The sequence below is a fragment of the Staurois parvus genome, unplaced genomic scaffold, assembly GCF_062004578.1.
Source record: "Staurois parvus isolate SC_StPar_1 unplaced genomic scaffold, SC_StPar_1.0 ptg000154l, whole genome shotgun sequence".
Taxonomy (NCBI): Eukaryota; Metazoa; Chordata; class Amphibia; order Anura; family Ranidae; genus Staurois; species Staurois parvus.
In genome coordinates, this window is record NW_028317950.1 from 24,049,489 (window position 1) to 24,337,846 (window position 288,358).

Sequence of the window (288,358 nt, forward strand, 5' to 3'; positions counted from 1 at the left end):
CCACATAGCTGAATGATACCTAGAGTCATTCAATCTACATCCTGTGGTCCCAGGCTGTCATAAACCCACCCCCTTAGGGAATGTCATCATGTCAGTCTGGACTTACAGTACTCCTGCACAGTGAAGACTGCAGAAAAAAGGTATGTATAAAGAAATTTAAATTAAAAAAAAAAAAAGAGCAAAGGGTGCTTTGGGAAAGAACTGGGGTTACAAAAAGGTGGAGTTGGGCTTTAGTATTTTTATCTGGCAGTGAATCTTAGTATAGTTCCCCGATTTACTACCTACCTGATTATTTACAATATTAATAGAGGTTTCTCGGTAGCATCTTACATTGTATAGTTTTGGTTAATCTAAAGATTTCAGTTAGTACAATCTGATTGTAGCATGCTTGGGTACATTTCCTAACCCCTACAGGAATTATACTATATTTGCTTTTTGAAGAATGTTCCCTTACCTTCCAGTATGTGAGCACCTCATCTGCTGGATTTTTTTTCTGTTGCCACAAGCTAATATATAGAGGTGGAAGGTCTACCTTTGTCGCCAGCCACTTCCAGTCTGTAGAGGGAACATAAGGAGTGGTTCTGACACCCTTCTATTATTAGGGAGCAAAATGTTCATGTTGTCAGGACTATCCTAGTATGTTAATAGATGGGGAAGAGACTAAAGCATAAGTTGCTATCGTTGTCCCCAACAACCAGACTCTAAGGGTTGCAGACACTTCTTACTTCAGGTACATTAATAAGAACAATTAAAATTTTTATCAAGAGAATTTAAAGTGTTGCTAAACCCAGGATCCTGCATTCACTATATCTGGTTCCCCACAGTACAGAGAACATGGAAATGCAATAATTGTAGTAAATATAAACTGCTGAATACCTTTTCTCATCAGCAGTTAGAGCGCTCTAGTGCCTTCTATCAATGTCCAGCAGAGCACTGGTTAAAGCAGGTACGAGGAGTTTTCATTCTCCCCTTTGAGGCTGCAGGAACCTTGATCCTTTGGGCAGTGCTGATTTGCCCTGTGCTGATCACATGCACTCTTCCAAGAACAACAAAAATAAAATCTAGCAGTACACACCAAACTGAGCCCCCAAGGCTCTGTTTTATCAGGAGATGGATTGGGGGACAGCAGAAGAAGGGGAGGATCAGAGAAGACAGGATCAAACATCCTTTTTGCACAATGTGGAGGATTAACCCCCTTAGGTTTCACAGTGAGTATAACAATCATGCTTTATTGCATATACAGACTGATTTTACTGTTGTGGGTTTAGCAACACTTTAAAGTGGAATTTCAGGCAAAACCTAACTTGTCTTATAAATTGTCCCTCTCCCACTCCAAACATCTATTTTAACATGTGAATAAAAGATATGTATACCTATTTTCAGTTCACACTGATCTCCCTTGTGCCAGCCAGTGCTGGTTACAGGGGAGGGAGCACTCAACAATAGCTGGGAATACCTGAGCAGTGATGTCACCCATAGGCTTAACTATGGCCCATCCAATTTCTGACTAACACAGGAGAGCCAGATCATGTGACCAGACTGGAGTGGCCTGAAAATAGATAAGTATGCACTTTCTTACATAGGTTAATCAGAATAGCTGTTAGGAGGAGGGAGGAATAATTTTTAAGGGTAGTTAGGTAAAGCCCAGAATTGTACTTTAAAGCAGAACTCTGGGAATTTTTTTTTCTTTACCATGCAGTGGGGCTGAGCCTGCAATGCATGAGTTAATTGCTAGTTTAGGTCTAGGGGTTTGGAGAGCCAAGATATATTTGCCTAATTCTCCAATCCTCCCAGTGCAAGACTCCCCCCATGGTTCAGCGGTGGACAATTCTTGACATCATCACGCCCATAGACCAGCTCTAGCTGTGAAGACATCATAAACAGTCCACCGCTGGCTGTGGGGGACCCAAGGATCGGGTGAGTATAGGCACTGTGTTCATCCCTAGACAAAATGAGCAGTTAACCCATGCAGTGCGGGCACAACCTCACTGCATGGAAAAAAAAAATTTGCCTGGAGTTGGGCTTTAACGTCACAGGCTCTTTCATGTGAACCCTGTATCAAAGAAACTTAAAGCAACCCTGATACCAGACTTAAAGCTGAACTACAGGTCGATATAAAGAGATATCAATGATACACATGAATGCAACTTTGTATACAGTGGGGAAAATTATTATTTAATCCCCTGTAGATTTTGTAAATTTTATCATAGGTGTATTTTAAATGATAGACAGAATATCAACCAAAAATCCAGAAAAAAACATGATAAAAATGTTATAAATTTAGTTGCAGTTCAGTGAGTAAAATAAGTATTTAATCCCTACCAACCAACAATTCTGGCTCCCACAGGCTGTGTGCGCAGGTGGTACACAGATTAGTCTTGTCAATTTAAGAAGGTGCTCCTAATGACAGCTTGGTATGTGTATCAAAGACACCTGTCCACAGAATCTCTTTCTTCCATTCAAACCTCACCATCACCATGGGAAAATGGCCAAAGAGCTGTCAAAGGGCATCAGGGACAAGACTGTAGACCTATACAAGGCTGAAATGGGCTATAAGACCATCAGCAAGAAGCTTGGTGAGGAGACAGCTGTTGGAGCGATTATTCGCAAATGGAAGAAATTCTAAATATCCATCAATTGCCCTCGGTCTGGAACTCCATGCAAGATTTCGCCTCATTTGGTAAGGATGATCATGAGAAAAGTAAGGGATTAGCTCAGGACTACACGGGAGGAGCTTGTGAATTATCTCAAGGCAGTTGGGACCGCAGTCACCAAACAAACCATTGGTAACAATACCCCGCCATGAATTGAAATCCTGCAGCGCCCGCAAGGTCCCCCTTCTCAAGGTGGTACATGTACAGGCCTGTCTGAAGTTTACCAATGAACATCTAAATGATTCAGAGAAGGATTGGGAGAAAGTGCTGTGGTCAGATGAGACCAAAATTGAGCTCTTTAGCATTAACGCGACTCACAGTGTTTGGAGGAAGAAAAAAAATGCTGTCTATGACCCTAAGAACACCATCCCTACAGTCAAGCATGGAAGTGGAAACATGCTTTGGGGCTGTTTCTCTGCTAAAAATACTGGCCGACTTTGATGCATTCAGAGGACAATGGAAGGGGCCATATATTGTAAAATCTTCGATGAGAACCTTCTTCCCTCAGCCAGAACACTGAAGATGGGTCGTGGATGGGTCTTCCAGCATGACAATGACCCAAAACATCCTGCCAAGGCAACAAAGGATTGGCTTAAGAAGCAGCATATTAAGGTCATGGAATGGCTTAGCCAGTCTCCAGACCTTAATCCTACAGAAAATTTATGGAGGGAACTGAAATTTCGAGTTGCCAAGAAACCTTAAAGGATATGTAAACCTTTAGGAACATGTTACATGTTCCACCTGTTTTTATGGTAGAACATGGAACATGTTCCCATAACTGCAGCTGCTCCCGCTGCCCCCCTTCCCTCTGACAGATAGTACAGGGAAATTTCTCCCCATATTATCTGTCAGATTTGAAAATAGTGCGGCCGTGTGGGCAGACTTTTGTGAATGAATGAACTGAAAGTTCCGACAGCCTTAGCAGCTGTAGGCTTGTAGATTTCAATGAACTACCACGGCGCTGTGGAGCACCATGGTAGTTCATTCAAGCTTCCTGTCAGAATATCTGCTTGGCCGCATCGCAAGCAGATATACTGGCAGGTCTGCAGGAGACCTGCATGGCATCAGCATTCTACTGATCGCTGGTGCAATGCTTTCCAGGCTCCTTTGGCCAAAAATAATAAATGCACATTTTTTTACCTGCAAAAAAATTTGCATTTAATATTTTTGGCCAAAGGTGAACTTATCCTTTAAGGATTTAGAGAATATCTGTAAAGAAGAGTGGACCAAAATCCCTCCTGAGATGTGTGCAAACCTGGTAACCAACTACAAGAAACGTCTTACCTCTGTGCTTGCCAACAAGGGTTTCTCCACCAAGTACCAAGGCATGTTTTGCTTTGGGATCAAATACTTATTTTACTCACTGAACTGCAACCCAATTTATAACATTTGTATCATGTGTTTTTTTCTGGATTTTTGGTTGATATTCTGTCTCTATCTTTTAAAATACACCTATGATAACAAATTATAGACCCTTCATTTCTTTGTAAGTGGGCAAACATACAAAATCTGCAGGCGATCAAATAATTATTTTCCACACTGTATATGAATTCATCTTTAAATATATTTTTGAAAGCAAGGAGAATAAATACCTAAATTTGACTTGGTATCAACATCTTGCAGTCTTGTATAGCAGAGTTCAGACTAGGGTAGGAAAAAGTGGCACAAGAAGTCAAGCATTGCAAGCAGCATATTGATGGGGGGGGAGATATCAGAGTGACTGAGAAATGAGCTCATCAGTCTGCTGCCTTTCCTTGTATTGTCCAGTTGAAGGGTTTGGGAAGGCAAGAGACCTGTAAGTGTTATTGAACTGCAGCAAATAAAAATCAGGTTCTCTCTCCTGCCAGACAGGGCTGTGCTGTGTGACAACGCTGTGTATAACTGCACATAGGTGCAAAAAAATCTGGCCAGTTTCGCAGACCACAGCTGGATTTTGATCCATCTATGGCTGTTCCTGCTCAATGGAAGTCAATCTAACAATAAATGTCTGTCAGACTGGACTGTTGGAAAACTTTTGTCAATCGGCTGGCTAAAGCCACTTATCAGTGCGGATTCCTGCTATCAGAATACATTAGCACAGTGGGAAAAATTCATCCACCTTGACTGCATGGATGGGGAAATCCGTTTGTTTCTTGATCAGCCCTCTGGCTGATCAAAAAAAAGGAGGCATCTATGGTGAGCCTAAATCTCAGGACTGGATGGACAGAATTACAAATTCTATGGCAGGTTTTTGTGGTGCATTCTTTTTGTTGCAGGTGTTAATGCAGATTCCTTTAACCCCTAGATGCCGATTGCACACAAATATGTGGCCTCTCGGTGTCTGGGCCTTGACGCCGAGCAGGCGCATATTTGCGTACCATTAGAAAATACATATGTGCTGAGAGCATGCGCCCTGCGTGCTCCCAGCACATTTGTCCGTGACTCACGGAAAGGTCCCAATCTCCCCTTGCGATCGGGACCTTTTCCGATCATGTGACTGCCTTGACAGCGAATCATGGCAGTCACATGACCCTAAAACCCTGCCCTCCTCCTGGCTTCTGAAACTCATAAAGGGTCGGGAGGCGCAGGCGCAAAGGGGTTAAATAGGCTACTAAGACAGCAAACCTATGCTCCATTTAGAACCACTACCGCCTAGTAGCTTCAGTAAAGTCACAGACCAACAACAAATATGCAGATAAACCTTTCTAGGTCAGTGATACAAAAGGTATTGAAGCCTTAGGATGAACATGGAAGCCTTTGTCACTGGCTCAGAACAAGTGTACACAAAATGACTTGCAACTTAACTGTCCTGACCTGTGTGCTTGTTCCAGATCAGTGTAACAAAACAGTAAAAGCAAATCAATATAAAAAATAGTGTAGCACACCTAAAATATCAAACCAACCTTTTTAAGTTCACATACACCTTTACAAACAATCCAAATATGTATTTGAATTGTTTGAAAAAGTATATGAGAACTTAGTGTTGATGGTTAGATATTTTAGGAGTGCTACACTATATTTTTGTATATTAATTTATTTATTTTGTGTTTGGTGATTTCACAGAAGTGTTTGAGCTGCTCCTTGGAGAAACACTTATTGTATTGATTTTGGTATATCAGCCAGTGAGGTAGCACGGAGTAATTTTTCATTTAAAGCTAAAAGCAAGTCACTACTGATGACTCCTGTTCAGCCCCCCAGGTTTCTTTTACATATCTCACCGTGTGGATGAGGGGCACTGAGTGCTGCGGTTAGCGGCACCCACAGAGAAGGAACGATGTCCCCTATCGGCATCTCTTCTGGTAAAACTGGACCTGTAAACATAGGCAATAGTGAAAACTGGTAACCCACACCAAGGTGTTTGGTTTTTTTTTTATCTCTGCTGTCTGCAATTCCTATCCTATTGTGCCTGTTATGAAAGTCTAAAACCCAAATCCGCATTATCCACCAATATTATTGTTTTTTTTTTTGTGCTTTATTTATTTTATACTTCGTTCCATGACTCCTTAACTCGATAGGTTCTTCTAAATATTTCTGGCTGAGGGGTAATCACATGCCCTCTACGTGTGGAGAACTTAGGGGCAACTGGAATCCCCCTAACCTGGTTGTAACAGGTAATCCTCATACAATGAAGCTCAACAGCAAGCACGTAAGAGTAGCGTGTGCATACGTGTCTGAAACCCCACACACATCATGGAGACAAGATCCTTGATCTTAAAAGGAAGTAAAAATTATAAAAACTTGTGATGGTTTTAAAATAAGGTATACAGTTAGGTCCATATATATTTAGACACAGGCTCAATTTTAGTTTTTTTCAGGTATTTACTAAAACATATTCAAGCTATAGTTATATAATGGATATGGGCTGAAATCTTTGGACGTATGAAACTAAAATTAATCTGTACCAGAATTACGGGAAGAACAAAGTGTGGAGAAGGCTTGGAACAGCTCATGATCCAAAGCACACAATGTCATCTGTAAAACATGGTGGAGGCAGTGTGATGGCATGAGCATGCATGGCTTCCAGTGGCACTGGGTCATTGGTGTTTATTGATGATGTGACAGGAGACAGAAGTAGCAGGATGAATTCTGCAGTGTTTAGAGATATACTGTCAGCCCAGATTTAGCCAAATGCAGCAAAGCTGATTGGACTGCGCTTCACAGTACAGATGGACAATGAACCAAAACACACAGCAAAAGCAACCCAGGAGCTTTGTAGAAAAAGAAGCGGAATATTCTGCAATGGCTGAGTCAATCACCTGATCTCAACCCAATTGAGCATGCATTTCACTTGCTGAACCCAAAACTAAAGGCAGAAAGACCCACAAACAAAGAACAACCGAAGACAGCTGCAGTTAGAGCCTGGCAAAGAATCAGAAAGGAGGAAACTCAGTCTTTGGTAATGTCCATGGGTTCCAGACTTCAGGCAGTCAATGCCAGTAAAGGATTCTCATCAAAATATTAACCACTTCCCGACCGGCCGTTGCATATAAACGGCCGGACGGTGGCAGTGCAGGGTCAGGTGGCCGTTTATGAACGGCCTCCCCGCACCCTGCTTGTGCGCGCTCCCTGGGAGCGCGCAGCACCGCGATCCGGTGCCCGCTGTGTCCTCCGGACACAGTGAAACACCGATCGTCGGACGGGACCTCTGTACGAGGTCCCGGTCATGTGATCGCTGATTGGCCAATCAGTGATCACATGCAAAGTAGTAAGCAAGATGTCACTTGTGACATCATTGCTTACTACATGTGAAATCTGTGAATGATCACAGAGGTCACATGGTACAAGGCTGTACTGCTAGGGTGACAGTACGTAAAAAAAAAATAAAAAAATAATAATAATATAAAAAAATAAAAATGTAAAAAAAATGTTTAAAAATTATAATTTTTGGTTATAAACTAATTTGTTTTTTTTTTATTACTAAAAAGATAACGGAATAAATTTTGGCAAAGATTTATGATGAAATATTATTTATTTGCAAAATTTTATAAAAAAAACACTTTTGTTCAAAATTTTTGGACGTTTTCATTTACATAGAAAAAAAAATAAAAATCCCAGCGGTGAATAAATACCACCAAAATAAAGCTTTATCTGTCTCAAAAAAATGGTAAAAAATTAATTTGGGTACAGTGTTGCATGACTGCGCAATTGTCATTCAAAGTGTGATAGCGCTGAAAGCTGAAAATTGCCCTGGTCAGGAAGGGGGTAAAAGTGTCCGGTCTGGAAGTGGTTAAAAATGAACATTTTATGATTATATTCTTTTGTCCAATTACATTTGAGCCCCTGAAAATGGAGGGACTGTGTATAAAAATGGTTGCAAGTGTGTACTTGACTTTTGTGTTCAACCCCTTGATTAAAGCTGAAAGTCTGCACTTCAAATTAATTTGGATTGTTTCGTTTTAATTTATTCTGGTGGCATACAGAGCCAAAAGTATGAAAATTGTGCCTGTCTTCAAATATATATGGGCCTAACTGTATGTCTAAAGGAGCCCATGGTGATAAGGTTACAATCATCTGGTCTGTCTAGGTTGCAATATATCTATGGGCAGTCACCATTTTTTTTTTTTTTTAAATCTGAGTAAGTTGGGCATGACCGATCTCAGACATCTGAAAGCGATAAGACTGTGCTACATATCAGCCCCCACCCCCGGTGTCTAAGCCAGCTTAAATTAGATATATAAGCCCAAGTCGCATCTAAGATTTTTTTTCCCATGCGATAAGGGTTTTAAAGGATCAAAATGAATTTTTCAGATGTAGGTAGGGTTAGTTGGTTGGATTACCAAGTACAATATACTATATTTCCTGGGGACTCTCCCCGCTAGAAATCCAACAAGTAACAATGACAACCCCAACAGGAAGGGTGATGGCATTTCTAACAACTAAAATGTGGGCATAGCTGGGATCTCGCCACTGAAGTCTCTCCAAGAACCTAGGGATAAGTCACCCCTATCCCTCCCCAGTCCTCTCATGCCTTCACTGTTTTGAAGCCCAACTTCAGGCAAAAACTCTTTAAAGCCTAAGTTTAGCTGAAAATAAAACAATACTTACCTTACTTGTGTTACATTACTAACCTTCAGTAGGATGTGTCCATTGTGCTGCTGTGTCCTCCTTTAGATGCCCCTACTCACCCCTGTAGCTGTACTTTTCTGATGCAGTAGGGGTTAATACAGCTAAGGGGCTGTCACAGGCTCTCATCGAGAGAATTCCACTATGCCTGCCCTTTTTGCCTGGCTGCTGCACTACAGCTTCTATGAATGAAACAGGACCCAAGAATGGAGGAGTTGGACCTTACAATTATCTGTTCATCCTCCATTCTTAAGTACATTCTCCTAGTACACACAATCAAAAAAACTCATATGAAAAATACTGCTTTCGAAGCGATCGTGCAATAATTTGATCGTTAGTACACAACTTTCGTCCGAATTTATTTAATAGGGAAAAGTACGATATCAGACCATGCGGTTTTTGTTTAATCAGCACCATTTTCGTCTAAAAATACAATACAAATACATTACATCACTTCCAAATTTTTTTTCTCTCGTGCAAGAATTTTGTAACTTTAGTAACCTCTTCACTTTCAATACAAGACCAGTATGCAGAAAAAAAAACAAAAAACAAAATGGTTGATCATTCATCCAATGTTCTGATCGTGTGTACTGGGCTTTAGGCTAGGTTCACGGTATTGTGGTTTCCCTACGGCTGCATTTACAGAGGCACAGCAGCCCATTCATTTGAATAAGTTGCTGTACCTCCGAAACATGCAGGGAAAAGGTCCCCGTTTCTTTTCCAAAATCGCAGCCACAAGGAAGCTGCATAGTTCTATGTGTGTTCATAGCATGGGGAAATTTGCTGCAGTTTCCAGTGCAGGGGGGTGCCATTAAGAATTAATGGCACCCCACACATCTGCTAACAATGGCGCATTTTTGATGTGGGAAGGCATGCGATTACATGCAGTCCCACACCTACACATAGTGTGAACCTAGCCTTAGATCCTCTTTCATTCATAGAATCTGTAGTAATGCTTCTATGAATGGAGCAGCTAGGCGGAAAGGGTGGGCATAGTTGGGCTCTCTTCGTGAGCACCTGTGATAGTTCCTTAGCTACACCAGAAGCTGGTGGGGTGGTCATTAGAGGAGGAGGAGGAAGATTTAATCTAAAGGACACAGCAGCACAAGGGACACATGAAGGTAAGTATCATCCCTTGTTCTTTTTCTTTAGCTAAACTTAGGCTTTAAAGTAGAACTAAATGAAAACTTTTTTTCCATTTTGAATAGACTAAAGAAGAGTTATGACCCATGTAAGGTTTATTTTTGCCATCTGTGTCTCATTTGGGACATTATCCTTCACTTTCTGTCCCGTAGCCAAAACAGGAAGTGAGAAGGAATCCCTGGTTGTCCCCTGGGTCACCAGATTTGGTGTCCCCATTATTCCTATTTTGGGGACAACCCACAGTTTGGGATTTTCTTTTACTTTCAATAATAATGGTAAACAGGACAAATTGAGAAGGCGAATCTCTATAACAGGGGTACAGACAGCAATAAAGACTAAAAGGTGTTGTAATTTCTGTGCACTCTATCCAAAAGAAAAAAAGTTCTCTCTGTAGATACTTACATTTTGGACAGAGCATGGAAGAATTAAGGCTAGATTCACATCTGTGTGGGTGGTGCCGCTGCGGATCCGCATGAAAATCCGTGCACCACCCACACAGAGAAATACAGACCCACGGGCGGGTGTCATTAGTTCTAATGACCTGCCGCCCGCACTGGATACGCAACCGTACTGGGAACTGAGGTTCCTGTGCGGGCTGCGTTTTCGGAAGAAGTGCAGGGACTTCTTCCCTGCATGTCCCAGGCACGGGAGTCCATGCAAATGAATGTGCTCTCGTGCCCGCGCAAAACGCGCCCTGCACGGCCGCATATATGTGAACCGGGGCTAAAGCCTTTGTCAGGTTTTTATTGCAGTATGTGTACCAGTTGCTGACATTTCCCCTTGCTTGCTTTAAGGACAGTAAAGTGGAAAATCTCTCAAACTTGAAATAAACAATTTTAGTTAAGTGAGGAAGGGTTAGAACTTCATGGTGTCCTTATTGCTGGCTGTGTTTCCCTGTACTGGTAACAACTGCTTATCCCAATTTCTTGTATTGGTTTTACAGGGACAGAAAATATTACTCATTACAGAAATTTCTTTGTAAGGTTGAGCATCACTGCCTAGAATGCAGCACACAAGTCACAGAATGGTGTTTGAGGCTTCTCGTGTTTAAGTTCTCACCCAGCCAGCAGAAAGCTCCTTTCTGTAGGTGCATAGCTTTTACCACATCTGCTCTGCCCAGTCTCTTCAGCTGTTTGGTCAGACTTCGCAATCGATTTTTATTATCTGGAATATTATGGAAGGCCTCCAGGTAATCCCTGACACACCCCGATTGGTTACCCTGCAGAGAGACAAGACCATGTAGTTATGCTGAGCTATTGGCCACAGGCAGTGGACTGGAGAGTGCACAATCTGGTGCAGCTGCGCATGGTAGCCAATCCACTTCTAGCTTGTTCTATTAAACTTTGACCAAAAAAAAAATTAAAGCTGATTGGTTTCTATGCAGAGCTGCACCAAATTATGCACTCTCTAGCGTTAATAAAAACCCCCATATCTGGGGAATGTACTGTATAGCACAACATACATAGTGCAGCAATTGTACATACATAGTACCGTGTTTGGGCGTGTCGTTATACTGGTAACAGATAATGGAGAATTGTGAGGCTGTAGTGGCAGTCAAAAGAGTAGCACACAGAAGTGGCTGCAGTGGGGATCAGTACAAAATTGAGTGGGTGGGTACAGTATGTGACATTTGAAATTTGTGTGGGTGCAGTGTCAGTGGAGAAATGCAGTGGCAGCCAGAATCACCCTTTGACTCTGTATTGCTGACACAATATTGCAACAGACAGCACAGTTACCAGAACATGTCAACCATACATATCTAGACCGCATACTTGTAGCTCTTAAAAAAACCCTGCAAACGCAGTAAAACCATATAAAAAATGTGTGTGTAAAAATGCAAAGCGAAATGGAAAAACGGATTCGAAGCAAACTGCAGAGCTGTGAACCAGGCCTTAAAGCTGAAGCATAGTATTTTTTATGGAGGGATACAGTACCAACCCATCATCCGTTATTATCCTATTACCTGCAGGTGGCTGCTTATGGTAAAAATCTTCCCTACAACGCCTCCTTCAGATCCACCAAATAATATCCTGAGTAACTGTCTTTTGGGCTGAAAAGGTGAACAGCAGCTGCTTCTATAAAGAAAAGTTGCACTGCTCACCTGCCCCTTTTTTATCTGCCGTTCACAGAACTCCTACAATTGTGGTACCACAAAACATTGTGTTTTGTGAATGAAGGTGCCTATTCATGGAACAGGGTGCAATGCAATAACAGCAGGCTACTATTAATAAAAAAGTCAATGTATGAAATGCATCAGCATGCTGTTGGATACAAAATTTTATTTTTCAATATTTCTAAGTTTGAATAAGGCCTTATTTACATGGGTGTTAAGACCCATAGTCCATGAATGGATGAATGCAGGTGGCCCATGTAAGTGTATGGGGACAATTTTACAGGGGAGCAGATGAGCGTACCCAAATGCAGACAATATGCATATATAGCAGGCCATACATGGGTCAAATTCCGAACGATTTTTCGATCGAAAATCAAAAACATTGTTAGTTCTGTAATCCGATGGTGCCACCAATGATTTCAAAAATTGGTAATTTTTCATGAATTTTCCAGCATGCCCGATAAACAAAAGGGGGGGAAACCATGAAAATTGGCCGGTGCCTTTGCCCCACTAACAAAGCGAACATCAGCCAATTATTCTTAGGTACGATTTTCGAACAAAAAATCCTTCGAAAATAAACACATGTATGGCCGGCCTAAGTTTGAGATCCTTTTGAATTTATTCAGAATTAATTTACAGGTGCATCTGACCACATTATGACCTGCAGCTGACCTGCTTCAAGCTGTTCTTGCATTCACATAGACTTGCATGGGAATGCAAAACTTGCTTGAAGCAAACAAATGCTCATTGACACAGAGTCTAAATCAGTGAAAAAAGACAACATGAAGTCCTAGGTGTCAAGAGTCATCTCTTGAAGACTAGAGAAGTTGGGTTTCTGCAGCAATTGTTAGCATTGTAAGGAGAGAGAGACAGCCATGTCTGGGATTGAGAAAGAGGATCTCCAGATCAGGAGGCTGTTTTACAAAGGTGCTTAGACCTGCATAAGTGTCATTATAAGTCACTGGTGGTCAACTCACTTGAAATAGGTGGCCACTGACAAAAAAAAAAATCTGCTTCTGTAGACAGCCATAGGCTAGAGACACAATTACGTGAGACTGCCAGGGATTACTACAATTATAGACCCTTTACAATTCAATTCCTCCATGTGCTTCATATTGTACAACCTTTTTAAAAATTGCTTTTTTAAAAATACACTTTTCTTCTCCTTCTAAAACGAAAGGAAAAGCTTTGACTATAGATATACTATAGAGCACTGGATCAGTAGGAAGCATTTGATCAATTTACAGCCCTGGCCAAAAGTTTTGAGAATGACACAAATATTTTCACAAAGTCTGCTGCTTCAGTGTTTTAGATCTTTTTCAAATGTTACTATGGTATATTGAAGTATAATTACAAGTATTTCATAGGTGTCAAAGGCTTTTTTGATAACTACATTAAGTTTATTCAAAGTGTCAATATTTGCAGTATTGACCCTTCTTTTTCAAGACCTCTGCAATTCATCCTGGAATGCTGTTACTCAACTTCTGGGTCACATCCTGACTGATGGTAGCCTGTTCTTGCATAATCAATGCTTGGAGTTTGTCAGAATTTGTGGATTTTTTTCTGTTCATCCGCCTCTTAAGGATTGACCACAAGTTCTCAATAAGATTAGCGTCTGGGGAGTTTCCTGACTATGGACTCAAAATGTCGATGTTTTGTTCCCCAAGTTACTTAGTTACTACTTTTGCTTTATGGCAAGGTGCTCCATCGTGATGGAAAAGGCATTGTTCTTCACCAAACTGTTCTTGGATGGTTGGGAGAAGTTGCTCTTGGAGGATGTTTTTGTACCATTCTTTATTCATGGCTGTGTTCTTAGGCAGAATTATGAGTGAGCCCACTCCTTTGACTGAGAAGTAACACCACTCATGAACGGTCTCAGGATGATTTACTGTTGGCATGACACAGGACTGATAGTAGCTTCCAACTTTTCTTCTCCAGACAAGGTTTTTTCTGGATGCCCCAAACAATTAGAAAAAGGATACATCAGAGAAAATTACTTTCCCCCAGTCTTCAGCCATCTAATCCCTGTACCTTTTGCAGAATATCAGTCTGTCCCTGATGTTTTTCCTGGTGAGAAATGGCTTCTTTGCTGCCCTTCTTGACACCAGGCCATCCTCCAAAAGTCTTCGCCTCACTGTACGTGCAGATGCACTCACACCTCCCTGCTGCCATTTCTGAGCAAGCTCTGCACTAGTGGTGCCCCAATCCCACAGCTGAATCAACTTTAGGAAACGGTTCTGGTGATTATTGGACTTTCTTTGACGCCCTGAAGCCTTCTTCACAACAATTGAACCTCTCTCCTTGAAGTTCTTGATTATCTGATAAATTGTTGATATAGGTGCAATCTTAGTAGCATCAATATCCTTGCCTGTCAATCACTTTTTGTACAAAGCAATGATGACTGCACGTGTCTCCTTGCAGGTAAATTAATATTTGTATCATTCTCAAAACCTTTGGCCAGGGCTGTACATTATATAAGAGGTCAGTGATGGCTGCACAAACTCGTCATGGAGAAAAGCAATGGAAAGGAGAATCTGTAGACTGAACAAATTCTTTACATTATATGGATCGACATTTCATATTATTGCAAAAGGTTTACTCCAACTTTTCTGATATTTCTTTCAGGTCAATGACTCAGGCCTCATGCACATGGAGCTTAAAAATGCTGCTTATAAAGGCGTTGTGCATTTTTTTTTTTCAGCCTATGCTAAAGCACCTCTATGGAAGGCTATGTATCCATGCACACATAGGTGTTTTACAAGGGTATCAGAAGAGGAGCTTTTACAGAAAAGAAAACCCAGCAAAGGCTTGTTCTTAAGCTCCATGCACACTGGGCGTTTTGATAAAGCTGGTAACATTAGTTGTGTAAAGTCATGTTAAAAATGTGAGTTTTTCAGCATTGCTGTATTAGCATTTAGCGGTGTTTTTTCACATTTGCATTTTTTAGCGTTTTTTTAAAGTCCTAGTTTGCTGCAATTTTCCGTGTTTTTCGGCGATAGAGAGTTTTTACAGCTAAAAACTCCTCTAGAAACCCACTAGTTCTGGATTTTTTCCAGCTACAAAACGCCCTTGCCAAAAAACGTTGATTACAGTCTTTGTGTGCATGGACACACAGGATAATATTCTGGGGAGTTTACTGGCTGTAGAAAAGAAACTTCAAAAGCCAAAAACAGCCGCTGTAAAAACGCCCAGTGTGCATGAGGACTTAAAGCGGAGTTCCACCTGAGAAAAAAAAAAGTCAGCAGCTACAAAAACTGTAGCTGCTGACTTTTAAAATACAGACACTTACCTGTGCCTCAGTCCAGTGGTGTCCTCACCACTGCTGGTTTCACGGGCCGTCTTCTCAGCTTGTGGCTTCACAGCCGGGTGCCCAATGCGCATGCACAAGAAGAGCTGCGCTTTGTGAATGGCCCCGTAGTCTTCTGGGACCTGTCACGTGTCCCAGAAGACTAGGAGGGGAGAGAGAGGGAGGACAACTTCCGCTTCCGATTGCCTAGGCAATCGCAGCAGAAGTGGGAGCGGGTACCTGTCAAATTCGGGTACCCGCTCCCCAAAGGTGCAAATCCTTACTAGGGAGCGGGGGACAAAGGCTTAAAGCGGAACTTCCCCTTTTGGGTGGAGCTCCACTTTAAGAGTAGGTGAAGAACAGAAAAACACTATACATGCCTAAACACTAAACTCATAAAGTGTATGTGAGTTACTACATTCCAACGGCCAGAACAAATTAATATTCTGGCTTGTAATTTGCATTTACATTCAAAAGCTATATGCTCCTAAACGCATGTGCATTACATGGCTTGTTTTAAGCTGCATTTTCCTACCAGCAGTTCTGATGTTCAGAGGAGCTTTTACAGATTCCCTGTGTGCATGATGCCTCAAAGCAGTGAAGCCAGAAGGTCAACTTCAGAGCCAGGCAGCCAGCATATTCAAAAAGAAGTCAGCAATGGCAGACTCCATTTTACTAAAACTGGTGCACTCAAAATCTGGGGCAGTTGTGCATTGTAGCCAATCAGCTTCTAACTTCAGCTTGTTCAATTAAGCTTTACCAATAAACCCTGGATGCTGATTGTTGCACCAGATTTTGCACTCTCCAGTCTTAGTAAGTACCCCCCATATGTCTATTTGAAAAGGTTTACTAAATTAGTTGAAGTGTGGTAAGAGGGCTACTTACCAGGTCTTTAGCTTGTTCAGGGCTAAAATCTGAGAGCTTGTCAAAGGCCTCAAGAACCTCCTTGGACCATCGAAAATCTTTAACTAGGAAAAATAAATCTTTATATAGTTTCCTCAAGAGATAAAGAACATCAAATAGACCTTTTAGTTGCTAGTGACCAGTACATGTCAAGATTGTTTTTCCGACTGTCCTGGGACCGTCTCCAAGTGCCTCCCTCTACAACATTGCCCCATAAAAGTTTATAGGCCACTAATACCCAGGCATGGTCATGGACAGTGAAGATTTACACTGCTGGATAGGTAAGTAAGCATCCATAGTGGAGGATTATATTAAGTCAGTAGATGGAAGCATTAACAATAAGAGTGAATTCACACCTGCGAATGTACCCTGCCTGTGATTAAATGTGAGTACCCCTGCTGGGATTCCTGCAAGCGCCTGCGAGAAGGCAGCCCCATTGAAAGCAATGAGAGGCTGCTGATTTCTGCAGCTAATCACGCATGTAAATGCTCATGCGGTGCTCACAGACTTCCTGCATCCTGGGCCGATCACTAGCATTTGATGGTTGCATGAGCGATTAGCAGTACTAGCTGTGGGAGCCAACAGCCTCCCATTGCTTTCAATGGGGCTGCCTACTCGCAGCTAAGAACCCCCGCTGCGATTCTTGCATCTAATTGCAGGCTGGGTGTATTTTCAGGTTTAAATGCACCCTAAGGGCCAGTTGACACTACAAAAATGCACTTGAGATGCATTCCCGATAAGTTTTTGTTTACAGTTCACACCACATGCAGTTCTGGTGCAGTTTGCTATGTTCCATTATGGTTCTGTGAAAAATAAAATGCAGCTTGTTCTACTTTTTTTTTTTTCTGCACCAGAACTGCATTGGAACTGACTGCACTGGAGTGAACCAGGGCCATTGGAATACATGTAAAACACTGGGCATGCATTTTTGATGCAGAAAAAAAAGCGCACTGAACTGCATCTAGTGTGAACTAGCCCTAAAAAATATAACATGCTGCATTTTTTCTGCACAGAACCATACTGGAAAATAGCAAACTGCACTGGAACTGCGGGTGGTGTGAACTGTAAGCAAAAACATATCCGGAGTGCATTTTTGTACTGTGAACTGGCCCTGAATCCTTTTTTTTTTTTTTTTTTTTAAGTGTGCTAGGGTTGCCACCTCATTCTTTTAAACCTGAACACATATTAACCCCTTCACGCCTAAGGATAAAACAAATCTAAATGCCTAAGCACAATTCTGCAACGTTGACATGTGTTATTAAAACCATACATATCATCACAACTATTTTGTACATCGAGGTGGATTATACCTTGTTTTTTTCAGGACAAATTGGGCTTTCATTTGGTGGTAAATGGTAATAGATAGCTCCTAATTTTTTTTATTATCAAAGGAAAAATGGCCCAAAATAGTAAAAAAATAGTTTTTTTTTTATTTAGCTGTGTGTTTCTTGTTACGACCATAACCTACCTCTGTAGAGCAAACCAAAATAAATTCTCCAGCTCTTGACGATCGCAGCGATACCATATATGTGTATGTTATTTGTTGTTTGTACCCGTAGTACAGCCCAGAAACATTAGAGCGCATTTTGTTTTTGTCTTTTTTTTTTTTTACCTAAAACACACTGACATTAACGCTGACACTGATACCAATTTTTTTTTTAGATCCTGACCTTTGGCCTTTGACCCTGACCTTGACCCAAACACTAACTCTGGTACTGAACTAGATCAAACCTTGATCTAGGTATTTTTCATTTTATTTTTTAATATTTATTTATTTATCTTTTTTTTTTTTTTTTTTTTTCTTTACAAACATTTTTTTATCTCTCTATGTCAGGAGTTAGAGAAATACATTGTATCTCTATTCTCCATTCCTAGAGAGAGAAAAAACAAGGGGGCCGGGCTGCACAGTGACTGATCACTGTGATAGCCAATAAGAGGCTATCACAGCGATCACGTGACCCGGAATCGGGAGTCCCGGGTCCCGATCATTGGAATCGGGAGTCCCGGGTCCCGATCGTTAGAACGGGACCCGGGGCTCTCAGTGACACCGTGGTCTCTGTGCTGGGAGTGCGCCGAGTGGCGCACTCCCAGCACAAAGACAGGTACGCAAATATGCGGCCCTACGGAAAAAAAACCCAGTTCCGTGAGGCCGCATATTTGTGTGCCGTCGGCGTCAAGGGGTTAAGTACACAGGTTCTGAGACTAATCTAATGCAGATAAGGCACTAAGTAAGTTTAATTACCACCTTAATCAGCCACAGAGCCTGTGTAATGTGTTCAGTTTGAAAGGGATGAAGTGGTAACCCTAAGCCTGGGTTTACACTGATGTGATGCGGAATTTGCACCGGTTTCTGTGCAAATTCCGCACCGCATCACAATCGCACCCAGTTCATGCGAACCGCTGCAGGTGTGTATGTTAAGTTAACAACCCAAAATTTGTTTGCAAAACACGGTGCAATGTGTACAATCAGATCACATGAGTGTGAATACAAACTTCGTGTGGCTTTCAGATTAGCACAACAACAGTGCACAGAGAGCTTCATGGAATGGGTTTCCATGGCTGAGCAGCTGCATCCAAGCCTTACATCACCAAAGCGTCAGATGCAGTGGTGTAAAGCACGCCGCCACTGGACTCTAGAGCAGTGGAGATGTGTTCTCTGGAGTGACGAATCATGGTTCTCTGTCTTGCAAATCCAATGGACATGTCTGGATTTAGTGGTTGCCAGGAGAACATCCCGACTGCACTCTGCCAAGTGTAATTTTTGGTGGAGGGGGATTACGGTGTGGGGTTGTTTTTCAGGGGTTGGACTTGGCCTGTTAGTTCCAGTGAAGGATACCAAGACATTTTGGACAATTTCATGGTCCCAACTTTGTGGGAACAGTTTGTGGATGGCCCCTTCTTGTTCCAACATGACTGCGCACCAGTGCACAAAGCAAGGTCTATAAAGACATGGATGCGCGAGTTTAGGGTGGAAGAAGTTGACTGGCCTGCACAGAGTCCTGACCTCAACCCGATAGAACACCTTTGGGATGAATTAGAGTGGAGACTACAAGTCAGGCCTTCTTGTCCGACATCAGTGCGCTTCTGGAAGAATGGTCAAACATTCCCATAGACACACTCCTAAACCTTGTGGACAGCCTTCCCAGAAGAGTTGAAGCTGTTATAGCTGCAAAGGGTGGGCCAACTCAATATTGAACCCTACAGACTAAAACTGGGATGCCATTAAAGTTCATGTGCGCGTAAAGTCAGCCGTCCCAATACTTTTGGCAATATAGAGTATATGTGCATAAAATATATACGGTGTATATATATATATATATATATATATATACATACACATACACATACTGTATATATAATAAAAATATTTTCTTTCTCTCACACACACATACACTTTTTTTTGTGGTTTGCGTTAAGGAAAAAAGCGTATAAAGAGAGGAAATAAGGAAAAAAGTATGGATTATTGTGAATATAGTAATACAAAATGTGTTGTTTTACACATAGCGGGGAAGGTTTAGAGCCTCTGTCAAACTTTTATCTCTTTCTCTGCCCCTTCACTCCCTGCTTTGGTGACAGGGGTCTCTCTCCCCATGTGTGTGGAAAGGCAGGTGTCCCAATACTTTTGGCAATATAGTGTAAATAGTTGACGGTAGCTGTATGAAACTATGCACCATTACTTGGGTACATTATCTGCGTTGTGGACATTATAACTGTACAACACTTTACACAAGTATAGGCGCATAGCTGTGTACAGCTTCCTTTACCCATTCATATCTATTGGTGGTTGTATGCAGCACCAGGACATCCCAGGCACCAAATATGCAGCTTTTTGATGCTGCACAGGCGAATGTACATAAAGCCTTATTTCAAAATGGATCTTTGAACACTGGATAAAAGATATAGTTCAATTTCAGCGAAGCAGATTTTACCTTGTTCATAAGGTTGCACAGAGCAGGAAATCTGAAGAACAGGCTCAGAGGTCATGGTATCCTCACTCTCAAAGGTTGATCTGAGACAAAGACCATGGTGATTCTCATCATCCTCCACTGGATTCATCTGCACTGAAAAAGAAACCTAGCATGGAACAACTCATTTTTATGTTAATCTGTACCACATTTTTTAAGACTGGTGAAAGAATAGGTTTACACATTTCATTCTGTTTTTAGAATATTTAGAGGTTTTTCAATGGTTTAATTAGATTAATATGTTAATGATATCAGCTTGGTGTTGTGAATTGTATCAGTGTGTATTAAAGTATTACTAAACCCACAACAGTAAAATCAGTCTGTATATGCAGTAAAGCATGTTTGTTTTACTCACTGTGGAACCTAAGAGGTTAATCCTCTTCATTGTGTAAAAAGGCTGTTTGATCCTTTCTTCTCTGCCCCTCCTCTTGTTGAAATGACCACCTGATACAGACTGAATCTGTAGTCACATGCACATGCTCAGTTTAGTGTGTATTGCTAGAAAGGTTTTTTTTTTCTTGGGAGAGTGCATGTGATCAGCACAGAGCCAATCAGCACTGTCCAGACTGAGGGTCAGGGGTTTCACATGCTCCTAGAGCAAAAAGAAACTCCTCCTACAAGCTTTAACTAATGCTCTGCCGAAGCCACAAGACTGCTCTAACTGCTGATGAGAAAAAGTATTTAGCAGTTTATATTTACTAAAATAATTGCATTTCCATGTTGTGTGTACTGTGGGAGACCAGATATAGTGGATGCAGGGTCCTGGGTTTAGTATCACTGAAAACCTTTTTAGTAAATATATACAGTATGTGCATGGAGGTAGCCATCTTTACTCATAAAGCGTGGCTCCACTCAAAAGTGGAAGCTCCGCTTATTTGCCTCCTCCCCCCCCTCCATTGCCATATTTGGCACCTTTTGGGCTGAGGGGGGAGCGGGAACCTGGTTTTGACAGGTACCTGCTCCCACTTCCGGCTCAATACACCACGCCGAAATTACCCAGAAGTTCAGCCCCCTCCTTGCTCCTGCAGTCACCTGGGAACTTTCACAGATTCCAGGAGACTGCCGAACCAATCAGGAGGCGTGGCGCAACTTGCGCATGCGCAGTGGGCACCAGGCTGTAAAGCCGAAAGTTGTCACAGCCTGGTGCCCACAGTAGAGATGCCGGCGCAGTGGAGGACAGAAGGAGAGAAGGGACTGCGTGGGTGAGTACATCACTGGACCCCTGACAGGTAAGTGTGTTTTTATTAAAAGTCAGCAGCTACAGTTTTTGTAGCTGTTGACTTTTAATAAACACAAAAACAGCTGGAACTCCACTTTAAGTGTCTGCTTTTTGCTCCGGCAGAATTCAATCAGTCAAGTAACCCATTAAAAACAACGCACTCCCTGTGTGGCTGATATAACATCAGATAAGTCAAACCTACTTCTCTCGCCTTGTATTATTCACATTCAGTATGGTGAAACTTAAAGACTAGCTCAACTTTTGTTGAGAAAATGAAAAAACAATCCTTCCTGGGTGATCAATGTACATCCCAATGATTTTAACAAATTTTGCTGCAGATTCCTACCTTTAGTTACATGTGCAAAAAGAATTTGAAGGGGAGTGACTTTATAATTATCAATCAGCTGCTGCACTTGCAGGATTCTATTGAAGAAAGTGGGGTCTGATTGCCTTTTAGATGTGATAACCCTTTGGGAGAACCTCATCAAAATTGAAATTTTTGTTGCAGAGGATGCCTAAAATCTGACGTGTATCTTCTGGAAAAATCAGTAAGCCAATCACACAAGCAGGAAATTTAATTTCTGGGTATAGAGCGACTCCAGGGATCTCCCCTGACAGCTGAAACATTAAAGAATGTTTTTAGTTGCTGTCTGGTTTCTTACTGCATACTTAGATGCGGTAAGATGCAGCTTAGTGAACTGTCCCCTCTGTTTTAAGTTCGTGGTCAAACTTTTGTTAGGTTTGAATTTTTGATCGCGAACCGAACAGGGGGGTGTTCTGCCCATTACTACTTGTCATGCTACTTTGGACACCTAGGGGTTTATTTACTAAAGCTGCAGAGTGCAAAATTAGGCTCACTTCTGCATAGAAACCAATCAGCTTCCAACCTCAGCTTGTTCAATTAAGCTTTGGCAATAAAACCTGGAAGCTGATTGGTTTCTATTCAGAAGTGAGCCTGATTTTGCACTCTCCAGGTTTAGCAATAAACCCCATAAAGTCACTATAACAATTTGTAGCCCATTGTTTTCAATGGCACCTATTTGGATCTATACGACTTAAAAAAGTGTAATGAATGGCATCACCAGCAAGGCTCCCACTTTCCATTCATTACACATCTGCATCAGAGGCTGGTCATTAGCTCTGAGGAAAGGGATTCGTCCCTGAAACGCGTCAGCCATTTGACCGCACTGACAGTGAGAATACCTTGCCTGCCGTTGTGGCCATCATCATTTTTCTATGCTTTTTAGATACATGCTTCGTCTGTGAGTATGTTTTTATTATTTTTACTCCTTACAATAAACCTTGGATAATGCACTAGGTGTGTGCGCCACCTGTTTTCTCTTTATCCAGTGGCTGATTTCCCCGTCTGAGGAGGGCTGCACCCCTGAAGCATTTCCTTTGGTTTTCGCTGTCCTGGTACCTTTGGCTTCCCTTTTGGCTGTGCATATCCTGAGGCGCTGGAGAGTACATACTACATCTGCAGTCTCTGACCACCCCATTACCTTGTTCAAAAGTTTGCAGAGAGCTGGAAATCTGGAGATCAGGATCAAAGGTTGATCTGAGACAAAGACCATGGTGATTCTCATCATCCTCTACTGGATTCATCTGCGCTGAAGAAGAAAAGTAGCAAGGAACAGCTAATTTTTATGTTAATCTGCATTATATTTTTTCAGATAGGTGAAAAAATAGGTTTATACATTTAATTCTGTTTTTATGATATTTAGAGGTTTTTTAATGTTTAAAGGATAAGTTCACCTTTCATAACATGTCACATGTTACGCCCATATTTTGCCTCCCAAGGAAGTGTACCTTTAATAAAAGTATATAATTGTAAAAACATCCAGAGATTATGGTGGCAAAGACAAGGTGGGAGAACCGTCCACTCCTCAGGTGTGCCAAAAAAGGAGAGAACTCCGTGGATAGCTGGAATCGCCAGAGCTGACATCACTGCAATCTCAGAGGAAGTGGAAAGAGGATCCAGGCCTTGGAACGCAAGCCGGGCCAGTAACCTAGACAACACGTTTTGCGTGTATGCTTCTTATCAAGTCTCTCTTGATATCAAGACTTGATAGGGTCTAGGTTACCGGCCCGGCTTACGCTCTAAGGCCTGGATCTACTTTACATTTCCTCCATCAAGACTTGATAAGGCGCATGCGCGTGAAACGTGTTGTCTAGGTTACTGGCCCAGCTTGTGCTACAAGGCCTGGATCTTCCTTCCATTTCCTCCATCAAGACTTGATAAGGCGCATGCGTGTGAAACGCGTTGTCTAGGTTACCAGCCCGACTTTTGCTCCAAGGCCTGGATCTTCCTTCCATTTCCTCCATCAAGACTTGATAAGGCGCATGCGCGCGAAACAAGTTGTCTAGGTTACCAGCCCAGCTTGTGCTCCAAGGCCTGGATCTTCATTCCGCTTCCTCCAAGATCGCGGTGACCTCTGTTCCGGGACGCCGCAAGCTCTGGCGATTCCAGCTACCCACGCAGTTCTCTTCTTTTTTGGCACACCTGAGGAGTGGACGGTTCTCCCACCTTGTCCTTGCCACCATAATCTCTGGATGTTTTTACCATTGTATACTTCTAACCATTGTATACTTCTATTAAAGGTACACCTCCATGGGAGGCAAAATATTATTTACTTTCACAGCGATGTCTTTTCTTGGACTCATACCCCAAAGGTAATGCTTTGTTCCCTAATAAACAATAGATAGTGTTCTGTCACAGATAGATAAGGGATCGGGAGTGGAATGCAATAATCAAATTGTATTTAGCCCAGGAATCAGGAAAATCCTTCAGGACACAGTGAACAAAAACAACAGAATGAAAGTTCCGGGCATGCCACCCTTCCTCAAGTTCAAACGTGCATACATTTATTTATATATATATATATAATGTTTCTAGTAGCTGAAACAAAGTTTAGAACCTTTGTCAGGATTTTATTGCAGTGTTTGCATGAGTGGGATTTCTTCTAAATTTCTGTCCACATCCGACTGAACAGGAAGAGAAGAGAAATCTCCTCCATGGGGACACAGGCAGCACTTAAAATCTATTCTTTGTTACATTGTGTTGCAACTGTCCACCTTTGGTACCAGAAAGACAGATCCAATCACAGATCCAATCACATCCTGCTAAGTAAACAACATAGGATAACTATGAGATTGCATTTTTGTAAACAGAAGGAACGGGGGCTAAGCAGGAATAGTATAGTCATTTGCTCCCAAAATGACTACCTAATAGAATACGATTACTAAATAAAAAACCTATGGAAGAAAAAACTTTTTTCCACCATACCTCAAACTGCTTGCAACAAATGCACCACTTTATGTTTGTGTTTAATGCATGTGTCTGCCATAACCTGCATCAATCCTGAATAGAATACTTCATAAGTGACTATTTAGCACCTGCATTAATCTCTCTGTTGTCTCTTGTGCTGTTTACTAACCTTGCTGATGATTTACACTGCAGTCTTTGAGTCTTCAGTCAGCCTCCTTTACAAAAGTGGAACTTTTTAAGAGATCTCTGAAAGTGAAAGTCAGTTCTGTACATGACCTGAAACAGGAACTTCCTATATGGTGAATGTCCTGTCACAATGACTCCTCTATACAGTTCATTTAACTGTTAAAGTAAGGCCAAACTGAAAATGTCGACATTTGCCATAAGGTGAATTTTTTTCTAACGCAGAGCACAGATGTAAATGAGCATAACCAGATCTTAGCTGTCATTCTCCATGGAATACTGTAATATTTTCTGTAATAATATTTTCTATGTAATGACAGGCAGTTAATTGGACGTATTATAGGAAGCTATGTGTCAATAAATGTACGTCACACATACAAGAGATAGATCAGGAAGCAACATCATGGAGGTTCAAGTTTTTCTGGTTTTGCTAAGATCATTCACATTTAAAGTGATATTAAAGGTTTGTTTTTAAACAAACATGTCATACTAACAACCAACAGAGCCGCAGCTCAGCCCCACCACACCCCCGCTCTTTCCTCATTGGCTCCTGCTGCTTTGTCCCAGCCAATGAGGAGAGAAATCCAGGACAGCCAAGGCTCCCATGCATATTGCTGGATCGAGAGGGGGGCTCAGGTTTGTATTGGGGGATGTGGGGGCAGCACACAGAAGGATAATTTTCACTCACTTTCTGCACTGATGACCACTATGGAAATAATCTGCAAAGCCAAGGAGCCATATACTGGTGACATAATTTCCCCCAACAAACTTTGTTAAGCCAGACAAATACATGTTGTAAATCCTAGTATGGGGGACCACCTCTAATGCGTTTCACTCATCTGGGCTTAGTCTTAAACTAAAATTAAGCCTGGATGGGTAAAACACTTTAAGGGGTGCTCTTAAGGCAAGGGTTTGCAAAATGTATTGCCTTGCTCAATAAGGGTACAATCACACTACCTGCAGGTAATGGTCACAGCTGCTGGGAGAGGGGGAACGACACCATGTGTTTGTACAAGGCAAGGCACTGTTTCCCGTTTTTCTTTTTTTTTCTAAATCTTTCTAAAACATCCACTAGGGATAGTAGAAGTTCCTCATAATGAAAACAGAAAAGTGTGCAGACCCAGGAACTCGTACTGCAGATCCTTGGTGCCCAACATCCTGCCATTTGGCACTTTTTGTGTATCCCCTGTAGACACAAATCTGTGTTCCCCTATTGCTCTGTTTATAGCAGTGATTTCTAGCAGTCTCATGTCATTTGTCTCAAGTCAATGACTGTTTCCTGGAGTATGTCCCTAGGTGCAAACAACTTCTATAGCAAGTTTACAATGTCTGCAGTCTCTGATCATCTCCTGTACAATGTCTGCAGTCTTTGAACATCTTTTATCATGCCCATAGTCTTTGACCATATCCTGTTGCGTATCTGCTGTCTCTGAACATCTCTTTTATCATGCCCATAGTCTTTGACCATCTCTTGTACTATGTCTGCTGTCTCTGAACATCTCTTTGATCATGCCCATAGTCTTTGACCATATCCTGTTGCATGTCTGCTGTCTTTGACACTGGTGATGTTGAGGGCTGCACCAGATGCCCCCATATCAAGAAATGTGAAATATTTAGTTTCAGTATCTTTTTGGTTGTTTTTAAGTTGGACAAAATTATAGAAAATACATCACATCATTGCCATATGTTATTCAGCCTACCACATACATAACACATTTTTTTTTAACAAAAACATGTTACATCTAGCTCAGGGGTAGGCAACCTTGGTGAGCATAGTGTGTCCAAAAATGTAAAAAAAAAAGTAATTTTTATAAAGTAAATGCTGTAAGCTCCTTGAGTAATAGTAAAAAAATTAACATTAAGCTTTAATGGATTAATGCAAAGGGTAAGGTAAATTGTAACTTAACCTTGTTTCAAAGGATGTGTTCTAAGCGGTAAGTATGGTAAGATTTAAATTAATATGTCAGCCGAGACAAAATACAATGGATGCAGTCAGAAATAAAGTGAGGTGATAGCAATCATCCTAATAAATTCTCTCAGATCATCCCAATTCCTGTATGTTCACACCTCAGATCACCCCAGTTCCTTCACATTCACACCTCAAATCAATGCCATTCATGCACCTTTGCACCTCAGCTCAACCCAATTCCTGCAACCTCATATCACCCCATTCCCTGTAATTTCACACCCTAGATCAGTACAATTCACACCTCAGATCAGACCCAATTTCTGTTCCTTCAGGCCTCAGACCAGCCCCACTTCCTGCACCTCCAGACCTGAGATCTCACCAGATCTTGTACTTTCAGACCTCATATCAGCCCCAGTTCCTGAACCTTCACACCTCAGATCACCCCCAATTCTTTCACCTTGACTCCTCAGATCAGCCCCTATTCCTGAACCTTCACACTTGATATTGCCCAATTCCTAAAGCTTCACACCTCAGATCATCCTCAGATCCTGCACCTTCATGCCTCAGATCAGCCCCTATTCCTGAACCTTCACGCGCCTCAGATCCCCCCCAATTCCTGCACCTTCACGCTTAAGATCACCTAATTTCTGCAGCTTCACGCCTTGGCTCAGTTCCAAGTGCTGCACCTTCACACCTCAGATCAGCCCCAATGCCTGCACCTTCACACCTCAGATCAGCCTCAATGCCTGCACCATCATGCCTCAGATTGCCCCTAATTCCTGAACCTTCGCACTTCAGATCACCCCAATTTCTGCAGCTTCACACCTTACATCAGACCAGTTCAAGCCAATTCCTGAACTTTCATGCCCCAGATCAGTGAAATTCATACACCTTCACAACTCAGATCACTTCAGCTCATTCCAAAGTCTTGCACCTTCACACCTCAGATCAGCCCCAATTCCTGAAACTTCACACCTCAGATCACCCCAATTTCAGAACATTCACACCACAAATCAGACCAATTCCTGCACCCTGACGCCTCAGATCACCTCAATTCCTGAACCTTCCTACTTCAAATAAGCTCCAATTCCTGCATCTTCACACCTCAGATCAGTCCAAATTCCTAAACCTTCACATCTCAGTTCACCCTAATTCCTGCACCTTTGTACCTCCTCAGACCAATTCAAGCCAATTCCAGCACTTTCACGCCCCAAATCAGTGCACCTTCACACCTCAAATCACCTCAGCTTATTCCAAATTCCTCCACAGATCACCCCAGTTTCTGAACATTCTTTTACAAAGGATTTTATTATAGAATAAGCAGAGATAAACAAACTTTCGAGAAACATATACATAGACCAACAAATATGAGACATACAGGGCACTTGAGAAATATTTCAGAGCATGTACTGGTAGAAACATAACCATTAACTGAATATTTAAGTGCCATGGAAGAGAAGAGAAGACGGGGAAGGGGAGAGAAAAAAAAAAAGGGAGTAGGGGGAAGACGATGAGAAAACATTTGGAGGTCAATAACAATGCAAACTCTAAGAAAAAGTTTTGCTGTATCAGCATATAGAAAACAGGAGAGGCATGAAATAAAGCCTCTCCAAATGTTAATTTATATTCCAGACATTGGGCTCACAAAGGAGTCCAGGTTGCATAGGTAGTGTTGCAGATGTAGCACACAGAGCAATGATCACAATCATTACAATTAGCATAAGAACAGATTGGACTGAAGACTAGAGAAGGACAATCGATAAAAAGACGAGGACAAAGACAAAACATAAAAAAAAACAATCACAAAAGGGCTCCAGGGCTCCACGGAATCGATCCTCATATCGACAGAAGGGACTGGTCCAGTTTCTGAACATTCACAGCACACATCAGACCAATTCCTGCATCTTCACACCTCGAACAACCCCAATTCCTGCACCTTCACAAATAAGGGCTGATCTGAGATGTGAAGCTGCAGGAATTGGGGCTGATCTGAGGTTTGAAGGTGATCCGCCCCAATTCCTAAACCTTCACACCTCAGTTCACCCTAATTGCTGCACCTTCGCACCTCAGATCACCTCAAGTTCTGCACCTTCGCACCTCAGATCACCTCAAGTTCTGCACCTTCATATCTCAGATCAGCCCCTGTGCATGCCCTTCACACTTTAGACTGGCCCCAATTACTGCACCTTTACACTTCAGATCACCCTAGTTCCTGCACCTTCACATCCCAGTTCACACCAATTCCTGCTCCTTCATACCTCAGATCGGCCCAATTCCTGCACCTTTTACGCCTCAGATCACCTCAATTGCTGCATCTTCACACCTTAAATCAGACCAATTCCTGCACCCTCACACCTCAGATCATCCCAATTTCTCCACTTTCACATCTCAGATCAACCCCAGTTCCTGTACCTTCACCCCTCAGATCTTCCTAATTCCTGCAGCTTCACACCTCAGGTCACCTCAAGTCCCCAGGTCCTACTCCATCATTCCTCAGATCAGCCCCAATTCCCATTCCTTCAGGCTTCAGATCATCCCAGTTCCTACACCTCCAGACCTCTGATCAGCTCCAATTCCTTACCTGAATTCCTGACCCTTCACACCTCAGATCAGCCCAGTTCCTGCACCTTCACAGCTCAGATCACACCAATTCCTGCACCTTCAAACCTCAGATCAGCCCCAATTCCTGCAGCTTCACATCTCAGATCAGCCCCTATTTATGAACCTTCACACCTCAGATCACCCAATTCCAGAATCTTTTCTGCACCTTCGAACCTCAGATCACCCCAAATCCTGCATCTTCATCCCTCAGTTCTTCCTAATTCCCGCACATTCACACCTCAGATTAGCCCAGTGCAATTGGGCTCAAACTTTGCACAATTGTTCCTTCATTGTACCCCCCTCCCCTTGTACATCTCTCCCACCACTGCACCCCTCTTTGCACATCTGTCCCTGCACTGTACCTCCCTTGCACATCTGCTCTCCACTGTAACGTGCCTTGCACATCTGTCCCACTACTGTACCCCCCCAACTTGTAAATCCTTCTCACCTTTGTACCCCTCTCGCACATCTGTCCAACTGCTGTACCCCCTTGCACATCTGTCCCTCTATTGTACCTCCCATTTGCACATCTGTTCTACTGTACCCCTCCTGGCACATCTGTCCCATCACTCTACCCTCTTGCACATCTGTCCCTTCACTTTACTGTACTCCCTTGCACATCTGTCCCTCCACTGTACTGTACCCCCTTGCAAACCTGTTATACAGTGTAGGCCCCTAGACATTGGTTCCACTACTGCACTTGCTTATACTCAAGTGCAGGTGAGATTTCATGGCTGCATGCAGTCAGGCGGGTGGAACTGGATGACACAAGTTGCCTTCAGGATGATGAGCTTTAGACTTTTCCTGTCCTGCAGCACGCCCCTTGCTTACGTAGAGCTGTGTGCAGAGAATGCCTCCACCACCTGATTGGCTATTGGCTTTGACAGCTTCCAGGTAGGAGAGTTCAAGTGGTTAAGACTAGGTTCGAAATCTGCCTGAGAATTAAATAAAAAATGACAGGCAGCTACAGCCATGTGCCACTGGGAAAGACTCAAGATGCCACTGTTGGAACCCATTCTAGGGGTTGTTGACCCCTGATCTAGCTTTAAAATTGCCATTTAAAGTAATGGGAAGAAAGTTCAATGTTAACAAGTATTCTTTTACTTAAAGAGTAGTAGAGTTAGAAGGGGAAATATGTGAATGGGGAGGAGGGGGACAGAATCACTGTACAATTTGGGCTGTTTTCTGCCTATGTGTTTTAGGCAGTAGGCTTCTAATAGAAAAGCAATGTCCAAGTGCTACCTCACATAATAACAAGAAATATAACAAACCAATTTCAAATATAAAAATGTGATAAGTACATAGCTGCTAATGTTATTGTGTACCACCTGACCACAGCTGAACACACAAAATAAATATATATATATATATACACTGTGTATATATTTGTGCAAAACTGTATGCACAATATAGATCAAAATGATAATAAAACTAGATCAAAATCAGTTAAATATCTAGTGAAATTTTTTCTTTGGTTTTGGTTCACAAATTTCACTGGTAGCTTGTGATAACAGGATAAATAGAGAGGTGAATCTCTTTGTTGAGACCATAGACAGCAATAAATACTTGACAGGTGTTCTAGTATGTCCCCAATCTGTTCTAAAAATGGTTTGCCTTTAGTTATACTCTAATACACTGCTCAAAAAAAATTAAAGGAACACTTTAAAAACGCATCAAATCTCAATGGGGAAAAATATCATGCTGGATATCTATACTGATATAGACTGGGTAATGTGTTAGGAACGTAAGGATGCCCCTTCGTTTGATGGAAATGAAAATTATCAACCTACAAATGATGCAGCAGGCTAATCCATTTTGCTGAAATTTAATTGCAGCAACTTAAAATGGTACTCAGTAGTTTGTATGGTGTCCTGGGGTATTTCCTCCCAGGTCTGGACTAGGGTATCATTGAGCTCCTGGACAGTCTGGGTTGCAACCTGGCAGTGTCAGATGGACCGAAACATGATATCCCAGAAGTATTCTATTGGATTTAGGTTAGGTGAGTGTGGGGGCCATTCAATGGTATCAATTCCTTCATCCTCCAGGAACTGCCTGCATACTTTTTCCACATGAGACAGGGCATTGTCATGCAGCAGGAGGAACCCAGGACCCACTACACCAACATAGGGTCTGACAATGGGTCCAAGGATTTCATCCCGATACCTAATGGCAGTCAGGGTGCCATTGTCTAGCCTGCAGAGGTCTGTGTTTCCCTCCATGGATATGCCTCCCCAGACCATCACTGATCCACCATCAAAACGGTCATGCTGAACGATGTTACAGGCAGCATAACTTTCTCCACGGCTTCACCAGACCCTTTCACGTCTGTCATATGTGCTCAGGGTGAACCTGCTCTCATCTGAAAAGCATTATGGTGCCAGTGGTGGACCCGCCAATTCTGGTGTTCAATGGCAAATGCCAGTCAAGCTCTATAGTGCCGGGCAGTGAGGACAGGGCCCACTAGAGGACGTCGAGCCCTAAAGCGACCATCATGAAGTCTGTTTCTGATTGTTTGGTCAGACACCTTCACACCAGCGGCCTGTTGGAGGTCATTTTGTAGGGCTCTAGCAGTGCTCATCCTGATACTGGTCCTGCTGATGGGTTAAGGACCGCAATGCTGTGCGACAGCAATCACACCTGAAATCACACTAACATGAACCGGACCTAAGTGATACAAAGTGCACCTCCTAAGCAGTAACAAGTGATACCATGAACTCCCAAATTAAATAACTTGTTTTAAATCCAACCATTAAATATGCAAGAAGTTGCAGAAAGATACAAAATAAGTAGGGATACCTTTCACATATATATATAAAATGCAATTATCTTACAGTGATATTAAACGCTCAGTTTTTAAGAACTTTCAGCAGTTGATTTAATCACTTAATGAGTATGCAGCTATCTTTTAATGCTTGCCTGTGTTCCTGTTTAAGCTGGTGCTATGACTGCTGCCCCAGGTTTCCCATTTCAGGTTAACTCCTTTCTCTTGCAGCATCCAATGGTGCCATCCTTGCATGCAGGTGTTGGAGCTCTGTCTCCCTACACTGTGTGCATCAATAGAAACATACAGATCTGTAGGAGTCTCTAGGGTCGCATGATGTTTCCCTGCTCTTCTCTCCTTTCTTCTCCAGCTAAAAGACTGGCTGTGGACTGCACTATCTACTGTTAACTCTTTCCTGTGAAAGCCAGAAATTCAGGGAAGTAGCACTAAATGAGCAGGAGCCATCAGTATTGAAAGTTGCAAACTGCAAGTGCTGGCATAAGAATTTTAACAAATACTTTACCGGGGGGATGTTTACTTTATTACGCTCAATGTGTTAAACTAAAAAGCGCTGAGGGTTTAATATGACGCTAAGTTTATACAATGATTAATGCAGATCACACAAATCCCTTATAAGTAAAACAAATGGCAGTAACTGTACAGCAGTAATTCACAGGTGATGTAGAAAAATCCGGAATGTGTAAATTGAATAGCCAGCAAATGGAATTGCAGTTTTCAAACCAATAACAACTGTTTCACTAGGAATTGCCTAAATGTGACTTCATAGATATCTAACAAAATACAACAGGCTGTTGATCTCTGGTTTGCGCAATTTGTCAGTCAGATGCAGACCCTTGCGTTAGGTTTCTGCTGGATATAGGTTTCATTTACTGGTATCAGATGTGCAACAAACCACCTATCAGTTACATACCACAGTGCAGTATCTATGCTGAATATATTGCTTGGTGTCCTGCCTGTCACGCTGTATACAAATCATTTTGTCATTTATTTATTTCTGTTTTTCAATTTTATACCATCCATGATGTTCTAGAACATTAGTCTCCAAACTGTGGCCTGCGGGCCGGATGTGACCCTTTGCTTGCCTTTATCTGGTCCTTGGGGCAATGTCATTCCTACTTATATGAGGCACTATTCCTCCCACTGACACCAACAGTGGGCCACTTTTCCTCTTACTTACACCAGTGATGGAGCATTATTCCTCCCACTCACGCCAACAATGGGGCACTATTCCTCCAACTACTGACCACAGGCACTATGCAATTAATTTACTCCCACTGACCAGCAAGCCTGAGATTTGTTGATTTACAAAAAGAAAATAGACTGTGCACTTTGCTAGTGCAGTTGCACTCATTTTCCCCACAGGTTAGTGAACACAGTGAAGTCTCACTTTGTAAAGAATACCCAATCAAGTGCAAGAAATATGATTGGATGATGGAAATTAGCAGAACTTCACATTTACTAAGCTCTGTGGAAAATAGGTGTCACTGTACTTACAAAGTGCACAGTCTATTTGCCTTTAGTAAATCAACCTCCATATAATGTTATAGAACAGTAGTCTCCAAATTGAAGTATCCCTTTGCTTCCTACTGATACAAGTAAGGCACTATTCCTCCCACTGACACACCCCATGAGGCACCATTCCTTCCAATGAGGCCACCTGTAGGAAACTATTGCTTCTGTTGACACCAACAACAGGACATTATTCTCTCCACTGACTCCAACAAGGAGGCACTATTCTATCAACTAACTGACATCAACAACGAGGCACTATTCCTTCCACTGACACCAAAGATGGGGCACTATTCCTTCCATTGATATCAACAATGGGGCACTATTCCTCACACTGATATAAATGATTGGGCAAGATTTCTCCCACTGACACCAACAATGCTGCACTATTCCTCATCCTAATACCAATAATGGGGCACTATTCCTCCTTCTACTGACCACAAGTGCTGTATAATCCATTTTACTCCCATTGGCCACCAAGTATGAGACATCATCCACTCCCTCTAATGCTGGGCATTCTCTATACCCACTGGCCACAGTCTGGTCCTCTAAACTCTGAAGGACAGTAAACTGGCCCTTTAGAAAGTTTAGAGATCCCTGTTCTAGAATTAATTACCAGTGTTCTACACCGCACACAGCCTTATGATAACCATCTTCTGTGTTTTTACAAAACCTGGGAAACAGATGATGTTTTTGGTGTGTTTTACCACGGCCAAGAGAAGATCACACACAGTCCTAACAGAGTTGTGTAAAACATGATATTAATGTCAAAATTAAAAGTATAGATTAAACATTTCATTGAAAACAGCAACTGTTGCAAAAAAAACCATGATAAAAGAATAACTGGGCACTGTACACAGCTCTGTACTTCAAACAGTATTTGTGACAGTCATGTACTCTTCATGTACTCTCTAAATAGGTTGTCCACTCCCTGTTGGCCACCTTCAGTTCCGTTTGGGTTTGCTTTTGGGTCGTGCAGCATCTGCTGTCCCTTGTGCTTGGCTAAGATTGACCCAGGCATCCACGATCAGGGAAAATGGGATGATAATCCACAGAGCATTCATGAATACAAAGTAAAACCAGAAATAGATCGGATGCCACATCTCGCTGTGACTGAAACCTTCCCGGTATTCTGTGTAGAAATACAGGACATCTCCGTACAGCTGACCTGTGAGGACAGAGAAGGATCAAATATTTGCAGACTTATTCAGTCAATAAGTGCAGGAGCAAAGCGTTAGGTGCAAAGTGCGGTTCCTACAGAAACCAATACAATTCTAACTGGTGCTGGTCTGACATCAAATTATTTTCCTCTAGGTACTGCACTTTGACCCTTGCATTGATTACTGTAAAAAGACCACAGATGTCTGTTCCCACCCTGCTTTAATACAGGATGCCAATACGAGGCACACTGTCTGCCTCCACCAAGAAAGGCTATGACATTCTTCCATTTGTGTATGACTGTCATATGAATGGGGACTCTATAGAACACAAATACAGAGTTTTGTTTTTTTTCTAGAAATGTGTAAAAATATATTTGTGCCCCATGTTTAGATGTATACAACTGTTAGAATAGCTCTTTATAAAGCTATGCCACTGTCATATATGCCATACCCAAAGGTCTCTTAGATGTTTTTGGTACAATGCTATTTTGGCGACCCTGTCTAAATTTTGTTGGAACTTTACTTCCATGGTCTGTATGACTTTTTGAAAAATTAAAGTGGTAGTAAACTCTTTAAGAAAAAAATAAATAAAAATTTCCCATGCAAGACAAAGGCATAATGTGCTAGTATGCATTATGGACCTGCCTTAAAACGAAGCCATCCAGCAGTGCACTGTCACTGCTGCAGAGGCTTCCATTTACACCCAGTCTTCCAGGTTCACAGGCTGTGGCCACTTGAATGGCTGAGCCGTGATGACGTCACTTCCGCACATGCGAGTGGGAGTCTTGGCTGCTGCCCACAGCTCTGAAGGAACAGCATGGGTATGCCATTCCTTCACAGCGCCTACGCCGGTGATGTCACCGGCTGCTGCTCTCTAGAATATCTCCTAAATGGTGCACACTTGGGAGATATTAATTTTACCTACAGGTAAGCTTTATTATAACCTTTCATGTACAAATAAACAGCAAGAGTTTTCTACCACTTTAATAAAACTGTTGAACCAGATAAGCTCTTTATGAATCTTTGCATTTTGCAGTTCAATCACCACATACATATGAAAAGCTATTGCTGGGCACACTGAAGCAATCAGTATATGCTTACTATAGTTGTGCACAAGTTGCTGTATCTTATAGCAATCCTAAGCCAGCCATACTTGGATTGAAATTCAGCTGGTTCAGCAGCGACCAACTGAGATTCATCCATGTATGGGCAGGCTGACTGTACCCAAGTTGACTTGGGTACAACCAGCTTATTGTATTTTTTACATAAGATTACTGCTATGGCTGCTAGCAGTAATCATTGTCTTTTGCCAGCACGGAAGGTTCCTTGTGCCCTCCCTTCCTCCCCCGCCAGAAGAACACAATAGCATTGCGGGAGGTATTCCCCCATCAACACAGAGAAAAAAAGAAAATCGCGTCATCTATTGGCTGCTTTAGTGACAACTGAAGACATTTCCCTACACTTCCTATCCAAACGTCACAGTGGGGTTGATTTACTAAAACCGAAGAGGGCAAAATCTGGTGCAGCTGTGCATGGTAGCCAATATTGTTTAATTAAGCTTTGACAAAAAAAAACCTGAAAGCTGGTTGGTTTCTATGCAGAGCAGCAACAGATTTTGCACTTTTTAGTTTTAGTAAAAACAACCCACTTGTATGTCAAAGTGGCCATGCGGGATCTCCTGCATGGTAGGGGTTGGGGAAAGACCTGGTAACCTACCCTGTAAAATATTGCTAAGAGAATTCATGGAAAAAGTTGCTTATGAGTGACAGTCCATGCAATCGCCAAGGGTGGGATACGACTGAATAGATAGACAGATAGATAGATAGACAGATAGATAGATAGATAGATAGATAGATAGATAGATAGATAGATAGATAGATAGATAGATAGATAGATAGATAGATAGCTGTGTCTTCAATTATTCACAAATTCTCATCAGCTTCAGCACTCACCAGAAATGTCAGATTCACATTATTGAAGGTCTATAAATGATTGTGTTACAACCTCCTGATCACAGCTCTTCTGTGTATTTGTCCTTTAAACACATAGGGCCTTAAATGTGAGTACCACCCGATACAGTAATTGTAGCCTGCCATAGACATTGTAGGCAGTGGGGCTGGATGCTGCACCTGTCCCTCCTGGGCACACTAAAATGCTGGAAGGAACACACAGCAGCTTGACACCCCCTTGTGTACAAGGGCCCTAAACAGAATTACAACTGCAAATCACCCAGGACTTTCCACCTTTCTCCAGTATATCGGGCAGGAATGTGATATACAGTCACAGAGGTTAAAACAAACATAAAGTCAACACAATAGAACTCTGATTTATTTAAAACTAAGTAAAATCAATTGCAAATGCCAGTTCTAGCATGACTGCCATGTTCAATCCAATAACTTCATCAGAGACATTTGATTTAATCCTATGATTGTGTGTCAGGTTCCTTCCCAATATATTGGAGGACAGGTAGAAAGTCACAGGTGATTTGAAGCTGTAATCCTGTTTAACTACGGCTGTGATGCTCAGGAATGATCAAAGAGCTAGGAGGAGGAATAACACAGTGCAATTTCTGTTGACACAAGCGATTACCTGGAGAATTGATGATCAGGAGACAATAATACAAGCATTTATAGACCTTCAGAAACAAGAGTCTGACCTTTCTGGTGGGTGCTAAAGCTGATAAGCGTTTCTGTGTAATTGAAATCACGGCTGTTGGGAGTACTATTATTGTGCAGTGGTCATAAAGACAGGAGGTGTGTGGGAATTTCCTGATATGGAAATAGGAGACAAGGCAGCAAAACTTTAAAATGCAGAAAACAGGCTTTATTAGTTCAATCCATGCAGATTGAAAGACAAAAAACACACACAGCTCCAGGACAGTCAGTAAACGTGCTTAATCATCAGCACTGACGCGTTTACTTGCTGTCCTGGAGCTGTGTGTGTTATTTGTCTTTTGTATCTGCATGGATTGAACTACAAAGAAGCCTGTTTTCTGCATCTTGGAGTGCTGCTGCCTTGTCTGCTATTTCCACTGATTGTGTCTGTGGTGTCGGCACCCAGGTGCCTCCAGGGACTTTGGATTTCTGCGGGCTAGCTTTGGAGCAATGTGTACCCTGTGTATCTTGTCTCTTAATTAACCTATATGGACACAGACAGCAATATAGATTTGACAGAGGTTCTAACACTTTCCAGCTCTAGGTAAAACTAAAGAAAAAAAAAAAGTTTTGAGTAATTGGCTGTCATCACAACACAAATTTTCACTGCTCAATGCTCAGTCCCAATGTCTATCTCCCCCCTCACCAAGTGACACGATGAGTTGCAGCACGAAACGGTACGGCTTATTCTGCAAGAAGGAGATGACAGTCCAAACGCTGAGCGGACCCCAGGCCCAGGCGGTGACGGTTTCCATGCAAACAGTGAAATTATCAGCTCTGTGGGATTTATAAAAAGGAATAAGAGATTATAGAAAAGAGCAACAAGACAAGTTGATATCTGACAATTGTAATGAGCAGATATACACCTGAGATAAAGTTCTGATACTAAGGAGAAATATTTTCTTACACAGAAATCCTGTTTATAAGGTAAAGCAAATGTGTTCCAAGTCAGTGGCTCCCTAAGATGTGAAGTAGAAAGACCATCATGATGGTCATGAAACTATGAATATCTGAAAATGGTCAACAATGGTAGTGACCATTTTTTGTAACTATCAGTTCCCTTTCAGCATACAGATTCTACTATGACAGGATTCCACCAGGTATTTTATCATCTGCTCACATGGCTTGTCTATGTCTACATATACACTGATGACATTGTTGTTCCAGAATATCTACTTAGAGATTTGAAGGCCTCTGATTACAAGACCCTGGTTCAGATGCAGAAGGTCCATGATATTTATGACATCAACTCTTGTGGGTTCTGTTCAGCATTTGGGGTGATCATTTTTAGTATTCAGTCCATGCTATAGTGATTTCCTGGGTGAGTGTGCAGACCTGCTGTGGCCATTATGGTTTTCAGGTTTCATTTATTTTAAGTATCTGCTTTCCCCCATCATTCTGTATTCATGAGGTGGGGCCTGTTCTTGTATTTTATTGAAGACTTCATAAAATACATAAATGTCAGGGCTACACTTAATGTTTGGGCCTTCTGAGTGATTTGCTCCTAAGCTTAAATCAGGATTTGAGTAAATATTCAAAGGTGGCATCTCTTGATACTCACATAATGTATCTGCTGTCTCCTTTGCCATATTCCTTCCCTAAAATGAGATACAACAGAAAGATAAATGACAAGCATAGAAGACATTGTACAAGAAAATACATAGACTGTTAGCTTGATGTTCTGTTGTAATACTGATCTAAAAAATATAATGCTATCTAACTTACTGACCAGATAGCATACAGATCAAAAGGTCTGATTTCATTAGCTGGCTGCTTGTTCTTGACTCAGAAAGCATTAAAGTGGATCTAAAAGGTAAAACTTTTTTTCAATGTGAGTAAAGAAAACAAGGCTTTTAACCTCTCATTTTTTTGCCATCTGCATTCCATTGGGAGATTTCCCTTCACTTCCTATTCCAGGTAGGGACAGGAAATCCCTCCAAGGCAAGGGAATCCATCAATGTCACCAGAACTAGTGTCTCCATTTGAATATTTCCCCTCTATTCCATTTCTGGTGACAGCCCAAAATTTGGGGGATTCCTTCACTTTCACTCTTGGTGATAATGATAGACAGGACCAATAGAGCAACAGAGATGGTGAAGCTTCCCAACGTGGGCACAGACAGCAATAACAAATATTACATGTGTTCAGACAATCTAAAAAGAAAAAAAAAAAGTTATGTCTTTAGTTATACTTAATTGCATTGTGAGAAAGAGTGTAGCCTCTTCTTTTAGGCCTTCTGTAAAGTGGAGGTAAAAAAAAAAAGTGTTCTTGTATTTAGCAACCAAGTAAATGCTCTGCTTATCTTTACTATGTTGCACTAGAAAAACTAGAGCCGGAATCTGATAAACATAGATGTCCTTTGGATGGTATGCAAAGTCCAAAACAAAGTCTACCATGTTTCTAAGATAGAGGCTGATATGGACAAGGCTGAAGGGGGGGTATTTATAAAAATTACAGACTGCAAACTGGGCAGTCTTGGCACTTCCCAAAAAATGTTGCTGATTTTAAAAAATTGTAAAGTATGCACAATTCCTAAATGTGTTTCGGTTAAAAATGTTGAGGTCGTCTTACCTGTAAATTGGATTTCCAGAAATCTTTAGGACAGCACATAAGTCATTCTATCTCATGGGATGTCCTGAAAGATGACTGGGTACAAAAAAAAGTAATTCAAAAGGTCAGAGACTGCCTCCTTTGCAACCTAAAGAAATTGTGTAAACACCCCCACAGTTGTTTTTAAATCGGACACTTTCATAAATAAGGATCTAGTGTCTATGAAGAGCCCCTCTCACATCTGTAAATCCCATTACACCATATACATTGACCTGCATTTATCTGTATAGATTGATGCAGGCTCAATGCCAGAACATATAGAAAAACATCTGTGTTTTATGCACACTGTTTACACCACAAGGCTACACTGAGGTGGGTGGTGTGTACCCCTTCTCACCGCTACACAATGGACATCAGCCTGCCTACTGAAAAAACCCACGTGCATATTAAGCATATTCCTGGATCTGCATGAGTCCCCACCATCACCCCCCGACTATTTAAAGACTATACAAAGCCAAAAAGTTTTTGTCACATTTTGAAAACAGTAGGAAAGGGTTATAATCCTTTTTTTTTTTTGCTTTCTATGATCTATTGGAGAAATAGATGTCCCTTGGTTTCCTGTTGCAAAAACACGAAAGGTAATGAGAGGAAATCCCTCTAACAGAAGAGTAAATCCCCTCTTAATCTCGGCCAGTTCAGCAGGAACAGACCGGGATTTGATCCACCTATGGGCAGGTTGAAGTTGTTCTATTGATTGACTTGGGTACAACCAGTCTGTCTGATTTTCAGCATGCAATTACTGCCCACGGCTATAGCCGCTAGCAGTAATCATTGTGTTCTCTTGGCCAGGAAGGCTCCCTGTGCCCCCCCTCTCCCGCCAGTCAGTGTTGATGGGGGAATCGGATGATTATTTTTCCTTCCACAAAATCGATTCATCTATGACCTGCCTTAGACAGCTGACACTTGAACAGGTGTCCCCATTGGATATTTACCCTCAGTGACAACTGCAAAATGTTGACCTTCTCATCACTGACAATGGTTACCAAGACAAACTGAGTGGGGAATTTTCCCAGCGGCGACACAGACCATGATAAAGACCTAACAGGAGTCCAAACACTTCCCTACTCTATCCAAGAAAAAAAATGCCTTTAGATGCAGTTTAAATCCTCTTATTCCACTTACACAGCTGTGACAGGAAAGACTGGTCCCTTGGAATGATGTTGTAGTAGAGAGAGAACCAGCCTTCAATGACACCATGAATGAAACCACAGATCATGAACCAGCAGAGGATGAGACGACGAACAGAGCTGATCCCAGCAACCCGGCCAGCCAAGAACCAGGTCCCAACCAGAAACACCCCAGATACTGAGAACAGGAAGGTCAAAATCTCCCACATGACACGATCATTGGGTTGGTAACCCTCGATGTGCAGATCACGAGGCCAGTAAGGGTGAGGAGTGGGTGCCACTGCTTCTGGTGCCATGTTGCTTTTTCTGTGGAAGAGAGATTAAAAGGTCAGTAGTGAACTCACAAAGGAAATAAGAACTGCTGATGTGTACCCCAGCTACCAATACCACTTCACTTTAGCCTACCATATGCTGAGACAGCAAGAGTCTGATTGGCTGGTCTGGGCAGCATAGAAAGCTCTTGTTCAAAGTCAGAGCATCACAAAGTATTGAAGTCATTGGAAACCACGAAAGCCTGTGAACTGGCTAAAAGAGGACATACAGCCTATGTCTGGAGGGAATTTCTTTTGCTTTTTATTGGGTGTTTTAGATGTTTTCAATAGGTTGGGGTTTAGGGATGGTTTATATATATATGTCAGTAAAACGTATATGCTGTTGGCTTCAAGCATGTGTAAGCATAAGGCCACCTTGGCACACCGTAACTCTACTTACATTCACTGCATTACATAATACTTCTTTTGGCCCTTCAAAGTCATTACGTCTGGGCACACCTTTTGCTCTGTTGGTGCTAGAGCACTGTTTTTATTTTTAATTTTTTTTAATGTGCAATTGATAGCCCCTGCGTGGGCGTGTTTTGTTGCTCCTGTCTTAAACTGTTTATAAATTAATAAAAACATTAAAATACAAAGTGATTACATCATGCATGAAACTTGATCAAAGCATTGTAGTGAAAATGAATTTAAAAAAAATAGCTTTTTGCTTTGGACATCCATATGGCCTTCTCAGAGCAATAGCAGTAGTAAAGCAACAATCTTTGAATCTGGTGTTTCTTTGAACCTTTGGCACATGACCCGGGGCGTGATGTCAATGAGGCAAAATCACGTGGCACTCAATGGGGGGCAGCACAGAGGTTGGGTGGTCCATACTGGGCACTCTACTCTCCTGCAGATCATGTACACAATATGATGTTATGGAGCTTTTTTTTAGGACGCTGGCACTGCCTTGCACCGTAACAGCCAAAGATGCTGTGCAACCTAGCTGCCAGCATCCAATGGTACACAGTTGTACAATGTCTTTGGTTACCATGTCTTTGGTTCTAGCAACCTGGGGGCAGCAAAAATGGCTGCATGGGGTGGCAAAAATGAGGAAGGGGCACCTGGCGTGTCCATGGGACTCCGAATATTTAGATCACCAGAAACATTCAATAGCCAGTATGATCTCCAGCAGCATCCTCATTACCGTGCCTAGCATGGCTCCCAAGAAGCAGAAACAACAGCAATTCACCTAGGCACGCTCCTGGACATGGTGAATTCTATACCCTGGTTTCAATCCTGCACTTCTAAAGCATGCTGTTGGCTGCAGTTTAGATGTGGCTTTCAGCAAGTACCCCTTCCACAGGAATGAATGGCAATACTCTTACTATGTGCCCACCCCACAACATGCAAAGATGAAAATCAGAAAGCAACCGCTCTATAAATTGTCAGATCATTAAATATCATATATATATATATATATATATATATATATATATATATATATGTGTAGGTGTTCCATTTCCATGTGGAAGAGTGAATGGGTCCTTAGAGTTAGATGTCCAAATGCATTGCAAGAAGCCACATAGAGTCAGGAGTCCTCTGCACAACACTGCCATTGAATGTTCTATCACAGAGACAGGACATGTTCCCCAGGAAGGAAATGATAGGATATTATATATAGATGAAAGGCTGAACAAGCAGACTTACTTCTGTCCTGCTGATTGTTTCGTCTCCAGCCAATCCAGCACTTCTCTATAACCTGCATCCTCCTGCATAGAGTATACCACTTCTCACGCCTACTGTCACTCTTCCTCCAATCCTATCACGGGCCTGTCATTTGCCATCCAATCACAAACGGTGCATTTCAAGCACACCTTGTCGACCCATTGAAAACGCCGGCACCCCCTGCCTTATTGGTCTAAACGAAGGGGGCGGTCACTACCGCGGTCTATGAACCTCGCAAGACGCTCGGTCCACGCTATCGGGTTGGTCGAAGAGTGCGGAAAGAAGTCGGACCGGGCTGTGATTGGCTGTATTCTGCAGCTGGTATGGCGCTGGCTACTCCCTGTATCACCATGGCAGTGGAGCAATACAGGTTGTGCAGGGAAAAGTCTGTCCCCTAGCCATAGGCGGCCATTGTATCGGTTAGAAGGTATAGGCACGGTTTGTAAGGAGACATTTGCATGTGTACAGCTTGTGTTTATATTTCACCCGACTGCCCACTCACCACCAAAAGAATGGAGCAGGTCAGGGTAGCTAGGGGTGTTTCAATGTCGATTGGATGTAAGAAGTCTCATTCCTCCTGCTGCATTCTCCTCCATCATGTAATAGACACTGATCAGCCATAACTATGACCCACTGACAGGTGGCAGAGAAAAATGGGTGTCACAGTTTATTGTGTATGGGGATGTGTAGCTGATGAGTGGTCAGGGTGCCCATGCTGACCTGTGTTCCCAGACAAAAGTGGCTAGAATGGGCATGAGTATGAGAAGTTGGAGCAATGGAAGAAGGTGGCCTGGTCTGATGAGTCACGTTGTCACTTATATCATGTGGATGGCCGGGAATGTTTTGTGTGTCACCTGGGGAAGGGATGGCACTAGGATACAGTATGGAACGAAGGCAGTGTGATGCTTTGGGCAATGTTCTGCTGGGAGACCTCAGTCTTACCATTTATGTGGATGTTACTTTAACCCATACTGCTTACCAGGGGCGGACTGACAACTCATGGGGCCCCTGGGCCCAAACTCAAAAAAGCCTATAAAAAAAGGTACTAGGGGCATCTCATGGGGCCCCCTACTGACCCCGGGCCCTCGGGCAGTGCCCGAGTTTCCAAATGGTCAGTCCACCCCTGCCACTTACCTAAACTTTGTTGGTGGCAAAGTACACCCCTTCATGGAAACAATATTCCCTGATGGCAGTGGCCTCTTTCAGCAGAATAATGCACCCTGCCACGCTGTAAACATGGTTTGAAGAACACAAAAATTTGGAGGTGTTGACTTGGCCTCCAAGTTCTCCAGATCTCAATCTAATTGAGCACCTGTGGGATGTGCTGGAAAAACAAGTCCGATCCATGGAGGCCCCACCTCACAACCTACAGGATTTAAAGTGTTCATGGGTGGAGGGATGGGGAGGGACACTTTTTAAAAATTATTATTTTATTTACTTTTTTTGCACTGTCTCCTCCTGGGATATGTGACATGCATGGCAGGCCTAGGTGAAATACGTACATTAGGGGATTGAACAGACCTTCTTTGACAAGAAATAAGGTAAATAAACAAAAAAAAGGTGCATTGTTTGTGTAAAGGAGGGCTGGAGAGGAGGGAACTTAGTGTTACTAAACCTATAACCCTGCATTAACTATATCGGGTCTCCCTGTACACAGAATATGGAAGTGCAATTATTTTAGTAAATATAAACGGCTAAATACCTTTTCTCATCAGAAGTTTAGAGCAGTCTTGTGACTTCTATCAGTGTCCAGCAGAGCACATGGTAAAGCTTGTAGGAGGAGTTTTCTTTCTGCTCTAGGAGTATGCAGAACCCCTGACCTCTGCCTAGACAATGTTGATTGGCCCTGTGCTGATCACATGCACTCTCCCACAAAAAAAGCAAACTGAGCATGGACAGAGTGACTCCACGTGATATGTCTTATCAAGAGATAAGAGAAGGGCACTGGAAGAAGGGGAGGATCAGAGAGGACAGGATATAACAGCCTTTTAACACAATGCAGAGGTTTAACCCCTTAGATTCCATAGTGAGTGTAGCAAGCATGTTTTACTGCATATACTCTCTCTGGTCATCTGTACTATGTCTGCAGTCTCTGGTCATCTCCTGTACTGATTTTACTGTTTTGCGTTTAATAACACTTTAAGGGATCTGCCTACAGATTGCTTGGTGCCAGATGCCACAGCATACCCTCAAAGGCCTAGTGGAGCTCATTCCGCAATGGGTCACGGCTGTATTGGCAGAAAAAAGGGGGGCCTGCTTAGAGCAGACCTTCATCCTCATTGTTAAAGTGTTACTAAACCTACCTTCTTCTACTGTCCTCAATCCATCTGCTGATAGAACAGAACCTTGGGGGCAAGTCTGCACATGATCAGTTTGGTGTGTATTGCTAGAGAGGTTTTTTTTTTTTATCTTGGTGGAGTGCATGTGATCAGTACTGGGCCAATCAGAGGGTTAAGGGTAACACGGCCTCAAAGGACAAGCAGGGGGGATTGAAAACTCCTCCTACAAGCTTTAAACAGTGCTCTGCTGGACACTGAGAGAAGTTACAAGACTGCTCTAACTGCTGATGAGAAAAGGTATTTAGCAGTTTATATTTACTAAAATAATTGCACTTCCATGTTGTGTGTACTGCGGGAGACCAGAGAGAGTGAATGCAGAGTCCTGGGTTTAGGAACACTTTAAGTTCCCTCCTCTCCAGCCCTCCTTCCCTTCTTTACACGAACAATGCACCTTTTTTGTTTATTTACCTTATTTCTTGTCAAAGAAGGTCTGTCCAACCCCCTAATGTACATAATTCACCTAGGCCTGCCATGCATGTCACACATCCCAGGAGGAGGGGGCGGGCCCAGTAGCGTGTCATCACGAGGCCCGTCGCTTAAAGCTGGAAGAGCCGTGCAGGGGCAGAATTCTGAGAGGATTCTGTGGAAAGCCACTGGATCGCTGGGCAGGTATCTGAAATGGTTACAACTTGCATCAACGTAAGCAAGTGTTTATAAAAAAAAATTCGAGGGGGAAGAGATCCACTTTAGAGAGGATCTTCATTTGGTTTGAAACAAATGAAAAGTCAGCGGCTACAAATACTGCAGCCAGTGGCGTCCTGAGGCAGGTGCGGGGAGTGTGGCCGGGTGACACCGACCACATGGGGTGACACCGGACCTGCTCCGCGAAAAGGTAAGTTGTAAAGCGTGCTGACGATTCCTGCAGGATGGATCAGATCTGCAGATTCAGCATATTGGATCGGAGTCCGATCCATTATGCTCAATCCTCAGATCCGATCCATTCTGCGGGGATCATTGGAGGGGGTGTCACCAAGTGTTACCGCACCGGGTGACACCAACCCTAGGGACGCCTCTGACTGCAGCTGCTGATTTTTAAAAAAGGACACTCATCTGTCCAGGGGTCCAGCGCTGTCCTCCCCCCAAACCGACTATTTGCTGTCTTCGTTTCCCCGGCACAGACATGTGAGACGCTGGTGGCGATTCCTCGCGGCTTCACAGCTGGCTGCCCTTTGAGCATGCCTAAGCCGTGCTGCGCTTAGTGAGTGGTCCTGCAGTCTTCGGGGACCAGTGATGTGGCCCATGAGCTCGAGGAAGGGGGATAAACTTTCAGTGGATTAGTGCACCGATCCGAACAGAAATGGGGGTGGGTACCTGTCAGAACCTGGTACCTGCTATCACCCAAAATAGAAGCGGGGGGGAGGGGGAGGGATATAAAGCGGAATTTCCCCTATAGGGTGAAGTTCCGCTTTAATAATGAATGGGTGGTTATATAGTTATGGAAGATTTTTGGAAGCAAGTACACTGTACCCACGTGAGATAACAAAATGTGACGTCAGATGGCAGCAGATTCCATGGAGATGGAGGGAATACTGAACCCTTTGTAGAAGTTGAACCAGTGTCTACCTGCAATAGCAAATGGGGACACTAGATGGCGGCAGCATCTAATTCCGAACTAAGAATACAGACGGGTTATACTGACCGCATGGAGATCATGTGATTCTCTGAACGGTGACCCACAATGCATTCCGAGTGAAGCAGTGCTGTCCACTATACAAGCTGCAACAGGCATTCTCTGCACACGTCTGTTCTGTTCAGCGCTGTGTCTCCCTGCTAATCCCACCCCTTTCTACTCCCATTGGCCAGTGTTCCTGGCAATCACCAAAAACTTCACAGTCCGGGGCTTTGGGATGCTCCTCCACTCTGATTGGTCTAGCTGTGCAATTCCTGCTCTCTGATTAGCCGGCCATTACAGCTCTGCTCAGTGGCATGTAAGGTTGTTCATTTGATTGGTCTGTCTGCCTCTGTCCTGCTCTGGTATTGGACAGGCATAGCCCTGCTTGGATTGGGTTATGAGATTTAGTCCTGGTTGGTGATTGGTGCATTTTTCCTCTAGTCTCCTCTCATTTGTTAAGACCAGTCACTATTGGTGAAAGCATCCCCCTTTTCCTGGGGACAGAATGAGGGAAGGGATGGAATAGAGCAGAGCTGGAGCTGCTGCTGGGTAACATAGCTGTGCCTTTCCTTGTGATAATGTTATGTCTTCATATGGATATACATGCCTTCTTATACAGTGAATGATGGAATGTGTGTTTGCTGCCTGCAGGTTGTGACCGCTGAACCCCCATTTTCCCAGGACCAAACATGGCCGCCTTCAGCCGCAGGGAGTTCTATGAGCAACTGCTCCATGGCTGCGTTATTCCCACCGCTCTGCAAGGATTGGATCAGATCTGGGTGCTGCTTCTCATGTGCCTGGGCTGCAGGGTGCTCTGGAGGCTGGGTGAGACCCTCTATGTACAGCTTGGGGTGACCTGGATGTAATGGGCAACATTCACCAAAATGCAGATCTAAGAACTGTCAGGGCTGCACAGGACCATCTGTCATTTGCAGATTTTTAGTGTAGGCTACAATGTGAAAAGGGTCCAGCTGATTGGTGGCTTCAAGCAACACAGATTTCTCATTTCAGGAAATTTGGTAAACAAGGCCCAGTGATCAGTAAACATCACATATAAGATCTGATTAAAAAAAAAGTTTGTATGGCATTAAAGGAGACTGTCAGGGAAGAAATATAGGCTACTGTTGCTGGCCTGTGTGAAAGTGCTAGTTGCCTGGCTGTCATGCTGATAATCTGGCTTTTATACTTTCTTAGGATGTCGCATTTCTGACTTCAGTGTTTGCTTGCTTGATCTAGATCTCAGAGAGTATTACAGCCAGGCAGCCAGCATGTTGTGAAGGACGTTAGCAATGGCAGTCTTTGTATTTCTCTCATGACAGATTCTCTTTAGGAGATTGCTTATGCTTTGCAAATGGCAGTGATCGGGAGTACAGTGGATTTTCTTTGCAGAGTGTGTTTGTATGCTTTGTATAAAACCAACTTTTATTGTTCTCCATCCCTGCAGGCCTCCCATCCCACATCAAGCACCTGTTCACAATCGCCGGTGGTTTCTTCTGCCTCTATCATTTCTTCCGCCTGCAGATGATCTGGGTGGTCCTCATGAGCCTGCTGTGTTACCTGGTCCTGTTTCTGTGCCGACACTCTCAGCATCGGGGGGTCCTTCTCTCCATCACCGTCCTGATCTACCTCCTCATGGGGTGAGAATCCAGTGCTCTAAAATCAGCAAGCCTAAATCAACCACAGTAGCCAATCAGAATTTGTTTTACTGGTATCACCAAAACCGAAAACTGATTGGCTGCAATGTGTTCTTGCAATTATCACATAGTCTTTTCTTTATTTAGGGGAGGTCACAAGTGCAATGTTAGCATATACATTTTCACATCGTGATCTGTAACATTCAGGAAGCATACAGGTTTAAGGGCCTTCACTCCAGGCTATTGTGGAAATGCACATCAAAGTGTCCATAAGCACACATCATAAAAAAACTATCAATAAATGCTGTATTACATGCTGTTCATACTCACTCATTCACTGCGGGATTCGTTTTCTGTATTCTGCAAACACCTGGTTGATCCTGCTGTTCTCTATCCCATTCTGTCTATTCTCCCAGTGCAGTTGGAGATGTTGCAGAGCAGTGTTGGCAGCTTTGCACATGCTCATTTTTCAGTGAGTTTTTATGCTGAGCATTTCCTCCCTATCACATCTGAGCAGCTCATGTGACTTTAGAGTCACACATGTGGACATATACACAGTGGTAAATGACAGCCCGCTTCCTCCCTTCTCCTCCATGCTCACTAACCAGTGAAAGATGGAATATTACATCTTGATAGATGAAGGCTTTACCTCCCTGTTATTCTAATACACAGGTTGGAGGTGCGTGACATAGCCTGTGGGGAAACAAAGAAATACAGCGCCTCTAAGTGTGTACTGTGAAGGTATTTAATAGAAAGATAAGTAGTAACTTACATCTTAGAATTTAAAAACAGGCTCATGGGTAAGAGGGTGAGACATCTGTAGCCAGATGTTGTTGTGTGTCTGATCCAGAGAGGAGATCGATTGAGTCCGTCAGCAGGTGGTGCTGTGCATGTGCAACATGGATGGTAAGCCTGGTGGAATCTCTAAGGTGTCTGCCAGCAGATGGTGCTGTGCATATGCAGCATGGATGGTGGAGCCTGGCAGAGTCTCCAAGATGTCCGGGATCAGCACATGTGGCGTCTCCTATCGGTCTTGTGACCACACAGTGCTGAGTCCTGGGTGGCTGCGGAGGCTTGTTAGAGGAAACTGACAACTCCCAGGGCAAGGGTGCCAGTGGGGTAATGTCACTGCTTTGGGAATTCTTCATCGTTGTCAGCTGTCACCAAGCTACCCAAAACCCAGAGTTGTGCAGTCACCTGACTGCTGGAAAGCAGATTTAAAAAAATCTACTCTTGACGAGAGCACAGCATTTTGGAAACTTGTCCTTGGGATTGAAATCTGTTATCCTCTGCTTCTTCCATTTGTCCTCCAGCATAATATTTCTTCACCGCAGCATTAAACCCCCCCCCCCCCCCCCTTTTTTTTTTTTTTTTTTTCTCCTCTCCTATTCCCACCCCTCCATCCATCCCCTCTCACCTTCCCTCTAACACTATATGCTCTCGCTTTCTCAATTCTTTTGATTCTCTCTTCTTAGAAAATTGAGCGTATGTTATGCCTGATAATCAACATTACTGGTACTTGAAGACATCTTTACTATCCCAGTTTCTAGAGGTTCCTACTCTCCAACGTGGCTTATAGCCACCTCCCAGATTTTCAATCAATCTACCTTTTAGGTTTACGCTTTTCAATGAGCCGGCTATTTCAATTTACGACACCACCTTCTTTACTTGCTTACAATATCTGACACCTATCTGATATTTTTGCACTTTGTATGATGTGTACAGACATATATTTCAAGGTATTGAAGTGATCAGTAGTTGGCAGGGCACCACTATGGCAATACAGACCAGTAGGTAAAAAAAGACCTGTTATAGCTGAAGAAACATCAATGTTCCATATGTATTCCACATATAGTCAGTGCAGATGTCTCCCTTTTGCAACCATCTCAGAAAATGCATGCAAAATCAATCCAAAATGGTAGTTGACAGTAATGTGCTATTTCCATAATGTACATCATGCAAGTGGCACATTAATTACATTAAAACCTGTGTATTCTGGTAAATGTATTTACACCCATACTTGTGTTGTATGGTATTTTGTTTGATTTCCATGTTTCTTGTCTTGACAGTGAGATGCACATGGTGGATACAGCAAGTTGGCATAAAATGAGAGGTTAGTACTTGGATTTCCTTTGTATACATAAAGAAATCCCCACTCATTGGATAACATTCACAGACTGCTCCCCATAGGGAGAGAGCAACTTGTAGAAATAACATGCGATCTATTTGTCCACATATACAGTAATTTTAACTATTGTTCAACATTTTTTATGATCCATAAATGTATATATAATTTTTTGTATTGTACAAAGAGACCCAGTCACCACGGCGTGCCAATTAAATTAAGCATCTTAAAAACTCACATAATCATACACTATATTGCCAAAAGTATTGGGACGCCTGCCTTTACACGCGCATGAACTTTAATGGCATCCCAGTCTTAGTCCGTAGGGTTCAATATTGAGTTGGCCCACCCTTTGCAGCTATAACAGCTTCAAGTCTTCTGGGAAGGCTGTCCACAAGGTTTAGGAGTGCGTCTATGAGAATGTTTGACCGTTCTTCCAGAAGTGCATTTGTGAGGTCAGGCACTGACGTCAGACGTGAGGGCTTGGCTTGCAGTCTCCGCTCTAATTCATCCCAAAGGTGTTCTGTTGGGTTGAGGTCAGGACTCTGTGCAGTCCAGTCAAGTTCCTCATTTCCAAACTCGATCCATATCTTTGTGGTCCTTGATTTGTGCACTGGTGTGCAGTCATGTTGGAACAGGAAGGGGCCATCCCCAAACTGTTCCCACAAAGTTAGGAACATGAAATTGTCCAAAATGTCTTGATATGCTGATGCCTTAAGAGTTCCCTTCAATGGAATTAAGGGGCTAAGCCTAACCCCTGAAAAGAAACCCCACACCATAATTCCCCCTCCACCACCTTTTACACTTGGCGCAATGCAGTCAGGCAAGTACCGATCTCCTGGCAACCGCCAAACTAAGACATGTCCATCGGATTGCCAGACACAGAACTGTGATTCATCACTCCAGAGAACACATCTCCAATGCTTTAGAGTCCAGTGGCGGCGTGCTTTACACCACTGCATCCGACACTTTGCATTGCACTTGGTGTTGTAAGGCTTGGATGCAGCTGCTCAGCCATGGAAACCATTCCATTAAGCTCTCTACGCACTGTTATTGTGCTAATCTGAAGGACACATGAAGTTTGGAAGTATTTAGCCATTGATTCTGCAGACGGTTGGCGACTTCTGCGCACTGTGAGCTTCAGCATGTGCTGACCCTGCTTTGTCATTTTACGTGATCTACCACTTTGTGGCTGAGTTGCTGTTGTTCCCAGTTGCTTCCACTTTATCATAGTACCACTAACAGTTGACCATGGAATATTAAGTAGCCAGGAAATTTCACAGATAGGTTGCCACCAGTGCAATAAGTCTATCACGGTACCACGCTTGAATTCACTGAGCTCCTGAGAGCGACCCATTCTTTCACAAATGTTTGTAGGTGCTTGATTTTATACACCTATGGCCATGGAGGTGATTGGAACAATTGAATCCAATGATTTGGAGGGGTGTCCCAATACTTTTGGCAATATAGTGTATCTTTGGCTATATTTTTTAATCCTTTGCCCCCACTGTGCTCAAAACATAACTTATTTTTCATTGCAATATGTTTATTGAATTTTTAACAGAAAAATGAGAGATGGTATAAGCTGTTCAATGTTCCATATTCATATTGCATAATAAAGATTTGATAAACAAAGCCAAATCCACTACATTCAGTGCTGTGGCATCAGGGGCGTATTAACCGCAAAGCAAACAAGGCGTTTTACTTGGGCTGTATTGTTCAAGAGAGGTGCCGCCCCCCTGAAAGAAGGGACACAGATGGCAGCCGGCAGGAGACTGAGGATCGATCTGATGCCACTGGGTGTGAATGAGGCTCTGTTGGTTCTGCACGATGCTGGTCAGTTCCCCAGGTAGAGCACAGCCTGAACCAGGTTCTCCATCCCAGGGCCCGGCCAGCCTAACACCGATTTGCTCTGCACCGCTTGACTGGGGGGAGGAGGACTAGCAGAGCAGCATCAGCACCACTGGCAGGTTATATAATGGGTACGAGGAGAAGGATGCAGCCAGTATCACTACAATATACTGTATACAGGCATATAGATTGTCCGCTCTGGGAGTACAGAGAGCAGAGGGATGGAGCCAGCATCACTACGTTATGCTATATACAGACATATAGAGTGGGGGGGCGCCAGATTTTAGTGTTGCCTAGGGCAGCACAAAACCTAAATACACCACTGCATAGCATTATTCATAAACACTAAAACAATGGGATGATCTGCCCAAAATAAGAAAAACAGGAAACCGTGTCTTTGAGGTTGAGAACTATTAAGCATGCAAAGGCACACGAAACCAGCAATTGGGATAAACAACAAAATATAGAGTGCTCAATAGATTCAGAAAAGAAAATTAAATAAAGAAAAAGGGGAAAGTGTGAGGGAGAAGGCTGGCATTGGAATGAGGGGGCTATGGAAAGGGAGGTTTGATGCACTGGGACTCCTGCTACCATCTTCACATGTTCCGGTGTAGGCCATTGTCATATTATGATAGTTGGGTGACGATGTGCAATCCACTGGTCCCATATTTTGCGGAACCTGTCATGATTGTTAGAGAGGATGCTGGTTAAGGATGCTGGTTAATTGCTCATTTCCAAAAAAGACGTCAATTTGGGATTCAGCCTCAGCGAAGGGGGTGAATTGTTTTTTCCATGACCCGGCAATAGTTTTTTTGGAGGCTAAAAGAATGCGCTAAAGTGAGTGAGCTTGAATTGTGTTTTTAGTGATGTCTGGGGGCTTCAATATAAGAGTGCCAGCAGGGGATCTCTGGGGAGTCAAGCCCCGAGTAACGTTTGTAGAAACGTGAATACCTTAGCCCAAAGCGACCTAGCATCGGGCAAGTCCCCCATGGACTGGCAGCCTCCAAAACAAAGGCCTAAATGTCTGGAAGGCCAAAGTCTGGACGGTACCAGATACCACCTGCTTAAAACCTTGTAGGCTGACTCGAGAGAGTAGTAACACGAATGGTACAGGTAGTGGTGGTGATCCACGTGGCCTGCCAGTCTTTTTCAGACTCTTTTGCACGAAGATCCTCCTCCCATTTTCTCACATAAGTGTGCATAGAAGAGGTAATTAAAAAGATTTTTGGCACAATGGGGACCAAGAATTTTCAAACAAATACAGCTTAGTATAGGCTTATGTTATTACTCTAACTAGAGATGTTTGTCTTAACTTGCATGGTATGGTGGCAGGGTCTCTTTAAGTAATTAATCTGCTTTTGCTGATCACATTTGCCAAAATTCATTTGCTAAACTATCAGAACAGGTGGGGTAAGGAGAATGTACCTATCTCAGTGTACTACCTGCTGCCATTTTGGCTCACTGGAGGCCCGTGCAGAATTACTGCATAAGTTCCAATCCACACTGGTTTGGAGAATACACAGGGCTGTATTACAGTAAATGGGCTTGTCCAGTCACATGTGCCTCTATACCTAGACATACTAGTGTGCAAAAGGTGGTAGTGAAGGTGCAAATAGAAGGGAAGTGTATGTTCCTTACACTCCATGCTCTAAAACAGACCTGTTACTTTTCCCTGTATGGGTGTGGTACTGTATTTGTATTAATTGTAAAAATGTTTCTGGAAATATACATTATTTTATCCTTTATAACCTTGAAAACACCCACTGGGAGGCTCTGTATCTATAATCGGATACTCTGTTGAATAAATACATCCCATCTCCCTCCTTCTTCCTTCTTTTTTTTTCTTCTTACCATGTCTTTGAATTTTCTATAGGTGCTCAAATGATAGTAGCGATGAAGGCTGTGTCTCTGGGTTTCGATGTGGATCGTGGCATTGTACGTTGCATCCCGTCTCCTGTGGAGTTCATGGGATATGTCTACTTTGTTGGCACTGTCATCTTTGGGCCTTGGATCAGTTTTACCAGCTACCAGCAGGCCTTAAACGGACAAAAGTTGGTGAGGAACTTTTAAAGAGGGAAATTAGCATGCAGTTCCTGGGCATATTTAATTGGAACCTGTGTGGTTATGGGTGCTGCTATGGCTGATTGGTTCAATCTTAGGGCTGTTAGCCTTGTCCTGCCTTCACTTATCTGGAGAGTCATTGACCCAGAACATATATACAGCCAGTAAAGTCTGAAAGGTCTTAAGTACTAACCTGCATACCTGGTCAATAGAGTATTGCTCTTACATCCAAACAAAATGATAGCCATGCCCAAATTCATACTCAGACTGGTAGATTTATTATCATCAACTGTGCACAGGGTCAGTCAGTGATGATCATTATTTTGACAGCTTGATGCAATGTTTATGCTACTTTTATACCTTTTTTATGTCATACATCTCATGACCATTATCTCAATGTAATATGATTTCATTTAAGTTGACTTCCAGGCAGGTATAAAAAAACCATACGTTTAATGCATATGAGTGTTCGTTTATACAACATTGAAATGTTTAAATGAAAGCAATACAAGAATCTGTGTCAACCTCTTGGTATCTTTTATATGTACTGTATCTAAAGAGAGAGTACTGCTATGACTGAAATCTCTGTATTGAGCTGCACAGAAGAGGAGTAAGGAGTTACTGTTCTGACGTACAATGCATGTGTGTGTAAATTCCTGCTTGGGCTATTGAGCTCTATAAACAAGCTTTTATTTTTTTTAGAAATAAGCTGAAAAACACATGGAAGCTAATTGGTTTCTTTGCAGAGCTGCACCAGATTTTCTATTCTATAGTTTTAGTAAATCACACCCATAGTTTTTCTGATGTGAGTTCTAATATTTTCTATTATAGAAAATGAGGTCCAGTGTTTGATGAGGAATATTTAGTTTTTCATGTCTGTTCACTCGGCAAAGTACCTTATTGCCCACAATGCACTGTGCAGGACCCTGTCCTCCAATTTCCACCTTCTGATATGTCCTGGTTCTGATTTTAATTGTGTTTTGGTATATAGACATTCCGCTGGTTTCGCCGTGTCCTGCGCAGTGTGATTCTGAGCATCTTCTGTCTGCTGATGTCTACTTGCGTGTCTCCGTACCTGTTCCCCTACTTCATCCCTATCTATGGAGACCGGCTGCTGAGGAAGTAAGGGTTTTTTTTTTTTTTTGTCTCTCTTTAAAATGTTATTTGGTGTATATAGGAATATGTAATCTTCTCTACCCGTGTGGTGTATCTGGATCTCTTTGCTACTCTATGTTTCTGGCTGGAACTGTCTTATGTTCCCAGGATCAGCATTATTGTCTCTGTCCTGACTTTGCTTCCTCCCCCTCTGTCCTTTATCCTTCTTTCTACCTTCCTCCCCAATCTCATTCATCCTTTTTTTTTTATTTTTAATTGTTTATTTAGACACATCACATTACAACCATATGACATTCCGTCAACAACCAGTTTAATAAGATAATACAATCTGATTCATATGCTATACCAGAATTGTATACAATTGTTACATAAGTTTCACAAATATTAGAAAGATAAAGGTGCATACCTTGCATAACATATCAACATTGCAATAGAATACCAAAACGCAAACATATCCTGCCTATATGCTACCTTGAGCTGGTAAAGGGAGTAATCAGGGATAGGAAAAACAAAATTGGAACAATGTGGGGTTATTTGAAATAGGAACAGAATTAAAGTGGCTGTAAAGGCTGAACAATTTTTACCTTCATGAATTCTATGCATGAATGTAAAAAACCTTCAGTGTGCAGAACCTAACCCCCCCCCCCCCCCCCCACGGCTCCCCTTAATATTTACCTGAGCATGATATCCCAATCAAGTGCTGTACATGAAAGCCCAGACTCTTCCTAGTCTGTGCCTCCTCATTGGCTGAGACACAGCAGTGGGAGCTATTAGCTGGGACAGTAGATGCACAGACGCTGCTCGGGAGTGAGCATATATACGAGTGCCCCCAGAGCAAGAAGCTTGCTTTGGGGGCACCCAACCGGGGGGAGGGGCCAGAAGCACCGGTGGGGGACCCGAGAAGAGGAGGATCGGGTCTGCTCTGTTCAAAACCATTGCATAGAGTAAATATGACATATTTGTTATTTTAAAGAAAACAAAACAACTTTATGATGACCAACTAATTGAATTATAGTGTAGCGTGAAAGGAGGAGCAGAAATGTCATATTGGAAGAAGAAAGCAAGAAAAAAGGAATGAGAACTAGGTTGTTAGGTGAATCCCATTAGGGAACAGGGAAGCACATATTCATCCCCAGAAAGGGAATCGGGGGGATGAAGAGGAAAAAAGAGAGGCAAGATAAGTCCGCTAGGTATTGTCACACAAAACATGTCTATTGTGGAGGGTTATCTACCTGTGAGTAGGCATTTAGAACATGAAATACTGCCATGGTCTCAAACTGTGCCTGAATTTCTGTTCTGAGTTGTTTAGGGTGGAGGTGAGATCCTCCATATTTAGAATTGAATTGACCTTGGAACACAAAGTTTTTAAGGGGGGGGGGGGGGGGGCTAAACTGTTTCCATAGAATTGGAACACAGGGCTTCGCTCTGTTCAGTAGATGAATGGTCAGGGAGGATTTAGACAGGTCTCTGCGCCATGTGTAGGAGAAATGCTACTGATCTGTCACTTAGTGTGTTAGTAGTTTAATCGTATCCGAGTCTTTTTTCCAGAAGGGCTGGATCTTTGGGCATTCTCAGAAAATGTGTAACATGGTGCCCATCCATCCTTTCTGATCCTTCTTCATCTCTTCCTTCTCATTCTCTCCCATTCCATTATCTCTGACCCTTCCTTTTTCATTTAATCTTCTGTTATGTCCACCCTCTTTACTTTGTACTCTTGTACCATCTCTTTTGATTCTGCATCTTCTTCTGTTTTTTACTGCCATGCTGTCCTGATTTTTCTTTTTTCTCTTATGTGCTCTATCTATAAATCATGTCAAATCGGTAACAGAATCACTAAAATTCAACTTACATTATCCTATGTAGTCGGTCCCTCACTAATGATTACCAGCAACATTTCGACAAGCAATGGGTGACTATCACTAGTGATAACAGAAGCTGAATTTCAGAAGTTCTGCTTCAAGTAAAGTGCTGCAGGTCACATTATTTGCTGACCTACATTTATGATTGTATAAACAGATACAGTGCACTTGCTTAGAAAATGGGACTCATTATATGCAGAGTTTTCAAAGTAAAAAGTGTAATTAACTGTGAGAGGCTTGGCTGTCTGTTCTATTCTCTCTCTACATCTGCCATCTAATATCTAATTTTCAGAGTTCTCTTTCTTTTTCCTCCTCTTCTCACATGGATCCTTCAGCAAGAAACGCAAGGCCAGGTACACCACTCTGTCCTCTGTGAATCACTTGTGCCTCTCATCTCAAACTTCATATAGCTGTCTCTTCTTCCATCTTGTATCTAGTATTCCCAGTTTAGCAGGTGAAAATACACGTAAACTATACAATAAGATGTAGTTGACTTCAAGTCAGTAACATTAAAATGTTTCAGATGAACAGACAGAACTGTGGTTGTGCTAAAGATTTGGTTTACTGAGGACTTCCTGTCCATAATTTTGCATGTTACAGACAGTCTTTTATTAGCCTGAAATGGCTGATAACATAGTTCTAATCAAGTTGAACTTTATTTATAAAACTTTGGTTGGTAGGTTTACTCTTGTTCTATTGACATGTTAGTAGTAGTTTTATAATTAATTTTGGCAATAATAGCCTGTTTATGGAGAGACCCACGATGTAACCACCCAGTTAAAAAAAAAAACTAGGTTGTAAAATAAATTCCTACGCTTGTGTGGGGAGTCCTTCTGCTCTCCACACATTCTAAAGGTTAAAGGGTAACTCCACTTTCATGGGGAAAAATAGAAAAAAATAAATATATAGCCTATTCAATTGCTGCACAGGTCATATTGTAATTGAATTTAAATAAAGTGCCTTTCCTTTTCAATCTGCAGCACTGTAAATGTACAAAATACACTATATTTTCTGTAAAATGTCATGCAGTATGGCTACTTGGAGGTGTTCCATATACAGATGGTGTACAGAATGCACCCTCCCCAGAAATGTAATGTCCTGCTTGTGTGATTGATTCACTGATTTTCCCAAAGGCTGCACTAAGATACAAATCAGATTTTTGGCGTCTCTTGCCACAAAAATGTTATTTTTGGTGAGATACTTCCAAAGGGAAATCATGTTGAAAGGGATGCATACACTGCCACTTTCCTCACTAGATCCCTGAAGGTGCAGCTGCTGATTGATAATTATAAAATCACTTCCATTCATTTTTGCTCTGAGACTAGGTTCACACTATTGTGACTCTGTAAGCCGCGTTTGCGTGGGCACGCCTGCCTATTAGTTTGAATGGGCTGCTTTGCCTGTGCTTCATACAACAAAAAGGTTCTGCACCATTTTTAAACCGCAGCGGGCAGGAAATCGCTTTTGAACCATGCGATTTCCTGGTGGCTCCAGCTCCTGCAAACGCAATGAACTTTTAGATGCCTGGGGGTGCTATGAAGAATGAATGGCTGCCCCACGCATTTTATCTGTAGGTGGTTGCTGGAGGAAGAACAGCTGCAATTCCCCCACCTACTATAGTGTGAAGCTAGTCTTAACATGGACACAAACAAACAGCTATTTCTTCATAATAACAAAAGATAGGAATCTGCAACAAAGTTTGCTAAAATCCCTGCAATGTACATAGATCACCCAGATTGGAATGTTGTAATTTTTCTTGACAAAGATGGAGTTACTCTTTAAAAAGGGATGAATAGCTGGATTGTATAGATGTGGACATGCACATATGTAAAACACAGGCTCTTCAGAGTTCAAGCAGGAGTTAGGTGCAATATATTTCTACATGATCAACTGTAGTCTGTGGACTGTGAATGGAAAGGCAGATGCTTGAAGGATAAACAAGATGGAATAGAACTAACAAAGTATACTTGGTTAGCAGTGTATAAAAATCTACCTCCTGCCCCCCCCTCCAGGTTTTCTCACTGTAAAGCTTGTTTTACACATTTTGCTTGAGTGTGATTGTGCATTCTTCTTTTAGACCAACAATTATGTAGTGCTAGAGCCTACCCAATCACATGGTTTAATTGATGTTCTGTTAAGCCAGTGTTTCTCAACTCCAGTCCTCATGGACCCCCAACAGGTCATGTTTTCAGGATTTCCATTATTTTGCACAGGTGATTTGATCAGTTTCACTGCCTTAGTAATTACCACAGCTGTTTCATCTGAGGGAAATCCTGAGAACATGACCTGTTGGGGGTCCATGAGTTGAGAAACACTGTGTTAAGCTAAGGAAAGCTTTTATACTGTAAAGGAGATTGTACAATCAGAATGTGTGGCAAGCATTAGACATTAAGCCGAGCACCAAGATGTAGATAGCAGTAATACAAACTCACTATTCACAATTTAATCTTTTATTGACTTGACTGTTCTGAAATAGTAAAGTTTAATATTAGATTCATAAAGTTAAAACAGAAATAAATTGCAGTTCTCTGTCTAAACCACTTATCACCTTTTTGTTATTTTAGAGCAGTTCCTTTGTTTTCTGTATAATCCTGGTCATAATTGCTAATGCCTTCCTTTTTAGGATTTATATTTTACTATTGTTAAAGGGGGTGTCTGCTAATTTTAATGTCATCCTGGAACTTTTTCTAAAGCTGTTACTTTTTTGTACTTTTCAGCCATAGTTTTTTTCCCTCTATCATTGGCTTTATCTCCTTTTTGCCCTTGAATATAACACAAAGCTGCTTTCTGGATATATTAGAATCACACATGAGGGGATTTACTAAAACTGATGCACTGAGAATCTGGTGCAGATGTGCATGGTAACCAATCAGCTTCTAACTTCAGCTTGTTCAATTAAGCTTTGACAATAAAACCTGGAAGCTGATTGGTTTCTATACAGAACGGCACCAGATTTTGCATTCTCCAGTTTTATAAATCTCCCCCTGTAGATCCAAATAATATTACAAGGCTATAGCAATAAACAGCTCTACCTAAACAAACTAATCTAAATTTAAACCATGCAAAAGGAAGAAAGATTGTATTTAGTTTTTGTTTTTTTTTTGGAGACGGTACAGAATCTTATACTCTATAGTTATCTAAAAGTTGGAAACCATTTAAGTTAAATTAACTCCATAATCCTGACTACATATGATATTTCTGTGTTTACCAGTTTCTGTATTCAGTAAAACTGTAAATCAAACAGCAGTGATAATGTGCAAAGAGTGGAGCACAGGAACCAGTCATGCTTTGGATTACTGCAGTCAGGTCTATTGCTCATTTCTTTTTTTTTTTTTTTTTTTTTTCCCATAATAAATTTATTGGTATAACATAGAATACAATCAGACCGGAATGTGGTCTAACAGAGTCCTGTATACAGAGCACATGACAGAAAGATGCATAGTACATCATAACGTGAACAAAGGAGATCACGGTAACAGCAGTAACAAGAATCTATATAAGAAGTAACTGAAGAATATAATCCAGAACAGACAAGCAGAGATTGATCTCCCGTCAGGACCTCGCGAAAACTGCGGCTAATGCAGGGATGCATTATAGGCCACTGGCGGGAATTATTCCAGAAAACAGGAATAGAAGAGAAGAGAGAAGAAAAGAGAAGGGGGAAAAAAATGGGGAGGAAAGAAAAAAGAGGAGACAAGAGTATGGAAGCATAAGATTAGGGGCAGGGATAGAAGTTGTGTCTGATGATAAAAGGTAGAGGTACAGGCATTCTCCTATCTCCTGTGAGTGTGTGCAAATTGGTGTGATAGGATTGTGTGTGTCTAGGGTGTTGCTCATTTCTGATTGGCTGTTCTTAGTAGCTGCCATTTTTCATGCCATCCTGTTTGTTCTTTGTGTTTGTTTTCACACTAGGATACTAAATGAGCTTTTTTGTTTTTACTTCTCTGCTCTACCTTTCGCTCATTTGTATTTCTGCTTCTCTATATGACAGGGGGATTGTCGTACGGTAAGTCTGACACTTCTGTTTAGCTTTTACTTATTGGTAAGAACATGACTTCCATCCAAATAGGCTAGTTGCCTAGCTGTATAAGCCTCTTTCTTAGTGGATAACCAGGAAAAATGTGAGCTGCCCCCATTTGCTTCTTGTTCTGGGTCAGTGACAGCCAGGCAGCTAGCATTTATAGAAGAAGGTGGGACATAAGCACTGTACACAGCAGGCTTCCTTTTACACAGTTACCCTTTTCTGACTAGAAGTCAGTAAAACCTGGAAGTTCAGGCCAATTTAATCAGTGTCCATATACGTCCATTCTCTCAGTTATGACTCTATACTAATGTGTCTACCTAAAATGATTTTTAACATTTTAATAGAATTTTATTATAACGAACATCAGATGCAAAAAAAAAAGAAGGAACATGGTACATCAATAACATGTGTTACAGCGATGGGAAATTACATAGGCTGCAACTAGGAACAATTCAAGGAGACTATTGGAGCAACAAAAAATGAATAAACAGCAAACATAGCACAGATCAAGCAACGTAGCACAATACACTGATATTGAATGCCTGGGAATAGAGTAATACAATGTCCGGTATGGGGCGGGGGAGGCCCAGCCCCAAGCATCTCCACTACGTCAGATTGCATGGGTAATAGGCGAAGAGAGCCATCTATACCATATTTTGTTGTACTTCGTGGGCATCCCCTGTGAAAATAAATAAGTTTCTTATACGAAACGGTAGAATTAAATTCCTACCTAAATCATTTTTAAATTTAATGTGACGCTAAACTCTGGTTTAAAAAGATATAATTCTATTTGAAGTATGTATTCCTAAAGCAGAACTTCATCTAAACTAGGTATGCTTACCTTTCCTCCTGCCCACTCTTCTACTACTTTTTGATGTTGTTGTGGGTTTTTTTTTTTCTTTAACCACTTCAGCCATGGAAGGTTTTCCTCCCTTCCTGACCAGGCCATTTTTTGTTATTCAGCACTGCGCTATTTCAACTGGTAATTGCATGGTCAACCCCCCCCCCCCCCCCAATTTGGAAAGTAGACACCTCAAGGAATTTTCTGAGAGGCATGTTAATTATATATATTTTTATTTTTTTCATTTTTTCGTTTTCTTTCTTCATTTTTCAAAAACTTGTAGCAACAAATGAGATCTGCAAAAATACTCACCACCCCCCTTAGGAAATACCTTGGCGTGTCTACTTTCCAAAAAAAGGTCATGGGGTGGGGGGGGTTCTACTATCCTGGCATTTTTTTTTATTATTATTTATTTTGCTGTCCCTTTAATTTTTTAAAATTTTTTTTTTTTTTTTTTTTTTATCACTTTTATTGTTATCACAGGGAATGTATATATCTCCTGTGATAGCAATAGGCAGTGACAGGTACACTTTTCTGAGAAATCTGAGATCTATTAGACTCTAGATCTTTCCTCGGCCCTTAAAGCATCTGATCACACCAAGATCGGTGTGATCAGATGCTTTCCCAATTTATAAATGGCGCTGTTTATATCCGACGAAACCGAAATGATGATATGCTCATTGCTTCCGATTTTCTTAGACCATAGAGATGATTGGAGCCATTCTGGTCTCCAATCAGCTCTATGGTCAGATGGATTCTTGGGTTCTCCAAGGACAGGAGATTCAGAGAAAGCTGTGGGAGGGGGAAGTGTGATAGTGTGCAGGCAGTCTAGCACTAACTGACCCTGATATTGCTAGTGGCAGTAATACAATGATCGGTGAAAAATTCTATATACTGACACTGTACTAATGACACTGGCTGGGTGACAGAGGTACTCAAAGGGTTAATTGGGTCAATCAAAGGATTATATGTGCTAATCTAACTTGTGTGTGCAAAATGTAGTACTTTTACTCATAGTGTGGTGTTCTCCCGTCTTTCCCTGGACCGACAGAGGGGGCAGTGGGGGTAGCGCATGCATGCTCACACCAGAAATAGAAAGGAACATAAAGTTGCATTGCTTTGCCCAGAGCCGCCACTTGTCCACACATTGCAGGCGGGCGATCAGCAAATAGTTGAAAAAAAAAATTATAAAAAAAAGTTTTCTCTATTTTAATTATTACTTAAATACTTTCATTGTTACTATAGTAACAATGTACTACTCTGAGGGGGTGATCAGGAATTATTATTTTTTTTTTTTTTTACCCTTTGCTTTGCAGGAGCAATAAAGATTATTGCTCCTGTGATGCAAAGCTTGCTTTGAACTGTTATAAATGGGTTAAGATCATGACAGTTTAAAATATTAGTGATCTGTGATTGGCTACAGCAAACCACATGGTACAGGGTGATGTGATTGGCCCATGTGCCATTTGAGAGCTGTCCATTACAAAGCGCAGCACAACTTGCATATGTTCAGTGGGAAGCCAGCTGTGAAGCACCAGGAAGTCACAGCTGGTTTCCCACATTGAAGATGGCCGTGCCCGGGACCCAAAGACAAGTGAAAAACCGGCCTGGGTGAAGACAGCGCTGGTTCCCTGGGCTAGTAAGTGCAAATTTATTAAGAGTCAGCAGCTACAGTATTTGTAGCTGCTGACTTTTTTAATTTTCTTTTCCAGGGTGAAGTTCCTCTTAACTTCGAAAAAATACTTTCTATTGCACTTCTCCAAATCTCCTAATTCCTTTGAATTTTCTACTGTGATCTGACTCTGTTATGGGGTGGCTACATTTGTACTGCATGAATCCATTATATATAGGAGCGTAGCCCCCCCCCCTTTTCTAACTCCCAAGATAGAGACTAGGGACTGGGATTTTTAGGGCGCATAATGCAGTGCACATGACAGCAACTAATTTGTACTGCTCATTCCAAACAAATGGAAGTGAGGGGGAGAGTGAGAGGTTCATAAACTCATGGAAGACATTACAAGGAGGCACAGTAACATCATAAGAAGCTATTTCATGAAAAATAAAGAAACGGGCCATTAAGCAGTGGATGTGTGTGGATTATTTTTGGAAAATACGGATATTGTTTATTATCACTTGTAAGGCCTTATTTGGTTTCATTAAATACTCTGCTTTTGGTTTATTTAGAAACTGTTAAATGGAAATAAAAAAAAAAAATAAATTCTTTTAATGGTTATAATTATATCAACTTTTTAAGGCCCTGTACACGTGTTTCAAAGCATGATTCTACCTGTTGAATAGGGCTAGCCCATTGACTTGAATGGCCAGTCCTATGCGCTTTTGTCGCCCAAAAAAGAAGCTCCTGCTTGACAATCGTGGCAGAATCGCATCACATTTGGTATGCCATTAAAGGATGTCATCCAAATGCACTTTGTGCATTATGCAATGATTGCCACGCAATTTGGATTTGCAGGCAGAATCACAGCGATTTTTCTATAATTCCAGATCCCAAAGTGTGAATGGAGCCTAAAACATTTTTTTTTTTAAATAATGTATATTTTTAAATAAAATTTAAATATATTTTACGCTTTAACAGCTAAAGCCTCTCCTCATTCCATCATCTGCTAGTTGTTAGACCAACCACCATTCATCTTTTTGGTTCTTAATGTCCATCCTTTGACCCAGCACTAATACCTGGTTCTCATACTATAATAACAAACTGTATGTTTTCAATTTTGTATTGTCCTACTGGCCAAATGTTGTGGCCATTTGTTAACTGCATTCTCGCATCAAAAAAAAAATAAAATAAAAAAGTGCGTGTATGTATATGTGTGTGTGTGTGTGTGTGTGTGTGTGTATATGTATGTATGTATATATATATATGTATGTGTGTATGTATGTATGTATGTATATATATATATATATATATGTATATATATATATATATATATATATATATATATATATATATATATATATATATATATATAGTGTGTGTGTGTACAGAATATTTAATTTTTTATTTTTTTTTTTGTTCTGATTTTTACCTGAACAAGCCTGGTTGGCTGTCAGTGTGCTTAATGAGGCACATCAAGGGCTAGGCTTGTGGGTGTGTGTTATGAACAAAGACATGATTACTATGACTGGCTTTGTGGAATAAATTGTAAACTGCAGGATACAGGAACAAGTGGGAAGTGTGAGGATTAACAAACTGCAATTTACTGACCATTTTGTTCTCTCTCCAGGTGGCTACGTGCCTATGAGAACACCTCATCATTCCACTTCAGCAATTATTTTGTGGGTTTTCTATCAGAGGTGACGGCGGTTCTGTCTGGAGCTGGCTTCACTGAGGAAAAGGATCACGTTCATTGGTGAGAGTTTTTTTTTCTATTATTATTATATCTTTATTAGTTTTGTAATACAAATCCACTTTATATCAAACATCAAAAATACAAAAAAAAATTTAATTGTCTTTTTCCATCGCCCTATTTACCCACCCCCATGCCCACCCACCTCCTTTCATTTACTTCTTGTTCTTCTAATGTTGTTCTATCTGGCTTTTATCCTTTTCTTTCTCTCCTATCATTCCCCTATTCTTATTCCTTTGCCATTTATTTTTTTTTTCCATTACACTACAACCACTTTTAGATATCTTTTTTGATTTTTTTTTTAAATTATACCATCCTTCCCTGTATTTTCTAAATTTTTCCATTTTATCCTCATCTATATAATATAGTTATTCCATATTGTGTATATATACTTGACTCTAACGATCCAATCTTTTTATTTTTGGGGGCTCTATTGTTTGCCAGTATTTGGGAATAAGACTTTTGGCTGCATTTAGAAGATGGAACAGTATTGCATTTTTATATATTGCTTCACCGAAAGCTCTGATTTGTAAAATAAACAAACCCACAGGTCTAACGGTATACTAATCTTCAGTATCTCTTGTATGTATTGCATTATCTCCCTCCAAAACTCCTGTATTTTAGGACAATCCCACTAAATATGTGCCAATGAACCCTGACTCCCACATCTCCTCCAACACCGGGGTGAGACCTCTGGCCGTCGCTTATGTTATTACGTTAGGTGTAATATACCATTTTGCCAGACATTTATATTTCATTTCAACTAAATTCATATTCACCGCCCCATGTATTAGTCTAAACATTTTTTTTTTTTTTTTTTTATAGCTCACTCAATTTTTTTCCAAGCTCCTTTTCCCACTTATCCAGAAACATTTGGGAAACCGGTTCAGTAAGGATTTTGTAAATCCTGGAGGTAACATATTTTTGTATTCTATTTGAGCTAAACAATTGCTCAAAAGGATACATTTCTTCCTTGGTGCTTAGTGGCTGTGGGAGCATTGCAACAAAATGTTTTATTTGATAGTACCAGGTGAGAGTTGCTTTCTGTGTATATCGAAACTTTTCTTTACTTTTGTCTATTGTCCATCTTCTTCATTTTTGGCTGCCATCTTCTGCTAAGTAACAAGTCTATTGCCCTCCTCCCCAACGCCATGTACTGACCTTGCATCCACCTGCCTACATGCTTATCATGCTTTAGTGCACCAAAAACAGAAATATGATCACAGACGGAAAAACTGGGAACATTGCATCCAAATGTTTTAATGATCTCTGGGCAGTGCAAGCCTGTCCAACTGGATCAAAGAACACAGTAAGAATGTAAGCCTAGACGTCACTGAAATTGTGGAAATGCATAAAACATATTGGAAATTGATCATATATCTAAATAAAATATACCAGCATGCCACTCCTCTGTTTTTCTATTTCATTTATGAACTAAAGTGTTGAATTTACTGTTGAGCAAATGTACTGATTCTAAGAACTGTTCTTTGCCTGTCCCAGGGACTTGGCTGTATCTCATCCGCTGAATGTAGAGATTCCTCGCTCCATGGTTGATGTGGTGACAAGCTGGAACATGCCTATGTCTCGCTGGCTACACACTTGTAAGTCTCTCAGAAGCATAAATGGACAGGGCCCCACTGGTCTCCCTGCCTAGAATTAGACACACAGTTCTCCTGTCACAGAGGTGCCATCCTGCCCGACATGTACTTCTGTTTTTGTCAATGTAACTTAAAATTGTCATATAGGGTGTAGTGCTACAATAGTAGTGGATGTACCTTTAGGGCTCTCTCACACAGGCGTTGCATTCTAAAGCAGCCCTAAAGAGTATTAATCGTCTCCCGCCCACCATATGAGGAAATAATGGGCGTGTTCCTGGGACACCGCAGATCACCGATCAGCAGAAAGAGCCGATGACTTCAGCTCTGTCTTGTGATCAGCTGTGTCCAATCACAGCTGATTGCATGTAAATAAGGAAATGCCGGTTATCGACATTTCTCTCCTCTCCGTGAGGAGAGCAGAGCCGGTAATCAGCATTCCTCAGAGGGGACATCTACACTGATCATCAGGGCACTGATGATCAGTGTAGCCCCATCAATGCCACCTGTCAGTGCACATCAATGCCACATATCAGTGCCCATCTGAGCTTCCTTTCAGTGCCGCCTATGAGTGCTGCCAATCAGTGCCACCTGTCAGTGCCAATCTGATCTTCCTTTCAGTGCTTCCTTTCAGTGCTTCCTTTCAGTGCTTCCTTTCATTTTTTTTTGTAAAATCACAAACATGTTATACCTACTGTGTGCAGTGGGTTTGCACAGAGAAGCCTGGATCCTCCTCTTCTCGGGTCCCCTGCAGGCTCTCCTGGCTTTCTGTTGAGTGCCCCCACAGCAAGCAGCTTTTCCATTCACACACAGAGCCGTGGTTTGGACCTGCCCACTCTTTCCTCATTGGCTGACTGGCTGTGATTGACAACAGCAGGAGCCAATGGCTCCCGTTTGCTATCTCAGCCAATGAGGGGGCAGAGACCTGGGCAGCCGAGGCTGTCATTCACATCGCTGGATTGCGATGAGACTCAGGTAAGTATTGAGGGGGCTGGGGGAGCTGCTGCACACAGAAGGTATTTTACCTTCATGCATAGAATTTACAACCACTTTAATCACTCCAGTGACAAGACCACCCCTCTTATTCCCCTTTCCCGATCCACTTTAAAAGTTCACCTTTCTGGTAACTAGAATGGTGAAATAGGCAGGTGAAAGCTTGACATTACCAGAAACTTCTGTTACCATGAAATTCAGGCAGCTTGAGATGCTGGAGAAGGCATCCAAAAGTACATTCAGGCACGGCTAGGTACCTGCATTGGTAGGCTGTAGTCTGCTTAGCAATAAGGTATATTTATTTATTACAAGTACTTATATAGCGCCGTCAATTTACACAGCGATTTACATATATATTGTACATTCGCATTAATCCCTAAGGGATCAAGGGGTGTACAATCTAATGTCCCTAACTTACATTCATACATACACATACTAGGGCCAATTTAGACAGGATCCAATTAAGCTACCAGCATGTCTTTGGAGGGTGGGAGGAAACCGGAGTATCCGGAGGAAACCCACACAGACACAGGGAGAACATGCAAACTCCAAGCAGGTGCCGTGGTTGGAATTTGAACCAACGACCCTAGTACTGCCAGGCAGAAGTGCTAACAAGTTAGCCACTGTGCTGCCCATAGCTGCTGTGCTGCCCAGGTATACACAAGTTTACTTTAAAATACTTAGTTCAACTTATCAGTCCTTTCTGATCTTTTTTTTTTTTCAGATGTCTTTAAGAATGCCATGAAACTCGGAACTTTCCAAGCCATTATAGTGACGTATGCAGCAAGTGCTTTATTACATGTGAGTGACTCACATTGGTCATAGCAGAGAAATCAGGACAGCAGTACAGAGTATTTCAGGAGAGGGGAGTTTGTTAGCAGAAGCAACAGAGTCCTCCAGAGTTAGCTACAGAAGGACAAAGAATCCTTCAACAGCACAGAATATTTATGGAGGGAAGAATTAAGTAGTGGTAGGAGCAGAATTATCCAAAGTATTATGAGTGGAGAGTTAAAAGGGGGAAGGGGCAGAGAATTCTAGCAACCTAGCATATATAAAGCATATCTAAACCCCAAAACAAAAATGAGATATATCGCAGCTTACCAGTCCTTAGATGTGGTAGCTGCATTTGTTTTCTTTTTCAGGTTAAGGGCATTTTAAGCAAGAACAAAAAATATGCGTCCTTATCACTTTATGTGAACTGAAAAGAAAGCACAACCACCTTTAGTTTCTTGGTTAACCTACTAGTCCCATCAGACCATCAGGTAATAGAATTGAACAAAGGTAGACATATTTGAAGTCCAGCCTATTATGCACAAAATCAGAAAATGAAAATAAAAGGAAAAAAGCCTGAAAAAGAAAACTAATGAAGCCACTGCATCTAAGGACTGGTAAGCTTGTGTGTGTGTGTGTAATATATATATATATATATATATATATATATATATATATATATATATATATATATATATATACACACATAATATTTAGGTTTAGATATGCTTTAAGGAGTCAAGAATTAGATAGCAGAAGGTGCTGAGTATTTCAGGAGAGGAAGGATGTACAGCAGAAGGTGCAGAGTCAGTATAATAATCTGTTTGTGCTAGACTTTATCATGAAACAAACTCATAATTACAATTTGCTGTTTTCAGGGAATCCAATCTTACTATATGTACTATATTTATATCTACTTTTCAGGGACTTAGTTTTCATCTGGCAGCTGTGCTTTTATCTTTGGGATTCCTGACGTACGTGGAACACGGTGAGTCGATGCATAATTCTGATAGACAGTTGTGTAAACCCTGATACACATCCCCAAATTTAACTTGCTAATGGAGAAATACAGGGACTTCTGAAAATGCTAGTTGCCTGACTGTTTTACTAAGCTTTGGTGTCCAGTACTCACTGAATTCATGACTTGGAAGAATTATGTTAATGAGGATCTCTGATTTCAATTGCAAAAAGGAATGATAAATGCTGGGACCTGGTTATGTGTGTCTGTGTGTCTCTCTCTCCTCTCTTCCTCTCTCTCCCCCCTCTCTCTTCCTCTCTCGATCACCCCCTCTCCTTCTCTCTACCCCCTCTCCCCCCCCCCTCTCTCTCTCTCTGTCTCCTCTCTCTTCTCTCTCCCTCCCCCTCTCTCTCTTCCTTCTCGGTCTCTCTCTCCTTCTCGCTCTCCTCTCTCTCTCCTTCTCGCTATCTCGCTCGCCTCTCTCTCCTTATCTCTCCCTTATTGCGCTCTCTCTCTCCTTATCTCTCTCACAATTTACACAACATCAAACCTAGGATGACAGGTGCTCTTTAATCATTGAATATCCTGTTGTTTTGTTTCAGTACTGAGGAAAAAACTAGCAGATATCTTCAGTGCCTGCATCCTTTCCAAGAAATGTTCTCCTAACTGTTCCCACCGCAACAAGAAGGTGAGACTACATTATGCAGCTTGGCAACCACTCTGGTATGCCTTCTGTGAATTTGTTCATATTAGATCTATAGTGACACTTCTCCATATTCTTCCTTCTGCCTACAGAGCCTCCTTGTCTACCTAATAAACATTCTGTTTGGTGCTCTGGCCTTATTTCACCTGACGTACCTTGGCTCGCTGTTTGACACGGATTCTGAAGATGCCAGTGAGGAGGAGGTATACCTTCAGCAAAGTTTTTTTTCTTTTTTTTTTTTTTTTTTTTCTTTACTGCTCAGTGATTTGCATATGTGAATGCTCTATAAAGGAGAACACACCTGATGGTCCTGCTAGAAACCCTGCCTGGATGTCACTTCCTTTTATAGGATGACAAATAAAACCTCACGGCCAAAGTTAAAAAAGCTATAAATGATAACAAAAGCGCTTTTAGAAAATATACAAATGAAGGAACACTACCATCATTTAATTGTTACAATGAATATAACAGAATTTGTAAAAAGGAAATCAAGGCCACAAAAATTCAAAACAAACAACAGATTGCAAAAGAGATTAACACAAACCCAAAGAAATTCTTCAAATATATTAATAGTAAAAAGGTCAGGTCTGAGCAGGTAGGCCCTTTATAAAGTAATCGGGAGTGTGTGACTGGGGACAAAGAGAAGGCAAATGTATTAAATACCTTCTTCAGCTCTGTGTATACAAAGGAGCATGGGGGAGCTCTTGTCCATAATGGGGATGATATTGACACAGCCCCAAATGATGCACAATGGCTCAGAATTGATATGGTCCAGAAATATTTAGACAGAATAATTGAGTAATTAAGGCACCTGGACCGGATGGCATACACTCACAGATCCCAAAAGAATTGAGCTCTGTCATTTCAAAGCCATTGTTTCTAATTTTTAGGGACTCTAATGACTGGTATAGTACCACTGGATTGGCGTAATACCAACGTGGTGCTTATATTTAGAAAGGGATCAAAGTCTTTCCCAAGTAACTACAGACCTGTTAGTTTAACGCCTTTAGTTGGGAAGATACCAGAGAGTTTAATAAAGGACCACATAGATGAGTTTCTTTCTAGAAAATAAACATTTTATGGAAAAGTCAGCATGGTTTCATGAAAAACAGAAGTTGTCAGACAAATCTGTTGTCAGACAAAAACCTTAGAGAGAGAAGTAGCTGTGAATGTAGTATACTTGGATTTTGCAAAAGCGTTTGACACAGTTCCTCATACATGGCTAATGTGTAAAGTAAAGTGTACAGGCTTAGAAAAATCAGTTTGTAAGTAGATAGAAGATTGGCTAAAAGATCGTATTCAGAGAGTAGTGGTTAATGATTCATACTGAATGGTCTAGGATTGTTAGTGGTGTACCCCAAGGTTCAGTATTGGGACCTCTACTTTTTATTAGATATTTTTAAATGATATAGGGTCTGGGATTTAAGGTACCATTTCAGTCTTTGCAAATGACACCAAGCTGTGCAGTGGAATAATGTCCTTACAGGATGTCTCTGATTTTACAAGCTGACCTCAATGCACTGTGAAATTGGGCAACTATGTGGTAAATGAGGCTTAATGTTGATAAATGTAAAGTTATGCACTTGGGGGCTAAGAATATGCATGCATCATACATACTAGGGGGAGTACAACTGGGGGAATCAATGGTGGAGAAGGATCTGGGAGTTCTTGTAGATCACAAGCTTAATAATGGCATGCAATGCCAAGCTGCGGTTTCTAAAGCGAGCAAAATCATCTCTTGTATTAAAAGAGGTATAGACTCCAGAGAGAGAGATATCATATTACCCCTGTACAAATCATTAGTAATACCTCATCTGGAATATGCAGTTTGGTTTTGGGCACCAATTCACAAAAAGGATGTTGGGGAATTTTGAGAACATACAGAGAAGGGCAACCAAACTGATAAGAGGCATGGAGGAGCTCAGCTATGGAAAATAATAGAGGAACTGAATTTATTCTCTCTTGAGTAAAGGAGATTAAGGGGGGATATGATCAACATATAAATACAAGAGTGTTCCATATAGTGAACTTGGTGTAGAGTTATTCACTTTAAGGTCATCACAGAGGACAAGGGAGCACTCTTACATCTGGAGGAAAAGACATTATTTTTTTTTTCTCCAAATATAGAAAGGCTTCCTCACAGTAAGAGCTGTGAAAATGTGGAAAAGACTCCCTCAAGAGTTGGTTCTGGCTAACTCAGTAGATTGTTTTAAAAGAGGCCTGGATTATTTCCTAGATAAACATATTATAACGGAATACTACTATTTATAGGTAAAGTTTCTCCAGAGAATATCCGATTGTCTCTTGGAGGATCAGGAAGTCATTCTCCCCCACTGGAGCAAATTGGATCATGTTCCTTTGGGGCTTTTTTTGCCTTCCTCTGGATCAACTGCGGGTATAGGATAGTGTATATGGAGGTTTTCTATTTATGTGTGTGGTTTGTGTGTGTTTATATTTTTTTGTTTTTGTTTTTTTTTGGTTGAACTGAATGGACTAGTGCCTTTTTTCAACCAGATTAACTATGTGAGCATTGGCAATTAAAAGCACAGTGAAGTGATATGCTGCAGCTGAGGACACACCCCCATCAGAAGGGCCAGGGACTCCCACACAACATTCCCTCACAACTTAAAGCAGTTGTAAAGCTTTGATTTCATTTTTTTTTTCCCCGTAAATTAACATAATGTTATACTTACCTGCTATGTGCAATGGTATTGCACAGTATGGCCCAGAGCCTCCTCCTCTGGGGTCCTCCACTGGTGCTCTCAGCTTCTCCTCTTCTTGGTGCGCCACCATAGGGAGTTGCTTCCTATGGTGGTGCAACTGTGGGCTCGCTCCCAAGCCGGCTATATGTGCGTGTTGATACAAACAGCTCAGCCTGACCCCACCCCCCCTCACTAAATTTGATTGACAGCAACAGGAGTCCATGGCTCCTGTTGCTGTCTGTGAGAGAGAGGAGAGAGCCACTGGAGATGGGCATAGCATGATACAGAACTTGAGTAAATATTTTGGGGGGGGGGGTGTGGGTTATACTACTACTAGGACATTTTTTTACCCTAATGCAGGGAATTCATTACGGTAAAAATTTTTACCTTTAGAACCATTTTACATTTTTTAGGATCACCTCGGAAGGGGAAAACATTTTACAGTTACAACCAGTTTCTGGAATTTCAGTTTTAAACTCTACATATGTTTGAAAAGGGTGGGAAGAGAGACACATTTTCTTATGGCATCAGATACCAGGCTGCGTATTAGTTGTTCTCCAGTTTCAAAGAAACAAGAAAATGTGTTTACAGCCAGTTGCACCAAAAGCTATTGATTCAAGTTTAGCATGGGCATAAGAGAGAAAATCTCTGGTCTTTGGATAAAAGTCTGTCCTAAGAGATACACTAGTGCTACCAAATTCGACCCCTACTTCTGAAAATACTATTTACTTTGCTGCTATATTAGTGTAGTTGCTTTAATACTTTCTAAATCACTGTCCACAAACAAGCATGTACATTAAAAATTTTGACCTTATTGGCTTCAAGCTGGTTCTTAACCAGTGGTTTCAAAAAGCATTGATGGGGCAGCCATTTATAGATATTTTTAGGAGGCCAGCAATGGCAGCCTCCACTTCTTAATCGTACAATGCAGGACATAAGATCTGTGATCGTACTGGGCTATACGCAGCTACCTTCAAATGATTGGAAACTGGCAAAAATAGCTGCAGGGTCATTGTCTATATAACCACTTCTAGTCCCAGCAAGCATCAATTTTTTTGTGTCCTTCGATTATAGATGTTGTCTGTCTGCTTTGAGAGAAGCAAATCTTTTTTTTCTTTTCCTTTTTGGTCAAGATTCTTCTAGCAACTCTATAACTGCCCTGTAGTCATGTGGTTCCCTTTTGCAGCTTATTGGTATAGTTGACTCCACTAAGCCTTGGGAGGCCTATTCAAATCCTGCTTTGAAGAAAAAGCATGGTCAGCCTGTAATGTTCCTACGGGAACTAGGTCCTGCATGGGCATTCACCTTGGTCCATCACATAGTTAGCCGCAGGGTGCTGTACAGGTCAGCTGGTGTCCTTAAAGACCCCCCCCTTTGGGGGGAGGGGGTGGAGTGGTACGGCCACCAAGAGTAGGAAGCCAGAATGGGTCTTAGTTATGGCCCACAGAAAAAACAGGGAGCTTCTAAGGACTGCTATTGTGCTGTGTAAGTTTTGGTAACACTGATCTTACTCCGTAAGTGCACTTCATTTTCTTTATAATCCTGGCAGAGGACCACTTCAGCACTGTTCCTGTAAGTGAACGGCACAGTGATCTGAGAACAGTACCCTGGCTCCAACTGCTAAGAGTGCTTGACACAGATGGCATTGACTTTTCCTACCCTGCAGTGACTGTTGTAAATAGCCCACTGAGGACACTGTAACACCACATATGGCAGATCTGAGTCTCAAGGTCACTGGGTTAAGGGGCCCTAAAAGCTTACAGATAGCTTGTGGGGAAGCTAGTGGGGGAATAGTCTCTCCCCAAAAGACCCTAAGTGTGAGTCTTCAGCTTACAAAGTTACATAGTTATTCTGGCTGAAAAAAGACAAAAGTTTATCCAGTTCAACCAAAGAAAAAAAAAAAGTTATAATCCTATACCCACAGTTGATCCAGAGGAAGGCAAAAAAACCCAGCAAAGCATGATCCAATTTGCTCCTGCTGGAAAAAAATTCCTTCCTGATCCCCCGAGAGGCAATTGGATATTCCCTGGATCAATTTTACCTATAAATTCAGTATCCAGTTATATTCTGTGTATCTAAGATACAATCCAGGCCTTTTTTGAAGCAATCCACTGAGCTGACTAGAACCAACTCTTGAGGGAGTCTATTCCACATTTTCACAGCTCTCACTGTGAAGAAACCTTTCTGTGTTTGAAGATTAAATTTCTTTTCCTCCAGATGTAAAGAGTGTCCCTTGTCCTCTGTGATGACCTCAGGGTGAATAGCTCTACACTGAGTTCACTATATGAACCACTGATGTATTTATACATGTTGATCATATCCCCCCTTAATCTCCTCTTCTCAAGAGAGAATACATTCAGTTCCTCTAATCTTTCCTAATAGCTGATCTCCTCCAAGCTTCCTTTAAGGCATCTGTTGTGTCATCATATCTGACGTTATGGGAAGGCTAGCAGCAAATATGGAGGCTACAGACTGCAGAAATTGCAAGTGGACTCCTCTCCTTCAGAGTCTGCCTCTGACTCTCCCCTCATAGCTTCAATGCTCCAGGCATATGACAGAGGATGGTCGCTTCTGGTCTGGAAACTTAGGTCAGGGACAGAATTTATCAGCTGCAATCCAAGGGCCCTTTTACATGAGCAATTACTTTAAATTTGTCTTAGATTTTCAGACAGATCCAGAGAGAACCACATTGTACGTTTATGGGCAGATAGATGCAAACTGACATACAGTACGTCCGTTTACATCTGCTTATATCCAAGTCTTTGATGTCCGCAGAAATAAACAGATGTGAACGTACATCTATGGATGAAGTGCATGTACGTCCTTTTTTTTTCATCCTTCTCAGGCCTTGAACTTTATCTCAAATTGAGGGCACATTTCCATTGAAAGATGTGGACTTCCAACCCACCTAATCTGTGAACAAGCCTTCCTCCAGATGAGGGGTGCCCCACTTGGCATCTGTTTTGCCTTCTCAGTGATCTGAGAAGTTTTGGATGTTTGGGTCCAGAGTGTCATATCTAGGGGCGACAATCTCACAATTCAAATTTGTCATCCTCCCTGCAAAGGCAGGTGAGTTTGTACGCTGCTATTCAGCAACTTCTCTCCCAGGGGGTTTCCTATTCATAGAATGATTGATTTTCAGGGGTTTTATTCAAACGTGTTCACTATTTCCAAGGCAAACTGAGTAATTCACCCCATTCTGGATCTCAAGACACTTAACTTTTTTCTGCAAATCCAGAAGTTCTGCCTGAAATCTGCCAGGTTAGTTGTTGCTTTTCTCCTATCAGGGAACTTTCTATCCTCTGTTGCCACTTACTTACATTCTCCCACATCATCAATGCTACTTGCATTTTGCTGTGAGAACTCAATATTACCAATTTGGTTCTCTTCTAATTGGCCTGTCCACAGCACCTCGGGTCTTCACCAAAGTGCCCATCCAAGTCCTAGCTCTGCTTTGCTCTCAAGGTATTCATGATTTGGATATCTGGATGATCTCCAGTTAAAGGACAAGTCCGCCCAGACCCTGTCAGTCAATTTCCAATAGAAAGAGCAGGCGCTGCAGGGATGTACTGTAGATGGATCTTTAATTTCCAGAAGTCATCGCTGAACCCTACTCGCTGCTTGGAACTGCTGAGTCTGATATTGTATATGGTCTGTCCAAAATCCTTCTGCCCCAGGACAAATTCTTGTCCCTCTGCTCACATGCTCGGACTCTTCGGTTCAAGAGCCTTCCCTTAACTTATTATTGCATGAGGGCTCTAGGTCTGTTGGTGGTCCCCTGAGTGTGACAAACTCAGTCTCTTGACTGCCCCATGCATCTGACCAGCTAGGCCAGACTCTACCTGATGTGGTAGATATCCAATCAGTCACTGGAGTCAGAAAAAAGTTTTCTTCCAATGATATGGAAACTTCTCATGACAGATGATAGCTTATCAGGTTAGGGATTCCTGCATACAGTCTAGGTACAGGGGTTTGGTTGTATGAGAAAGCTTGGCTTCCCATCAGAATCTGGGAACTTAGTGATTTAATTGTCCCTATCTCACAGTACCTTTTAATATTGTGGTCACATGTCCAGAATCCAGTAAGACAATATCACAGCAATGGCCTACGTCAACCAAAATGGAAGCACCAGAAGCCGAGCTGGCTGAATAGAAGGTGTTCTGATTATGGTTCGGGCAGAACTATACACAATTCACATTCAAAGTATGGAGAATTGGCAGGTGGGTTTTCTCAGTCATCAGCATCTTGCTCCATGGGAATGGTTTCCCCTCCTGAAGGTGTTTCCAACCTTTTGCCACAAATAGGGGATGCTGGCTGAAGATCTTCTCGTGTCCTGGTTCAACAACAAACTGAATACATTTTGTTGCCAGATCTTCCAGCCTTCCCACCGGATGTTCTGGTGACTTTGTTGGATCTATTCAGCCTGGTCTACACCTTTCCTCCTCCTTTCTGCATCTGCAGCTTCTCCCTCAACTGCTGCGCAGGATGAAAATAGAGGGAATTCCGGTGCTCCTCAATACACCAAACTGGTCCAGGAGGGCATAGTAATGGGAAATTCTACAACTATTCTGCTTCTCAGTCTATTATACAGGGCCTAGACTTTAAAAGCCACATTGTTAGATTGAAGCCTGTCAGAATCCGTCAACCTTATGCTCCTGAAAGCTAGAAAGTCAACTTTTGCAGTCGAATATTGTACCTGGAAGGCCTATGTTGTGTGGTATGAGGCCAGGAAACTGTCCTTCTTCCAGTCTGGTTTGTATCAGCATCCTTTATTCAAGGACTGCTTCAACCCTTGATAAGGACTTTTATTGCAGGATGTTTCTCACATTGCCCTCCCAAAACTCCCTACCCACCCTTAGGACACCCCCAAAACCAAGGCTGGAGGAGTTATATAGGGGATGTCACTGCAGCTCTTTTTTGCCGTTGTTATATACAGCTACCTTCAGGTAACTGGACATTGGTTAAGACTAGAGATGAGCGAATTGAACCAGGCGAACCGGAATTCGATACGAATTTAAGGAAAAATTCGATTCGCGTCAAATCCGAATATTTGCCTACTTCGGGTGCGCGAATCGGATTTTTCCCGATCAGCCGGCAAAAGTGTCCCTGCAGAGAGCTCCGCTATTTCTGACATTTCTCTGACAGTTCCTTCACATGTACAGCGGTTGAAACATTGTATCTATTAGTTTCCATTTAGGATACAGATGTTTCAACCGCTGTACATGTGAAGAAGCTGTCAGAGAACTGTCAGAAATAGAGGAACTCTGCACATACACTTTTTGCCGGTTTGGAATTCTTATTTTCATCCTACTTCTTCTTCTTCTTCTTCATCCTCATCCTCAGAAGAAGAAGAGGATGAGGATGAGGATGAAGAAGAAGAAGAAGTAGGATGAAAATAAGAAGAATTCCAAGCCGGCAAAAAGTGTATCTGCAGAGCTCCTCTATTCTGCAGATACACTTAGAGGAGCTCTGCAGATACACTTAGAGGAGCTCTGCAGATACACTTTTTGCCGGCTTGGAATTAATCTTATTTTCATCCTACTTCTTCATCCTCATCCTCAGAAGAAGAAGAAGAGGATGAGGATGAAGAAGAAGAAGAAGTAGGATGAAAATAAGAAGAATTCCAAGCCGGCAAAAAGTGTATCTGCAGAGCTCCTCTATTCTGCAGATACACTTAGAGGAGCTCTGCAGATACACTTAGAGGAGCTCTGCAGATACACTTTTTGCCGGCTTGGAATTAATCTTATTTTCATCCTACTTCTTCTTCTTCTTCTTCTTCTTCTTCATCCTCATCCTCAGAAGAAGAAGAGGATGAGGATGAAGAAGAAGTAGGATGAAAATAAGAATAATTCCAAGCCGGCAAAAAGTGTATCTGCAGAGCTCCTCTAAGTGTATCTGCAGAGCTCCGCTATTTCTGACAGTTCTGTGACATTCACTCCATACAGCGGTTGAAACATTGTATCTATTTGTTTCCATAAATGGATCCATTTATGGAAACAAATAGATACAATGTTTCAACCGCTGTATGGAGTGAATGTCCCAGAACTGTCAGAAATAGCCTATTTCTGACAGTTCTGTGACATTCACTCCATACAGCGGTTGAAACCGCTGTATGGAGTGAATGTCACAGAACTGTCAGAAATAGACAGAAACTGTCACAGAACTGTCCTTCTTCTCATCCTTCTCCTTCTTCTCATCCTTCTCCTTCTTCTCATCCTTCTTCTCCTCCTTCTTCTCATCCTTCTTCTCATCCTTCTTCTCATCCTTCTTCTCATCCTTCTTCTCATCCTTCTTCTCATCCTTCTTCTCATCCTTCTTCTCATCCTTCTCCTTCTTCTCATCCTTCTCCTTCTTCTCATCCTTCTCCTTCTTCTCATCCTTCTCCTTCTTCTCATTCTCCTTCTTCTCATCCTTCTCCTTCTTCTCATCCTTCTCCTTCTTCTCATTCTCCTTCTTCTCATCCTTCTCCTTCTTCTCATCCTTCTCCTTCTTCTCATTCTCCTTCTTCTCATCCTTCTCCTTCTTCTCATCCTTCTCCTTCTTCTCATCCTTCTTCTCATCCTTCTCCTTCTTCTCATCCTTCTTCTCATCCTTCTCCTTCTTCTCATCCTTCTTCTCATCCTTCTTCTCATCCTTCTTCTCATCCTTCTTCTCATCCTTCTTCTCATCCTTCTTCTCATCCTTCTTCTCATCCTTCTCCTTCTTCTCATCCCTCTTCTCATCCTTCTCCTTCTTCTCATCCCTCTTCTCATCCTTCTCCTTCTTCTCATCCTTCTTCTCATCCTTCTTCTCATCCTTATCCTTCTTCTCATCCTTCTTCTCATCCTTATCCTTCTTCTCATCCTTCTTCTCATCCTTATCCTTCTTCTCATCCTTCTTCTCATCCTTATCCTTCTTCTCATCCTTATCCTTCTTCTCATCCTTATCCTTCTCCTTCTTCTCATCCTTCTCCTTCTCCTTCTCCTTCTTCTCATCCTTCTCCTTCTCCTTCTCATCCTTCTCCTTCTCCTTCTTCTCATCCTTCTCCTTCTCCTTCTCATCCTTCTCCTTCTCATCCTTCTCCTTCTCCTTCTTCTCATCCTTCTCCTTCTTCTCATCCTTCTCCTTCTTCTCATCCTTCTCCTTCTTCTCATCCTTCTCCTTCTCCTTCTTCTCATCCTTCTCCTTCTTCTCATCCTTCTCCTTCTCCTTCTTCTCATCCTTCTCCTTCTTCTCATCCTTCTCCTTCTCCTTCTTCTCATCCTTCTCCTTCTTCTCATCCTTCTCCTTCTTCTCATCCTTCTCCTTCTTCTCATCCTTCTCCTTCTCCTTCCTCATCTCCAAGGGCATTTAAATTAAAGGTACAGTGTTCTGCACTAATTTAAAGGCTCTCTGAAGCCTAGAAACCCTTTTTATAAGTTAACTTCGTAGCGAATTAATTCGCATCGAATCGAATTTCTTCCTGAAATTCGGCGAATCAGCCGAATCGAAATTTTGAATAATTCGCTCATCTCTAGTTAAGACTACAGATTCTGTATTCTGTACTGTACTTCAAGAAAAGGATTTTACAGGTAAGTCAAAAATACTATTATTTCTCTCAGCACCGGTTTCCTTTACAAGGAACTCTCACCAAGTCTCAATTACATTTAATTTTTTTCTCTGACTTCCAACACAAGGTCTTTTATGGTTGCACCAATTGTCCCAATGCAGCAATTGTGATGGAGCTGAGACTAGAGTAATTTTTGTTGGAGTAGACCTTTCATTTGTTTGGAGTGGTTTCATTATACAGGTGTATCTCGGTTTACGAATGCCTCGGTTAACATAATTTTCGGTTTACGAATGAAAATAATGGCTTGGTTTATGACATTTTTTTACATTACGAACGGAATAATTGGTTTTCAGTGCATTTACAAATTTATTTTTGATCATGCTCCTGTATAGAACTATGCCTTTAAAGTGCACTTTTTAAAGAGTTTTAAACAGAAGACTTTTTTTTTTTTTTTTTTTTTTTTACTTTTTTCTGACCTCCAGAATGGATTAATTGGTTTTCAAAGCATTTACAAATTTTTTTTCAATCATGTCCCTGTACAGTATGTATGCCTTTTAAAGTGCACTTTATAAAGAGTTTTGAACAGATAACAGACTTTTTTTAAAACTTTTTTTTCTGACCTCCAGATTAATTGGTTTTCAATGCATTCATATGGGAAAACCGCGTTTCAGTTTACGAATTTTTCACAATACGAAAAGTCCCGCAGACGCATTAAATTTGTAAACCGAGGTACGCCTGTATTTCTGTATATAGCAATACTATGCTTATTCATTAGACCAGTTTTCTGTGTTTTATATATATGAATATTCTTTAACGTGTTTATTAAACGTATCCTTATTTTTTCAGGGGTACGGGATGGCACACACCATCAACAAGTGGTCAGAGCTGGGCTGGGCTGGTCACTGGCTGACTTTCGGGTCCTGGGTGTTTTATCGGCTACTTGGCTGAGGGGAGGACACTGCCATCGCTCGCTGTGTGATATTCACCAGTGAAAACCACCTCATGGGTGTGACCAACTTCTGCCATACAGTATTGCAGAGCAAGCAAGGTAGCTGAGCAGAGCTGGCGCACAGGGGAAGTTTATGACTGGGTGGTAAGTGAACAGGGTTTGAACGCTGGGACCATACTGAGGACAGCCTGTGTGCGCCATTGACTGCCAACGGACTAACAGCACCATTATTATATATATATATATATATACTCATTCTGCCTCCTGTGATAGCAACAGTTAGCTGTCCATCAATAGGGGTGTCTGGAAATATCGTGACCTCTCTCTTACTTTCTGTGGTTCTGCCAATAAAGTTGTTTTTGTACAGATTGTGTTCAATATATATGAAAATAATTCATATACACTAGTGAACTTTTGTTTCATTTTAAGGAAGCCTGAAAGCAATCAATTAAACATATAAATCAGGGCTCAAAATTTAAAGTTCTGAGCTACTAGCCAGGACTTAATAGTTACTCGCCACCAGTTGCCCCTAATTCCACCCCTAAACACGCCCTTGTAAATTATCTCATGAAATGGCGCTGTTAAATGTTTTATGCAGAATAAAAGAAGGGAATGGAGGAAGGAAGGAAGGGGAAAGAGAGGGAGAGAAGGATGGAAGGAAGAGAGGGTAGGAAAGAAGGAAGGGAAGGGTGGAAGGAGGAAAGGAAGGGAGGGAGAAAAAGAAGGTAAGGGGGGGAAAGGGAGGGAGGGGTGGGAGGAAGGAAGTTCGGACTCACATGTATGGCCCACAGCTCACATGCTCAGTCAGAAGCATCACAGAGCTACCGGCTGCTCTGTATACAAATTCCCGCCCACACATCCTCTTCTGCATGGCACAGACTGGAGTGTGGTCAGGCACAGAGGGAAGCAGAGCAGATCCAGTCTCTCTCCTATTGGTGCAGAAAATGGGGGGAGGGGCTGGGTACCGAAGAGCACATGGGGGGGCAGAAAGAAATTGAAGGATTGGGGATGATCAGTGCAGATGTTGGGGCAGTTACAAGCACCGATTTCCCTGTAGGGCTTTCAGTGAAACAGCTGGAAGCCACGTCTCCTCTCCCTCCTGTGCGGGCGAGTAGGTAACCCTATTATTATATATTAATACATAGACTATTTATTAAAGTTGTTAAAGCCTTGCTTGTACATATAGTTCGTGATTATATTTGTACATATTTCCCTGTTACAGATGCAGGCTGTGCACCCTATTAGTCCTGCACAGAGATTGTATTGTACTGCTGCTTTCTCAGGTCAAGTCGGTGGGTCATATCAGACCCATAAGAATTTGAAGTACATCATAAAACATCTCAGTGGCTTATCCTTAAATTAATTTTTTTTTTCAGCAAATTTGGACATTGTAATTAGGAGACAAAGCTTTTTACTGCTGCCTGAACTATAAAGTGTATCAAAACATTTTAGATAAAGTAGAGAGTGGTCCTCTTTCAATCCATTCAAACTCCCAAAAAATTCTGGCGCCAAAACTTTTGTATCAAAGACACCAATAGGTAATTCATAACGTACCAATACAGACCGTTCTGAAAGTGAAAATAATAAAATGCACACCCTCTCATTCACTTTCTGCTAAACAGGTTTTTCTCCCATACCCAGGATTCCTAACATTTTGAAGTGAGTATCACGATCACAATCTGAATCAATACAATACAATTTTGTTTCCTTTTTCATATGACTTTATCTAAATACTTAAAGTGACACTACAACGACAGAAGTACAGGGGCTGCCATTGCTTTCCTCTTTATAATATTTACATGTCTGGTGGCAATAGCTTTTGTCTATATAGGTGTCAGAATTCATTATCTCATTTCTTGTTCCAGGTCAGTGATTTAGGACAGATGGAAGCCAATGCATCAACTTGACAGCTAGGCATCTAGCACTTTCAGAAGGAATGGTCAGCAGTGACAGCCCCATGATTCTCTCATAACCTGTTTCCTGTTACATACCAGCAGCACTGTGATACTCAATTCTGTACACTTTCAAGATTGATAGTTAATAATAGAGGTAATAATGAATGTCACAGAAATGCCACTGGATAGTTCTAGAGCATGTAGGAATAAAAAGATCAACACAAAAACATTGCAAAATATTGTTTATTCCAAGACCCAAGCAATGTCACAAACAAACAGGAAACTTGGGCACGTAGCTTGCCATCAGTCATTCACTCACTCTTGTTTATCTTCGCTCACATTCTCAGAGCCCCCTTGAAGACCGTACCAACAAGAAGGGCCTGACTGGAAGCGTTTGTCTGTGCCAAGACATTAAAGTTTTGGCAGGCTGAATGTGGTCTGTGGACGTATGACGGACCCCGCGCTTCCTGCGGCATGAACCCAGCAGAGTCTCCAGTGCCATCCGGATAAAGGCCTGGAAATTACTGCTTCGCTCGCGTCGGCTGTCCTGGAGGGAGGGAGGGTCAGAAAATAATTGGATATAATAATGTGTGAACAATAAAAAAAAATAAATAATTCCGTTGGGTGGACTGAGCCTTTAACCACATAAAATAGCTTGCATTATCCAGCTGAGGAGAAATATTACCTGTCCAGCCAAGATGCAGTTAAATCATGTTGCAAAGTGACAAGATTGCCGATAAGATAATTAATTCCCTATGCAATATACAAACATTCAGCATTATCATCTATTATTACAGAAAACCTATTTTAGGAAAAACAGGAGTTTTGCCATTACTGTTCTCTCCATCTGACAGTGCCCGTGCCTTGCTGTCATTCTGACCATCTCACTTCATAACTTTTAAGTCACTGACCTGAAATAAGCATGCAAATGAGAACTGATTTTCTTGATCTGAATACAGAAGTTACTGAAAAAAAGGCAGTTGCCAAAGTACATTTATTACTTGCCAGTACTGACTCCTGTGAATTCAAAAACTTCACTTTCTCATTTAGATTTACACCCACCACCTGACACTTCTTAGTTGCACTGAATGTTTGCATCTGTCTGTTGGATGCTATCGGGGTGGAGGGGATGGATCATTTTAGAGATGTACCGGAGGAAGGATCCTCGAAGTGTTGGATGGGGAAAATCTCAGCAATGGGTATATCTCTCCAAGAGGGAGCTAAGATTGGGTCTGCTGGATTCAGTACTGCTAAATATTATCAATGTACAGACTGCCTTTTTCCAAATTTTATTTTAATCTGAATCCAGGAACCACTCTTGTCCAGAAGCTATGCTGTGTGTCTCTGGAGGCATACCACTGATCAAGCGTCACTGAGAAGAAAGGAAATTTAGGACATTTTCCAGATTGTGTATCTTTTTTACTTATCGTGCTTGATTACCTCTTTGCTTCTTAACATGTGTTTTTTTCTCTTGCACTTGGTGCTTGTGTTGTTGGGGATTCTAAGGAGAAAAGAGAGAGAATAATGCAGGAGACTCTGGTAGAGATGAGAGGTGCAGAGTTGAGGAGGATATTTTGGTAGAGGTGAAAGGTGCAGGGTTATGGAGGAGATTCTAGTAAATATTAAATGCATAGAGTTATGGATGAGATTCTAGCAGAGATGACAAGTGGAGAGTTATAGAGAAGAATATGGCCGAGATGAGAGCTGAAAAGTTATGTAGGAGATTCTGGTAGAGATGAAAGGTTGAGGGTTATGGAGTGGATTCTGGTAGAGATGAGAATTATGGAAGAGATTTTGGTAGAGAGGAAAGCTGGAGAGTTAAGGAAGAGGTTCTGTTAGAGAAGATCGATAGAAAGCTGCGGAAGATATTCTGATAGAGCAGAGTCAGAATGGATATTCTGAAAGAAGGAAGATAGATATATTCCAGAAGATAAAAAGGAGAATTGGGGAAGAGATCCCAGGAACAATTAGATATACAAAGTCTGGTAGGATACAATGAAGAGGGCTCAAAGATGGAGGAAGGAGATTATGAGAAGACAGGGATAGAGGAGCCAGTAAGCAACTAACAAGAGAGTACAGACATGGATATTTTGGAGAAACATAAAAACAAACAATGAAAAAAGGCTGAAGTGAAAGGAATGCTCGAGTTTCGGAAAGATTGGAATAGAGAAGGAGAGCAGAGGTATAGGAAAAACGATTACAGAGGATGAAGGACATTGTTAGCTAATTAAAATGTTATTAAAGGCAGGTTAAAAACATGGTGAATTAAATGCCACAAAGAAAATATTAGAGTCTCTCACTCACCCTGTACAGTTTGTTTGACTTGTCACCTGTGAGAGTAAAAAAACAAGGAAAATTGTAGGCTAGGGAACTCAGATGAAATGGCCATAATTTGGCTGATTATTAAAGCGACACTAAGTGATAACCTTAATCTTTAAAAATAATCCATATACATCCATTACTTCATTGCCCTGTAATCTATTTTTCCATTAAATTATTTCTTACTGTGTTTTTCTGCCTCCTTGTAACATCCTCCACGAGCTAGTAAACCTCTACTTTTACCCTCACTTCTGTTTGCATGGAACGAGCATTGCACCTTCGTTGCAGTCATGTGCACTGCTCTATGCACACTACAAATCCTATAGTCCATCTCGCAGCAGGCAAGAGAGAGTGGCTATATTCCCACATACAGTGTGACCATGGAGAATGAACATAGCCACCCTCTAACAGGAAGTTGAATTGTGGCAACAACAAAAAAAAAATAACTTGGAGGAGGCTGAGAGCAATAGAAGGTAATTTTTGAGATACGAATACATCATACTTTTTTTTTTTTTTTAAACAGTTGCGAAGAATACATACTTTAATAGAAATTGTGTTTTTAACCTGAGTTTAGTGTCACTTCAAGATTTTTGGGACCAAATCTTCCCAAACTCTTCCAATAATATAACAATGTATGGAATAATAGCATGTTTGAATACTAAAGCGATAGGAAGTCTAAAAACTTTTAAAAGCTATGTCTGTGTATGCATACATTACATGACTTATGCACAGTATTTCAGCTCAGTATAATGGACTTTCATGAAATTTATGGCCTAAAAGATTCAGCCAGCCAGTTATTAGGTTGAGTCAAAACTGCTTAGCCCACCTTACTTGAATTCATAGATTGAACAGTAAAACAAATCAAGTGCACCATTAGAATTTATATCATCCTATTTAATAAACATCTACCAAAATTTAATTCGGCCTCTCTACTAAGAGCAGCAGGTAGTGAGGGGTCTGCTTTTCCTTGATGTAGTCACCATAATGTTAATATTCCCATTGCACACATTCTTGGAACTGGCTCAGAAGTAGTTGGTGCTGCAACGACATCCAGCTGGCGATTGATAACCTCACAAGTCAACATACACTGCTCAACAAAATTAAAGGAACACTTTTTAATCAGATTATAGCATCAAGTCAATTAAACTCCTGGGATATTGATCTGGTCAGTTAAGAAGCAGAGGGGGGTTGGTAATCAGTTTCAGCTGCTTTGGTGTTAATGAAATTAACAGGTGCACTAGATAGGCAACAATGAGACGACCCCTAAAACATGAATGGTTTTACAGGTGGAGGCCATTGACATTTTTTTTCCCTACTCATCTTTTCTGACTGTTTTTCACTAGTTTTGCATTTGGCTAGGGTCAGTGTCACTACTGGTAGCATGAGGCAATACCTGGACCCTACAGAGGTTGCACAGGCAGTCCAACTCCTCCAGGATGGCACATCAATAGGTGCCATTACCAGAAGGTTTGCTGGGTCTCAAGAGCATGGAGGAGATTTCAGGAGACTGGCAGTTACTCTAGAAGAGTTGGACAAGACCGTAGAAGGTCCTTAACCCATTAGCAGGACCGGCATCTGATCCTTTGTGCAAGGAGGAACAGGATGAGCACTACCAGAGCACTACAAAATTACCTCCAACAGGTCACTAGTGTGAAGGTGTCTGACCAAACAATCATAAACAGACTTCATGAGGGAGGCCTGAGGGCCCAACGTCCTCTAGTGGGCCCTGTGCTCACTGCCCGGCAACATAGAGCACAATTGGCAGTTGCCATCGAACACCATAATTGGCAAGTCTGCCACTGGCACCCTGTGCTTTTCACAGATTAGATCAAGTTCACCCTTAGCACATGTGACAGACGGGAAAAAGTCTGGAGAAGCCGTGGAGAAGGTTATGCTGATTGTAACATGGGTCAATGATGGTCTGGGGAGACATATCCATGGAAGGACGCACAGACTTCTACAGGCTAGACAATGGGACCCTGACTGTCATTAGGTATCAGGATGAAATCCTTGGACCCATTGTCAGACCGTACACTGGTGCAGTGGGTCCTGGGTTCCTCCTGGTGCATGAAGATACCTGGCCTCATGTGGTGAGATTATGCAGGCAGTTTCTGGAGGATGAAGGAATTGATACCATTGAATGGCCCTCATGCTCGCCTGACCTAAATCCTATAGAACACCTCTGGGATATCATGTTTCAGTCTGTCCGACGCTGCCAGTTTGTAGACTCTCCAGGAGCTCAGTGATGCCTTGGTCCAGATCTGGGAGGAAATACCCCAGGACACCATCCATTGTCTCATTAGGAGCATGCTCCGACGTTGTCAGGCATGCATAGAAGCACGTCTACTGAGTACCATTTGAGTTGGTGCAATGAAATTTCAGCAAAATGGACTAGCCAGCTGCATAATTTTTTAACTTTGATTTTTGGGGTGTCTGAATTCAGTCTTCTGTAGGTTGATCATTTTCATTTCCATCAAACAATGGGGAATTCTTCTGTTCCTAACACATTACCCAGTCCACATCAGTATACAGTAGATATCCAGCATGATGTTTTTCCCCATTGAGATCTGATGTGTTTTCAAAGTGTTCCTTTAATTTTTTTTTTGAGCAGTGTATATACAGTGGGTAAAAATAAGTATTCAACACGTCACCATTTTTCTCAGTAAATCTATTTCTGAGGAAAAGGTGCTACTGACATGAAATTTTCACCCCATGTCGGTAACAACCCATGTAATCCATATATACAAAGAAACCAAAACAAACCAAACCAGAACTGCCTAATGGGAGAAGACAGGAATCTGCTGACCTGTGTTTGATAAGCGTATCGAAGGCAGGTCAAGTGCTGCAAATCAAAAGCCATCTACACAAATCCTTACATGTGGTTAATGTTCTGTGATCTGACCAACCTTCCCCTTTCTCCTCTCAAGCCTGAGACCTTGATTCCAATGAGGAATAATCTATTAAAAAGAAGCAGTCTAAAAGTTTACCTTTACATCCAAGACTTTCCAGCTTACAGAAAGAGCTGGGCGAAGGGAAATTATTAAACCATACATGAGTTAAATAGAGACAATATGGTATTCAGTTATTCTGCAACAGTGCTTATAGGATGCATATTGACAACATCCCTTGATTAAGTATGATGATTTCCACTCACAGATTGTCTCAGGCTCATGGAATTTTAAAAGTTTCCAGGTGTGGTCAACCTGTGCCTGACTGACAGCGGTCTGCCCAGGAACTGATGTGAATGTACAGTACAATATATGTAAAGAGTAAATTGACTGCGCTATATAAGTACCTGTAATAAATAATAATTTTCCAGCATGGCTTGTCTCCTGCAATCCCAAGCCATTGTAGTGTGAGTCACGGAGTAATCAGGGATAGCTGGCATTTTATATTAAAAGTGAGTAACACGCCTGTTGTACTCTACACCACTACATACTCATTTGCTGCTGCGTACCACATTCTTGTCACTTCCATCACAGTTCCATAGTCATTCAATTAGATGAGACCTTTAATCACACTGCATGCTAAATTGTATGCTTTTATCTTCTTTCAAAAAATAATTTAGTATTTCATTTAGAGAACTTAAATGTGAACTCAGGACAAACTGTAAAACACACAGATGAAATACATATAAGGGAGTTGTTTTACTTGCCAAAGTATTTGCATTTGTATTTATCCTGTCCTGAGATTTACACAATTCTGGCCCATAGCACACTCCTGCTAGGGAGGACAACTGGCCTTTCTCTACTACCCCCCCCCCCCCCATAATAGTTACAGCTGCAGCAATAAAAGTGTGTAATAAAAACTATCCAGGATGTTAATTACATATACAGTAAAACAGTAACAAAGACCACGGGAATAAAGTTTGCCGTAAAAAAACACATAAATCAGACAGCCCCAGATATGAAGTCCATCTGTTATGAGACCTCAATACATGTGTGGAGTTCCTCTGTTTCGAAGTCTAGTTACATCTGCCTTGAGTCCTTCTGTTATGAGGTTGCGTCAGATGTGCAAAGTCTCTCTGTTATAGGGCCTCATCAGATGTGCGGAGTCTCTTTGTAATTAGGGCCTCATCAGATGTGTGGAGTCTCTCTGTTTTAGGGCCTCATCAGATGTGTGGAGTCTATCTGTTATAGGGCCTCATCAGATGTGTGTGGAGTCTCTCTGTTATAGGGCCTCATCAGATGTGCAAAGTCTCTCTGTTATAGGGCCTCATCAGATGTGCAGAGTCTCTTTGTAATTAGGGCCTCATCAGATGTGTGGAGTTTCTCTTTTTTAGGGCCTCATCAGATGTGTGGAGTCTATCTGTTACAGGGCCTCATCAGATGTGCATGGTCTCTCTGTTTATAGGGCTTCATCAGATGTGCGGAATTGCCCTATCACAGGGCTTTGTGAGGACTGCAGTGTCACTGTTTTGTAGGTGTCTTTAAGATGTCATGTTTCTCTCTGTTGTGGGGGTCTTTCAAATATTAGGCGTCCCTCTGTAATAGTGGTATTTTAGCTGAGTGGAGTCTCTCTGTTATGGGGCCCTGGCAGATGTGTGGAGTCCCTTCTGTTATGGGATCATACAGATTTTCAGTATCCCTTTGCTGTGACAGTTTCTCAAATGTATAGAGTTCCTCTGTTATGGGGGTCTTTCAGGTATGAAGTTTCTACCTGTTATGGAGAGGTATGTCAGATGTGTATAGTCCCTCTGCTATGGAGGTTTGTCAGGTGTGTGGAGTATCTTCGGTATGGTGTCTGTCAGGTGTGTGCAATACCTCTGTTTTAGGGATTAGTCAGACGTGTGGAGTCTGTCTATTGTGGAGGTCTCTCGGTCAGGTGTGTAGAATCCTGTTTTGGGGGTCTTTTAGATGTGTGGAATGCTTCTGTTATGGGGTTCTTTCTAATGTGCAGAGCCCATGTGTAATAGGGGTCTCTCAGATGTACAAAGTCCCTCTGTTATGAGGGTTGGTTAGATAAGCAGGGGTCCTCTGTGAGTCTTTGTCAGGCGTGAAGTGTCTTTCTGTAATGGGAGTACTTCAGATAGTAGGTGTCCCTTTTGTATTTCATATATCAGGTGTCCCCCTGTTATGGGGGTCTTTCAGGTATTAGGTGTCCTTCTGTTATGGGGGATCTTTCAGATATTCAGTGCCCCTCTGTAATGGGGGTCTGTTAGATGTGCAGAATCCCTCTGTTATGAGGCTCAGTTGAGAGTGCGGTGTTATTATGGTCTTTCCGATATTGAGTGTCCTTCTTTGTGGGGCTCATACAGATAGTAGGTATCACTTTGCTGTTACAGTTTCTCAAATTGTTTATTTATTACAGATACTTATATAGCGCTGTCAATTTTACGCAACGCTTTACATATATTGTACATTCACATCAGTCCCTAACCCTCAAGGGGTGTACAATCTAAGGTGGATAGTGTTCCTCTGTTATGGGGGTTGTTATGGGGATCTTTCAGATATGAAGTTTCCACCTGTTATGAAGAGGTCTGTTAGGTGTGCAGAGTCCCTCTGTTATGGGGCTCTGTCAGGTGTGCATAGTCCCTCTGTTATGGGGCTCTGTCAGGTGTGCATATTCCCTCTGTTATGGGGCTCTGTCAGGTGTGCATAGTCCCTCCTGTTATGGGGCTCTGTCAGGTGTGCATATTCCCTCTGTTATGGGGCTCTGTCAGGTGTGCATAGTCCCTCTGTTATGGGGCTCTGTCAGGTGTGCATAGTCCCTCTGTTATGGGGCTCTGTCAGGTGTGCATAGTCCCTCTGTTATGGGGCTGTCAGGTGTGCATAGTCCCTCTGTTATGGGGTTCTGTCAGGTGTGCATAGTCCCTCTGTTATGGGGTTCTGTCAGGTGTGCATAGTCCCTCCTGTTATGGGGTTCTGTCAGGTGTGCATAGTCCCTCTGTTATGGGGTTCTGTCAGGTGTGCATAGTCCCTCTGTTATGGGGTTCTGTCAGGTGTGCATAGTCCCTCTGTTATGGGGTTCTGTCAGGTGTGCATAGTCCCTCTGTTATGGGGTTCTGTCAGGTGTGCATAGTCCCTCTGTTATGGGGCTCTGTCAGGTGTGCATAGTCCCTCTGTTATGGGGTTCTGTCAGGTGTGCATAGTCCCTCTGTTATGGGGTTCTGTCAGGTGTGCATAGTCCCTCTGTTATGGGGTTCTGTCAGGTGTGCATAGTCCCTCCTGTTATGGGGCTCTGTCAAGTGTGCATAGTCCCTCTGTTATGAAGAGGTCTGTCAGGTGTGCATAGTCCCTCTGTTATGGGGCTCTGTCAGGTGTGCATAGTCCCTCTGTTATGGGGCTCTGTCAGGTGTGCATAGTCCCTCTGTTATGGGGCTCTGTCAGGTGTGCATAGTCCCTCTGTTATGGGGTTCTGTCAGGTGTGCATAGTCCCTCTGTTATGGGGTTCTGTCAGGTGTGCATAGTCCCTCTGTTATGAAGAGGTCTGTCAGGTGTGCATAGTCCCTCTGTTATGGGGCTCTGTCAGGTGTGCATAGTCCCTCTGTTATGGGGTTCTGTCAGGTGTGCATAGTCCCTCTGTTATGGGGTTCTGTCAGGTGTGCATAGTCCCTCTGTTATGGGGTTCTGTCAGGTGTGCATAGTCCCTCTGTTATGAAGAGGTCTGTCAGGTGTGCATAGTCCCTCTGTTATGGGGCTCTGTCAGGTGTGCATAGTCCCTCTGTTATGGGGCTCTGTCAGGTGTGCATAGTCCCTCTGTTATGGGGCTCTGTCAGGTGTGCATAGTCCCTCTGTTATGGGGCTGTCAGGTGTGCATAGTCCCTCTGTTATGGGGCTCTGTCAGGTGTGCATAGTCCCTCTGTTATGGGGCTGTCAGGTGTGCATAGTCCCTCTGGTATGGGGCTCTGTCAGGTGTGCATAGTCCCTCTGTTATGGGGTTCTGTCAGGTGTGCATAGTCCCTCTGTTATGGGGCTCTGTCAGGTGTGCATAGTCCCTCTGCTATGGGGCTCTGTCAGGTGTGCATAGTCCCTCCTGTTATGGGGCTCTGTCAGGTGTGCATAGTCCCTCTGTTATGGGGCTGTCAGGTGTGCATAGTCCCTCTGTTATGGGGCTCTGTCAGGTGTGCATAGTCCCTCTGTTATGGGGCTGTCAGGTGTGCATAGTCCCTCTGGTATGGGGCTCTGTCAGGTGTGCATAGTCCCTCTGTTATGGGGTTCTGTCAGGTGTGCATAGTCCCTCTGTTATGGGGTTCTGTCAGATGTGCATAGTCCCTCTGTTATGGGGTTCTGTCAGGTGTGCATAGTCCCTCTGTTATGAAGAGGTCTGTCAGGTGTGCATAGTCCCTCTGTTATGGGGCTCTGTCAGGTGTGCATAATCCCTCTGTTATGGGGCTCTGTCAGGTGTGCATAGTCCCTCTGTTATGGGGCTCTGTCAAGTGTGCATAGTCCCTCTGTTATGGGGCTGTCAGGTGTGCATAGTCCCTCTGTTATGGGGTTCTGTCAGGTGTGCATAGTCCCTCTGTTATGAAGAGGTCTGTCAGGTGTGCATAGTCCCTCTGTTATGGGGTTCTGTCAGATGTGCATAGTCCCTCTGTTATGGGGTTCTGTCAGGTGTGCATAGTCCCTCTGTTATGGGGTTCTGTCAGATGTGCATAGTCCCTCTGTTATGGGGCTGTCAGGTGTGCATAGTCCCTCCTGTTATGGGGCTCTGTCAGGTGTGCATAGTCCCTCCTGTTATGGGGTTCTGTCAGGTGTGCATAGTCCCTCCTGTTATGGGGCTCTGTCAGGTGTGCATAGTCCCTCTGTTATGGGGTTCTGTCAGGTGTGCATAGTCCCTCTGTTATGGGGCTCTGTCAGGTGTGCATAGTCCCTCTGTTATGGGGCTCTGTCAGGTGTGCATAGTCCCTCCTGTTATGGGGCTCTGTCAGGTGTGCATAGTCCCTCCTGTTATGGGGTTCTGTCAGGTGTGCATAGTCCCTCTGTTATGAAGAGGTCTGTCAGGTGTGCATAGTCCCTCTGTTATGGGGCTCTGTCAGGTGTGCATAATCCCTCTGTTATGGGGCTCTGTCAGGTGTGCATAGTCCCTCTGTTATGGGGCTCTGTCAAGTGTGCATAGTCCCTCTGTTATGGGGCTGTCAGGTGTGCATAGTCCCTCTGTTATGGGGTTCTGTCAGGTGTGCATAGTCCCTCTGTTATGAAGAGGTCTGTCAGGTGTGCATAGTCCCTCTGTTATGGGGCTCTGTCAGGTGTGCATAGTCCCTCTGTTATGGGGTTCTGTCAGATGTGCATAGTCCCTCTGTTATGGGGTTCTGTCAGGTGTGCATAGTCCCTCTGTTATGAAGAGGTCTGTCAGGTGTGCATAGTCCCTCTGTTATGGGGCTCTGTCAGGTGTGCATAATCCCTCTGTTATGGGGCTCTGTCAGGTGTGCATAGTCCCTCTGTTATGGGGCTCTGTCAAGTGTGCATAGTCCCTCTGTTATGGGGCTGTCAGGTGTGCATAGTCCCTCCTGTTATGGGGCTCTGTCAGGTGTGCATAGTCCCTCCTGTTATGGGGTTCTGTCAGGTGTGCATAGTCCCTCCTGTTATGGGGCTCTGTCAGGTGTGCATAGTCCCTCTGTTATGGGGCTCTGTCAGGTGTGCATAGTCCCTCTGTTATGGGGCTCTGTCAGGTGTGCATAGTCCCTCTGTTATGGGGCTCTGTCAGGTGTGCATAGTCCCTCCTGTTATGGGGCTCTGTCAGGTGTGCATAGTCCCTCCTGTTATGGGGCTCTGTCAGGTGTGCATAGTCCCTCCTGTTATGGGGCTCTGTCAGGTGTGCATAGTCCCTCTGTTATGGGGCTCTGTCAGGTGTGCATAGTCCCTCCTGTTATGGGGTTCTGTCAGGTGTGCATAGTCCCTCCTGTTATGGGGTTCTGTCAGGTGTGCATAGTCCCTCTATTATGGGGTTCTGTCAGGTGTGCATAGTCCCTCTGTTATGGGGCTCTGTCAGGTGTGCGGAGTCCCACTGTTGTGGGGGTCCTTTTAGATTTGTGAAGTTTTTCTGTTAGGGGGGTCTGTCACAAGTGCAAAGCCCCTCTGTAATGGAGGTCTGTCAGATGTATAGAGTCCCTCTGGTATAGGGGTCAATCAGATATATGGAGTCCCTCTGTTATGTGGATCTGTCAGGTTTTTAGAGTCCCTCTGTTATGTGGATAAGTCAGATGTGCGGAGCCCCTCTGTAATGGGGTCTAAGATGTACGGCTCCCATCTTTTATTCTTTCAGTTGTGATGTGTTTGCATGTTATGAAGGTCTGTCAGCAGCCACACATGCACCCCTGGGTACATACCTTTTGCCTCTGGCATCTTGCCCCAGTGGCCGGCTTTCAGTGACTGAGGGATAGAGTCTGCAGGTAACCAGTCAGCAGCAGGCACCGCCCATATTTAATGCCCCTCCCTGAAAGCCCCCCAGTGCACGAGAGAAGGGGCAGATTCCAGAAATGTGCAGAGAATGTGCACAATCAGAGTCAGAATTGCTGATCCAGCTATAGAGAGTGTGTTGACGACCCCTGACCCCCCCAGCCTGTCAAAATTAACTCTTGCATCACCAGCTGACTTTGCTGTCACATGCAGCGATCTATTATGCCACCTCTTGCATTGTCACTTGTTTTTACATGGCTGATGTGCAAGACCAGCAGCTCAGCAATCACTGCTGCAAACTGGCACACTGACCACAAAACATTTGCTAAACAACTGCAATACTGACAGAGGCCTTTCATATGTTATTCATGGAGAGCTTTTTGAACATTTCCCTTCACGTTGTACTGTTATTGTTGATTTGTACAGTGACAACATATTCTTCAACACCGTGTGGACATGCTGGGCTCAGAACAATAACATGAACATGTACACACATATACACTACACTAGAGAAGCCTGCTCAAAACAGATTACCATTGAAAAAGAAATATATGGATGATCCAGAAACAGATTTTATATATATAATAAAAAGCATATTGTTGATAGTATCACATGAGAGGGGATACACTATTGTAGGAAGACCAGATTTGAGGGGGTGTTTGAAGCCAAGATGGTCAACCTACTTCACGTAGTACACATCAGGTGTGGCCCCGACATCACCAAATGGCCACACAAACGTGCCATGTATATAATGCTTTGGAATATGGTCAGAGATTGGATGCACTACAGTAGATGTCTATGCTACAGAAGATTGTTAAACTCAATACTGTAGGGACATGCAGTACTGTAGCAGACAATCAGAGAGTGGGGATATGTTGCAAGAGACTGCTGGAGATCATTGTCATTACAGTCCTTTTAACAAGTCAGTGCTCCCTACAGCCCCCTTAAAAAATGACTGGCACCACATTTGATATTAGCCTCAGCAATATCAAATAGTTCCAGATCAGGGTTCCAACAGTCTAACTGAACGCTTGGGCCCATGCCACATGGAAGCTGAGTCACCTGGCACATTTTCTAGAGAGGAGTCTGCTCTTCACTGCCAGGAGGATGATTTCTTCCCCTGACTGCCACCACTCCCAGCCAGACCAGGTTTACCTTGCAACCAAAGACCCTGTGCCCCAGCATCTGTGTAGTGTATCATGAGTTGCATGTGTTCCGCCGCCTGCAGCCTTAGTGTGCACTGGCCTTCCGTATATACTTCCACTCGGGTATCAGGCATCCTCCTGAATAACAGCACTCTAGCCAGAAGGAAAGTCCATATTCTTTATTTGCATAAAGAGTAAAATGTCCAAACATTTGGCAATATGAATAAGGCACCAGGTTACTGCAGGTATTTCAAGGCCCATATGTAAGGGCCCTGTTTGCGTTTTGCTACCCTGCTTCTCCAGATGGGTTAGTCACATATCTTCCTTTTTGGAGAAACTCCACCATGTTGTGTCACACACTCTTGGCCTGAAGCCTGTAACCTGGAATAAAGTATGTCCAGTAGAAAAGCATTTTCAGCGCTTTACTGCAAACCTCTTAGTCAATCACACTGGCACAATGACATTTCTTCTTTTTCATAGAACAGGAGACATAATATGACTCCTTTAACAGTCTTTAGTACAGAACATGACTTCCTGAACAGTAGTCTCTTTAGTGCAGAATACTTGATATAATCACAGTACTGTTTCTGCCATCTTCCCAGATGTCACCAGACACCTCCTACAGGTGTTCCACATATTGGGTGTTCTTCTCTTACATATAGGGTATTTCTCATTTAGACCCTGAGGGTGGCCTGAACAAGGCCACAGAGCCTGCTAAACGAAGGTCAGGGGTGGCAAGGTTTCTCCATCCCCTATGTATCTTCCTCCAGTCACCCTGGCAGTTCAGCCCTGCAGAGGGCTCTCTCTCCTCAAAGCACAGAACCACATCTTGCTGGTCAGGGGTGTCCTATTCCCATACCACTACTCCCACCAGGCCTCACCCATAGCTGGCATATATAGAGCATAAACTCCACCTACTGCATCACCACAGGAGGAACTACAAATAAACGGGCACAACACCTGCTAACACATAGCTAAGGAAGCCCACATGAGGGAACCAATACAGTTCTACAGGCTCTCTGCCTCATTCTTCCTGCTCAAGGCACACCACCGCTCTCTTCTCTCCTAGGCTGCATCCACTTTATATCAGGGATCCTGCCAGAAGGGCAAAGACAACAGGTCATTTTATGTAAAGGAGGAGACTCTTAGCTGGGAAATAAATTAACCCCTTACTACAGGTGAGACCGAGGGCTGCACGGAAGGTACCAAAGGACCTCTGGTTAGGCAAGGAAAACTTTGACTGCTGCCTAGTGGGCCTGAGGGCCACATAATAGATTCCCAATGGCTGCAGGTTGAGCACCAGTAGTTTATAAACTTGGAGTAATGGGGAAATCCTGGTAGTATAAGGAAAAAAGTTCCAGAAAAGGAGAGTAGCACAAGAGAAGTCCAAGAGGAGCGAGCAAGAAGTGACTACAGAAATATCAAAGAGAACTTGTCAAAATAGAAATACCGATAGGTACCAAAAAGGTTGCAGGTTGGCCACCAGTAGTTTAAAGACTTGTTGGAATGGGGAAACTCTTGTGGCATAAGTTTAACCCATTGAAATGTTATTGCTTGCAGTACATTACAATGGACATTAGATGGTGGTGGCCTGCTATTCTGGGTTACTCACATTGACAGAACAGCCCTTTGGAACTTGTATTTCTGACAGCAGGACTTGGCTGATAAGAAGAGTGCCTAGGACTATTTCCCAGGGGAGGTAGCGTGTGTGTAAGGGGGGGGGGCATATAAATATCAAAGCCCAGGAGGTTGGGGAAGATAGTGCGGAGGGAGATTAAGGGAGAAGGAGGTGTGCTGAGGGAGAAGGAGGAGTGCTGATGGCTTAAGTGCTGAACTAGGCCGCGGATCAAAGACTGGAGAGAGCGGAAAGAACTTACTGACCACTCTACCTGCCAAGCAGACCACTCTGACAGCAGGAGACAGAGCAGAACACCTAGTCTCAACCAGAGGGCCTGTGGACTGTTCCTATCTATTGGGAAAGACGGATTGCAGCAATCTGCCGAGCCACATTGATCAGGTGAGAGAGGCCCATGCATCTACTAACAAAGTGAACATTCATAGTTATCTACCTGCACATAGTTGTGAACATTACATACAGTTGCCCTAGTTTGCAGCCTAGTTTTACCAGTGTCATCGTTTGTATATTCTGCGGTCAGCTAAGTGCACTGCAGATGTATTCCGTTATAGATCAAGATACAGCAATGCCAATTGAATCAATCAGTCCCTTTCCCTTTTCTGTAGAGCAGAATTCTTTCTACTGGTCATCCATTTCCTTTGTCCATAGACACATATGCCAATCATTGCTATTTACTATGTCAAGCTCAGTTCATGGTTAGAGCTCTTAAAGGGAACCTTGCACTAATTCTTTACCATCAATCAGGGAAGTGTTAAATCTTCTCCTTTTTCCTCACTATCTTTGATGTGACCACCCTAAGGAACTACCATCCACCCCTTGATGCACCTTTACATAAATTGGGCCCCAACAAGCATGCAGAAGACATTATAGAGCTCATAAAGGGGACACTGCCAAGTATAACTGAGAATTCTCTTTATTTCACATCTAATCCTTGTTATCTAGCTCTGAGGACCCACAGTGAGTGTATCTGTTATTGATAGTCATTCCTGCACACTGGGGAGTGAACAGTCTCCTCAGACTGGAGGCAGTGGACTATTTCTGAAAGCAGGCCTGCTAATAGTCATTGTTCCTTCATTGTGAATGTCGTTACTTTCGCTCACAATTACCAAGAGTGATCATATTTTCTGTCCATATCAGTGTTATGTTGTTATTCTTGACTCAGTTACCTCCAATTCCAATATAAACTTCAATTTGGTTTATACTACTGTGTGTGAGTCCATTTTACAGTTGTGATTTATTTGGGTCACCAGAGTATGCTGGTGTTAGCAGAGGTTGGGCTTTCAATGAGAGGTCCAGATTGACAGGGAAACCAAAAATTATTAAGCAACCCTTAAGGGGGTGGTGCTACATAAGAAAAAAGTTCCAGAGAAGTTGAGTAGCTCAAGAGACGTTCAAGAGGAGTGAGCGAGAAGTTGTGAACACAGAAAAGTTAAAGAGAACTTGTCAAAATAGAAATACAGCAGCTGCTACTGTCAACTTCTCTTCTAGAGTGAACCCACCTTAAATCAGGGATCCTGCCAGAAGGGTATGGACAATAGGTCATATCCTGTAAAGGAGGGCCCTTATCTGGGAAATAAGTGAAATCCTTCCTACATGTGGGACAGAGCCACATGGAAGGTACCAAAGGACTGCAGGTTAGGCAAGGAAAATTGACTACTGTTTGGTTTACCTAAGAACCACACGATAGGTACCAAAAGGTTGCAGGTTGAGCACCAGTAGTTTAAAGACTTGATAGTATGGGGAAACCCTGGTGGTATAAGGAAAAAAGTTCAAGAGCAGGAGAGTAGCACACTAGAGAAGTGAGCGAGAAGTTGTGACCACAGAAAAGCCAAAGGGAACTTGTCAAAAGAGAAATACGTCAGCTTCTACTGTCAGCTTGTTTTTGGAGGTGCGGTTAATGTTTTTTACAGCTATTTCATATATATAAAGCAATTTTTCTATTTTTTTTTAATCTATATGAATGCAGCATTCTGTCTCCGGTTTTGGAATGCTCTATGTAAGTTTATTGTGCTCACCGTTGATTTTATTGCAGCAGTGTTATTTGTAGCTGTTTGTTTTATTTTTATTGGTGTCTGGAATTCTGCCACTGCCCACGCCTCCATATATATTGCTGAAACATACTAAAATAATCCCATATAATCCTGTGCTAAAATTGCACAAAGAGATAGAGAGCTGTAGTTTTATTAAAGCCATAACATGGATATACTATGTGGATATTTTGCACAAAGCATTTATTGAAACGCTATGCACACACATAAAAACACAAATCTTTGTTCTCTTATCTGCTTCCTTACATCAATAAATCATTTATGTCAGCTTAGCCAATATACCTGAAATCAGTTTTTTTGAAACTTGAGCTGCTAGGAACATCAGCTGGAAGCTGCAATCAGGCTTACAGTAGAAGTTTCTGCTATGTATTCTGATGGGTGGGAAACACAGGTATGCCAATTATAACAGAGAGCTCATGGCGACTGTTACCAGTGTGGTGATAATTATTGGTCCAATGTGCGGGCAGGTCATAGTTACATAGTTAGTCTGGCTGAAAAAAGACAAAAGTCCATCCAGTTCAACCATAGAAAAAAAAAAGTTATAATCCTATATCCACATTTGATCCAGAGGAAGGCAAAAAACCCAGCAAAGCAGGATCCAATTTGCTCCTGCAGGGGAAAAAAATCCTTCCTGATCCCCCGAGAGGCAATCGGATATTCCCTGGATCAACTTTACCTATAAATGTTAGTATCCAGTTATATTCTGTGTATCTAAGAAATAATCTAGACCTTTTTTAAAGCAATCCACCGAGTTGGCCAGATGTAAAGAGTGCCCCCTTGTCCTCTGTGATGACCTTAGGGTGAATAACTCTACACTGAGTTCACTATATGAACCACTGATGTATTTATACATGTTGATCATATCCCCCCTTAATCTCCTCTTCTCAAGAGAGAATAAATTCAGTTCCTCTAATCTTTCCTCATAGCTGATCTCCTCCATGCCTCTTATCAGTTTGGTTGCCCTTCTCTGTGCTTTCTTCAGTTCCCCAATGTTTTTTTTGTGAACTGGTGCCCAAAACTGAACTGCATATTCCAGATGAGGTATTACTAATGATTTGTATATTCTGATGGTGGCTCTGGTGGTAAAGCACTACGCTTGTAAGCATGAGGTCATAAATTCAAATCCCTGCACTGGTGAATGTAAACTAATGATGTGTACAGGGATAATATGATATCTCTCTCTCTCTGGAGTCTATACCTCTTTTAATACAAGAGAGGATTTTGCTCGCTTTAGAAACCGCACCTTGGCATTGGATGCCATTTTTAAGCTTGTGATCTACCAGAACTCCTAGATCCCAGGTCAATACTATGTAGTATGTAGAAATAGCATCCTCCATAGGCTATGCACAGGGTGGGTGTGGAGTACATAAGGCTGTGTGTATAAATACGTCAGTCCTTTTAGAAAGTAAATTTCCCATATACACAAGGCCAAAATTAATCGTTGGAGCCCAGAGGAACACAACCTTCACTATCTGAAGCAACACCCCTCCTTTTCACCAAACTTTTTTTGTCTTTACCCAAATTTCAATATTAAGATAAATACGTGTTTATGATTTGACATCTATAGGCACAGGCCTACTGTGGCCGATGGCAAATTTGGCCCTGCCTACAGCTACAGTTTATACATTATTGGAGTTGTCCTTTAATCTCTGCCATTCACAAACCAAGACTATAGCATCTGTAATGAAGTGATATGATGATGATCGAAGGGAAGGAAGGTGTGGCATTCTTCCCATTTCCAGGTAGATGTTACCTGTGGACTTCAGTCAGTTACCTGGACACCAGCACCTGGCTCTATTAATGATTAATGCTCACAGGTTGGAAGCATCCTCTTCAGGAGTGCAGGGGATCCAGGAATAAGGTGGATGTCTCAGAAGCTATAGAGGGACAGCCTAGGAAAAATGGAAGACCGAGGAACATAAGACGGGAAAACAGAAGCAAAAACAGCCATGTTGAAGCCATCAAACTGCTCCCTTGAAGGGGGGAGTTTCCCCCTTTCATCAGAATTCCTTCAAGGTAACATGTATATATGTGGGCTATATAGAGACACGTTGTAACAATGAATGCATGTTTTCAGTGACGGGATTATAGGAAAACACAAAGGTAACCATTATAAAGGTTCAACAGCCTTGTCCTCCTTTTATGATTGTTGCGGCCATGTCTGTTGTCCTTCTTTAGTAAATATTAGAATAGTTTTTAATCAATTCTTCAGTTTTCTGCCTGTGCCTTGAAACCTTCTCTCTCTCTGTTCCTATATCCTGTATCACCAGTCACACACAAACTTCTAAGGCAGATGAAGATCTGTGAGGTTCTCTCTGAATCCTGGCTGCCATGAATTACAAAGAAGTTGTGTTAAACCCAGAAATAAAAATGTCATATATTACAGTTTACCAGTGTGGGGGCTGCATTTGTTTCCTTTTTTAAGCTCTTTTCTCCCTTTATTTTCACCTGATGAAATGGCCAGTAGCGCACTTCCTGTGGTGGCTCCAATCTAGATGGAGGAGTAATAGGGACACCCTTGGAAAACAGCACTGTCAATCTAAGGAGAGGGTAGTTTTAAACGAGCAGGTTTAGATGGATTTTACTTCAGCTAAAGCTTTTTAAACAGTGACAGCAACCATTTTTTTCCTTTTTCGATAGACATTTTACAAAAATTAATAAAGTTGACCATTGTAAGCACCCTGTCTGTGTAAATGGTTTGCCCCTAACTGCCAATTTTTCTGGACAACTCTGTCTATTGAACGAAGTTTAAAAATTACCAATTTACTGTCCAGATCCCAAGATAAAAATAAAGGGGAAAAAAGGCTAAAAAAAAAAAAAAAGGAAACTAATGCAGCCAACCAACACATCTAAGAATTGGTGAGCTGCAATAAATTGCATTATTGTTCTTTGGTTTATTATTCTGAAAAACTGATTAAACTTTTTAGAAAAAAAAACTTCATTTAACAAAGATGGGAGGTTCAGTTGCACCCCTGATAAACAAAGTTCAGATATTCACATCATAGTCTGAGTGAATGTTTTGGTGTTAATACAGTTTCAGTCTTTGCTCACTGATTTATTTAATTTGTTACCTGAATTGCCCTAAGAAATAAAAGAAGATTATAGGACATTATGCGAGGGGAGAGGCTATATTACCTCAACAGATCTCTTGACCTGCAGTACATTTTTGCATTAACCAACTATGCACTGAAGGATGAAGAAATGTGATAGGTTGATGAAACTGGAAACCACCCCAACATTTTCCTACAGGGCCTTTCCACAAATCCAGGCCTGGTGCCTACACAATACCAAACGAAGCAGCCATGATGGATCAGTAGTTTGCTTATCCTGCACAGCAGCCAAGTGGCTGTTCTTTGTTTTGTAGTGCATTCTGTGAAGTGATGGTGTGTATGGAAAAATGGAATCATTATAACTAATATGGGTTTACCACTTTTTCTGGTAATTCTAGTTTTGTATGTAAGTTGTGTGCATTGAAATCTGGGGTGTTGGAGCTCGATGCCAGGAGAGTACCCAACATCGTAATGTGATCTTGGCAATGTGATTTCTTAATCTCTCTCCAGTTATAAAGAAGGATCTATGGATATTCCTTGTTCCCGTGGTGGTTGGAGTGGTCCAGTTGGCCTTATTTCTAGAGGAGATGGGATTCTTCCTAAGGAACATCCAAAGCTCACGTAGGACTTGCCTCTACCTCTGGATCCTGGGAGTATATCCAGTAAGAATAAAATCTAGCAGCTTTGTCAGTGATGAGGCTTAGGAAGAACCCAGATAGGCATTAATTTATTTAAATTGACAGTGCATTGACCACATAACTCTTTATGTGGGAAAAAAAACTTTAACTGGGCTCTGCATGGCTCTAAAATTCAGGCCTATAGTTACCATTGTAGCAAATGTATGTCATTCATTTATGTGATTTTTTTTTTTTTTTTCTGCTTATGCTTTTTCTGTTTTTTTTTTCTTTTCACATTTAGCCCACTATCCTAAGATCCACTAGAATTTCTATGTCCTGTCAAAATTACCCTAGGGTGAATTTATATATGAAAATCATTGAACTTCCTGAATAAGGATACTCATGTGCTGCCAAAAATAAATGATAAGCTCCTGCAAGCACCTAAATGTGTTCCCCAAGAATATTGCTGCGCTGCTCCCTAGTGGCCCCCAAAAAAGTAATAAACACCCTGCTGAGCATCAAACCCAATATGTAATTGAATAAATCTGTGAACCAAATAAAGTCAATAGTAAATAAAAAAAAAACTGGCTGAGCCACTAAATCCAAATGATATGTGAAACATATATAAAAAATAAACCATAATCAAGTAGCAATAAACACCTGGTCAACCTATAATAAACATCTGGCTGAGCTGAACAGTAAAGTGTAAAAAAAACAACAAGAACAGAAAAATATGTGAAACCTGTATCAGAAATAAAACATGATCACAATAGCAGTAAACACCTGGTCGAGCTGTAATAAACACCCGGCTGAGCTGAAGCATGAAGTGTGAAAACCAACAAAAACAGTATTGCATGATTGTAATACAAATGCCCTGCTTAGCAATCTGACTCCCAAGGAATAAATATGTGATAAATCAAGTAAATGTTCAGCTGGATTTCACAAAAAGTGCATAATAAAAAAAAAAGAGATAAGCAGTTCTACTGGATATATAAGAAAAAAACAGATAAATGGTAAATGATATAGAACACTTAATAAAGTGATGGCAGCTCCCGGACGCACCAGAAAAGACATTACAAGCTTCCGTCCTACGTGTTATGCCACAAGTCACAAGGCTTCTTTAGCCATCTGTGTTCACCCTGCTTTTCCCCTAAATTCTTGTAATAGGTTCGGTGAGCCTTGTATCTATGTGAGTTGCATTTTTTTATACATTTTGTGGTAATAAAGCCTTACTACACTGAGGAGTTCATTGTTCCTTATCTTTTGAGCACCTATCCATTGGAGTGGGGTTGTAAAGGATTGTTCCTGAGAGTGCCTGGAGAGACATGTGGAAGCAGAGGATGCAGTGGGATTAATATTGAGCTCATGTTGACCAATATATTCTATGGGTAAGCTGTTAAGGTGCGCTTGCATGCCTGAAGGTGGAGGAGCATGATAGATTTGCACACCTGTTGAAGTCACTGGTGCGTTACAATAAATGTTGGAAGAAAGAGACTGTTATATCACTTTATCACTATATATATATTCAGTAGAACTGCTTATCTCTCTCCTTTTTTTTTTTTTTTTTTTTTTTTTTTATGCATTTCTTTTTGTGAATATCTAACCCAGTTGAACACTACTTGATTCATATTTATTCCATTGGGGGGCTGTTGCTCACTCGGGCATTTGTTTTACAATCCTTTAATACTGTTTTTGTTGGTTTTCACACTTTATGCTTCAGCTCAGCTGGGTGTTTATTACAGCTCAGCCAGATGTTTACTGCTGTTGTGATCATGTTTTATTTCTGATATACATCATATTGTTTGCTGTTCATGTTTTTTACACTTTATTCTTCAGCTTAGGCGGGTGTTAATTATAGCTTGGCCAGGTGTTTATTGCTACTTGATTATGGTTTATTTTTATATATGTTTCACATATCATTTGGATTTAGTGACTCAGCCAGTTTTTTCTATTTACTATTGATTTCATTTGTTTCACAGATGTATTCAATTATACATTGGGTTTGATGCTCAGGGGGGTGTTTATTATTATTATTTTTTTTTAGTCACTAGGGGGCAGTGCAGCACTATTCTTGGGGAGTGAACTTCCTGGGTTTACTTTTTTCACACAGCACAGTATGTGTGACTTGACATCTTCAGCATTTCTCGATTGGATCCAATCGAGCATTTCCAGAAGGAGGTCAGCAATGGCAGGTTCCATATTTACATTATTATTATTATTATTATTATTATACAGTATTTATAAAGCACCAATAGTTCGCTCAGCGCTGTACATTACAAAGGGGGACAGAACATGTGACAGAACAATACCAATACAATGCAAAACATGAGGGGATCGAGGGCCCTGCTCTTTCAAGCTTACAATCTAGGAGGGAGGGGATGGTGGCACAGGAAGAGATAGCTGTGGGGGATGGAGTGGTAGGAAGAGTGGAGGAGGTCGGCAAGTTAGCAGGGGGCGGGGTAGGCTTCCCTGAAGAGATGGGTTTTCAGGGTGCGCCTAAAGGAGAGGAGAGTAGGTGATAATCTGATGGGTTGGTGCAGGGAGTTCCAGAGGATGGGTGACACCCTGGAGAAGTCCTGGAGGCGGGCATGGGAGGAGGAGACCAGGGAACTAGAGAGAAGGAGGTCTTGTGAGGAGCGGAGTGTGTGTGCTGGGCGGTACTTGGATATTAGGTCAGTGATGTAGTTCGGGGCAGTATGGTGGACAGCTTTGTACGTCAGCGTTAGGATTTTGAATTTGATCCGTTGCGCAATCGGAAGCCAGTGGAGGGATTGGCAGAGGGGGGTGGCGGAAACGGAGCGGTTGGAAAGGTGAATGAGTCTGGCAGCCGTATTCAGGATGGACTGAAGCGGGGATAGCCAGCGGCGAGGCAGGCCAGTGAGGAGGGAGTTGCAGTAGTCAAGTCGTGATATGATGAGGGAGTGGATGAGCTGTTTAGTGGTTTCTGGAGTTAGGAACGTGCGGATTTTGGCGATGTTGCGGAGGTGGAGTCATTAAGGCCTCTTTCACACTGGGCGTTTAGCTCCAGTGCATGAGGATCCTGTGTTTAGGTACGAGTGGAAGGTACAGGCACACCATTCAGCCCCAGCCTGTCAAACTCTGTGAGGGGCTGAGAGCTGCTGTGGCTGGACAGTGTACCAAGTGGTACCATGTTTAGTGCAGCTTTAAAGGTACCAATTCCGTTTCAAGTACGGTATGCTTTTTAAAGGAATATGTCTATTTGTCATGTTCCATCATTTTGGTGGATCATTTTTATTAATAAAGTGGTAATTGTTATACAATTGTTGATTTATTTATTGTATGGTATGGTACCTTTAAAGCCCCATTATTTCTTTCTGGTTAGGGTTTCTATTTGCAGTGTCTCATCCATAAGGGGTGTGCTACCAATAAATCCTTCTGGCAAGGATCTGGAGACCTTTCAGGTTTTCATCTCCCACCTTCTCTCCATTCATTATGCCATGTTCAGTGCATTATGTGCCCAGGGACGAAAATCCTTGTGTGCCCGGTGTGCATGAGGCCTAAGTGACACAAATCTCTGCTAGGTCAAAATGTATATAATGGTGACCTCCTACAAATGGCATTAAACTATATTTCTTGCTGTACTCCCCTTCCAGGTATTTTGTATGTCCTCCATCATCGGAATGTTCATCCCTCGCTCCTCTGGCATCTGCAACTTTGTGGCTTCCATGTGAGTCTGCATGTGTGATGCAATAAATATATTGTCTGATCAGTGCCAATGCTAGATATTCTGTCAGCAGGGGTGGACTGACCATTCGAGCACTTGGGCACTGCCCGAGGGCCCGGGGTCAGTAGGGGGCCCCATGAAATGCCCCTGGTACCTTTTTTTTATAGGCTTTTTTTTAGTGTGGGCGAGGACATAGGGGCCCCATGATCCCCTATTGCCCAGGGGCCCCATGAGTTGTCAGTCCGCCCCTGCTTGACAGCCACTTGTAGTTCGAAACCAGATAATGATAAGAATCACTAAAGTAAGCATTATGGCTGCTGTATAGAAAATGTCAGATAGGAAGACAATTACTGTACATTCTCCGTAACAATTATATTTTTAGGTAAGGTATGACAATTACAGAGGGAATTTAATTTTATAAAAATACAGTATTTCTTTGAATACTTGCCTGTAGCAGTGAAACAAAATGCTTTCTTGCACAATCTAAAATAGAAATTTGACTTCCAGTGGATGACACTGCCATTTTGTACTCATTTACTCACAGATTGTAATATATTCTATCTTGTTTGTCATTCTATTCTGTTCATCCTCAGATATCACTCCATAACACTGTGGAAGTTCTTGGAATTGATCACGGATTATTTTGGCGGTAAAGCCCAGATGCTGGAAGTGCTGGGAGGTCAGACAGTGTCGCCCAACCCTCCGCCATGCTGCTGCTGCTGTTGTTTTCCCAACATCCAAGTGAACAGGTGCTCTAAACCGGTGATCCCCAAACTGTGGCCCTTTGCTTGCCTTTATCCAGACCATGAGCCCACTGATATGAGGCATTATTCCTCCCACTAACACCAATGATGAATCACTATTCTTCTCCTGACACCATAGATGGGGATCTATTCCTCCCATTGGCCACAGTCTGGCTCCCCTAAAGACTAAAGGGCAGTAAACTGGCCCTTGGTTTAGAAAGTATGGAGACCCCTGCTTTAAACCACCACCAGCACCCCAGCGATAGGATAACAAGGCCTGCTCTAGAGTGCAAAATAAATATTAAGTAAACAATTTGATTGGATGCAGTGCTGTTTTTACCCCAGAAATACAATACAATTACCTTAAAGTAGAACTAAACTCTCGATCAACATTAACTATTTAATCCTTATGTTGCTAGCTTTAAGAAATAGATAGGAATGTATATTTATATCTACGTATTTTACTTTTTTTTTTTAACATTCCTTCAGCTGCTTCCTGGTTTCAGCCGTAGGCCACAATGAAGTCGTACAAAAGCCCGAGAGTCTTCATCTGTATTTTTTTTCTTTCATCTAGAGGAGGGGAGGGCGTTCTGAGCTAAGCATGCCCTCCAGCCTGCATGTGTGAGCTAAGGGCAGATGAATTCCAGGAAGTATCTGGTACATGAAATATATGTCCTTACGCAAGATTTCCACAGCTAGAAATTCTAGAGCGGTGTTTTTCAAAATGGATGGGCGAATATGAAAGGTAAAAAACCTTCCATGTTCAAATCCCCCCACAACAACCCCCCTTCCAATACTTACCTGAGACAGATCTTGCTCCAGCACTGTGCCCGAGAGCATCAGCTTTCTTGATCTCTCTCCTCACAAGACAGAGAGACAGCAGCTGGAGACATGGACTCCTGCTGCTGTTGATCAAATCCCGTGAATGAGCCTGAGCGGAGCTGTCTGTGCCTAAGGACGCAAGCAGCACAGCTCAGGTTTAAGCATTCATGAATACCCATCTAAGAAATGGGAGGAGGAGCCAGGAATGCAGGCGGGAGACTCCAGATGAGGAGGATCGAGGTTGCCCTGTGCAGACCTATTGCAAATGTATTATTAAAAAAGCAAAAAACAAGGTTTAGGATCACTTTATCTAGCATTTTCAGTCTGTGGTGCTCAGATAAAGTTTTAGTTCCACTTTAAGTACTTGCATATGTCTTGGTTTCAACCTCCTGCAGAGCAGCACTTAGGCTGGCAGGAGCTGCACTAAGTAGCCAATCAGAGTCTACGGTGTATATGCTTCATTGCAAATCAGCAGGCTGGGGGTGTGCTCTGGACCAAGCTATGCTGCTACTGATGCAGTGAGGTCAATACTCTAGCTATACTATCTGGCAAGGCTGAGTCACAAAACCACAGAACTTACAAATCCTTTAGCGCAATACCATTGTACAGTATACAGTATGTACTGTATTTCAGCTATTTAATTTACTGCCTGGAGACAAGGAAGGTTGTAAAGAAATGATGACACCATTATCGTGGGCACTTAGCAACAATAAAAATCACCTACCAAGCTCTGCCTTTGGTCCTTTGTCCCACCACCATGTGCTGGTGATTTGGTACTGGTCACCATAAGAAGCCCTAGAGCAGCATAAGTAAGTACTGGCAGTTTTTAGACTGAAGGGCAGTGGGGTAGTAAACTAGGTTAGGATTATGTAAAGTAATTGCTAACACTTTGCAAGAACCAGTGATATTTTTTGATTCAATTAAATAAGCGCTTTTGAGATATGAAAATTTCTTGGGTTCATGAACATCCCACTATTTTTTAAATGCCCCCAGGCCCAATGAATGCAACTGCATGTTCTAACTAGGAACCTTCCTATTATATGCTGGCTTTTCATTATCTCTTTGCCCTTCTGTATCTTAGGTGCAATTTGAGGTGGATGAATATTGCCGTGTATCAGCTATCTGTTGTCCGCACGCTTCTGTTCTTTGTGGGCCTCATTTTATGGACAGACGACAAGTATGATTATGGAGATGTAAGTACCACGCGAAGTAGAAACCCACCTCACCACTATAAAACAGAGCCCTTTAGTGGCCAGACAGTATAATGTTCGGGAACATAATCCTACATACAATGCTATATAATAAAGTAAGCAAAATATGAGACCGCAAACAAGTAAATATAGTGAAATTTATGTAAAAATGTATTTTTATTTTATAAAGTCATTTGTTGATTTGTCTTTTTCTCATCAGCTTGGTTACACCAACCCAAACTCCTACATCAACATCATCATTGGCCTGTCCACGTTCCTGTCATTTTATGGCTACCTTCTCTTCTACAAGGCTACCAAGAAGGCCTTGGAAGGCTACAGTCCTCGCTCCAAATTTATTTGCATCACGCTAGTTCTGGTTCTGTGTGGTCTGCAAAATGGCATCCTGGAAACTATGAGTGCCTTAGGGGCCATCCCCTGCGTACCACCCTGGACTATTGAGACCCGATCACAGAGTGAGTGGCCAAAGAAGAGTGCTGGCAAACTGGCTCTACACCTTACAATCTTTTCTTGCAATCCAAATTTTTAAAGTTTTCCACTGTGTCATGCAATGGCACCACGTGCAACCCAAAAAAGAAGTGTCTGTATGTAAAAGAGAGTCAAAGGTCAGAGGTCACCTGAAATTTGATAGTTGAGTTCCTGCCAACTGTTTGACTTCAAATTCTGCCTCACAGTCCCTGAGATTGCATAACAGTATTAAAGTGGTTGTAAACCCTTTTTTTCTAAAATTAAAAATGTTTGCTTACCTGCTCTGTGCAATAGTTTTGCACACAGCAGCCCCTATCCTCCTATTCTGGGGTCCCCCAATTGCGCTCTAGGCTCCCCTTCATTCTGCAAGTGCCCCAGTAACAAGCTGCTTGCTATGGGGGCACTCGTGAGGGTGTGCTTCCGAGACGGGCTGTGTGTGTCCATCGACACACAGCGTAGCTTGGCCCTGTCCCTCACTTTCTCTTCACTGGTTTTGACTTACAGCAGCAGGAACCAATGGTTCCCGCTGCCATCAGATCCTCTAGTGAGACCAGAAAGAGGAGAGAAGAGCTGCAGCCAGATAATTACTATGCTGGATAGAGAATGGTAAGTGTTAATGGGGGGGTCTGGGGGGAGCTGCTATTGAAATGTTTTTTTACCCTAATTCAGAGAAAGCATTAATGTAAAAAAACAAAAACCTTTAGAACCACTTTAAATAACAGCCTCATAACTGTCTACATTATCTTAAAGGTTAAGTTCACTTTTACAGAAAATAGTCTACGAGGTCAAGGGGCCCCACACGGTATTAAAAACTGTGCAGCTTCGTAAACTGTTCATTAATTTTATTGTCATACCTTTAGGCCAACTGAGCACCCTTGGAAGCCTGACTGAAGAATTTCCAGTTAGTTTTCCTCACACTCTGCCTTGTTGGGAAAACCATTGGGTTTTGCTTCTGTAATGTTGGAAGAGTGTCCAAGCTAGGATGTGGGGGTTGCTAACTAGGAGTTTCCAGGCCAGGCTTATGGAGGTTCCAAATGGCCTAAAGGTGTGACAAAAAATGAATGAACCTTTTACATAGCTGCACAGTTTTTAATATCTACTGGGACCCCTTGGTTGCTTATCGTATTTTCTGGAAACGTTGAACTTAGCCTTTAACTTGGTGCATTAGGTCAAGCTTTTGCCAGAGCCTCAGGTGACCTTTGACCCTGAATCTCAAATTTTAGGTGTCAGACTAAGGCAAAGTTAGCATATAATGCAGTTGTGCTTCAAAGTTGTGAACACACTGCAAAATACATTCCCATGGGCAACAAGTTTAAAAGGCTAAAAATCAAACCTATGTGGCTTACAGCCAAAGTTAAAAAAGCTATAGATAATAAGAAAAGATCTTTTATTAAATATAAAAATGAAGGAAGGCTATCATCATTTAAACATTACAAAGAATATAACAGAATATGCAAAAAGGAAATAAAGACCGCAAAAATTGAAAATGAATGACAGATTCAAATATATTAATAGTAAAAAGGTCCAGTCCAAGCATGTAGGCCCTTTACAAAATAATCTAGGAGTGGGTGACTGGGGACAAAGAGAAGGCAAATTTATTAAATACATTCTTCAGCTCTGTGTATACAAAAGGAGCATGGGGGAGCTCTTGTCCATAATGGGCATGGTATTGACACAGCTCCAGATGATCTGCATTAGTTCACAACTGATATAATCCAGAAATATTTAGACAGAAAAAGGTGAATAAAGCACCTGGACCAGATGGTATACACCCACGGGTCCTTAAAGAATTGAGCTCTGTCATTTCAAACCCATTGTTGCTAATTTTTAGGGACTCTTTAATGACTGGCATAGTACCACTGGATTGGCGTAAGGCACCACATTGGCCAATATTTAAAAAGGGGTCAAAATCTTTACCAAATAATTATAGACCTGTTCGTTTAACTTCTATAGTTGGGAAGATACTGGAGAGTTTTAATAAGAGACCACACAGATAAGTTTTTGCTGGAAAAAAAATATTTTAAACAACAGACAGAATGGATTCCTGAAAGACAGAAGTTGTCAAACAAATCTGATTTCCTTTTATGAGGAGGTGAGCAAAACCTTGAACAGAGGGGTGGCGGTGGACACGGTATACTTGGATTTTGCAAAAGCATTTGACACAGTTCCCCACACACGGCTAATGTGTAAGGTAAGGTCTACAAGCTTGGAAATATGTAAATGGGTAGAAAACTGGCTAAAGATCGTATTCAGAGAGCAGTGGTTAATGATTCATACTCTGAATGGTCTAGGGTTGTCAGTGGTGTACCCCAAGGTTCAATGTTGGGACCCTTACTTTTTAATATATTTCTATACGATATAGGGTCTGGGAATATAAATCCCACTTCAATCTTTACATATGACACCAAGCTGTGCAGTGGAATAATGTCCTTACAGGATGTCTCCAATTTACAAGCCAACCTCAATGCTCTGTTTAATTGGGCAACTATGTGGCAAATGAGGTTTAATGTTGAGAAATGTAAGGTTATGCACTTGGGAGCTAAGAGTATGCATGCATCATACATACTGGGGGGGGGGGGGGGTACAACTGGGGGAATCAATAGTGGAGAAGGATCTGGGGGTTCTGGTAGATCACAAGCTTAATAATGGCATGCAATGCCAAGCTGTGGTTTCTAAAGCGAACAAAATCCTCTCTTATATTAAAAAAGGTATAGACTCCAGAGAGAGAGATATCATATTACCCCGGTACAAATCATTAGTAAAACCTCATCTGGAATATGCAGTTCAGTTTTGGGCACCAATTCACAAAAAGAACAGTGGGGAACTGGAGAAAGTACAGAGAATGGCAACCAAACTGATGAGAGGCATGGAGGAGCTCAGCTATGAGGAAAGATTAAAGGAACTGAATGTATTCTCTCTTGAGAAGAGGAGATTAAGGGGGGATATGATCAACATGTATAAATACATCAGTAGTTCATAAAGTGAACTCTGTGATGACCTCAGGGTGAATAATTCTACACCGAGGACAAGGGGGCACTCTTTACGTCTGGAAGAAAAGAAATGTAATCTCCAAACACGGAAAGGTTCCTTCACAGTAAGAGCTGTGAAAATGTGGAATAGACTCCCTCAAGAGTTGTTTTTGGCCAGCTCAGTAGATTGCTTTAAAAAATGCCTGGATTCTTTCTTGGATACAAAGAATATAACTGGATACTAACATTTATAGGTAAAGTTGATCCAGAGAATATCCGATTGCCTCTCGGGGGATCAGGAAGGAATTTTTTCCCCTGCAGGAGCAAATTTGATCATGCTTTGCTGGGTTTTTTGCCTTCCTCTGGATCAACTGTGGGTGTAGGATAACTTTTTTTTTTTATGGTTGAACTGGATGGATTTTTGTTTTTTTTTTCAGCCAGACGTAAAATTCATAATGCTAAATGAAATGCTGTGTAACACCTAATAAAGGGTTCTAGTCTGCTGGTATGGAGATAATCAAAGCTGGATTGCTTACCTGTAGTAGAGAAAAATCAGGTCATACCTAGCTGTACTCTCTGTAAATCTCAGATAAAGATGGTCACAATTGCAAATCATTTTGGTAACAGTTCCCAAATATGTTTTTCAGCTGTATATTTAGTGGTTAGTTAGTCGATATGATCTTGAGACATGCTTACTAGCTGTGACCTGTATTTGTGCTATTTCCACAGCCATCTACAATTACTCGATCACATTAGAGATGTTTTTCATCAGCTTGTTTGCCCGCTATTGCTTCTGCCGAGTGGAGCCGTGTCGAGAAGCTGAGTCACTGGCCCAGGAAGTGTTGCATAACAAATCTTCCCAGACCGCATTCGCTGATCTGTACAGCCTGTCTGAGGATGAAGGTGTTGGCATCAACGCGGCTTACATGAGTGAAGGAGATGAGACTTTGTGCCACATAGAACATGCTCCACTTGACAAGTATGACTTCCTTCAGGAGAATGGGGCCATTCCGATGTATAACAGCAAAGTCAAGTCAACGACACGGAGCAATGGACTGGAGCTGGGAAACATGAACCTGCCACAGGCACGTGATGTGTCTGATGTGGCAAAGGCATCCATTTCTGGCAAAAATAGACTTCAAGTACAGGCACAGATTAATTACATTGATGATGCCACAGTAGTATAGGAGCTCAATATTTTCTGGTTGAAAATATTCCAATACTGTATATACAAAATAAGCATGTGATAAAATATTTAAAGCCAGTTTCCTGTGAAATATAAAAAGGTCAGCAGTTACAAAAACTGTAGCTGTTGACTTTTAAAAAAACAGCCACTCATCTGTCCCTCGATCCAGTAGTGTGCTCACCACAGCCGGGTTCACCAGTTGTCCTCTATTCCTGGTGCCAGGTGCCCACTGAGCAAGCACGAGTAGCGCTGCGTATTGTATATGGTGCTGGGACCGGTCATGTGTCCTAGAAGACTGCGCTTCTGATGGCCTAGACAGCTGGAATGGGAGGGGATATCTGTCAAAATCAGGTACCCGCTCCCCAAAGCTGCCAATTCTTAATGAGGAGCAAGGGACTAAGCGTTAAAGTGGAACTTCCCCTTTTGGGTGGAGCTCCACTTTAATAGAAAGACATTCAATAAAAACAGCAGAACTAGATATGTAAATCTAGACTCTTCCCCCCCCCCCCCAAAAAAAAATTAGCTTGGCTCCACCCCTTACACTTTCCAAGTCTTCCTATAGGTAATTCAAAATGACTGATAGCCTTGCTGACCTAAAGAGAGTATCAGCAGCCTATATTTCTGGATCTAGCGATCATTGTGATTTTTAATGAAGGTGACCACTGCTTTATGGATTTTTCTTTTATCACATGCTCAGTTTGAAATTCTCAGGCTTGTGACAGATTTTCTGTCATAGTACAAAGTGTAATATGCAAAGTACAGTAACCCCAAGAGATTTTGTTTCAGTTGGTCCACCCTTGCACTACCTATGTTAGCGATGTGATATATTTTATAACAAAAAAGGAAATCCGGTAGTGCAGGAGTTTAAAGAGTCCGTCAACCTGAAATTACATTTTATTGTTTTGTTTAGATCCTTTAATTCACCTAACAGCTTCTTATAATTCTCAGGGTCTCCAGTTGTGAAACCAGTATGCTGAATTCTCAGGTCTGCACAGCTGCTGATTTTTTTTTTTTTATGCTTTAGGGCCAGATCACATGTGTGCATTGTGTTTTTGGCGCATCACATTTTCACGAATTCAATGGTTGTATCTCTAAAAAAGTGTGTAAAATAAAATGTGATGGACCAAAATAGCACCACACACATGTAAACCGGCCCTATGGTTTAGGTAAATTTGTTTTGTATAAAAATCGACACAAGGGACAGTATTTGCATTTAATGAGAACTGTCCCTTGTGCTGACTCTGGCTGTCCTAGTTGAAATCTAAAGTCCTCTGACCCCCCCTTCCCTCAATACACATGCAGCTCTAATTTTCTGGTGCTGCAGTGTTAAAACAAGTGCTGGCACTGTCACAGGCACTTGTCAAGAGTGCCAAATACACCCGCCCTTTCTACCCCATCCTCCACTTATAGAAGCTGTACTATAGCTTCCATGAATAAAAAGTGCTTTATCAATAGAGGACACGGACCTTTCATTCATCCACCTGTCCTCCCTTCATAAATCGTTTTTCATTCATGGAAGCAATATAACTATTTCTATCAATGGTCAAGAGGAATGGGAAGGGACAGCATAGTCCACACTCTTGACAAGCATCTGTGACAGGTCCAACACTTGTAATAACCCCACACAGCCCTGGACGATTATAGTTTTGGTGGTAAGGAGGTGGCAGAGGACTTCATATTTCAATTAGGACAACCTAGCCCCAGCACAGGGGACACTTCTCATTAAATGCACTGACCTTGTGCTGATTATTTTTTTTTTTTAGCTTACCTAAATGGTAGGCTTCTATTTATTTTAAACACTGAAGCTCAAAGCAGGAGGAGTGGGGACACTTAGAAGGCAGCAGAAATTGTCAGGAATAGAACCCACCGCTGAAGGGCCTCAGGACATACAAGACGTAAGCAGATGATTCTGCCTCCAAAACACCACCTAATATAATATCATTATTCCCTCACTCACTGTAATGGAGATGGAGAAGAAGACATGTTTGTAGTCCTGTCCTAGTGTGACAAAATTGTCTTTCTCCATAGATGGAGTGGAGCGAGTGAGCACAGCTACCTTAGGACAGAAAATGTGTTATTCTGAGGATTACCAAGTTAAAATAGAATTAGGGAAAAAAATAAATAGGAAACTAATGCAGTCACCACATCTAATGACAGGTAAGCTGCAATATAGTACAATTTTGTTTCTGGGTCTCCAGCAACAACCAAACACAAAATTGTTTACAATAAAAGACCAGATTGATTTGGATATCCCAAGATCTAATTGTTACATTTGAGCATATAAGGGAATAATTCCTTTTGAATGATGCCACATTTGCTTCTGGTCTTTGTTCAATAACAACAAAAAGAAAATTTGATGCATGTAGCTCGATTTTGTGTTTGCAAAGAAGATGTAAAACACATTTAAAATTCATCTAGCTTCTGAGAGCCAAAATCTGATGGTATGGTTACTGCACTTTGTACTACCTTACTGGAGGGGTCATTTTGACTGTGGATTAGTTGAAAGAAACTCCAATGTATGCAAAAGAGACACTCCTAAACATGACATGTAAATTCTGTTTATCCCACCACAGTTTCCACTACTGCAATCACTTCAAGAGCTTGTACGCGATTAATGGAACAATATGTTTCCATGCTTCCACCCAACTCCAGAAAAACATTTTATTTGCTTTGCATAAAACACTGAAATGTTAGAACCTTAATGATAAATGTTGTAATTGTGGAAAGGAAATTCCCTATTATATCCTGTTTGACGGAGTATCCATTCAAATATGTTGCATTTCATTGATGGTGTGTTTTTGTTTTCTTTTTAACATCAAGAACCAAAGTATTTTTCTTTTTTAACCCACTGCACTTAGAGGACATTGTTTTAAACTGACACAACTGAAGACAAGGATATTTGATGTGATCTTGGTTGGAACCATATTTATCAATGGATTTTGTGTGAACAAGCCATGATACCCCTCACCTGAGCCTAGAGGGGAATCTCCCCTCTATATCCAAAACATAAAAAAAAAAGTTCTGGCTGGAATTGGGTTTTAACAAGATCTCTGTCACAGCAGCACTCCTCAATCTTTATGGAATTTTCATGACAGCACTACCCAATCTTTGTTAATTTTGTAGCTTAGAAGTGATGGAGCAAGTGGCTGGGAATAGCAAATTTGTTCAGGATTTCTCACCTTCAAGACAGTCCCTCAGAAATACATGAAGTTGGCATGTAAATACACTTGCAAGCAACACGTAAATATCAAGTTTAAGTGGAGCCGCATTTTAAAACCCTGGAGCAAATTACAGGAAGGAGAGTGTGCTGCAAATCTCCCTTTTTACAATCTCAAAATATATTACACCCAACCTGCTTGGTTGCTGTGGACACACCCTAACTGATTACTATGCTTTTTTGTCCTTCCTCTATTAGGGGTCAACTCTTTCCTGCAAGGGAACATACCAAGACTTTATAAACACAGTTAAAGTTTTATTTTATACATTTAAAAATTGTAATAAATAAAAAAAATGGTTTCTCTGTGTAAAAGATACAGCAATAAAACCTAAAATTCTGCACGACCGTGACTTTATCAGGAGGAGATGTTGAGTTTATGGATGGCCCCACCTTCACAGATTGCATTATCTTCTTCTTCTTTAGCAGTTGCCAAGGTGGGCTGATTCAGCAGAGATGGCGGTTGTTCCTTGGCAAGTAAATTGTTCTTTTTTAAGAAGCATGCCTCTTGGTAGGGTGGTTGAATGGGGGGTTGGTTTGGGGGCATGTAGCAGTATTCTTTACCCGTGTCCAACTACCAAAAATAGAATTAAACAAAATCATGTGTGAGGTCATCACAGTAGAAAAATATAAAACAAACTACAGTTTAAACCCGTATAATTGATTCCCTTTTTATCTGCCCCTCCATCTCTAATTAAATTGCCCATTCATACCTATAAAAATCCTCTTTTGCCTGTTATATTTCCAGTCACAAGTTTTTTTCCCATCAAGCTTTTCTCTATGGTGTACAAATCTGTGACTGATTTAGAGCTATTCTTAAAACATGGATATTCACAGCCATAGGGATTTAGAGACAAGGGTATGCTGATGCTCAGGTTAAGGTGCACCAGCAGTCTGCTCATACTGAATAGGGAACACGTTCACGGTACTGAATGGAACAATAAAGCAGCAGATACCTGCTTTCTTTCCACTCCCTTCCTTCTCCAACTCATTGCTGCTCTGCCTGGGAGACAATCAGTACTTTTGGGTATGGGGGAGCGTTGCTATCCCACAATGCAGCAGCTGGTGTTTGGGCTGCCAACTGACAATTCCAAGTTCTGTAATGTGGCAGTGGGAGGATTGTGCACATTCTCAGGCAGACTAGGCAGAGAATCAAAGCAGCTTGGGATTGAATGGAAGAAGTTGCTTATAATTCATAAAGTAAAATGAACCTGTTACTATGTCCAGTATGGAAATTTACTGTAGCCATTTACCTGAAGAGGGTAAGTCATGTCAGAGTCGTAGGCGCTCAAGTCTCCACAAGCCAGGAAAGGCACAATAACCCGGTTAGGACCTACTAGCTGGTTAAAATTAACATCTAAGAAAAGAAAAGACCAAAAATACATCTTAGTTGAAAATGTGCTACTTTGTTGAACTCATATTCAATTCCATTAAAGGAATAAATACTCAATTTTGGGTCTGGTACTCATACGCCTTCAACATCCAGATTTAGGACCTGTATAAGCTGCACTCACCATAGCAGTGGTCCAGAAGGGGATTGGACATATTTGGTATGTAGCCATCTGGTGGACTGTAACCTTGGCACACTACAAACGCTTCTGTTGAAGGAAAAACATGATGACAACAAAATAAGTCATAAAGAGAAAGTTAAAGGTTTAGTCCATTCAAACGTGTTATTTTAGTTGTAGAGGGAGCTTGAGGGCCTGAGTTAACATCTGGCTTCTTAAATGTCTTGGCTACTCCAACAGCAAGGTCACCATGCAATCACTTCTAACTTTGTTCCCGTCCACCTGGGAGTTCCAGCCAACCTCTGAAGCTGCATTCACACTTTAGAGATTTGTAGCTTGAAGCTCCAAAACCACTCAAATGTAAAAAAAAAAAAGTGTGAATGCAGCTGGAGTGTTCAACCTACTCCTGTTACATTCTACTCAACATAGACTAAATCAAACATCCCGTAGGGAAGGTGGGAACCGTAATATTGCATAGTCGGGAAATCAGCTCAAAGGTCTCACCAATGAGTCCATGAGCAGTGTAGGAAACTCGAATTTAAAATAGCAGTAAACGTTAACTGAATGACAAACATTTTTTCTTACTAAAATACTTTTATTCATCCTTTTGCCAGTCTTTAAAGCCACTTTCTGTCATGCACCCCAGCGATGGCTGCATGCCATTTTCAGGACCAGTTTTCCGCCAGTGGACCATGCCTGTGTGATGTGTGTTGAAACAGCCACTTGCACTCTCCATTAGATACATGTGTGACAGGGTGACAGCACTTGCTTTACGAAGGGGCCCTGCATGGCTTTGAAACGTTGCCACGGTATATATTATGTGATCACTGGATAAAGCTTTGGACCTTTCTGAGGATTCCTTGGTGTGCTGCTGACATTCTTCCACTAGGGTGACAACAAGGACACAGCTGGAAAGACAGGGACACTGCATTGTCACTCTTTAACAGAAAATGGCAGGACATGGACCAGCATTGCGGGATCACCAGGTAATCTTTTAATGAACGTTGCAGGATTTAAAATTTTGGCTCCAACTAAGGTCTGAAAGCTGAACTGCCCATTTCCTGGTAAGTTGTGTTAGTTCTGGTGAGGTATAGCACTGTGCACAATGTAGCGGATTGGGACTCTGCTCTAGGAGTAGCATTTCTGGGAGTCACGAAGTAGCAGGCACTAGCCAGTGTCACATGTGCCCTTGAACCCAACATCCAGTTTGCTAATAAATAACGAACAGCTCAGTCTCCACCTCTGCCAAACCTCCGTCTCTGAATCAAATCCACAAATGCCACTTACCAATGCTGGAGTTTCGGCTACTTCTGGGCTTGGCACATGTCACATCTCGAAAGAAGATCTTTAGCTGGGAGTATAGTAAGGTGACATCTTTCCCCCGAAATATCTTAAAACAGAAGACCCCACCTTACTCATCAAACCACTTCCTATTTATTTGTAACTGTGCGAAGACAAAAAAAAGTTAATTCTTATCATAGTACCCACCTTAGCTACAAATGTCCCTCCTTTTCTTAGGACATGAGTGGTGATGTTCAGAGCCTGTGGTAAAACAAACACTATGAAAAATAAATTCTTGCTGCATAAGACAAACTTGTAGCCTGCTTACAATTCTTAATAGAAATATTATATAAATAATAGAAAAATACTTCAACATAGCTATCAGATGGAAATTCTTTCAGATACCTTCATACATGAGCCCTATTTGTGTTTATTCATTTATTAGAGATGGTCTGCAATAAGGACCAAGATGACTGCTGTAAATCCAAAAGAATATATCATAAAAATGGACTTCATGGTTCTATACCAATCCCAGATTTTTACACCACTATCATTTTGAACCCAGTGGTGAAGGTGAACAAAATAAAGATTGTTCCTTGACAGATGTCCTTTTAAAATCCTTATTCATTTTTATACAAGACAAATAAATGGTACCCAATAAGTTAACATACACCGGAACACCCACCATATCCCCAATATATATATATATATATATATATATAGTGATTAGCTTTATAATGAATTGGCCGCCTACTATAAGATGGGCACAGTCCAAGACTAATGGACCTAAAGGTTGCAATTTGTGAAAAAGGATGAGTACAAATTAAGCAACACAAAAAGTCCAGAAGAACAATGGTTAGTCCAAGGTATGTGACGAAGATGTCATAGATGTAAATGTGGTTCCAGCAATCCAGTATATAAAGAAAAATTGTTACTGTGGTCCAGAGGGGGAAGCAATGGGTGAATGAATAGCTCACTGATTATGTTTTATCTAGTCTCCTCACACCTCCCTCACACAGATATCCAAAAGTAGATGAATTCCAACATTATTGGATATGAAGCAAAGGCTAGAGAATTTTTGACATCCGTCATCTACAAAAGTATACACTGTGGTCCAGAGGAGGAAAGTGATGTATTAGCAGAGGAGAAATGTGTCCTTCATACCTCCCTTGCACAGGCATCCAAAATATGTATGCACAAACTCATCCATAGTAATGATAGAGTTCCAAAGCAGTCCCTCACAGTGCCCGTGAAATGTATGATGTACACAAAGCAGAAAAAGCCACATAGGTATACATTGTGGAAGTCCCAATATACTTATTAGTCCATCAGATCATTCTATCATATTGAGGGGTCCATGGAGGGTGTAGAGGAAACAGCCTGACCAGTTTCGCCGGTTCCAACTGGCTGCATCAGAGCTGTGCTTGGAACCGACAAAACCGATCAGGCTGTTTCCTCTACATCCACCATGGACCCCTCAATATGATGGAATGATCTGATGGACTGATAAGTATATTGGGACTTCCACAATCTATACATATATGGCTTTATCTACATCATACATTTCATGGGCACTATGAGGGACTGTTTTGGAACCCTCTTATCATTACTATGGATGAGTTTGTGCATACCTATGTATGTTTGTCTTTTATAAAAATGAATCAAGAATTTAAAAGGACATCTGTGAAAAATCAATCTTTATTTTGTTAACCTTTACCATCAGGTTCAAAGTAATAGTGGTGTAAAAATCTGGGATTGGTATAGAGCCATGAAGTCCATTTTTATGATATATTCTTTTGGTGGATTGTGATTATTGTTGATGACTCCCACCCAGTCTGATATAATATTTACAATTTTATTGACCAAGTAGGATACGTTTTTTTTGTTTCTTTTTGGTAAGACTGCTGTAAATCCACACTCTGGGCTGCTGTGGTGGACCCCACTACATGGGTTAAATGATTACTTGGCTAGGGGGTGAAAATAATAAATACAAATACTTACTTTATCTCTCACTTCCCCAAAACTAGAGATGAGCGAATCGAACCAGGCGAACCGGAATTCGATACGAATTTCAGGAAAAATTCGATTCGCGTCGAATCCGAATATTTGCCTACTTCGGGTGCGCGAATCGGATTTTTCCCGATCAGCCGGCAAAAGTGTCCCTGCAGAGAGCTCCGCTATTTCTGACAGTTCTCTGACAGAAGGAACACATGTACAGCGGTTGAAACATTGTATCTATTAGTTTCCATTTAGGATACAGATGTTTCAACCGCTGTACATGTGAAGAAGATGTCAGAGAACTGTCAGAAATAGAGGAACTCTGCACATACACTTCTTGCCGGTTTGGAATTCTTATTTTCATCCTACTTCTTCTTCTTCTTCTACTTCTTCATCCTCATCCTCAGAAGAAGAAGAAGAGGATGAGGATGAGGAAGAAGAAGTAGGATGAAAATAAGAATAATTCCAAGCCGGCAAAAAGTGTATGTGCAGAGTTCCTCTATTCTGCAGATACACTTAGAGGAGCTCTGCAGATACACTTAGAGGAGCTCTGCACATACACTTTTTGCTGGCTTGGAATTAATCTTATTTTCATCCTACTTCTTCTTCTTTATCCTCATCCTCAGAAGAAGAAGAGGATGAGGATGAAGAAGAAGAAGAAGAAGAAGTAGGATGAAAATAAGAATAATTCCAAGCCGGCAAAAAGTGTATGTGCAGAGTTCCTCTATTCTGCAGATACACTTAGAGGAGCTCTGCAGATACACTTAGAGGAGCTCTGCACATACACTTTTTGCCGGCTTGGAATTAATCTTATTTTCATCCTACTTCTTCTTCTTCTTCTTCTTCATCCTCAGAAGAAGAAGAGGATGAGGATGAAGAAGAAGAAGAAGAAGAAGTAGGATGAAAATAAGAATAATTCCAAGCCGGCAAAAAGTGTATGTGCAGAGTTCCTCTATTCTGCAGATACACTTAGAGGAGCTCTGCAGATACACTTAGAGGAGCTCTGCAGATACACTTAGAGGAGCTCTGCACATACACTTTTTGCCGGCTTGGAATTAATCTTATTTTCATCCTACTTCTTCTTCTTCTTCTTCTTCATCCTCATCCTCAGAAGAAGAAGAGGATGAGGATGAAGAAGAAGAAGTAGGATGAAAATAAGAATAATTCCAAGCTGGCAAAAAGTGTATGTGCAGAGTTCCTCTATTCTGCAGATACACTTAGAGGAGCTCTGCAGATACACTTAGAGGAGCTCTGCACATACACTTTTTGCCGGCTTGGAATTAATCTTATTTTCATCCTACTTCTTCTTCTTCTTCATCCTCATCCTCATCCTCAGAAGAAGAAGAAGAGGATGAGGATGAAGAAGAAGAAGAAGTAGGATGAAAATAAGAATAATTCCAAGCCGGCAAAAAGTGTATGTGCAGAGTTCCTCTATTCTGCAGATACACTTAGAGGAGCTCTGCAGATACACTTAGAGGAGCTCTGCACATACACTTTTTGCCGGCTTGGAATTAATCTTATTTTCATCCTACTTCTTCTTCTTCTTCTTCATCCTCATCCTCATCCTCAGAAGAAGAAGAAGAGGATGAGGATGAAGAAGAAGAAGAAGAAGTAGGATGAAAATAAGAATAATTCCAAGCCGGCAAAAAGTGTATCTGCAGAGCTCCTCTAAGTGTATCTGCAGAATGTCATTTATGGAAACAAATAGATACAATGTTTCAACCGCTGTATGGAGTAAATGTCCCAGAACTGTCAGAAATAGACTATTTCTGACAGTTCTGGGACATTCCCTCCATACAGCGGTTGAAACCGCTGTATGGAGTGAATGTCCCACAACTGTCAGAAATAGACTATTTCTGACAGTTCTGGGACATTCCCTCCATACAGCGGTTGAAACCGCTGTATGGAGGGAATGTCCCACAACTGTCAGAAATAGACTATTTCTGACAGTTCTGGGACATTCACTCCATACATGTCCCAGAACTGTCAGAAATAGACTATTTCTGACAGTTCTGGGACATTCCCTCCATACAGCGGTTGAAACCGCTGTATGGAGTGAATGTCACAGAACTGTCAGAAATAGACAGAAACTGTCACAGAACTGTCCTTCTTCTCATCCTTCTCCTTCTTCTCATCCTTCTCCTTCTCCTTCCTCATCTCCAAGGGCATTTAAATTAAAGGTACAGTGTTCTGCACTAATTTAAAGGCTCTCTGAAGCCTAGAAACCCTTTCTATAAGTTAACTTCGTAGCGAATTAATTCGCATCGAATCAAATTTCTTCCTGGAATTCGCCGAATCAGCCGAATCGAATTTTTGAAAAATTCGCTCATCTCTACCCAAAACCCTGTGCTCTCCTCTGCTCCTAAGCTGTGGGCAGGCACTCATCGCACTTGCGTACAATGCAGAACTGCTAATTCTGCATTGTACCTGATACCTGAATCAGGTACCTGAAGACAGAGAGCTGCAAACAGCTGGACAGCAAACTGAAGTGGCTTTTCGGGGATGATTGCACAGAAAGAAGTAAGCCGAGGGAGTGAGTAATATGGAAAGAATTTGTACTTTTATTCTTTCTTCACTTGCTAAACAAGCATTTAACCCATACAGTGCGAGAGGGAGTCACTACAAAGATAAATAAGGTTCAGTGCACAGTACAGTGGAATAAACCAAAATTACCTATTATTAATAACAAATAATTCTAATAAAAATGAATGTATTATAATATCTTTGAATTTTGCAATCCTGCACATAACACCGATTTATAAATAAGATTATTTACTGTAACTTTCACTCAGCTACAAGTGGACTTAGACTCACCGCAAGCAGAAGCTGAGCTTGGATGTATTCATCAATGTCATGCAGGCCAGTAACTACAGGACAAAAAAAAAAACAAAAAACAGATAATACATTAAAAAACATGGCCATATGTAGTATATAACCCTCACCAATTATCAAACAGGAGGGGTGATGTGACAGACACCGTAAGGCCTATTTACAAAGAGTGCTTTTAGTTTTCCTGCAATCCCACCCTTTACTTCAAAAAATGTTTAGGTTATGGTTCTGCATAAAAATAGTAAGATCTGATGTCCATCCAGTGCAATAACAAGATAGCTACAAAGTAGACACACTACCAATAACAGAACATGGGAAAACAAAAAACCGCCAATGAGGCCAAACTTTTACGTTGGCGCACTTCGGTACCATTCGTTTTGAACGGAATCTCTACAGACAAAGGCAACGCAGTTGGGCTTCAGTGGCACAACACTGTACATTGCAGTGCATTTTGTTTCCAGAAAATGGATCAGGAGCAGCTTTGGCCATGCTAGGCTGCATTAGTAGTCCATTCGAATTAAATGACCTACCTTAAGATTAAAGTGTGTGCCCCAACAAATGTGAAGCTGGCTGTACAGCTACACTCCAGGAAAGTAGATAAATAACACTTAAAATGCAACCAATTTGTTTTACTGGATGTTTGGCCAGTCTTCTGATTTAAGTATCCCTGTCATACAGCATAGGCAGATTCCCAAACTCTCTGCAGAATGGACTGCAGTTATGCAGTAGATTGGTCCAAGACCCACCAGTTTGTCAATGCACAGAAAAATGTAGGCAGCATTCAGACGTGGTCAGTGGCGGACTGACAGCTCATCGGGCCCCCGGGCATAAGGGGATCATGGGGCCCCTGTGTCCTTGCCCAAACTCAAAAAAGCCTATGAAAAAGGTACCAGGGGCATCTCATGGGGCCCCCTACGGACCCCGGGCCCTCGGGCAGTACCCGAGTTTCCAAATGGTCAGTCTGCCCCTGGACGTGGTAATCACTCTGTTCTCTCCTACTGACAGTGTGTTCACTGACTGCACTATGCAAAATAATAGAGCCTGATTGGTTCCTAGCATTGCTGTTCTGTCACCAGTTCTGAGTGCTCCTATGAAAAGAATTAAAGAAGGGGAACAGAGAGTTTTCAACCTTTATTACTAGACCCCTGTACAGAGCAGAAATCAAGTGACGACCATGCTAAGAGGTTGCTAGGGACAACGTGCTTAATTACCATCTGGTGCTCCATCACACACAACAAGGTCAGCTGGGTGCCCCTCAAAGTGATGTATTATCTCATGAGCTGTGGAAACCTGAAAGAATAAAAACCAGAATAATTTGCAGTTAATGACCACATAACTCTTTATCACCTCTTGGTGGAAGTTATTAAAAATGTCAAGGATTAGTCTACTTTTTCCTTCCTGGCTCTGTTGGATACGGATAGTGCTTCACCTCCAACAAACATTATGAGCCACCTTTGGTTTAAAGCAGAGGTCTCCAAACTTTATAAACAAAGGGCCAGTTTTCAGACTTTAGGGGGGCTGGACCATGGTCAATGGTAGTAGACATTGTCTTGACATCAGTGGGAATAATAAATGTCCCATCTTTTGTGCCCCATTGATTGGTGTCAGTGAGAGGAATAGTGCCCAATCATTGGTGTCAGCGGGAGGAATAGCACCCCATCGTTGGTGTCAGCAGGAGGAATAGCGCCCCATCATTGGTGACAGCGGGAGGAATAGTGCCCCATCATTGGTGACAGCGGGAGAAATAGTGCCCCATCATTGGTGACAGCAGGAGAAATAGCGCCCCATCATTGGTGATAGCGGGAGGATTAGCGCCCCATCATTGGTGTCAACGGGAGGAATAGCGCCCCATCATTGGTGTCAGTGGGAGGAATAGCGCCCCATCATTGGTGTCAGCGGGAGGAATAGCGCCCCATCATTGGTGTCAGTGGGAGGAATAGTACCCCATCATTAATGTCGGTGAAAGGAATATTGCCCCATTGTTGGTGTCAGTGCAGAAATTATTGCCCCTTTGCTGGTGTCAGTGGGAGGAATAGTGCCCTAAAGGCTGGACAAAGGCAAAGTTTGGAGACCACGGTTGTAAAGGCTCTTTCCCACCCATAGCAACCGAAATCAAAGTTTTCAGACCAGATTAGATATGTTAAAAGATATCACTAATTGTTTGCTATAAGCAACATGGATGTTTCTGCAAAACAAAACAGAAGGTTGCATTTGGTCTCTCACAGCAGACAGTACCTTGGTAATATCTCCTTGAATTTGGATCACTCCAGGTAGTGGAGCCATGGCCTGTAGATCCACCGCAACAATCTTTACTTCTGCCGTCTCATCATTAGCCCTGAGTAGACAAGGAAAGACATATTCCTTTAAGCGGTAGTAAACCCTTGACAAGAAAATAAAAGAAAAAAAAAAAATTTCTTCTTGCAAGGCAATATCATAATGTGCTAGTATGCACTGCATACTAGCACATTCTGAAAGACTTACCTTGAAAAGAAGCCCTCCAGTAGCTCGTTGTAACCACTGCAGAGGCTTCCATCTTCCGGTCTTCCTTCCAGGTTTGCGGGCTGCGACCATTTAAATTGCTGAGCCATGATGATGTATTTCCCTCACATGCGAGGGAGTCTTGGCCATGGCACACAGCTCTGAAGGAATGGCACAGGTATGCCGTTCCTTCAGAGCACATGCGCCAGTGATGTCACCGGCTGCTGCTCACTAGAATATCTCCTAAACGGTGCGCATATTACCTACAGGAAAGCCTTATTAAAACGTTACCTGTAGGTAAAAATCAAAATGCGGAGTTTACTACCACTTTAGGGCGACTCTGTTGCCACCAAAACAAGTTCTGGCTGGAGTTTGGTTTTAAAATGACCCTATCATCACCTTCTTATAGCGCTGTACTTTTTTTTTCCCCAAGTACCTTGAATAATACTTACCATCCCAATAAGTGGTCACTCCTACCTCCGATCTCTTAAAGAGCAACAGCAGCTGAAGAATTGTCAGCTTTCTATACATTTCTAGTTGTGTCAGATCCCTGTGCTATGGTTGTACAGGACATATAGAGACGCAGGGCTTGGTGGGTGAGACTAAATATCCATTACACCTGAAAGTGTGTCAGATGCTGAAGAATCTTCAGCCACCATATCTGTTCAGGAAAGCAAAGATAGGAGTTACCATCTCCTAATGACTAGTAATATTGATCCTTTGACATTTGTGATCGCCCTTTTTAACCACCTCCCATCCGGCCGTTGTATATAAACAGCCGGACGGTGGCAGTGCAGGGGCGGGTGGCTGTTTATAAACGGCCTCCCCGCCCCCTGCTTGTGCGTGCTCCCTGGGAGCGCGCAGCACCGTGATCCGGTGCCCGCTGTGTCCTCTGGACACAGTGGAGCACCGATCGTTGGATGGGACCTCTGTGGGAGGTCCCGATCATGTGATCACTGATTGGCCAATCAGTGATCACATGCAGAGTAGTAAGCAAGATGTCACTTCTGACATCATTGCTTACTATGTGTGAAATCTGTGAATGATCAGAGATGTCACATGGTACAAGGCTATTCACAACAGCCTTGTACCATGTGACAAGCTGTGACCAATCACAGCTCACACAGTAATTCTCAATGGCTGCAAGAATGCAGCCAGAGAGAAGGAGAAATTATTGTTTTTACAGCCTTTATGGGTGCAAAAGCAATCAGTGTAAAAAAAAAAAAATCTTCATCAGCCCCCACAAGTAGTACAGTGTCACCATGGTGACACTGTACTGCTAGGGTGACAGTATGTAAAAAAATAATAATATTAATAATAATATAAAAAAATAAAATAAGACTGTAAAAAAAAAAAAGTTTAAAAATTATAATTTTTGGTTATAAACTAATTTGGGTTATTTTTTTCTTACTAAAAAGATAACGGAATACATTTTGGCCAAGAGTTATGATGAAATATTTATTTGCAAAATTTTATAAGAAAAACACTTTTTTTTACAAAATTTTTGGACTTTTTCATTTACATAGCAAAAAAAATAAAAAATCCCACTGGTGAATAAATACCACCAAAATAAAGCTTTATCTGTCTCAAACAAATGCTAAAAAATTCATATTGGTACAGTGTTGCATGACTGCGCAATTGTCATTCAAAGTGTGATAGCACTGAAAGCTGAAAATTGGCCTGGAGAGGAAGGGGGTAAAAGTGTCCGGACTTGAAGTGATTAAAAAACAAAAAAAAATTGTGCTTTTAGTTTTTGACAGAACCTCTATCTGGCTATTATTATCATTTATATGCTCATTGGAAAAATTTTCCCTCTCTTCCATTGTATACTTGGAAAAAGCACCGCTCTCCCAGTCTAGTCTGTGTTGTTAACATGTGTGAGATGGCCTCAGCCTTACATGACTCCACAAGCCAAGCCCTCAGACATGTTTCACCCTGCTCACCGGGGTTTGGTCAGAGAGGCCATGTTTGAGCATCAGCAGGACAATATACATCTTCCTTTTTTGCTTAGAGCACTACAAGTATAAGCTCTTCCTTTGTGGTCACTGAACAGGGAGTAGGGCAGTCGCCACAATACAGACTCAGAGAGCAATAAAAGTCAGATTCTATCATTTCCACACTCTATCCAAAAATAACAAAAATAAGTCTGGCCTTCAAATGTATGTAGTTTTTTCTTAGTGTGCAAATATAAATTCAGTTACCTGAGCTTTCTGCTGAGAACCTGACTCCAACTGCCAGGCGCTGCACACAGGTCAACGGCTCTCTGTACACCTGGAAGACAGACATATCTCAAGTCACTTCCATGGTCTCATGTCAGACAAATGGCATTAATTTCCAGATATTTATAAATTATATTATCTAAACCAAGCCAGCCATAAAGATTGCTCCCTTACAAGTACATGTACACAGAACACTGTAAATTCAGTCTTAAAGTGGTTGTAAAAGGATTTCTTGCGCATGCGCACTTGGCACCCGGCTGTCATGCCCAGTGCCCACACTACAGAAGCCGAGAAGACAGCACGCCGCTGGATAGAGGAACAGGTAAGGTCCCGCTGCAGAGCTGAGCGGCCGGCCCGGTATTCTGACACGGCCGCGGTGGAAAAACCGGACCGGCCGCTCCATATTCGCCTTATAAGACGCACTGACATTTCCCCCCCAGTTTTGGGGAAGAAAAAGTGCGTCTTATACGGCGAAAAATACGGTAAATGTATTACACTTCCTTCCTCTCTAACAGTCTGGGTCCCTCGCTGGCATCTTCTCCCTGGGTGCTGGTCCACAGGCATCTCCTTCTATTGGCCAGAGCAGATGACATAACTCCTGAACATGCAGAGAAGTCAGCCATTCAAACACACAGTGACTGTACTGTTGTTGTAAGTGGAGCTGCGCATGTGAAGCTAAATTTACATTGCCACAGGTGGCTGCGAGCAGGCAAGTAGGAGTATTGTTTTGCAGAAGAGACATTGCATGTCTCTTCTATGATAAAAAGCCTTCCTGCTTACAGTCTGTTATGAAATGAATTCATCTGGGCAGCACAGTAGCTAAATGGTTAGCACTTTCGCCTGGCAGTACTAGGGTTGTTGGTACTGAAAAGTCCACTTTGGGTAGCATTTGCTTTCCTGGGCTTACTGTTATCTTGATACATTTGGTGATTTTCTGTTTTCTTTTGTTGGTGGTTCTGAGGTATCTGAAATTGAATAAATCTTCTTTATCCAAAGAATCCTACATACTTCAGCACAGTGGCTAAATGGTTAGCACTTTCGCCTGGCAGTACTAGGGTCGTTGGTTCAAATCCCAGCCATGGCACCACCTGCCTGGAGTTTGCATGTTCTCCCTGTGCTTGCGTGGGTTTCCTCCGGGTACTCCAGTTTCCTCCCACACTCCAAAGACATGCTGGTAGGTTAATTAGACCCTGTCTAAATTGGCCCTAGTATGTGTATGAAGTTAGGGACTTTAGATTGTACACCCCTTGAGGGTTAGGGACTGATGTGAATGTACAACATATATATGTAAAGCGCTGCGAAAACTGACAGCGCTATATAAGTACCTGTAATAAATAAATCTCTTCTTTGAAACCCCACCAATTTACTGTTTCCCAAACCAGTTACATTCAAGGCGTGCTGTGAATGATAATCGACACATTTACTTGTGCTTTCAACTTAACTATCATGCAATCAAAGGACTGGTGTCATAACGTATCACACAAAAAGAAGCATGCAAATGCTGATCAAACAGAGGCTAAAATGAAAGCTTCCTTGGCTATAAAGGACAAGAGAGTTTAGTTCTGCTTCAAACTTTGAAAATGAAATCTAGATACTGATTCATGGCCATACACAACTGCTCCAGAATCTGCCTGCTCCAGTCTTAGGTAATTTCCCTTCATATGCTCATGTCCCTGAATGTACAACAAGGATGCTGGTGGTATTGCATGAACTGAGCTATTCATTTCATCTTCCATAGGGAAGGATTTTCTGCTTGGAGGGCCATAATGGCCACTATTCAGTGCTCCTACTCCTTGACCTCTCTGCGGCCTTCGACACAGTCGACCACCCCCTCCTCCTCAAAAAACTACACTCCCTCGGCCTCAGAGATTCTGCTCTCTCCTGGCTCTCATCCTACCTGTCACAACGCTCCTTCAGCGTTACCTATAATGCTACCACCTCCCCCTCACTCCCCCTCTCTGTTGGGGTCCCTCAAGGCTCTGTCCTCGGGTCCCTTCTCTTCTCCATCTACACTTCCTCCCTTGGCCAACTCATACACTCTCACGGCTTCAACTACCACCTCTATGCCGACGACACACAAATCTATCTCTCAACCCCCCACCTCACCCCCTCGGTCTCTGCCCGAATCACACACCTACTGAGCGATATATCAGACTGGATGTCGCTCCACTTCCTTAAGCTGAACCTCTCCAAAACTGAGTTTCTTGTCTTCCCCCCAGCCCGGACACCACCCCCATTGACTTCTCCATCACATCCAACAACGCCACCATCAAATCCGCCCCACAGGCCAGATTACTTGGTGTCATTCTGGACTCCAACCTATCCTTCCAGCCCCAAGTCTAATCTTTAACAAACTCATGCAGACTCCACCTCCGCAACATCGCCAATATACGCACGTTCCTAACCCCAGAAACCACTAAACAGCTCATCCACTCCCTCAACATATCACGACTCGACTACTGCAACTCCCTCCTCACTGGCCTGCCTCGCCGCTGGCTATCCCCGCTTCAGTCCATCCTGAATACGGCTGCCAGACTCATTCACCTTTCCAACCGCTCCATTTCCGCCATCCCCTTCCGCCAATCCCTCCACTGGCTTCCGATTGCGCAACGGATCAAATTCAAAATCCTAACACTGACGTACAAAGCTGTCCACCATACTGCCCCGAACTACATCACTGACCTAATATCCAAGTACGGCCCAGCACGCACACTCCGCTCCTCACAAGACCTCCTTCTCTCTAGTTCCCTGGTCTCCTCCTCCCATGCCCGCCTCCAGGACTTCTCCAGGGTGTCACCCATCCTCTGGAACTCCCTGCCCCAACCCATCAGATTATCACCTACTCTCCTCTCCTTTAGGCGCACCCTGAAAACCCATCTCTTCAGGGAAGAATACCCCACCCCCTGCTAACTTGCCGACCTCCTCCACTCTTCCTACCACTCCATCCCCCGCAGCTATCTCCTCCTGTGCCACCATCCCCTCCCTCCTAGATTGTAAGCTCGAAAGAGCAGGGCCCTCGATCCCCTCATGTTTTGCATTGTATTGGTATTGTTCTCACATTTTCTGTCCCCCTTTGTAATGTACAGCGCTGAGCGAACCATTGGCGCTTTATAAATACTGTATAATAATAATAATAACAGTGTTTACAATTGCATCTGTATTGAATTACCCCATTCTGGGATTTGGATAATTCTACATCAACTAAATACTCAAATGTTGCACTGTAGCTCTTGTATGCCTGAAGGTGCACATCTGCGTTCAGTTATATTTAGGACAATGTTATCTTTACTTTATAACAAATGGCTATTTATGAATTATTAATGATGCATTTTTATGTCATTTATTACCCTTAAGGACTATGGATCTATGTATTAACTTTTGTTTGGTAGCAGGACCCCACTATAATTTTTATCTATCTTGTTTGGTTATATAGGTTTAGTAAGTCCAATTCTAAATTAGCTACATTTTCAATTTATACTTGAACAACTTTTTTTTATATATACCTTAACATACAGCCCCATCAGACAGTACAGCTGGGTGGTTACCGGACTTTTCTCTACTGCATACAAGCAGTACAGCTTGGTTATATTCCTGTCCCCAGCCTGTGATTGGAGAGTGAAGGCCCAGCAACAGACTGATAGTTATCTTTCTGTGCACTCTGTGCTCTCCTTCTATCAGCATGTTCCTGGTCAGCGCATAAGCATTTAGCACACCCTGTTGGCCTGTACTGCTTCCCCTTCCTCTCCCAGCTGAAGAGTCCAACCTATCTGATGCAGTCACTGTTTGGGTATTCAGAAAGCTGTGGGTGAATACAGTAGTTGGCAGTTGACACTCCACTACTCCATCCCTGCTGTTTAGCGGACCAGATGAAAGAAACCTAAATGTGTGATTAGCTTAACACTGTGCAGTACATCGGAAAAGCTCTAACAATGCAGTACCTTGGAAAAGTTGGTATTCCTCATCTAGCTGAAGCAGTTTGAATGCACTTCGTGCTCTCCAGCCTTCTTCTTTTGCCAGGCGGTAATAAATATCCCGCTTGTCTTTCGATGACCGCCCCATTAGGAATCCTATAGAGAAAAATGTGTAAAACAATAAGGAGGTGTGCACTTTAGCTCTGTAAGAGAAAGCACAGAAAGAGCATACAAACTTCAAGCAGATATTGTCCTTGGCAAAATAAAAGAGAATCTGTCATCCTGTCCATTCACAACCTGTTGATACTCACTTTGGCTATGCTCCCCCATTGCTCCATTGTTTCTTTACAGCCCTCACAAAATACCTGCATTTCCAGGAATGAGGAAGCATGTGACCTCCTTTCAGGACACAGCAATTAGGCCTTAGAGGCCAACAGCAAGGCACAAACACTGTAAAGTGAGGAGGAGGAAGAAGTAGTCAACTCTGTGTAAGCTCTGATTCCATCTGACATGGAGCTTACACAGGGTTAGAACTCCCAGCTCCAATAAAGGAATGAAGTACAGGGGAAGGGTTTGTCAATAGGTGGGGAATTTTTTTAAATGAGAACCTGTCATTTAGATCTGAATAGGGAAAGTGACAGTCTCTTTAAGACCCAGAGCTGAAAAGCAAGACTGTTAACCAGCCACTGCACTGCCCACCTGTTTATTCAATTTAAGCACATGCCCTCCAGAGGATTTACCCCCTTCCTGACCAGGCCATTTTTTGCGATACGTCGCTGCGTTACTTTAACTGTCAATTGCACGGTCATGCAACACTGTATCCAAATGTAATTTAAGTCCTTTTTTTTCCCATAAATAGGAGCTTTCTTTTGGTAGTATTTGATCTCCTGTGTGTTTTTTATTTTTTGTGCTATAAAAAACACCGACAATTTTGAGGAAAAACAATATTTTTTACGTTTTGCTATTGAACATGTCCAGTAAAATTTTTTTAAAAAAAATCAAATTTCATCATATATTTAGGCCAAAATGTACTCTGCTACATGTCTTTGCTAAAAAAAAAAAAAATCCCAATACATGTAAATTAATTGGTTTATGAATGGCGGTATATATACTGGAATTTGTTTTTGATTTTTTCAATAGTAATGGCAGCGATCAGTGACTTATAGCGGGACTGCGGCAAACATTTTGACACTGGGGGGAATGACTTGGTGTCACGGACATGCCCAGTGACACCAATACAGTGATCAGTGCTAAAAAAAAAGCACTGACACTGTACTAATGGCACTGGGCAGGATCGGGTTAACATGTGGGGCGATCAAATGGTTAACTGTGTGCTGTTTTACACTGTGTGGCTTTGTTTGTGCTTCACTTTAAGCACACTGCTTTGCATGGCTGTGCTGTGCACAGCCATGCAAAGCAGTGTACAGGAGCTGACAGGGGAGATAACGGTTTTGTTTACAAACAGTTCTCCCCACCCCCCAGTCGGAGATGCCTGGCAATCATCGGGCGCCGGCAAGTAATCACCAGCCAGGACCCGGTGATTGATAGCCACGGTCGCGAATGCACTGGCGGTTTCCATCTTGCCCAGTGTTTATCCTAGATGGAGACGTATGGCATGCCTCTTTCCCCTCATGGACATCGCAGCATGGAAGGGTGCAGAACGTGATGATGTCACTACATTGACGCATTTTGTCCGCCAATCATCGTGGACTTCGTCATGCGATGTCCATGAGGGGAAAGAGGCACGCCATATGCCTCCATCTTGGATAAACACTGGGCAAGACGGAAACCGCCAGTACTTAGGATAACTCCCAGGAGTTCATTTAACTACATGTGGCAATATACCACTTCCACCGGTGGCAAGTAAATTTTTGAATAGAGCCAAGTCATATCTTGCACTCTATATAATAACGGGACTTTATGTTCTGAACCTCATAAAGGATTTCCAGCACTCTTATTTATAGAGACATTTTTGGGCCTTTCATAGGTGAAAACTGATTTTTTGGTTTGCGATAAGCATTGTTATATGGAAAACGGGACTTTTTATCCAAAAACCTTCTAAAGGAACCGCCTTGCTCTTATATAGAAGAGGAATTTTTGGAGCCTACAGAAGGCTATTTACAGAATTGTCCAGTGCAATATTGCAATTCAAGCTTTACCTACAATTATATACAATTTTTGGCATTTAGGAGGAACCATACCTCTCATCTTTTTGAAAACGGATCTCAATAATCCATGTCTTAAGTGGAAACAATAATGACCTTTATCAGGGTAACCATCTCCTTTTTTGGAACTGCCCAAAGTAATGTTTGATATTTCTGTATATTAATACCTTTATTATTCATCATAGATTTACCATTATTGGAATCCACTGAATGCATCCTATTTAAGGAATATCAGCCGACTGAAGCTGGCCATATACAATGCAATTTTCTTTACCAACTTATATGATGATGATGAATTGCAAAGAAGGTAATAACATTTATAATGTTATATTCCCTTTCTAGAAGCCACTCTTTACTATTGGATTCAAGCTTGTTGTTTTAGATGCAGATATATGCCTAAAGTGTCTATTCCAAGATTCTTTATTCATTGTACATTTATCCTCCAGGAGTTTTATCACTCATTTCCTCATCATTCCATATTGATGAATATATGAAGGAAGTAGACACTTCCAAGATAGAAGAGAAAGAATAAGAAATCCAAATTGTGACGATTCACCCAACTTGGATTCAACCGCTATGGACTTCCTAAATACTTTTACAGAAGATTTTCTGTCCAATACTCATCTAGGCTTTTTTAGCCGTCTATACCGATGCAGCGAAGTGAAAACGCAGAACACTTTTTTTTGTTTTTTGTTTTTATTCACTAATTTTATTTCTATGATTGACAGTGTGTACCCCATGATTCCAATGCCAACCTTTTCATGATCTAATTGATCTCAATAAAAATATTTGCAGCCATTACTTATGGTGATAATTTACTCTGCATAGGATTCATAATATACCGTCTTTTTGGCAGGTCTGCTCTTGTCAGCTGCTAATCTCTTATAAGCTTTATTTGGTTTAGAATCCACATCTAACTATTGGTGAGTCGGGGAAATGCTTTTTGATGGGTGGTTACACCCCTAATTAATGGCACTTTTTTTCTTTTTATATAGGTGCATTGTATTGCAGAAGAGACATTGCATGTCTCTTCAATAATAAGAAGCCTGCCTGCTTGCAGTTTCTTACAGCGGTCCCAACTCCAGTCAATTAAATTACAGAGGTAAGAAGCCTTTGGACCAACACTATAGGCAGAGGCGTGACTACAGGGGTTGCAAGGGTTGCAATTGCAGAAGGGCCCCGCAATGGAAAAGTGATCCAAACATGGATCACTCTTTAGAGGGCACAAGAAGTCTGAAAGTGCCCTTATTACCACCTACATCTCAACTGAGATTTCCCTCATGTCCTGTCAAGGCAGGAACTTAGCGAAAATCCCTTACGGTAAACAGTTTACAACTTCTGGCCATGTTTTTATTGCTGGCTATGACTTCCTGTCATGGTGACAACCTCACTCCCCGCCCACAATCTCCCCATCTATTTCATGTACAGCCATCACAAGGATAGGAAGGGAAAATATTACCAACGGAGTCACAGACAGAAATAAAGACCTGACAGAAATGGTATATCTTCCCCAATCTATCTAAAGCTAAATTTGGACTTCAGGTCACAGAAAATTCTGGTCTGCCTCAATGCTGCAGAGATCTGTAGAGTCACACAGAAGAAAAGGTGAGGCGGCCACAGGGCCCTGGAGCTCATTAGCTGCCGCTCAGCATCTGCAGCAGAATTGGGTGGGAATTGTAATGATCCTTACCCTGCACAGCACACTCACCTACCGCTTTCTGAACCTGAGCTGGGAACAGCCAGACGGACAAATTTAAAGACCACGCAGCAATACCCTGTTTGGTCTCCAACAAAATGGCCGAGAACGATAGGATATGAGCCTCTAGTGGCGAAAACGATGTACGGTGGCCTGTTTGTTCTGGGCAATCTTTATTAGCAAAGAGACAAAGGCGGAAGTGTCGCCGTCATGGCGGATCTTGGTAGGCAGTTGCAGGAGTACGTGGCTCAGAATAAAGCTGGAAATAGTGGCAGTGCTTCCTCGGTGTCTTCATCCTCCGGGGAGCGCTCAGAAGGGGGATGGAAGGCCTGGCTCTCCCCTCCCAGCACAGGATTGTCCTGGTCATGGACTCCTGTAGATCCAGACCCTCTGCTGCCAGGGATGTCAGGGTCTCAGCGGCTGATTGGAGCTGTGCTGTGCGCAGGAATGGCTGCGTTGTGTTTTGCCCTGGCAGGTCTGTATGTGCCTCTGCTGCTGCTCCGCGCTCGAAAATTCGCCATGCTGTGGTCCATGGGGTCCTTCCTTGGCCTGTGTGCCGCAGCCCTCCTGCGGGGCCCCAGTCGACTGCTCCGAGAGCCTGATCTATGGTTCCTGCTGTATCTGTTGGCACTTGGCGGGACGCTGTATTCCGCACTGGGGATTCGCAGTACATCTCTCACTGTGTTGGGGGCCGCCGCACAGATCATCACTGGAGCTGCCCTGCTGCTGGGGATGCTCCCAGGCGGGGCCGCAGGGAGACGGTATATCAGTGGACTTTGTGGAAGTCTGGTCAGGAAAGGAGTCTCCAAAGCCCTACCAGTGTGAGAAGTGCTCTTCTAACGCCAGGAGACCACTGTGGGACCCATGCCTGACTAAGTGTTCTGGTGTTCATTTTTGGAAAAGAGTCTCCAAAGCCCTACCAGTGTAAGAAGTCCTCTTCTAGCACCAGGAGACCACTATGGGACCCATGCCTCACTAAGTACTCTGCTCTGGTGTTCATTTTTGGAAGAGAGTCTCCAAAACCCTACCAGTTTGTGAAGTCACCCATGAACACCAGGGGACCACCGGGAACCATGCCAGGACTAAGCGCTCTGCTCTTCTGAAAAAGAATCCCCAAAATCATACCAATGTAAAATGCAACCCATAAAATCCAGGAGACTGCTATGGGACACACACTGGACTAAGGCTCTGTTCATTTTAGGAAATTAGTCTTCAGAGCCCTGCGAGTGTGAGGATTGGTCCATGAACACTAGAAGACTGCTATGGGACTCATGCTGGACTAAGGATTCTGGTGTTCATTTTTGAAAATGAGTCTCCAAAGCTCCTGTCGGTGTGAACAGTGACCAAGAGACTGTCATGGGACGCATGCTGGCCTAAGGGCCCTACTGTGTTGTTTGAGGTTCCTGTGAGTTCCTGCGTGAGCCTGAGTTGACTTAAAAGCATTGCTGTGGCTGAGACTCTTCCTGGATTAACCAAGCACAAAACTATTGGCCCTTCTAATGGTCAAATTTTATTCCAGGACAACACTAACTACTATTAAAACTGCCCTCTTCCCCCTCCTGACACCTATGCTTACTAATCTGTGTAATAAAGATATCTATAATTGCCTATTTGCAGCCTACTGCAGTCTGGTCATATGATCCCGCTCCCCTGTGTCAGCCAGAACAACTGCAGGGAGAGGAGGGAGTACCAACAATGGATCGGCCATAGTAAGCCTATTGATGATGTCGCCGCTCCAGGCATAACCAGCTGTGGTCGAGCACCCTCTCTGCATCCGGCACTGGCTGACACGGAGATCTTGTGACCGGAGCAAACTGAAAATAGGTTATCCCAGAATTCTACTACTCCCTTCTGCAAGAAGTCAGCACAGACTTTTGAGAGAAGAATAAATACAATGCAATCCTAGTGGAAAGCCGTACGGAGTCTCCAGGAAACCTGTGCCTAGCGAGAAGATTTGTCTTTCAGCAAGTCATTACTCCTAAAGATAAAGTTCATGTCATGGAATGGGCAAATTGCAAATTATTGTGGTGTCCAGGTGTGTAAAGCTGACAGAGACCTATCTACATAGACTTACTACTGTTTTTATGTCCCTATTTTTAATACTGACTGGAAGACGGTGAATGTTTATGCAGTCAGTTCGTTTGTGTTTTTTTATGTAATTTAAATCACTTTGCAAAGATCCTATATTTTACAATTCTTGTATATAAAAAAAGACTAATAAAAACAATTCCTCAGAATAATTTGTATACTGTATTGTTCAAGATAATTATAGTATACACAACTGCAGCACCCACCTTATAGGAGTATCAATCTCCCACCAGGTGGGACCCAGATAGCGTGCTGAAATACCATAAAAATATACATTTGTGTGAAACAATTCATATAAATATGTTTAAATGCAGGCAATTAATGTGTTTTAAGAGGACACCCGATAAAGTTCCCAATAAATAATTTAAATGTGAATAGAAGTTCATGTGATAAGCTGCTCTGTATAAGAAAATAGCAGGTGTAGGAAAAGAAAATGACAAGCAAAATGGGGGGGGGACAAGCCATAGATCATGTACTTTTCTTTCCTGCAACCACGGTCCATGTTGACTGGGGATTACCTCCCGCGGGGCTATTGTGTTCTGCCAGCAGGGAGCCTTCTCTCTCTGCAGAACACAAGGATCACTTCTGGTGGCTATAGCCGCCGCCACTAATCGCATGCACAAAATCTGACAGGCTGGTTAACTTCAGTACAACCAGTCTATCCATAGATGGATTGAATATTGGACAGTCTCTGCTGAACCAGCCGAGATTCGGTTCATTTATGGCCAGATTAACGGAAGAATAGCGATTAGACCATTTGGAAACTTGGGCATGCCCGAGGGCCCGGGGTCAGTAGGGGCCCCATGAGATGCCCCTGGTACCTTTTTCATAGGCTTTTTTGAGTTTGGGCAAGGACACACCCATGATCCCCTATTGCCCGGGGGCCCGATGAGTTGTCAGTCCGCCCCTGGTGTCAGCAAAAAAAAAAGAAAACCCTAAATAGGTCTATTTATCAAGATTCACAGATTTTTCTATCACCCAAGTATCACTGATTTTTCTAACTGAATCTTATGTGAAAATATGAGAATTTTGGGTAAAAATATGTGGCATTGATGGGCACTGACAGGTGACATTGATGGGCACTGAAAGGTGGCACTGTTGGGGCTACACTGATCATCAGGGCACATGTCCCCTCTGAGGAATGCTGCTTACCGGGTTTCCTCTCCTCAAGTGCTGTCAGCATGAGGAGAGGAATGCCAATAACCGGCATTTCCTATTTACATGTGATCAGCTGTGATTGGACACAGCTGATCACATGATAGAGCCTACGTCATCTGCTCTTTACTTCGATCAGTGATCTGCTGTGTCCCAAGGACACAGCACACTACCAATTGCCAGGGGTGCATGTGAAGCTAGATTGGGAGGACGTCATATGACATCCGCCCTCCCGTCATTTCCTCATATGGCAGTCCAGAGGTGGTTAAAGTGTAACTAATGGTCAAACTTTTTTTTTTTTTCTTTTTATGGCTAGACTGGAGAGGGATTAGAACACCTGCCAGGTTTCTTTTGCTGTCTGAGCCCCCATTAGGGAGATTCACCCTCACAGCTTGTCTTGTTTACCATTATCACAGAAGTGAAAGTAAAAGAAAATGAGAAATAGAGGGGAAATCTTCCAATGGAGACACTCGTTCCTGTGACCCTAGAGACACCCAGGGATTCCCTTACTTTGGAGGGATTTCCAACCACTTCCTGTTTTGGTTATGGGACAGGAAGTGAAGGAAAATCTCCCCAATGGGACGCTTATAGCAAAAAAATTGAAAGGGGTTATTACCCTTCTTTACTCTATCCAAAATGAAAACACATTTTGCCTTTAGTGCTACTTTAATTCCCTACTTTTTTTTTTACAAAATGTGTATTGGCTTTACATCAGTGGTTCTCAACCTTCCTAATGCCGTGACCCTTTAATACAGTTCCTCATGTTGTGGTGACCCCCAATCATAAAATTATTTACCCAGTAATTATAATTCATGAGAGTCGTTTTACCTCCAATACTGCTGCTTTCAACACAGTAGCTGCTTTTAACAGAGTAGCTGCTTTCAACACAGCAGCTGCTTTCTACACAGTAGCTGCTCTTTACACATCGGAAATATGTGTTTTCTGATGGTCTTAGGGGACCCCTGTGAAAGGGTCGTTCGACCCCCAAAGGGGTTGCGACCCACAGGTTGAGAACCACTGCTTTACATAGATTACATTGTCAGGAAGCTCCAGTTTTATTGGTTAGGCGGCACCCTTGCTGACCATGACAAAAAAGAACAGTCCGATATGAAAGGTCTGACTGTAGGCCTCTAGGTACCCCCCACCAACCAATCACTGTCCTGTTGCTGGGGTGAGCTAGAACATGTGAGGTGAATACTGTTTGCTCCCTCATTTCAGTCAGCCATTTGCTGTAGGTCAAAAAAGGAGGTGGGGCTAGGTGGAGGGGAGGAGACAAGGCCTTCTGTGAGGTGAAATCAGTCTGAGGAGACTTCTGTGAGGGGAAGATAAAATGGAGGCTGAAGGTAAACCACTTTCTGAATTGGGGATAAGTGTGAATGGCTGTAAGTGTGAAAAGACAACACAAAATAGATTTCTGGTTCACTGAGGTACTGGAAGTCCCAGCATGGCTTGACTCTGTAGCAGTAGCAACTGTTCCACCTGCAGCCCTCTAACAGGGAATAAAGCACCTAGGGCTGCCGTATTTTTTGAAGAAATATACCAGCCTTAGGCCCCATTCACACCTTTGCCTTGTGCTAATGTGCGTTTATTCATGCTTTTATTGCACCACAGCATAGGACAGCCTATTCACTTGAATGGACTTCCCGTGTGCACGACAAATGCGCCTCAGGAGCTCCCGCATCTTTTCCAGCAGGGAGCTCTGCGCATTTGTTTTGTGACATAAGGCCAAGCTTGAGGTTAGGGATACCATAGAGATGACCAAGGACCGGAAATTCAATAATCATTTGTATGGTCTAAGAAACCGGAAGCGACAAGGATTTTGTCGCTTCTTGTTTCGCTCAGACCCCGCTCACATCTAGCAAATTGGGATGGCACCTGAAACACAGTGTGGTTTTGTTGCAATTGTCATGTGGTTTATCGTGGCAATTCCAGCAAACCATATCACGCCAAGCCTGTCACCCAAAAGAAGCTCCTGCTCCTTCTTTTTGTGGAACAAGCTTTGCGCAATGCAGTTTGCTGTGATTTCTGCGCAATAAATCATGGGACAGTCATGGCAGAACTGCACCCCGTTTTTAGGTGCCATTAAAAATGAATGCCACACAAACATGCATGGTGTGTTTTGCCAGGATTGTAGTGCAGTTTGGAGTCGCAGTCATAATGCGATTCTGCCCACGATCCCAAATCACAAGATGTAAAAGGGGCCTCAGATTGATTTATACAATCCATTACTGGCCTGTGAAAGCATCTGATCAAACCGATCTCTGTTTGATAAGATGCGTTCAAGGGCAGAGCAGAATAAAGAGTACCTGTTGCTGCCCCAGATATCACAAAGGTTGTTGTCCATCCCTTGTGTTGGCAATAAAAGTTATAAAAAAAAGAAAAACTTAAGGACACAGTGTAAAAAAAGTAAATAAAATAATTTTAAAAAAGTGTCCCCCGTCCCCCCCCCCACCCATGCTTTCGGGCAAAGACAACTACATACATACTGTAGGTCTTGCATTTGTGCCATACGTGAGGTATTGCCACAAACTTGGTAACCAGAGCAATAATTCTAGCTCCAGGATTCCTGTGTAATTTTAAACTGGTAACCTGTAAAGGCTTTTAAACCTTGCCTGTGGTGATTTGTAAGTACCATAGTTTGTTGCCATTCCATGGGCGTCATATTAGGTATCCATTTACTCAGCTTAACATCGTATTTTATAAAATTCATTAAAGTGTATTTTTTCCCCAAAAAATACATTTGAAAATTGCTGCGCAACAACAATGTGACATAAAAAATTGCAGCAACCACCATTTTATTCTCGGGGCTCTGCTTAAAAATATCTAATGTTTGGGGGTTCTAACTAATTTTCTAGCAAAAAAAAAAGAAAAGATATTTACATGTGTGAGCGAAGTGTAAGAATTGGCCCAGTATTGAAGTGGTTAAGGCTGAACTCCTGCCAGCCGTATGCATGTATATGGCAGTAGAACATGCTGCCACATAAATGCATAAGCTGGCATTGCTCTTCTGTGCTGGGAGTGCACCCCAGCACTGTGACCAAACTGTCGCAGACAGCTCTTGGTCACTGTTTACGATGAAATCATCACTGTGCACATTCTGGTCCATCCTGCTCTCTCTACTGCATACCATTCTGTCTCTCAAAACCTGTTTTTGTTTTACAGGCAAGAACCTGGAGCCAAAGGTGGAAGATCTACTGACGATGATTAACATGACTGTAAAAAGTAATTGGGCTGTGGGTGGGAGCTGCCTGTCCAGGCTGTGCTTTTTGACAGAGAGGAGAGTGGATAATAGTGCCAGTTTGGCTAGGATTCTGTAAACCCAGTGGAAGTTTTAAAGGATAAGCTCACCTTTGGGAACATGTTACATACTCCCGCTTCTGCAGCTTCCCTCCCCCAGATCCCCCCCCCCGAATCCCCCATACCGTGCTGTGACAGTGAGCCAGATCTTCTCTGTCATAATTTGAAAAGAGCGAGGCTATACGGGGCTCTGCCACATTGCCACATCATTCATTCATTGAGTTCTGTGAACGAATGCCTACAAGTACTGTCGGTAGACATGTGCAATACAGAAAAATTTGTTCAGTTTCACTTCAGACAGATTTGTTATGTTACTAATTTTGTTTCGTTGATACTTTTGGAATTCGTTTACTTTTGTTTAATTCTTTCATATTCTAACGAATTCCACATTTTTGGAATGATTAGAATTTGAATCAAAAATTGATCGACCGATCTGAATTCTGTGTGAAGAATAGATGGCTGTTAAGGAGCAGGCTGACAAGCTGGCTGCTGCGTCCTTAATGACTGATGACTCATCAGCTGTCAACAGATGACAGCTGAATGCAAACAAAAGAATTGCCAGCAATTAAAAATTCAGGAAAAAAACTGTGTGGGGGGTCCCCCCATCTATACCAGGCCCATTGGGTTTGGTATAGATTTTAAGGGGAACGCCACACCAAAGTTTAAAAAAATGGCGTGGGGTCCACCTCAGAATCTATACCAGGCCCTTATCCGAACATGCAGGCCAGGAAATAGGGGATGTGAGCAACTATCACTCCCCCTCCTGAATCAAACTAGGCCACATGCCCTCACCATGGGGGGTGCCCCCCCCAAATCACCTTAGGGTGGTGGTTGTGGGTGTCTGTGGGCAGGGGGGCCTATTGAAATCTGAAAGGCCCCATTAACAAGGGGGAGCCCAGATCCCACTCCCCTCCATGTGAATGATTATGGGGTACATAGTACCCCTACTCACCACAAAAAAGTCAAAGTTAGTAAAAACAACAATTTATGACAAGTATTTAAAAAAAAAAATCCTTAAAAAAAAGCATAAAAATGCCAGTGTGTCCTCTGTTTTATATTAAATTAATTCATATTATTCAAGATTGATATAGATCTGACATATTGATAATGTAGACTAGTGCTTGTCCTAAGTGGGTGGTCATCATCTTCTTTTTGTTTCTGTGTACAGCTCGGGAAGAGCCGCAAACAGAGATGCAGGATCTCGAGAAAAAGAGACAGAATGTGGTAAAGGAGCTCCAGGAGTGTAAGTTTTCATTCTAACCAAGTGTAACAGTTTTGCAGGGAAAAAACCACAACAATAATTTCAAGATCATGTAAAGTAAGCCTAGGTTCACCTATGATTCACACAGGAATGCGCAGCGCATTTCGATACAATTCACATGTGATTCAGGGCAGTGCAATATGAGCCCATTTGTTTTGAATGGGCTCAAATCACACCACATCCACACCAAAGTTATGAATGCAACAGTTTTGGTAACACACTGCAACTGGATCGCATGATAATTTTGTACCATGCGATCCAGTGCAGGCAAATGCATTGCGTTTGTGACCTGCGTTTGGGGTGTCATTAAGATTTCACTGACACCCACTGCAGATTGCAAGTGCAGTGTGATCTGAATGCAGTGCGGGAAATGTGCACAGATCGAGGGTTTCCCGCATCTCATTCTAGTGTGAAATAATAATACATACATACCCTGTACCAATTGGCCCTATTTGCATGGCTCTATACAAACTACAAATCCCATAATTCCTAGCCCATCTAGGGAGTGAGCAAGGGACCATGTAGAACAAACATAGCCACCCTCTAAAAAGAAGTCGGAGCGCAGCACAAGAAAAAGGAACTTGGAGCTTTGGAGGAGGCTGAGAGCAATAGAAGGTACTTTTCTGAGTTAAGTTTTTTAATTTAGATGTTTTAAGCATTTTAGATTATTTGTTTTTACCAGAGATTAGTGTCACTTTAAGGCTAAACACAAATGGCATAAGATGCAATTGTTTTTCTTTAGAGCCCTGAAATGAATTAGACTGTGTCTGCATTTTCAATCATTCTCTGTGTGTATGACAGACTTTTGGTTATTTAGCACCACATAATGTCACTAAAAGTGGCTCCAAAGTATTCCACAATGTAGCCTAAGAACCGCAGATTCTAATGAAAAGCTGCACTAGATTCCTCTCCCTGCAGAGTGGTGGCTGGAGGAAACGAGCTCAGGTAGCAGCACAAACTGCAGAGTAGCAACATGTATGATGATCCATTTCTTGCTTGCGTGTTGTCACGATTACCTGTTTTTTACCTGTGTATTCTCACAGTTGCTCTGTTGGACACATGTAACAGCTGCCTGTTTTTGCTTGTATTGTCAGGATTGTCATTTTTCTGTCAAGTCAGAGCTGTTTGTTTAGAAGACCATATTTATATAACTTAGTCCTCTGTAGGTCTTTCACTTATCAAACCACATACAGTGCTCAGCATAAATTAGTACATCCCAGCAGATTGGTCAGAAAACCTTTAGTTTCTTTTTAGGACCAACATTTTCTATGGGACACTATACTACAAAATACTCCCACAAATTTGGTGCATTGATTTATTAATTTGCACATACAAAAAAGTATTTTTTCTAGCAAATCCACTCAAGACCATGTTGCAAAAATGAATACACCCCAATGAAAATCTTAGGAGCAAAGCTAAATTTTAGACAGCAAAATCCTAATTAACAAGAATTAAACTACAGATAAGACTAAGTATTCATTAAACAGGTGTCCAGCAGACAGTTGATTATAAAAGGGCGTTACTTAACAAATAAAACCCCTTCCCATTTCATGCTGTCAGCAATGGCACCACATGGAAGAGAAATGTCAAAAGACCTGAGAAGTAAAAAAATGTTTTTAATTTTTTTCTACAAAGGTGAAGGCTACAGGAAGATCAGCAAAGCTTTCCTTATCAGTCAGAATACTATAGCAAACATGATACAAAAATTTAACAGAGATGGAACTGCAACCATCTCACAGACACCCAGACCATTCACAGAAGTTAACACCTCGACAGGAGCGTCTTCTGATGAGACGGGTTGAAGAATATCGCCATGCAAGTTCACTGAAGTTAGCTAAAGAAGTAGAAAGCCAAACTCGGGTGATTGTTTCCATGACACAATATGGCTTACACTGCAGAGGAATGGCATACATGGGTGTTGTCCCCGAAAGAAGCCTCTTCTAAAGCCCATGCACAAAAAGCCTGCCTACAATTGGTCACGGCCCATGCTGAAAAAGGAGAGGACTACTGGGACCCTGTACTCTGGAGTGATGAGACCAAGATAAATGTTTTTGAAACTGATGGCTTCAAAACTGTATGGCGTTGTAAAGGTGAAGAGTACAAAGAAAAATGCATGGTGCCTACAGTAAAGCATTGTGGTGTCCTTCTGTGGGGCCGCATGAGTGCCGCTGGTGTCGGGGAACTGCATTTCATTGATGGTATCATGAATTCACAGATGTACTGCTCTATATTGAAACAGAAGATGCTACCATCACTCCGTACACTTTTCCAACATGATAATGATCCAAAACACGCATCTAAGGCCACTGTTGCATTTCTGCAAGTGATTCAGTGGCCAAGTGATTCAGTGGCCAAGTATGTCTCCTGATCTGAACCCAATCAAACACCTATGGGGAATTCTGAAGAGACAAGTTAAGGATCACTCCCCATCCAGCATCCAGGCTCTAAAAGAAGTCATTCTTGAAGAATGGAAAAAGATACAGTCTGATGGGGGGCACAGTCTCTGATGGGGGTGCTGCTTATGATGGAGTGCGGCTTTGAATGAGTGCAGAGCAGTTAAACACAGCAGTTGAACTAAAGCAGGAGAACTTAAGCAGCAGGAACACAACAACAGCAAGAAACTCTACTGCATGCTGGACAGACTGCAAGGAAACACCCTGGGAAATATCTTTTACATACCTGAGTCCCACTCCGTGTACCTTTTATATAATACACCCCTCTTCTCCTCTTCATATTACTAACCTCTGTTCCCAAATCTCATTTCTTTACCCCTCTGCTCCACCCCAAAACTTGTACATCTACCCCTCATTGCTATCATCTCCCTACTATTGCTTTCATCACCTCCCCAAAATGCCTCTTCCACTCCTCCTTCTCATTTTCCTCTCCTCTGTTCCCAAAATCCATTCACTATATCCCTCTGCTCCTCCCAAACATTTGTATATTGTGCCCTCACTGCTTCCCTCACCCCTCTATGGCACCTACCACCTCCTCCTATTACTCCGCTCTCCCACTGACCCAAACACCTCCACTAGTAGTTTCTCACGCTCCTGCACATCCCGCTCCCATGCCACCTTTCTCACCCTTCTCCTCCTCCTCATAACCGCGGGGGACATCTCCCCGAATCCTGGCCCTCCACCACCTCCCTCACCCGCACAAAACCCTCCCGCCTCCACGTCCTGCCGCAACCCCCGCAACTTAGTATCTGTCCCCCTGCTCCCTAAAATCTCCCCCCCGTTTTCATGTGCACTCCTGAACGCCCGATCGGTGTGCAACAAGCTTACCGCCATCCACGACCTCTTTGTTTCCCGCTCCCTCAACCTCCTGGCGATTACGGAAACCTGGATCCAGCCCACTGACTCTACCTCCCCTGCTGCACTCTCCTACGGCGGTCTCACCTGGACCCACTCACCCAGGCCCAACGGTCGTAAAGGTGGTGGGGTTGGCCTGCTCCTGTCACCGCTGAGCACCTTCCGAGTCCTCCCAAACCCCCCCTCCCTATCCTTCTCCTCCTTCGAGGCCCACTGCGTCCGACTATTCTCCCCAACCCCCCTAAAGATTGCTGTGATATACCGGCCTCCTGGATCCATACCCCGCTTCCTGGAAGACTTCTCCTCCTGGCTACCCTTCTTCCTCTCCTCTGAGCTACCCACTATCATCCTTGGGGATTTCAACATCCCTGTCAACCTCGACAACCCGGACACAGCCCGTCTCCTCCACTTAACCTCCTCCTTTGCACTTGCACAGTGCATACAATCCACCACCCACTCCGACGGTAATATCCTTGATCTTGTCTTCTCCAACCGCTGCGCTCCCCACAACCTCACTAACACCCCCTTCCCTCTCTCTGACCACAACCTGATTACCTTCTCTATCTCCTCATCCTCCAATGCCTACCCCTCCAAATGTCACACTACTACCAGCCGTAACCTCCGCAACCTTAACCCTGCCTCCCTCCACTCCGCAGTTGATCAACTCCATGACCGCATCCTCCCCCTGTCCTGCCCCGACTTGGCTATGACCGCCTACAACAATGCGCTGTCAACAGCCCTTGACTCACTAGCGCCTTTAACCACACGCAACATCAGACCCCGACCGCTCCAGCCCTGGCAGACTGATCACACCAAAACCCTCAAACGACACAGTCGTGCCCTGGAGCGACTATGGCGCAAAACCAAATCCCAACAAGCCTTCACCCGATACAAATCTGCCTTCCACACCTACACCTCCTCCCTCCATACTGCCAAACAAGCCTACTTCCTGACCCTCATCAAGGCCCTCTCCTCCAATCCTCGCCGACTCTTCTCCACCTTCAACTCTCTACTCTCGCCACCCCCACCTCCACCCAGCACCTCACTCACTGCCCTTGAGATTGCCAATCACTTCAAAAACAAGATTGACACAATTCGCAAGGACATTGCCGCAACTCACACGCCTTCTCAACCCGTCCCCTCTCACACAGCTACCCCCTCATCCCCCCTCCCCCTCGACATAACCCACAGGGACTTCGTCGCTGCTCAAACTCCCTCCAACCCCCTTCCCCCTCACTCAGCTACCCCCTCTACACCCCTCTCCCACGGCCCCACCACTGCTCTTACCTCCTCTCCCACCCCACCCTACATTCCTCATATTGAAGCTCCCCCAACACTCCGCACCTTTGACCTTACTACCATCGAAGAAGTCTCCAAGATCCTCTCTGATGCCCGCCTCACCACCTGCCCCCTTGACCCTATCCCCTCACAACTCCTACAACCTCCCTCCCCCTCCATCCTACGCTCCCTCACCCACATCTTCAATCTCTCCCTCTCCTCCGGCACTTTCCCTTCCCCTCTGAAACATGCACACATCACCCCCATACTTAAAAAGCCCTCCCTGGACCCCAATGACCCGAACAACCTCAGACCCATCTCCCTGCTCCCATTTACATCTAAACTCCTCGAGCGCCTAGTCTACACCCGCCTATGCTCTCACCTCAACGACAACAACCTCCTCGATCCCCTACAGTCTGGCTTCCGTCCCCTACACTCCACCGAAACTGCCTTACTCAAACTCTCCAACGACCTGCTAACCGCCAAAGCTAATGGCCACTATTCAGTGCTCCTACTCCTTGACCTCTCTGCGGCCTTCGACACAGTCGACCACCCCCTCCTCCTCAAAAAACTACACTCACTCGGCCTCAGAGATTCTGCTCTCTCCTGGCTCTCATCCTACCTGTCACAACGCTCTTTCAGCGTTACCTATAATGCCACCACCTCCCTCTCACTCCCCCTCTCTGTTGGGGTCCCTCAAGGCTCTGTCCTCGGGCCCCTTCTCTTCTCCATCTACACCTCCTCCCTTGGTCAACTCATACACTCTCACGGCTTCAACTACCACCTCTATGCCGATGACACACAAATCTATCTCTCAACCCCCCACCTCACCCCCTCGGTCTCCGCCCGAATCACACACCTGTTGAGCGACATATCAGATTGGATGTCGCTCCACTTCCTTAAACTGAACCTCTCCAAAACCGAGTTTCTTGTCTTCCCTCCAGCCCGGACACCACCCCCCATTGACTTCTCCATCATGTCCAACAACGCCACCATCAATTAACAGAAATCCTCCTGCGCTCCACAGAACCTAGTGACCAAAGAGTTAGCTGCTACCACCTACTCTCTATACCGCAAGATATGTGTAAACAAAATAATATAAATGGTGAAGCGCTCAACTTAAAAAATATATAAGAATAATCTCATACCCAAATCAATGTGCAAACTGAATAAATAAAAATATACATGAAATAACTAGTGCAATATCCCCATATATGGATTATACGTCCCTGTTAATATAGTGATAAACAACTAATACTTTTTAAACTGTGCAAAGTGATATAAACAAAAATAATTAATATAAATACAAAAATCAATTGTGATGCCACACTGTGCAAAATCATAAAAGTGTTCAAATGACATCACTCCATGCTGCAATGTGCTCTTCGTGAAAAAATCTTGACGTGACTCCCCTCAATGATAGCCAAAATGCCCCCTCACCTTCCACCTTCGACCCTTGCGGGTCACAAAGCTATATATATATATATATATATATATATATATATATATATAATATATCTCTGTCAGATGTTTCTCCTCCACTGCCTCCACCGACCCAATCAAGATCCTCCTCCAGACACTGGGTTCCACTCAAATATCTCCCCCTCACAATACGGACTCAGACACAGGGCGCATATGTAAGAAAAAACAGACCTCCATAGTGCAACATTGTTTTAATGCACTCAGAGATGTGTATAGAAATGTACTCACATATCCACTAACAGAAACAAGCAGTTCCCCATGTGCTATGGGTATATTCAGGTGTCCAAAGATGGCGTCCGAACCCGGAACCGGAATTACGTCACCCCTATGACCGGAAATACGTCGACGCGTTGCGCCACGATCACGTGGCTTCTTCAGGATGCCGTATTGGATGGCTGAACTTCCTTTTAACTACTTAGGATAATTCACAAGGGGCGTGTATATTACCTCCATTTTCTTGGAGCCCACTATGCATAGGACGGCCACAATCCGCCGCTACTTCCCCTGATTCCCATTATAACTTCTCCACTGTTCCAAATTAATTTAAAACCAAAAACCTTTATTAAACCCCACAATTCTTATTATATTATAAATAAGTAAATACTACATATCCATATATATATGTGACAAAGAATAAATACAAACATGATAGAGGAATTAATCGATATATGTATAAAATCACACATATCTCCACTACCAATATTTTATTTTAATTTTAAAACTACCCCATTTCATAAAATTAATTTAATATATTACGATTATTTTATTATAAATATATTGATTTTTTATTTTGAAGAAATATTAATAAAATTAATTATCTTAATAAATATTAGTAAAATCCAATTAAAACATAATCTCATAAAACTCCTGTATAGTACCCATACCACATGTTTACATCAAATAAAGTCATATATTCTTAAAACCACCAATTTATATATAAACATTTTAAACTTTAAACCAAGCAATATTAGAAATCATTAATGAAACAATTGAGGTCAAATTCAATGTTTAAGCCTCTAGGTGTCAGCGTTTGCATAAGAAAAATCCATTTGGACTCCGCCTGACTTATTGTTCTCACTTTGTGGCTCCCTCTCCAGTGTTTTTTATATCGTTCTACCCCCCAGAATTTTAATCCCGAGGGGTCATTCCCATGATGACTGGCGAAGTGTTTGGAGACACTATGTTTTGGGTTACCCTTTTGTATATTTTTCACGTGTTCTCTTAATCGAACCCACAAAGCTCTTTTAGTGCGTCCCACATACTGCAAACCGCAGTTACACTCTAGAACGTAAACAACCCCTTCAGTTTTACACGTGATAAAATCTTTGATCTCAAATGACCTCCCATTACTATTAGATGCAAACCCTTTCTTCTTTTGATTCTGCCCTTTTGTGGCTTTGCAGACGCTGCATTTTTTACAAGGATAAAAACCTGTGACATTAAACAAGGTACTTTCTCTATTCACCTTAGGTGAGTCTAATACATTCTTCATAATTTTATTCCTCAAGGTGGGAGCTCTCCTGTAAATAAATTTGGGCTGTTCTGGCAATAAATTGCCTAATAGGGGGTCCATCTTTAAAATTGGCCAATGCTTCTTAAAAATATTTTGGATTCTTTTATATTGTAAATTAAAATCCAAGATCACTGCTACTTGATCGACCTTCTCCTTATCATCATTTTTTATTTTATTTGCAATAAGTTTCTCTCTATCCATATTAGCCACCTCTATTTTATTCTTCTCAAGATCAGACACTGAGTAACCTTTAGATGCAAACCTTTTTTCTAAAATCATGGCCTGAGTATTATAATCTTCTTTATATGTACAATTTCTTTTCAGCCTGATGAACTGGCCCTTTGGGATGTTCAGTAACCAAGGGGGAAAATGGCAACTCTCTATCGGAATGTAGCCATTCCTATCCACATCCTTGAAATGCGTTTTGGTACTAATCATTTCCCCTTGTACTTGGATATCCAAATCTAAAAATTGGATGGATTGATTGCTACATTTCCATACAAATCTAATGTTCTTATTATTATTATTTAATTGTTTTAAAAAATCCATTAGTTTTCTTTCATCCCCTTTCCATATGATGAATACATCATCTATATATCTCTTATACATTGCCAGTTCAGCAGGTTTATCCTTATATACTGAATCTTGTTCCCAGTGGGCCATGAACAAGTTTGCCACACTTGGGGCAAAACGAGCTCCCATAGCTACACCTCTAATCTGTCTATAAAAGACCTTGTCATACCAAAAGTAGTTATGGCTCAGGCTAAAATCAAGACATTGTGTAATAAATTTCCTCTGCGTCCAGTTAAGATTACTTAATTCCCTAAGACCCCAACCCGTGGCTTCCAATGCATCTTCATGATTAATGATAGTATACAACGAAGATACATCAGCACTAGCCAATATTATGTTAGAGCTCCATTTTTCTTCTTCCAAAAGTTGAATTAAATGTTTGGTGTCTCTCAGATATGATACCGTATTCTGGACCAATGGTTGTAGAAAGGTATCTATATATTGGCCTATTCTGGCCAATAACGATTGGATACCGTTGACAATTGGCCTCCCCGGCGGATTAACAAAATCTTTATGCATCTTCGGAATTGTATAAATAACCGGTAAACGACAACATTCTGGTACCAAATATCTGCCCTCTTTATTATTTAATATTTTTTTCTTTTCACCTATTTTAATTAATTGTTCCAATTCCTTTTTGTATATCCTTGTGGGGTCTTTTAGTAATTTCTGATATGTATCCACATCATCCAACTGTGCCTGCAATTCACTACAATAGTAATCCTTAGAGAGTACAACGATTCCCCCTCCCTTATCTGCCGGCCTTACTACTATGTCCTTCCTTTTGATTAGTTTATTCACACCTATTTGGAATCCACGATTAACCTTCTTATTCGGAATATGCAAATCCTCTAAATCTTTATTAACCATTTTTTTAAAAACTTCCACTTGGTTATTACTATTAATCTGAGGATTAAAAACAGATTTATTTCTCAATGGGGTATGGGTAAATTTATCATTCAAATTCTTAACAGTATAATCCTTATCTCTTGATAACCCTAAAAAATATTTCTTCAAGTTCAATTTCCTGATATATTTTTGCGTATCTATATACGTACTAAACTTATGTTCTGAGGGGGCGCAAATTTTAAACCTTTGTCAAGGACCATAATCTCTTCTCTTGAAAGGGGGGTCCCGCTAATGTTAAAGATCCCTTCCCCTACTGGTCTCTTTTCCTTTTGTTATTTGCTTCCTCTGCAGCCCCTTCTCTTCCTGGGCTTTTCTGTTTCCCTGGTATTGGACTCTTCTCCCCTTTGCCCTTCTCTAAAAAATCCCTACTAGGATAATGATTTAAAGGTTCAAACCTATTTTGAGTTGGGACAGGACCCTGATTATCATACCTAGGTGGATACCAATCTCCATTCCTAGGACTTCTCTCATAATATGGTTGATAATTCATCCCTTGTTGTGGATAATAATTCCTCGGTTGTTGGTAATCTGACCTCAATTGATTCGATCTATATGGTTGGTAATATGGTCTCCCTCTTTTACCTCTCCCTGGTTGTCCATTATATGATCCTCCTCTCTTCACAGGTCTCCACCCGTTATTGGGAGTAGGATAAGCTTGTGTGTATTGCTGACTTTCATTATAAGTACCATTCACTGGTTCCTTATGTGGCACATGTGGAGTGGGAGCTTTATTAGCTACTACAGATTTCACTGGTGTTGAATTAGTAGATCCTATATCAGGATTAGGGGCTGAGGATTGCCACTTAAACACTAGATTTTTAGAAAAATCATTAGTATCCCTGTGGTATTTCTTCATTTTTCTAAATTTCACCTCCGTATCTACCTTTTCCAGGTCTTTACTTAACCTTTTTGTCAAATTGATCATTTGCGGTGTATCCTTAAATGGTTCAATTTGTTTCCTTATGTCCTCTATTTGCATCTCCAAATTCCTCATTTTTTTCTGTTTTCTCTTAAGCAAAAATTGCACTAGTTCTAAACCTTTTTCATTAAAAAAACAAAACCATTCTTCCACAGAATCTGTATCTGTGAGCCCATCACTAATGGGAACATCCCATCTTAATCTCCTAGGGACTAATCTATCTTTTAGGTATTTTTCATGAGTGGCCATATCCCACCATGTGGTAACCTTTTTCTCCATTAGGTGGCCCAATTTTCTAAGGAGAGTATCTAGATCCCCATTTTTACTAATTCCATCTTTATTAAATACATCTTCCAGATCAATAGTTCTATTTTCTAGAAACCCAAAAACATCCATGTTTGCTGCGGGAGGTAAATTGGTACAACTAAACAGAAATAAATTAACAGAAATCCTCCTGCGCTCCACAGAACCTAGTGACCAAAGAGTTAGCTGCTACCACCAACTTATATTTTTTAAGTTGAGCGCTTCACCATTTATATTATTTTGTTTACACATATCTTGCGGTATAGAGAGTAGGTGGTAGCAGCTAACTCTTTGGTCACTAGGTTCTGTGGAGCGCAGGAGGATTTCTGTTAATTTATTTCTGTTTAGTTGTACCAATTTACCTCCCGCAGCAAACATGGATGTTTTTGGGTTTCTAGAAAATAGAACTATTGATCTGGAAGATGTATTTAATAAAGATGGAATTAGTAAAAATGGGGATCTAGATACTCTCCTTAGAAAATTGGGCCACCTAATGGAGAAAAAGGTTACCACATGGTGGGATATGGCCACTCATGAAAAATACCTAAAAGATAGATTAGTCCCTAGGAGATTAAGATGGGATGTTCCCATTAGTGATGGGCTCACAGATACAGATTCTGTGGAAGAATGGTTTTGTTTTTTTAATGAAAAAGGTTTAGAACTAGTGCAATTTTTGCTTAAGAGAAAACAGAAAAAAATGAGGAATTTGGAGATGCAAATAGAGGACATAAGGAAACAAATTGAACCATTTAAGGATACACCGCAAATGATCAATTTGACAAAAAGGTTAAGTAAAGACCTGGAAAAGGTAGATACGGAGGTGAAATTTAGAAAAATGAAGAAATACCACAGGGATACTAATGATTTTTCTAAAAATCTAGTGTTTAAGTGGCAATCCTCAGCCCCTAATCCTGATATAGGATCTACTAATTCAACACCAGTGAAATCTGTAGTAGCTAATAAAGCTCCCACTCCACATGTGCCACATAAGGAACCAGTGAATGGTACTTATAATGAAAGTCAGCAATACACACAAGCTTATCCTACTCCCAATAACGGGTGGAGACCTGTGAAGAGAGGAGGATCATATAATGGACAACCAGGGAGAGGTAAAAGAGGGAGACCATATTACCAACCATATAGATCGAATCAATTGAGGTCAGATTACCAACAACCGAGGAATTATTATCCACAACAAGGGATGAATTATCAACCATATTATGAGAGAAGTCCTAGGAATGGAGATTGGTATCCACCTAGGTATGATAATCAGGGTCCTGTCCCAACTCAAAATAGGTTTGAACCTTTAAATCATTATCCTAGTAGGGTTTTTTTAGAGAAGGGCAAAGGGGAGAAGAGTCCAATACCAGGGAAACAGAAAAGCCCAGGAAGAGAAGGGGCTGCAGAGGAAGCAAAAAACAAAAGGAAAAGAGACCAGTAGGGGAAGGGATCTTTAACATTAGCGGGACCCCCCTTTCAAGAGAAGAGATTATGGTCCTTGACAAAGGTTTAAAATTTGCGCCCCCTCAGAACATGGATAAGTTTAGTACGTATATAGATACGCAAAAATATATCAGGAAATTGAACTTGAAGAAATATTTTTTAGGGTTATCAAGAGATAAGGATTATACTGTTAAGAATTTGAATGATAAATTTACCCATACCACATTGAGAAATAAATCTGTTTTTAATCCTCAGATTAATAGTAATAACCAAGTGGAAGTTTTTAAAAAAATGGTTAATAAAGATTTAGAGGATTTGCATATTCCGAATAAGAAGGTTAATCGTGGATTCCAAATAGGTGTGAATAAACTAATCAAAAGGAAGGACATAGTAGTAAGGCCGGCAGATAAGGGAGGGGGAATCGTTGTACTCTCTAAGGATTACTATTGTAGTGAATTGCAGGCACAGTTGGATGATGTGGATACATATCAGAAATTACTAAAAGACCCCACAAGGATATACAAAAAGGAATTGGAACAATTAATTAAAATAGGTGAAAAGAAAAAAATATTAAATAATAAAGAGGGCAGATATTTGGTACCAGAATGTTGTCGTTTACCGGTTATTTATACAATTCCGAAGATGCATAAAGATTTTGTTAATCCGCCGGGGAGGCCAATTGTCAACGGTATCCAATCGTTATTGGCCAGAATAGGCCAATATATAGATACCTTTCTACAACCATTGGTCCAGAATACGGTATCATATCTGAGAGACACCAAACATTTAATTCAACTTTTGGAAGAAGAAAAATGGAGCTCTAACATAATATTGGCTAGTGCTGATGTATCTTCGTTGTATACTATCATTAATCATGAAGATGCATTGGAAGCCACGGGTTGGGGTCTTAGGGAATTAAGTAATCTTAACTGGACGCAGAGGAAATTTATTACACAATGTCTTGATTTTAGCCTGAGCCATAACTACTTTTGGTATGACAAGGTCTTTTATAGACAGATTAGAGGTGTAGCTATGGGAGCTCGTTTTGCCCCAAGTGTGGCAAACTTGTTCATGGCCCACTGGGAACAAGATTCAGTATATAAGGATAAACCTGCTGAACTGGCAATGTATAAGAGATATATAGATGATGTATTCATCATATGGAAAGGGGATGAAAGAAAACTAATGGATTTTTTAAAACAATTAAATAATAATAATAAGAACATTAGATTTGTATGGAAATGTAGCAATCAATCCATCCAATTTTTAGATTTGGATATCCAAGTACAAGGGGAAATGATTAGTACCAAAACGCATTTCAAGGATGTGGATAGGAATGGCTACATTCCGATAGAGAGTTGCCATTTTCCCCCTTGGTTACTGAACATCCCAAAGGGCCAGTTCATCAGGCTGAAAAGAAATTGTACATATAAAGAAGATTATAATACTCAGGCCATGATTTTAGAAAAAAGGTTTGCATCTAAAGGTTACTCAGTGTCTGATCTTGAGAAGAATAAAATAGAGGTGGCTAATATGGATAGAGAGAAACTTATTGCAAATAAAATAAAAAATGATGATAAGGAGAAGGTCGATCAAGTAGCAGTGATCTTGGATTTTAATTTACAATATAAAAGAATCCAAAATATTTTTAAGAAGCATTGGCCAATTTTAAAGATGGACCCCCTATTAGGCAATTTATTGCCAGAACAGCCCAAATTTATTTACAGGAGAGCTCCCACCTTGAGGAATAAAATTATGAAGAATGTATTAGACTCACCTAAGGTGAATAGAGAAAGTACCTTGTTTAATGTCACAGGTTTTTATCCTTGTAAAAAATGCAGCGTCTGCAAAGCCACAAAAGGGCAGAATCAAAAGAAGAAAGGGTTTGCATCTAATAGTAATGGGAGGTCATTTGAGATCAAAGATTTTATCACGTGTAAAACTGAAGGGGTTGTTTACGTTCTAGAGTGTAACTGCGGTTTGCAGTATGTGGGACGCACTAAAAGAGCTTTGTGGGTTCGATTAAGAGAACACGTGAAAAATATACAAAAGGGTAACCCAAAACATAGTGTCTCCAAACACTTCGCCAGTCATCATGGGAATGACCCCTCGGGATTAAAATTCTGGGGGGTAGAACGATATAAAAAACACTGGAGAGGGAGCCACAAAGTGAGAACAATAAGTCAGGTGGAGTCCAAATGGATTTTTCTTATGCAAACGCTGACACCTAGAGGCTTAAACATTGAATTTGACCTCAATTGTTTCATTAATGATTTCTAATATTGCTTGGTTTAAAGTTTAAAATGTTTATATATAAATTGGTGGTTTTAAGAATATATGACTTTATTTGATGTAAACATGTGGTATGGGTACTATACAGGAGTTTTATGAGATTATGTTTTAATTGGATTTTACTAATATTTATTAAGATAATTAATTTTATTAATATTTCTTCAAAATAAAAAATCAATATATTTATAATAAAATAATCGTAATATATTAAATTAATTTTATGAAATGGGGTAGTTTTAAAATTAAAATAAAATATTGGTAGTGGAGATATGTGTGATTTTATACATATATCGATTAATTCCTCTATCATGTTTGTATTTATTCTTTGTCACATATATATATGGATATGTAGTATTTACTTATTTATAATATAATAAGAATTGTGGGGTTTAATAAAGGTTTTTGGTTTTAAATTAATTTGGAACAGTGGAGAAGTTATAATGGGAATCAGGGGAAGTAGCGGCGGATTGTGGCCGTCCTATGCATAGTGGGCTCCAAGAAAATGGAGGTAATATACACGCCCCTTGTGAATTATCCTAAGTAGTTAAAAGGAAGTTCAGCCATCCAATACGGCATCCTGAAGAAGCCACGTGATCGTGGCGCAACGCGTCGACGTATTTCCGGTCATAGGGGTGACGTAATTCCGGTTCCGGGTTCGGACGCCATCTTTGGACACCTGAATATACCCATAGCACATGGGGAACTGCTTGTTTCTGTTAGTGGATATGTGAGTACATTTCTATACACATCTCTGAGTGCATTAAAACAATGTTGCACTATGGAGGTCTGTTTTTTCTTACATATGCGCCCTGTGTCTGAGTCCGTATTGTGAGGGGGAGATATTTGAGTGGAACCCAGTGTCTGGAGGAGGATCTTGATTGGGTCGGTGGAGGCAGTGGAGGAGAAACATCTGACAGAGATATATTATATATATATATATATATATATATATATATATAGCTTTGTGACCCGCAAGGGTCGAAGGTGGAAGGTGAGGGGGCATTTTGGCTATCATTGAGGGGAGTCACGTCAAGATTTTTTCACGAAGAGCACATTGCAGCATGGAGTGATGTCATTTGAACACTTTTATGATTTTGCACAGTGTGGCATCACAATTGATTTTTGTATTTATATTAATTATTTTTGTTTATATCACTTTGCACAGTTTAAAAAGTATTAGTTGTTTATCACTATATTAACAGGGACGTATAATCCATATATGGGGATATTGCACTAGTTATTTCATGTATATTTTTATTTATTCAGTTTGCACATTGATTTGGGTATGAGATTATTCTTATATATTTTTTAAGTTGAGCGCTTCACCATTTATATTATTTTGTTAACGCCACCATCAAACCCGCCCCGCAGGTCAGAGTACTTGGTGTCATTTTGGACTCCAACCTATCCTTCCAGCCCCAAGTCCACTCTTTAACAAACTCGTGCAGACTCCACCTCCGCAACATCGCCAAAATCCGCACGTTCCTAACTCCAGAAACCACTAAACAGCTCATCCACTCCCTCATCATATCACGACTCGACTACTGCAACTCCCTCCTCACTGGCCTGCCTCGCCGCTGGCTATCCCCGCTTCAGTCCATCCTGAATACGGCTGCCAGACTCATTCACCTTTCCAACCGCTCCGTTTCCGCCACCCCCCTCTGCCAATCCCTCCACTGGCTTCCGATTGCGCAACGGATCAAATTCAAAATCCTAACGCTGACGTACAAAGCTGTCCACCATACTGCCCCGAACTACATCTCTGACCTAATATCCAAGTACCGCCCAACACGCACACTCCGCTCCTCACAAGACCTCCTTCTCTCTAGTTCCCTGGTCTCCTCCTCCCATGCCCGCCTCCAGGACTTCTCCAGGGTGTCACCCATCCTCTGGAACTCCCTGCCCCAACCCATCAGATTATCACCTACTCTCCTCTCCTTTAGGCGCACCCTGAAAACCCATCTCTTCAGGGAAGCCTACCCCGCCCCCTGCTAACTTGCCGACCTCCTCCACTCTTCCTACCACTCCATCCCCCACAGCTATCTCCTCCTGTGCCACCATCCCCTCCCTCCTAGATTGTAAGCTTGAAAGAGCAGGGCCCTCGATCCCCTCATGTTTTGCATTGTATTGGTATTGTTCTGTCACATGTTCTGTCCCCCTTTATAATGTACAGCGCTGAGCGAACTATTGGCACTTTATAAATACTGTATAATAATAATAATAATAATGTTGTAATTTGTCGCCAACATGTTCATTCCATGCCTAGAAGACTTGGTGCTGTCCTTCGTAATCATGGAGGCCATACAAAATACTAGATGTAGTAGTTTTTGTTGTGGGGTGTATTCCTTTTTGCATCAACTAATTTTGAGTAAAACTGAAGATTTACTTATTGTTTGCTAGAGGTGGCTTGGAAGGCACACAAGAGGTACAGGGCCTGACCTGCAAAGCAACATGGAAAGATTTTCCTAAAGTCAGATAATTGTTTCTATCAAATTCTAGGAAGCTAATTTTGCCAAAATGTTGCGAAAGATGAAATTGGTATCAGTCTGCTCATCCTTATTTCTAACACCTTGCTGACAGTAAAAAAAAGCTGAACATCTTACAAGGCTTATTTGCTTTTGTCTTTCAGTGCGTGCAGAGAGACAGAACCTGCAAGAAGAGCTGGAAAAGAAGCAAGGTAAACAAACTGAAGTAGGATGTTGGAATTGAATTCCTGGAGTAATTGGCAACCAGTGTGTAAGCAGGTGCAGTCTGCTTTCTCCACTGCAGGTGGCGTTCAATCTCGGCAGTCTTGCAGAGGGAGAGGAAGTCAAGAGGCACATTGTTCCTCTATGCTTTCCAGGGCCACTGGGGAAGCTATCTGGTTGGATGCTGCAGCCCCATGTGACTTTGGTGGCCATTTTGGGATGGGCAAAGTCTATTTAACCATTCGCCAACCGGCCTATAGCCAGATGGCGGCCAGTCGAACAGCTCGTCCCTCCAAGTGGACACCATATGGCGTCCTTTCAGGCATGTGCAGTTCGCCTGCCCGCATGGCCGCTCTGCCGCGCGATCTGTCACCGGCCGTGTGCCTTGTACACGGTTGATGACAGATCTGTGTACCGGCCCCGTTGCCAGTACCATGTGACCTGCTGTGACCAATCTCAGCAGGTCACATGACAGTTGTATACAATGGATGGCTTCCTTTCATGCCATCCATTGTATACAAGTGTGTCTAGCTGTGAATGGTCACAGCGATCACATGCACAAGCTGGGCCAATCACAGCCCATCTGTGTCATGTGATTAGCCGTGGCCAAATCACAGCTAAGCACAAAAAAAAAAAAACCCTGAATGAATCAATGTTATTCAGGTAAATGCTTGATTATAGCAAAGTAATTCTTTACTATAAGCAAATTGTGTAAAAAAAAAAAAATACTGATCACTTCCCCAAAGTAGTACACTATTAGTATGGTAGCATACTACTTTGGTCATAGTGAAATGTGAAAAAAAAAATCTTAAAAAAAAGAGAAATAAATGTAATAAAAAATTAAATCTAATAAAAAAAAATGATAATTTTTTTTTTTCCGTACTGTCACCAGTCAGTGTCCCTGATCACCGCCATGCCAGTTATATGATGATGCTGTACTGCACTGGTGACAGTATGTAAAAAAAAAATAGTGAAAATATTTTTTTTAATTTTCCGAAAAATTATGACAAAAAAATTACAACTTCAAAAAACTTGCCATGCCTCTTATGAAATACGTCGGACTGTCTATTTTGCAAAAAGTGGTCATTTGTGGGGATATCTGTACTGTTCTGACATTCTTGGACCTCAAGAAATTAGATTGGCCGTCAGTACTTCAGGATTGATCAATTTTCAGATATATACCATAGTTTGTGAAGTTTATAACTTTCCTACAAACTAAATAATACATCCTAATGTGGGTTATTTTCACCAAAGAAATGTAGTAAAATACATCTTAGCCTAAATTTATGAAGAACAATTATTTATTTGCAAACATTTATTAAAAAAAACAAAGAAAAATGTGTTTTTTTTTTCAAACTTTTCGGTTTTTTTTGTTAATTTAACAAAAAATAAAAACCCCAGTGTTGATTAAATACCACCAAAAGAAAGCTCTAGTTGTGTGAAGAAAATTAGAAAATTTTAGTTTGTGTACAGTGTTGTATGACCGTGCAATTGTCATTCAAAGTCTGAGAGCGCTGAAAAATGGCCTGGGCAGGAAGGGGGTAAAAGTGCCCTGTATGGAAGTGGTTAAGACCCAGGCTCTCAAGTTTGGCAAACATTTTGCGTGTGGGTAGTATAAAGACAGGTCACCCATTTGTCTGGGACAGTGGATAGTGGTAAGGAGAGGTTCCAGACGAGTAGGGAAAGGGTAGGTACACACCATCATTTCTATAAACCTCGTATTTGGGTACAGACCCGCCAGGCTGCATTCCGTCCCTCAAAACAGACACTACACACATCTGAGACCTGCTCTGTTGCACATCACTGTTACATTCTGTGAATGAGTGGTGTCTTCCAGCCAGGCTTTTTGTAAAGTGTGAACTTTAATACAAATTCTGTTTCTTGCAACTGGACTGAGTGTTTACTGCCACCGCTCCACATTACACCTCCCCACAAGTGGAGGGATTGACAGAGAAAGGTAGGGTTGGATGAGTAAGAAGAGAGGTGGATGAGTTTAGCAAGTGAGGGGTAATCTGTTTTTTGTAGTCCACAGAGAAGAGTGTTGCTGTAGTCAATCCAGGAATGGGCCCGCAATAAGGGCCTGCACTCGCTGTATCATAAATGAGGAAGGAACAGATCAAGGATACGTTTTAACCACTTCAATACCGGACACTTTCACCCTCTTTCTATCCAGCACAATTTTCAGATTTCAGCACTTTCACACTTTGAATGCCAATTACTAACTGTGTCATACAACACAGTACCCAAGTAAAATCGTTATCATTTTTTGGGATAGATAGAACTTTCTTTCGTGGTATTTAATCACCACTGTGTTTTTTTAAATTTTTTTTTGTGATATAAATGAAAAAATACCAAACATTTTGAAAACAAAAACACATTTTTCTTTGTTTCTATTATACAATTTTACAAATAAATAAATAATAAATAATCTTTCTTCATACATTTAGTCCAAAATGCATTCTTCTACATTTCTGTGGTAAAAATGACCCAAATCAAAGTATAATATTTAGTCTGTGTGAAAGTTATAGAGTCTACAAACTATGGTATATACTGTATATTTGAAAATTGATCAGTCCTGATGTACTGTATCTCATTTCTTGAATGTAATCATTTCTTTTACAATTTTTGTTTCTCTATTTAATTTTTTTTTTTTTGCACACTGTCACCAGTGCAGTGCAGTGTTACCTTAGTGACACTATGCTACTCTAGTGAGGTGAGGGAGAGATTTTTTTTTACACTATGATTGCTTATAAAAGTGATAATCACTGTTATAAGTGATCAGTTTTATAAATGGCATCCATTCATGTGCCATTATTTACAACTGTGTTTAGCCACAATTATCACATGGTACAGGTGCATTGTGATTGGTCCTGTCTGTACCATGTGATCACTGTGACCAATCACAGAAATCACAATAGTACACAATGAATGGCTATGAATGAAAGCCATTCAATGTGTGCATTTGACATGTCATTGCTTTGACCACATAGTACCAGCTCCGGCCCAGTAGAATAATCTGTCATCAACTGTGTACAGTGGACACAGTGGGTGACAGATCGAGCCACAGCATGCCCACTAGAGTGCGCAGGAGTTGTGCGCCTGGTGACATCCACCTAGAATTACAGTGCTCCCAGCTGGGAGGGAGGTAGTTGAAGATGGAGATAACTGGAAGTGTTTAGCTTTGGACAGAGTGGGCAGCACATTTGCTAAGTGGTTAGCACTTCTGTCTGGCAGCACTTGGGTCATTGGTTCAAATCCCATCCCATGGTACTACCTGCATACCTGCAGAGAGTTTGCATGTTCTCACTGTGCCTGCGTGGGTTTCCTCCAGGTAGTCCGGTTAACTCCCATACTCCAAAGACATGCTGGTAGGTTAATTGGCTGCCGTCTAAATGGCCCTAGTATATGTGTGTATGAATGTGAGTTATGGACGTTACATTGTAAGCTCCTTAAGAGCAGGTACTGATGTGAATTTACAGTGCAGGCAGTCCCCGAGTTACAAACATCCGACTTACATAGACTCATACTTCAGAACAGAGGCAGAATGAAGTCACGCTGGTCCCGGAAACCGCCGGGTGACCATCTCGCTGCTCACTGCATGCTGCCACCTTTTATTTGGTGGACCTGTCAGCAATCCCACATCACTGCATGGACATTTAACCCCTCTCCATTCTATCCAAACTTAAAAAAAAAATTTTTGGCTGGAGTTACACTTAAAAAATTTACCTGTTCTCCAGGATCTCCTTGCCGCATGTTCTGTTTTCCTGCAGAGTATGGAACGCAGGAGTAAGTGATCTTTGCTCCTTTCATGATTATGGCTAGTTCACCTAAATCTTAACACACAATGTCCAAGGTCTTAATTTTCCGATCAGGAGACGTAAGGCCTTTGACTACTTTCACTCAATTGGAGCATAATTAGTGCAAGAAACCCATTTTCTTACCTCGTATTGGCCTACCTTTATACATAAACACTACCCTACTTTTTTAAGTCTAATGCCCCAGACAAAACACAGAGAGTTGCAATATGTATTTCTGAGCAACTATCTTTTTCACCATCACAGGTTATTTCTGACTCTGAGGGTAGGTTTCTGTTGGTACAGGGTGATTTTGAGGGCTCCCTAGTCACATTGTTGACACATTACGCTCCTAACTCGAATCAATTGGGCTTCTTCCAAACACTCTTCCGCACACTTTCCCCTCACTTCCAGGGTGTGTTCCTTTTGGGTGGGGACTTTGATATAGCTTTAGACTCATCTTTAGATAAGACATGCCTTCTAGGTTCACAGTTCATGAAACCCTCCAAGATGGCTACCAAGTTTGCTAAATTATTACATGCACATGATTTGGTAGACGTCTGGAGGGAATTTAACATTTCTGAGAGGGACTACACATGCTTCTTGCACGTCCATTCCACTTATTCAAGGATTGATTACGTCCTAATGTCCTCCACTTACTTACCATAATGCACTTCCTCAAAAATCCTGGAAACGGCCTGGTTGAACCATTCTCCTGTCTTGGTCTCCTTCTCCTCCCTCCGTAGCCCAACAACTACCTATACCTGGCATCTTAACGAATTGTTGCTCAGCAACCCAGCCACTTGCATGGATATACTGTAGAATTGCAATTGAAGGAAAACATTTCTTTAAATGATCCCGCCCATGCTTCATACATGTGCACATGGGAGGCTTATAAAGCTGTGGTGCATGGCACTCTGATTCAAATAGCCGCCAGATATAAGAAGTTCTACGAATCAACTCTTAAACAAAAAGAAAAGGTCCTACATGACTTAAGGCTCATAAACAAGATGCCTGGGTTCACATGCGTAGTCAGATAGACGCTGCCAGGCTTCAACTAAATGTATGTCTTACAGCTAAAGCCAAAAAGGATCTGTGATGGTCCAAAGCTAGATTCTATTCTCAAGCTGACAAATCTGGCAAATTACTGGCGACCAAATTGTCCCCCAGATGCCCTGCCCTCATATGCTCAAGATCAGGAAGGCGTATGACTCTTTTACACAAAATCCTTAGCCTTTTTTGGGATCTATACACAAACGTTAACATCTCAGGCCCTCAGGACTTTGATGACTTAATGGCTGCTTTCCCCATTTTGGCCTTCCTGGCAGAACACAGACAGCTTATGAAACAGCCTATTACAGTTACCGAGGTATTGTCAGCCATCAAACAGGCCCAGGTGGCTTTAGTGCATTATACTATTAAAAAATTCTCACCACTATTGGCCACTCCTTTGACAAATTACTTCAACGCCATTCAGGAGGGGGGAGCCTGTGGATTTTGATTTCAACAGAGCATTCATTACACTCATCCCAAAACCCTATAAAGATCCCAGCGATGTAGCTAATTATAAGCCTATTTCTTTAATCAACAAAACTCAAAAATGTTCACCAAAATCTACACCAATCGATTGTTGACCTTTTTAGACCAATATATACACTCTGATCAGGTTGGATTCCTACCCCACAGATAGGCAGCGGACCAAATGCGTCGATCTTATCTCTCTTTTACACTCTTCTTGGGATGGGGAGGGCAATAGAAATGGGATGTTATTATCCCTGGATATACGCAAGGCATTTGATTCCCTCTTGTGGTCCTACCTCTTTCGGCTACTGGAAAATTCCTGACATCTATCCATTCACCATATAGCAATCCTACGACGCAGATTTATTTATTTATTATTTATTTCAGGTACTTATATATTTCTTTGCGGGGCCATAAATCGGCACCATTTGCTGTCTTTGAGGGCACTAGACAAGGATGCCCGCTGTCGCCCTTATTGCATAGCCTCTCTATTGCGATCCATCAGAACACCAATATACTGGGGATCAAAAGTGGGGACCAGCATCATAAATGGGCACTTTTCACAGACAATTTGCTCGTATTTGTCACCTCCCCTCATACTACTCTCCCTAACTTACTCTCCCTATTGGACCGATTTAGTCAGGTTTTGGGGCTCTCGGTCAATCAGAACAAATCTGAAGCCATGAATGTCAATTTATCGGAAACAGTGTACAGAAGCCTTCAAGCTCAGTTCCCATTTATGTGGCAAACGGTATCCCTTTCCTATCTTGGAGTTAACGCCTCACAATTCGTCTCTCTATAAGGCGAACCCGGCAGTCTTTCATAAATTGTTGAAGGACACGAGGATCTGGTTGGATGGGCAGAATCGCTTCCGTGAAAATGATGGTTTTGCCAAGGATTCTGTATTATTTCAGGACCCTACCTGTTTCAGGACCAGTGGAGGCCTTAAGCCAGTTTCAATCAAAAATGGTCCATTTTATTTGGGGAGCGAAGGGTAGCAGGTTAGCTTGAAACACTATGTACACTCCTAGAGATATGGGAGGACTAGGGGTACCTGACTTTCGGAATTTCTATATTGCAGCTCAACTCACTCAGCTTAGCCATCTTCACTATACACTGTATAAACCGGATTGGGTACCTTTAGGAGCCTGTTCCCCTGTGTCAATAGACATGGTCCTATGGCTCCCTTCGAAACACCAAAGGGCCATTATGTGTCCTACGCTTTCCCATTCCATAGTTCTCTGGGACCCTGGGACATGCCAAAGTTGGTTTCTCAATTACCCCTACACACCTGTGGCTCATCTCTTCAATAACCCATTATTTCTACCAGCTCAGTTCCGCTGGTGGACAAATAAGGGCCCCTATCGTATAGGACAATATATAGATCATAAGGGGATACGTTCTTCCTCATACTACTTACAGAAAATGCAGATGCCCCCCTTGGAGAGTTTTCGCTTAAGACAAATTTACCATTTTCTTAGCACTCTACAACAGAAGAGTCCTGATCTTTCAGTTCGTACACAATTAGAAAGCAGATGTTTACAAGGGATCCTCACAAGGAGATGTTTCTCCATTCTATGTAAATTCTTTATCTCCCCATCATCAAACCTTCCCTAGCAAATTGCGTGGGAGCGGGATTTGGACATATCTCCTCACATGACGGAATGGCAAAACATGGTCTCTGCAGGTACCTAAGGGCAAAATGAATGTGCCCCTAATTGAAGCAGGATACAAGGTGCTCACCAGATGGTGCTTGGTACCCGAGCATCTTTCTAAAATTATCCAAGTTCGTCGCTCTCATGCTTTAGGGGATGCAGCCAAATAGGCTCAGCTATTCATGTTTGGTGGTCATGCCCCCTAGGTCCAACGATTTTGGATACGGGTTCATTCAATAATTTACTCGGTTACTATGGTAAATATTACCAAAGATGCTTGAAAAGTGTTACACAATGAACCTGTGGACAATGTTCCAAGACCCACGCAGACCCTGATATATTTCATGTTTCTAGCCGCCAAGATTTCTATTGCTACTGCTTGGAAAAGCCCTGTGATTGATTTGGCCTTAATGAGACGGAAACTAACCTGGGTCATGTTACATGAGAAACTAGTCAGTGTTCTACAGGATAAACAACCTCTGTTTGAAAAAGTACGGAATCCCTGGCTATCCTGCCTGCAGGTACCAGGCACTTAAGACCGTCACCGTGTCCATGGCAAGGCGGACTTCTCAGGTGGGTGTGTACCTCCTTTACTGCTCTCCTTTCCTTTTTCTTCTTTTCCCCCTTCTCAGCTTCTTCTCTCTAGACTTTTTTCTGTGAATATTTTTTGGTCCATATTACGGACCTCTACTCAGGGTTTAAGAATATAGTCTAGATTATATGGGTATTCCACCCCCCAGGAGGAAGAGAGGATACTATATTTGACTTGATAGTAGTGTAAGTACCTTCTATCCCCCTGTTGTTCCTTGCATTCCTCATTTTGAGGTAATATCACTCTGGTCACCTATGTATGAGACATGCATTTATGTGCATATATATATATATATGATCATTTCTTTGCCCATTTTCCAGTGTATACTTCTATTATGCAGTGTATGTTTTGCCCTTTTCCAATATGGCTGCTATGCTCTCTGGGCACTGAGGATGAGGTCATCAGAGAGAGATTTGTGGAAAAGAGGGAAGTGAAGATTTCCTGAGAGAGAGAGAGCTCAGACTGTAAGTGTTGCAGCCTCCCCTCACTGAGAAATGCAAACAAGACTGTTAATGCTTTAATGTTCCTGTTTGGAAGATACTTTATGTTGAATGGTTCACTGAATGTTATTTCTTCAATACATGGACTTTCATATACACTGCTGTGTGGATTACTGTCTATGTGGATGATAAATTTCTCAGTTGGGATTTCACTTGTTATCCACAAGCCCCAGTTGAGTGGAGGCACTTGCACTTGTTAGAGATTGTGTCCTGATCACACAGATTATAAGGACTCTGCTCCTAAATACTATAGAGGTGGCGCCATCATACCCCAGTAGCCGCAAAGAGTGTACAAATAGCGATACTGTCAGGGTCCTGTCCACAGCAGAAGTTCTGGTGTTTCTGCCAATACTCTTCATGGCCGCAGAAGGACACATCAGCCTCAGTCTGGTGCCAGACGGCCTTTATAAGGAGACTCATCACTTTCTCTGGTTGCTGGATGAGCTCCCCATGGTTTGTTCCTGTTTCCTGTGACTTCCTGATTCTGACCAGGCTTGTACTTGGACCTGTCTGCTCTACTGACCCCCCGATCTGACCTCGGCTTGGCTAAAGGATACTCTCTCTCTCGCTCCTCCGTGTATGACCTCGGCTATCCCACCTGACCACATCCGTTCTATTTCCCACCCGGTACCTGACCTTGGCTCGAACTGACTAACCAGCAAACATCCAAATCCCAGAAGGCTTGCATACCACGCACAGACGCCTCCAGTCTGCAGACCTATCCCCGTGCACCAGCTGTGCTCCTGAGTGGACCACCAACCAGCACTCCTACAGGCGACCTGTGCCACTTTGGGCCTGACTCCCGCTGTCCCACTGTCAGGGGAGTCTGGAACTTAGCCTCAAGGGAAGCCCTCTCTCCACTGGCCTCCATCACCAGGTACGTGATAGCTACACAATATAAAGTGCTGCATAGATTATAGGTGCTATATAAAAACCTGTAATCAGGGCTTTTTTTCAGCTGGAACTTGGTGGAACTCAGTTCCACCACCTCTGGCCCAATGCTCCCTGCTCACCACTATCACTTGTAAATACAGATGTCTGGCTTTTGTGTTTACAAGTGACAGCTTGTCTCCCAACTGCTTCCACAGATTTAATCTCGTGAGTGGTTCCCGCTGAGTGCAGGATGGGGACAAGAGAGATGCAGGTGTCCCGGGTGTAGTGCGGATGCTGACACCCCCACTGGATGATCTCCATGCTAGTGAGAGAGGTGGAGCCACCTACAGTGTGTGGTGAAAGGTTGTCGATAGCCCCTGGCTATCTGTCTTTATCAGGCTGTTGAAGGTACGACGCGTCGGGGAGATTGACTTCATCTCAGAAAAGACATACACATACACACAGTGATAGTTGAAATCAATCTCTCAAGTTTATTAGCGGGAAGAAAATTAATATAACAGAAAAAAGAAAGGTGGGGGGCACAGAGTATCAAAAAGCTGAGTTGTCAGTAATTGATTGGCTGAATACAAAAAGACAACATTGACGTCAATTCTGAAAAGTGATGAGAAGCGGAGTTTCACTTTCCCAGGAATAAAAGTTTCTAAATTGTTTAAAAACACTTCTCTACTACATACAATAGAATCTCGCTAGATACTTGTCAAGGCTGTAAACATGACTTTCTCAGGCCTTGAAATCGGTTACAAGTATTCAACAATTATTTTCCCATGGGACAAAAGTATTTGACTTTTAATTATATCATAACAGAAACAGGTGCTGTTAATACAAAGAAATAATTGGATACTATCTCCTTCTTTACCAAGGCTAAGCTTAAGAAGAATACTGTGAGTATAATTCTGTAACACATAACTGACACAGCATATTTTCATTAACTCATTCTGGGTATAATACAAAACAATTAATACAGGAATGGAGTGGAGGGGAAAACAAAATGACAGACCTAAAAGACATACATTTCCCTTCATGTGGGGAGGTACTAGAGCTGGCTGGGTACTTCAGCGTAACCTCTTCCCCTCCGTCCTATAGCACAAATACTGCTACAGGGCTACAGGGGTGCGCAAAATCATGTATGCGTGACTTTGCATTTCTGGGTAGGCGGCTCGTGTGTGCCCTACATGTGCCGCCATTTGCGGCCTCAGCTGTCATTCATCGGGTCCTGGCCAGTGATCGCCGAGTATCTCCTATAGGGAGCAGAGCCATACAAAGCAGTGTGCTTACAGTGGAAAGCACACACACAGCATACTGTGAAACAGCACACAATTAACCCTTTGATTTATTTATTTATTATTACAGGTACTTATATAGCGCAGTCAATTTACGCAGCGCATTACATATATATTGTACATTCACATCAGTCCCTAACCCTCAAGGGGTGTACAATCTATAGTCCCTAACTCACATTCATACATACTAGGGCCAAATTAGACAGGAGCCAATTAACCTACCAACATGTCTTTGATGTGTAGGAGGAAACCAGAGTACCCGGAGGAAACCCGCACAGGGAGAACATGCAAACTCCAGGCAGGTGGTGCCATGGTTGAGATTCGAACCAACAACCCTAGTACTGCCAGGCGGAAGTGCTAACCATTTAGCCACTGTGCTGCCCACCCCACATGTTAACCCCTTCCTGCCCAGTGCCATTAGTACAGTGTCAGGGCTTTTTATTAGCTCTGATCACTGTATTGGTGTCACTGGGGATGTCAGTGACACCAAGTCAGTTCCCCCCAGTGTCAGAATGCCCGCTGCAGTCCCGCTATAAGTCGCTGATTGGCGCCATTACTAGAAAAAAAAAAATTCCAGTATATATACTGCCATTTGTAAATGCTATTACTTTCACATAAACCAATTAATTTACACATATTAGGATTTTTTAGCAAAGACATGTAGCAGAATACATTTTGACCTAAATTTATGACAAAATTTGATTTTTTAAATTTTTTTTGGGACACATTTAATAGCAAAAAGACAAAAATATAGTTTTTTTTTCTCAAAATTGTCGGTCTTTTTTTGTTTATAGTACAAAAAATAAAAACACACAGGCGATCAAATACCACCGAAAGAAAGCTCTATTTGTGGGAAAAAAAAGACGTAAATTCATTTGGGTGCAGTGCTGCATGACTGTGCAATTTTCAGTTAAAGTAATGCAGCGCCGTAACGCAAAAAATGGCCTGGTCAGGAAGGGGAGTAAATCCTCTAGAGGGCAAGTGGTTAATACAGCAAAAACTGTAAAACATGTGGAAGATGGTGGATCTTCTAAGGAGGGGAGGAGAAGATGGGGGCAGTGGAGGGTGGGGGATTGCATGCAGAGTTTAGAACTGAAGAGGGTTGAAAGTGAGATGAGAATGAGGGATGCAAAGTTACGAAGCTATGGAAGAGAGCGGAGTGAGTCTGAGAACTCTGTGTGTAACCCCAGCCCCCACAAACTCTGCACTTGGTACGTAGTGCACTCCTAGTATTTAATGCCCCTTTAAGACCCTCCATTGTTAGTGAAATTTGACCTCGCTATTTGATGCAATTTGGATGGTGTGTGTGTGTGTGTGTGTGTGGGGAGGGTGGTTTTGGGGGTATCGTGGTTGAGTTCCTGCACCTATTTCTCAGAAAAAAAGCCCTGCCTGTAATAAATAAGTAAATGTAAGGTGGAATCAAGTATTATACCCAGATCATAAGCTTGGGCGGCTGGCATTATTGGGTGTTGTGAACAGCACAGGAATCAGCACATACTTTATGCATCGCATACTAGCACATTATGAAATACTTCCTTGAAAAGGAAGCCCTCCAACGGAGCTTTGTCATGGCACCCCAAGGCTTCCATCTTCACATAGTTTTCCTTCTGGGTTCGTGAGCTGCAGCCGTTTGATTAACCGAGCTGCGATGATGTCACTCCCATGCATGCGCGCATGAGTTTCAGCCAGGGTACAGCTCTCAAGGGACGACACTCCATACATTGAGAGCGCAGTGCTCATGTGCCGGTGAAATCACTGGCGCTGTAGAGGTAAATTTCTCCTAAATGGTGTATGTTTAGGACATATTTACATTACATACAGATAAGGTACAGGTACCTTATTAAAGGCTTACCTGTAGGTAAAACATAAAAAATCGACTTTACATTCACTTTAAGGATGCATTCATATTTTGAGTATTTTTGCAAGTGTATACAGACATTTTTAGAAGAGTATTATAGGCGTTTTACATGTGTATTCAAACTTCAGACCTTTTGTTTTTAGCCAATGGAAATTACTAGGGGGAGGATATCAGTCAATATAGGCTAAGAAATGCCTGAAAAAAGTCTAAAGCCAGCATTTTAGGCATTCCCATTGAAATCTATGGGGACAAAAATGCTCAATTATGCCTGAAAAATTCCCCCTTTAAATTTTGGAGCAACAGGCATTTTGCTGCAAGTGACAGAATGCTCAGATGTGAAAAGGGGCCATGGAAAAGAATTAGATTTTGACTGTTGAGAGTTTTTGAGCCACAAGCTACAAAACGCTCAGGCTCCGTTCACATAAGGGCATTTTCAAAACACTCTGCTAAAATGACAGAACACACAATGCTAATTTCAGATGCTAATTTCATTTTAATGGCACCTAAAAATGCAGTGTGGTTCTGCCGCGCTGCAATCACGGAAAACTGCATCGCGTGAAGCTTATCACCTGAAAAGGAGCAGGAGCCCGCGATTCAAAAGCCCATATGTGAATAGAGCCTTGGCTTACGGGAGTTCTGTCGCTATCCAGCATTGTGCCCAAGAGAAGCATTGCTGCTCTCTCTCCACAGGCTCCGAGACAGCAGCGGTAGCCATTGGCTCCTGCTGCTGTCAGTAAAATTCTTTGAGGACAGAGCGGGGGGCAGGGCCAAGTCACATTGTGTGTGTAGATGCACACAGCCTGGCTTGGGATTGAGTCAGCATGAGTGTCTCTATAACAATCAAACTGCTATGGGAGCATTCAGAAGGGAGGAGGAGCTGAGAGTGCTGGCAGTGGACCCCAGAACAGGAGGTTCGGGGCCACTCTGTGCAAAATCATTGCAGAGAGAAAGTAAGTATGACATATTTATTATTTAAAAACATGAATAAATAAATCTTTATGCTAGGCTCATACTTGTGCGGGTGGTTGCAACTGTTCCCGCACCTGCAGTTACCTGCACCCACACCACACTGCTATTTTGCAGATGCTATTTTTTTTCCATTTTCTAAATTGTACAATATTATATATATCCACAACATACGTCTCAATTACTCTTACATTATGAAAATTGTTCATTCCTAAAGTGATGCTAATCCTAAAAACTTTTTTACCTTAATGCATTGCTTGAATTGAGGTAAAAAGTATATTAAGTTCCCTGTGCTCCCCCTTCTCTGTGTGAAGGGGCAGAGAGGAAAGAAGAAATCAGCGCTGTGCATGGCTGCATCTCTTCTCCCCTCTCTTCCTCCTCACACAGGGACTCAAACAACAGCAGGAGCCAATGGTTGGCTCTTGCTTCTGTCAGTCAACTGCAGTGAAGCGGAAGTAGGTCAGGAGCAAACATGCAGCACTTGTCCCCATAGCAAACGGCTTGCTATGGGAAAACACAAAGAAGTGGAGGAGCCAGGATCACTGGAGGGGGGCCAGAGAAAAGGAGGTGAGTATAACATGTTTGTTATTTTACTTTAAAAAATTTCTGCCTTTAAAAAAAACTTTAATAGCACCCCTTGGGGCCTAAAAGCGCAGTGCAAAAGCACCATGCAATTTCCCTGCAGCTGTGATTAAAAAAGTGTAGGAACCTTTTTCCTGCCTGAAACACGAGCACAGCAGCCAATTCAAATGAATGAGATGCTTTACCCACGCAAACATGGCTTGCAGAGCCGCTTAGGTGTTAACCGAGCCTTACAATCACTTTTTAAGAAAACATTTTTTTTAATTTTTTTGTGTTATTTAAAATATCTTTTTAGAATCTCTCCAAGTGCTGAAATTGAGATGTGACAGCTACCTAGAAAAGGCAAAGAGGTGAGTGGACAATTTATGGTTGATCATTTAATATATATCAGATTAGAATATCCTAAAAGCTAAATTAAAGCAGTATTAACCCAAAAACATAACATATTAAATTGCAGCCCACTGATTCCTAGATGTGGTGGCTACATTAGTTTTCTTTTTTTAGGCTTTTGAAATGTATTTTCACCTGGTGATCCAGCCAGTATTTCCTTTATTTTCCAACTTCCTTTAAACTGGAACTAAAGGCACAAATACTTACTTTAGTTCCAACGTTCCAACACTGGCCCTGGCATCTTCTCCTTGGGTTCTTTTGGGGGCCTTTTGATTGCACAGAAGTGCAGCCATTCCGGCACACTGACACTGTTGAAATTAAAATTGAGCTGTGTATGTGCAGCTCAGGGTGCATTCCACAGAGGATTGCGAACAGACAAGAGTACTATATTGCAGAAGAGACATTGCATGTCTCTTATGCAATATAAAGCCTGCTTGTTTGCAACATTTAGTTCAGCTTTAACAGACCAAGCTGTCCAGCAAATGTGGTATTAGATGGTTAAGAAAACCCATGTAACACTGCCAGGGGTGCTTACAATGAACAGCTTTCATTCATTTATACAAAGCCTTTATCCCAAAAGGAAAAAAAACTGCTGTAATGTCTTATAAAGTGTTAGAGTTTGGCTTCAATTTGTTACTATCTTAATCTGCCTTCTCCCCAAGCTGGTAATGCTGTTGTCCAAAGGGGTCTACTGTATTAATTCATCCTGAATGTAGACACCCTAAGAGAGGAAGTGAGTTACTGGCTGGATCACCAGGTGAAATAAAGGGAAACGCCGAAAAAAGAAAACTAGTGCAGCCACCACATATAAGAATTGGTAAACTGCAAAATATTCCATTTGTGTTTTTGGGGTTAATACCACTTGAATGTTCCTCAAGGATAGTGCTGTTTTTATTGGTAGAATATACTAAGGATCTAATAAATAAGGATTTTTTTTGGCAAAAGCAATTTGCCTGTTGATTCTTTAATGTGAGGCTAGTCCGACTGCATATCCTTCACTTTAACCACTGCAGCTGCAGAGATGACCGAGATATAACTTTTTAGAGCCAGTGATCCTGCACATTTTAAAAGTAACCCAAGCAGCTAAAGAGCTGCTGGATTACTTTTACAGGCAGCAAAAGGGGTTCAGCCACCACCTATACTAGGCTCTCCCAAGCGATTGGGGAGCCTGGCAAGGACTGGCGGTATCCAGTTCCTGAGGCACAGTAAGAGGAACAGATGTCGTTCCTTCCACTGTGTGACGTCAGAAACCATAATTTGTCACTTCCGGTTTCGGTCTCAAGGAAACAAGCAATTACCAGCTTGTAAATGCATTAGATCAAACCGATGCCAATTTGATACGATGCTTTGGAGGCCAAAGGAGAGATCAGGGGTTTAATAGACATCAGATCTCTCCAAAAATGGGGACCTGCCACGGCCATGCTATCACAAGGGATGTTGTTCATCCTTTGTAGTAGCAATAAAAGTGATTACAAAATGTAAGTTACAGTAAAATAAAATAAATACATTTTGAAATGCCCTCCTTCCCGTATGCTCACACACGAATGAGAACGCACGTGTCGGGCCTGCATGTAAGCGGCAATTACACCACACATGTGATGTATCGCCACAAACGTCAGGGCAAGAGCAATAATTCTAGCACCAGGCTTTTAAAGCGTTACCTATGGGGATTTTTAGGCACCGAAGTTTTTTTTTTTTTCTGCACAGAACCGTACTGGAACATAGAAAACTGCATTGGAACTGTGTGTGGTATGAACTGTAAGCAAAACGTATCCGGAATGCATCCGGAGTGCGTTTTTGTGGTGTGAACTGGCCCTAAAGGAACCAGTGATCTCCGGAGGGTGGTTGAGCAGCCCATAGATGAGTCAGTTTTTTTTGTTCAACCAGTGGGTTAAACTGAAGTCGCACGATTTTAAATTCGGGGGACATGCCGATTTCAGGTGCGATTTGTCAGACATCTGACACAGATGTCTATGCAAATCACACCAAAAGTAATACATGTACTACTTTAGAAATTGGTGTGGCTCCGACCAAGTCGTAACTGCACCAATTTGACTGCTCTAATTGCGACTTGGCATACAATTTGCAAGTCGCATGGCATGCAAATCGCATTCCAAGTCGCACCCGATGTGACCAGGGTGTTAATATGGTTGGGGGATCCTCTCTGCTGTGCTGAACTATTGTATTTGGACAGTCACTAGACTGCGGAAAATCCAATAGGGCATTTGTACAGAAGTCTACAACCACAGTGCCCATAAACGCATCAAAATTTGTCCAGTTTCTGCTGAACCAGCTGAATATGGATCCATGTATGGACAGCTTTAGCCATACATTTATAATTCATCTGATGGCTCTACAAATTTTCTTACTTGGCTTATCAACTTTTTGCAAAGACAAGGGCCATCCAGCAGAGTCCAGGTCCACTTATAGAGTCAACATCTTCACTCAAAGATATTGAAAATGGTGAACTTTTCATGTCTCTGGGTAGTATTTGGAAATATTATATTAAAATGGTTAAAAAGGCTGAAGGTTTTTTTTACCGTCATATATTGTACATTGTGAGACGCAGCCAGTGAGGGAGGAGTGTGTGTGTGTGTGTGTGTGGGGGGGGGGGGGGGGGGGGGATTTGGACTGAGCCACGCTCAGCGTGTCTTATGCAAGTATGCACAAGTGCCCCCAGAGCAAGCACGACCTCCAGCGGGGGACCCAAGAGGAGGATGATCGGGGGCTGCTCTGTGCAAAACCACTGCATAAAGCAGGTATTTATGACATGTTTGTTATCTTAAAAAAAAAAAATCTGAACCTTTTTTTTTGTAACGCTTTCAGCTCTTTTTTGTGCTCATGATATAATTTTAGATTGTCTTTCAGCATTAGGGCTCTTTCACACAAATGTTCCGATTTGGGTTCGCCTGCCAATTTTTGAGGCGGACCGGATCGGAACCTCCATTCGCCTCTATAGAGTGGCGGGTGTAAACCAACATGTGTTCGTTTACACCCGCCGACATCCGATCCGCCAAAAAGGGACGGATCCATCTGTCAGATCAGTTTGGATGAAAATGGACAGCCGGTCCGTTTTCATCCGACTGCCCACTGAGCAGAGCGAGCTGCTCTGTGTCTGCTCTGCGGCAGCGGAGCAGATACAGAGCTGTCATCCGCCTAATCAACGGGGATCAGTGGAGCGATCCCCCGCTGTGAAAGTGGATCCGCTAAATGGGTCCGCCCCGTGTGAAGGGACCCTTACACTATAACTGAATCTACCTCCGTAATGTTGTTGCACAGGCAACGGGAACAATCAGAGGAGTATAAAAAGAGGACCACCAATCTGAATACCCAAATTCTGGAAGAACAGCTAAAGCAGAGAAAACAGAGGTGAGAGTGGAAGGTGAAAAAGTTTTCCTTTTCCTATGTGGGCTAGTGTCTGTGCAGGGAGGGCTTCAGGGGGCAGTGCCGTGCATTACAATACTGTTTTTCCATTTTATTTTTACTTTATTGAAATGTCATAAGTGACGTTTCATTCTTTTTTATGCTCCCCCACTCAGCCAAGATAAAGCTTGGGGATTTCAATTAAAGTGTTACTAAACCAACAACAGTAAAATCAGTCTGTACTGTATATGCAGTAAAGCACGCTTGTTATACTCACTGTGGAACCTAAGGGGCATTGTGGAAAATGCTGTTTGATCATGACTTCTCTGATCTTCCAGTGTCCCCCTGTTATCTCCTAATAAAACATATCATGTGGAGTCACTCTGCACATGTTCAGTTTGGTGTGTATTTCTAGAGAAGTTTTTTTTTTTTTCTTGGGAGGGTGCATGTGATCAGCACAGGGCCAATCAGTGCTGTTCAGACAGAAGTCAGGGCCCTGCATCTTCCTAGAGCAGAAAGAAAACTCTTCCTACAAGCTTTAACCAGGGCTCTGCTGGACACTGAGAGAAGTCACATAACTACTCCAACTGCTGATGAGAAAAGGTATTTACTAAAATAATTGCACTTCCATGTTCTGTGTACTGTGGGAGACCAGATATAGTGGATGCAGGGTCCTGGGTTTAGTAACACTTTAAAGTGTATGCCAAGCCAAAATGATTTTTAGTTTGGGATGGAGTAGCAAAACATTAGACTCCTTCCTGTTTGTTACTGCCACCAAGATTTAGAGCAATTGCTGACAATGTTTTACCAGACAGAAGGTGAGGATAGCTCTCCAACTCGAAATTCAGAAAGAAATAAAAATTGTTTTCTGTAGTTGAATAGGGAAGGTTAAAACCCCTGTTAGATTTGTATTTGTGCCCTTGTTGAAGATTTCCTCTTATTTCCTGCTTGGTAAAACATTGACAGGAAGTGAGTTAAAATCTCTCTAACGGAGCTCTGGAGGTATTGAAGCAAAAGCATGGACATGGCAACCAGACAACCAGAGAAGAATGGGTTAGCAATGGCAGCCAACATTTAATTCTCAGACATTCACTGCACATAGGTCTTAGCCTGGAACTGTTATTAAACATATAGTTAATGTGAGATCTTCGTAGCACTGGTATGTCTGTTTCTTCTCTTGTTCTATTTAGGATGCGGTTTCAGGACCAGCTTGAAGATCTCATAACCAAACACAAAAACCTGGCAGAATTTTATGTAAGGATTGGGATTTTGTGGAAGACCAGTGGTCTTCATGTTTAAAGAGAAAGCTGACTGTGTGTTCCCTTGGCTTCAAGAAAAGGAGAGTGGATGTGATATTACCTTTGTGGTGTTCATAATCTTGAATATTTTAGTTGTTATAAGACCGTCTACATAACAGCTAGCTTGCCCATTTTCTTTCAGAATCCGACGATGCTTGAAGCAGAGATCTCTCGCTTGGAACAACAGAAAAATGAACTTATACAGGAAGGTAAGTACTAGTTGTTTTCTCAAGATAAAAAGATGAACTCCAACTATGTTATGTTGTTTTTAAAAATTACAAAAGTAGCAAAACTACAACTGTCATATGTGTATATTTGTCTTTGGTTTAGCTCTAAATGTAAAATGTACATCTGTTTCTAATAATTAGAGAGAATAGTTTGGAGTCAGCGTGTTTGTAAACTGATCTAACTGCCATGACTCAAAGCCATGCACTGGGGTGTTGACATTTGCAGAGCCTTCCATCATCAAATTGTATGAAGACTCTACTCTTGTCACGTACCTGGTTGGGGAGCCTGACGTGGAGAGAGGGCGTCCTCTTACAACTCCCGCTCGGAGCCCCTAATAGTGGGAACAGAGGGCGCAGAGCCAGGAGTGGTAGGAGTGCCGTGTGAATCTGAAGCTGACAGCTGGTAGCTGGGGACACAGGAGATCCGGACACAGGCCAGGTGTGGGTGCAGGAACATAGGTGCAGCAGCAAGCAGGTATGGCGGCAATCAGAATGCGGATTGGGACCGGACACCGGTGTGTGGATGCAGTAGCAGGCAGGTATGGCGGTAACTCGGATGCAGGCCAGATGCGGAACCGTGGGTACAGCGGCAGGTATGATAGCTGACCGGATGCAAGCCAGGTGCAGGTGCAGGTAGGTTAATGTAGCAGAGTCAGACAAGCCGGGTCAGTATCAAGCGGGCAGATAAAGTACAAAAGGAGCAGGCAAACGAATGGTTAGGGATAGCCGGGGTTTGTGCAGGCGGAGTTCTTTCTTAGTCAGGTAAATCAGAATACAGGTATCAGGATCAGGAATATGTGCAGGAACATTGTAGACCAGAAGGAATTGATTTTACTATTGAGCAGGTTTAAAAAGCCCACCTGATGTGACGTGTGCACTTACTGCGCATGCGCGAGTTTTCCGCGCTACTGCACATGTGCAGCCGGACGCTCCTGCGCCTGCACACTCGCACCGCCGTGGCTCAAGGGGATCTGTCACACGGCTGCACGGCAACAGGATCCCTGACAGTGCCCCCTCCCTAAGGGCAGCCTCCGGATGTCCAACTGGGCCATCTTCTCTGGATGTCTGCGCTTGAATGCATCATTTAACTCTTTGGCATGGATGTTAGACTCTGGCTCCCAAGAATTATCTTCAGGACCATACCCTTTCCATTTAATCAGATATTGGAGTTGGTTCCTCCTCTTCTTGCAGTTAACAATGGTTTCAACGTCATATTCTTCTTCGCCGTTGACGATTACTGGTTCAGGTGGCCCCAATTCCCGACCTGGGAAAGGGTTAGAGAGTGTAGTCTTGAGTAGTGACACATGGAATACCGGATTAATCTTTAGGGAATCTGGTAGTATGAGCTACGTCATTGATTCTCCTCTTTACGGGAAAAGGACCCACGAATTTAGGGCCTAACTTCTTTGAGGGACAGGTTAATCTTAGATTGGCTGTTGACAACCATACCTCTTCTTCAGGTTCCAGGACCAAATCTCCTTTCCTTTTTCTGTCAAAGAACTTCTTATTATCCAGCTGAGCTTTTCAGATTGTTTCCTGTAGCATCTTGTTATTCTGCTGTAGGAATTCAGAGATATCCTGGACCGCTGGGATCGCTGATTCAGGTATTAAATTGGAAATAAATGCAGGGTGAAATCCATAGTTCGAGAAGAAGGGAGATTGTCTTGTGGCTGAGTGGCTTGACTTATTGTAGGCAAATTCTGCCAAGGGTTAAAATGATACCCAGTCATCTTGAGAGAAGGAAGTAAAACATCGAATATATTGCTCCAAGGTTTGGTTGGTTCTCTCTGGCCGTTAGTATGGGGGTGATAGGCAGAAGAGAGCAAGAGTCCCACTCTCAACTGCTCACACAGGGCTCTCCAAAATTTTGAGGTGAACTGCACCCCTCGATCCGAAACGATGTTCCCTGGAACACCATGGAGCCTCACCACCTCCTTAATAAAGACCTGAGCTGTTTCCGCTGCAGATGGAACTCCTTTCATGGCAATGAAGTGGGTCATCTTGGAAAACCGATCCACTATAACAAAAATAGCTGAATATCCTTCTGATGGAGGCAGCTCTACAATGAAATCCATCGATATCATCTTCCAAGGACGGTCAGGAACTGGTAGGGGCCTCAATAATCCCCAGGCCTTGCTCTTATTGCTCTTGTTCCAGATGCATGTGGGACAGGAGTTCACGTAGGCCTTGCAATCCTTCTCCCACTCAGGTCACCAGAACAGACTGTACTAAGTCTAGGGTCTTGTGGACCCCGAAATGTCCCGCCAGCGGATGATCATAACTGTCAGGGCTCCCAGGTATGACCAGAGATGTGTGACTGACGCAGGGAAACGCAGACTTCAGATATGGGATAAACAATATAATTTATTAACACTAACAATACAAACATAAACGCAGTGCAATACTAAACATAATACAGTGCAAACAAACCAAACCAACCACCCACAGATAACAGTACATACAAGCAAGCGTCGTCAGGCAGGCCGGGTCAATATCAATTGGGCAGGTAGGTACAGGGGGAGCAAGCGGAGAATGGTCGGGGTCACAGGCCAGGTTCAGCAGGTAGCAAGCAGCGTAGTACAGAGGGTCAAGCAGAGGGATGGTCAGGGTCACAAGCCAGGGATCAGAACAGGTAGCAAGCAGCGTAGTACAGAGGGTCAGGCAGAGGGATGGTCAGGGTCACAAGCCAGGGATCAGGACAGGTAGCAAGCAGCGTAGTACAGAGGGTCAGCAAAGGAACAGAAACAGGATGCAGGACAGATACAGGGCCCAGGACAAACACACACCAAGGCAGAGTCTGTGGGTCTGGCCATCCCTTAAATACCCCAGCATAATCAGTTCCAGGTGTTAGCTGGCTGCAAAGTTGAGTCTCTGATTGCTGGGAGCACCCGCTGGCCAGCCCTGGTACTGCAGATCAAAAGGCAGGTGAGTCCCACCATTGCTGGCCAGTCCATTCCTGACAGTACCCCCCCCTCAAGGAGCGGCCTCAGGACGCTCCAAACAGTCCTAGCTGGGAAAAATGTTCCACCGCCCGGGTCTGGTAACTGGCGGGATATCAAAGACTGGCACACCTGGCAGGACTCCGGGCAGCGGTACACCAGGCAGAGGCACATCGGGCTGGACACCGGGCAGAGGCACATTGGGCTGGACTCCGGGCAGAAGCACATCGGGCAGAGGCACACCGGGCTGGACTCCGGGCAGAGGCACATCGGGCAGAGGCACATCGGGCTGGACTCCGGGCAGAAGCACATCGGGCAGAGGCACACCGGGCTGGACTCCGGGCAGAGGCACACCGGGCAGAGGCACATCGGGCTGGACTCCGGGCAGAGGCACATCGGGCTGGACTCCGGGCAGAGGCACATCGGGCTGGACTCCGGGCAGAGGCACATCGGGCTGGACTCCGGGCAGAGGCACATCGGGCTGGACTCCGGGCAGAGGCACATCGGGCTGGACTCCGGGCAGAGGCACATCGGGCTGGACTCCGGGCAGAGGCACATCGGGCTGGACTCCGGGCAGAGGCACATCGGGCTGGACTCCGGGCAGAGGCACATCGGGCTGGACTCCGGGCAGAGGCACATCGGGCAGGACTCCGGGCAGAGGCACATCGGGCAGGACTCCGGGCAGAGGCACATCGGGCAGGACTCCGGGCAGAGGCACATCGGGCAGGACTCCGGGCAGAGGCACATCGGGCAGGACTCCGGGCAGAGGCACATCGGGCAGGACTCCGGGCAGAGGCACATCGGGCTGGACTCCGGGCAGAGGCACATCGGGCCCCCAGGCGGGGCGACAGGCATCGGGCCCCCAGGTGGTGCGACAGGCATCGGGCCCCCAGGTGGTGCGACAGGTCTCGGGCCCCCAGGCGGAGCGACAGGTCTCGGGCCCTCAGGCGGAGCGGCGGGCGCCGGACCCCCAGGTGGCGCGACAGGTCTCGGGCCCTCAGGCGGAGCGGCGGGCGCCGGACCCCCAGGTGGAACGACAGGTCTCGGGCCCTCAGGCGGAGCGGCGGGCGCCGGACCCCCAGGTGGAGCGACAGGTCTCGGGCCCTCAGGCGGAGCGGCGGGCGCCGGATCCCCAGGTGGAGCGACAGGTCTCGGGCCCTCAGGCGGAGCGGCGGGCGCCGGATCCCCAGGTGGAGTGACAGGTCTCGGGCCCCCAGGCGGAGCGACAGGTCTCGGGCCCTCAGGCGGAGCGGCGGGCGCCGGACCCCCAGGTGGAGCGACAGGTCTCGGGCCCCCAGGCGGAGCGACAGGTCTCGGGCCCCCAGGCGGAGCGGTGGGCGCCGGACCCCCAGGTGGAGCGACAGGTCTCGGGCCCTCAGGCGGAGCGGCGGGCGCCGGACCCCCAGGTGGAGCGACAGGTCTCGGGCCCCCAGGCGGAGCGACAGCTCTCGGGCCCTCAGGCGGAGCGGCGGGCGCCGGACCCCCAGGTGGAGCGACAGGTCTCGGGCCCTCAGGCGGAGCGGCGGGCGCCGGACCCCCAGGTGGAGCGACAGGTCTCGGGCCCTCAGGCGGAGCGGCGGGCGCCGGACCCCCAGGTGGAGCGACAGGTCTCGGGCCCTCAGGCGGAGCGGCGGGCGCCGGACCCCCAGGCGGAGCGACAGGTCTCGGGCCCCCAGGCGGAGCGACAGGTCTCGGGCCCTCAGGCGGAGCGGCAGGCACCGGACCCCCAGGTGGAGCGACAGGTCTCGGGCCCTCAGGCGGAGCGGCGGGCGCCGAGTCATCTGGCACGACAGTGGGCTCCGAGTCAACTGGCATGACCGCTGGCACTGGGTCAGACATTGGATCGTCTGGCTGGACAGCGGGCATCGGGTCACCCGGCATCAGGTCATTTGGCTCGACCGCGGGCACCGCATCATCTGGCAAGGCAGTGGGCTCCGAGTCAACTGGTATGACCGCGGGCACTGGGTCAGACATTGAATCGTCTGACTGGACAGCGGGCATCGGGTCACCAGGCATCAGGTCATTTGGCTCAACAGCGGGCACCGCGTCATCTGGCAAGGCAGTGGGCTCCGAATCAACAGGCACGACAGTGGGCACCGGGTCATCAGGTACCGGATTGTCTGGCTCGACAGCGGGCACTGGGTCACCAGGCATCAGGTCATTTGGCTTGCCAGCGGGCACCGCGTCATCTGGCAAGGCAGTGGGCACCGGGTCACCAGGCATTGGATCGTCTGGCTCGACAGCGGGCATCGGGTCACCAGGTATGACAGCGGGCACTGGGTCACCAGGCATCAGGTCATTTGGCTCGCCAGCGGGCACCGCGTCATCTGGCAAGGCAGTGGGCACCGAGTCACCAGGTACGACAGCGGGCTCTGAGTCAATTGGCACGACAGCGAGCACCAGATCAGGTACCGGATCATCTGGATCAACAGCGGGCATCGAGTCAACTGGCCTAATAGGATCATCAGGCTGGATCAGTTCATCATGCTGGATAGAGGCATCAGGCTGAATGCCGGCGTCCGGCCGAGTAGAGGCTTCAGGCCGAGTAGAGGCTTCAGGCCGAGTAGAGGCTTCAGGCCGAGTAGAGGCATCAGGCCGAGTAGAGGCATCAGGCCGAGTAGAGGATTCAGGCTGAGTAGAGGCTTCAGGCTGAACCACGGAAGGCAGGTTCACCAGTTTGGATACTGGCAGGATGGTATTGGTTGGAAAGAATTTTCGCTTTTTTCTGGTTTTAACTACTGGAGCACTGCAAGTAAACGCAGGTCTGCAAACGAATGGAGCAGCTGGAGACAGAGAAGAACTGGAGGATGGAACAGGAGAGGGAGCAGTTGCTACAGAGGGCTTTTTTACAGGGTTAAAGGCAGGATAGGTGCAGCGAGTGGGAACAGGGTACTGACATGCGGTAGATAGCCAAGTATACTGGGCTGTAACTGGAGGAGCTGTTGGGAATACAGGAGAAGAGTTAGAAGCAGGACTGGGTTTTTGTAAGCTGACTGAGGCTGGGTGCAACAAGTCTGTCCATGTCTGCAGTAGGGGTTGAACAAAGCTGAGCTTACACAAAGCCTGTCTGGTCAATGACTGCACTGCGTTTATACAAACTCTTAGTGTCTGTGGTGAACATGTGGAATAACGCTCCAGAAAGTAACCCACATCATCCTCTAATAACCACACCAGGGACTCTACCTGGTCTGCACTAAATGGTGGCAAAAATTCATCCCTGCATTCGGGGGAACCAGATGAAACCAACTCTGCACAAACCTCAATCAAAGGCTGCACCTCAGAGAACTCTGTGCCCTGATCTACTAGAACATGAGCGAGCCGTATACATTCTAGCAGTTCATCCCGGGGATACTCCTTCAGAGTTTGATAAGCATACTCCCTGTCATCAAACACTAGCAGAGATAAATACTCAACCTCATCCAGATCCATCCTTCCCATCAACAAACCAAGATGGCTTCCCTGTGCAGCCACTTCTGGTCAGGATTGGCCTTGGTGTAATGTCAGGGCTCCCAGGTATGACCAGAGATGTGTGACTGACGCAGGGAAACGCAGACTTCAGATATGGGATAAACAATATAATTTATTAACACTAACAATACAAACATAAACGCAGTGCAATACTAAACATAATACAGTGCAAACAAACCAAACCAACCACCCACAGATAACAGTACATACAAGCAAGCGTCGTCAGGCAGGCCGGGTCAATATCAATTGGGCAGGTAGGTACAGGGGGAGCAAGCGGAGAATGGTCGGGGTCACAGGCCAGGTTCAGCAGGTAGCAAGCAGCGTAGTACAGAGGGTCAAGCAGAGGGATGGTCAGGGTCACAAGCCAGGGATCAGAACAGGTAGCAAGCAGCGTAGTACAGAGGGTCAGGCAGAGGGATGGTCAGGGTCACAAGCCAGGGATCAGGACAGGTAGCAAGCAGCGTAGTACAGAGGGTCAGCAAAGGAACAGAAACAGGATGCAGGACAGATACAGGGCCCAGGACAAACACACACCAAGGCAGAGTCTGTGGGTCTGGCCATCCCTTAAATACCCCAGCATAATCAGTTCCAGGTGTTAGCTGGCTGCAAAGTTGAGTCTCTGATTGCTGGGAGCACCCGCTGGCCAGCCCTGGTACTGCAGATCAAAAGGCAGGTGAGTCCCACCATTGCTGGCCAGTCCATTCCTGACAATAACATAGCCCTAAAAATGTCAGTCGGGTGGCTTCAGGTGCAAAAATTCTGTCTCCTGGCCATAGTAATCCTTCTCTGGAGGACAGGGTTACTCCTGGAGGAGAAGGAGCCCCAAAAGATGCCTGCTGGATCTGTGAGAAAAGATCAGGTTACCTGTTGAGAGCACTGTATCAGGGATAGGTGTATCCTTCGGGTCGTCAAACATCCTAGACAGGGCATCTGGTTTGCCATTCTTGGAGCCTGGTCTGTAGGTAATGTGGAAGCTGAATCTAGAAAAGAAGAGTGCCCACCTGGCTTGTCAGGGTTTTAGACGTTTTGCCGTCTTCACGTATTCCAGATTTTTATGATCAGTGTAGATTAGGATGGGATGTGCTGCACCTTCTAACAGGTATCTCCATTCCTCCAAGGCGGATTTGATGGCCAGTAATTCCCGGTCCCCTACATCGTAATTTCTCTCCGCCAGAGATAATTTCCTGGAAAAGAAAGCAATAGGGTGAGGAGAAAGTTTTAGACCCTTTCGCTGTGAGAGGACGGCCCCAACAGCACTTTCTGAGGCATCTACTTCTACCAAAAAGGGTAGTACTGGATCTGGATGGCTTAGTATGGGCGCTGATGTAAAAACTCTTTAAAGATTCAAAAGCATCTTGAGCTTCCTGTGTCCAATGGAATCGGACTCCCTGTTTAGTCAGTTGAGTGATCGGTGTGATGATGACCGAGAATCCCCTGATGAATCTTCTATAAAAAATGGCAAAACCTATAAGGCGCTGAACTCCTTTCTTATAAGCTGGTGCAGGCCATTCTAGTATGGCAGAAACTTTCTGGGGGGTCCATCTTGAAGCCTTCCATGGATATAATTAGTCCCAGGAACTGAATGCTCTGGCGTTCAAACTCACATTTCTCTGGTTTAGCATAAAGTCCATGTAATCGGAGGCGACCAAAAACCCTTTGCACATGACCCCGGTGGAGCTTGATGGAAGCAGAAAAAATCAGAATATCATCGAGATATACGATCACGAACACATCTAAGAAATCCCTGAAGTCATTCACCAGATGCTGGCAGGTTGCTGGAGCATTGCATAGCCCAAAGGGCATAACTAAACATTCATAATGCCCAAATCTGGTACGGAAGGCTGTTTTCCACTTGTCCCCTTCTCTGAACCTTACAAGGATGTAGGCCCCTCTTAAGTCTAGTTTGGTGAATGCGGTTGCTGCTCTGAGCCTCTGGAAGAGTTCTGGGATTAGTGGCAGAGGGTATCTATTCTTTACCATAATATTATTTAATTCCCGTTAGTCCACACATGGGCGGGGGGGAATGGTCTTTTTTTTCAACAAAGAAAATTCCTGCCCCAGGTGGAGAAGTAGAGGGGCGGATGAACCCCTTTTTTGAGATAATCGTCAATGTAATCCTTTAATGCTTCCAACTCATGCTCTGATAGCGGGAAGATCTGACCAAAGGGAATCTCAGCTCCTGGCAGCAGTTCAATCGGGCAATCGTAAGGCCTGTGAGGTGGAAGGCTGTCTGCACCTCGCTTGCTGAAGACATCTAGGAAGTCATGGTATGCTGCCGGAACTAACTGGCCTGCGTTGGTATCGTTTTCCATGCACAGCAGGGGCCCGAACGGAGCAGGAACATGAGGGAAGCAGTGCTCATGGCAGTAGGCCGATTTAAAGTCCACTTCTCCGGATACCCAATTTACACCAGGGTTATGGGCCTGTAACCATGGAATCCCTAGGATGACAGGAAATAGTGGTGATGAAATGACATCTAGGCATAATAGTTCCTTGTGACCAGATGGAGATATTATCACGGGGAGTGGGATTTAATGTTGGATCCGTCTGCCAGAAATACTGTCAGTCTCTGCGTTTTGGCCCTTAAGGATATCTGATGTTGCTGAACAAAAGTTGTGTCAATGAAGCAACTGCAGGCCCTAGAATCAATTATAGCGGTTACTGGCAAAGTTCTTCCTAAAAGCTGAAACAAAACGGAGATGGTGAGCTGAGCAGGGTTGACAGCAGGTATTTTAGCAGGCAGGGTGGTCAGAGACTTTGCAGGGCAGTTTCGTACATAGTGTCCGAGTTCTCCACAGTAGAGGCATAAGTTGCCCCGTCGGCGGTGTTGCCGTTCTTCCGGAGTGAGTGTGGTTTGTAGCAATCCGATTTGCATGGGCTCAGACCCGTCAGAACTGGGTGTGGCAGAACTTGTTGATGCCATACTTGTTGGAGGTGGCACCCTGGGTAGCATCCATATTGGGCATCTTGACCTGCGGATCTTTCCAGCCTTCGTTCCCTGAGTTGGCAGTCAATTTGAATAGTCAGCTTGATAAGTTCCTCCAAGGTACTAGGTACTCCAACTCGAGCTAACTAATCTTTCAGGGGTTCGGCAAGACCTAAACGAAATTGATAACGTAGGGCAGCGTCATTCCAACTGGCATCAGCGCTCCAGCGCCGGAACACGATTACATAGTCCTCTGCTGCCCTGCGACCTTGCTGGAGAGAATGTAGCGCAGCTTCTGCAGACGCAGATTGCTGGGGATCATCTTAAAGCTGTGCCATAGCTTCAAAGAAACCATTTAGGGAGGACAGTTTGGCATCTGCCATCTCCATCAAATGGTGAGCCCATGCTTGTGGTTCGCTCTGGAGAAGGAAGATCACAAATCCCACTTTGGTTGCTTCCAGAGAAAAGGTGCGAGGTTGCAACGCAAAATACAGCGCACATGCGTTCCGGAAGGCCCTGAATTTGTGGCGGCCGCCAGAAAATCTCTCGGGCGTAGGTACCCTAGGTTCAGGGGGCAACATCATCACAGTGGGACTTGCCATGGCTCCTGGAGCGGCAGTTGGAGGGGGTATCACTGAGGTGCTAGCAGCGGATGCTGGTGGAGATAGGGCCTGGAAACGGTCCTCCAGGCGGTTGTACCCCTCTTGCAGGCCTTTGATGGCTTTTGTCAGTGCCGCAATGTGTTGGCAGTTTTCTTCCAGAGGAGAGGCCCCTCTCTCAGGCTCCGACATGGCCTTCTGGTACTGTCACGTACCTGGTTGGGGAGCCTGACGTGGAGAGAGGGCGTCCTCTTACAATTCCCGCTCGGAGCCCCTGATAGTGGGAACAGAGGGCGCAGAGCCAGGAGTGGCAGGAGTGCCGTGTGAATCTGAAGCTGACGGCTGGTAGCTGGGGACCCAGGAGATCCGGACACAGGCCAGGTGTGGGTGCAGGAACGTAGGTGCAGCAGCAAGCAGGTATGGCGGCAGTCAGGATGCGGATTGGGACCGGATACCAGTGCGTGGATGCAGTAGCATGCAGGTATGGCGGTGACTCGGATGGAGGCCAGATGCGGAACCGTGGGTGCAGTGGCAGGTAAGTATGATAGCCGACAGGATGCAAGCCAGGTGCAGGTAGGTTAATGTAGTAGAGTGAGACAAGCCGGGTCAGTATCAAGCGGGCAGATAAAGTACAAAAGGAGCAGGCAAACGAATGGTCAGGGATAGCCGGGGTCGGTGCAGGCGGAGTTCTTTTTTAGTCAGGTAAATCAGAATACAGGTATCAGGATCAGGAATATGTGCAGGAACGTTGTAGACCAGAAGGCATTGATTTTACTATTGAGCAGGTTTAAATAGCCCGCCTGCACACTCGCACCACCGCGGCTCGAGGGGATCCGTCGCCGTCGCACGGCTGCACAGTGACAGGATCCCTGACAACTCTGGTGCCCACAATACAGAGCTTATGTGTCACATGACCTAGGAATAGAGCATTGCAGGTTCTGCTTATTTTTGCATTTGTTATTTTGGACAATAGAGACCTAGGACTTTCATGCTTCTCCAAAGTCATATATTTTTAACACTCTGGATGGGAGTGTTAGTTTTTTTAGTAGGATTAGGAAATTTACAAAATCTCTTCCCTCACTTTGCTTACAGAAAGGGAGAAGCTCCGTAAACTGAAAGTAGTGGTGGAAACTGAGGCAAGACTCATAGAACAAGGTACCCTGACCCCAGAAAATGTGTTCCTTCGCAGTGAGGAGGCTGCGTGTGTAGTGTAAGTAATCACACTGACCATATTTCAATATTAAAGAGTTTTTTACTTTTTACAGGTTTTTTTTTTTTGCTGGTACTATAACAAGCCTCCATTTACTTCACCATCCTGCATGTGAGTGGGCATGCATCTCAAACAGAACAGTGTCTATTTTGCTTTAGCTTCCCAAAATGTAACACCAGAACTACTTACATAAACACATCTAAGTACAAGCATCTGGTTAGCATGTGCCATTCTGGGGGGTACCATTATAACACTTCAGGTTGCCAAATGGAAAAGCTTACTTGGGGCAAATCTGTACACCAAGTCATAATGTCTTGTATGTCTTCTTGCACTTTGATGTGACAGGAAAATGTTTGAAGAAGAGCATGCTTTTGTCAAGACCATGCTGGAAAAAGTAACTTCACGTCAGTCAGAGCTTCTGGACAATTACAACCAGTGAGTGAACAACCTTTTAAAGTGTTACTAACACACAACAGTAAAATCAGTCTGTATATGCAGTAAAGCATGCTTGTTATACTCACTGTGGAACCTAAGGGATTAATCCTCTGCATTGTGTAAAAAGGTTGTTTGATCCTGACTTCTCTGATCCTCCCCACCTGATAAGACATATCGTGTGAACACTCTGCACAGTCTCAGTTTGGTGTTGCTAGAGAGGTTTTTTCTTCTTGGGAGAGTGCAAATGATCTGCACAGGGCCACACAGCACTGCCCAGACAGCGGTAAGGGTCCTGCATCCTCCTACAGCAGAAAGAAAACTCCTCCTACAAGCTTTAACCAGTGCTCTGCTGAACACTGATAGAAGTCACAAGACTGCTATATACTGCTGATAGAAAAGGTATTTAACAGTTTATATTTACTGAAATAATTGCATTTCCATGTTCTGTGTACTGTGGGAGACCAGATGTAGTGAATGCAGGGTCCTGGGTTTACAAACACTTTAAGGACAAACGAGAATATGAGATGCTTTTGGGTATATTTACTTGCCATGGGTTGATGCAGCATTCACTTTGAGTCCACACCAGCTTCTTATGGGCCTTAAATTCCAACATTGAGATCTTCCTGCCACACTGATATTTCAGTGTTTGGTAGATGCTGGAAAGTTAAACCACCGAACAGTTTCCCTTATTTCTCTAAGACTTTCGGGGTCTGTGATCAATATGAGAGGCTCTCACACTAACCGCTATCTATTTACATAGGCTGACTGCATGTCTTCCCATGGCCATACTGTAGTAACAGAAGCAGTCGTACAAGAGCATCATATCTGCTCCCATGTACAGGTGAAACTCGAAAAATTAGAATATCGTGCAAAACTTCATTTATTTCAGTAATGCAACTTAAAAGGTGAAACTAATATATGAGATAGACTCATTACATGCAAAGCAAGATACTTCAAGCCGTGATTTGTCATAAATGTGATGATTATGGCTTACAGCTCATGAAAACCCCAAATCCACAATCTCAGAAAATTAGAATATTATATGCAATCAATAAAACAAGGATTGTGCATAGAACAATATCGGACCTCTGAAAAGTATAAGCATGCATATGTACTCAGTAGAGATGAGCGAATTATTCAAAAATTCGATTCGGCTGATTCGGCGAATTTGCGGAATAAATTCGATTCGAGTCGAATATATTCGCTGCGAATTTAACTTATAAAAAGGGTGTTTCTAGGCTTCAGAGAGCCTTTATATTAGTGCAGAACACTGTACCTTTAATTTAAATGCCCTTGGAGTCTGCTGGGGAAGAGAAATAATACTGTCAGTCAGTATGACATGCAGATGAGTGCCGTCGATCTTAGAATCACCGCACACTTCACTCATTTGGGCAGTCACGGGGCCAAAACCAGAGTGTGGAGCCACAGTGTGGCGGTGGAGGCAGCAGCAATGGGAGGCCATACAGCACCCTATGAAAAAATGGAACCCACCAGCAGTGTGAGGAGACCTGAAAGTGGCACATGGCAGAGTGTGGCGATGGAGACAGGAGCAATGGGAGGCCGTACAGGGACCCATGACACACTCTGGACCTGGCAGCAGCATGAGGAGGCGGTACAGGGGCCCATGACAGATTACGGGCCTGGCAGCAGCATGAGGAGTCGGTACGGGGGCCCATGGCAGATTACGGGCCTGGCAGCAGCAATGGGAGGCCCGTAATCTGCCAGCACCCTATGACAAAATGGAACCCACCAGCAGTGTGAGGAGACCTGAAAGTGGCACATGGCAGAGTGTGGCGATGGAGACAGCAGCAATGGGAGGCCGTACAGGGACCCATGACACACTCTGGACCTGGCAGCAGCATGAGGAGGCGGTACAGGGGCCCATGACAGATTAGGGGCATGGCAGCAGCATGAGGAGTCGGTACGGGGGCCCATGGCAGATTACGGGCCTGGCAGCAGCAATGGGAGGCCCGTAATCTGCCAGCACCCTATGACAAAATGGAACCCACCAGCAGTGTGAGGAGACCTGAAAGGGGCACATGGCAGAGTGTGGCGATGGAGACAGCAGCAATGGGAGGCCGTAGAGGGACCCATGACACACTCTGGACCTGGCAGCAGCAAGAGGAGGCGGTACAGGGGCCCATGGCAGAGTGGCGAAGCGTAAGCAGCTTAAATTGAAGGCCATACAGAGGCCTATGTTAAAAATAATAACATGTTTGGGGCATGATTCATGGCGGATTTAGTCAGTTGTGTCAGGAACTGGTGGTTTGAAATCCAGACTAATCCACGCCTGATTCATTTTCACAAACGTGAGTCTCTCCACACTTTGGGTGGACAGTCGTGTCCTCCGCGGAGTTACAATACCTCCTGCCGCACTAAACACGCGCTCCGATGCCACGCTACTGGCCGGGCATGACAGCCTTTCAAGGGCAAATTCAGCTAGTTGGGGCCAAAGGTCAAGTTTCGTTGCCCAGTAGTCAAGGGGATTGTCTACCTCGGTTGGCAGGGTGCTGTCCAAGTAGGCCCAAGCCTGTTGTTTGAGGTCCTGCTCCAGGTCCACCTGATGCTGCTGCGGCTGGTTGTAGTTTCCTCACTGCGCTGGTGAAGAAAGCTACTCATCATCGACTGCAGACTGAGGCAGCTGCTGCTGGTGGAGCTGCCACTGCTCCTACCACCCCACCCCTCCCCTGCTGCCATGGCAGCGGAACGCGAGCGCACACGGCCCACAGTGTCTGAGGATGGACGTTGGCGCAGAAAGGCAGAGACCAACTGACTACATAGGTGGTTTTTATAGTACGTTATTTTGGCCTCCCTCTCAGCAGGTGTGAAAAAGGCCACCATTTTTGAACGGTAGCGAGGGTCCAACAAGGTGGACAGCCAAAAGTCATCCCTCTGTCTGATGGTTATTATTCGGCTGTCGCTACGCAAGCAACCGAGCATGCTATGGGCCATTTGTGCCAAGGAATGCGAGGGACTCCCTGCCTCCATCTCCACAGCATACTGCCACGGTGCGTCTGGGTCCTCTGTCTCCTCCTCCTCCTCCTCTACCAGATGCTCCTGCTCCTCCACTCCTGTCCGCTGAGTGGAAAAACCACCCATTTCACTCAATAATTCCTGAGCACCAATGTCCTCCTCTACCTCCTCCTCTTCTTCCTGTCCTGCCCCCACAGGGGTCATGTGGCGTTGAGATCTGTGCGCCACGTCTACCGCACCCTGACCAGCCATTGTTAACAGCATTTGTTCCAGGACGTGCAACAGAGGAATGACGTCGTTCATCCCATAGTCCTGCCGACTCACGAATAGCGTGGCCTCCTCAAAGGGCCTGAGCAAGTGGCAGGTGTCACGCATGAGCTGCCAATGGCTGACATCTAAGTTACACAGGGGAGTACCTTTATCCGCTTGTAACATCAGGAAATCGGTGATGGCCTTTCGCTGTTCGTAAAGGCGGTCTAACATATGTAGGGTTGAATTCCACCTTGTTGCAACGTCGCAGATCAGGCGATGCTGTGGAATTCCGTTCTGCCGCTGCAGCTCAAGGAGGGTGTGCTTTGCGGTGTAGGAATGGCTGAAATGCATGCAAAGTTTACGTGACATTTTAAGGATGTCTTGCAGTGGGATGGTGGATTTTAGGAACCGCTTGACAACCAGATTGAACACGTGAGCCATGCATGGCGCATGGCACAACCTTCCTTGACGCAGAGCAGACACCATGTTCTTTCCGTTGTCGGTCAACATGGTTCCGATTTTCAGTTTGCGCGGAGACAGCCATCTGTCGATTTCTCTGTTCATTACACTCAGAAGTTCCTCCCCTGTGTGACTACGTTCGCCAAGGCATACCAGGTGCAGCACAGCGTGACACCGTTGCGCCCTGCACATGTGATATGCCGGTCGGGTAATGGGACTTGGCACGGGGGTGGCGGCTGAGGACACGGCGGAAGAAGAGGTGGTAGAGGCGGACATCTTTGCTGGACCAAGGACGTGCAAACGTGGAGGCAAAAGCGGCGTGACCTGTCCAAGTTGCTGGTGCGGCTGTGCCGGCACCACGTTCACCCAGTGGGCCGTAAATGACATGTACTGTCCCTGACCGTAGTTACAGCTCCACACGTCGGCGCTGCCGTGCACTTTGGCAGAGACTGACATGCTCAAAGACTGGCCCACCATCTCTTCTACATGTGAATGCAGGGCTGGCACTGCCTTTTTGGCGAAGAAATGCCGGCTTGGCACTCTCCACCGCGGCTCGGCACAAGCCATCATTTCTCGGAAAGGTGCTGAGTCCACCACTTGGAAAGGGAGGGACTGCAGCACCAGCAACTTGGACAGGAGGACGTTCAGCTTCTGCACCGTCGGGTGCGTGCTCGCAAACTGTTGTCTCTTGGAAACGGATTCCAAGAAAGACTGCTGACGGAATCCGTGAAGACGAGTAGCAGGAGAAGGAGCATCTGAACGAGCGGAAGATGCCAACGAGCGACAACTCCCCTCAGCAGAGGTGTTGGAGCCTTGACTGGCTGATAGAGGGCGATTGACGTCGGGTGACGGAGCAAGTAACGGAGCGGGTGATGGAGCGGGGGCTGGGGCAGGCAGAACCGCCGTATCTTTATCACGGTTTTCCCAGGCCACCGAATGGCGACGCTGCATATGCTGATGCAACGCTGTAGTCCCAACATGGGCCCCCTGGCCACGCTTGACTTTCTGGCCGCATAGTCGACATACAGCTACGTTTACTTCCTCGGGCGGCTTGACGAAAAATTGCCACACCGCCGAGTAGGAAACTTTGCCCCCGCTACTCCTCACTGGCTGACTGCTACTTCCTCCGTGCACACCGGCACCACTACTGGCCGTGGTGGTAGGCTGCAGTGGAGCTGGTGCTCTATTCCGTGGCCGTTTGCCTCCACTGACACTGCTGCGACCCTGCTGCCTCCTGGGCAACCCACCGACTGTTTTGCTCGCTGCCAAGCTGGCACCCTCTTCTGCTGATGATGCGGAAGCAATAGCCTGATGACGACGAGGCTGCCAAGTGCGATCAGCCTCATCATCATCAATTAGGGTCTCCGCCTCACTACTAGCCCCCTCGGCTGCGTGTGGGTCAGGAGACAGACCTGTCTCTAGACCAGCTACCGAGCCACTCTCCTCGCCAGTACTTCTTCGCCTGGCTGCTGAAGAGGCGGATCTCTCCCCCCGTTCCTGACCGCCCTCTGTTAGCTCTTCCTCACTGTACAGTGGGGCTGAGCCCACAGCATGCGATACTTCGCTTGGTGAGGGAACACCAAAGGACAGGGGCAGGTCGAGGACATGTGATTTCAGTGGGCTTGCTCCCAGGCCATGCCAACTAACGGTTGTGTCTGATATACCCACTGACCGTTGGCTGTAGGTGTCAGAGGTGACCTGGGAAGAGGAAGACGACCGAGCCAACCAATCGATGACGGCAGGGTTGTCGGTGGAGACACGACCGCTGGATGACACCGGGAGCACTGGCCTCTGGCTGCGACTAGTGCTGCCTCGACCCCTTCCTCTGCTGCCACGTCTGCTCGCTCCTGAAACATTGCCTCCTCTGCCACTCCTCTGCGTGTTGTCTGACATACTCTTTAATTCAACGATTCTGTGTCCCTGAGTAACGATTCTGTGTCCCTGAGTAACGATTCTGTGTCCCTCAGTAACGATTCTGTGTCCCTCAGTAACGATTCTGTGTCCCTGAGTAACGATTCTGTGTCCCTCAGTAACGATTCTGTGTCCCTGAGTAACGATTCTGTGTCCCTGAGTAACGATTCTGTGTCCCTCAGTAACGATTCTGTGTCCCTGAGTAACGATTCTGTGTCCCTGAGTAACGATTCTGTGTCCCTCAGTAACGATTCTGTGTCCCTGAGTAACGATTCTGTGTCCCTGAGTAACGATTCTGTGTCCCTGAGTAACGATTCTGTGTCCCTCAGTAACGATTCTGTGTCCCTGAGTAACGATTCTGTGTCCCTCAGTAACGATTCTGTGTCCCTCAGTAACGATTCTGTGTCCCTGAGTAACGATTCTGTGTCCCTGAGTAACGATTCTGTGTCCCTGAGTAACGATTCTGTGTCCCTAAGTAACGATTCTGTGGCCCTAAAGTCTCTGTGGCCCTAACTCTGTCCCTAATACAGACAGGTCTGTCTCTCTTGAATGACCGGAGGCTAATGGAGAATTCTAAGATGAACGCAATTTATAGCTCCACCATTACACAGTGCTGGCTGGCTGGCTGCTGATTGGCTAATGCGATCACATGTCATGAATGAATGCATTATGGGTCAGCGCGCCTTGTCTGCGCGCCTTCCCAGAGATCCCCGCTCCGTCGCCACACATGTCGCCGCCATTTTTGGGAAAATTCGATTCGTGCATCCGAAGTTTGCTAATTTTCGGATTCGGCGCGAATCGAATTTTTCCTGATCTTCGAAACGAATTCCACTTCGCCATGTTCGATTCGCTCATCTCTAGTACTCAGTACTTGGTTTGGGCCCCTTTTGCAGCAATTACTGCCTCAATGCGGCATGCCATGGAAGCTATCAGCCTGTGGCACTGCTGAGGTGTTATGGAAGATCAGGATGCTTCAATAGCGGCCTTCAGCTCTTCTGCATTGTTCGGTCTCATGGCTCTCATCTTTCTCTTGGCAGTGCCCCATAGATTCTGTATGGGGTTCAGGTCAGGCGAGTTTGCTGGCCAATCAAGCACAGTAATCCCACGGTCATTGAACCAGGTTTTGGTGATTTTGACAGTGTGGGCAGGTGCCAAGTCCTGCTGGAAAATTAAGTCAGCATCCCCATAAAGCTCGTCTGCGGAAGGAAGCATGAAGTGCTCCAAAATCTCCTGGTAGACGGCTACATTGACCCTGGACTTAATGAAGCACAGTGGACCAACACCAGCAGATGACATGGCTCCCCAAATCAACACAAACTGTGGAAACTTCACACTGGACTTCAAGCATCTTGCAGTGTGTGCCTCTCCATTCTTCCTCCATACTCTGGGTCCTTGGTTTTCAAATGAGATGCAAAAGTTGCTCTCATCAGAAAAGAGGACTTTGAACCACTGAGCAACAGACCAGGTCTGTTTTTCTTTAGCCCAGGTAAGACGCTTCTGACGTTGTTTGTTGTTCAGGAGCGGCTTGACAAGAGGAATAAGACATTTGAAGCCCATGTCCAGGATCCGTCTGTGTGTGGTGGCTCTTGATGCACTGACTCCAGCCTCAGTCCACTCCTTGTGAAAGTCCCCAACACTTTTGAATGGCCTTTTCCTGACAATCCTCTCCAGGCTGTGGTCATCCCTGCTGCTTGTGCACCTTTTTCTTCCACACTTTTCCCTTCCACATAACTTTCTATTAATGTGCTTTGATATAGCACTTTGGGAACATCCAACTTCTTTTGCAATTACCTTTTGAGGCTTTCCCTCCTTATGGAGGGTGTCAATGATGGTTTTCTGCACAACTGTCAGGTCAGCAGTCTTTTCCATGATTGTGATTCCTACTGAACCAAACTGAGAGACCATTTAAAGGCTCAGGAACCATTTGCAGGTGTTATGGCTTAATTAGCTGATTAGAGTGGGACACTTTGAGCCGAGAATATTGAACCTTTTCACAATATTCTAATTTTCTGAGATTGTGGATTTGGGGTTTTCATGAGCTGTAAGCCATAATCATCACAATTATGACAAATCACAGCTTGAACGATCTTGCTTTGCATGTAATGAGTCTATCTCATATATTAGTTTCACCTTTTAAGTTGCATTACTGAAATAAATGAACTTTTGCACGATATTCTAATTTTTCGAGTTTCACCTGTAGCCTTCATTGTCTTCTTCCATCCTCACCAATCAATATATTTTTTCAGTGTTTTGTCAAAATACACAGTGCTGCCCTGCATCATCTATATAATTGCACACATAAAGTATGTATTATACACATTTTTTGTTCCATTAATAGTTTGTATATACAGTTTATCGGTATTTGGATAGCCCTGTATCTGTAGGGGGCTCATTTATTTCCATCATCTTCTGCCTCATATGTCTTGTCTTTCAGGCTGAAAGCAGAGCTAAATGCTGCAGAAGAAAAACTGTCTAAGACCCCCGGAGCTGTGTCTGGTGAAATTTGCCAATCCTTCAGGGCTCATTTTTAATTCAATACATAGAATGTGGAATTCAGAACAAGAGTTTCTACCCCTCGTTCTCCTGCTTTGGTTTTATCTCCATGATTTCTGAAAAGTTATTCTGTTTTATGAAGTTAATTAATTATTTGTTACATTAAGTTTATCCTGCAGTAATTCTTTCTGGTAGCTATCCTTTGTTAAAAAAAATCTCACCAAATGGAGGCATCTCAATTTGTCATATATGGGCTTATTTACAACATTCAGCTTGAATGAGAAAAAATAAAAAAATATCTATCTGCTCTGTAAAGACAGTAATTCTGCATCTCTTCATTAGTTAATCACATGACGAATGCTGAGATTTTACCCATTAGCCTGAGCTGATTAAGCCACCAGCTTACTGTCATTTCCTGAATGTCTGTCTCTTGAGATCCTTTGCAAGAGATCCCATGATCACCAATTTGAGACTTTCATGTCACAAGAGACGTTAGATAGTTCATTGGGTTTAGTTAGGCAGGCCATTTTTGGCAGAGCTGACATATTTAATCATAGGTTAGGTATAATTGTAGAGAGCAGGAAGTTCCAGGCGTGACCTGTATGTGCATGTTTTCTGGAAAAATAAAGTTTTATTGCATTCTGAGATCATTAATGTCCATTCATTTTAGCTTCTTTTTTTTTTTTGTGGATGTAAGCAGGAAGCAGAGCCTGTGTAAATAAGTAAAAGTGGTTGCCCCTCATGCACATAAATATTTACACATCAAATGCTGAGGGTTATTATTGCACTCATTGACACTAATGCTGGGGTAATTGAACTCCAACTTCCTCAGTGTGCATTGAAAGACACTACAAAAAAATTGCAGTATGACCAAAATTGGTGTTGAGTTGCAAACATTACACATGTACATGATCCAGCACAGAGTGGCCACCTGCCCATAATAAAAAGGTAGTGGCCGGTCCGCAACCGGTTACAGTGCATTCACATTGCAAATGCACCTGCAGTCCAGTTATATGCTAGAACGCAAGAGGGGGTTGCTGCAATTAGCTGCAAGAGGAAGCCCCATTGAAAGCAATGGGAGGCTGCTGAATCCTGCAGCTAATTGCACCCACTTGCATGCGGACTGCCTGCATCCAGAGCTGATTAGTCACGTGTTCACTGCATAAGAGATTACACACGAGTGGGCACAACTAGCTGTGGGAGCTGGAGCCTCCCATTGCTTTCAATTGGGCAGCTTCACGTGGCTAATCTTGGGAACCCCACTTGCGGTTTGGCATGTAATCGGACTGCAGGTGCATTCTCTATAAACCGATTGAAGAATTACTTCACCCTGATTGACAACTGACATTACATCTTTTTACTGCAACTAAATTGACCATTGCAAGAGCATGGAAAGCCCCAATCCTTAGCTTTGAAGCTGCCAAGAACCATATGAATGGCATGGTCAATGAAAAATTAACAGCCATACTATCAGACACCCATAAGAAATTTCTCTGGGTGTGACAACGCTGGATTGCCCATGCTCAGCCATCTTGGTTTGACAATGCTCTTTTCTTGATCTAGCAGTCGTGCGTTGTGAATCCTTGGGATTCCTCCTCTTTTTCTTTCTTTTCTTTCTCTCTTCTTTTTCTAGCTCCTGCTCTTTAATAAGATTGTCCGGCTGCTAGGCCTTGGCCTGGCCTAGATGATTACAACATGAGCAATCCTCACTTATGGCAATGAGACATGCTTTAAGCCTAATACTCCAAAGTTTATGCATAGGTATCATCTGATATACAAGGGTTTATTCACTAAAGCTGGAGATTGCAAAATCAGGCTCACTTCTGCACAGAAACCAATCAGCTTCAAGGTATTATTGCCAAAACTTAATTGAACAAGCGGGGGTTAGAAGTTGACTGGTTTCTATGCAGAAGTGAGCCTGACTGTGCACTCTCCAGCTTCAATAAATAAACCGAATTGTTTGATATTCTATAGTTACTAACATCTATACCAGGTGTGACGGAGCGTAGGCAGGACAGAATACACAGAGTAGATGGCAAACAGTTAAAGCTTTATTAGAACAGACAACAGTCACTCAATGGGGAGTAGTGCAGAGAGAGAGAGTCCAAAAGACTTGTAATCCAGCCCCGGTGGGCAAAGTTAATGTCTCTACAGCAATTTGTACTCCAAGAGGCAGTTCATAAGCAGTCAGATAGCACAAGGGAAGCATACACTCAAGCAAAGCTGATGCGGTGGTCTCAGGCAGAGCTGATGTGGTAGTCTCCGGCAAAGCTGATAGCATTTCGGGCAGGGCTGATGTAGCTTCTGGGGTCCCCCTTCCTCCAATGGGGCTCAGGCAGAGCCGGGGGGCCACTAGAGTCCAGCTGGACCCATCAGTGGTTGCCCAGCAGAATGGCTCAACAAGAGAGACCAGTACTGGCCTCTTAAACCCCCTGAGCAGGATGAGGGGGGGGGGGGGGGCATTAGCAGGTGACAATGAAGAGAATGGACAGGAATGGAACTACAGTAATTTAATTTGTAGCTGTAAACAGAAAATACTGGTTGGACAGGCTGGACACTGAAACAGGATAATTGGATTTGCAGCTGTAAACAGTGTAACAGTGGGGAAAATACATTAATACAATAGTAAGGCACTAATTAGGGATGTATACACTAATTGAATTTGGGACCTTTTGTGGAGGGGGAGCCTTAATTACAGCTAGGGACCTTCGGCACACAGGAGTGAATACTAATTGGAGGATGCTCTTCCTATGGCTGGGAGGGATTAGGAACAAGGAATTAATACCTGGGGATTAATAACTGGGCTGGCAGAGAACTCATATCATGACACTCCGGATCAGTAAGCAGGAATTGATAATTGGCCGGGCCCCTATACCATGACACCAGGCATACTGAATTAAAATTCACGGAGGTCTGGTTGGTAATATTTTCTTTCTACAGAGGTCTGAATTATTCTTCATTATTCTTCTATGACTCAGGTCTTTCACATCACAGCCTCCTTTATATTAGTGTCCTCAGTCCCCCCTTTCCGATCACAGCCCCCTCACAAGACAAGCCCTCCAACATTACAGCCTTGCTTACATCACAGCCCCCCTTGCAATCACAGAGCCCCCCTCACATCACAGTCCCTTCTTACATCACAGTCTCCCTTGCAATCACAAACCTCCACATCACAGCTTCTCCCCTCCTGACATCACAGCCCCCTTTCAATCACAGCCCTCCTCCACACATTACAGACCCTTCATATCACAGCTCCCTCCTCTCACATCACAGCCCCCTCTCACATCACAAGACCACCCATATCACAGCTGCCCCCTCACATCGCAGAACACCCATTTCACAGCTCCCTCTCTCACATCACAACTGTCCCTTTCCATATCACAGCCCTTCATGTCACAGCTCCCCCCTCTCACATCACAGCTACCCCATTCACAGCTCCCCCTCTCACATCACAGCTCCCCCATTCACAGCTCCCTCTCTCACATCACAGCTCCCCCATATCACAGATCCCCCTTCTCACATCACATTTCCCCCATATCACATCTCCACCTTCTCATATCACAACCCCCCCCTTTCACATCACAGCTCCCCCATATCACAGCCCCCATTTCACAGTTCCGCCCTCTCACTTCACAGCCCCCTATATAACAGCTCCCCCTTCTCAAATCACAGCCCCCCTCACATCACAGCTCCCCCATATCACAGCCCCCTTATCACAGCTCCCCCTTCCCACAGCCCCATTTCACAGCTCCCCCCTCTCACTTCACAGCCCCCCCATATCACATCTCCCCCCTCTGACATCACAGCCCCCTCATAATCTTCCCCCTTCACAGTATACATACAGAAGAGGAGTCCACCCTGCCATTCCTCCTGCTCTCTAAAATGCTGTCATTTTTAACTGCTGCAGTGGGGGAGGACAGGACTGTCACTCAGTCCGTGGCCAGACATTATACTATACATTAGCCTGATACTTTTTATTTGTACACTGGTTATGTGTGCTCTTTAAGCTCACACCTATTCATTGTTGAATGTAAGTGTCCAAGTGATGGCTTTGTCTGTTTGAACAATAATAATAAAACCTTTTTCTTAAAGAATAGCGTACAGAGCCATGTACTGGTTTATAGCACATATAAAGTCATATTATAGAGCTATTTAGTGCACTTGCATGCAGTTGTTTCAGGCTTAAGGCCAACATCACTGCAAGGTATTAAAACCAGACTTGTATGTTGCCTTCTATGTTCTTGGACTTTGGAAGCAACAAGATGGATATTCAGTCATGTTCTCCTAGCAAAAAAAAAACAAATGGGACATAAGATAATCTTCATTTGCCTAGTTCAGCCGAGCTATCTTCAAATACATAAATATCAACTGAAATATACTGTATATATCAAAGAAACAACCAAAAGGAGGGTACTCTATAACCATAATCTTAATTAGGGTAACACATCCTAAACACTAGACATATACAACTCCCTAACCATACAAAGAAAGCTACAGGATTTTAAAGATACCATGTCAGAAACCAATTTTTAAATAATCCACTATTTTTATTCTTACATTTAAAAATTCTAGTTAAAATTTTTAAATGTAAGTTCAAAAATACAATGTTTCACTGCAGAATCATACATCAATAAAGTATACACATTATTTCTCAATCCATATTTCCTAAGAGATGTGTATCAAGATATCACATTTAATATCAAACACATTTTGTGGGAAAGCCCCCTTCTTCAGGAAGAGATGGGGGAATAATTGCCTCCTGAACAGCAATAGATCAGTGAACACAATAGTACAAGATTAGACAACAAAGGGCTGTGTTCCCAGTAGTGGCTGCATCCAACTCCCAGTATGTTAACCACCATGTTCCAGTCGATCAAGGGACAGGACTGACCAAAACTGGTCTTGTCAAACTCTCCCATATATAAATGTTGGCAGCTTGGTGGTTATGTTAGATCTGATGAGGCAGCATTTATGTATGTACGTTATGGGGGTAGCTCAGATGGATCACCTTCTCTGGGAAAAAGGTAGTCCAGACAGCAGGGCTTTCTTAAAATCTGACTTGTCAGTTTTATTTTAAAGGTTGCAAGTAGAGATGAGCGAATTATTCAAAAATTCGGTTCGGCTGATTTGCCGAATTCGCGGAATAAATTTGCTTCGAGCCGAATATATTCGCTGCAAATTTAACTTATAAAAAGGGTGTTTCTAGGCTTCAGAGAGCCTTTATATTAGTGCAGAACACTGTACCTTTAATTTAAATGCCCTTGGAGTCTGCTGGGGAAGAGAAATAATACTGTCAGTCAGTATGACATGCAGATGAGTGCCGTCGATCTTAGAATCACCGCACACTTCACTCATTTGGGCAGTCACGGGGCCAAAACCAGAGTGTGGAGCCACAGTGTGGCGGTGGAGGCAGCAGCAATGGGAGGCCATACAGCACCCTATGACAAAATGGAACCCACCAGCAGTGTGAGGAGACCTGAAAGTGGCACATGGCAGAGTGTGGCGATGGAGACAGCAGCAATGGGAGGCCGTACAGGGACCCATGACACACTCTGGACCTGGCAGCAGCATGAGGAGGCGGTACAGGGGCCCATGACAGATTACGGGCCTGGCAGCAGCATGAGGAGTCAGTACGGGGGCCCATGGCAGATTACGGGCCTGGCAGCAGCATGAGGAGGCGGTACAGGGGCCCATGGCAGAGTGGCGGAGCGTAAGCAGCTAAAATTGAAGGCCATACAGAGGCCTATGTTAAAAAGTCCCCCCAGCAGCAGCGTGGGGAGACGACTATCAAGAGTCCAATGGCAGAGTGGCGGAGCAGAAGCAGCTTCAATTGAAGGCCATACACAGGCCTAGGTTTAAAAGTCCCTCACAGTTAATTCCAATAACGAACTCTACTCCTCCGTGCAATCTACTTACGAGACCCTGGGCAGGTCTGGGTCCAATTTGTGGTAGAGACTGGTTTTGTTCAGCCATGCTTGAGCGAGTAATAACAGGTCTGTGCTGCCCTTTGGTGTCTGGCTTAATGCGCACAACACTGAACGTCCCAGCGTTTGTCAACGATTTGCCGTTAAGTGATGCAAACCCGCTGAACCACGTTCATGAGGAGCCGGTACAGGGGGCCATGAATCAGTATGGACCTGGCAGCAGCGTGAGCAGATGACAGAGGCACATGGCGCAGGGTGGCGGTGTAGGCAGCATTATTCTGAAGCCATACACAGGCCTAGGTTAAAAAGCGGAAGCCGTCAGCAGCGTGAGCAGACGACAGAGACACATGGCGCAGGGTGGCGGTGGATGCAGCAGTATTCGGAAGCCAAACACAGGCCTCGGTTAAAAAGCGGAAGCCGTCAGCAGCGTGAGCAGACGACAGAGGCACATGGCGCAGGGTGGCGGTGGAGGCAGCAGCAATGGAAGGCCATACAGCACCCTATCACAAAATGGAACCCACCAACAGTGTAAGGAGACCTGAAAGTGGCACATGGCAGAGTCTGGCGATGAAGTCAGCAGCAATGGGAGGCCGTACAGAGACCCATGACACACTCTGGACCTGGCAGCAGCAAGAGGAGGCGGTACAGGGGCCCATGGCAGAGTGGCGAAGCGTAAGCAGCTTCAATTGAAGGCCATACAGAGGCCTATGTTAAAAAGTCCCCCCAGCAGCAGTGTGGGGAGACGACTATCAAGAGTCCAATGGCAGAGTGGCGGAGCAGAAGCAGCTTCAATTGAAGGCCATACACAGGCCTAGGTTAAAAAGTCCCCCCAGCAGCAGCGTGGGGAGACGACTATCAAGAGTCCAATGGCAGAGTGGCGGAGCGGAAGCAGCTTCAATTGAAGGCCATACACAGGCCTAGGTTAAAAAGTCCCCCCAGCAGCAGTGTGGGGAGACGACTATCAAGAGTCCAATGGCTGAGTGGCGATCCGGGAAGTCAGCGTTGTGATTGCAGATGCAATGCAGAGATTCTATGAGGTGATGCCGTGGGTGCGAAGAAGATCATATACCGTCGTACTTCCATCCATAAGACGGAACAACCTGCGAACCGGGAGCTTTATTGCCCTGACCCGCTGAGCAGCTTCTGGGATACCCAAGAGGCCCATGGCAGAGTGGCGGAGCGTAAGCAGCTTCAATTAAAGGCCATACAGAGGCCTATGTTAAAAAGTCCCCCCAGCAGCAGCGTGGGGAGACGACTATCAAGAGTCCAATGGCAGAGTGGCGGAGCGGAAGCAGCTTCAATTGAAGGCCATACACAGGCCTAGGTTAAAAAGTCCCCCCAGCAGCAGTGTGGGGAGACGACTATCAAGAGTCCAATGGCTGAGTGGCGATCCGGGAAGTCAGCGTTGTGATTGCAGATGCAATGCAGAGATTCTATGAGGTGATGCCGTGGGTGCGAAGAAGATCATATACCGTCGTACTTCCATCCATAAGACGGAACAACCTGCGAACGGGGAGCTTTATTGCCCTGACACGCTGAGCAGCTTCTGGGATACCCAAGAGGCCCATGGCAGAGTGGCGGAGCATAAGCAGCTTCAATTAAAGGCCATACAGAGGCCTATGTTAAAAAGTCCCCCCAGCAGCAGCGTGGGGAGACGACTATCAAGAGTCCAATGGCAGAGTGGCGGAGCGGAAGCAGCTTCAATTGAAGGCCATACACAGGCCTAGGTTAAAAAGTCCCCCCAGCAGCAGTGTGGGGAGACGACTATCAAGAGTCCAATGGCTGAGTGGCGATCCGGGAAGTCAGCGTTGTGATTGCAGATGCAATGCAGAGATTCTATGAGGTGATGCCGTGGGTGCGAAGAAGATCATATACCGTCGTACTTCCATCCATAAGACGGAACAACTTGCGAACCGGGAGCTTTATTGCCCTGACCCGCTGAGCAGCTTCTGGGATACCCAAGAGGCCCATGGCAGAGTGGCGGAGCGTAAGCAGCTTCAATTAAAGGCCATACAGAGGCCTATGTTAAAAAGTCCCCCCAGCAGCAGCGTGGGGAGACGACTATCAAGAGTCCAATGGCAGAGTGGCGGAGCGGAAGCAGCTTCAATTGAAGGCCATACACAGGCCTAGGTTAAAAAGTCCCCCCAGCAGCAGTGTGGGGAGACGACTATCAAGAGTCCAATGGCTGAGTGGCGATCCGGGAAGTCAGCGTTGTGATTGCAGATGCAATGCAGAGATTCTATGAGGTGATGCCGTGGGTGCGAAGAAGATCATATACCGTCGTACTTCCATCCATAAGACGGAACAACCTGCGAACCGGGAGCTTTATTGCCCTGACCCGCTGAGCAGCTTCTGGGATACCCAAGAGGCCCATGGCAGAGTGGCGGAGCGTAAGCAGCTTCAATTAAAGGCCATACAGAGGCCTATGTTAAAAAGTCCCCCCAGCAGCAGCGTGGGGAGACGACTATCAAGAGTCCAATGGCAGAGTGGCGGAGCGGAAGCAGCTTCAATTGAAGGCCATACACAGGCCTAGGTTAAAAAGTCCCCCCAGCAGCAGTGTGGGGAGACGACTATCAAGAGTCCAATGGCTGAGTGGCGATCCGGGAAGTCAGCGTTGTGATTGCAGATGCAATGCAGAGATTCTATGAGGTGATGCCGTGGGTGCGAAGAAGATCATATACCGTCGTACTTCCATCCATAAGACGGAACAACTTGCGAACCGGGAGCTTTATTGCCCTGACCCGCTGAGCAGCTTCTGGGATACCCAAGAGGCCCATGGCAGAGTGGCGGAGCGTAAGCAGCTTCAATTAAAGGCCATACAGAGGCCTATGTTAAAAAGTCCCCCCAGCAGCAGCGTGGGGAGACGACTATCAAGAGTCCAATGGCAGAGTGGCGGAGCGGAAGCAGCTTCAATTGAAGGCCATACACAGGCCTAGGTTAAAAAGTCCCCCCAGCAGCAGTGTGGGGAGACGACTATCAAGAGTCCAATGGCTGAGTGGCGATCCGGGAAGTCAGCGTTGTGATTGCAGATGCAATGCAGAAATTTTATGAGGTGATGCCGTGGGTGCGAAGAAGATCATATACCGTCGTACTTCCATCCATAAGACGGAACAACCTGCGAACCGGAAGCTTTATTGCCCTGACCCGCTGAGCAGCTTCTGGGATACCCAAGAGTTTGGCTTCTGTGGGGAATATGGTTGAAAACTGAAACTTAAAGGCATGTTGACGGAAGGGCACCAGTGTCAGTGCTCCGGAGGGAATATAGCTTCAAAGCTGACACTTAAAGGTATATCGACGGTCAGAGACCACAGGAAGTGGAGCTTGCGTCTAAAATCGACTGAATGTGGCAGACGTGAAACGTCTACGGGCCGTATATGAAACGGGTTGTTCTTCTTTCTGGAATAAGTGTTGGAAATGGCCACTCTTTTTGGTGTGGCGTTTTGTCTATTTAATTCCGATAACGGACTCTACTCCTCCGTGCAATCTAGTTACGAGACCCTGGGCAGGTCTGGGTCCAATTTGTGGTAGAGACTGGTTTTGTTCAGCGATGCTTGAGCGAGTAATAACAGGTCTGTGCTGCCCTTTGGTGTCTGGCTTAATGCGCACAACACTGAATGTCCCAGCATTTGTCAACGATTTGCCGTTAAGTGATGCAAACCCGCTGAACCACGTTCATGAGGAGCCGGTACAGGGGGCCATGAATCAGTATGGACCTGGCAGCAGTGTGAGGAGACCCGAAAGTGGCACATGGCGCAGGGTGGCGGTGGAGGCAGCAGTATTCGGAAGACATACACAGGACTAGTTTAAAAACCAGAAGCCGTCAGCAGCGTGAGCAGACGACAGAGGCACATGGCGCAGGGTGGCGGTGGAGGCAGCAGTATTCGGAAGCCATACACAGGCCTAGGTTAAAAAGCGGAAGCCGTCAGTAGCGTGAGCAGACGACAGAGACACATGGCGCAGGGTGGCGGTGGAGGCAGCAGTATTCGGAAGCCATACACAGGCCTAGGTTTAAAACTGGAACCCAGCAGCGTGAGCAGACGACAAAGACGCACATGGCAGAGGATGGATCTGGCAGCAGTATGAGAAGGCGGTACAGGGGCCCGTGGCACAGTGTGGTGATGGGGGCTACAGCAACTGGATGCCAGAAAGTGGCCGATAGGGCTATATACTGCATGGAATTATAAAGTTGTAAAGACAGCGGCCTATAAGGCTATACACACTATAACAATCATGACTTGATTGACCATTGGCCTATAAGGCTATACACAGCATGAATATCATGACTTATTCTGAGAGTGGTTTGGAAGGCTATATACAAAAAGTAATTCATGAGCTGTCCGGACAGCGGACAATAAGTACATATATACAAATCAATTCATCAGCTGTCCAGCATCGGCCTCAAAGGCGACACATATAGAAAGCAATTCATGAGCTGTTCAGACAGCGGCCTCTAAGGCGACAGATATACAAAGCAATTCCCGAGGTGTTCAGGGAGCGGCCTGAACGGCTAGGTTATTACTAAATATATTTTTGTGGCCAAACATTGGCCTATAAATAGATGTCTACACAGTGACAAAAAATTATGTCGCCAGACAGCGGCCCCTAAGGCGACAGATATACAAAGCAATTCCCGCGAGCGCACAGGGCCCACAGTGTCTGAGGATGGATGTTGGCGCAGAAAGGCAGAGACCAACTGACTACATAGGTGGTTTTTATAGTACTTTATTTTGGCCTCTCTCTCAGCAGGTGTGAAAAAGGCCACCATTTTTGAACGGTAGCGAGGGTCCAACAAGGTGGACAACCAAAAGTCATCCCTCTGTCTGATGGTTATTATTCGGCTGTCGCTACGCAAGCAACCGAGCATGCTATGGGCCATTTGTGCCAAGGAATGCGAGGGACTCCCTGCCTCCATCTCCACAGCATACTGCCACGGTGCGTCTGGGTCCTCTGTCTCCTCCTCCTCCTCCTCTACCAGATGCTCCTGCTCCTCCACTCCTGTCCGCTGAGTGGAAAAACCACCCATTTCACTCAATAATTCCTGAGCACCAATGTCCTCCTCTACCTCCTCCTCTTCTTCCTGTCCTGCCCCCACAGGGGTCATGTGGCGTTGAGATCTGTGCGCCACGTCTACCGCACCCTGACCAGCCATTGTTAACAGCATTTGTTCCAGGACGTGCAACAGAGGAATGACGTCGTTCATCCCATAGTCCTGCCAACTCACGAATAGCGTGGCCTCCTCAAAGGGCCTGAGCAAGCGGCAGGTGTCACGCATGAGCTGCCAATGGCTGACATCGAAGTTACACAGGGGAGTACCTTTATCCGCTTGTAACATCAGGAAATCGGTGATGGCCTTTCGCTGTTCGTAAAGGCGGTCTAACATGTGTAGGGTTGAATTCCACCTTGTTGCAATGTCGCAGATCAGGTGATGCTGTGGAATTCCGTTCTGCCGCTGCAGCTCAAGGAGGGTGTGCTTTGCGGTGTAGGAATGGCTGAAATGCATGCAAAGTTTACGTGACATTTTAAGGATGTCTTGCAGTGGGATGGTGGATTTTAGGAACCGCTTGACAACCAGATTGAACACGTGAGCCATGCATGGCGCATGGCACAACCTTCCTTGACGCAGAGCAGACACCATGTTCTTTCCGTTGTCGGTCAACATGGTTCCGATTTTCAGTTTGCGCGGAGACAGCCATCTGTCGATTTCTCTGTTCATTACACTCAGAAGTTCCTCCCCTGTGTGACTACGTTCGCCAAGGCATACCAGGTGCAGCACAGCGTGACACCGTTGCGCCCTGCACATGTGATATGCCGGTCGGGTAATGGGACTTGGCACGGGGGTGGCGGCTGAGGACACGGCGGAAGAAGAGGTGGTAGAGGCGGACATCTTTGCTGGACCAAGGACGTGCAAACGTGGAGGCAAAAGCGGCGTGACCTGTCCAAGTTGCTGGTGCGGCTGTGCCGGCACCACGTTCACCCAGTGGGCCGTAAATGACATGTACTGTCCCTGACCGTAGTTACAGCTCCACACGTCGGCGCTGCCGTGCACTTTGGCAGAGACCGACATGCTCAAAGACTGGCCCACCATCTCTTCTACATGTGAATGCAGGGCTGGCACTGCCTTTTTGGCGAAGAAATGCCGGCTTGGCACTCTCCACCGCGGCTCGGCACAAGCCATCATTTCTCGGAAAGGTGCTGAGTCCACCACTTGGAAAGGGAGGGACTGCAGCACCAGCAACTTGGACAGGAGGACGTTCAGCTTCTGCACCGTCGGGTGCGTGCTCGCAAACTGTTGTCTCTTGGAAACGGATTCCAAGAAAGACTGCTGACGGAATCCGTGAAGAGGAGTAGCAGGAGAAGGAGCATCTGAACGAGCGGAAGATGCCAACGCGCGACAACTCCCCTCAGCAGAGGTGTTGGAGCCTTGACTGGCTGATAGAGGGCGATTGACGTCGGGTGACGGAGCAAGTAACGGAGCGGGTGATGGAGCGGGGGCTGGGGCAGGCAGAACCGCCGTATCTTTATCACGGTTTTCCCAGGCCACCGAATGGCGACGCTGCATATGCTGACGCAACGCTGTAGTCCCAACATTGGCCCCCTGGCCACGCTTGACTTTCTGGCCACATAGTCGACATACGGCTACGTTTACTTCCTCGGGCGGCTTGACGAAAAATTGCCACACCGCCGAGTAGGAAACTTTGCCCCCGCTACTCCTCACTGGCTGACTGCTACTTCCTCCGTGCACACCGGCACCACTACTGGCCGTGGTGGTAGGCTGCAGTGGAGCTGGTGCTCTACTCCGTGGCCGTTTGGCTCCACTGACACTGCTGCGACCCTGCTGCCTCCTGGGCAACCCACCGACTGTTTTGCTTGCTGGCAAGCTGGCAGCCTCTTCTCCTGATGATGCGGAAGCAATAGCCTGATGACGACGAGGCTGCCAAGTGCGATCAGCCTCATCATCATCAATTAGGGTCTCCGTGTCACTACTAGCCCCCTCGGCTGCGTGTGGGTCAGGAGACAGACCTGTCTCTAGACCGGCTACCGAGCCACTCTCCTCGCCAGTACTTCTTCGCCTGGCTGCTGAAGAGGCGGATCTCTCCCCCCGTTCCTGACCGCCCTCTGTTAGCTCTTCCTCACTGTACAGTGAGGCTGAGCCCACAGCATGCGATACTTCGCTTGGTGAGGGAACACCAAAGGACAGGGGCAGGTCGAGGACACGTGATTTCAGTGGGCTTGCTCCCGGGCCAGGCCAACTAACGGTTGTGTCTGACGTACCCACCGACCGTTGGCTGTAGGTGTCAGAGGTGACCTGGGAAGAGGAAGACGACCGAGTCAACCAATCGATCACGGCAGGGTTGTCGGTGGAGACACGACCGCTGGATGACACCGGAAGCACTGGCCTCTGGCTGCGACTAGTGCTGCCTCGACCCCTTCCTCTGCTGCCACGTCTGCTCGCTCCTGAAACATTGCCTCCTCTGCCACTCCTCTGCGTGTTGTCTGACATACTCTTTAATTCAATAAGCACCCCAAAAATAAAAACGGATTTAACTCTTTGAACGTACAATAGTGGTTGTGAAGCAGAAAGTCAGTTTATTTAGCACAATCGGTCAATTGCAGCTTGCCGTTGGCTGTAAACTGTACGTTTATGTCGCTGGAATGCACTAATCACCCAAAAAATATTACCGCCACCCGGCGTGTAAATGGATCTAACTCTTTGAACGTACAATAGTGGTTGTGAAGCAGAAAGTCAGTTTATTTAGCACAATCGGTCAATTGCAGCTTGCCGTTGGCTGGAAACTGTACATTTATGTCACTGGAATGCACTAATCACCCAAAAAATATTACCGCCACCCGGCGTGTAAATGGATCTAACTCTTTGAACGTACAATAGTGGTTGTGAAGCAGAAAGTCAGTTTATTTAGCACAATCGGTCAATTGCAGCTTGCCGTTGGCTGGAAACTGTACTTTTGTGTCACTGAAATGGAATGCACTAATCACCCAAAAAATATTACCGCCAGCCGGCGTGTAAATGGATTTAACTCTTTGAACGTACAATAGTGGTTGTGAAGCAGAAAGTCAGTTTATTTAGCACAATCGGTCAATTGCAGCTTGCCGTTGGCTGGAAACTGTACGTTTATGTCACTGGAATGCACTAATCACCCAAAAAATATTACCGCCAGCCGGCGTGTAAATGGATCTAACTCTTTGAACGTACAATAGTGGTTGTGAAGCAGAAAGTCAGTTTATTGTACACAATCGGTCAATTGCAGCTTGCCGTTGGCTGTAAACTGTACGTTTATGTCACTGGAATGCACTAATCACCCAAAAAATATTACCGCCACCCGGCGTGTATATGGATTTAACTCTTTGAACGTACAATAGTGGTTGTGAAGCAGAAAGTCAGTTTATTTAGCACAATCGGTCAATTGCAGCTTGCCGTTGGCTGGAAACTGTACGTTTAGGTCACTGGAATGCACTAATCACCCAAAAAATATTACCGCCAGCCGGCGTGTAAATGGATTTAACTCTTTGAACGTACAATAGTGGTTGTGAAGCAGAAAGTCAGTTTATTGTACACAATCGGTCAATTGCAGCTTGCCGTTGGCTGTAAACTGTACGTTTATGTCACTGGAATGCACTAATCACCCAAAAAATATTACCGCCAGCCGGTGTGTAAATGGATTTAACTCTTTGAACGTACAATAGTGGTTGTGAAGCAGAAAGTCAGTTTATTTAGCACAATCGGTCAATTGCAGCTTGCCGTTGGCTGGAAACTGTACGTTTCTGTCACTGGAATGCACTAATCACCCAAAAAATATTACCGCCAGCCGGCGTGTAAATGGATTTAACTCTTTGAACGTACAATAGTGGTTGTGAAGCAGAAAGTAAGTTTATTTAGCACAATCGGTCAATTGCAGCTTGCCGTTGGCTGGAAACTGTACGTTTATGTCACTGGAATGCACTAATCACCCAAAAAATATTACCGCCAGCCGGCGTGTAAATGGATTTAACTCTTTGAACGTACAATAGTGGTTGTGAAGCAGAAAGTCAGTTTATTTAGCACAATCGGTCAATTGCAGCTTGCCGTTGGCTGGAAAATGTACGTTTATGTCACTGGAATGCACTAATCACCCAAAAAATATTACCGCCACCCGGCGTGTAAATGGATCTAACTCTTTGAACGTACAATAGTGGTTGTGAAGCAGAAAGTCAGTTTATTTAGCACAATCGGTCAATTGCAGCTTGCCGTTGGCTGGAAACTGTACGTTTATGTCACTGGAATGCACTAATCACCCAAAAAATATTACCGCCACCCGGTGTGTATATGGATTTAACTCTTTGAACATACAATAGTGGTTGTGAAGCAGAAAGTCAGTTTATTTAGCACAATCGGTCAATTGCAGCTTGCCGTTGGCTGGAAACTGTACGTTTATGTCACTGGAATGCACTAATCACCCAAAAAATATTACCGCCACCCGGCGTGTAAATGGATCTAACTCTTTGAACGTACAATAGTGGTTGTGAAGCAGAAAGTCAGTTTATTTAGCACAATCGGTCAATTGCAGCTTGCCGTTGGCTGGAAACTGTACGTTTATGTCACTGGAATGCACTAATCACCCAAAAAATATTACCGCCACCCGGCGTGTATATGGATTTAACTCTTTGAACGTACAATAGTGGTTGTGAAGCAGAAAGTCAGTTTATTTAGCACAATCGGTGAATTGCAGCTTGCCGTTGGCTGGAAACTGTACGTTTATGTCACTGGAATGCACTAATCACCCAAAAAATATTACCGCCACCCGGCGTGTAAATGGATTTAACTCTTTGAACGTACAATAGTGGTTGTGAAGCAGAAAGTCAGTTTATTGTACACAATCGGTCAATTGCAGCTTGCCGTTGGCTGGAAACTGTACGTTTATGTCACTGGAATGCACTAATCACCCAAAAAATATTACCGCCACCCGGCGTGTATATGGATTTAACTCTTTGAACGTACAATAGTGGTTGTGAAGCAGAAAGTCAGTTTATTTAGCACAATCGGTCAATTGCAGCTTGCCGTTGGCTGGAAACTGTACGTTTAGGTCACTGGAATGCACTAATCACCCAAAAAATATTACCGCCACCCGGCGTGTAAATGGATCTAACTCTTTGAACGTACAATAGTGGTTGTGAAGCAGAAAGTCAGTTTATTTAGCACAATCGGTCAATTGCAGCTTGCCGTTGGCTGGAAACTGTACGTTTGTGTCACTGGAATGCACTAATCACCCAAAAAATATTACCGCCAGCCGGCGTGTAAATGGATTTAACTCTTTGAACGTACAATAGTGGTTGTGAAGCAGAAAGTCAGTTTATTTTGCACAATCGGCAAACTGCAGCACCAACTGTGCACGACAGCCACCAAAAAAAAAAGGGTGTATGTCACTTTAAATTTTCGATTCTTTGATAGCTGTGGCCCTAAGTAACAATTCTGTGTCCCTGAGTAACGATTCTGTGTCCCTGAGTAACGATTCTGTGTCCCTGAGTAACGATTCTGTGGCCCTAAAGTCTCTGTGGCCCTAACTCTGTCCCTTAATACAGACAGGTCTGTCTCTCTTGAATGACCGGAGGCTAATGGAGAATTCTAAGATGGCCGCGATTTATAGTGCTGGCTGGCTGCTGATTGGCTAATGCGATCACATGTCATGAATGCATTATGGGTCAGCGCGCCTTCCCAGAGATCCCCGCCCCATCTTCTCTGTCCATTTTCTCCGTGGCCACACATGTCGCCGCCATTTTTGGGAAAATTCGATTCGTGCATCCGAAGTTTGCTAATCTTCGGATTCGTCGCGAATATAATTTTTCCAAATCTTCGGAACGAATTCCACTTCGTCATGTTCGATTCGCTCATCTCTAGTTGCAAGCATCATAGACAAAACAAAACAGAAAATAAACCCTCGTCATCCAGGCACTAACTAAACACAAGAGATTCCTCTCTCAACAGTAAAGGGCTTCTCCCTGTCACCAACAAAATGAAACCAGTATGTCAACCTTTTCCTTTCTTGTACAATGCAAACTTTCATTCACAGCTCACTCAGATATGGCTCTCTGAGTCCCAGGCCAAGAGCAACTTCTTGCTCCAGTCCTGTCTGATTTATACCACCTGCTGGTGGTCATCAGTGGACCACAAAATCCAGTCCGGAACCACCTCTACCATGGTGGCCCAGAAAACCAGAGTGGACTCCACCTTAATCTCCCAGATATGATTGCATGCAAGGTGACACATAGCATCCATCGATCACCTCGCCTTTCATACGGTCACAACGTGTTTAACAAAACCACTATTGGTTGGTCCTGTCACTTGATCAGCTGGAATATGGATCCCCTCCTCCGTGGTTAACATACTGGAGAGTTTCATGCAGCCAATACTGGGAACATTGCCCTGTAGTTTTTAATCTTGTACTATTACATTCATTAATTTATTTTATCCTGGAGACAATTATTTGATAAGACCCTCTTTTTTCCAAAGTCATAATATCTTTTTCCATGGCTTGCCAATTAATCTCATGGAGTTATTTTGTTACACACTCAAATAACATTTGTAAATACCCAATATGGTTTAGAGTAGGTATTAATTTTCACTTCCAACAGATCCAAACCCATCCAGGTTTCTTGCTTGATGTTTTCTAGTTTGTCCAGTTCCTCTGGGTCTACATTTCTTTCACAGGTATTTGTTCATCTTTAAAAAACATCCATTTAAAATGAACCCTTCTGAGGAATAAACATTCGTCTTTATATACCGTATTTCATCCTCATTGCAGGTGAGGGAAAAGCTCAAGCCCTCTTTTGGCAACAGTATAATATCACAAGTTAATTCCATCTCAGTCAGTCATCTTTTGATGGGGAAAATTATTTCCTGTGTTCTTTTGCATGTGTTTTAAGGGGAAGGATTTTTTCATTGCTCATCTATTTGTTCTTGTCTAGTTGTAGCCATTTTTCTATTTCTTTTTATCTCCTGTCCTTCTTGACCATCATCTGTTTACCTGTCTTATTGCCCCTGGCCTGTTTGATCAAAGACCTTTCAAAATCCTAGAGATCAAGTTGATATTTTTTCTTTTTAACTTCATTTTGTTTCTTTTCTAATTCTTTGGACTTTAAATTGTCATAGCATTTTTCAAATTCAGGTAAGTATTTGATCCCCTATAATTTTTGAGCACTGCTGTTTAGTGGCTGTTCAAATTCTAGCTGAAATGTTTCATCTTTCACAATCAATTCCAAGGTATGTATGCAATGTTTAATAGCCTCTGCTTTTTGTTTGCTTAGATTATTCCTCAGATGTTCAACAGAAATAATTTTCTCACATAAACCCTGCGGAATGATTCCTATTTCAATATAAGATTACAAGAATACACTAATTTTTTAAATGTTTTATTACCAGATTTCCATATGTTCTATATAAAACTACTCTCATTTCCTGCAGGGCTGGTGCTTCCACTAGGCAAACTAGGTAGCCTCCCAGGGCACACTTTGACCTAGGGACACCTGGGCGCAGCACAGGCCAGCACTCTCTCTGTGTGAGATTCCGCCACACCATAAATTATCCTTCAGCTGAGAGGTGGGGCGGCAGAGAGGAGGACGAAAGAACAAAGGAAGATGCCAGGTGTCTGAGGCCAGTGTAGCAGCTGAGCTGCCACTCCTTCCACAGTGTTCCTCTCAGACTCAGTCCATTACTGCAAGCTGGCTGGCAGCTGCTGATCACTGTGGAGTTCAAGCCCTTCTCTTCCCATTCATCAGCGGAGGTGGAGCTGCACCTGTTGAGGAAGGTAATATCTGATTCTGATGTCTCATGTCTGTGTGAATGTGACCCGGCTGGCCGGACATCCATCACATGTGCAATATGTCCTTGAGTGATGACATCATCACGATCCCACAGCCTACTCTTCTAGTGCCTGATGATCTGTGCACGTGTTGCTGATAGTATGTTGTGTCAGTCCTGTTACTGTGTGGGATCACTCAGTTCAGCTGCCTGCTGTCACAGCGTTTTATCTCCCTCCATTGCCTGGGAAATTCCAGCCTGGGATTCATTATCCTCCACTCACTGCAACTGTCACCCTGCCACTGCCAGCCACAGATACAGTCTGTCCGTTACACTGATTTTGTCTTTAATATTGGTGCTGGTGGCATCTTATGGCACTTATTTTTGCAAATTAAAAGAAATTTAGCCGTTTCATGTTTTGTTGATTTAATATTTTCTACTGCTTTTAACATTATTTATTTATTTATTTTGGGAGGTGAGGCGCAAATGGCTGTTCTTGCCTAGGGCACGAAATAGTCTAGCACCAGCCCTGCATATAGTCACTGATAAACCCTGCAAAGGTTAGTTGGAAATAGGCTTGCTCAAAAGTACAAACAGCATCAGGAATATGACGAATCTCAAGAGATCAACCAGACAAAGCAGAGGTAATTAAACCAAAATAATATTAGATACATACAGTAGCTAGATAAAAAAAATATGAGATCGCATGATATATCAACTAGAGTTGAATAGTGGTAATAGACACCTTCTCTGCTAGGATAATTGATCATTCAGACTGGAGAAGAGGGCAGGGCATTAAATTCCATCTAATATGATGTTTTAGTTACAGGTGGTGTCTGGTGGACTGGTTTGTTATGTCTCGAATTTTCCAACAGAGTCCCCTGACAATTCCTGACCCTGTTGCTGTTCAAATTGGTTACAACAGAAACATGGAAGCTCAGTGACAGAGCAATAACTCCTCCTCCTTCCTATGCATTGCTCCATCAGTGTTCCAATAACTCAAAGTACTCCATTATACTTGAAATGTTTATTTGTGTAACAAAGATTACATACTGTATATATAGTAAAAAAACATAAAGTAGTTTAAACATAAATTTAAAAAACTGACCTAAACCATAAGAACAAAGGAAGAACTTTGTGTATTTCTGTGCATATTCTGCATTGGTTTGAACTGGACCGCGATGTAATAAGCACCTGCTTCCTTTGTGTTGTAGTGTGTTGGCATCCCATTTAAAATGAATGGGCTGCTTAAACTCACCACACCTTAACTTCCAACATAATTTACATTAATATGCTTGTGTTAACACACTGCGTAGGTGTAATCCCAGTCTTATGGTTTCCCTTTAATGAAACACAGAATAAATGTAAGCATATGTATATTTGTATGTGTATTGATTTCACTTATTTGGAGTTTTCAGGTTGTATACCCCATTAGGCAGGTCTGATTTTCATCTCAGACTGTTTGTAAGAGTAGTTATATCCTTTCCCAGAGTTCCAGTTCATACCGTCCGCAAAGGTATCATGATTTCCAAGCAGGTAACGTCCGTTCAAGTTGGATTGGTGGCACTGATTGTACCACCAGGCACCTTTATAGAGTTGGACGCAATCTCTGGCATCTCTGTCATTGTCTTGGTCTACGGTGGAGAACAACATTCCATTGTGGTATGTCAAAGAATCTCCTAAGAGAGCATAATAAATGTAAAGATACATTGTAGTAAGACTCTTTAGAAAAATTGTTAAGCCCTTCTTTACAAACCTCCATGTCTGTTACAGTTGTATTTTTCTCCCCTCTCAGCAAGCAACTTGACTTCTATAAATGGCAGCACCCAGCTTAAAGTCTATCTAAAGGTGACACTTTTTTTCATTTTGGGTAGAGAGGGGAGGATTACATAACACAAGTTATTTTTCCCATCCACGTCTAATATGGGAGATTTTCCTTCACTTCCTATCCTGTAGACTCAACAGGAAGTGAGGAGATGTCCTTCCAATGTGAGGGAAATCCCCTGTTAGAAAGTTGTCACAGGAACCAAGGTTCCCATTCTAAGATTTCGCCTCTATTCCTGTGCTGGTGGCAACTCAGAATGTTGAATTTACCCACACTTTTGTTCCTGATAACATTGGTATTTAGGACAATTAGACTGAGTAATAAAGAAGCATAGACCGCAATAAAAATAACAATGCTTCTAACCCTACACCTCTCTATCAAAATACTTAAAGCAGAGCTCCACCCAAAAGGGGAAGTTCCACTTTAAGGTCTGCTCCCCCCGCTCCTGGTGAAGAAATGGGAGCTTTTGGGGACAGGTCCCAGAAACTGCCAGACCATTCAGAATGTGCAGGGCTACTCACGCATGCGCAGTGGGCACCCAGCTGTGAAGCCACAAGCTGTCACAGCTGGGTGCCCACAGTTGAGATGCTGGCGCCTGAGACAGGATACTGATGGAAAGAACAGCTGCAGTGAGGACATTGCTGGATCGTGGGACATGTGAATAGCTGTTTTTTAAAAGTCAGCAGCTACAATTTTTGTAGCTGCTGACTTTTAATTAGTTACAGGAAGCTGGAGAACTGCTTTAAGCTACAGATGATGCAATCTAGTCATCTGCTGCTGATTTGCTGATTTTCTGCTGAGCAATGGCGGGCTAAATTATTGATGTTTATGATAAGTCTGAAGTCACAAGCTCTACAAAAGCCAGCCATGGAATTTACAGGCATTCTCAGCCATGTGTCAGAAGGTTTGTGTTCTTAAATTGATAAACATTGATAAACAGAAAGCTTAAAAATAAATCATACAAATAAGAAAATGGGGATTGGGTTTCACTTATTCAACTTAGTACCTTGGCCTAGTGTTTAAATGCAGATTGGACCTTATGCAGACCAATAGGAAATCCCCTCCCACTTCCAATATTACATTCCTTACCTGCATTACCGCTTGTGAATTTTCTGATTTCTAGCTTAAACTTCTCAGATTCTCCCAGAATTTTAAAAAAGCTGTATTTAGCAAAATGCTTGACGGTGTCAAAGCCTTGAAGATCCACTCGCAATTCCCAAGTCCCTGATATGACAGAGAAATGATTGTTATATATATTTTTTTTATTGTCAACTATGTTGGTACCTTTAATATATGTATATTTTAAAGAATTCTATTGACAACCAGAAATAAAAGTTTTTAAAACTGCAGAATTCAGCAACTTTAAAGGAAATTAAATCACCAAGGATAGGATATGCAGGACTAAATTTTATCAAGAAAAAAAAATACTGATGTGTGATTCTCCATTTTAATTCCTGATTAAAAATAAAACAATATTAAACAAGTTAAAAAAAAAACTTCCTGCAAAAAACACTTATCAATCATTACCTGATGATGTTATCATGTGAATATTTTCATTCCCCAACCAAAACTCTGTCAAGCGGCTACCAAACCCCTTCTTGTAAGACTCCCAGTTTTGCAGGAAATCCACAGATCCATCACAGCGCCTCTGAAAAACCTAAATAACAAACTATATGATTGTCTATTGTTGACACCAGCATTACCAACGCTGCTAAATTTTCTTTGCACCACTCCAACATTTAAGATGACATATACAACACATTTTTGGGGAGTACATTTATGTGAAAATTATTCCTTCTCCATATCACTACAATGGGATAAATAGAAACTGCTATCGCTAACCTGTTTCAGTTATCCTGCTGCCACATAATAATAGATGGTACCTGACGTGAAAAACATACACTTCCCAAAGAAATCTGAGCTCCACCTTTTTCCACCACAATTCACAATTCGTGACCCAATACCAGATCATTGATCTCAATTAATTAGGCTTAGAGAAGGGACACTGATCCTCTGCTTCAACTGAAAATGTGAGTGTACCAGAGGAAGGGCAGGGTTACGTTTTACCAGTCATCTTTTACTTTTTACATCTGATTATTTTACAATAATCAGAAACATTATACATTGTAATGATATCATGTACTTGGCACACAAAAAGCTGTGACTGGCGGCCATGACTGTTCAAGAATCACAGGTCAGCCATGACGGTTTTGTAGAACAGTTACACATTGTAGCTGCAAATACCAAGGAATGTACCTCCCTAGCCTCACATTTCAAAGAGCCTGTTATCTCAACCTAGGGACAGTAAATACCAGTACACAGGACTTTGCCAGAGCTGTAAATATATAATTGAAGTTCTGGAAGGATGTCTGTTAATTTCTGCTAACCATAAAAATCTACTGATCATCACTCCCCTTTGACCCAACATAAGTCAGTCACAAAATCCTGCAGTTCTGTCACGCATGGTTTGTAGGGCAATAAAACCCATTAGGGATACAGTGCAGTAAAATGTCTTAACCAGGGCTAATTGGGATCGTAAAGCAGAACAGTTAATAAAATCATGCAGGACCAAGACTCATCAATATTAAGCATATATTTGAATTGGGAATATCATACTGAACAAATTGAGATTTTACATGACTAAGCTATAGTATACAGAAGGTGATATAGCAGTCAGATACCTCCTGGGTGACAGACTATCCGAGATACCCTGTGTTTAGTATCCTTGGATACAAAATTCAATGCTGAACAATAATCTACCAGTTTCCAGAATGCAACCTGTACATATTGGAAGATATTAATATTAGTATAAAACGATGTGTAAGGCAGGTCCATGATACAGTAATAAACACAGTGACACCCCCATGGCCACTCCTCAACTGCTTAATTGGTCAGCTGGTCTCTGACAACACCCCCCTTGATATCAGAGAAAAAGGAGATTTCTCCTGAAGCTGACACCTCTCGTGTAACATCAAACCAAGGAACACCTAACTGGACTTGAAAGAGCCACTGTACCATCTTTGCTCATCTAATGGACTCTGCTCAAACCAGGACATTGTTAAGTATTCTCACCCTCAATTCCTTTTTATTTCTCTGTTGCATTGTCGTCTCTTTGTTACTTTGTAATATCTTTGTTTTTTATGTAAAACTTTTATTTGCACCATTTTGACCTTTTCATTATTAAACCCAATTGACTCTAAGGCTCTAATGCAAACTAAACTGGTGACAGTGTGTGTACAAACACTTATTTAAAATGCTAAGTGTTGTTGCTAATCTGTTTTTCTTCCTATACATGACTTCTGGATCTAATTGGTTGTAAAGAGTTAGTGCATTATGATCATTACTCTTTGCTTTATCATAGGATGGTAACCAGTTACATACTTGCTGATTTTTAATTAATCAGGATTCAAGAAAGACAGGTAGAGATACTTACAATCCAGCCTCCCCCATCAGTGTGCATGTCACAAAGCACTTTTAATGGATTCTTTCCATTTGGCAAAATTGTATACCAGTCGCTGATAGTGAAGCCTTTCTCCAGGAGCTCCTTACAATTCCTTGCCGCTGAAATAATAATGACAGAATTGATCAGAGTCAAGAAGAGGACCTGTCCCTTCCGTACAACTCAGACCCCAGTAACACATTGAAACCAAATCAGAGAGGGGTACAGAAAAGGCTTTTGCTTTTTTAAAGGTAACAACAGATATCTTTTGCTTTTAGGCAGAGTCACATTAAAAATACTTCAATCCCTATTTTAAGAAAGATATTATTTCTTCAAAGTTACCTAATATCCCCAAAGCATTTTAGAAGTATTCAAGGCTATTTTTATGTATCCATTTCCTTTTATTTTTGTTTCTAAATATTTTTTTCTCTTTTTTGGTCTCCCAAATTCTTAATTTGTTTCAGGCACAGTGTCTACCTGTGCCTAATGATAATTACAGGCCTGTTTTGGCACGAGGTGCCTCTACCATAAAGTGTAAAGAAAGCCACACAACTAAAGTCAGAGCTTAAATATATCTGACCTCACTTTTCTTCTAATCTTTAGCTTGCCAACAAGCATGGCCTTCTTAACCCCTTGCATTGAATTGCATTATACCTGTACTGTCTTCCTTTAATTTGCAAACTGCTGTGCAAACTGGTAGTGCTATATAAGTACTAAATAATACTACTACTACTACTAATAATAATAATCATAATATGGTTAAAACAAAGCAGGTTGGGTAAGGACTGTCCCAACCTGTGGTTGGATAGGATAGGAGCATAAACACACCAGTGAGGGCCTCTCTGGGGTTTTCCTTCCTACTGATTAGCACACTGTGCACTGTTTGAAGCAGGGGTCTCCAAACCTTGGCCCACTTGTATAGGAGTGTTAATACAATTCCCTGTTTGGCCACTAGGTGGGGGCTTTTTCCTAAAAGATATATAATGTGGGAGTTTTAGGGTGGGTAGAGTTTGGGTGGAAAACCTGAGAGGAGCTAGACTCCGTAGCTGGTCCCCATGGGATTTGGTATTCCTGTGATTGGTATTCCCCTGGTACCTTGGATATGATGGAATCAATGGCCAGGACATTTATGGCCCAACCTGGGAAAGTGCTAATGATTGTTACCGTATTGGTAAGAAACTGTATGCCCTAAAGTTATATGCCTGAAGCTGTCTGCTTTGGAAGTGAAGCTGGGGAAAACTGATTGGACTCACCTCTTTTTAATACTAATGGCTTATCCTAAGAACATACACCTGGTTCTGCTGGGAAGAATGCGGGATGAAGTGTCAGGCATGGTAATGTACATAAGCTGGTAAATGTACACTTATTTGCCCCCTCTGGGAGCACGTAAACCAAAAATAAGGACAAGAGGCCTGTAAGTGGTACCCAGGAAGGAAACGTCCATGTTTGTTTGACCCTGCATGCATGTGGGCCAAATCCAGCCCACTACAATTTTATTTGTGCACAGGATGAGGATCCTGATCAGGTGGTCCCTGCTGATGAGGACTCTGATGAAAGCCCAATCAAAGCCTCTTTGATGGAGACCCTAATGTAAGACAGACTCTCATGAGGACACTGATGTAAGCTAGGACTCTAATGGGGATGTATTCATTCATTTATTATTCATTGAATTATATTACTTATTTTTTTTTCAGCCTGTGAATATTTGTAAATATACAACATGGTCCCTGTACTAAAAAAATAGAGACCCCTGGTTTAAAGGAAAAAAGCCTGATGGATTTGTGCTGCTGTCCCTTCCTTTTTCAGTCTAAATCCTGCAGGGGAAGAGATCTACAAAAAATAATAATATAAAGACAGACTGAGGTACTATTTAAAATACATCTTAGGATATTTTAATAAATACTTAACTGCATTATTTCTTTTTATATTCTCCTATATTTTTGCTTTACATTTTTATTTGTTGGCATTTGCAAAGTCTGAATATTTGCATCAATGTAAATATGCAGTATGTGGCATGGTGACCCTACAGTTCCTACCATGATGATACCTGGAGGCCTTGTCATTTAAATTACACTGTTTTTCCAGTGCATGCATACATATATAAAAAAGCATATATGAAGAAATCTCTTTTACCATATGTAATTTCCGGAGAGCCTGGGTCTCCCTTATCTCCCTTCTCCCCTGTACAATAAAGAAAGATATCTTATAAACATGTGTTTGGAAACAATTACATGGTGGAGGAAGCTGTCCCAAAGTGATTAGGTGCCGTCCAAAGGGCCAGGGATAGGATGTGATCACTTTGGGGGCGCCCCCTCCAGTTTTTCTCCATACAGTCTTTGGGTCAGATTATGGCACTGCAGTACCTTGGATGTTTCTGTTTTTAATGCTATATAGCTGGCTTGCAATTGGCAGTTGACAGACGTTTGTAAATACATTACATTAAATACTGTGTGTTATATTAGGATACAATCACTGATAATAAGTGTAGCACTTGCTTATAACATATCATTTATATAAGCTTAGATATACCAACACTGGTTTATTCTGCTGAAGAAGTAGAATTTGTTATATAAAACGTGTTGGGAAAGGCCTAATGCCTTGGCAGGCTTCAGTAGATAAGGCAACTTATCTACAGTATATGGATCACTTTTGGATTATTTTATTACTATGTTATGTGAACAAATGTTTTAAGGTACTCAACTTTTAAATAATCAGCCATAATATGCTTTTAATGATGATGGTTTTGTACAGTATATAATAATAAAAGGATGTCTTAAAGCAGAACTCCGGTAATTTTTTTCTTACCATATAGTGGGGCTGTGCTCTCACTGCATGGATCAGCTGCTTGTTTTTTCTAGGAGTGAGGTCTAAGCTCATACTCACCTGACCCGCTGATCCTACGGAAAACAAGAGGTAGATTGTTTCTGTGTATGGAACATGCATTGAGTATGCTGGCTGTTGTCAGGAACAGTCCATTTAAAAGGCCGCTGGACTGTAGGGAGTGGCAGGAGCTGAAAGGACCAGTCTTGTGTGGGGAGGATCGGTGGATCAGGTGAGTATATCTTTGGTGTCCTCTCCCCTATAACGAAACAAGCCTTTAACCCGCGCAGTGTAGGCACACCCCCTCTGCACAGGCAAACCAAAAAAAAATCCCGGTATTACCTGAAAAAAAAAAAAGGTCCTAAACTACCTAAAAAAACCTGCTTACTCTGTTTGCATGTTCTGAAAATTCCAAATGGCATATTGGTAGTTGATGTGAATAAAACAGGGGAGTAATACTGTTTTTTTGTAGGTCTCTTTAAACCATCTGACCATAAGAAAACATTGCATATTACATGTTATAGTTTACCTTTGGTTCCTGGCATGCCTGGAGTTCCTGGATCTCCTACATTAAATGACACAAAATGGAGAGTTATATACCGGTAGTCTAAGATGTAAACTGCATATAGTAGTATAATATAATTAACATAGATTGTATAGTAAAGCGCCAGATTCTCCAGTGAAAATGGTGAGGAAAGTGGCTCCACCCACACTTGTCACATGACTCTTATTATTACATTATGTACAAATGATCAGTAAAGATTATACAGTTCCCAGTGCCAGAATTTATAAAAAACAACTTGGTTTTTTAAGATTTAGATCAGTGGTCTCCAAACTGCGGCTCGTGGGCTAGTTGTGGCCCTTTGCAGGCCTTTAACCAGCCCTTGGGGCAGTATTCCTCCAGCAGATATGATACTATTTTTCCCACTGACACCAACAGTAGGGCATAATTTCTTCCACTGACACCCATGATGGGGCACTATTCCATAGGCGCTATGTAACTGACCACCAACCCTGAGGCAATGTTTATTTTTACTGATGCTAGGCATGGGACATTTTCTACCCCTGTGGTAGAGAACAAAAACAGAGTGCACCAACATTGTGCATTACCTCAGTAGGCAGGAAATAAATTTACTGATAAAGAGATATACTCACAAGAGTAGCAATATAAAAGGCATATAACATTCAAGTATGAAACACTGGGTTAGGAGACACATGCAAATCCCATCAAGAGGGGAGACTCTCAGGGTCAAGTTGACGCATTTCGAAGGGGGGTCCCTTCTTCCTCAGAGCTCTAAGGAAGAAGGGACCCCCCTTAGAAACACGCCAGCTTGACCCTAAGAGACTTTCTCCCCTCTTGATGGGATTTGCACGTGTCTCCTAACCCAGTGTTTCGTACTTGGATGTTATATGCCTTTTATATTGCTACTCTTGCGAGTATAACATTCAAGTATGAAACACTGGGTTAGGAGACATGTGCAAATCCCATCAAGAGGGGAGAGAGACTCTCAGGCTCAAGCTGATGCGTTTCCAAGGGGGGTCCCTTCTTCCTCAGAGCTCTAAGGAAGAAGGGACCCCCCTTCGAAATGCATCAGCTTGACCCTGATAGTCTTTCTCCCCTCTTGATGGGATTTGCACGTGTCTCCTAACCCAGTGTTTCATACTTGAATGTTATATACCAGGGGCGGACTGATAATTTGGAAACTCGGGCTTTTTTGAGTTTGGGCAAGGACACGGGGGCCCCATGATCCCCTATTGCCCGGGGGCCCCATGAGTTGTCAGTCCGCCCCTGTTATATACCTTTTTATATTGCTCCTCTTGTGAGTATATCTCTTTATTAATACATTTATTTATTGCCTACTGAGGTAATGCAAAAGGTTGGTGCGCTCTGTTTTTGTTCTCTACCACAGTCCGTATCGAGCTTCCCCAGCTTCATGCTAGAGCCACACAACCTTTGATCAGTGTTGAATTTCTAATCATATACTGTCCAATCGGCCTTTCTCTGATCTGGGTCCCTGAGTGCAGGAAGTGTTAGATTTGTGTCTATATTTTCTACCCCCACTGGCTGCAGTCTGGCCCCCCTAAAGTCTGAAGGACAGTAAACTGGCCCTTTGTTTGAAAAGTTTGGAGTCCCCTGATTTAGATAAACAAAGAACCAACCTTTCTTTCCTGGAAGACCGGTCAATCCTGGGCTGCCTGATGAACCTAATGAATGATAAAAAAAAAAAATACATATATAAAAATATATTTATTTTTCTTAAAGCTCATGAACATAGGCATAAAGTTCACAAATGGAGAACATGGATATGTTGTCCCAAGCCAGTTATGCAGAACGTACTGAAGCCAGAGGATCAGCTGACAGCCAAGCCAATAGCATTTTCAGGAGGAGTTCAGCATTGCCAGCCCCCATATTTCTCTCAAGACAGCTTTCCTTTACCACACAATAGGAACTGCACCAAGGAAGTGTAGGACCCATAAATATTGTATCACACTCCTCAGTACCAAATGATCAAATGGCCAGCTTGCTATTGGGACCACAGTCCACTCAAAATGAAGACATTTTGGTTGGAATGAAGTTGTTCTTTACCAACCATCCTGATGTAACAGTTTTCAGCTGGGCAATTAAATTCCTTAGTTGTATTATAGACCGCCACAAAAATTCAACATGTTATATGAAAGTCATGCCAACCTCTCTCTCCAGGTGTTCCAGGTTCTCCTTTATCTCCTTGGGCTCCGGGGATTCCAGGACATCCTCTTAGGAAGGTCATTTGCTCTGCTCCAGCTTGCACAAAAGTGAAAAAAAAAATATTATAAGGCCCCCCAGATAGCTCTCCCTGATAAAAAACAATGCACTCTGTTTATGTGATTGCTTAGATATAATCTATAGATTTGTATGTGTGTGTAATACAGTAACAAAAAAAATGACATAACTGATATTACATTTTCTATTGCTTGCCAACATGTTGAATGACATACTGATTGCTTATACTATATCAACTACTCCAGGAATGAGATCTTTCCAATAAAATTTCCAGTTCCATTTACAGCTGCAGCTGTTAGGAAACCAAGTGGTAATATCTAATGGGCTTTGTAGGATAAACAGATAAATAAAAAGCAGAAAATGTCTAATGCCCCATAAACACAATGAGCATATCGGACAAATGGTTGTCTGTTTTATTTTGCATTCTAGTCTCATATCGAAAATGAGTTTAATAAAGTTACAAAAAATTCTCGTACGTCAGAATACAACTTCAGAAGTGATTTAATGTATTATCTTGTATTGTGATGTATTCTTTCATTTCCGAGCATGCGTGATCTTGGTCTCTTGATTTTTTCAGATGAATAATGTACTGATTAAATGTAAATCGTTCATTCTGTTATCATATGAGAAAAATTCATGCTTGTCCCTTCGGATATTGTCGCATGAACTGTTGTAATTGTCTCACAAAAGCTATGTACTAATGATCAGATTATGGTATGATCCCTCCGGAAGCGATTTTTGTCATCCGATTTTCTTATTGTGTGTATTAGGCATAAGGGTTCTGCAGGATAAACATATATATATAGAAAGCGGAACACTCTGCATGTGGTTGTGTTTCTAGTTCAAGTTAGCTTTCAGTTAGATTACTTTTAATACACAGTATATAAGCTTTTATATCATGGACAATATAATGGGAGGAAATGGAAAACACAAAGGTGGACAAGAACAGCCAAAAACTCCCAAGTAAGCAGGAATTGTGACAGGGAGATCTCACTGCTGAAACATGCAAGACATACAGAATGAGTGTTGACAGGCTTCAATGGGTAGATGCAGTGTTCGGTTTTGACCTTAGTTTGAGATGCTTATGAAATCATTCAAAATTCATTGCAGGTGTATTTGTCCTGCAGAGCACCTGCACTTGGCCTGCTTTAAGCTGGTTTTTGCATCTCCATATATTTGTATAGGAAGAAGAGCAGTTCTGAACCAAACACTGTTGACACTGACAGATAAGAAGCCAGAGCCTGATTCAACCGTTAAGCTCCAGCCATAACTAAAATATCACTTTTAAATGTACTGACTCTTTAATGAAAGTTGAGTGAAAATTATTTAGAGAATTCCATAAGCAAATATTTACCCCAAAACTTGCTCCCATTGTTAAAATTTCTTTGAAGAATATATGAAGAATATCTCACCAGAACATGTTTCCTCAGCATTACTGGGCATGGTGACCAGAAAGAGGACCACAACTCTTAAGGCCAACATCATTCAACCAGCTTCTCTTCTTGCCCAGGTAAGTCTGACACTATTTATATACAGACAAAGTCTATTCGGAATGATACCCAAAGTGTCTTAAAGAACTATGTAAATCATTGCGCAACCTGAAAAACAATGACATTACTTTGAGAATGTGTCACATTTGTATCAAAGAAATATCGTTTAACAAATGTTCTTGGTGTCCTCAAACTCACCCACATGCCAGCTGCCAATGTTCAACACTCCGTTTCAGTTCTGATGACAGGAAATATGTTATTGATATTTTAAGTCAACAGGAGTTGGCACGTCAATGGTTGCAACATGCAATGGTTCATTTTACGAATGTCATTGTTAAAGTGATTCTACAGTTTAATTTTTTTTTTAAATAACAAACATCTCTATACTTACCTGTTGTGTGCAGTGGTTTTTCACAGAGTAGCCTGGATCCTCCTCTTCTTGGGTCCCCCACAGGCTCTCCTGGCCCCTCTTTTCTGTCAGGTGCTATGGGCACCCCCCTCTCCTCACTGGCTGACTGGCTGTGATTCACATCGCTGGATCGTGATGAGGCTCAGGTAAGTATTGAGGGGGCTGGGGGCACTGCTGCACACAGAAGGTTTTTTACCTTTATGCATAGAATGCATGAAGGTAAAAAGCTTCAGCCTTTACAACCACTTTAGGTCTAATTCCAAGTGCAGAAGAAAAAGTATCCATGTTAGGTTTCTACACAGACTGTGAACCCTTTGGAGAGAATATCTATAACTTCCTGCCGAGATATGAAATAGGTGGGAAATTTCTGTAGTGCAAATGCACAATGTAGCAAAATATTTCCCCCTCTACCACCAATCTCGGGAAGAGTTAAATTTGATCCCCTTATGAAAAAAATATGTATGTTTTTTAAGGGAGCATTTACACCTCACTCTTGCAAAATACTGTACAGGTGAAACTCGAAAAATTAGAATATTGTGCAAAAGTTCATTTATTTCAGTAATGCAACTTAAAAGGTGAAACTAATATATGAGATAGACTCACTACATGCAAAGCAAGATAGTTCAAGCTGTGATTTGTCATAATTGTGATGATTATGGCTTACAGCTCATGAAAACCCCAAATCCACAATCTCAGAAAATTAGAATATTACATGCAATCAATAAAACAAGGATTGTACATAGAACAATATCGGACCTCTGAAAAGTATAAGCATGCATATGTACTCAGTACTTGGTTTGGGCCCCTTTTGCAGCAATTACTGCCTCAATGTGGCATGGCATGGAAGCTATCAGCCTGTGGCACCGCTGAGGTGTTATGGAAGACCAGGATGCTTCAATAGTGGCCTTCAGCTCTTCTGCATTGTTCGGTCTCATGGCTCTCATCTTTCTCTTGGCAATGCCCCATAAATTTTCTATGGGGTTCAGGTCAGGCGAGTTTGCTGGCCAATCAAGCACAGTAATCACAGGGTCATTGAACTTGGTTTTGGTGCTGTTGGCAGTGTGGGCAGGTGCCAAGTCCTGCTGGAAAATGATGTCAGCATCCCCATAAAGCTCGTCTGCGGAAGGAAGCATGAAGTGCTCCAAAATCTCCTGGTAGACGGCTGCGTTGACCCTGGACTTAATGAAGCACAGTGGACCAACACCAGCAGATGACATGGCTCCCCAAATCAACACAGACTGTGGAAGCTTCACACTGAACTTCAAGCATCTTGCAATGTGTGCCTCTCCATTCTTCCTCCATACTCTGGGTCCTTGGTTTCCAAATGAGATGCAAAAGTTGCTCTCATCAGAAAAGAGGACTTTGGACCACTGAGCAACAGACCAGGTCTGTTTTTCTTTAGCCCAGGTAAGACGCTTCTGACGTTGTTTGTTGTTCAGGAGCGGCTTGACAAGAGGAATACGACATTTGAAGCCCATGTCCAGGATCCGTCTGTGTGTGGTGGCTTTTGATGCACTGACTCCAGCCTCAGTCCACTCCTTGTGAAAGTCCCCAACACTTTTGAATGGCCTTTTCCTGACAATCCTCTCCAGGCTGCGGTCATCCCTGCTGCTTGTGCACCTTTTTCTTCCACACTTTTCCCTTCCACATAACTTTCTATTAATGTGCTTTGATACAGCACTTTGGGAACATCCAACTTCTTTTGCAATTAGCTTTTGAGGCTTTCCCTCCTTATGGAGGATGTCAATGATGGTTTTCTGCACAACTGTCAGGTCAGCAGTCTTTCCCATGATTGTGATTCCTACTGAACCAGACTGAGAGACCATTTAAAGGCTCAGGAACCCCTTGCAGGTGTTATGGCTTAATTAGCTGATTAGAGTGGGACACTTTGAGCCGAGAATATTGCACCTTTTCACAATATTTTAGTTTTCTGAGATTGTGGATTTGGGATTTTCATGAGCTATAAGCCATAATCATCACAATTATGACAAATCACGGCTTGAACTATCTTGCAGGTAATGAGTCTATCTCATATATTAGTTTCACCTTTTAAGTTGCATTACTGAAATAAATGAACTTTTGCACGATATTCTAATTTTTTGAGTTTCACCTGTATGTGTTGACCTCATATTTTACATGTTTTCATTTCATTTTAAACGTGTTACCATTGTTTTCTATGTAATGCATGTTTTCTCTCAAAAGGTGCACTACACCTGTGTCAACATGTGTTCTCTATCTCCTCTTTAAATAGGGGTTAGTCACACTTTATTTATGCTATCTCTGTTCAGTTTGGTGTTTGTTCTGACACTCACTTTTTCTGTTTAGTATTCTATTTGTAATGGTAACTCTCTGATACAAATTGATGCTCTTTTCCATGTGGCCTACTCTGCCACTATAAAGAAAGTAATTATATGTATAATGTGATCCATTTCTGTTGGTTGCATTTGTCTGTCCTCTCTGAGAGATGGTCCGCAATCTCTCACCTCACTTTTCATAGCAGCTTTCACTTATCAAAGACAAACCTGTTCTTTCACCTAGAGAAGTATGCCATACCCCTGTCCTCTACATTGCGTACTTCCTTTCCCTGCACGTGTTCCATGATGTACTCCATCTCACTTGAACCTGTGGTGTAAGGAATCGCTTTCCCTTTTTTTTCTGGCCTCAAGATAGCCAGTGAGTGCAGCTGACTCTCAGACAATGCATTGTGACATCCCAAACAAAAGTAATTATCTGTATAATGTGATCCATTTCAGTTTAACACAATAAACTTGGAATGCAAGTGAGCAACATTTGCTTTTTTATCTCCTCTTTAAATACCGATACTGCAGTCTACATCTTTGCCAATCCTTTCACTCAGATCACTGATAATCTGCCTGCACTGGATCACGTAGTATAGAAGTACTATGCAATCTTTTTGCTCTGTGTTTTATAACGTTTTGCATGCATACTTTTGCTGCGCTCCGGTGCAATTTCAGCCCATTTAAATGAATGGACTGAAATTGTTCTGCACCCAGATCACTTGTGAATTGCACAGGAATGTAAAGTGCGATCCTGTGCGAGTCATGATGTGAACTGGCCCTTGAGTAGATGGCATTTAGTTTGGCCAACACAATTCTTAGACAGTAGAATGTATCATTGCACTCCAGATATGGTGAGTAAAATGCTTTATGTACTGTAAAATATTTATTATCTCACAGTTAGAATTTACATTTCCAGATATGGGGTTATGTTAAAGTGTAATGAAACCCACATCATTCAAACTATTAATAAATGCTGTATTACAGGCCTTGGTGTTAGTTTGCATCCCTAACTGGAATCACCACTCGAAAGAGAAGATATGAGTCAGGTTAGAGATGTCTATAGCTGGCAGGAATCTAGCTGGAGCACCATGGATGCAGCCAGGGATCTATCAAGCTGAACGATCACACTTGTACTGAACACTCTGAGAGTTTTGGACCAGGCTAATGGAAAGGGAGAACTTCCCCCCCCCCCCCCACCTCACCTTTCCCTGGTTTCCTGCTGGTGGGGATATCTCCTTCTTCAAAACCCGGGGTAGAGATGGGGACATTACATGTCTAAAATTGGCACCCCTTGTGATGCCATTTATCTCTCGACAGGTTGCGAAGTTCAAATGGTGCATTCTCCATGGGCTCCTGGCACTGTAGGCAACTAACTGACTTTTCCCTGAAATTAGCGCCTAAAGCACACCCACATGATTTGTTAACATCCTTTATATCTATGTGTAAGACCCCTGGGGACTCCAAGCACCTGCTTTCACAATTACTGTATATAAATACCTGCTAACATCCCACTCCCAGACCACTCCCTACTTTATAAGAGAATGGGAACTGGAGTTGGGACTGGAATTTACACCGCACCAACTACAAAAAATTGTTAAATTATCCCATGTGTCCTTAATTAGCTCTTAGCTCTAAGATCCAAGAATTGTGTTATAAATTTCTCTCTCGTTGGTACAAGGCTCCCTCACGTTTAGCTAGCGTTTTCCCAGGTGCTGACCATAATTGCTGGAGGGGTTGCACCAAGGAAGGCACCTTTGGAGGGACATCACACCCTGGATTCAAAGAACTACTATTAAACTCAATCAATTTTCCCTTCTCCATTATCTTTTTCATGCTAATCCTTCCTCTTTTAAGTCCTACAAACATAGTGTTACCCCATATCTTTTGAATGCCGCCAAGAGCCTCATACCGAAATTTTGGAAACAATCCCATTGTCCCACCTTGCAAGATTGGAGGTGGAGAGGATAATGGAGGCAGAGCAATGGGTTTACACTGTCAAAAATAACCTTGAGAAATTTCATGACATCTGATCTGGCTGGATGTATTACTCTCTGGAACTGGATAGCCGAGACTGCACTGACCTCTGACTGTTGCAACCATCAGGGATTTTCACTAGTGATGTTTGATATTGATATTTCAGTTAATTTGGAGTTACTTGACGAAACATGCCCAGCAAAGTACTTAGTCATCCATCATTTCACTAAACATAGACCTTTGGTCTTTTTACCTTTTTTATGTGAAACCTTCAAGCCTTACTCATCTTTGGAGCAGTTTTAACCCTGTGATCAGTTTTCCTGATTTTCCTTACCATGGCTTTTGCCATTTTCTATGTCTCTTTACATATCTGTGCCCTATATCTTACCTTATTCTTTCTTAACAGACACCAATCATATCCCACCCTGTCGTATTGATTGCCCTTTTGGGTCTCACTGGTCATGTGCAGAGATATAGCTCTTGCATGACTACTGGGTCCTTATATAGAAACATGTCCTCCTAGATTGTAAGCTCGAAAGAGCAGGGCCCTCGAACCCCTCGTGTATCACATTGTATTGGTATTGTTCTGTCACATGTTCTGTCCCCCTTTGTAATGTACAGCGCTGAGCGAACTATTGGCACTTTATAAATACTGTATAATAATAATAATAATAATAATGTATTCCTGTCCCTGTTGCCCATAATGGTGAGCAGTTGGTGAAATGGCACTAGGATGTATGGACACAGATCCTTTGTCTCTGTATGCTGTGCTGAGTTTCTTTGTATTTGTCTTTTTATTGTATTTGAAATTCTTGCTTCAATAAAAAGAGATTATACAAAAAAATGCTGTATTACTTGCTGTTCATACTCAGTCACTATGGGATTTGTTTTCTGTATTCTGCAAAAACCTAGTTGATCCTTCAGTTCTCTGTCCCTCCCTCCTGTCCATGTCCCCAATGTAGCTGGGGATTTTGTAGACCAGCCATTGACAGTGTGTGTACATGCTCAGTGTGTTTCTATGTTGACAGACCACTCCCTTCCTCCTCCTCCATGCCCACTAACCAGCTAAACACAATGGAGGTGGGGTATTACATCTTGACTGATGAAGGCTTCGCCTTCCTCTCATTCTAGGCTCATGTAAACAATAGACACTGGCTGGAGGGGTATGGCACAGCCTGTGATTGGCAGAAATACTCCCACACCATGTTATTGCCAAAAATAATAAAGATTTGATTTCAAAAGTAAATTTTTAAGACGATTCCTGGGCTGTGTCCCTGGATCTTCCTATTAGTAAAGTGACCGAGCACAAACCAGGCAGCATCACATGAGCAAACATAACCTTTCATGGGAAGCTTTGTGTACAATTAGGTTATGGCTGCTCTTGTTCATTGTTGTTGAGAGGAGGAAGATTTGTGTAGCAAGTAATTCCTTTGATCAGCAAATGACTGACAGCAAATGGAAATCCTTATTGGAGCACTGTATGCACTGTATGGGATCTGCTGGGTTCTCGTAGTCTTCTAGTCTGTAATATAGAGATGAATGCAGAGAAATACAGGATGCCGGAGCACACAGCTTTCTACACAAGACAGCTGGGGAGCATGCAGGAGACATGGCTGAATGAGATGGTCCTCATCCATGCTGATAGAAACAGCACTATAATGATGCAATTACTGCTACTCTGAAATTAGCACAGGGGGTGTTCAGCCAAATATGCATACTTACCAACTTTCATAGATGGGAAAGATGGACATGCTGAAAGTGGTTTTAAAGTTAGAATGTTTTTTAACATTAAACTTGGAGCTCCACCCAAAAGGGGATGCTTCACCCCACCTCTATTGCCACATTTGACACTTTTTTGGGGGGAGAGGGGAACAGGTACCCGCTCCCACTTCCGGCTCAGTTCACCGCATTGGGTTCACCACCTGCTCTTTCCCCCCACAGTCTTCTGGGGCACTTCACAGGTCCCAGAAGACTATGGGACCAATTACAAGGCGCAGTGCAGTAGGAAACCAGCTGTGAAGCTGCAAGGCTTCACTTACTTGCAATGCCGATGCTGAGAACCCAGAGACTAGTAACAAACAAGCCCGAGTAACAACTGTGCTGGACCCCTGGACAGGGAAGTGTGCTTATATTAAAAGTCAGCAGCTACAGTATTTGTAGCTACTGGCTTTTAATTTTTTGGGGGAGCCTGGAGCTCCTCTTTATGCATTCTCTGCATTAAGGTAAAACACCTTCTGTGCTTAGCTCTCACTCCATCCCCCTCTAAACACTTATGTGTTCCTGATCTTAATCCAGCTCTGTGCCCAAAAGCAGTGGCTCTCCTTCTGCTGTCAATCACAGCCTGTGATTGATGGTGCCTAGCCAAGCTGTTTGTGTCTATAGATATGTGCAGTGCGGCTCAGAATTGAGTTCACACGAGTGCCCCCATAGCAAGCAGCTTGCTATGGAGGTACTTCACATAGGGAAGGAGCCAGAAGTGCCAGCGGGGGACTTCCTAATGGTGAAATGTTTTTTCCAAGACATTATGCCAATTGTGAGACATTTGGTGTGATTTATCTTCTATACTGCTAATGTGGTTGCTAGTACGTTGGCAAGACCAAGCTAGAATTTTGGAAACATAGCTACAGGCATATTAATAGCATGAAAAAATGTGATCCAGAATTACCTCTTCATAGACACGTTATGGTTACACATCAAGGTAAAAGCCCTAAAATAAAATTTTTGATACCGGATCATATACACCCTAAAAGGAGAGGGGGAGATTGAAACAAAATACTCCTTCAGATAGAATTGAAATGTATCTATAGGCTAAAATCTACTTTACCTCCAGGGCTCAATGAGGCAGTCAGTTTTAAGCCCTTTATGGAAGGTTTTGTCTCAGGGGGACTAGAAATATGAATATATACAGTATCTATCTGCTTGGTCTTGCCAACGTTTTAGCAAACATATATTTGCAAGTGTTTAGATTTAATATGATATTTGACAGTTGTATACATTTGAGGACATTATGTTATGTCAGTTATTGTCATATTCACTGGTGATTATTTGTACACACTAGGCCCTGTGATGCTGTAATCTTTATTTTTTTAGATGTACTTTGCCTTGTGCTTAGTTTTGTTTAGTTTGTTTTGATATTTCCTTTTGTTTTTGTCATCTGTTTTTCTACCTCTAGATGGTGTAATATCCAGGGATCCCTTGATGAACGGGGGTGGTGGTACACAATGGCCACCCAGCACACACACGCTGCTCAGTGATAGTGGTGCCATTTTGTGCCCTACCCCCTGTCGGCATGTATGGTGGTGGGATGGTGGGCGAGTTCTGGTTTCCGGTGCTTGCCCCCTACCCTCGCCCTCCCGGCTTGTCCTTTGGGCCGGCGGTGGTGCGTGCTGGTGGATATGATGATGGAAGCAATGTACATGAGCCCAGGGGGCCATCTTGGATGTCATTCAAAGGCAAACTCTACAGCTAACATTAGATTCAGGTACTGGAAATCCCTAATCAACTCACTTGTATTTAAGTGGTGCAACCAGGCAGTTTATTGTGCCTGTTATCTGGAGAGACTGCAGAGGCTACTTTATGCTCCATGTGATGCTATGTTTTTGTGTTCATAGGTAAAATAATACTTAGTTGCTATATCATCGATTGAACACCTTGATATGCCACAAGCTTTATAAGTACAATTATGATGACTTGAGCTGTAGGATTTTTATATCTGTATCACCTTATCTACACAGAAAAGATTCTGAATGAAATTTATCTCATATTTGTAAGTGGCATAATGATGTTTTTGGCTACTATCTGGAGCGGTACCCCTTCCAGTTTATGTGAGGTTAACTGATTCCAATTTTTTTTCTCATCTTGAAGGTAATTGTGGCTGTGTTCGGCGATGGTTTTCAGTGCTGACACACACAGTTTGTTTTTTTGATGGTATTCATGTATGCAAATGTATGATGTTGAAGCTTGGAAGGGTTCTTTAAATACATCTTATGACGCTGATATGTTCTGGATAGGAATTTTCATCTAGTTGTGTGTGCTGCTGGGGGACTGGTGCATTATTTTGACCAGTCTTTTTCTCTATCTTTTTTCAGGTAGTATGGATGTTTAATTAGAAATTATTATCTTGTTTTGCCATGGGATTGACATCCTCTGGGCCCCAGTGGTCTTTCGGTGCAATTTGTCCTCCTGTGTTGTTCATGAGCTCTGGTCATTTACATGCCTCCTGGTCCACTTGGTTGGATTGGTGATATCTACAGCTTTTGCTTTTAGACACTACGGCTTTTTCATATGCAGTTGCTGTCATCTTTGTGAGTGGTTGATGCATGCAAATCTGTGTGCTATATATGCAATAAGACATATTATTTTGTGTTTTCAATGTGTATAATTGTATTGTAGAGATGTGGAATTCCTGTTACCCCTGAGGAAGGAGTTGTGTATCTCTGAAACGCGTTGGGAGAATGGAAACACATCATAATGATCATATCGTCTATGACAAGCTATAATGTATACTCCATATATGATGTTATGTACCAAAAGCCATATATCTGTTTTTCATCCTTTTTAGAATTGCATAAATAAAATGTATACAAGATTTTTTATCATAAGTTGTGATACTGAGTGCCTTGAAAGTCCCATAAGGGGGTTAACAATATATATTTGACACAAGAAGAGGAGGATCTGGGCTGCTCTGTGCAAAACCATTGCACAGAGCTGGTAAGTATGACATAATTGTTTAATTTAAAAAAAAATCCATTTTATAGTAGATGTAAAACCTAATTTAATGACGTTTAGGTTACTGCAGCACTGTGTATCATGACCATTGCATATACAAAGCACTGTGTATCATATCGATCGCATATACACAGCTGTGTTTCTGTTTGGGCTTTTGGGAAGAGGGGGGCGTAAAAAGCAGGGGGTTGAGCTGCAGTTTTATCACTCCCCTCAACCACCCATCTAAAGAAGGGGATGCATCTGCAGCAAAAATTAAACAGCATGTTGAATTTGGTGGGCAGTGCTTCTGCTGAATTCAATCTATATAAGTGTATAGCGCCACATCACAACTGCCTTGCAACCATGGTTGAAGTATGGTGCTGCAGCATTTACAGGGTTAAAACAGGTGGTGAGGAGGTGACATATCACCTCATCATCATCTGTCAAATACCTCTGAAAAGCAGTCTACCACAGGTCGTTTTTCAGAGGCATGACAAGGGCTGATACACATATGAATAAGCTCTTACAGCAGCCCTTCTCAGCCTTTTTAACACAAAGGAACCTCTGAAATAACTTTCAGGTCTGCTTTCAGGGAACCCCTGCCAATAATTACTATATCTAAAGCTCACTTGGAATTAGCATGATGACCAGTAGGAAGAACGCTTCTTACAACAGAGGTCAGTGGGAAGAATGCTTCTTTCACTGGGGGGCATTGGAAGAATTACACCTCACAGTTAAAAAGATCATTGGTGCCAGTGGTTACTTATCAGAGGCCAAAAGTGCTCATTGCTCAAGGAACCCCTCCTCTCCCTCCCCTCCCCACCCCTAGCAACCTCTGAAGAACCCTAGGATTCCAGGGAACCTTGGTTGAAAAAGGCTGCCTTAGGCTAGGTTTACATCTGTGCGGGTGGTGCCTCTGCGGGACCTGCAAAAGTACTGGCAGCTGCATCCACCCACACAGTGAACTGCGGGACCTGCATGCCCCCCCCCCCACTGGAAATTGCTACCATACTGAGAACCTCAGTTTCCATGAAGGCTTTCAAAAATAGTGCAGGGACTTCTTTCCTGCGTGTCCTGGAGCACTTCCGGTTGCGGTCTCCTGGACAGCGTGCATTCCAGCGACCCCAGAACTTGTGGAGGCCATCTTGAGCATCCCATCTTCAGCTCCCCCTGCAGCTGCTGGTTCGACACAGTGGGTTCTTGCACAGTGGACAGAGCCCATGCATCCTGACGGATTATACAGAGCCTGTTTTAACTGCCATTTTGTATGTGTTTCTAACTGTTGTCATTAAAGTTCATCTGGATATACTGCACTTAGAAGCGCCTTCCTGTTTCATCCTCCTGGGGCACGGCAGCCCATTCAAATGAATGGGCTCTCGTGCCCGTGAAAATCAGTGTTGGCTTAAAACTCCCTAAACTTTCATCACACATAGATTTACCTTAAGCTTTGGCATCATTTTCCTAGACATAGAAACCAGGAAGTAACTGTAGAAATGTAAAAAAAAAGTTTAAAAATATAGTAAATATGATATACTTTCCTATCCATTTACTAATGCTAGCAGCATAAGGATTTAAAAAGTCCTTGTTGATTGAAAATTCCAATTTAAAGCACATTTTATGTAGTCCTTTATAAACACATTCATTCATAAATCCTTCACTAGAGGGAGTGCTAACATAAGTTGTTGTCACCTCAGGACCATGCTTCTTTTAGTTCAATGAAACCATCCATGCAACCTTTGCTGATGTCCATATGGCCAAAAGTCGTCCAGTTCCTGCCAAACCGGACTACTTTCAGCCTCTGTGTACAAGGCTTTATTCTAAATGGAACTTCAAGATTCCATTTTTTTCAGTACTGGCTCTTTAACCACTTGCCTACCAGGCACTTATACCCCCTTCTTTACCAGGCCAATTTTCAGCTTTCAGCGCTGCCGCACTTTGATTGACAATTGCGCGGTCATGCAACATTGTACCCATATAAAATTTTTATCATTTTTTTCTCACAAATAGAGCTTTCGTTTGGTGGTATTTAATCGCCACTGGGCGCTTTACTTTTTGCGCTATAAATAAAAAAAGTGCAAAAAATTTGAAAAAAAAAAAAGTTTCTTTGTTTCTTTTATAAAATTTTTCAAACAGGTATTTTTTCTCCTTCACTGATGTGCGTTGATGAGGCAGCACTGATGGGCACTGATAGGCAGCACTGATGGACACTGATAGGCAGCACAAAAGAGCACTGATAGGCAGTACTAATGAGGTGGCACGGATAGGCGGCACTGATAGACGGCACTAATGAGGTGTCACGGATAGGTGGCACTAATATGCAGCACTGATAGGCGGCACTGATAGGCGACACTGATTATGGGTACTGAGAGACGGCACTGACTGGCATCACTGCTGGGCACTGACTGGCGGCACTGACTGGCACAACCCCTGGGCACTGACTGGTGGCACTGACTGGCAGCACTGCTGGGCTGCACTGGTGGGTGGCACTGGTGGGCAGCACTGGTGGGTGGGCACAGGTGGGTGGCACTGGTGGGAACAGGTGGGTGGGCACAGGTGGGTGGCACTGCTGGGCACAGATAGGTGGCACTTCTGGGCACAGGTAGGTGGCACTGCAGAGTGGCACAGGTGGGTGATCTGCTGGGCACAGGTGGGTGCACTGCTGGGCACAGGTGGGTGCACTGCTGGGCACGGGTGGGCGGAGCTAGTGGGCGCACTGCTGGGCGGAACTTGCGGGTGTCACTGCTGGGCACCAATCATCAGGGCACTGATCATCAGTGCCCTGATGATCGGTGCCAATCCCCGCTCTGACAACTGCCGGTTCTCGGCAGTACTTTCCTCACGATCTGACAGCGTGAGGAAAGTGCAGCCGAGAACCGGCACTTGCATTTCCCTCTGATCAGCGTGTCATTGGACACCGCTGATCACGTGGTAAAAGGCCGCTGTGATTGGTCTTTTACCACATCACGTGATCAGCTGTGTCCGTAGGACACAGCGATCACGGAGATCGCCGGGTGCGCGCCCCCTGGGGCGCGCAGGAGAGCGCGTTCTGGGAGGACGTCATATGATGTCCACTCAGAACTGGCCGGCCGCAGTGCAGCCGTCATTCGGCTATCTGCGGTCGGCAGCTAGTTAAGGATAAAAATAAGTCATTTTGCTATCTGCAGCAAAATTGTTATTTTCAGAACATTTACCCGACCAAACCAAGTCAAGGGAGGAATAAATATGCCATTGTTGCAAGTCAAATGGGATAGTAGTCAATAAGTTAACGTAATTAAGGTCATATAACAGCTGAGTGTCATAAGATATCTGGGTCCCCAGATATAGCAAAGAGTCTGTCCGCCATAAAAAGGAAAAGGCTTGTTGTAATGACTTAGCTAAAGGGTGGGGGGGGGACATGGATCGGGAAGAGAACCAATTTATTATAGTTAACTTTAAAATAAGAGACGATACCGAACTGTTGAAGCTCTGCCATAAGAACTGGTACAGAAAGGAGGGGTCTCAACAGATAGAAGAGAAGGTCATCCGCATAGGCCGATAACTTATGCTCCGTAGATCCTACATGGATTCCCGCAATGTCTGGGTGGGAACGAACTTTACGCAGAAAAGGTTCCAGAGCTAAAGCGAATAATAAAGGGGATAGAGGGCAACCTTGCCTAGTTCCGTTATGTATATCAAAACGGGCAGATAGCACTCCATTCACTTTCACACAAGCACTGGGAGAATTATATAAGGCTAAAATCCAACCCATCATGCATTCCCCCAGACCAAGGCTCTGCAAAACCTCCGTTATATAGGTCCAGTCCACCCGATCAAATGCCTTCTCAGCATCCATGGACAACACTACACTCTAGGTCAAGACATTCAGAGTGGTCAGTTTACTAGCCATAAGTGCAATATATAAGAACGAGTATATTCAGATTGGTAGCTATACTAAATTCTCCATTTAGCCAAGTGAAGCACACAGAGTAAATATAATAAAACAAAAAAAGAGGAACTCCGCCTCTACAGACACAGGGATGGAAGCCAGCAGAAACCATAAAAAAGAAATAGAAAAAGGAAAAAGAAAATAAAAAATGTAGAACACAATCCATAAAAAGATGGATCATCTAAAAAGGTGACCTCCTTGGGAAGGAGAAAAAGAACCACTCCCTAGGGGGACCACCTTAACTGCAGAAATGCAGAGTACAAGTCCTTCACCAGAGGACCGGCCTAGGGTGTGGGACGTGACTGAGGACACAGTAGGGGCGTCAACCCGGCCACCACAGGACAAATATAAAAGAACAATATAATTTACAAAACAATATAAACAACAGCAGAAACAGCAGCATTATAAATATTATAATTCACATGTGCACCGACAGATACATACCCATATTTAATAATATATATGCTCATACACATATCTCCCATTATACTCAACAGAGGCCACAAAGGCATTCGGAGAAGACTAAATGCAAACTTTAAGGTAAATGCGTTCAGCTTATACCACAAAATGAAGAAAAAAAACCACAGATCGTGATAGATCAATCAGAACGGGAGGAGGTCAAGTCCGGGCCCCTGCGGCCCATGCAATTCCTCTTGTGGGACCCTGTAGAAGCTTGTTGCCAGTGGTCCTGACGTCATGGGAGGAACTGCGCAATCGCCAATCTGGAAAATAAGCTGAAGAAAGATCTAATGTGGAGAGGAAGTGTGACAAGTCATCTTTGGTACATAATGTCGCTGTCTTTCCATTTCGGGACGCGGTGAAATGAAAAGGGAAGCTCCAACTGAGCTGCACGTAAGGCATTAAGTAGAGGGCGAACAGTTCGCCGCTGCACGAGGGTCCGCCTGGATAAATCCGAGAAGATTGCAATAGTAGCCCCATCAAAATCAATATGTGGGGAGGAGCGAGCCGCTTTCATAATCGCCTCTTTCACAGAATATTTATGTAATTTACAAATGACGTCCCGTGGGTTGTCAGCATCTTGAGGGACAGGCAGAAGGGCTCTATGAACCCTATCCAAATTCAATTACGTCAGAATCCCCCAAAATCTGGCGAAACAGGCCTTGAGTAGTAGGAAGGAGAACTGAGGCATGGGTAGCTTCAGACAATCCGCGAATGCGAATATTCTGTCTTCTGTCCCTGTTTTCTTGATCATCAAGCTGGTCTAGTAAAGTATTACACATATCTTCATGATGGAGAACAGTCTCCTGTATGGTAGTAACTGTTTGCAAAACTTCTTCATGAGCGGTCTCCATTGCCTCAACTCTATGCCCCAGTGCACTGTGTCTTCCCTGAGCCCCTCTATGGCCTGCTTGTATGACAGTTCCACAGCAGTAATCAACAGCTGCATTAGTTGGGAGAGCTCTGATATGCTCCCTGATATCCCACTCGCCCTCAGTGACACCCAGCTCCTCCAGAGAGGACGATCCAGCAACCGATCTGTGGGGGGGGACGAGGGGCTAGGGCACTGTACCTGCGAGGAGAACGATGGTGCAGGGGAGCCGCCATTATCCATAGGAGAGGAGCGCAGGGCAGCCTTGTGGTCGGGCACCATCTTGGCCGTGGTCCTGGAGCCGGCCTGGTGCACAGTAAAGAAAGTTTGTAGCCCGCTGTTCCGTGATCCGCCACCTCCGGGTGGGTGGGAGGAGGTGCGGCACTTGGGAGGCATGTAATGGGGGAGGCAGGAGAGCTGGGAACCTCTGCTGCAAGGTTAATTCTGTCCCGGGTGGCCGGAGCTCAACGTCCAGACGTCTTCACACCATGCCGCTCAGGCCACGCCCCACCTTATCACACATTTTAAATAAAATATAGGTCTGAAGTTCAGTTTAAACCCCAAAATATTATATATTTTCTAAAAGCAGAGACCCTGGAGAATAAAATAGTAGTAGTTCCAATTTTTTATGTCACACCATATTTGCTGGGATGATGGGAAAAGCTAACCTACAGGCAGAGGAGCTGGAGGGGAGGAAAGCTCAGGACCTCACTGGCTCCCAGAGGGAGGACCAACTATGCAGCAGGGAAGTAGTAGCCCAGCAGAAGACCTGAGAGCAGCCACCGACCCATCAGGTCATAGGCGGAGGCGGAGTGAGTAGACCTGCACTCCCTGGGCCAGTAAGGGGAAGGAGCACTATAGTGGGAAACTGGATTAGCTTACTACCCGGGACTGTTTACCTTTAAAGTGACAGGCACTGGATCCCCTGCCCAGGGATTGGGGTGGTACAACAGGTGATGCTGGATAGCTCTCCAGAAGAGGATTTGTGCTGTTAAAGAGATTCGTAAATAGTTCCTGGACGTTTGTCCTCCGTTGCCAATCCTTTGGGCATCCCATACATCCCTTACCCTATCCAAGTTTAAATTCCCCTAATAAAATCCAAAAAAACAAGCTCAAGGACTGGTTACTGTCTCCAGCATGCAGGTCTGTGAGAAAAATGCATGTTGCCTGGCTGTGCAGGACTATAGGGGGACCCAAAACTCAGCAACTCCTAAGGGGGTAGTACTATAGGAGGATCAGAGAAGACAGGATCAAACAGCCTTTTTAAATAATGCAGAGGATTAACCCCTTAGTTTCCAAATTGAGTATAACAAGCATGCTTTACTGCATATACAGACTGATTTTATCGTTGTCGGTTTAGTAACACTTTGAGCTCTGGTTCACATTGATGCAGAGCGGATTTCGCACCAGTTTCTGTGCGATTTCTGCACCGCATTATAATTACACCCAGTTCATGTGAACCGCTGCAGGTATTTTAAGTTAACAACACCCAGAAATCGGTTAACAAAACTCAGTGCGATGTGCAGAATTGGATCACATGGGTGTGAACACCCATTCAATACGATTCTGGTGCAGACAAAAAAAGGTTCCTGCACTATTTTGATGCAGATGCGATGCGATTTGAGCCATACAAAATGTATGGCTCAAATTGCACCACACAAAATCGCATGTGATTTGCACAGGAATGTGGTGCGGTTCCTGTGCGAATCACATGCGAAGTGCCGCACGGCATCAGTGTGAACCAGTGCTGAAGGTAAATGTAACAAATCATACTATGTGCTCACTGAAAATACACGGCAGTTTCCCTTGAAGTTAATCTACATTGCAACACAGATTCCCTGGTATTTGTTTAATGAAGAGATAAATAACAAAGTAAATATTGCTGTATCATTGTCCACTTTTTGAGTATTGGCTAAGAAGCCAGTGACCTCTCAGTCACATTTGTAGGCAGGAAGTGAATGTCCGCAATTATATTTACTGGATGACTTCAATTTCAAAAACAGATCCCAGATGAACAGAGCTATGAGGGGGTCCCACCAGGTCATACTGTGGATCCTCTGGATCACCATCACGTTCTGTCTGACAGTTGAAGCCTGCTCAGGTCAGTAAATCTGATGCTTAACTGCCACAGATGTGCTGCAGTTATTAGCAGTTTTACATATATATATTTATTTTTAAGATAAATTTTAGGGAAACAAAAAATTAAATTGGGTCCTAATGATCCCCTCCAGCACTGCTGCACTGTCAGCTCTGTCAGCACTGTCATCGATCACGGATGCCACCATCTTCTGGTTGGTTGGCTGAGCCATGATGACATCACTCTGGTGCATGCACATGAGACTCACATTGTCACAGCACAGAGCCATGTCGTAAATGTATGGTGAGCTGTGCATGCGCAGATCAGTGTACACAAACGCTGACAGGCAGGGACTCTTCTGTCATAAAAATCTTATGTCAGCATTTTTTTTTTTTGTTTAATTCCTCTCTATAAACATTGACTAGCCACAGAAAGCAGCATGCTTCAGATTTGCAGCCAATTACTTAAGTCAAGCAAAGATGGTTAGAAAAATTTTTGGGCAAGCTGATTGTACCCAATTTGATTGTTGTATGACTTGGGTAGAACCAGCATGTTGGTGGTTGCAGGAAAGAAAATCTCATTGTCTATGGCCTGTCTTAGTCATATAGAGATGGTGGAAGATAGTATCATACCAAAGCAAAACAGATATGAACAACCACGATTTGCGTGTTAGAAAATGAGGGAAACCCTTTTATGATGATGTTGCAATGATCAGTTTACTAAAAAAAAACTATCTATTTTTAACGAGCAGTTGATTCAAAATCTTACTCAAAATCCCAAGTGTTGAATAGTATCTAGATATGGATACATGATACTGTAGATCAAGAGACCAAACTGGACAAAAAGACTTTAAAAAGGTATTCTTAAATAATTGCATTTCTGCAATATATGGATGAATTGTTTAGTGTAATGTTTCACAACCAAAATGACTAGTGAGGTATAGATGTGTTTACTGTATATACACTTTAATGTAATTACAAATGTAGTTTTAAAATTTTATATTTTAAAACTTGAAGCTTTTATTAAAATAATATCTGGTGATACTGCCTTGAAGGTCCTTGTTAAGGTACTTCCTGTTATAGGGTGACAACACTGTGTTCTTGTCTCCCAAATGCTCTCCTGATTTGTCACCCTGTCACATAGAATTCTAAGGAAATCTATACGTGGAGTCCACACATTACACAGGCATAGTGCCAGTTTGTAACCTTCAGAAAACCCACTATGAGAAATTACTTGGAGCAGTTGCATGTATGTAGACAGGAAGCAACTTCAGAGAGGCTGTAGGAGATCAGCAGTGCTGGTATGCAAGAAACTGTTTTCAAATAGTGTATAAAAAGCAATGGCAGTTGTTATTGACACACAGTGTTTTAGCAAGCTAAATGTCTCCCATTTTGGGTTTACACATATTGAAATATTAGGGGTTGATTTACCAAAACTGGAGAGTGCAAAATCTGGTGCAGCTGTGCATGGAAGCCAAAATGCTTCCAAGTTCAGCTTGTTCAATTAAGATTTAATATAAAAAAAGAACAAACCTGGAAGCTGATTGGTTTCTATGCAGAGCTAAACCAGATTTTGCACTCTATCAACCCCAAAATGTTCACAAAGCGAAGGATATGTATATGATTTGTAAGGAAATTGCATGCATCTATTCAGTATATGAGAACTGTAACATTGTATTTTGACTGAATTGAGTGTTACTTGTGAGCCACTAATTGTAATTAATATAGGTTCGCTGACATCAAACACATCCTCTAATCATGTGTGTATAGGTACCAAATAAATGACTAATAAATGTCATGCTCCTAATCATAGTCAAATATATGAAATATAAATCAGTTCAATATATCCCTAAAACATAGGAAACAAACTACATTATCTTGATAATAGTCCCAAAAGCATCTTAATGATCAAATCCAAAAACAATGTGATCCAAAAAACAAAAAACAATGTGATCAAATAAATATATAGTGACTCCTAAAAAATAGATAGTGAATACTGTAAAAAAGTCTCTGTTGAAATAAGATGACAACTCCCAGTGATGTGATTCAAATTAAATAATAATTTCCGGTGATTCCTTAGTATGAATAAGTTATGCGCTCACCTCCTTATTAGCCTATGACAGGCTTACTGCGCTTTTTGTTTACTTATGGAACTTTTGAAACCTGTGTTACATCATATGAAGAATGGTGGATATTTCTCAGTTGGCTCCCCGTACTCCTATCCCCGCAGGGATCTCTCTCTCCTGCTGCAACTCTCTTGTTTTCCTCCTTAGATGTCCCTCAGTGGGAGAGAAATGCAAAGATAGTGCCTTATCCTTTTGAGGTTAAATTACTTTATTATGTGCCCAAATGCACTCACATTCAATACAGTTAAAAACTGCTTTGTAAAATCAATAGCAGATCACAGCGTGCTATGTGTATACTCGCCGTCCACGAATGGTCTGTGATGTCGTAGCCCCTCCCCTACGTGTTACGCCGCAGGTCACGCGGCTTCATCAGGGGTTGTGATTGGACGTTCACTACACCATTCATTCTATATATAGTCAATGTCCTCCATTTTATTGAAGGTAACAAGGACGCGGCCATCTTTTTGGGGCCAGAATTTCAGCTGTCTTGAATCACCTCTGCCGAGGTTCATAATAAGGATAATATGTTGCTATTTTTAGATACTACGTGTCACTTCCCTTCATGGACTTGAGGTGCACACTTACAAAGTAACAATACATGTCATCAGATGTTGAATACATAGTAATACTTTTATTTAGTATAAACAAACTTTCTCATCTTTGATCTGATAATATCCCTCTTCTAAAATAACCAAAAATAAAGTGACCAAAAATGAAATATATCTACGTTATTAATAAATAAAAAATATAAAATATTATTAAAATTGTGATGACAATATAATAATATAGAATAATATTGAATTATATTAACAACAGTGGGTAAATATACCCACCATTGTTAACCTAATATACTATTAATCATAAAAAATAACAATAAAATAAAATAGAATAAAATAAACATACTTTATTACAGTAAACATACTTTTTTTACAATAAACATTTTTTTTTACAGTATTCATTATCTATTTTTTAGGAGTCACTATATATTTATTTGATCACATTGTTTTTTGTTTTTTGGATCACATTGTTTTTGGATTTGATCATTAAGAAAATTTTGGGACTATTATCAAGATAATGTAGTTTGTTTCCTATGTTTTAGGGATATATTGAGCTGATTTATATTTCATATATTTGACTCTGATTAGGAGCGTGACATTTATTGTATTTTGACTGACATCTCATATATTCTTTTGTTAATCATATGAGGCTAGAAAGAGTCAGTAATATTATTTAGAAGAAAGTAAGCCACATGTACAAAAATATAGTCACAATATATTATCCATCTTTTTCCACCATAGATGTAAATTTAATTACTGAGGGATGGAAAAACAGTTTGGATCTGCTCCGTGGATGTCCTGGGATTGAAGGACCTAAAGGACCTGATGGAAAGCCTGGGGATCAAGGAGAAATAGGTTCTGCTTTACTATGTTACAGCTACTAGTAACAACTTCTTTACGGCATTCGTCCTGTAGTGAACCAGCTCACGCATTTTAAAGAGTTAGTCTACTCACAGCTGATATTTCAGTTTTTAGGTTGGTGCTGGAGAGCTGTGGATTTCTCATGTGAGTGGTACAACAATGGTGCAGCAAAAATACTATGTTGCTTTTCAAAAGTTTTATATTGATAAGAGTGACCTATTCCAGCTATCCCTTGACTTTTAAGCCGCAACAGAAAACATTTCCATAGAAGTGTTGGTCATTTAGCTATAAGCTTCAGTACCTTAGCAGATTATACCTTCTTTTAAACAAAATAAGAAAGTCACTACTCAGATCACACAGCTGTTCAGAGCTGTTCTATAGCAGAGAAAAGCAGCCCAGTTGTCACTTGGCCGGTCCCTTGATGATAAGGAAAGCAGACATTGTGTTCTGTAGTTATCTGTAATAAAGGCATATCTGGTTTCCTATTAGATGTGATCTCTGCTTTAATTGAACTAGCAAAATTGAACATTGGTGATAGGATTTCTTAAAAAAAATGAAAGTCTTAAAGCATACAAATAACATACTTTTTCTATTTAAAGGACCTCCTGGGTTTACTGCAAGCAAAGGCATGAAGGGTGAACAAGGTAAGTGAAACTGCATGCTATCCCACAATAAAGAAGCCCCTCACTTTCAATAATTGTACTTCAGGAACAGGTTTCTTACAGCTAGCCATACATTGGTGGTACTATCATTGTATAATTTCTTTTAGATTTTCCAGCAAACATGCAGTATGGAGGCTTAAACAATCCACTCAATTTATATCCAAGGAGATTGTAAGGTTTGAGGCCAGTCTAAATTTTGCACACCCACAGATTATATTAGTAGCACAAGACACTTCAGACCCAACATATATAGGAATGAATAGTGTTATCAATGTGAAGGGTCAATGTACCCAAGACTAATGATTCAATCAAAAGTGTAGGCTGCTTGGCTGAATCACCCATTAGCTTCCTTTATATGAACACCCTAATGGGGCTCCTGACTGGTTCTAGTTGCCAGTGAAACTCACTTGCCCATGGCATGCTACTTAGTATATTAAATACAGAATCCAAGGGATACATTGACAAACCTATATAAAATGGAGGCAATGGTTGACAAATGCTACCCTGTACTATTACTGTGATCACTACTAATAAGAAATCTATAAAACTGTTGTTTGGTTGGTGATGTATGCTAAATACAAATATATGTATTTAGTTTGGGAGTGTCTCTAAATGATTTTCATATCTTCAACAATTCTTCTATTTCTGCAGGAGATCCCGGGGAAATTGGAATTGCTGGAGAAAATGGATCTCCTGGGCTTATTGGTGAGTTGTAGCACCTAACAATTACTATCTAAAATAACAAAAACATTAGCAGCAACAGTATGAGGAAATAAAAAACCATGAGGGTTTACATTTAGCAGCACTTAAAGTTAGGATTGTCAGGTTTGGCACCAGATATTCAAATATGTAATAGCTGGCACCTACTATTGCTTAGGATGTTACCTTTGGTACTAGGGATGGATCAACATGTCATGTTTGGTACCAGCTATGGAAATAAGGTGCCATGTTTGGTACCAGCTATGAAATAAGGTGCTATGTTTGGTACCAGCTATGAAATAAGGTGTCATGTTCGGTACCAGCTTTGAAATAAGGTGTTGTGTTTGGTACCAACTATGAAATAACATGCCACATTTGGCAGCAGCTATGAAATAACAAGCCACGTTTGGTACCAGCTATGAAATATTGTGCCACATTTGGCACCAGCTATGAAACAACCTGCCATGTTTGGTTTCAGCTATGAAATAATATGTCATGTTTGGTACCAGCTATGAAATAATGCGTCACATTTGGCACCAGCTATAAAATGACATTTCATGTTTGGTAACAGCTATGAAAAAATGTGTCATGTTTGGCATTTCATGGCACCATATATGACCCATCATGCCATGTTTGTTACCAGATATTGCTTTACACCAAGTTGTTTCATGTTATAATGGTATTATTGGTATTATATTCTACTGACAAAGACATTTTGTGCGGAAGAAGCCTCAGCAGCACAGAAATGTGATATAGGGCTCATATGCTTTCTGGGTATTACAAGTTTGTTCATACGTTTGTGAAGTACAAATGACTTTAACACCCCAGTCACATCAAAGCCGATTTTGAAATCGTGCATCTTACAGTGATGTCGCACGATGCCAAAGTCAGGTGACTTGCCGATTTGAGGTGCGATTTGCAAGACATCTGACACAGATTTCTATGCAAATTGCATCAAGAGTAGTGCATCACTACTTTAGAAATCGGTATGGCTCCGGCCAAGTCGGAACCGCACCGATATGACCATTCTAATAGCGGACAATAGGGTGTGACTTGGAATATGATTTGCAAGCCGCATGGCATGCAAATTGCAATAAAGTCGCACCTGATGTGACCGGAGTGTAAATAGTATTTCCACTTTTGCGTTCAACTTGAGAAAACTCAAATATATGGTTGTTATGTTTTCCCATTCGCACAGAATACCAAAACAGTAAAAAAAATATAAAAAATATCATTCTTAACCTTCTTGGTGTTTTTCAGAAGAAAGTCTTTATGGCTGACTTTTTAACAATGTCAGAGGGAGTCTGCCCCAATGATAGGATGAATCTCCTTTCATTAACAAACAATGCAAGGAGCCCAGCTTCTATTAATCCCTTTGTTAGAACAGACAGGGGTAGATTTACTCAAACTGCAGAGTGCAAAATCTGGTGCAGCTCTGCACAGAAACCAATCAGCTTCCAGGTTTTATCGTCAAAGCTCAATTGAACAAGTTAGAAGCTGATTGGCTACCATGCACAGCTGCACCAGATTCTTAGTGCTCCAGTTTTAGTAAATCTTACCCAGTGTGTTCAAATCTAGCTGCCTGCACAGTACAGACAGGGTTAATTATGGCAAACACAGCTGTCCAGCCCTCTCAAAAAAAGAGAGACAGTAGGATTTTATAGTGCTGGAATTTCCAGAACAGATCATCAAAAAAGTGAACTGTAATTTTGTAATATAAATTTTTTAAATTATGCTGTAAAAGAGAATGTGACAAATAAGGCGTTACTGTAATTTCGCTGTGGAATGCACTTTAAAATACCCACAAGGCAATGCAAAGTATTGTGACAGGTAAGGTAATGCAATCATTCCAATGTTTCATTTTTTTCTTTGACAATAGCCAACTGCAACTTGATTGGTTGTAAGAAGTTGTTGTACTTTGTATCGCATTATTAAATAAGCTTTTATTCTGAGTTTTATTGTGACTAATAAATACATTTTATACCCTGAAAGTGATTCTAAAGGCTTACGATTGTTTTAAAAAAAATAACAAACATGTCTATACTTACCTGCTGTATGCAGTGGTTTTGCACAGAGCAGCCCAGATCCTCCTCTTCTCTGCTCCTGCGCAGGTGCTTCTGGCCCCTCCCTCCTGTCGGGTGCCCCCACAGCAAGCATTTGCTATGTCGGCACCCGAGCATGCACACTCCCCAGCTGCTGCTCCATGTGTACATTCACACACGGAGCCGCGGCTCAGCTCCTGTTGCTGTTTCAGCCAATGAGGAGAGGGAGTCCTGGGATAGCCAGTGCACATTGCTGGATTGAAATGTAGCTCAAGTAAGTTTAATGGGGCCTGGGGGGGGGGTGGGGGGGGGGGCTGCTGCACACAGAAGGTTTTTTACCTTTATGCATAGAATGCATGAAGGTATAAAAAATGGATCCTTTACAACCACTTTACGTTTTTGTGTATTTTCCAGCAGGAGAAACAGGCGATGATGGCCCACAAGGAGAGCAAGGTAATAAGCTATGTAACACATAAGATTTGTTTGGGATCTCTGTAGGTGGACCTCTGTTTCTGTCCTTGCCCATGCATATGTCTAAATTTTTGTTCATGTCTGTGGACATGGGAGGTCTAATAGACCCTCAATGTCTCCATACAGATTACCTGCCATGTGGCCAAGGCTATAACAAGGGGGTACGTTCGCCCCCTTGTGATAGCAATAAAATTAACTAAAAAAATGTTTTAAAAAGTGTAATAAATAAATAAGAATTTAAAAGCATCCCCATTGTCCCATGCATACAAGCAGATGCAAACATGGCATACAGTTTGGTCCATATATATTTGTACACAGGCACAATTTTAGTTGTTTACAGGTATTTACCAAAGCATATTCAAGCTATAGTTATATAATGGATATGGGCTGAAAGTGCATAATCTTGGGTTTAATTTGAGGGTATGTACATCCAAATTGGAGGAAGGGTTTAGGAATTACAGCTCTAAAGAGTAGCCATCCCCCCTTTTTCAAGGGACCAAAAGTAACTGGACAATTGAATCAAAAGCTGTTTCTTGGCCAGGTGTGGACTACTCCTTCATTATTTCTTTATCAATTAAGCAGGTAAAAGGTCTGGAGTTGATTCCAAGTGTGATATTTGCATTTGGAATCTATTGCTGTGAACCTAGATCATGTGTACAAAGGAGCTGTCCATGCAAGTGAAACAGGCCATTGTAACAATTCAAGAATGAAACAAATCCATCAGAGAGATAGCAGCAACATTAGGAGTGGCCAAATCAAAAGTTTGGTACATTCTGAGGAAAGAAGAATGCACGGGTGAGCTCAGAAACATATAAAGGCATGGACGTCCACGGAAGACAACAGTAGTGGGTGATCGCAGGATCCTCTCTATGGTAAAGTAAAACCCATTCACAACATCCAGACAAGAGAAGGACACTCTCCAGGAGGTGGGTGCATCATTGTCAAAGTCTACAATCAAGAAAAGACTTCATGACAGCAAATACAGAGGGTTCACCACAAGGTGCAAACCATTCATTAGACTGAAGAATAGAAAAGCGAGATTAGACTTTGCCAAAAAACATCTAAAAAAGCCAAACCAGTTCTGGAAAAGCATTCTTTGGATGGATGCAACTAAGATTAATCTGTACCAGAATGACGGGAAGAAAAAAGTGTGGAGAAGGCTTGGAACAGCTCATGATCCAAAGCACACACCGTCATCTGTAAAACATGGTGGAGGCAGTGTGATGGCATGGGAATGCATGGCTTCCAGTGGCACTGAGTCATTGGTGTTTACTGATGATGTGACAGAAGACAGAAGCAGCTGGATGAATTCTGCAGTGTTTAGAGCTATAGTGTCAGCTCAGATTCAGCCAAATGCAGCAAAGTTGATTGGACGGCGCTTCACAGTACAGATGGACAATGATCCATAACACACTGCAAAAGCAACCCAGGAGCTTTTGAAGGAAAAGAAGTGTAATATTCTGCAATAGCCAAGTCAATCACCTGATCTTAACCCAATTGAGCATGCATTTCACTTGCTGAAGGCAAAACGAAAGGCTGAAAGACCCACAAACAAAGAACAACTGAAGACAGCTGCAGTTATGGCCTGGCAAAGCATCAGAAAGGAGGAAACCCAGTCTTTGGTAATGTCCATGGGTTCCAGACTTCAGGTAGTCATTGCCAGTAAAGAATTCTCAACAAAATATTAAGTATGAACATTTTTATTTAGGATTCTATTCATTTGTCCAATTACATTTGAGCCCCTGAAAATGGAGGGACTGTGTATAAAAATGGTTGCAGTTCCTAAAATTTGTACTTGATATTTATGTTCAACCTCTTGAGTTAAAGCTGAAAGTCTGCACTTCAAATTAATTTGGATTGTTTCATTTTAATTTATTCTGATGGCATACAGAGCCAACTGTAGGTCCATCATGCATATGTAATTGGTGACTGCACCATACATGTGAGGTACTGTATCACTGTAAACACTGAAGTGAGAGCTATAATTCTAGGGCCCTAATTAATGACTAATTCTAAACTGATAACCTGTAAATGCTTTTAAAACGTCATCTATGGACAGTTTTAGTTACTGTAGTTTGTTGCCATTTCACGATTTTAAAGCAATTGTAAAGCTTAATTTATTTTCCTCTAAAATAAAAAATATGTTATACTTACAGTACCTGCTCTGTGCATTTTTACAATTGTTTTGCTAGCTATGATTGGCCACAGTGATTACATGGTACAGATAGGGCCAATCACAGCCCATCTGTACTGTACGATTAGCTGTGGCCAATCACAGCTAATTACAACAGGACAAACTGAATGAATCAATTTAATTCAGTAAAATGATTGCTTATAGCAGTGAAATTCACAACAGAGAAACAGCAGCATGATATTACCCCTTTTCTTCACAGGCAGCTTTTTTTTTTATATAAGGACAGAATCACTTTAAGAATGGATTTTTTGCATTGTGATATAAAAAATATTTTTGTGCCTTCCCTTTAAATACTGTATTGCTTATGCATTGCCATATTGCAGTCTGACTTGGTGAATGACACTTAAAATTAGGATATATTTTGGAAGAACTTCTTGTACACATATGAAAATTTTTCTCTTTAATAATATCTTACAGGTGAAAGAGGGGATCCCGCTGATGGTAAGAAAGAAAAAAAAAAGTAAAAATTATATATTTGTATGCTCAGCCTTTGTGAAAGTGATCTCTCAACCAACACAGCATGTATAGCAGACATATGTATTGATACTATCATTTATTTACAAACTGGCAACATATTACATATCAATATACAGTGGCGTTCATTTACTAAAGGAGTAAGACCAAAGTGTATGCTCTGCAAGTAATTATCCACTCGGGTGGAGGAACTTGACTGGCCTGCACAGAGCCTTGACCACAACCCGATAGAACACCTTTGGGATGAATTACATCCCCATAGACACACTCCTAAACCTTGTGGACAGCCTTCCCAGAAGAGTTGAAGCTGTTATAGCTGCAAAGGGTGGGCCAACTCAATATTGGACACTACGGACTAAGACTGGGATGTCATTAAAGTTCATGTGCGTGTACAGGCAGGTAGTGTATTTAGAAGACACTGGAAGAAGGGGAGGATCAGAGAAGAGAAGATCAAACATCCTTTTTACACAATGCAGAGGGTTATCCCTTTAGGTTCCACAGTGAGTATAACAAGCATGCTTTACTGCATAAACAGGCTGATTTTACTGTTGTGTAGTAAGACTTTAATGTTATTAAACACAACATTTCCTTTTCTGTAAAACTAAATACAGTATTGCAACCTTCTGGTTTTCTGTTTTTAGTTGGTGTATGGAATGCCTCAAAAAATTTAATTTCCTGCATGTGTGATTGGCTCACTGATTTTCCCAAGAGTCTGCCCTAAGTTACAAGCCAGATTTTAGGCACTCAATGAAACAGAAATTCAAATTTTGGTGAGATATTCTCCTAGGGACTAACTACTCCTAAAGGGACACAGACACTACAGCTTTCCTCATTAGAATACAGAAAGTGCATCAACTGATTAATAATGAACCAAAACCTCTCGTTCAGAATGAGTATGCAATCGCTCTGGTGAAACAAATGCAATGCACACTGATCAGTGAGTTTTTGTTTTCTTAACAAAAGCGGATATACTCTTTGTGACGGGAGTGACTTTTGGGGGTGGGGGGACCGCTTGGTCAGCTCATGTCCCCCTCATTATGTTTAACCCACCCTGTGCCTGTTAAGGGGTACAGGGTGTGTATGTGAGTGTCTGAGTCTTGTGTATAGTGTGTGTTTGTCTTTGTCTAGGCCACATGGCTGTCCATTGTCTGTTTGTCATGTGCTCCCCCCCATGGTGCTGTGTCTTCCTGTCCAGCCAACTATTATGGGATGTACTGTTTGTGTATTGGTGTGGGGGTTGGTCAATGTCCTTTGCCACATGGTTGCATCCCATTGTTCTGTGTCTGGTTGGATGGGGAGGGGTGATGAGGTGTTTCCTGCCTATACTGTAGCCCTTCCCACTGAGAGGGTGGGCTGATGATGTATGTCCTGTTCCTGGATGTGTTTCCCCGCCCTCTGTATAAAACATGTTGTTTGTGAAAAATAAAGAGTTGTTGGCTTCCTGTTTTAGTAAGAGCTGGGTATTGTCTATTTTCCTAAGGGATTTCAAGGGCGTGGTCCGTGGATGGTGTTCGGACAGGGGAAGTTGTGCTATAACGGAAAAACTCAGTGCGGTCTGGGTTCCGGTTCCGTTACACTCTTTATTTTGAAGTTTAGGAACTGATTTAAAGTTGGAGTGAGGCTTAGGGTTAAAGTGCTATTAAAATCAAACTTTGTTTCACTAAATAAGATAAAAATAATATAACTAAAGTGCATTTGATGCTTTTTTTAAATTTCCTACTTGGAAATTAGTAATTGTACCCTGGCCTTACTGCTACATTCCCTTTCTGTGCCTCCTGTGCCTTTGGGACCTATGAAGTCCTGTATGTGTCTCCTTAATGTGCACTCTCCCACTCTGTACTATAACTCCGCATGCAGAGTCCCTCACACAAAGCCAGCATGAGAGGGACACAGAGCCGCTATGTTAGGGTCATGTTAAGGGGTATGTTTCAGAGTTGGGTTAAGGGTATTATGCAAATAAAACAGAACTTGCCCAGACTAGCCATGATAAAAAATGATGGGTTTTCCAAAGTTGAGGCAAATCTTTCCTTGGCTAGTTTTAATGGTTGTTCTGGTAACAACTGTCTAAGAAAGGAATTTGTCTCTTTGGAGAAATTTCCTTTCAATTTTTTCTGCACCTTGGGGGAATGAAGATAAATCTCCCCAATGGTAGAGAGGAAAAAAATACACTGACAGGGGTTGTGTACCTTACTTACTCTTTCCAAAAACCCAAAAAATTATCTCTTGGCTAGTTATACGATGCTGGGGGGAGAGGTTAAGAGTTAATTTGGGTGTTAAGATTAGGGTTCAGGTTACGTGTTAGGAATAGGTTAAAGTGAGGTGATTGTGCAGGTTTTTATTTCCACTTCTTTTGGGCATCATAGTCACTAACACAAAGACCCCTAGATCTGAGCTCTCTGGCAGAATCAAACATAATGTCAAAAATATTAATTTCTTTGTATAAAATATTGCTTTAAAAAAGGGGCAATGAAAAGGTAAAAAATAAACCACTTTGCGAGAAGGACAATTTCAATGGGAACAAAGGAAAATCCATTAGGAAGATAAACTTAATTAAGGCTAGTCATACATTATACAATTTTCCCAAACCATATAATATGAGGTCAAACCTAAACACTTTCAGTTTGCATACAGTCAGGCAGGCCCTTGCACCAGGGCTGGGACAAAGGGTGGTCGGAAAGGGCTGCTGCCCTGGGTGCAATGACTTGCTCTAGGGATTGGGGCGCCTTCCCTCTGTTACAAGGCTGACATGAATAGTGACAGTGATTTTGCAAGCATATGACTGCTAGGCATAGGGTCCCTGAAGCTTGCACATCATGAACCGGAGGGGGTGCAGTTTGGCATCTTTTCCCTGGGCACTGTATGACCTTGTCCCGGCACTTCCTTTCACTACAGTTGAAGGCAAATCTAAAGGAAATTGAACAAGAAAATTGTATAATGTATGGCCAGCTTTAGATACTATTTAGATATTACAGGTGATAACAACTATGTTATTTATAAAATTGGCTAAATGACGAAAGAGGACTAAAATTTAGTTTTCTCCTTATTATAAATTACTCCTGAAAAAATGCACATTAAGACAGGACTGATAAAATATAATAATTATAGGAAGTGCATGTAAGATGTTAATTCTGTTTGCTCTGCAGGTCCGAGGAACTGTAAGGATCTATTGGACTTAGGACTGACCTTTACGGGGTGGTATTACATATATCCAGATGGAAGTCCTCTGAGAGTTATGTGTGACATGGAGACAGATGGTGGGGGATGGATTGTAAGTTATTGGACAGTATTATGTAATTGGAACAAGATGTTTATTCATGTACTGACACAATGTAGCAGAAATGAGCTATACAATTTTTGTTTAGGTATTCCAGAGGCGCTGGGATGGCTCAGTGGACTTTTACCGTGACTGGGAAGGCTATAAAAAAGGATTTGGGAATCAGTGGAGTGAATTCTGGTTGGGAAATGAAAATATTCACACCCTAACTGCTAACGGTAAATGATGGCAAACAGACAGAGAGGTAGATAAAAAGAAAGATAATGAGCAAGAGAATGCGAGAGAAAGACAATGTGCTTTGAAAGAGATAGAAATATGGAGAATGTGTGAGAGAGAAGAAAGAAAGAAACAAAAAAACAGACAAAGAAACAAAGAACTTGAAAAGATGTTGGTTCTTACAGGTAATTTCCAGCTCCGTGTAGATCTTGGAGATTTTGACAACAATCACACGTATGCCACCTATGATGGATTCTCACTTGGAGATGAGTCAGAACAGTACAACCTCTCTCTGAACAAGTACACCGGGGGTTCTGCAGGTAACTATTTTTAAGAGACAAAAACACCAAAATTCTATTTTCTGTAATATACTCCCTATGTAATTCAGAAACATATTACAGTAAGATTAGAGCCCTTTGTAAAATCTCTTCTACCTTCTCTTGTATACATCACAGTCTGTGCAGTCTCTGGCTTTGTAGAAATGTTCATATTTGTCAAAAGTCCCATAATGTATTATTTCAATACCTGTTAGTGATAAACCCAACTATTCCCCCACGTGCAGTGAAACCACACCCATTTATGTTAAATTAAGCTGCAAGTAAAACATATTCTTGACCACAAACATATTCTTGACATCTCAGTCCATACATGTCTCCATGCTTTATTTTGTTGAGAAATTACTTTTCGAAACACCCCCTAGTATTTCAGGCCACTGCAATCTTGAGTAATGGCAGTTGATTCATGTAGCATTTACTTACTGGAATCCTCTACCCTTAGCATGTTGGCAGGAGCATGTGTTTGGCTGAGAAAGCTCCTCCTCTAGATGAAGGAAAAAAATGTCCATGAAGACTCATAGCATGTACAACATCATTTAGGCCTAGGCCAGAAACCAGGAAGAAACGGACTATATGTTAAAAAAAAAAAAGGTTCAACTGCTTCGCTGCCAGGTCCGTACATCGTATGGACCTGTTAGCAGGGGGTTTTACACACAATCCAATGGCTGCTGCCAACAGGATTGTGTGTAAAACTTACAAGCAGACTCCTGCTTATCAGGTGGAAGCATTCGGGCCGCTGTGCTGCCGCCCAATTGCTTCCACCCCCCCCCTACCTGCACCCCTGCCATGTGTTTATTTAGTGACCTGTTGGTTTATGACATCACTTCCGGGTCACCCTGTCACTTTCCCTGGCTAATTGAAACTACTGTTATTTTATTCTCTAGGGTGCCTGCTTTCAGAAAATATATAATGTTTGGGGGTTTTACTTAATCTTCAGGCCTAAAATAGTTTTTTTTACACGTGTGCAAAAAACACAAAAATGACCATGGCAACGAAAGGGTTAAACAAGACACTATAATATACCTTCCTGTATAATATGCCTTCCAAATTTTATGCAAAATTGCTTCTCAGAGCATACTTTCCATCACTGCGTCAACTAATTTACTTCAAAGTGCTTTAAAATTATGTCCAGACCTGCTACTTAAATGGAATTCTATACATATTAAACATGTTTCTTTTGTGCCTATAACATGTAAATTACAATATATATGATTTTTCCCAAACGAAAACCACATTCCCAGTTAGAATTTCATTTGTTCGAGAAACAGTTTTCATCCTGCTTCTTTGAATTTGCTCATCACTACTGTTGAAAAGGATCATCCATTTAACCCAGTGGTTCTCAACCTTCCTAATGCCGTGACCCTTTAATACAGTTCCTTGTGTTGTGGTGACCCCCAACCATAAAATTATTTACCCAGTAACTATAATTCATGAGTGTCGTTTTACCTCCAATACTGCTGCTTTCAACACAGTAGCTGCTTTTAACAGAGTAGCTGCTTTCAACACAGCAGCTGCTTTCTACACAGTAGCTGCTCTTTACACATCGGAAATATGTGTTTTCTGATGGTCTTAGGGGACCCCTGTGAAAGGGTCGTTCGACCCTCAAAGGGGTCGTGACCCACAGGTTGAGAACCACTGATTTAACCCCACTGACCATTAGAAAATTAAACAAATGATCTGAAAATTCTACTGGTGTATGGTCAGTTTAGACTGACATCCTCTTTAAAGATAATCTGTGCTGAAAGAGCTATGTAGATTTCCTTTTTTCTGAAAATACTATTTTTCTGGTTGTCATGTTAATTCCTTTGGTTACAGCAGCCTTTCTCAACCGGGGTGTCGAGGCACCCCAGGGTGCTGCCAGAGGTCTTCAGAGGTGCGGTGGGGAGAATGGCTGTCACTTGAGCCGGAGCTCCCGATCCCCAGCCGCACTGTACGTCGGCACTGGGAGCAGTCATAGCGCTCAGTAAAGTGAAAGCAAAGGGAAGGGGAGTGTCTTCTGTGCTCTCTGTTTCCCCCTAAAGTGCAGAGCACATGTGTATGCGTGTGAGTACATGTGTATGTGTGTGCATGTACATGTGTATGTGTACGTATGTGTGGGTTTGTTTTTATATGTCTGTATATGTATTTTACTTTTAATCTTGACCCCCTATTCCTGTCTTTTCAGAACTGCTTTTTTAGGACTTGTTCGTAATAGCAGCAAGGACTGCTGCTCCTCTGAAAAGCAATCCATGCTCAGATTGCTTTTCAGAGGCATTTGACAAGTGGTAAAGAGGCAATATGTTGCCTCCTCACCACCTAGTTTACCCCGTAAAAAGCAGCATCAATCACCACACCACAACTGTGTGCAATGCGCACGCAGTTGCGGGGTGGTTGTAGTTCAACCCCATTCACCTGGAGGTATACTTCCAGCTGCAGCAACAGCATGTGTATACCCCCAGCTGCTGTTTCTGCAGCTAAAGGGATAGCAGTTGGGGGTGGTAAAAGCAGCTCAATTGCATGGTTTTACCACCCTCCAACCTCACAGGTGAACAAGCCCTTGGTTCACATCTGTGTGGCTATGTGTAGGGCAGCCCATTCATTTCAGAAATGCAGGGAAAGTTGTCCCTGATGTCCCTCCTCTTCTCCATCTACACCTCCTCCCTTGGCAAACTGATACACTCCCACGGCTTCAACTATCACCTCTATACCGACGACACACAAATTTACCTCTCCACCCCTCACCTCACCCCCTCACTGTCCGCCCGCATCACCCACCTCCTGAACGACATATCAGACTGGATGTCACTCCATTTCCTCAAGTTAAACCTGTCCAAAACCGAGCTCCTAGTTTTCCCCCCAGCCCGCGCCCCCCCCATCCTCTCCATCACGACTAGCAACGCCACCATCAATCCCACCCCACACGCCAAAGTCCTGGGTGTCACCCTCGACTCAAACCTTTCCTTCCAACCTCATATCCAATCACTATCAAAGTCATGCAGGCTCCACCTTCACAACATCTCCAAGATACGTACGTTCCTCACCCCAGACACTACTAAACAACTGGTACACTCCCTCATTATCTCACGCCTGGACTACTGCAACTCCCTTCTCACTGGCCTACCCAAACAAATGCTATCCCCACTCCAGTCTATCCTGAACTCAGCGGCTAGACTCATCCACCTCACCAACCGCTCCTCTTCTGCCACCCCCCTCTGTCGTTCCCTCCACTGGCTCCCGATTGCCCAACGCATTAAATTCAAATTACTAACTCTGACATACAAAGCCATTCACAATGCTGCCCCAAACTACCTCACTGACCTGATACCCAAATACCACCCTACCCGTGCCCTTCGCTCCTCACAAGACCTCCTACTCTCTAGCTTCCTGGTCTCCTCCTCCCACGCCCGACTGCAGGACTTCTCCAGGACTTCCCCCATCCTCTGGAACTCCCTACCCCAATCCATCAAACTGTCACCTACCCTCCTCACCTTCAGGCACACCCTGAAAACCCATCTCTTCGGGGAAGCCTACCCCACCCTCACCTAACAACTGATCTCCTCCACTCCTCCTACCACTCCACCCCCCACAGCCACTTCCTCCTGTACCACTATCTCCTCCCTCCTAGATTGTAGGCTCGAAAGAGCAGGGCCCTCGAACCCCTCGTGTATTGTATTGTCTTGTCTCATGTTCTGTCCCCCTCACTAATGTACAGCGCTGAGCAAACCCCTTGGCGCTAAACACTGCATAATAATAATAGTTTTAAAATTGCACCACACCAAAAACATTCTACGTTGCCAATGTATGGGGGTACTCCTAAAGAGCAGAGCATTTGTCTGTGTGTCAGGAATGAGTGCGATTTCGCGTGCATTCCGCGACACACTGTAACGTGAACCAAGCCTTGGACAGGGGTGCCTTGTGACTGAAAATACTTTTCAAAGGCGCCCCGACTGGAAAAAGGTTGAGAAATACTGGATTACAGCACTATCCGAGTCATTGAACCAGAATAGGTATTCAGATCTGGAGTTCTGGCTTCACTTGCTGTATGCCAGGTCATTGACTGGAAAGTCAGATACAGGCAAACAACTAGCATTTTCAGAAGAATGTCAGCAATTACAATCTATATTTGTATGTTAGCACGTTTCTTTAAAGTGTATATACTGTATGGCCAACAATTCTGTCAAGATTTTATTGCTGTCTATGTCCACACTGGGAAGACCCACCTCATCTATTTTTTCTGATGACCACTGTCGCCAGGAGACAACGAAATGTCAATTACAAATGTTACAGTTTTCATTGAAAAAAGAAGTGAAGGAAAATCTTGCAATAGGGCCACCCCCCTTCCCGCTCACTTTAAAACAGTAGAAAAGAAAAAAAAATAGGGAATTCCATGATCTTGCACAATTAATCACTTTATTGGATTTTATTGAAGGGGAAGATGAAAGCTGACACCATGGCCAGTGGTGCTGTGAAAAAATCAAATTCAATTGGAATCCTCACTCACAGTACAGGTTAAGGAAGATGAGACCCACTCCTGCACTCAGGGCTGTGCTTCACACTATACAGACTTGCCCAACTTGTTTTGAGGGCAGGTCCATCTTTCTTAAGCCTGCCAACACATCCCACATCACTGTTTTAAATAGATAATCCTGACTTACGAAAGAGGGACTCACCCCCGAAACATGACTTTCGTCCCCTGTCAGCAGAAATGTTGGACAAATCTGTATTCTGAGTGCAGGAGTGTGTCTCCTCTTTCCTTAGTCTTTCAGCACTGCAACTGAAGATTCTAGCCGAAACTGTCTTTTTCCCTACACCACTGGCCATGGTGTCAGCATTCATCCTCCTATGCTTTGAGGATGTTCACAATGCTTATCGTTTCTGCTAACAAATATGAGTGCAAGCTGATTTGTTTTTATTCAATTCAAGGTGATAAATTGTGCAAAATCATGGGCTTCCCTGTTTTTTCTTTTCAAGTAAAGGTGTCCGTTTATGACACAGAGAATAGCTGCGATTCAACAGATCTCAGCTATTCTCTGGTCATTCACAGTTTATGACACTCAGGAGATCATGTCAGCCCTTCTCTGGAGATCTGTGTTCTCCCTCCAGATTCTCCAGCCCAGAGCTGGAGAATCAGAGGGACCGAAAACTAAGCAGAGATAATTTACCTCTGTTTAGTAAACTGATCTTTTACTGTAATCTCGTGAGATTATAGTAAAATGAGCCGTTTTTCAGAGTTTGTAGACCGTTCTCCAGCGTTTGGAGACCATTCTCCCTTCGTTCGGAGAACTGCTTCATAAACTGCATTCACAGGAGAACTGTGTTCTCCGAGAATGCCGGAGAACTGAGCAGCGATCTATTACTGCTGGTTCATAAACGGACACCTTAGTGCATTCCCCTATGCATGATAAGTCCAGAGCTAGCTGCAGGAGATCTTTCAGTGTGGATTACACACATGGGCTGTTGATTGGTCTCAGACTTAAAGGCACATAGTATGGGAAAAGTGAAAAAAGTGTGTTTTTCTGTTATTGGTTCCCCATCACTATGGAGATATTTTTTTCTCATCTTGATCTAGAAGTGAGGACTCTCCCCAAATGAACAGAGGCATAAATAAAACATGACATGCAGCAATGGCCAAAATTATTGGCACCCCTGCATTTCTGTCAGATAATGCACCACTTCACCTAGAAAATTGTTAAAATTACAAATGTATAGGCATTTTTATGTTTATTTCTTTTGTTTGTATTTGTATGACACAAAAAAGTGGAGAAACAAAAAGCCAAATCTGACACATTCCATGCAAAACCCCAAAAATTAACTGGACAAAGTTATTGGCACCCTTGTTTAATATTTGATACCACACCCCATGGAAAATATAACTGAAATCAATGGTTCCTGTAACCATCAATGAGTTTCTTATACCTCTCTACTGGAATTTCGGACCAATTTTCTTTTGCCAACTGCTCCAGGTCTCTCAGATTGGAAGGGTTCCTTTTCCCAACTGCTGTTTTGAGATCACTCCACAGGTGCTCTATGGGATTGAGATCCGGATTCATTGCTGGCCAGTTCAGTACTCTCCAGCACTTTGTCTTAAACCATTTCTGGGTGCTTTTTGACATGTGCTTTGGGTCACTGTCTTGCTGTAAGACCCATAACCTCTGACGGAGAGCCAGCTTTCTGACACTGGACCTACATTGAACCCCAGAATTTTTTGGTATTGTTCAGATTTTATTATGCTATGCACACAGTCAAGACATCCAGTACCTGAAGCATCAAAGCAACCCCAAAACAACAGTGAACCTCCACCATGTTTGACTGATGATGGGCTTTATGAAAAAGCTGTAATTCAGTTTCGTCTGTCCACAGCACATTCTCCCAAAAGGATTTTGGCTTCCTCAGGTAAGTTTTGGGAAACTCCAATCTGCCTTTTTTATGTTCCTGTGTCAGCAGAGAGGTCCTCCTGGGTCTCCTACCATAAGGTGCCTTTTTCAATCAGATGGCAACGTATAGTGTGAGCTGACACAGTTGTATGTGGCACACGGAGACACACAACAGAAAGGTTGAGTCAATTTTTCACCATTTTATCTGGTTGCCGGTGTGATTTCTATATTGTCAGCACCTGTTAATTGATACAGATGAGTTTAATTACAAATTACAGGAGCATCGCAAACTTGGAATGCATTTATTTCATACAATTTTGAGAAGGTGCCAATAATTTTGTCCAGTCCATTTTGGGGGTTTTGCGTGGAATGTGTCAGATTTGGATTTTTGTTTCTTGACTTTTTTGTGTCATACCAATACAAACAAAAGAAAAAAACATAAGAATAGCTAAATATTTGTCATTGCAACAATTTTCTGGGCGAAGTGGTGTATTATCTGACAAAAATGCAGGGGTGCCAAAATTTTTGGCCATGACTGTAGGTTTTAACCCTTCCCTACTCTATCCAAAAAAGGCAAAATATTGGCAAGAGATATGCTTTATGAGACAGTTGTAATGTAAGCAGGAAATACACTGAACTCATATTTGTTACTTCTTTAGGTGACTCGCTCTCTTACCACAAAAATCAGTTGTTTTCTACCAAGGATACAGGCAATGATGGCAGCCGAAAGTCCAACTGTGCTGTTTTTTATACTGCTCCCTGGTGGCACAAAGCCTGTTATGATTCTTCTCTGAATGGACTTTATCTTAAAGGGGAGCACAATGAAAAAGGGGGGATTGCCTGGGCCACGTTTAGAGGCATCAAGTACTCACTTAAGTTCTCGGAGATGAAGTTTCGCCCAGTGGAGGAAGAAGAGTGGTAGTCTTTGTTTTTTGTATAGTAACCTTTCCCCTTCTTGTAACTTGGTGGGTAAATCAGATTTTAAAGCTGAACAAACTGGCCACACACAGCAGCTCACTAAGCAGAAGCCCCAGCATGCTTTGCAAGGCAACCTGTTCTGTTTTTTACAAATTGCTTCATGGTTTATTTGTAATAAAATGATTCTCAATCAATTGCTGCTCTTTTTTTTATTGTTTTTACTTTAGTTTCCAGACCACTCCACTGCTTTAATTTTATACAAGATTTCAAAAAGTACATTTCATGAATTTACATACAAACCATAGATTATGTACCTCTTAAATGACCAGTCCACCAAAAAAGTGAACATTATAGGTGGAGATTAGTGCAGTGAGTAAACCACTGGCTGTATTTTTGTCTCACTGACAGCAAAATCTGCCTGCCATCATTTCCAACTTTATTCCTGTCTACCTGGTAGCTTTGGGAGTTCCAGACTACCTTTGTGTGTTTTATATCCTTCATTATATTTCCCATTGCATAAAATAAATAGCAGGAAACTGGATCTCTGAACTCCATGCAGAGATTGTCTTTGTCGGAAATTGAACCCTGAACTTCAGCACTGCCAAAAAGAAGTGCTAACAAAAAAGGCACCGCGTTGTTTATTTTAAATAGTGTGGGGTTTGTTGAGCTTCTTGTTTTTGATTGTTAAATCTCATTTTACATGCCAATCTAATTTTTTTCTACATTAGCTGCTGCAGCTTCTGCTGCTAAGATAAGTCCTTATTCCGCCAGATGAAGTGGACTGAACTATGCACAAATGTTTTTTTCCTATGTATCCCTCACAGGCTGTTGCTGGCAGCCTAAAGCGGAGCTCCTCCCAAAAGGGGAAGTTCTGCTTTAAGGACTGCTCCCCCATTCCCCATTAACGTTTGGCACCTTTGTGGAGTGGGTACCCAAATTTAACAGGTACCCACTCCCACTTCCGGTCCGATTGCCTAGGCCAGGGGTTTGCAACCTGCGGCTCTCTAGCTGTTGTGGAACTACATTTCCCATGAGGCATTGCAACATTACAAAACTGACAGTTATAGCTATGACTTGCAGTGGCATGATGGAACTTGTAGTCCTGCAACGGTTGAAGAGCCGCAGGTTGCCTAGGCGATCGGAAGCGGAAGGTGTCCTCCCTCCCTCCCTGTAGTCTTTTGGGACATGTGACAGGTCCCAGAAGACTACAGGACCATTCACGAAGCGCAGCGCTACTCGCGCATACACAGTGGGTACCCAGCTCTGAAGCTGCAAGCTATCACAGCCGGGTGCCCACACTGAAGATGCCGGCATCCTGGAATACAGGATGGCCGGTGAAATGAGCTGCAGGGGACACACCATGGGACTGAGGGACAGGTAAGTGGCTATTTTTTTAAAAGTTAGCTGCAGTTTTTTAGCTGCTGAATAAGGGGGAGGGGCTGGGGGGATCCTGCATAGCAAAAAAACCTTAAGTCTTTAGAACTACTTTAAAGTGAAACTTAACCCCCTTATGCTTAACAGCCAGAGAAGCTGCCATCTTGGCTTTTTTTGATCTACAATTGCCATGTTACTGGACATATATATTTTGACACCTGCCATTTGGTGGCTTGACAGTTTGGTTGGGCAAAGTGCAACTGTCATAAGGGACTGTACTTACATGAGATGAATGAGATGTGTAGCTTGTCCTGGTGGTTGCTTTGTTCACTGAAATCTTCTGCTTGGGGCCTCAAGCAGGAATCACAATAAGGTCACCATGCTGGAAAATTGTCCTGTCAGTAATATCTGATATAAAAAGTTTACTTTAGGCCTCTCACACTCACGTACTGTATATCTAAAGCAGTACTAAACCCCCACTTCATGTCTTAGGGTGTCTCCACTTCACTGCAATGGAGACACCTTTGGACAACAGCATTGTCAGCCTGTGAACAGGATAGTGTTAGATGTACTAGCATATTTAGATGGACTTGACTAACAAATTAAAAGCTTGTGCTAACATTTTTAACAGATGCAGTAACAGTTTTCTTTTTAACTTTTAAAAGTTTTACATAAACAAAAGCTAAGCATTATAAGTGCATCACTACTCCCACAGGAGCCACAGAGTTTAATGCAGGTTCTTTCCCAAAAAAGGCAGAGGCAGTCAGGCACACGGCAGCATTCCACTCATTCTGGCTCAATAATTAGTCTAGGGCAGGGGTCTGCAACCTTTAAGACATAAAGAGCCACTTGGACCCATTTCCGAGAGGGAAAAAAAGACTGGGAGCCGCAAAACCATTGCAACATTTAAAACAAATCCGACACTGCATATATTGCAAAAAACGCTCTGGTCATGAAGGGGGTTTAAGGGCCCAGTAAGCAAAGGGTTAATCAGGGCCACAGTGTATCGTCATAATCACAATCATAGCCTTAGGTCAGTGGTGGGCAACCTTTTTTTTCGACTGAGCCAAATCTCGCCAAAACCACGATTGAAATTTATTTTGAGAGAAACATTTTTAAAACTGAAAATACATCCCCCATATAGTAATTCATCCCCCATAGTAATTCATCCCCCATAGTAATTCATCCCCCATATAGTAATTCATCCCTCATATAGTAATTCATCCCCCATAGTAATTCATCCCCCCTATAATAATTCATCCCCCATATAGTAATTCATCCCCCCTATAGTAATTCATCCCCCCTATAGTAATTCATCCCCCGTAGTAATTCATCCCCCCTATAGTAATTCATCCCCCCTATAGTAATTCATCCCCCGTAGTAATTCATCCCCCCTATAGTAATTCATCCCCCGTAGTAATTCATCCCCCGTAGTAATTCATCCCCCCTATAGTAATTCATCCCCCCTATAGTAATTCATCCCCCGTAGTAATTCATCCCCCATAGTAATTCATCCCCCCTATAGTAATTCATCCCCCGTAGTAATTCATCCCCCGTAGTAATTCATCCCCCCTATAGTAATTCATCCCCCCTATAGTAATTCATCCCCCATAGTAATTCATTCCCCATATTGTGTGAATTCACTTACCTTTGCTCCGCGCGTTCCTCTCGCTGGGTTCCCGCGCCGTTCTGGTCTTCAGGGCGGACTGTGAGAGGAGAGGAGTTCGTCACGCTGCCCCGCCTACATCCGGGCTGCCCCGCCTACATCCTGACAGCCAATGTTTGCCAGCGGGCGCCCGGCACACAGAAGATCTACATTAAAAGAGCCGCGGCTTGCCGACCCTATTGCCTGTCACCTGGTGGGCAGTGTGCTCCGGAGCCGCAGGAAAGGTGAAAAAGAGCCGCGGGTTGCCGACACCCGGTCTAGGGGATGCCTTTTTTGTGGTTTATTTTAGGTACCTTTGATGGGGTGTAGGGTAGTATGGGATACTTCAGAAACACTAATGGCAACAGGAGGACACACTTCTCTAAGTTGCAAACTTCAGGAGCAAATCTTCTGCTCAGCTCAGAGTACAATCCTTCCATGAGAGACTAGTAGAAGCCAGAGGTATGCACCCCTCACAAGAGGAACTACTGGACTCCACTTCAGAGAATGGTCCTCCCACAAGAGATCAGAGGAGACTAATTGTATGAACCTCTCAAGAGGGGAACCACACAGCTCAAAGTCTTTCCACAAAACTAGAGGGACTAGTTGACTATGAGGACTAGTTGGTATGTACCTTTCAGGAGAGGAATTAAGTGGCCAAGCAATCCCAATAGTGTACAGTCACAAAGATCTTGCAGTAAAACAGTTCACACGAGGCCAGGGGAGCAGCTTCACCCTTTCAGCTTCCTTCAGGTGCCATCCAGTGAGGCTTTGAGGACTGGATCCCATGGTGAAATTTCAGGGTGTCAGAGATAACTTCTAGATGTAGGCCTCCTGACTGCCCAGCTGGGACCTGGATGGATGACTGCTGGAATCAGGATAGCTGCTGCAGGTGGGAGCGGGAGTGATGTCAGCTACAGGTATAGCAGCAGTAGGCATGGTACGCGTTCGGAGCATGCATGCTCCTTCATCAGGCCATTGCCCACCCTGTATATCCACACCGACCAGGAAGTGCTGGGAGCCACCAGCACAGCCAAGAACAGTGCATTGTACTCCGGACAGGAGTTCAACAGCGGTTGACGCTAGTTTGACAAGCGCTCATTTCACTACTACTTTTGTGAGTTGCCAATTTTGTGAAAATAAATTATTAGTTTTTATTACTGCACATAGATGTCTCTGCTTCTCTCTTTTTTTATATTAAATGGGGATGGCCATACACGGATCAAATTCAGCTGGCTCATCAGGGAATTTTGATCCATCTATGGCCAGCTTTAGACTTTACTGCATTGCCCCTTTTTATGGTTCACACAGAGTCCCTTCTATCTCTTTTTGAATCAGCTGCTACTGAGTCAAGCATTGTTGGATTATCCATTAACCACCTTTGGACCTTAAAGCAGAGTTCCACCTGAAAAAGAAAAAATAAAAGTCAGCAACTACAAAAACTGTAGCTGCTGACTTTTAAAACACAGACACTACTTACCTGTCCCTCGGTGTTCTCACCATGGCTTATTTCACCGGCCATTTTCTCTTCTCGGCGCCGGCATCTTCATTGTGGACTAGCGGCGGACTGTCAACTCATGGGGCCCCTGGGCAATAGGGGATCATGGGGCCCCTGTGTCTTCACCCACACTCAAACCACACCCAAAAAAAGCCTATGAAAGTTACCAGGGACATCTCATGGGGCCCCCTACTGACCCCGGGCAGTGCCCGAGTTCCCCAATGGTCAGTCCGCCCCTGTTGTGGACACCCGGCTGTGACAGCTTGTGGCTTCACAGCCGGGTGCCCACTGTGCCCACACAAGCATAAGAAACACTGCGCTTTGTGAATGGACCCGTAGTGTTCTGGGACCTGTCACGTGTCCCAGAAGGCTACGGGGAGGGAGGACAACTTTCGAACGTCTAGGTCAGTGGTGGGCAACCTTTTTTTTCAACTGAGCCAAATCTCGCCAAAACCACGATTGAAATTTATTTTGAGAGCCACATTTTTAAAACTGAAAATACATCCCCCATATAGTAATTCATCCCCCGTATAGTAATTCATCCCCCATAGTAATTCATCCCCCATATAGTAATTCATCCCCCATAGTAATTCATCCCCCACAGTAATTCATCCCCCATATAGTAATTCATCCCCCATAGTAATTCATCCCCCATAGTAATTCATCCCCCATGTAGTAATTCATCCCCCATAGTAATTCATCCCCCATATAGTAATTCATCCCCCATAGTAATTCATCCCCCATAGTAATTCATCCCCCATATAGTAATTCATCCCCCATATAGTAATTCATCCCCCATAGTAATTCATCCCCCATATAGTAATTCATCCCCCATAGTAATTCATCCAACCATAGTAATTCATCCCCCATATAGTAATTCATCCCCCATAGTAATTCATCCCCCATAGTAATTCATCCCCCATATAGTAATTCATCCCCCATATAGTAATTCATCCCCCATAGTAATTCATCCCCCATAGTAATTCATCCCCCATATAGTAATTCATCCCCCATATAGTAAGTCATCCCCCATAGTAATTCATCCCCCATATACTAATTCATCCCCCATATACTAATTCATCCCCCATATAGTAATTCATCCCCCATATAGTAATTCATCCCCCATAGTAATTCATCCCCCACATAGTAATTCATCCCCCATAGTAATTAATCCCCCATATAGTAATTCATCCCCCATAGTAATTCATCCCCCATATAGTAATTCATCCCCCATAGTAATTCATCCCCCATATAGTAATTCATCCCCCCTATAGTAATTCATTCCCCATATTGTGTCAATTCACTTACCTTTGCTCCGCGCGTTCCTCTCGCCGTGTTCCAGCGCCGTTCCGGTCTTCAGGGCAGACTGTGAGAGGAGAGGAGTTCGTCACGCTGCCCCGCCTACATCCTGACAGCCAATGTTTGTCACGCTCCGCGGGCCGGATTAAAAGGTCCACCGGGCCGTAGTTTGCCCATTGCTGGGCTAGCTGCAGAGTCCTGACTTTTGGGGCGGCCGCCCGAGAGGAGGGAGGGGAGCGGGCGCCCGGCACACAGAAGACCCTATTGCCTGTCACCTGGTGGGCAGTGTGCTCCGGAGCCGCAGCCAAGGTGAAAAAGAGCCGCATGCGGCTCTGGAGCCGCGGGTTGCCGACACCCGGTCTAGGTGATTGCAGCGGAAGTGGGAACGGGTACCTGTCAAATTCGGATACCCGCTCCGCCCCCCGCTTCCCAAAGGTGCCATTCCTTAATGGGGAGCTCGGGACAAATGCTTAAAGCGGAACTTCCCCTTTTGGGTGGAGCTCCACTTTAAGGACTTTACTTGTGTGGTTCAGATAATAGCCATCACATAATACATATGATCTTTTTCCTGCACCATCCCTGTTTAATAAAAGGTGACCGTTTGATCGACTTCTGTTGAACGAAATTGCTGGAAAACATCTGTCAACATCTGCAGCCATGGATCAATGTTTTCTGACAGTGCAGGAGTCCCACTGTCAGAGTACAATATCCCAGCAGGGGGGATTTCTTTTCCACCTCACTGGTGTGGATAGGGGAATCCATTTTTTTTTTTCGCTCAACAAAGTACTCAATAGCTAGCTTAAGTCACTAACAAAGGTGCCCCATTTTCTTTTGAGACCTGCTGGTCAGGGCAGAGCTAATATAGTGGCAGATTCAGCCAATTATACTGGATTTACTTATAAATAGACTGTTACAATCAAGTACAAAGCAAATCCACATGTCATTTCTCTGGAAAAGCTCTCTGTGTACTTATCATCTGAGTAATGTGACATCATTTATCCTTGGCAGAGCATACCAAACACAACCTGGAGGCAGACAACAGTGGGACTATACTCCATTGTGCAATGGTCCACAGCCTTTAATCACCTCTGTACTCTGGAACTAGGTAAACACTTCATGGACTAATCAACACATGTACTTTGCCCACAAGCACTTTCAATTTCTTAGTGTTGAAACTGGAGCAATTTGTGCAAGTTTTAGGAAATCCCATTTCTCATGCAGCTATTAAAAGAACCAGAATAAGTATAAATCAGCACACATATATAAAATCCTCAGAAATCCCCCAAAGTCATATCAATATCCTTCCCCTGAAGTACTAATAAAACATATATTCATTGACTTAAACCCAAAAACCCACAATTATAGTGAAAAAATCAAGACCCAAAGAGATTACCCAAAAATAAAAAATATCAAATATATATAAAAGAACAAAAATAAAATAAAGTCCCAATATGTAAAGTGTCCAAATAATGTGTCCAAACAAAGATCAATTTCTTGATAGGAAGACGCTTCCTACTCCACTGAAGAAGATGCAAATCAATCACAGGTGGTCTTCAAATACCTCAAAAAACAAAATCTCAACATAGTATATTACCTTTTAAATCCCAGAACTACACGTGTATCATGCAAAAAAACACTCCAGTGTCACAGCACTCATGTGAAAAAAAAAAAAAATTTTTTTTTTTTAAATCACTGCAAACTATATATAAAGTGCATAATTACCCTAAAACAAACAGATTCCAGCTTGTAATCAACCACATATGTACAGAGTGTCCTTAGATTGGTATCCTCTTGTTCCTCAGGACCTCACAAACAGACCAGGAATCAGTATGTGAATTATAATCATATATAAAATTTATTGTAGCCACTTACATATAAAAACGATAAGATCAGCAAGACAGCATCAAACTCCTCATGCCCAGTATACGATCCCCTTTCCATGTGTAGAGGGTCTCCCGATCACCAGGTAATTCCCCCTTGCTACTCCTATCCAGCACTATCACTTTGTAGCTCTGGGGGACACCTGAAGTGCACCGTTACTCTCCAGACCTCCAACACACAGGGATTTGATTGGCATTTTCTTCAGTGGAGTAGGAAGCGTCTTCCTATCAAGAAATTGATCTTTGTTTGGACACATTATTTGGACACTTTGCATATTGGGACTTTATTTTATTTTTGTTCTTTTATATATATTTGATATTTTTTATTTTTGGGTAATCTCTTTGGGTCTTGATTTTTTCACTATAATTGTGGGTTTTTGGGTTTAAGTCAATGAATATATGTTTTATTAAAAGAACCAGAAACAAAGGGGGGGGGGGGGGTCATTGTTTTGAAGAAAAAAAGTGTCTTAACAGGACCCTCTGTTTGGCTGCGTAAAGATGTATGAAAGCGGTTTGCAACTGCTCAACCACTTGCCATCCTGAGGATTTACCCCCCTTCCTGACCAGACCTCTTTTTGCTATTCGGCGCTGCACTATTTCAACTGATAATTGCGCGGTCATGCAATGCTGTACCCAAACAAAATTTAGGTCCTTTTTTCACACAAATAGAGCTTTCTTTTGGTGGTATTTGATCACCTGTGTGCTTTTTATTTTTCGTGCTATAAACAAAAAAGGAACGAAAATTTTGAAGAAAAGATTTTTTTTACTTTCGTTTATAAAAAATATATAGTAAATGCAAAGTTAGTCATAAATTTAGGCCAAATGTGTTCTGCTAAATGTTTTTGGTAAAAAGAAAATCCCAATAAGTATATTGATTGCTTTGTGTGAAAGTTATAGCGTCTACAAACTCTGGTATAGATACTGCAATTTACGCCTTTTATTTCCTATACAGCGCTGCACTAGTTTAATTGACAATTGCGGAGTCATGCAATATGGTACATAAATTAAATTTGCATCCTTTTTTTCACACAAATAGAACTTTCTTTCCATGGTATTTTATCACCTGTGCACTTTTTATTTTTGGCGCTATAAACAAAAAAATTTTGAAAAAAAATTATTATTTCTGTCATAAAAAAATCCCAAAACTTTAGGCCAAAATGTATGCTACATGTTTTTGGTTACAAAATCCCAGTAAGTGTATATCGATTGCTTTGTGTGAAAGTTATAGCGTCTACAAACTACGGTATAGGTAATGGAATTTACACAGCTTTTACTTTCTGACTGCCCATCACATTTCTTGAGGTGCTAAAATACCAGGACAGTACAAACACCCCCAAATGACCCCTTTTCAGAAAGTAGACACCCTAAGCTATCTATAGAGAGGCATATTGAGTCCATGGAAGGTTTTTTTTTCTACAAGTTTTTGGAAAATGACAAAAACATTTTTTTTTACACAAAGTTGTAATTTAAATTATATATTTCTCACACAAGCCACGGGTATATGTGGAATTACACCCCAAAATACATTCTGCTACTTTTATCGAGTATGGAAATACCACATGTGTGAGACTTTTTGGGAGCCTAACCACATACAGGAGCCTGAAATCCAATGACCACTTTGAAAGCCTGAAGGTGCGTAACTTCCTCAGTTCACTTCCTCACTACCTATTACAGTTTTGGAGGCCCTCAAATGACTGGATAGCACCAAACCCCCCCCAAATGACAGCCCAAGGAATTTAAAAAGAGGCATGGTGAGTATTTTGCAGATCTAATTTTTTCTCACAAGGTTTTGAAATATATAAAAAAAAGAAAAAATATGTTTTTGTTTTCTTTTTTCATTTTCCAAAAACTTGTGGCAACAAACAAGATCTGCAAAATACTCACCATGCTTCTTATCAAATTCCTTGGGGTGTCTACTTTCCAAAAAGGGGTCATTTGGGGGGGGGGTGTTGGTGCTATCCTGGCATTTCAGGGTCTCCTAAACTGTGATAGGTAGTCAGGAAGTGTAATGAGGAAATAAAGACGTGTAATGAGGAAATAAAGCCCTTTAAAAACCTGAAGTTGCTTATTGGATTTTGGGGTCCTGTACTTGGCTAGACTGCCAAAATGTCTCTCACATGTTGTACCCCCCCATACTCGAGAGAAGAAGCAAAATGTATTTTGGGGAGTAATTCCACATATACCCATGGCATGTGTGAGCAATAAATCATTTAAGTGACAATCTTGTTTTTTTTTTTTTGCGATTTTCCACAAATTTGTAGTAAAAAAATAAATTATTCTATTGACTCAACATGCATCTCAGCAAATAGTTTGGAGTGTTGACTTTCCAAAAAGGGGTCATTTTGGGGGGTGGGGGCATTTTATGCCCAGCATTAGACATTTATGCCACACATCACTCACTCTTCTAACCACCTGAAGACCAAGCCACCAGACACCCTAGTGAATAAAATGGTGGGTGCTGCAATTTTTTATGTCACATAGTACTCGTGCAGCAATTTTTCAAACGCAATTTTTTTTTTTTATGGGGCCACTGATATACGGTTCACTTCTATTTAGTTATATATATTTTATTTGTATGTCCTTCTGATCATTTGTCTTAGCAACAAAGTTGCGTTATATAAGCCTTGCGGCTTAGTTTTCACCATATACAGTTTTATACGGGTGTCACTTATATATTATTTATTCACATTATCCCCTATTTAGGGATCAGTGTTATATGGTTCGCCTCTATTTATTTTATATATTTATATTCTTATTTGTATATCCTGTTTGATCATTTTTCTCTTGAAACTGTGTTGCGTTATATAATCCTTTTGGCTTATTTTCACTATTTACAGTTTTTTTTACTGGTTTTGTTCTTCAATCTATTGATTTATACTATCTGCACTATGAATGTGTATATATTCTTTAATTCTCTATAGCCACGGTTCAGTTGGCATGCAATAGTTTTGGTGGCAATTTTTTTCACGTCAGCACTATTTTAGTGCGTATATAGCACTGTCTTGTTGGGATCCTATTTACGGGTCATATCACTGTTTATGTTGGCACCATTTTATGGCTATTAAGTAGTATTATTTTCACCCATAGTAACCTATTTATTACTAGTGGTGTACCTAGGTTACACCTTTCATAAATTTTGGGTGTATTTCACTGCTATCCACTATTTTGGATGTCTTCATGTGTATTCTATTCAATATTTATTCTTTGTGATTTGATTTATATGTGTATTTAAAATTTATTGTGAGGGATATTTCTTCTTGATAAATTTTATTATTAGCACAGCACCAATTACTCTTCATTTAGCATTGTTCCATTTAGTATATGGTAAGGTGTTAGCAGCTGTATTAGGTACCTAGAGCATGGGAGGACTACATAGATATATTTTTGCACTCTGCTTGGGGCCTATCCTATGTAGTGTTAAGGGCTGCCATTGTCTAATGCCTGGTAAGACTCGGTATCTTGTGTAGCCATTTAAATGTGTGAGCCGGTAATGAAAAATGTGTGCCACTCAGGCTACAAGGGAAAGCAATCCTGGTTCCACCACTATGAGTGCAGGCTAGGGAAGGAGCTAGTCTCAGCTCCAAACAACTGTTATCAAAGACTTTTGACGCTCTTTGATAACGCCCGGGAGGAGGGGCAAAACGCGTCGACATAATTTCTGTTTCTCGTCCAACCTTGTGACGTCATGTCCGGTGAGTGGAGTGCACGCCGTGTGCGGCGCTCCGAATCCAGTTCTCTGTGCCCATTGTAGTGGGGATCGTGGAACATTGTTTTTTATCTAAAAGACTTTTAATGTCTTTATACATGTGAGTGCAATATATGTGTGATTATTGCTAAATAAAGGGTATTACAGAGTTACACTATCTTTGTTCCTCTTGCTTTTCATACCTTTCCTGCATGCATGAGGAGTGCATTCAAGCACTAAGGATACATATGGAATCTGGGCTTTATCCATCTGAGACCTGAGAACACACTTCACCAGTTTAAGCATTTTTGACTCTTATGCAGTACCAGCTAGGAGTCCAACGTATGTGGTGAGTGTGGAGTGTACTAGTTGGTGATCGTGAAGCACTGTGAAACACCATTTGAAGAACACCTATTGTTTGGATATAACAGAGGAATTTCTTTTCATTGAAGCACTATGTGTTGGGGACTCTATTGCTCTGATTCATCCTCAGTGCATCACAGCACTGAAGCACTGTTTGTTTGGGACTTTTTCACTATATCTAAATTTCTTTCACATTTAAGCATTGTTTGCGCTGTATTTTTTATTTACAGGTGAAACTCGAAAAATTAGAATATCGTGCAAACGTTCATTTATTTCAGAAATGCAACTTTAAAGGTGAAACTAATATATGAGATAGACTCATTACATGCATAGCAAGATAGTTCAGGCCGTGATTTGTCATAATTGTGATGATTATGGCTTACAGCTCATGAAAACTCCAAATCCACAATCTCAGAAAATGAGAATATTACATGCAATCAATAAAACAAGGATTAAACATAGAACAAGAACTTGGTTTGGGCCCCTTTTGCAGCAATTACTGCCTCAATGCGGTGTGGCATGGAAGCTATCAGCCTGTGGCACTGCTGAGGTGTTATGGAAGACCAGGATGTTTCAATAGCGGCCTTCAGCTCTTCTGCATTGTTTGGTTTCATGTCTCTCATCTTTCTCTTTGCAATGCCCCATAGATTCTTTATGGGGTTCAGGTCAGGTGAGTTTGCTGGCCAATCAAGCACAGTAATCCCACGGTCATAGAACCATGTTTTGGTGCTTTTGGCAGTGTGGGCAGGTGCCAAGTCCTGCTGGAAAATGAAGTCAGCATCCCCATAAAGCTCGTCTGCGGAAGGAAGCATGAAGTGCTCCAAAATCTCCTGGTAGATGGCTGCGTTGACCCTGGACTTAATGAAGCACAGTGGACCAACACCAGCAGATGACATGGCTCCCCAAATCAACACAGACTGCGGAAACTTCACACTGAACTTCAAGCATCTTGCAGTGTGTGGCTCTCCATTCTTCCTCCATACTCTGGGTCCTTGGTTTCCAAATGAGATGCAAAAGTTGCTCTCATCAGAAAAGAGGACTTTGGACCACTGAGCAACAGACCAGGTCTGTTTTTCTTTAGCCCAGTTAAGACGCTTCTGACGTTGTTTGTTGTTCAGGAGCGGCTTGACAAGAGGAATATGACATTTGAAGCCCATATCCAGGATCCGTCTGTGTGTGGTGGCTCTTGATGCACTGACTCCCGCCTCAGTCCACTCCTTGTGAAAGTCCCCAACACTTTTGAATGGCCTTTTCCTGACAATTCTCTCCAGGCTGCTGTCATCCCTGCTGCTTGTACACCTTTTTCTTCCACACTTTTCCCTTCCACATAACTTTCTATTAATGAGCTTTGATACAGCACTTTGGGAACATCCAACTTCTTTTGCAATTACCTTTTGAGGCTTTCCCTACTTGTGAAATGTGTCAATGATGGTTTTCTGCACAACTGTCAGATCAGCAGTCTTTCCCATGATTGTGATTCCTACTGAACCAGACTGAGAGACCATTTAAAGGCTCAGGAACCCTTTGCAGGTGTTATGGCTTAATTAGCTGATTAGAGTAGGACACTTTGAGCCTAGAATATTGCACCTTTTCACAATATTGTAATATTCTGAGATTGTGGATTTGGGGTTTTCATGAGCTGTAAGCCATAATCATCACAATTATGACAAATCATGGCTTGAACTATCTTGCTTTGCATGTAATGAGTCTATCTCATATATTAGTTTCACCTTTTAAGTTGCATTACTGAAATAAATGAACTTTTGCACGATATTCTAATTTTTTGAGTTTCACCTGTATCATACTGGAAAGCATACCTTATGGCACTGCTCAAAGCTGTGGATCGAAGGAAAAGGATCACCCCACCGGCAAGTGAGAAGTGGGGAGCATGAGCCCAAGCGATTCCAGTGTCAACCAATACAAGTGAAGGGATGGACGCTGCTCAATCGACCCTAGGAGTCCAATGTTGAGGAATGGCCTCAGCTGCCATACTGGCCACGCCGTCTGACACATTTCATCCCACCCACCAGGGGGCTTAGTCACAGAGGTGGGCGGGGTGAAATGTGTCAGAGGGTGTGGCCAGTACAGCAGCTGGAGCCATTCTTCAACATTGAAGTCCTATGGTCAGTTGATCAGTGTCCAACCCTTCACAGTATAAAATCTACCAGCCCTTCTCACCAACAAAAACCTAGTAAACCTAGGTTAACCTCCAGTTTGTCCTCATTTAATTCACTGTCATAGGTGTTTTAGCAGGTTTGACTTTTGCTGGTGGCATGTGCACAGGGACACTAGACTTTAGGGGAGTAATATGAGTGATTCAGTCTTCTTTGCATATTTTTTATACTAGCTAATAATGAATAAGGTTTAGGTTGGAGCTGTGCTTTAATCCGCTTCCTGACCGCCTTATAACAGAACTACTGCTACAGGGCGGCAGGGCTGCGCCATCGGTGGCTTCAGCTGTCGATCACCGGGTCCCGGCTGATGATTCCCTGCCAGCACCTGGCAACCGCCAAGGAACACTGATGGGGGAGAGGTCTGTATCAGATCTCATCCCTGTCAGCTCCAGCACATTGCTTTGTATGGCTCTGCATAGCAGAGCCATACAAAGTAGTGTTCTTACATAGTAAAGCACAGCACACAATAAAACACACACAGCACACAGTTATCCCTCTGATCGCCCCAGATGTTAACTCCTTCCTGCCCAGGTGTCTTCAGTACATTATTTTTTATTAGCACTGATCACTGTATTAGTGTCACTGGGGATGTCAGAGACAGTCAGTTCCCCCCAGTGTCAGAATGCCCGCCGCAGTCCTGCTATAAATGGCTGATCAATCCCATCACTAGTATAAAAAAAAAAATTCCAGTATATATACCACCATTTGTAGATGCTATAACTTTCACGTAAACCAATTAATTTATATGTATGGGGATTGTTTTTAGCAAAGACATGCATTTTGGCCTAAATTTATGACAAAATTTGATTTTTAAATATTTTTACTGGACATGTTTAATAACAAAAAGTCAAAAAATATTGTTTTTTTTTCCTCAAAATTGTTGGTCTTTTTTTTGTTTGTATTGCAAAAAATGGCCTGGTTAGGAAGGGGAGGGGGGGTAAATCCTTTGGCGGGCAAGTGGATAAGCTGACTATATATTGTAGGGATACAGTCATTTTTTTAAATTAAATATGGTACTTTTGATTAACAAAACTAAAGATTAAGGGAAATAAGTCATTAGAGAAACATGCAAGTTTCCATTGCTGAGCTCTTCTTGAAAATGCTAGTTGCATGGCTGTTATGCTGACCTACTTGTTTCAGTAATTTGATCTACAGACCCAGAACAAATATGAAGATAAGGGCTTCTCACATTTCTCTGACTTTTCGGATTGGTGAGTGACTTAATAACTGCCTCAGAAAGTATTGAAGTCTTAGGGGCAGCTTAACAGCCAGGCACATGGCATTGCAGGTGGATGCAGCTACTGTATATCTCTCATGGCAGGTTTACTTAAAGAGAAACTTCAGTCAGGTCTGCAAAAATTAAAAGTCAGCAGCTACACAAACTGTAGCCGCTGACTTTTAATAAACAGACACTCACCTGTCCAAGGATCCACCGCCGTCCTCACCTGGGCCAGTTCTTCACCAGTCTTCAGGTCCCTAGTGCTGTCATGCTAACTGTGCACTCCTTGCAGCTCCACAGCTGGCTGCCAACTGCACATGCGCAAACCGTGCTGCACTTTGTGAATGGTCCCACAGCCTTCTGGGAGCTGACGTGTTGCAGAATGTTGTGGGCAAGGAGGGGGGAGGTGAACTTCCAGTGAAATCGCAGCAGTACCAGGTTCCTGCTCCCTCCCCCCCAAAAAATATTCCAACTACAACAGAGGAGGGGGAAGGAGGAGCAAGAGCGGAAAATCCCGTTTTGGGTGAAGTTCCGCTTTAAATAAATACAGGCTGGCCAAACCTATGTACATTTTCCTAAGGTCATCTGTTTTAAATTTTATGGATGGCATAGGAAAAAGTACATTGGTCTGCTTGCTTTGTATTTTTAAAGTAATAACATTGCTCAGTTTACTAAAGTGTGATATGTGGAATTATCAGCAATGGTTCTGTAAATGTGCGCAGTGCGATTGGAGCCCTTTTTTGGGTCCGCACTAGAATTGGATCGCATGGGTATTCACACGTATGCAATCTGATTCTGCATATCACACCGCGTTTTGCGGACCGATTTCAGGGTGTTGTTAACTTAACATACACACCCGCATCGGTTCACATGAATGGGGTGCAATTCTGATGTGGTGCAGAATTTGCACAGAAAACGCTGCAAATTCTGCACCACATCAGTGTGAACCCAGCCTAATAAGGATTAGTTTCTCAAAGTATTTTATGCATTCATTATCAGCCACTGCAGGAGATTCCAGTAAAGGAATGCACTAGGATGTGATGCACTGATAGGTAGATAATTAGTTGCAAGCTCAACAAGACAAAAGCAGATTTCTTCAGTCTTCATTCATTTCCTGCTGGATTACAAATTTGTATGTCAAGGTACATAGGGTAACATCATTTCAGGCACTGGGGGTGCTTGACGGAGATGTTTGTTCTGTAAATGGAAGTGGTGAAGTAAAACTTTCTTACCCTAGGTTTACACCTAAGCGTTTTCTGCAGCGTTTTGCAGAAACGCAGTAGCAGTACAGTTCATTTAACATGATCTCCTATGGGACAGGTTCACATCTACGTGTTTTCACCCGGTGTGTTTTTTGGAAAGGGTAAGGGACTTTTTTTGAACGTAAAAAGTTTGTGTTTTTGGTTCTATAGCCTTTAATGGAAACACTGCAGAAAAACATGTATTGCGTTTTTGCTGTGTATTTGCAGCATTTTTTATGAGTTTTGTGTTTTAAATCTGCCTAGCAACAAGAAAAAAATGAAAAAAGTGCAAAACGCATCAAAAACGCGCTGAAAACAAATCGCACAACACAAATCGCAATACAGAAACGGCTCAAATGCAACCTGCGTAGGTGTGAACCTAGCCTTAGGTGGCACATTCTATAGAAATACAGAAAGGAGTGCCAGTCCAGAACCAGATGAAAGATTTCAATATAATTGCTAATATAATAATTACTAATAAAAAGTCATAAAAACAGCTTCAATACTGCTCAGCAACTGCTGTCAATTGTTACTCCATGGGGAGAGTTCAAGAGAGATCTGTGAAGTCATCAGTGTTATGTTGTGTTAAGCCCTGATGAAGTGCATAAAACACACTGTAATGCATGCTAAAATGTGTTGTGTTGTAGTGCATTCATTCAGAATGGCACTTGCACTATAGCGCACCACAGTGCACATTCCTAGATTGTAAGCTCTAACGAGCAGGGCCCTCTGTTTCCTCTTGTACCAAATTGTATTGTAACTGTAATGTCTACCTTCATTTTGTAAAGCGCTGCGCAAACTGTTGGCGCTACATTATTATTATTATTATACAGGATTTATATAGCACCAACAATTTACTCAGCGCTTTACACTATAAATCCTGTATAATAATAATAATAGTGTACGTGGTGGGGCAGTTTTTTTATGTGTTAATGTGCACTGTCAACCCATCAAAAAAGGCCGTCTTAAAGGATAAGTTCACCTTTGCATTTATTATTTTTTGCTGCAGGAACCTGTAAAGCATAGCACCAGTGATCAGTAGATTGCTGGTGCCATACAGGTCTCCTGTAGATCTGTCAGTATATGTGCTTGCCCTAACAGGATGTACGAGCAAGCAGGAAGATTCAATGAACCACCACAGCGCTCCACAGCACCATGGTAATTCACTGAGAACTAAGCTGAGAGCCGCTAAGGATGCGGCGACTTGTAGTTTCTCATTCACAGAGATTTGTGAATGAGTGATGTGGCTGGGTGAGCAGAGCTCTGCACGGCTAGGTTTTGACAGCTAGCAGAGGGGGGAGAAGATCCCCCACAACCTGTCAAAGCGGGGGATCGTTGGGGAGCAGGGGGCCAGTGAATATGTTAGGTGAACGT

The 288,358-nt window shown here is 43.0% G+C and overlaps 9 protein-coding genes and 1 pseudogene across 20 annotated transcripts in view; 5 read left to right on the forward strand and 5 right to left on the reverse strand.

Moving 5' to 3' along the window:
* LOC149463668 (uncharacterized) overlaps positions 1 to 24,886 on the reverse strand; it is a 31,326-nt gene extending 6,440 nt beyond the window's left edge. For 2 of the 3 annotated variants that reach the window (XM_089675264.1, XM_089675262.1), the window contains exons 1-7: positions 24,763 to 24,886; positions 22,828 to 22,935; positions 20,071 to 20,202; positions 16,124 to 16,206; positions 10,899 to 11,058; positions 5,852 to 5,944; positions 455 to 555 (exon numbers count right to left, since the gene is read on the reverse strand). In XM_089675264.1, coding sequence (XP_089531390.1) covers positions 455 to 555; positions 5,852 to 5,944; positions 10,899 to 11,058; positions 16,124 to 16,206; positions 20,071 to 20,202; positions 22,828 to 22,930 — 672 coding nt within the window. In that variant the 5' untranslated portion in view covers positions 22,931 to 22,935; positions 24,763 to 24,886. The remainder of the gene's footprint in view (positions 1 to 454; positions 556 to 5,851; positions 5,945 to 10,898; positions 11,059 to 16,123; positions 16,207 to 20,070; positions 20,203 to 22,827; positions 22,936 to 24,762) is intronic. The other variant, XM_089675263.1, reaches the window with a different exon arrangement.
* Positions 24,887 to 34,321: 9,435 nt separating this feature from the next.
* On the reverse strand, positions 34,322 to 47,219 carry EBP (EBP cholestenol delta-isomerase). Of its 2 annotated transcripts, none has more exons than XM_089675269.1 (5): positions 47,086 to 47,219; positions 41,124 to 41,434; positions 38,953 to 38,989; positions 38,038 to 38,168; positions 34,322 to 34,745 (listed from the first exon to the last, which is right to left on the reverse strand). In XM_089675269.1, exons 1-5 carry the CDS (start codon positions 47,097 to 47,099, stop codon positions 34,522 to 34,524), a joined length of 717 nt encoding a protein of 238 aa, XP_089531395.1. In that variant the 5' UTR covers positions 47,100 to 47,219; the 3' UTR covers positions 34,322 to 34,521. The 2 variants fall into 2 exon arrangements, with proteins under 2 accessions (XP_089531395.1, XP_089531394.1); XM_089675268.1 differs by lacking the exon at positions 47,086 to 47,219 and adding an exon at positions 43,090 to 43,235.
* Positions 47,220 to 47,479: 260 nt separating this feature from the next.
* Positions 47,480 to 82,499, forward strand: PORCN (porcupine O-acyltransferase). Of its 6 annotated transcripts, none has more exons than XM_089675273.1 (15): positions 47,480 to 47,607; positions 47,710 to 47,883; positions 48,503 to 48,695; positions 50,762 to 50,805; positions 54,542 to 54,723; positions 55,721 to 55,851; positions 58,040 to 58,057; positions 61,696 to 61,710; positions 65,812 to 65,937; positions 67,435 to 67,535; positions 69,247 to 69,323; positions 70,218 to 70,281; positions 70,854 to 70,939; positions 71,047 to 71,157; positions 82,031 to 82,499. In XM_089675273.1, exons 2-15 carry the CDS (start codon positions 47,748 to 47,750, stop codon positions 82,130 to 82,132), a joined length of 1,386 nt encoding a protein of 461 aa, XP_089531399.1. In that variant the 5' UTR covers positions 47,480 to 47,607; positions 47,710 to 47,747; the 3' UTR covers positions 82,133 to 82,499. The 6 variants fall into 6 exon arrangements, with proteins under 6 accessions (XP_089531399.1, XP_089531396.1, XP_089531400.1 ...); XM_089675270.1 differs by lacking the exon at positions 82,031 to 82,499 and adding an exon at positions 81,811 to 82,021; XM_089675274.1 differs by lacking the exon at positions 58,040 to 58,057.
* Positions 82,500 to 84,257: 1,758 nt separating this feature from the next.
* Positions 84,258 to 100,986, reverse strand: LOC149463671 (uncharacterized; annotated as a pseudogene). The gene is made up of 5 exons (XR_016312432.1): positions 100,945 to 100,986; positions 95,616 to 95,672; positions 86,333 to 86,358; positions 85,469 to 85,529; positions 84,258 to 84,575 (listed from the first exon to the last, which is right to left on the reverse strand). The product of XR_016312432.1 is annotated as an uncharacterized LOC149463671 (transcript).
* LOC149463672 (organic solute transporter subunit alpha-like) lies at positions 100,754 to 118,820 on the forward strand. The gene is made up of 7 exons (XM_089675276.1): positions 100,754 to 102,530; positions 104,075 to 104,226; positions 107,796 to 107,869; positions 108,460 to 108,615; positions 110,513 to 110,624; positions 110,842 to 111,094; positions 114,806 to 118,820. The coding sequence occupies exons 1-7, from the start codon at positions 102,464 to 102,466 to the stop codon at positions 115,261 to 115,263; spliced, it is 1,272 nt and encodes a 423-aa protein (XP_089531402.1). The 5' UTR covers positions 100,754 to 102,463; the 3' UTR covers positions 115,264 to 118,820.
* Positions 118,722 to 138,678, reverse strand: FTSJ1 (FtsJ RNA 2'-O-methyltransferase 1). Of its 2 annotated transcripts, none has more exons than XM_089675277.1 (11): positions 138,578 to 138,678; positions 134,728 to 134,856; positions 130,772 to 130,841; positions 128,328 to 128,427; positions 127,304 to 127,382; positions 126,078 to 126,130; positions 121,473 to 121,526; positions 121,272 to 121,374; positions 119,991 to 120,074; positions 119,730 to 119,833; positions 118,722 to 119,050 (listed from the first exon to the last, which is right to left on the reverse strand). In XM_089675277.1, the coding sequence occupies exons 2-11, from the start codon at positions 134,846 to 134,848 to the stop codon at positions 118,835 to 118,837; spliced, it is 984 nt and encodes a 327-aa protein (XP_089531403.1). In that variant the 5' UTR covers positions 134,849 to 134,856; positions 138,578 to 138,678; the 3' UTR covers positions 118,722 to 118,834. The 2 variants fall into 2 exon arrangements, with proteins under 2 accessions (XP_089531403.1, XP_089531404.1); XM_089675278.1 differs by having other exon boundaries at positions 138,574 to 138,594.
* On the forward strand, positions 138,329 to 140,801 carry SFT2D3 (SFT2 domain containing 3). The gene has a single exon (XM_089675279.1). It carries the CDS (start codon positions 138,772 to 138,774, stop codon positions 139,384 to 139,386), a length of 615 nt encoding a protein of 204 aa, XP_089531405.1. The 5' UTR covers positions 138,329 to 138,771; the 3' UTR covers positions 139,387 to 140,801.
* A 2,333-nt stretch (positions 140,802 to 143,134) lies between these two features.
* LOC149463675 (synaptonemal complex central element protein 1-like) lies at positions 143,135 to 202,304 on the forward strand. Its single transcript, XM_089675329.1, has 12 exons — positions 143,135 to 143,147; positions 144,967 to 145,026; positions 146,270 to 146,325; positions 146,917 to 146,977; positions 163,012 to 163,059; positions 177,007 to 177,061; positions 180,381 to 180,470; positions 181,655 to 181,718; positions 181,905 to 181,971; positions 193,014 to 193,131; positions 193,477 to 193,566; positions 201,596 to 202,304. The coding sequence occupies exons 1-12, from the start codon at positions 143,135 to 143,137 to the stop codon at positions 201,690 to 201,692; spliced, it is 819 nt and encodes a 272-aa protein (XP_089531455.1). The 3' UTR covers positions 201,693 to 202,304.
* Positions 202,305 to 221,380: 19,076 nt separating this feature from the next.
* Positions 221,381 to 232,985, reverse strand: LOC149463676 (ficolin-2-like). Its single transcript, XM_089675380.1, has 10 exons — positions 232,902 to 232,985; positions 232,626 to 232,811; positions 231,142 to 231,234; positions 230,613 to 230,657; positions 228,982 to 229,017; positions 227,766 to 227,813; positions 225,627 to 225,754; positions 223,721 to 223,850; positions 223,283 to 223,417; positions 221,381 to 222,047 (listed from the first exon to the last, which is right to left on the reverse strand). The coding sequence occupies exons 2-10, from the start codon at positions 232,696 to 232,698 to the stop codon at positions 221,800 to 221,802; spliced, it is 936 nt and encodes a 311-aa protein (XP_089531506.1). The 5' UTR covers positions 232,699 to 232,811; positions 232,902 to 232,985; the 3' UTR covers positions 221,381 to 221,799.
* A 16,307-nt stretch (positions 232,986 to 249,292) lies between these two features.
* On the forward strand, positions 249,293 to 270,800 carry LOC149463677 (ficolin-1-A-like). Of its 2 annotated transcripts, none has more exons than XM_089675280.1 (10): positions 249,293 to 249,449; positions 252,849 to 252,962; positions 253,568 to 253,612; positions 254,282 to 254,335; positions 256,786 to 256,824; positions 259,454 to 259,477; positions 262,654 to 262,778; positions 262,873 to 263,002; positions 263,186 to 263,320; positions 270,348 to 270,800. In XM_089675280.1, the coding sequence occupies exons 1-10, from the start codon at positions 249,359 to 249,361 to the stop codon at positions 270,608 to 270,610; spliced, it is 1,020 nt and encodes a 339-aa protein (XP_089531406.1). In that variant the 5' UTR covers positions 249,293 to 249,358; the 3' UTR covers positions 270,611 to 270,800. The 2 variants fall into 2 exon arrangements, with proteins under 2 accessions (XP_089531406.1, XP_089531407.1); XM_089675281.1 differs by having other exon boundaries at positions 256,789 to 256,824.
* Positions 270,801 to 288,358: the final 17,558 nt, after the last annotated feature.

Bases quoted from the DNA above. Each gene is read 5' to 3' on its own strand.
- EBP (XM_089675268.1), bottom strand. From the start codon at position 43,157: ATGCAGGAGGATGCAGGTTATAGAGAAGTGCTGGATTGGCTGGAGACG. The intron at 38,990-41,123 runs GTAAGTGGAATA...ATCTCATTTTAG, and splicing joins GTCTTTCCTGTCACAGCTGT to GGAAGGAATATGGCAAAGGA. The intron at 34,746-38,037 runs GTGAGGGGGGAG...CTGTCCTCACAG, and splicing joins GCAACTCATCGTGTCACTTG to GTCAGCTGTACGGAGATGTC.
- SFT2D3 (XM_089675279.1), top strand. From the start codon at position 138,772: ATGGCGGATCTTGGTAGGCAGTTGCAGGAGTACGTGGCTCAGAATAAA.
- FTSJ1 (XM_089675277.1), bottom strand. From the start codon at position 134,848: ATGGGGCGGTCATCGAAAGACAAGCGGGATATTTATTACCGCCTGGCA. The intron at 128,428-130,771 runs GTAACTGAATTT...TTGTCTACTCAG, and splicing joins GTTCTCAGCAGAAAGCTCAG to GGCTAATGATGAGACGGCAG. The intron at 126,131-127,303 runs GTAATTAAGCAC...TTTGTCCTGTAG, and splicing joins GTGTGATGGAGCACCAGATG to TTACTGGCCTGCATGACATT.
- LOC149463677 (XM_089675280.1), top strand. From the start codon at position 249,359: ATGAACAGAGCTATGAGGGGGTCCCACCAGGTCATACTGTGGATCCTC. The intron at 252,963-253,567 runs GTTCTGCTTTAC...TTCTATTTAAAG, and splicing joins TGGGGATCAAGGAGAAATAG to GACCTCCTGGGTTTACTGCA. The intron at 262,779-262,872 runs GTAAGTTATTGG...ATTTTTGTTTAG, and splicing joins CAGATGGTGGGGGATGGATT to GTATTCCAGAGGCGCTGGGA.
- LOC149463676 (XM_089675380.1), bottom strand. From the start codon at position 232,698: ATGATGTTGGCCTTAAGAGTTGTGGTCCTCTTTCTGGTCACCATGCCC. The intron at 225,755-227,765 runs GTAAAAGAGATT...TTATTATTTCAG, and splicing joins CTCTCCGGAAATTACATATG to CGGCAAGGAATTGTAAGGAG. The intron at 223,851-225,626 runs GTAAGTATCTCT...TTTGTTATTTAG, and splicing joins CTGATGGGGGAGGCTGGATT to GTTTTTCAGAGGCGCTGTGA.
- PORCN (XM_089675270.1), top strand. From the start codon at position 47,748: ATGGCCGCCTTCAGCCGCAGGGAGTTCTATGAGCAACTGCTCCATGGC. The intron at 47,884-48,502 runs GTGAGACCCTCT...CCATCCCTGCAG, and splicing joins CAGGGTGCTCTGGAGGCTGG to GCCTCCCATCCCACATCAAG. The intron at 50,806-54,541 runs GTTAGTACTTGG...AATTTTCTATAG, and splicing joins AAGTTGGCATAAAATGAGAG to GTGCTCAAATGATAGTAGCG.
- LOC149463675 (XM_089675329.1), top strand. The intron at 181,719-181,904 runs GTAAGGATTGGG...ATTTTCTTTCAG, and splicing joins AAAACCTGGCAGAATTTTAT to AATCCGACGATGCTTGAAGC. The intron at 193,132-193,476 runs GTAAGTAATCAC...TTGATGTGACAG, and splicing joins GAGGAGGCTGCGTGTGTAGT to GAAAATGTTTGAAGAAGAGC.
- LOC149463672 (XM_089675276.1), top strand. From the start codon at position 102,464: ATGTTGAAGCCATCAAACTGCTCCCTTGAAGGGGGGAGTTTCCCCCTT. The intron at 107,870-108,459 runs GTGAGTCTGCAT...GTTCATCCTCAG, and splicing joins TGCAACTTTGTGGCTTCCAT to ATATCACTCCATAACACTGT. The intron at 110,625-110,841 runs GTAAGTACCACG...TTTTCTCATCAG, and splicing joins ACAAGTATGATTATGGAGAT to CTTGGTTACACCAACCCAAA.